General features: G+C 44.6%; 2 protein-coding genes across 6 annotated transcripts; one reads left to right on the forward strand and one right to left on the reverse strand.

Moving 5' to 3' along the window:
* The first annotated feature begins 43,081 nt into the window (after positions 1-43,081).
* On the forward strand, positions 43,082-212,576 carry LOC137564049 (transcription factor ETV6-like). Of its 4 annotated transcripts, none has more exons than XM_068277349.1 (8): positions 43,082-43,401; positions 126,805-126,940; positions 171,897-172,061; positions 175,516-175,647; positions 185,393-185,938; positions 192,895-193,037; positions 205,415-205,515; positions 211,667-212,576. In XM_068277349.1, exons 1-8 carry the CDS (start codon positions 43,219-43,221, stop codon positions 211,770-211,772), a joined length of 1,512 nt encoding a protein of 503 aa, XP_068133450.1. In that variant the 5' UTR covers positions 43,082-43,218; the 3' UTR covers positions 211,773-212,576. The 4 variants fall into 4 exon arrangements, with proteins under 4 accessions (XP_068133450.1, XP_068133451.1, XP_068133452.1 ...); XM_068277350.1 differs by lacking the exon at positions 43,082-43,401 and adding an exon at positions 65,805-65,905; XM_068277351.1 differs by lacking the exon at positions 43,082-43,401 and adding an exon at positions 123,519-123,660.
* A 22,066-nt stretch (positions 212,577-234,642) lies between these two features.
* On the reverse strand, positions 234,643-261,711 carry LOC137561597 (nuclear receptor-interacting protein 2-like). Of its 2 annotated transcripts, none has more exons than XM_068272904.1 (7): positions 261,634-261,711; positions 251,316-251,516; positions 249,457-249,699; positions 248,752-248,834; positions 248,265-248,353; positions 240,829-240,881; positions 234,643-235,000 (listed from the first exon to the last, which is right to left on the reverse strand). In XM_068272904.1, exons 2-7 carry the CDS (start codon positions 251,499-251,501, stop codon positions 234,869-234,871), a joined length of 786 nt encoding a protein of 261 aa, XP_068129005.1. In that variant the 5' UTR covers positions 251,502-251,516; positions 261,634-261,711; the 3' UTR covers positions 234,643-234,868. The 2 variants fall into 2 exon arrangements, with proteins under 2 accessions (XP_068129005.1, XP_068129006.1); XM_068272905.1 differs by lacking the exon at positions 261,634-261,711 and adding an exon at positions 261,579-261,633.
* Positions 261,712-284,114: the final 22,403 nt, after the last annotated feature.

The raw sequence follows: 284,114 nt of genomic DNA on the forward strand, positions 1-284,114 counted from the left end.
CTCTATATACCATAGGGTAAGTTTAGCACATTTTGGTCCATATGCAATTAACTTTTTCTCCTAAGTTTTCTCTTAGGGGAAATTTCACAACTTGTTAATTCAATTCCTTTTTAAACCACCAGCAAGCAAGAAAATACTCAAAAATCTATAGAACTTTTTCATCTACTTTTTGGTACTTGATGAAAAATTATCTACTACAAGAAAAAATAATAATTGCATATGGGACTTTGTGTTCTATAGTCCATCCATTTCTATATCATCTAACGTGCTTCAGCCCAGAGCGACTGGCACAGTCTGAGTTATCTGGCTTGCCCGGCATGTTATTGACCTGATGAAGCACAATAAACGAGATTTTTTGTGAATACATTTTTTCATGACACTTCCTTCTTGAAGGTAAGACTTTCTTACCCTCATCTCTATACACGTTAATGTGTACCTAAATATCACTTTTGGGTGCCTCCAGCCACTTTCCATTCTGGTTAGTTAGTGAACACTAGAAGTTGCTGTCAACAAGGTTATAAAAAAAAGTTAAAAACAGTTTACAAAGGAGGAAAGTAAAGTAGTGGTACCTAAATCCAATAAACACATCACAAATTGGTGTCATTTATGAAAGCTCAGACAACGCTTAAAAGATAGAAAGAGGATATGGAATATTTATAGATGGCAATCAAATATTAGGTTTACAAAGGTAGAAAGGTAAAGAGCTAATTCACAATGATCAGTTGCATGTCAACTCACTGCCCATAAAATTTACAATACTGGGTTGTAACTGATGCGTTATTCTAACTCACTGCATGCAGGATTTGAATATCTATATCAGATGCGGCTCCAGGATTTTTTTTGGGGGGGGGGGGGGGGGGCTTGTGCTATGCAGGTGCTGAACCAACTTCTAGGATAACTGATTGCGTGCCACAGCAAAAAATGGGTGTGGCTATAACCTGCGCAGCAACAAGAAATGCAACACAAAGACACTGAGCACAAGCTTTGGTGACCTTTTCCCCAGACAATTCACATAGTTGTGCAGGTTTTCTCAAGAAAGTACATGTAATGTGAGCAGATTTGCCCAGAAAACACGTTCAATCATGTGGCAGATTTGACCAAAAAACAAGCATGTTGGCAGATTTGCCCAGAAAATATGTTCAATCATGTGGCAGATTTGACCAAAAAACAATCATGTGGCAGATTTTTTTTTTCTTCCAACTCAGCTCTTGTATCATATGCCCAACCATTTAATACAAGCTTCACTGCAGCCCTTTTAGGTCGGGTAATTGTTTTGCATCATTGTTGGTTTATCACTTAATCAATGAAATCTTTATTTTTCTTCTTCCTTCTATCCCTCCCTCCAACTTTAAAAGAGAAAGTTGTAGTAAGGCAAAAAAGCAAAACGACAACAAAAAACACAAAGGGGAAAAAAAATCCCAAAGGCAAATGATCACCAAAGTTATAAACCATTCCGCCTATATAATATTTCCAAGCAATCATGTGGCAGATTTGCCCAGAAAATAGACAATGTTGGCAGCAGATTTGCCCAGAAAATGCACCTGTTAATAAAAAAAACCCCCAAAAAACATTTACTCACTTGCAGAAGACCTTCTGTCCCGGGCCTCCATCCGGTACGCAGCTCCCACGATCCTCTGCAGCCAGCCAGCAACGTCCCCGACTTCCTGAACTGAAACTCCCACGCTGAGAACAGGGCTACGGGAAAATGAGGCCGAAGCCCTGCACTGCAGACTGGAAGTCTCCAGAGCAGGGCTTCGGACGCAATTTTACCATAGCCCTGCTCTGCCGCTGCCGAAACTGTGAGCTGCTGCTGATGCTGGTGAACTGACGCGGAGTCTATTAGACGCCGAAAGTCAGTTCATGCTGGGAGGTGCTTAGACAATTTTAGGGGGTGCACCCCCCTGGCGCCACCCATGATCTATATCCAGTCTTCATTGCAGTTTACACACATAGCATGTGTGTTATGCAACTGATCACTGTGCAACTAGCCCAGGGGTTGGCAAACTACAGTTTGCGGGCTGAATCCGGCCCTCTTAGCCATTTCATCTGGCCTGCTGATGCCCCCTAGTAGGTGAACTGGCTTGCAGCGTCCAATGGACACCGTGCCAGTTCACTGGCCACAGCCCACCCCATCCAGGCTGCTGGCGTTTGTTTGTGGCAGAAGAACTATGGGAAAATGGCATCCAGGAGCCCAGCACTGGAGCCTATTTGTGTCTCCATTGCTGTGCTCCGGCCGCCATTTTTCTGTAGCCCCGCTCTGCCTTGACAGCGTGGGAAATTCCAAGATCCTGGAGGTTGTGAGAGGAGTCTCCTGCCAGGTGAGTAGTTTTTTTTTTTATCTTTTCACGTGCCACCGGGGGTGCAGGGGGCCTAACTGGAAACATAGCTGGTTTAGCTCTCACAGGAGAGGAACTGGGTTAGGAAGGATAGCATTGGTTATTGTAAAATAATTTGCATTTAAATGCTAACAATTACACACGTTAGGGTAATTTACGCGTAATGTTGGACATTACTTTTTTTGAATACTAACGCATTTTTCGCATTGAATATTTAAATAATAGCCACGCATGTGCAGTTTACTGGATGATCATTGCAAATTTTATCTGCATACAAACACATTTTTCGCATTGAATATTTAACTAATAGCTGTGCATGACCAGTATACTGGCTGATCAATGCAACATTTTTTTCACATATGAACATGAATTACGCGTAATTGCATAATTACAGGCATAATTATGATTCACAAATGTAGTATGCTGCATGTAATGTAATCGCAATTACGCAAAAACTGTAATCGTAAATGACCAATTACGAGCACCACTACTGTATACAGTCAGGAGGCATATAGCTGGGGTAGTGCTGTACAAAGGAGCTGGGATAATACTGCACACTGGAGGGGTATAGCTGGGGTATTACTGTACACAAGGGGTATAGCTGGGTTAGTTGTGTAGAATAGAGCTGGGGTAGCACTGTACTCAGGAGGCATAGAGGAGGATGGAGCAGGGGGAGGCTGCCAGTCAGTGGTGAGGATTCCTCTGCACAGCTGATCTGCTCAGACAGCTGACTCTGCAGAAAAGTGAGTCAGCGCCACAAAGGGGAGAGTCGATGTCACGCTGGGGAGAGGCAGAGGGGAGAGTCTGAGGCAGAGGAGAGAGTTGGTGCTACCGCATACTGCTAATGCACGCCCACATCGCACTCCAGTTGCCAGGAGTCTTCTGCACCTGTGCAGTACTGCTGCGCAAGCGCAGAATGCCCCCAGTGACGGGAGCATGATGAGGGAGCGCGTGTGGCTAGGCCGTGCATGTGCAGTATTCACTGACACTGTACACGGACTGACAGATTTACCGGGACGGACAGTGGAGGATGGAGGTGCCCCGAGAGGACGGCGAGGGAGGCGAGGGAGCCAACAGCCTGAAGGGGGCTGGAGGAAGCGCCCGGTATGTATAAATATTTTTTTTCGTCTCAGGTACACTTTAAGACGGAAAAAGCTGTCAATGCCAAGCCGCTGCAGCAAACTTTTTTTAGGATGCATTAAAAGGGAAATAAAAACTTGGGACGCTAGCATAATATTGTCCCTGTTTAACTCTCTAGTAAGGCCACATCTGGAAAATGAAATTGAGCTCTGGGCACCGAATTACAGGAAAGATATTATTTATATTATACAGTTTTAGAGCAAGTGCAGAGACAAACAACAAAATTGATTAGAGGGATGGAAGGTCTCACCAGGAAAGGTTAGATCATATGTGTCAAACTCTGGCTCGTGGGCCAAATTTTGCCCGCAGCGCCATAAAACTTGTCCTCTCCCAGGCAGCCGCACCTTTACTACCTGGAGTCGGCGGTCTGTCCTACTCCCCAGTCCGCTCCCCTGATCCTCTCTGCTGCATGCTCGGCAGCGTGGCATGCAGCACAGGCATCAGCGGTGATGCACAGACAGGAGAGCGGCTCCTCCTAGTAGGCGCGCATACAGGAAGTACTTCCTGTATATGCTCAATTAACAGGGGCGCTATAATAACTAGGGCTATCCATGGCTATAATTACTGGGTAATTCCTGGTAGTGTTGCTCCAGGGATTTTATCTGATTGCCATCTGGCGTTTAGGGCTAATTGAAGCAATGCTTTGTAAGGGTTTTTTTTGCCTTCCTCTGGAAGAACAGGGATATGTGAGGGTGCAGGCTAGTGTTGTACTTTCTTTTCTGGTTTAACTTGATGGACGTATGTCTTTTTTCAACCCAAATAACTATGTAACTATGTAAGTAGAAATGCTTAAACAATCATAACAGAACAAACTGTATCTTAGGCTCGATCACGCGTGGGCAAGGCGAAAAACCCTTACAAGGCATGGTCCAATTAGCCCTAAAACGGGAAAAATTCCTTCCCAATGCCAGATGGCAATCTGATAAAATCCTTGGATCAACACCACCAGGTATTACCTAGTAATTATAGCCATGGATGTCTTTCAATGCAAGGAAAGTATCTTAGCCCCCTTAAACACAGATATAGAATTTGCCATAACTACTTCCTGTGGTAGTACATTCCACATGTCAATCATTCTTACTGTAAAGAACCCTTTCCTAAATAAATGGCTGAAACGTTTTTTCCTACATGCTCAGATCATGTCCCCTAGTCCTTTGTAAAAGCCTAAAAGAAAAAGCTCATCCACCAAGCTTTTATATTGCTCTCTGTTTTTATACATGTTAATTAGATCTCCTCTAAGGTCTATTTTCTCAAGACTAAATAAGCCCAGTTTATCTAACCTTTCTTGGTAAGTGAGACCTTCCATCCCTCTAATTAATTTTGTTGCTCATTTCTGCCTCTGCTCTAAGGCCCAGTGCACACCAAAAACTTCTAGCAGATCTGCAAAACGCTAGAGGTTTTTGAAGCAGATTTCAAGAGCGATTCTAGGCATGTTTAGAGACGTTTTTGTGTAGCAGATTACAAATAATGTTACAGTAAAGCTACTGTAACAAAAACGCCTGAAAAACCGCTCTGATCTAGCATTTTTCAGAGCGGTTTTCACCTTTCCTATACTTTAACATTGAGGCAGAAACACCTCCAAAATCTAAAAATGCTGCAGCCCCCGAGTTTGCGTTTGTGGAAAAAACGAGCCGCTCTGGTGTGCACCATCCCATTCACTTTCATTAACCAAGCGGTTTTCCCCCTGCAAGCGTTTGAAAAAACACTTCAGGGTAGCTGCAAGCTTGCTTCCGTGTTCCGGGTCCCGCTGGCGCTATCGGATCTCCGAATCCCGTTACTACTGGCCATAGAGCGGAGGCGTCTGAGCAGGTGTTCTCCATCTCCTGGGGCACGGTGATATACACTATTAGTGTGATAAGCTTTACCATCTTTTACATCTTGTAAGTTTTATTTTTTACCTTGCGAATGAAGCAATATTAAAAAAGGTTAATACACCAGAGAGTGCTCCTCCTCTCTTTTTGTGTTTTTGTATTTCTACCAGTGTCCATACTTTGGTCCCAGAGTATTTTGGAGCAGCACCTGGTGGAAAACTTGTGTGTTCCGTGGATTTTACACTTGGCGGAGCGCAGTGGAATTGTGTGTGTGTTTTACCCTGAGAGCTTGGTAAATCCACAATTAAATCCATGAAGATAGGATTTCATGGTCTCTCAAGAATGTGTAGCGGAAGTAAATTACCCTGAAGAGCAGTGCGCAGTGATTTACTACGAGGGCAGACAGAACAAGATTTAAGAAATGCAATAACATCTTTACCTTCATCTTCATGAAATTGTTTTGATTTAACACTTGGTGTCTCAGATTGATAGGGACGAAAAGCTTTTCAAGTGGCTTTCCTTGAGGTGCCGGATCTTGTGTTCCAGACAACTGAGAGCATAGATCAGGGGATAACTCACAAGCAGCAATAATAAATCTTTTAGGAATCAATGGAATAGGATCATTACCAGAGACCTCTTTTTCAAAACAGCGAAATAAGGCATCCGCCTTAATATTTTTTGAACCATGTTTATACGTAATGAGAAAGTTAAATCTAGAAAAGAACAGAGCCCAACGAGCTTGTCTGGAATTCAATCTTTTAGCATTTTCAATATATTCAAGGTTCTTATGGTCTGTGTAAACAGTCACTGGATTTTCAGTTCCTTCCAACCAGTGTCTCCATTCCTCCAGTGCAAAGTTTAACCCCTTAAAGTTCTCTGTTCCCAATATCATAATTTTCTCTGCTGGGGAGAACTTCCTAGAGAAAAATGTGCACGGATGTAACTTCTCTGGACTGCCAAAATACTGAGATAGTACTGCCCCTACACCAATCTCGGATGCATCTATCTCCACAAAAAATGCTTTCAATCGCCCAGCGTATAGCCTATGCAAAAAGCCAGTGTCTATTGCCACATTTTTGGCCCTCCTACACCACAATATTACCCCATACACGTGCCCATCGTTGTCGGACGATTTCCCTCAGAGACTTCTCCGGAATCCTGAGTCCATCAAATCAGTTGCAATGGAATTTAAACATTAATATAGGAATATGTCCTTAACAATGTACAGTGGGTTGCAAAGGTATTCGGCCCCCTTGAAGTTTTCCACATTTTGTCACATTACTGCCACAAACATGCATCAATTTTATTGGAATTCCACGTGAAAGACCAATACAAAGTGGTGTACATGTGAGAAGTGGAACGAAAACCGTACATGATTCCAAACATTTTTTAGAAATCAATAACTGCATAGTGGGGTGTGCATAATTATTGGGCCCCCTGAGTCAATACTTTGTAGAACCACCTTTTACTGCAATTACAGCTGCCAGTCTTTTAGGGTATGTCTCTACCAGCTTTGCACATCTAGAGACTGAAATCCTTGCCCATTCTTCTTTGCAAAACAGCTCCAGCTCAGTCAGATTAGATGGACAGCGTTTGTGAACAGCAGTTTTCATATCTTGCCACAGATTCTCGATTGGATTTAGATCTGGACTTTAACTGGGCCCTTCTAACACATGGATATGTTTTGTTTTAAACCATTCCATTGTTGCCCTGGCTTTATGTTTAGGGTCATTGCCCTGCTGGAAGGTGAACCTCCGCCCCAGTCTCAAGTCTTTTGCAGTCTCCAAGAGGTTTTCTTCCAAGTTTGCCCTGTATTTGTCTCAATCCATCTTCCCATCAACTCTAACCAGCTTCCCTGTCCCTGCTGAAGAGATGCACCCCCCGAGCATGATGCTGCCACCACCATATTTGACAGTGGGGATGGTGTGTTCAGAGTGATGTGCAGTGTTAGTTTTCTGCCACACATAGCGTTTTGCATTTTGGCCAAAAAGTTCAATTTTGGTCTGATCTGACCAGAGCACCTTCTTCCACATGGTTGCTGTGTCCCCCACATGGCTTGTGGCAAACTGCAAATGGGACTTCTTATGCTTTCTGTTAACAATGTCTTTCTTCTTGCCACTCTTCCATAAAGGCCAACTTTGTACAGTGCATGACTAATAGTTGTCCTATGGACAGAGTCCCCCACCTGAGCTGTAGATCTCTGCAGCTCGTCCAGAGTCACCATGGGCCTCTTGACTGCATTTCTGATCAGCGCTCTCCTTGTTCGGCCTGTGAGTTTAGGTGGATGGCCTTGTCTTGGTAGGTCAGGTGTACAGTTGTGCCATACTCCTTCCATTTCTGAATGATCGCTTGAACAGTGCTCCGTGGGATGTTCAAGACTTTGGAAATCTTTTTGTAGCCTAAGCCTGCTTTAAATTTCTCAATAACTTGATCCCTGACCTGTCTTGTGTGTTCTTTGGACTTCACGGTGTTGTTGCTCCCAATGTTCTCTTAGACAACCTCTGAGGCCCTCACAGAGCAGCTGTATTTGTACTGACATTAGATTACACACAGGTGCACTCTAGTCATTAGCACTCATCAGGCAATGTCTATAGGCAACTGACTGCACTCAGATCAAAGGGGGACGAATAATTATGCACACACCACTTTGCAGTTATTTATTTGTAAAAAAATGTTTTGTTCCACTTCTCATGTGTACACCACTTTGTGTTGGTCTTTCATGTGGAATTCCAATAAAATGGATTCATGTTTGTGGCAGTAATATGACAAAATGTGGAAAACTTCAAGGGGGCCGAATATATTTGCAACCCACTGTAGTGTGGCCTTTTAGCTTCCAGTTTAATTAGTTGCATTGCGCGACTACCCAGCAGCATATACTTGCTATTATGTTGGTGAGCTTTGGTTCACTTAATTGCTCATGCAACGTGCATATGACTGGCTCCAGGTTCCCTCTGGGGAGATGTGCGGTCTCTCAAGGATCAGATTGTCAGTTCTGACTCCATCTTCTGCCGCATTTGCGGCTGGCAGATCATGGGTGGCTTGAAGTGTGCGGAGGATGCGTGGTGGAGAGCAAGGGTAATATTTTCAAGACAGGAATCTTCACAGTGTGTAGACCATTTTATCAATTGACCTGACTGCCAATCAAACATAGGATTGTGTTGTTTGAGCCAGGGCATACCCAACACCACAGCATAGGAAGGCATATCAAAACAATACAATTTCATTTTTTCAACATGCTTAGCTCCCACCAAAACTGTAACTTCTGAAGTTAATGACAGAGATTGACCCTTTTGTAAAATAGAATCATCAATAGCAGTAATCAAAATAGTTTCAGATACTGCCACAGTAGGAATATGTAATTGCAAAGCTAGAGATTTATCCATGAAGTTATCTACAGCTCCACAATCAACAGAAGCAAGACAATTGTGGACCGTTTCACCAAACCTAATGGAGATAGGCAACATCATACATTCAGTTTAAAGAGGAAATACCTGCCCACTTAGAGGAGTTTCCTCGACCTCATCTAAGCGCTGAAGTTTTCCGCCTTCTTTTTTCTTATTTGGACAAGCAAGCGCAAAATGTCCTGTAACCCCACAATAGAAACACAACCCCTCATTTCTTCTCTTAGATTTGTCAGCCACTGATATCTTAGAGACACCTAATTGCATAGGTTCAGGATTGTCAACTATATGAACTGGAGGAACGGATGGAGTTGGAGGGACTGAGGAGGATCAAAGAGGTTTCAAGGAAGAGGATTTCTCTTGATGTCTTTCCTTCAATCTGAATGGCAAGGTGGATTAACTCTTTCAAGGTATCAGGTACCCCCACTCTGGCTAACACATTCTTCAATTGTTCAGATAGGCCAAGCCTAAATTGATGTTTTAAAGCAGCATCATTCCACAAAGTATCTCCTTCCCACTGTCTAAATTCAATTGCATACTCTTCAGCAGGCTCTTTCCCTTGACGTAGATTTTGGAGTGCATTTTCTGCATAAGCCCCTTTGACTCTTATCAGGGCCGGATTTACCATAAGACACTGTAGCCACGTACCTATAGGCACCTGATAATGGAAAGGCGGCTCACTCCCCTCCCCAGGCGCCTCCCTCCCTCCTTCTGTATGCAGAGTCCAGAGCAGAGAATAAATGAGAGGTTACTCACCCAGCTCTCTGCATTCCACTGACGAGATCTCCAGTCAGCCAGAGGCACCACCCGCTACTCAGTGGCGTAGCTAAGGAGCTTTGAGCCACAGTGCAAGTTTTGCATTGGGCCCCCCCCCCCAAGCTTGCTATACAGAACAGCTGATACTGCGCACCAAAACCAATTAAGGACAACCACAGTGTCAGAGGTGCAAGAGGGGGATGGGAAGCAGTGTGTTAATGATCACTACTATTCAAAGCATCAATAGAAGGGATTATTACAAGCACAGGACCAATAATGAGCTAATACTGTAGTTGAGAGTGGGCCCCATGGGGCCCCTCTAGCCCAAGGGCCCCGATGCAGTTGCTACCTCTGCACCCTCTATTGCTACGCCACTGCAGCTACATAATACTGAGGGTACCTCTGGCTACCTAATGCTAAGGGGCACCTGTAGCTACCCATGACGGGCAAGAGAAGTTAGAGAGAAATGACATTTGGGCCGGCCAGCACACTAGTGGTGCGGTTCAATGGGGGTTTGGAGGTTCATGCAGGGTGAAGTCTAAGGTGCTAGGACACCTGTGCCTATAGGTTCCTGTGATGTAAATCCGGGCCTGACTCCTATCATCATACAGATCAGTCAAGGCTTCAAAGAATGTAGTGGTATTGACAAGGGCAGGGTGTTGTTGATCTAACAAACGTAGAGCCCAAGTTTGAGGTTCACCTTGTAATAAATAAATAATTGCCCCAACTCAAATATTTTAATTAGCAAATGTCCTGGGCAACAAAGAAAAGTGTAAATAATAGGCACTCCTGAACAATCTGAATTTAGCTCTGTCTCCAGAGAATCCCTCTGCCAACTGAAGTTTAGGCTCAGGAGCAGGAGTACTATAAACATGAGCAGAGGCTGGAGAAGTCTCTTCAACTTGCATATTATTTGCATCAGCAAGAGTAGGAACAGGATTTGGTACAGGAATACTGAGTTGTTGCTAAATCTGAGTATAATTCTTCTGGACTTCCACAGATATGCGTAATTGAGCAACCAGTTCACAAAGGATTTCCATTTGAGAACGCCCCCAGTTAGCGTCCATCTTGCATATATTGGGGATGTCTGGCTCGTGATACTGTAAGGCTTGACAGGTTATGTCCCCAATCAGTCTCTATGCCCCAATCTAGTGCCACGGCTCTGAACCCGGCCCAAGGTCTTCACCTATAGACAAGCTCCCGCGTTAACAGGACACTATCTCCTGACTACGGTTACCCCCAGGTCTTAACATGCAAGGCATACAGACTGAAGTAGAGAGGACAATGACCCGGCCGCCAGAACCCCACTGAGGCAAGTATAACACAGCTCAATAGTACATAAGTATCACACAGGACTAGTACCTAGTGTTAGATGGATGAGGCCCTCAGTGTCGATTGTCAGTAATGACAGATGGTTCAGGAAACAGGTAGTGGATGATCCAAGCAGCATGTGAGAGAGTTCATGCAAGGTCAGCATGCAAGATTATCCAAGCAACCGGCAAAGGTCAGTCCAGGTATAAACAAGAGTATCCAGGTAACAAGCAGAGGTCGGTCCAGGCAGCAGGCAAGAGTACGGGTTTATGTAGAAAGGACCATAAGAAGCAAGCAGAACTGCAAGGTCATGTAGTACAAAAGTCTCAAAAATCTTTATTTAGTATCAATATAAGGTAATTCCATAAAAAAACGTCTCTGTAAGATGCTCCTTGTTTTAATAGAAAGCATCCAGAAACGGGATTATCAATCACAAATAACAGTACAGGCTTTAGTACATTCAGTTTAGGCAACGACACGCTCATTTCGGGCGCAAATATGCCCTTCGTCAGGCCACTGTATAAAGCACATTGGCCTCAATTCTGGTAGCTATGTGAGGTAAATATTTTTCTGTAGGTAAAATCTCATTAGGCATTTTCCTCTTTTTTTAGCAATTCAGAAAGATTTTTTTTTAAATTTGCGAACATGAGGTAAAAAACATGAAGTAAATGAGGTATTTCAGCAGTAAGCCTGCAGTAAATAAATAGTAGTCTTTAATTGTCTTCCATAAGTTAGGATAGTCTTTGGAAGAGGTTTTTTTTTTGAGGGGGGAAAGGTGTATTTGATAATGTAGCAACCTATGAAAAGTATATTTATAGGCAACCCTTATAAAAAAAAAATCCAGGAAATATTGGAGTTTTATTTCCACTATTCTTTTCTATGACACAGCTTGAATAGGAACTACACTAAAAACTGCAAAATGCATACAAATTGACTTTACCTCCAGATACAGGCAGGTCTTAAACTAATCGGTAAATTATGTGCGAACATGCCCCCTAATTTCCATGTGAATAGCTATTTTCGGTAAATTACCTCATTAATTACCTCATAATTTACCTCATGAGGTAAAACATGACTAAAACCTGCCAGAATTGCTAAATGTCATTACCTCATGAGGTAAATTACCTCACATGAGGTAATTTGTTTGATAACCCTACCAGAATTGAGGCCAATCTATAAAAGAATACCTATTAACAACATTAATATAATGTAATGGAGAAAGCAGCACCCTACAGAGGGAACCACTGAAATAGAAATAGTGTGTATCACACCATTCCCCATAAATCGGGGTCTTCACACCACTCAAAAGAAGATCAGAGGGGAAACAAAGAGAAATAAGTGGCTATAGATGTATCGCAAGAAAAGGCCAGATATATCCAAAAGAGGATGATGTGGCATATATCACATTGGCCAGTAAATATCGCCCAGGCCACCTCATCACAATAAAGAAGCCATATTTTCTTTGATAACAACAAACACACTGGACTGGTAAATATTAGTCAAGATGCCACAATTAGGAGAACTGTGTACCACAAACAGTTAAGAATATAGTAAGATATATAAAAACTTGTATAATTTCAAACCTATAAGCCCTGTGGACAGAACATGGCAGGAGCATCAAAAAGAAATAGAGACAACCATGTGAGCTAACCAGATGGAAATTTCACCTATTAGAGAAAGAAAGTATAAAAGGCCATCACTCAACCCCACCACAATCCATACAGGAAGTCCAGGGGGCGCACTAAAGGAACACACCTAATTCCCTCAGAGGGGGAGGGGGGTTATATAAGGCACCCCAACATCACCATCTACACAAAGAACATATAAAATAACATGCTCCATTGGTCTGGAATCACAGTAAGGCATTCAAGCTCAATAGACCACATAACAGATGGATGCACTAGGGGTCCCATTGGACACATTGACATTATAAAATGGCATATGTTGATAAACATCATTCATGACACATAGGTAAAGATATTTCAGGACACCTGTTCACTCTCATTTAGTTCATATATGGGTAGGAGCTAGTCTTATAGTTTCAGGTGCACAGGCGTAGGGATCGCTATAGGGCCCGGATCCCTTTGCTTCAACTGGGGGGCCCGCCTGTTTTGCAGCCTATTTTTGTTTTGTGTTTATTTTTCTAATCATGGGCCCAGGGCCCATTCAGGATTGCTAGAGTGAGCACCCTCGCCCGCCCCCCCCCCCCCCCAATTGCAGCATTGCAAAGAGGCTGGCAGGTGAAATGGGACTATTTTCCACCTGCCCCATCTCTGCATATCCCTCCGACTGCCGACACTTACTTCATAGTTCCGGCCTGGCCTCGGAACACAGAAGAGCAGCGCTGGCTATGGCTCCGCCCCTCCCGTGTGTAGCTCCGACCCCCACGTGTAGCTACGCCCCCTTCCCGTCTGTCACAGCATTGGAAGACAGCATGCCTCCGCCCCTCCTGTGTGTGGCTCCGCCCCTCCCACATGTAGCTCCGCCCCTTCCCATCTGTCTGCCCGGTCACAGCATCGGAAGACAGCATGAAAGGACTGTCAAGTGGCACTGTGAGTAACTGTGTGTTTGAGTGTGTGTGTGTGTGTGTGTATAAGCATGGTGTGTGTGTGCGTATGTATATGGTGTGTGTATGTGTGTGTGTGTGCAGGGGTGCCGCCAGGGGCCTCACGTTTTTAGGGGCCTCAGAGGCTCCTTGACATCATCGTGACGTCACACGGTTGCCCGCAGGCCCCGCAGTGATGCCGCGCCAGCCAGTTCACAGAGCAGGGCTACGGGAAGATGGCTGCCACGAAGCCCTGCTCTGGAGACTATTTGTGTCTCCAGTACAGGGCTTCGGGCGCCATCTTCTCGTAGCCCTGCTCTGCCTGACTGCCAGCGCGGGTCCGCGGGAGACTGCAGGAGGAGGAAGAGCAAGATCTCCGGGGGAGCTGCGCGCCAGAACCCGGCCGGAAGAGAAGACTTCTGTCAGGTGAGTACATTCTTTTTTTTGTTTTTGCTGAAATGTGGCCCAAACTGCGTTAATTATCTGATGAAATGTGGCCCAAACTGCGTTTATTATCTCATGAAATGTGGCCCAAACTGCGTTTATTATCTGATGAAATGTGGCCCAAACTGCGTTTATTATCTGATGAAATGTGGCCCAAACTGCGTTTATTATCTGATGAAATGTGGCCTAAACTGCATTTTTTATCTGATGAAATGTGGCCCAAACTGCGTTTATTATCTGATGAAATGTGGCCCAAACTGCATTTATTATCTGATGAAATGTGGCCCAAACTGCGTTTATTATCTGATGAAATGTGGCCCAAACTGCGTTTATTATCTGATGAAATGTGGCCCAAACTGCGTTTATTATCTGATGAAATGTGGCCCAAACTGCGTTTATTATCTGATGAAATGTGGCCCAAACTGCATTTATTATCTGATGAAATGTGGCCCAAACTGCGTTTATTATCTGATGAAATGTGGCCTTATCTAAGGAAATGTGGCCTGAACTGGTGTGTGTGTGTTTTGTAACCTACTTTGTGTGTGTGTGTGTGTGTGTGTGTGCGTGCGTGCGTGAGCGTTCTGTAACTTGGTGTGTGTGTTTTGTAACCTACTTTGTGTTTTTAATCTTGCTGTGTGTGTGTGTAGAAGAGGGAAGAGTGTAAATTAGTGTGTGTGTGTGTGTGTGTGTTCTGTAACTTGGTATGTGTGTGTTTTGTAACCTACTTTGTGTGTGTGTGTGTGCGCGTGCGTGAGTGTTCTGTAACTTGGTATGTGTGTGTTTTGTAACCTACTTTGTGTGTGTGTGTGTGTGTGCGCGTGCGTGAGTGTTCTGTAACTTGATGTGTGTGTGTTTTGTAACCTACTTTGTGTTTTTATCTTGCTGTGTGCATGTAGAAGAGGGAAGAGTGTAAATTACTGTGTGAGGAGAAGGGGTGTGTGTGCGTGTGCGCATAGTGTAATGTTGCAAGACGGAAGTGAATTTTAAAATTAATATTGTGATTTAGGTATTCAAAACATAGATAGCGTTTGGCGCACGAAAGCTTTAGCCAATCAGAGCCTGGGATTCAGGGAAAGTCCAGATTAGGCAGCTATATTGCCTCCAACCCCTATAAAAGTAGGAGCTGAAAGCTCATAGTTTGCAGAAGCCCAACAATCTCCTGAGAAGACACATGAGGCAGAAGCTACCTTCCTACAAGTGGTTCTAGATGCTGAAGAGATGACAGAGAAGGGGTAATATGCTTAATATTCTGGTGATTTACTTTATTAATTTTTCAGCATTAAGTTTTGTTAAGATGTTAGCAAGAAGTTTTTTTTAGAAGCTATCTTTTATGCTATTTCTTTAAGACGATTACTACAAGTTTTACACAGCTATTATATACACAGCTTTTGATACAGATGAGACTACGTTTGATCTTATTCTACATAACACAACTGTTATATTCTTTTTTGAATGTACTTAGAAGATTGATGATCGCTAGGCTATAAATCCTTGATAAGATGGAATACTGTTAGAAGGAAACACTACTTGGAACTGTTCATATTTTGTATATATGCTGTATGATAAGCAAATACAATTTTTTATATAAAATCATATACTGAGTGCTCTGATTCATTTCAAGGTATACCATCAATCTATAACCAGTTCGGCCTATCTGGACGAGCTTCCTTGTCCAGATAGGCACTGCTGCTTCTGCCGCATGGTGCGCGCGATCGGGCACGCTCCCGTGCGCGCACCCGCCGCTAGCCCCCCGATCAGTGAATGGGAATATAATTCCCATTCACCGATCTAATTTCCCCGCAGAAAAACTAAAGCTTTCTAGTGAGAGAGCGCGGTATTTCTGCCCCCCAGGAAACTTCGCTGTGTACTTTAGTTCCTGGAGGCGAGATCGTTCGCATCCAGGACTTCTTTTTACTGTGGCCATCTTGTGGCCAAATAGTAAACTGCACCCACATACATTTTTAATAAAACAATTCTATTATTTTACATTTAAAATTAGGAGTTTCCCTCCCACACCAAAAATTACACACATACATATTTTATTAAAAAAATAAATTAAAAAAATACAATAAAAAACAAAACAAAAACAACATAAATAGTTACCCAAGGGTCTGAACTTTTTAATTATGCATGTCAAGAGAGTATGTTATTATATTATTTAAAATTATAAGCTTATAAATAGTGATGGACGCAAATTGAAAAAATGCACCTTTATTTCTAAATGAAATATCAGCACCATAAATTGTGATAGGGACATCGTTTAAACGGTGTAATAACCGGGACAGATGGGCAAATAAAATACATGAGTTTTAATTACGGTACCTTATATTAATTTCAAACTATAATGGCCAAAAACTGAGAAATAATGATTTTTTTTTATTTCTTTCTTAAACTTCCTGTTAAAATGGATTTAGAAAAAAACAATTCTTAGCAAAATGTAGCACCCAAAGAAAGCCTAATTAGTGGCGGTAAAAACAAGATATAGATCAATTCATTGTGATAAGTAGCAATAAAGTTATAGGCGAATGAATGGGAGGTGAACGTTGCTCGGATGCATGAGATTTTCGGCACTGCGGTGCTGAACCGGATAATTACTGTTATAGAGGGTTCAGACGCCACTATGCCGGACTTATATGATAGCAACTCTTTAAGGGCTGGTCCTTTACTGAGTTGGCAATCATGATAAAGGCAAAAACCGTGCAGGTTTTTGACAACCTCATATGTTTATTTTAAATATTTTTACTCAGTACAGGTTCTCTTTAAGGTGACATCCCACCATGTAGATCCACCAGGGAGTATATTCTCAAAGATGGAGAACCTATAGTTAGAGAGATAGAAACAGGAAAAGAACAAAATAGATTAGACAGACCTTTTTAAATAAAACATCCGATATATCAAATGGTAGTTATATCTCACTGTGGCCTGTATTCAGCATTCATGCCCAGGGGGATCATGGTCTGTAAGGACCTGATCCATTGTGCTTCTTTATGAAGTAAAGTAGCTTCTCTATCTCCACCTCTTCTTGGAGGTGCAATCACTTCAAGTACTAAAAAACGTAGTCGATTTGCCGCATGTCCCATTTGTACAAAATGTTGGGCTACAGGTGAGTCGATCTCGGACATGGTTAGTTTAAATTGATGAAGTGGGTTTATAGGCCCACAAAACAAATTGTCTGAGCTTCCATAAAATGGTTACCAATTTTTGGTGTGTCTTCATTAATGGTAGGCTCAACCACTTTCCTCCTTTTTAAACATTTTTGGGTACCTCTATACAGCATTCCCTGGTGTCTAGTGGTCCTTTCTCCCCATCTCCCTCTCCTATACAGATCCCTGGTATCTAGTGGCATGTCTTCCTCCCCTACATATTTCTCTGGTGTCTAGTAGTCATCCTCCTTCCCCTATACAGTTCCCTGGTGTTTTGTGGACCCTCTCCCTCCCCATGCACTCCATGGTGTCTAGTGGCCCCCTCCCCTATACAGTTCCCTGTTGTCAAGTGGTCCCTCCTTTCCCTATACAGTCCCTGGTATCTAGTGGTCCTCCCTCCCCTATACAATTCACAGGTGTTCAGTGACCCCTCCCTCCCCCTTACTGCTCCGAGGTGTCTACCGATTTCCCCCTTTCCCTTTTTTTCCCCTCTTTCCCATATGCAGAAATTTAACACAGGGAGCTAGGCTTGGTAAGGAACTCCCCTCTCTTCATGGTTCCTCACTCAGTCAGGCTGTAATGGCAGGTTGATGTAGCGTGATCTGAATTCGAGCTGCATAACCTGGCTGTCATTACATCAGCTGCTTTCCTCCATCCTGAATTTTGCTGCTGCTCTGCTTGGGACATCGTGTGTGTGTGTGCCATGGGACACGGGACCAAACCTCCCAACCCAGTGAAATTTGGATGTGTGTGAGGCATGGTTTTATTCATATTCAGTGTGCAATTCAACAGCACTTCATGGAGTGCTCCAACCAAGCAGTGGCATAACTACAGTATACTGCCGCCCGCTGTCTGGGATTTTGTCAGTCCAAAACCACTATTATTTATTACATAAAACACATTTAATACACTAAATATTCCAGTCAACAAAATGGAAGCACTTGGGAACAACAGCCCTAAAATGATAGGCCATGTAAAATCACAGGGCAGGTCGGGCATACGTTGCAGAAGTCACCAACGTTTTGCAGAATTAAAATCAATAGACCTCCACACATTTTATGGTCTTCAGATTAGCTCAAGAACAGTTCATAGAGAGCTGTAGGCCTCTTTACGATAGGAGACTGAGCTGCACGCTTGCCGAGCAATTCAGTCTCTTATCTGCCGCCTGCCAATCGGGTGCAATTTAAATGCAGCCGAATTGTAGCGGTATTAACACCACATGTCAAGTGCTGACACACGGTGGTGTTACAGGGTGGCAGAGGACCGTGGCAAATGAAAAGAATGTTTTAACTTACCTGGTGCTTTCGCCCGGGCGAAAGGGGGGTGTTGCAGGGGACTGGAGCATTGCTCAGTGACAGCGTGGGCACAGGGCAGCTGCAGGGGTCTGGAAGAAGCCCAAGGCAAGTCAAAGTTTTCTTCATTTGCTTTAGGTTCTCTTTATAATATTTTGCAATGTTTGTCTTCATGAATTAAACCTGTGTAGGGACTTTTGTTGTTGCTAAAAACACCACTAGGTGGTACACTACTCCTATATTTTATGTTATAGCATGACTTCTGCTGCAGCCAATTCAACTCAGAATTAGAAATAATCAATGGAGGTACTAATAATTGTCCTGCATGTACATTTTATGCACATTTATCAAGCTTGAAAATGGGTTAAATCAGATTTTACAGGAAGTAAAAGTGATTGTCTCAATTCCAACCTGAAAACAATTTTCAATTGGCAGCACAGTGGCATAGTGGTTAGCGCTCTTGCCTTGCAGCGCTGGGTCCCAGGTTTGAATCCCAGCCAGGGTACTATCTGCAAGGAGTTTGTATGTTCTCCCCGTGTCTGCGTGGGTTTCCTCCGGGCACTCCGGTTTCCTCCCACATCCCAAAAACATACAGATAAGTTAATTGGCCTTGGACTACAATACATACACTTCATGATACATACATACACATATGACTATAGTAGGGATTAGATTGTGAGCTCCTTTGAGGGACAGTTAGTGACAAGACAATATACTCTGTACAGAGCTTCGTAAGATGTCGGCGCTATATAAAATACTAAATAATAATTCATCTGCATGCAGTCTTTCATTGGCCATCTCTAGAGTGGGGAAGCTTGTTTTTACAGCTATTGGCTGATACACACTGGCTGCGTTATGGTTTTGAAAAATGCATTCTCATTCACTTAAATGAGAATTGAGGCATATGCAAGTTTGCCATGATTCTTAATTAAGTGAATGAGAAAGAGTTTTTCAAAACTCAACGCAAAATGCAGCCAGTGTGTATCAACCCATCTGTCTTCCTGCTGGAGATATTTCCTTTTTGGGGTTCATTTATTACAATTTGGTCAAATTGCTGTGCTCATGCTGTTACCCAGGTACTGCTGGTAATGGTGCAACACGCGCTAATGCTACTGGTGGAAATAGTGGTAAAGTTGACATGCGCTACCTGCGCTTGGCAACTTTAAAGGGGAACTGAAGAGAGAGGTATATGGAGGCTGTCATGTTTATTTCCTTTTAATCAATACCAGTTGCCTGGCAGCCCTGCTGGTCTATTTCTCTGCAGTAGTATCTGAATAAAACCAGAAACAAGCATGCAGCTAGTCTTGTCAGATCTGACTTTAAAGTCTGAACCACTAAAACACCTGAACTGCTGAATGCTTGTTCAGGGGCTATGATTAATAGTATTAGTGGCAGAGGATCAGCAGGGCTGCCAGGAAACTGGTATTGCTTAAAAGGAAATAAACATGACAGCCTCCATATACCCCTCTCTTCAGTTCCCCTTTAAGGCCTCTGTTACATGGGAGGCTGAAGGCATTGAATTCACGGCTTGTCAATTGCTGCTGTGCGCCAGTTGGATATGGACAGCGAAGTGGTGGCCTCCCCATGGCGTCACATCTGAGTGTGACTGTGCTCAGAAGTGACATGATGCGGTTTCTACCGCCGGGTACCACCACTGCTTGTCAAGCAATGACATGCCTGGTGTTACAAAACGCTGTCATTTGGGAGATGCCTTAGAAGAGGGAAGCCTCTAGATAATCCAGAGGCTTCCTGAATCCCCCTTCCAGTGCTGAAACCCTCTGAACTTCTTTGACTTGTCAAAGAGGTAGCGCGGCCATGCTCCCATCCATGTATGAGCATGTCACACTGCGCAGGCACAAGATGGCCCACACCGTAGCCAGGAGCAACTCGTGCACGTCTTTTTCCGCCATAATCTGCTTGACATGTAAAATCATGTTTAGGTCCCATTCACACTGGGAATCGCAAAGGGCTAGCAAAATCACTGATCTGTTGTAAAGGGATTTCCCTGTGAAATGTGATTTCACTGTACAGAAAGAGATTTCGGAGGGATTGCATTTTGTGATTCTTTAACATGGAAATGCAATTGCCTCAAATTGCTAAAGAAAGTGTTGCATGCACCATGTTTGCGATTTCAGCAAATGGCTTATAGCTGGCGATTGCTACAGTGTGAACACTACCATTGATTTGCATTGCAATGGTGCTTTTTCAAGCACTACAGTGGGATGCAAAAGTTTGAGCAACCTTGTTAATTGTCATGATTTTCCTGTATAAATCGTTGGTTGTTACGATAAAAAATGTCAGTTAAATATATCATATAGGAGACACACACAGTGATATTTGAGAAGTGAAATGAAGTTTATTGGATTTACAGAAAGTGTGCAATAATTGTTTAAACAAAATTAGGCAGGTGCTTAAATTTGGGCACCACAAAAAAAAAATGGATTTGGATATCGTCCTTTTGCAGAAATTACAGCCTCTTAAAGCTTCCTGTTGTTTCCAATGGGAGTCTGGATTCTGGTTGAAGGTATTTTGGACCATTCCTCTTTACAAAACATCTCTAGTTCATTCAGGTTTGATGGCTTCTGAGCATGGAAACCACTCACACCACTGATTTTCAATTGTATTAAGGTCTGGGGACTGAGATGGCCATTCCAGAATGTTGTACTTGTTCCTCTGCATGAATGCCTTAGTGGATTTTGAGCAGTGTTTAGGGTCGTTGTCTTGTTTAAAAGTTCCAGCCCCGGCGCAGCTTCAGCTTTGTCACCGATTCCTGGATATTGGTCTCCAAAATCTGCTGATACTGAGTGGAATCCATGCGTCCCTCAACTTTGACAAGATTCCCAGTCCCTGCACTGGCCACACAGCCTCACAGCATGATGGAGCCACCACCATATTTTATTGTAGGTAGCAGGTGTTTTTCTTGGACTGCTGTGTTGTTTTTCCTCCATGCATAACGCCCTTTGTTATGCCCAAATAACTCAATTTTAGTTTCATCAGTCCACAGCACCTTATTCCAAAATGAAGCTGGCTTGTCCAAATGTGCTTTAGCATATATCAAGCGGCTCTGTTTGTGCTGTGAACGGAGAAAAGGCTTCCTCTGCATCACTTTCGCATATAGCATCTTCTTGTGTAAAGTGCGCCGAATGGTTGAACTATGCACAGTGACTCCATCTGCAGCAAGATGTTGTAGGTCTTTGGTGCTGGTCTGTTGGTTGACGCTGACTGTCCAGGTCCAATGATCAGGTGAATAGCGGCTACCGATGTCGTTAATTACATGTATAAAGGGACAGTGCAGGAGGACACAGGGGAGTCCCCGACATATAAGCAGGACGACGGTTCCCAATGGCGGGCAATTGCATGTTGGGGACTCCCTATATTCGGACTATAAGATGCAGGGACTTTTTTGCCCCACTTTTAGGGGAGAAAAAGTGCATCTTATGGTCCACAAAATACAGTAAAATACATGTGTGCCAGTATACATGCGGACTCCAGCAGGTCACAGAGCTCCTCTCACTCTCCCTGCTGTGTGTGTCCCCTCTCCAGCTTAATGAAGCTTTCAAGCCTGTGTCGCCTGCATCTGCTTCTGCATCTGCTTCTGCATAGGTTTCTTCTCATACAGCCAGCACGGTGGCGTAGTGGTTAGCTCTCTCGCCTTGCAGCGCTGGGTCCCTGGTTCGAATCCCAGCCAAGGCACTATCTGCAAAGAGTTTGTATGTTCTATCCGTGTCTGCGTGGGTTTCCTCCGGGCACTCTGGTTTCCTCCCACATTCCAAAAACATACGGATAAGTTAATTGGCTCCCCTTAAAAATTGGCCCTAGACTACAGTACTTACACTACATAATATAGACATATGGTAATGGTAGGGATTAGATTGTGAGCTCCTTTGAGGGACAGTTAGTGACAAGATATATATATATATATACAGTGTACAGCGCTGCGTAATATGTCGGCGCTATATAAATACTAAATAATAATAAAATACAGCCAGTGGCGTAGCTACAAACCTCTGAGCCCCAATGCGGAATCTGGATGTAGCACTCCCCCAACACCCGACGCACACACATATCCGAATCCCTATAGCTGTGCATGGCATGGCTATATCAATTCAGCTTTGCAGCAGCATGGGTGCCACGTTCAATTTGCAAACATATGCAGCACCCAGAGGAAATAGGGCAATTAGTAGCAAGATGCCAGTCTGAAGAAATTACAGTATTACAGTAGAATCCCTTCATAGTAAACGGCCTTTGCTAGGATCCTAAAAGATCTGGGGCACCAATGGGCACTGGGTGGGAAGGACCTACGGCGCACGCAGTGCGCTGTGGCAAAAATGGGTGTGGCCATGCAGAGAGTGGGCGTGGCCATGGGTGGGACCAAGTTACATGAACTTAACAGCGGTGTAACTTGTGTAGATTACTATCAGTATAGGCATAGAATAAAGATGCATACCCACATTCAATTTTGATTGGTCAATCACTGACCAATTTTTCCACTGCATGTAGTATGAGGGCCAAGAGACTTTGAATACTTTGAACAGAGCTGAGCTCTCATAATACCTAGAAGTAGTAAAATTGGTTATTCAAAATTGTATGTGTGTACCAGGCTTTACAGCCAATACTGTACATACAATACAGCTGGTTTACAATCAGTACAGGCTCAGAGCAACACCTTATACTGTACATACTGGAGGTAACAGATCAGCACACACTGCAACTAGTTTACTATCAGTAAAGGCATAGAGTAACAGCTTATACTGTACATAAGTGAGGTAGCAAAGTTCAGCACACACTGCAGCTAGTTTACTGTCAGTACAGGTACACAGTAACAGCTTATACTGTACATACTGTGGGTAGCAGAGATCAGCACACGCTGCAGCTAGTTTACTATCCTTACAGGCACAGAGTAACCTTATACTGTACATATTGGGGTAGCAGAGATCAGCACACACTGCAGCTAGTTTACTATCCCTACAGGCACAGAGCAACAAATTATAGTGAACATACCAAAGGTAGCAGAGATCAGCACACACTGCCGCTATACCGATAAAAAAAAAAAAAAGAAAAGAAAAGAGTATACAGATAATTCTACCCCAATATGTATTAAATATACACAAAAAAACAGTCCACCCGGGGTTTTTAAAGGAACAGCATCAGTCTCTTAAATCCTTCATACATATTACATATAATTGATTGCATATGAGTAAGACATCCAATACCAGAACCATAATATGCCTGACGTGTTTCACAGCCAGAGGCCGCTTCCTCAGAGGCAAACAAGTGCGTTCAATCAAACATGAATGAACAATCCGAACACAAGAGGACGTGAAAAAAATTTGACCACAATCTGAGATGCTGTCCAAAGCGCAGGCAATGTGCCAAATACATCTGTCCACAAACGGATCCAGCGCTGGCGGGATTAGGGGCAGAGGCGGGATTAGGGGCACCCCAAAGCCACATTCCCGGCACGGGCCCCCAATATATGGCTCTAGCGACGCGCCTGAGCGTGGCTACAGGAAGCAGGAAGGGAGCCTCGTTTCCAAGGCAACACAGACACTCCTGCTATGCCGATGCTCCTGCTGCTTTGCCGGCGCTATCATCATTACATGCACGCAGCGGCGCGGGGTCCTCCAACACTAGGGTGATCATATTTTGATTTCCCCCCAAAAAAGGACGATCACAACAGCAATTGGGTGTGGTCATGGGCGGGGCCAAATATACAAGACCTTAGCAGTGTGCTGTCCAACTTCTCGGGCATGGAGGGCCGTTTTTTTTTCCAGACCACAAAATGCAATCAGATTCGCAGAAGATTTCCCCAATGCAATGAGATTGGCAACAGATTTCCCCACAAATGCAATCTTATTGGCAGCACATTTCCCCCCAAATGCAATAAGATTGGCAGCAGATTTCCCCACAAATGCTATGAGATTAGCAGCACATTTCCCCACAAATGCAATTAATTGGCAGCAGATTTCCCCACAAATGCAATCTTATTGGCAGCAGATTTCCCCAAACGGCTCTTCATACCCGGACATTTCAAAAACCGGCCGGACGTAACCAACACACAGCCACCCCCCCTGCCTCCTCAGGAGCCGGGCCCAGTTGCGACGGCGACCTCGGGCCCTACGCCCATGCATACAGCAGCAGATGCACCCGAAACAGGCTTCAACAAGCTGGAGGCAACAAACACAGTAGAGAGAGTGAGAAGCTCATGGGGACCGGCCGATGGAGTTTGCCTGTATACTGGCTCACATGACAGTCATTTGTGCACCATCCTGTATATGAAAAGATGCATATGGTCTGGATAAATGCAGCAAGAAGTGTGTAACATGGGCTTCCCCTGTCCTCTTCCTCGCCGTTGCCCCCCTCGATAACAAGGGCTTGTCAATGGAGCTACTGCTCAGAAGCAAACAGCTCGCACCCATGTAACACATAGCTGGAAAAGTATATATTTTTCCCGAGCCCACACTCAGGCAGCTCTGTGCTACTTTGCAGGTGAGCTCGCTCCTGTGCAGTTCGGCCACACCCGTGCACATGCGGGAACATGGCCACAAACTTCAGGTGGAGGGGAAGCCTACTCAGCTAAGTATGTGACTTTTTCTTTTTTGAAGGAAATCTGAAAGTAAGTAAAAAAAAAAAAAAATCCGTGACGCGATCCTCCGCCGGGGATCGATAGCCGGCAATTTAGCCTCCAGCTCGCCGGCCAATTAGCAACGCCGGCGAGCGGAGGAATATAAAAATTCGCCAATCAAACGCGTATAAGGCACTTTGTTAGGTGAACAAAGTGCCTTATACATGCTTCCTCTTCGCCTCGAGACCACCAGCGAGGAGGAAGCATTCCGTGAGTATACACAACAGTGCTTTTTTTTGCCCACAGCCCCCCTGATCTCCCACCCCAGCCTTCAGACCCCCCCTGATCACCCCAGCAGACCCCTCCCAGCACCCTTGCACCCCTCGAAAACCCCCACCCCACCTGCCACTAACTATCGACGCTATCCCTTAGCTTAGGTTCCTAACTGCCTCCTAATCACCCCTGATCCCCCCCTACCTTTAGATCACCCCCAGACCCCATCCCAGACTACCCCCCTGTATACTGTATACATCTGTATACAGCTACCTTACCCCCTGATCCCTCTCTGATCACCTGTCTATCACCTGTCCATCACCCCTCAGCACCCCCACCCATCAGAGCAGACCCTAACTGCCCCGCGGGGGCAACCGATCACCTGCCCAGACCCTCGATTGCCCTCATACCCCCCCTCCTGATTACATCCCCTGCGCATTGTTTACATCTGTCCTCCCCAGCAATCACTAACTGATCTTCGATCAGTAACCCCCTGTGTCTACCTCTCATCAGATCAGGACTCAGTCTGCCCCGTGCGGGCTCCTAATCAACCCCCCACCCCCTCAAATCGCCCTCAGCCCCCCCCCCCCCTAATCACCGTCTGAGTGCATTGTATTTGACTGTGCTGTGATTGTATTCAATTGTATTCGATTGTGCTGCAATTGTATTTGATTGTCCCGTGATCTGCTTCAATTGTCCCGTGATTGTTTGATTGCCTCTAAGACCCCACTTCCCGCCACCCCCAACCCCCCCCTCCCCCCCCCCCACCTCCAACCACCACCTTCCGAGTGCATCAGATTTGCTTGTGCTGCGATTGGATTCGATTGTGCTGTAATTGTATTTGATTGTCCCGTGATCAGCTTCGATTGTTCCGTGAACGTTTGATTGCCTCTGAGAGCCCACTTCCCACCAACCCCCACCCCACCACCACCCCCACCCCCATCACCTTCCGAGTGCATCAGATTTGATTGTGCGGTGATTGGATTCGATAGTGCTGTAATTGTATTTGATTGTCCAGTGATCTGGTTCGATTGTCCCGTGATTGTTTGATTGCCTCTGAGACCCCACTTCCCACCAACCCCCACCCCACCACTACCCCCACCCCCCATCACCTTCCGAGTGCATCAGATTTGATTGTGCGGTGATTGGATTCGATTGTGCTCTAATTGTATTTAATTGTCCCGTGATCTGCTTTGATTGTCCCGTGATTGTTTGATTGCCTCTGAGACCCCACTTCCTGCGACCCCCAACCCCACCCTCCCCCCTACCACCTCCAACCACCACCTTCCGAGTGCATCAGATTTGCTTGTGCTGTGATTGGATTCGATTGTGCTCTAATTGTATTTGATTGTCCCGTGATCGGCTTTGATTGTCCCGTGATTGTTTGATTGCCTCTGAGACCCCACTCCCCACCATCCCCAATACCTCTCAAATACTCCCTTTTGCTAGGTAGGTGCTCTTTTTTTCTGGGTAGTCTCGGAGGAAAACCCCATAAATTTAGCAGTCCACAATGGCAAGAAGGGGGATTTCCGATGAGGAGGTATACAGGTACATGGACCAGTCGGATGAGAGCGTTTGGGAAGACTCATCAGACGAATCATCCGGGTCCGAATTTGAACCTGTGGAAAGCAGTGGTTCTCTGACCGAAAGTGATGACAAGGTTTTGGTCCCGGCTAGAGCCAGGCGTACCAGACCCCATGTCGTTAGACCGCAGGTGGCGCAGGATCCGCCTCAAGGGCAGCAGGGTGGTGCTAGCGCTGATGAGAGTTTTCTTGGTGAGGCAGGCACCAGCAGTGCAGCATCTCCTGGACTTAGTACCAGTACTTCCGTAGACCCTGGTGAAGTGGTGAGCGCCAGCATGGAAGTTGAAACTGGTACGGTGGCACGTGCAGTAGTACCCCCGTCGCAGCCACCAAGAAGAAGACCGGCCCGTAGTACCCATAGACTCCCAGAGGTGCTGGCAAATCCAGATTGGCAATCCCCTGATTCCGCCGCACCCGTAGTGCCCCCTTTCACCGCCCAGTCTGGAGTCCAGGTGGCGACAGCTCATCTAGGAACGGCCCTAGACTTTTTGCAGCTGTTCATCACCCAGGTTCTCTTGGACTTAATTGTGGTTGAGACCAACCGTAAAGCCACACAATTCATCACCGAGCACCCGGAGAGCAGCTATGCCCAGCCTTTCCGGTGGAAACCAGTCCAAGTTTCCGACATTAAAATCTTTTTGGCCCTTATTCTTCACTTGGGACTAATGAAACAGAATGTATTGCGGTCGTATTGGCCTTCGAACCCAGTACATCATGTTCCCTTGTACCCTGCTGCCATGTCCAGGACACGATTTGAGTCCATCCCGTGCTTCCTGCACTTCAACGACGACCAAACCTGTCATGAAAAGGGCCACCCTGCTTATGACCGGCTCCACAAAATTCAGCCCCTCATAGACCACCTGTCATCAACATTTGCAGATGCTTATACCCCTGAACAGAACATCTGCGTAGACGAGTCCCTCTTACGCTTTACCGGGCGCCTTGGCATCAAACAGTACATCCCAAGCAAGCGCGCCCGGTATGGGGTGAAACTGTATAAGCTCTGTGAAAGGGCCACAGGCTATACATGTCGTTTTAGGGTCTATGAGGGAAAAGACTCCAAATTGGAGCCGGTCGGATGCCCTGACTACCCGGGGAGCAGTGGAAAGGTTGTGTGGGACTTGGTGTCACCCTTGTTCCAGAAGTGGTACCATCTTTATGTGGACAACTATTACACAACTGTGGCCCTCTATCAGCAGTTAAAGTTAGAAGGAATCCGATGCTGTGGCACTGCGCGGCCTAGTCGCCAGGGCTTCCCCCAATGGCTCGTTACCACCAGACTTGAACGGGGGCAGAGGGCCGCCTTGCGTACTGACGACCTGCTCGCGGTGAAATGGAGGGACGTTTACTTTCTGTCCACCATTCACACAGACACGACAGTCCAAATTCAACGGGCAACTGAGGTCATTGAAAAGCCCCTTGTCGTCCACGAATATAATGTCAACATGGGAGGGGTGGACTTCAAAGACCAGAGGTTAGCGCCCTATTTAATTTCCCGGAAAACAAGACGCTGGTATAAGAAAGTGTCTTTTTATCTGATTCAATTGGCAGTTTACAACAGCTTTGTTCTCTACAGTAAGGCTGGAAGAACTGGATCTTTCCTTCAATTTCAGGAATAGATCATTCTGGACCTCCTGTATCCAGGAGGTGCCAGCCCCCCCCCCCACCCCCCCCCAGATGCAACTAGCCGACTGCATGGAAGGCATTACGCCTATCAGATTCCGAGTACCCCAGGTCAACGCATCCGAAGAAAACGTTGTCGTGTCTGCAGCAGTGCTAGAAGAAGGAATGACACCAGTTTTTATTGTCCCAAATGTCCTGACCAGCCTGGCCTATGCCTAGGGGAGTGCTTTGAGAGGTACCACGAGCAGGTACACTATTAGAACCTAGGGAACTCCAGACACAGGAGTAGGCACACACTCAGTGGTCTTTCGCACATTGTCCCAGGGGGAGGAGAGGTAAGCTTGAAAACCAAACAAACAGGTAAGCATAAAAGTCGGAAGAAGGATCGGTTTCCATGCTTGATATTGCTGATCTGTCCTGGGTTGGCGACATAAGATGGCATGTTTGATTTTCCCTTGAGTGTGGACACCCCCGGTTTATATGTGATTTACTTTGGGCCTATGATGATACTTTAATGCCACACAGAGTCATCTCTATTGGCAGGCATATTGCTGCATACTACAGGCATAATGCTGTATACTAAAGTTCTGAGGCCCAGTCACATAAGTTGGTGGCTCACCCTGAGTGCAGGGAGGCGCGGGGTGTCTCTCTCCTGAGGTTATCACTGCCATTGATGTGGAGGAAGATCTGCCATTGATGTGGAGCAAGGTATGTTTGCCGTTCATTTTTCCTTTCAGCCCAGAGTGCATTACCCGTATGTGAGGAAACACGGAAAGGCAGCCGCTTGCTCTCAGAGCAGGGCGGCTGCTTCCGCGTCCAGCATGGCGGCGTAACGCGGGGGAAACCGCCGCATGCCACATAAATGGCACAGGGGAGTCCGCGTTGCTTGCGGCCAATCGCACGCATGACGTCGCAGCCAGCGGTAGGGGTGAACGCGGGGAAGCCGCCGCGTGCGATGCGGCGGCCCCCGCGGCAAGTGTGCGAGCCAGGCATGGTGTGGCTGAGACTTATAGTCCCTCTAGATTCAGAATGACACGCGTGCGCGCGGAGAGGCAGAACGTATATGGCAGCCAGAAAGAGGTCAGCTGACCAGGCCGGTCAGCTGACAATTCTGCGCCTCCTCATTGGTCCAACACTTAGGGAGGTGCTGGAGGGGGATCTTGTATATATACTGCTGGTTGTTCAGTTGTCTGGCGTTGCGATCACATAGTGGTAGCACTCAGACCTGAGTCAGATCCTAAAGTGTGCCAGGACCAGCTGGAGCTGTAATCCTACACTTAGTTAGATTCTGTTGATAGTTTAAAGTACTAGTTTAATTGTGATTATCTGTTATGACTTTCTGCCTGCCTGACTATTCTCCTGAACTCTGATCCTGTACCTTGTCATTCTGATACTCTGTTGCCGAACCCCGGCTCGTCCTTAGACTCTGTATCTGCCTTCTGATTTTGTACCTCGATATTTCTGATACCCTGTTGCCGAACCCTGCCTATACTTTAGACTCCGCCTCTGCCTTCTGAATCTGTACTTTATCTGTGCGTGTGTTTACGACCTGGCTTGTCCGACCTCGAGAACCGACCTTACTGTTTGAGGCGGTTTCCAGTCCTGGTAGTGACACTCCCCCTTGAGTGTCACTCTCGTTCCTTCTCTCAGCCTGACTCCTCCTTCCGGGAGAGTCTAGAAGGAATTGTGCAGGACTCCTTACTACTCTGAGGCCCAGCCCTCTGTATATTACTGTTTGCACCAAACACTCTTACTTCCCAGGTGACCAGAGGTTAGCTTATATATCTGATTATCGGTGATACTGCAGATCATCTATAATCTGGTATATATCTGTATTCCCAGTGATACTGCAGATCACTGGTAATCAGATCCTCTCTGTGTTACACCGATCGTTACACCGTATACCCAATATAAGGAGTATAGCAGAAACTCCTAATACTGGCCATACATGTAATGATTGCAGAGACCCTAAAATGCCAGGACAGACTCCACAAATGACCCCATTTTGGAAAGAGGACACCCTAAAGTATTATGTCAGGTGCACGGTGAGTTCATAGAAGATTTTAGTTTTTACAAAGTTTTTTTTTTTACAAAGTGTCATTTTCCGTTAACTTGTGACAAAAAATAAAATTTTCAATGACCTCACCATTCCCCTCATGGAATACCTTGGGGTCATTTGTGGGGTTTGTTAACTGTCCTGGCAAGTGGGCGGGGTGCTAAACTTTGAGCACCCCTGTAAAGCCTAAAGGTACTCATTGGACTCTGGGCCCCTTAGCGCAGTTAGGGTGCAAAAAAGTGCCACACATGTGGTATCCCACCCAGCATGGGTATGTGTAAAAATACACCCCAAAACACATTATACTACTTCTCCCGAGTACAGCGATACCATATGTGTGGCACTTTTTTGCACCCTAACTGTGCTAAGGGGCCCAAAGTCCAATGAGTACCTTTAGGATTTCACAGGTCATTTTGCAGCATTTGATTTCCAGACTACTCCTCACGGTTTAGGGCCCCTAAAATGCCAGGGCAGTATAGGAACCCCACAAATGACCCCATTTTAGAAAGAAGACACCCCAAGGTATTCTGTTAGGACTATAGTGAGTTCATAGAAGATTTTATTTTTTGTCACAAGTTAGCGGAAAGTGACACTTTGTGAAAAAAAACAATACAAATCAATTTCCGCTAACTTGTGACAAAAAATAAAATCTTCTATGAATTCACCAAATGGGGTCATTTGTGGGGTTCCTATACTGCCCTGGCATTTTAGGGGCCCTAAACCGTGAGGAGTAGTCTTGAAACCAAATGCCGCAAAATGACCTGTGAAATCCTAAAGGTACTCATTGGACTCTGGGCCCCTTAGCGCATTTAGGGTGCAAAAAAGTGCCACACATGTGGTATCGCCGTACTCGGCAGAAGTAGTACAATGTGTTTTGGGGTGTATTTTTACACATACTCATGCTGAGTGGGAGAAAGATCTCTGTAAATGGACAATTGTGTGTAAAAAAAAATTAAAAAATTATCATTTACAGAGATATTTCTCCCACCCAGCATCGGTATGTGTAAAAATACACCTCAAAACCCATTATACTACTTCTACTGAGTACGGCAATACCACATGTGTGGCTCTTTTTTGCAGCCTAACTACGCTAAGGGGTCCAAAGTCCAATGAGCACCTTTAGGCTTTACAGGGGTGCTTACAATTTAGCACCCCCCAAAATGTCAGGACAGTAAGCACACCCCACAAATGACCCCATTTTGGAAAGTAGACACTTCAAGGTATTCAGAGAGGGGCATTTTTTTTTGTCGCAAGTTAGAAGAAATGGAAACTTCTTTTTTTTTTTTGTCACAAAGTGTCATTTTCCGCTAACTTGTGACAATACTTTGGGATGTCTTCTTTCCAAAATGGGGTCATTTGGGGGGTATTTATACTATCCTGGAATTTTAGCCCCTCATGAAACATGACAGGTGGTCAGAATAGTCAGAGATGCTTGAAAATGGGAAAATTCACTTTTTGCACCATAGTTTGTAAACGCTATAACTTTTACCCAAACCAATAAATATAGGCTGAATGGTTTTTTTTTATCAAAAACATGTTTGTCCACATTTTTCGTGCTGCATGTATACAGAAATTTTACTTTATTTGAGAAATGTCAGCACAGAAAGTTAAAAAAATCATTTTTTTTGACAAAATTCATGTCTTTTTTGATGAATATAATAAAAAGTAAAAATCGCAGCAGCAATCAAATAGCACCAAAAGAAAGCTTTATTTGTGACAAGAAAAGGAGGTACAATTCATTTAGGTGGTAGGTTGTATGAGCGAGCAATAAACCGTGAAAGCTGCAGTGGTCTGAATGGAAAAAAAGGGTCTGGTCCTTAAGGGGGGTAAAGCCCACGGTCCTCAAGTGGTTAATGTCAGAAACACCTGATCTGCTGCATGCTTGTTCAGGGGCTATGGCTAATAGTATTAGATGCAGAGGATCGGCAGGTGGGCCTGGCAACTGGCATTGCTTAGATGGAAATAAATATGGCAGCCTCCATATCCCTCTCCCTTCAGTTGTCCTTTAAACCTCACAGGCTTGCTTTAAAGTTAAACATGTCACATACAGTCCCTTGCAGTTTACAGAGGCCTAAAGCAAACCTGGACTGAAAAATAAAAGGTAAAAATAAACACACACACACGTACGTCATACTTAACTCCCACATAGTCTCCATTTTAAAAAGGTCAATGACCCCCTAAGAGCTTTTGGGTCAGCACTCCAATAACCTGTAATATCACCCACTTGAGCCATAGGTAAACATTGACATCACCTTGCACATCAGTAGTCATTTTAGTTATAATTGAAACCAACTGCCATAGGGAAAAAAAGAGTCACAAGGGTCTTTTTTCTCTCAGTTATAACTGAAAGACAACTGATCTTCAAAGTAATGTCCATCTTTTACCTGTTCCCTCTGTTACACATGCATGGATCGACGGGAATCCCAGTGACATACTTCCTGCCCAGCAGGGAGTATGTCACTAGGCGGGGGCACGCTATGCATATGATCCTGTCAGTGCACTCTGCCACAGGGTCATATTGGCAAGGTTTTTTGCATTATGATGCGGCAGGAGCATTGCACTGTAATGCAAAAGACTAATGTAAAACCGTTCTTAAAGCGGTATCGTCACCATAAAAATAAAATTTCAACAGCAACTGGTCTGAGTGTATTAAGTGATAAAGATGCTAAGCCAGCATTCAAAACTTTTTCTGCTGTTATGATTTGGAGTTATCACATACTTAAAGAGACTCTGAAGCGAGAATAAATCTCGCTTCAGAGCTCATAGTTAGCAGGGGCACGTGTGCCCCTGCTAAACTGCTGCTATAGCGCCGCTAAACAGGGGTCCCTTCACCCCCAAACCCCCCACTGCGACACTTGGTCGCAGACTTGGTCGCTCCCGGAGGCAGGGCTAACGGCTGCAGCCCTGCCTCCAGTCGCGTCTATCAGCGGCGCATTGCCGCCTCTCCCCCGCCCCTCTCAGTGAAGGAAGACTGAGAGGGGCGGGGGAGAGGCGGAGATACGCGCTGACAGACGCGCATGGGGCAGGGCTGCGGCGGTTACCCCTGCCCCAACCAGGAAGCGCTCCCCGGCTGAAACGAGGGGATTTGGGGGGTCAGGGAACCCCGTTTAGCTGCGGGATAGCGGCGGTTTAGCAGGGGCACACGTGCCCCTGCTATCTATGAGGTCTGAAGCGAGATTTATTCTCGCTTCAGACTCTCTTTAAGGAGCACTGGCCCTTTAGTAGTCATGCCAAAGAACTCTCAGACATCTTGCACAGCCCCTGGCAGGACAGTTCTCTCCTCTGCACATCAGATTAGGTCTGCATGCTCACGGGCGGCGCGGCAGGACCTTTATAATCTGAGGAGATGGGTCAGCTGACACCAACCTGCCAATCACACGCTGCTGATTGGTTGAGCCCTCTGGGCGGGCGGCTTGAATTTGCTTTCTGTATTTAAGCTGGGAGATGTCATTTGCTCATTGTCTGTTGTTGCGAATACTTCGTGTTAGCGCTCAGACCTTTGATAGCTGTAATCAGTAGTGAAAAACATACCAATTGTATTTATCTGTGTATGACTCTTTGCCTGCTCTAACTATTCTTTCTGCCTTGTGATTCTGTACCTCTGCCCATCTGATCTTGTTGCCGACTTTTGCTTGAACTTCACTCTGATTCTGCTTGTCGATTCTGTACCTTGTCTGCCCGTCTGTTGCCTACCTGATCTGTCTGACTATTCTCTCTCACCAGTGGGCCCTCGCCACTGGTGAGGTTACCGCTGTGGTTCTATCTGTAACCTCCATCGCCACTGGTGAGGTTACCGCTGAGAATCTATCAGAAACGTACTGTTTTGCACCAATCACTACACTTTGTGCAATAAAGCTAGTGACTTTTGTCACGTCTTACACGCCATTTGCTTACTATATCTGTATTGTTGGTGATTCTGCAGATCACCATATAATCAGATATAGTATCTGTATTATTGGTGATACTGCAGATCACCACATAATCAGAAATCTGTTATCCTGCTGACACTATTGTTACAGTTACTCTGGCAATCACGTGAGTCGAGTGTGTGTAAGGAAGAAGACAGAGCCAGCGGCGGAAACCAACAAGTATTCATGCACGGGCAACGAGGCACTTTTGCACTAGGGGGACAGCGTCCGGGGTGGGGAGGAGGCGTCACTAGTCTGATTCCCGCAAGATTCCATGCTGAGACCGATCGGGAATCGGCCTGTGTTGTATGAGCAGCTGCCAGATCTTTCTCCAATTAGAGAGAGATCTGTCTCTGGGTCGAATCTGCCTATTATCTTTACATGTATGTCCACCTTTAGAGTAGATCTAATTAACATGTATAAATACATCAGAGGGTAATATAAAGGCTTGGCAGATGAGCTTTTTGTCCTCGGCTTGTGCAAAGGACTAGGGGACATGATCTTTGATGGAGAAAAACAATTTTTTTGCAACTTATTTAGGTTCTTTACAGTAAGTGATTAAAATTTGGACTATATTACCACAAATATGTGAAGGTGCAGACTAGTGTTGTACCTTATAGAAAGATTTCTGAGTGTACTTGATGGACCCATGTCTTTTTTTCAACCCAAATAACTGTGACAATGTAATCCAATAAAACCCGAATGCAACTTCTTTTACTCCTGAGTTAACACAAACAAATGTTATTTACTGCCACATTGTGGTGCCCTCTATTACACAATTACCCCAATGCTGTATTGATATTATGGTGAAGTTTTCTCTTCAAAAAGCTTAGAATAATCTTACCATTAACATTACATACAAGTAATTAAAACACAATATTGCCCCAAACATACATTTTAGTATAAAATAGGGAAAGAACAGATTCGCTCTCACTTCATTGTCGTGTTCATACGGAGAGGTTTTCTCTTGCTACTTGTACTTTGTCAAATCCATAACAGCAAACAGGAAGTGATTGAAAATAAACAGGGACATGCAGAGCAAGCACGGCTTTCCATGGGTTATAGCCTTCCCCTCCCTAAAGAAGAAAAAGTTAATGTTTTGCTTTAAGCGTACGGCTACGTTCACAGCAGAGCAGGACCATCCACAAGGCAGCCTAGGCAGATGCCTGGGACCTAGTGGGTTTTAGGGTGCCCAACTCCCACTTTTTCTGTCCTGTCCCCACTCAGACTGCCTAACGGAACATCAGGATGAGCAAAGTTACTACCTTGCCTAGGGCCCCATTTCATCTTAATCCATCATTGGTTCACAATGAGGCATTGCAGTTCGCTGCATTAGACAATATAATCGCTTTGATAATGCGATGCAATAATATTGTAATGGTACATTCAGATCAATATGCAAAAAGTGCAGTGTGACTGAATCCATTGCCATAACATAATGTATGCATTGCTGTACCACATAACATGCGCGTTAACAGGTTCAGTGAAGCATACTTTCCATGTACTGTATGCCTTACACTGAACATATAACATGCAATGCAACTTTTCCTCTCTGTTGGGAGCCTGCTTTTTCGGGATTTGGAACGTAACTTGCCACTGTGAACAAAGCCTTACTGCAGTGTACATTTTTCCTTCTTTTTTGCTATTAACCTCTTGAGGACCACAAGCTTACACCCCCTAGTGACCAGGCAATTTTTTACAATTCAGGCCACTGCAGCTTTAACAGTGTGCTGCACGGCCATACAACTTAGCACATTAATGACACTTTCCCTCTTTTCTTCTCACCAGCAGAGCTTTCTGTTGGTGGCATCTGAATGCTGCTGCAATGTTTTTTTTCATTAATTTAAATGTAATAAAAAAAACAAAAAAAACAAAACCTTTTTTCCCCTTCCCACCCGAGAGCCAATCAGTGTGATCGGCTCTCATAAGCATCAGCCTATGAGAGCGATCACTTTTTGAGCCATACCAGGGGACAGCTCAGTGACAGAGCTGTCCCCCGTAGAGCGCTGCAGGAGATCTCAGCGCTGTACAAGCAAATAACGGCTCTTTTTTTCTGTTTTTCAGCCCGTCAGCTGCAATCAAGGCTGGCATATTGAACACGGAGCTCCGCGTCTCAGCAGGGAAAGATTGCGCATGTGCGTGAGCATTTCCTGCTAATCTCCGCCCCCAGGACTTGAGGCCGTTCGGCATTAGATGCTCCTAGGGGAGCCACTCTGCGGCCACCGAGCAGCGTTAGGCGGTCACAGAGTGGTTAATGATAACCTTGAGATAGGAAGCAAGCAAAATTCTCATTAAGGTTATGTTCACATTATAAATCGCCAGCGCTATTGCAAGCACTGAGCGATTTATTGAGAGTTTTAGCGCTTTTCCCTGCATATTGCGCTTAGAAAAGCGCATTTCTGAGCACTTTTGCAGAGCGATTGAGATTTTCACTTCCTGATGTCAGTCAGGAAGTGAACTCTTTGACTATAAATACAATGTATTTATTCTTAAAAGAGCTCTGGAAATCGCTATACAAAGCGCTTTGCGATTTCCCTATACCTTCCATTGAGCCAAAGCGGTCAGAAAAATGGTACATGTATCGCGTTTGCGATTTTACTACAATCGAAACACTTACATATAAACCCTCATAGAAAATCATTGCACAAGCGCTTTTAGAGCGATTTGAAAAAGATCGCCAGCGCTTAAAAAACGCAAACGCTTATAGTTTGAACGACCAGCAATAGACCTAGCAGAGATTATTACGCATTTATGACAATTATAACCATACTTCATGCCCAATGTTGGGGGAAAGCAAATATTCTATGCAGGAATTTACTTTAGAAAACCTTTCCAGAGATAAACTGTCACCTTTGGATAAGGGTGTCCATCAATTATACAATCTTGATTGTACAATCTTACCAAATCTGTATAGTAGAAGGGTAATCAGGATGAAAATATTTTGAACTGATACTTAAGGTGGTCTCTCATATCACGCAGCAGTGGTAAGGTGGCCATACATCTAGCGATGATGGGCAGATTCGACCAAGAGACAAATCTCTCTCTGATCGTATCTGATTAGAGAGAGAGAGAGAGATCAGAGAGATCGGTCATACACTGTGGGCCGATTCCCGATCGAGTAGAGCATGAAATGTCTCAGGAATCGTCCGAGTCCGATGCTGCCCCCAGGTAATAAATGTGCCTCCTGTATGTGCATTTAACCACTTAACGACCGCCCACTGCACAGGGGCGGCCGGAAAGTGGATCCCGCAAGGACCAGCTCATGCCCAGAGGCGGCGGTCTTTGTAAGGGCATGGGCGGAGCGATCGCGTCATCCGTGACGCGATCCTCCGCCGGGGATCGGTAGCCGGCCATTTAGTCTCCGCTCGCCGGCCACTTAGCAGCGCCGGCGAGCGGAGGAATATACAAATCCGGCCAATCAAATGCGTATAAGGCACTTAGTTAGGTAAACAAAGTGCCTTATACATGCTTCCTCCTCGACTCGTGGTCTCATTGTTCCAGAGACCACCAGCGAGGAGGAAGCACTTGTGAGTAACACAGCACACAGCTTTTTTTTGCCCACAGCCCCCCCTGATCTCCCACCCCAGCCTTCATACCCCCCCTGATCACCCCAGCAGACGCCTGCCCAGCACCCTTGCACCCCTCTAAAACCCCAACCCCCCACCTATCACTAACTAGCGACGCTATCCCCTGCATTAGGTCCCTAACTGCCTCCTAATCACCCCTGATCCCCCCCCTACCTTTAGATCACCCCCACACCCCATCCCAGGGGGGTACCCTGTATACTGTATACATCTACCTTACCCCCTGATCCCCCTCTGATCACCTGTCTATCACCTGTCCATCACCCCTCAGCACCCCCACCCATCAGAGCAGACCCTAACTGCCCCGTGGGGGCAACCGATCACCTGCCCAGACCCTCGATTGCCCTCATACCCCCCTCCTGATTACATCCCCTGCGCATTGTTTACATCTGTCCTCCCCAGCAATCACTAACTGATCTGCGATCAGTAACCCCGTGTCTGCCTCTCATCAGATCAGGACTCAGTCTGCCCCGTGTGGGCTCCTGATCAACCCCCCACCCCCTCAAATCGCCCCTTGTATTTGACTGTGCTGTGATTATATTCGATTGTGCTGCGATTGTATTCGATTGTGCTGCGATTGTATTTGATTGTCCCGTGATTGTTTGATTGCCTCTGAGACCCCACTTCCCAACAACCCCCACCCCCCATCACCTTACCAGTGCATCAGATTTGCTTGTGCTGTGATTGGATTCGATTGTGCTGTAATTGTATTTGATTGTCCCGTGATCGGCTTCAATTGTCCCATGATTGTTTGATTGCCTCTAAAACCCTACTTCTCGCCACACCCAACCCCACCCTCCCCCCCACCACCTCCAACCACCACCTTCCGAGTGCATCAGATTTGCTTGTGCTGTGATTGGATTCGATTGTGCTGTAATTGTATTTGATTGTCCCGTGATCGGCTTCGATTGTCCCGTGATTGTTTGATTGCCTCTGAGACCCCACTTCCCGCCACACCCAACCCCCCTCCACCACCTCCAACCACCACCTTCCGAGTGCATCAGATTTGCTTGTGCTGTGATTGGATTCGATTGTGCTGTAATTGTATTTGATTGTCCCGTGATCGGCTTCGATTGTCCCGTGATTGTTTGATTGCCTCTGAGACCCCACTTCCCGCCACACCCAACCCCACCCTCCCCCCCACCACACCCAACCCCACCCTCCCCCCCACCACCTCCAACCACCACCTTCCGAGTGCATCAGATTTGCTTGTGCTGTGATTGGATTCGATTGTGCTGTAATTGTATTTGATTGTCCCGTGATCGGCTTCAATTGTCCCATGATTGTTTGATTGCTTCTGAGACCCCACTTCCTGCCACACCCAACCCCACCCTCATCCCCCACCACACCAAACCCCACTCTCCCCCCCACCACCTCCAACCACCACCTTCCGAGTGCATCAGATTTGCTTGTGCTGTGATTGGATTCGATTGTGCTGTAATTGTATTTGATTGTCCCGTGATTGTTTGATTGCCTCTGAGACCCCACTTCCCACCAACCCCAATATCTCTCAAATACTCCCTTTTGCTAGGTAGGTGCTCTTTTTTTCTGGGTAGTCTCGGAGGAAAACCCCATAAATTTAGCAGTCCACAATGGCAAGAAGGGGGATTTCCGATGAGGAGGTATACAGGTACATGGACCAGTCGGATGAGAGAGTTTGGGAAGACTCATCCGACGAATCATCCGGGTCCGAATTTGAACCTGTGGAAAGCAGTGGTTCTCTGACCGAAAGTGATGACGAGTTTTTGGTCCCGGCTAGAGCCAGGCGTACCAGACCCCATGTCGTTAGACCGCAGGTGGCGCAGGATCCGCCTCAAGGGCAGCAGGGTGGTGCTAGCGCTGATGAGAGTTTTCTTGGTGAGGCAGGCACCAGCAGCGCAGCATCTCCTGGACTTAGTACCAGTACTTCCGTAGACCCTGGTGAAGTGGTGAGCGCCAGCATGGAAGTTGAAACTGGTATGGTGGCACGTGCAGTAGTACCCCCGTCGCAGCCACCAAGAAGAAGACGGGCCCGTAGTACCCATAGACTCCCAGAGGTGCTGGCACATCCAGATTGGCAATCCCCTGATTCCGCCGCACCCGTAGTGCTCCCTTTCACCGCCCAGTCTGGAGTCCAGGTGGCGACAGCTCATCTAGGAACGGCCCTAGACTTTTTGCAGCTGTTCATCATCCAGGTTCTCTTGGACTTAATTGTGGTTGAGACCAACCGTAAAGCCACACAATTCATCACCGAGCACCCGGAGAGAAGCTATGCCCAGCCTTTCCGGTGGAAACCAGTCCAAGTTTCTGACATTAAAATCTTTTTGGCCCTTGTCCTTCACTTGGGACTAATGAAACAGAATATATTGCGGTCGTATTGGTCTACGAACCCAGTACATCATGTTCCCTTGTACCCTGCTGCCATGTCCAGGACACAATTCCAGTCCAGTCCATTATGCGCTTCCTGCACTTCAACGACGACGAAACCTGTCATGAAAAGGGCCACCCTGCTTATGACCGGCTCCACAGAATTCGGCCCCTCATAGACCACCTGTCATCAACATTTGCAGATGCTTATATCCCTGAACAGAACATCTGCGTAGACGAGTCCCTCTTACACTTTACCGGGCGCCTTGGCACAGTACATCCCAAGCAAGCGCGCCTGGTATGGGGTGAAACTGTATAAGCTCTGTGAAAGGGCCACAGGCTATACATGTCGTTTTAGGGTCTATGAGGGAAAAGACTCCAAATTGGAGCCGGTCGGAAGGCCTGACTACCTGGGGGCAGTGGAAAGGTTGTGTGGGACTTGGTGTCACCCTTGTTCCAGAAGGGGTACCATCTTTATGTGGACAACTATTACACAAGTGTGGCCCTCTATCAGCACTTAAAGTTAGAAGGAATCCGATGCTGTGGCACTGCGCGGCCTAGTCGCCAGGGCTTCCCCCAACGGCTCGTTACCACCAGACTTGAACGGGGGCAGAGGGCCGCCTTGCGTACTGAAGACCTGCTCGCGGTGAAATGGAGGGACAAGAGGGACGTTTACTTTCTGTCCACCATTCACACAGACACGACAGTCCAAATTCAACGGGCAACTGAGGTAATTGAAAAGCCCCTTGTCGTCCACGAATATGTCAACATGGGAGGGGTAGACTTCAATGACCAGAGGTTAGCGCCCTATTTAGTTTCCCGGAAAACAAGATGCTGGTATAAGAAAGTGTCTTTTTATCTGATTCAATTGGCAGTTTACAACAGCTTTGTTCTCTACAGTAAGGCTGGGAGAACTGGATCTTTCCTTCAATTTCAGGAACAGATCATTCTGGACATCCTGTATCATTCTGGACATCCTGTATTCTAATATTTCTCCCACCCAGCATGGGTATGTGTAAAAATACACCCCAAAACACATTGTACTACTTCTCCCGAGTACGGCGATACCACATGTGTGGCACTTTTTTGCAGCCTAACTGCGCTAAGGGGTCCAAAGTCCAATGAGCACCTTTAGGCTTTACAGGGGTGCTTACACTTTAGCACCCCCCAAAATGCCAGGACAGTAAACACACCCCACACAAATGACCCCATTTTGGAAAGTAGACACTTCAAGGTATTCAGAGAGGGGCATGGTGAGTCCGTTGCAGAATTATTATTTTTTTGTCGCAAGTTAGAAGAAATGGAAACTTTTTTTTTTTTTGTCACAAAGTGTCATTTTCCGCTAACTTGTGACAAAAAATAATATCTTCTATGAACTCAGTATGCCTCTCAGTGAATACTTTGGGATGTCTTCTTTCCAAAATGGGGTCATTTGGGGGGTATTTATACTATCCTGGAATTTTAGCCCCTCATGAAACATGACAGGTGGTCAGAAAAGTCAGAGATGCTTGAAAATGGGAAAATTCACTTTTTGCACCATAGTTTGTAAACGCTATAACTTTTACCCAAACCAATAAATATAGGCTGAATGGGTTTTTTTTTTTTAATCAAAAACATGTTTGTCCACATTTTTCGTGCTGCATGTATACAGAAATTTTACTTTATTTGAAAAATGTCAGCACAGAAAGTTAAAAAAATCATTTTTTTGACAAAATTCATGTCTTTTTTGATGAATATAATAAAAAGTAAAAATCGCAGCAGCAATCAAATAGTACCAAAAGAAAGCTTTATTAGTGACAAGAAAAGGAGCCAAAATTCATTTAGGTGGTAGGTTGTATGAGCGAGCAATAAACCGTGAAAGCTGCAGTGGTCTGAATGGAAAAAAAGTGCCTGGTCCTTAAGAGGGTAAAGCCCACGGTCCTCAAGTGGTTAATTATTAAATGTCCTGTGTCGCCCACTGCATGGTGCCCATCCATCTTCTACATTCCACTCCTCCATTTGCGCTTCATGTGCCTTCTGCATTTAGTGCCTGTGACATCACACAAGCGCCATATGCCGGCTGCATGTCAGGCGCAAATGGAAGAGGAAGAACTAGAAGCGGACTACAGATGGGCACTGCACGATGGGCAACACAGGACAGGTAATGTATAAACGCACACATGGGGTGCACATTTATACACTAGGGGGAACAGCGCCAGGGGTTTCGTTGCGTTCATTGTTTGTCCCGATATCCCTCACCGTTACGCACCCGATCGACCACACCTGCTCGACATTTGCATGTCTGTTTGATACAACTGACACATTTCGAACCGAAATTGGTCGCATTATCGACTGGGCATGCTCTCAGTGGCACCAATTTTCATCCGATTCGATAATTATCGAATCGGATGGTTGATTGGCCGCCAAGTCGAGAGATGTATGGCCACCTATAAGATTGTAGAATCAAATTTGTATCATTAATAATGAAAATAAACACTTGATAGCTTCTATGAACAGGGAGTCAGTTGTGTGCTGGAAAATATTTCCCTGCACTACACCAGCTTCTATGTATGACTTACAGCTATTATCATCTTCCGTCTTCACGTATGACTACTATTAACCCTCTTTGGGATGGAGCAGCTGTAGGGTATCCCCAACCACCTCTGTTGTCCCAGTTTGTGCAGCCGAGCACAGCATCAGGAGATCTAGATGCGCCGGTGAAGAGGTTAATAAATGCATCTCGGGACTCAGTAATTAGACCTCAGGAGCTTGCATTCTCTTCCCTCCAGCACCTGATCACTCCCCCCATATACCCCTCAAATTCTTTAATGCTCCAGCTCCACCTTCAATTACTAATCAATTTCGTGCTTCCTCCCTCCTGATAGCATTCCATATTATTTCCAGACTCTCGCCCCCTCCCACATTTTTCTTCCTCTTCCTCCTCCTCCCCCCTTTCCTCCACCACTTCCTTCCCAGTCTACTTCCTTTCCTGTATCTCCTCCATCTCGCCCCTTCCTCCTCTGTGTCCCTGGCACGTTTCCTGGTGCGGTTCCTTTAAGAGGCAGAGCTCAGTGCTGGGAATCCACGTCAGTGTCAGGAGTGGACTCTCCACACTGACATCAATGAGGGAGGAAGAGAGAGAGAGAGGGGGGCACTCAGGTTTCCTGGAAACACCCCTCCCCCACCATGTGCTGCCACTGCTAACTTCTGGAGTCAGGGGGAGCCTAAGCACCCCCCCAACTACCAGAGGGGGCGACACTGGGGCGAGTGTTGCTGCCATGTCTACTGCTCACTTCAGCATTAAGGTGAGTGTGTTTTGTGTTGTGTGTCTGTATTTATATGCCCACTGGGATCAGCTGTAACACAACAATACACTTCCCATCCTATGCCAACACTCCTCATCCTCTCAATACAGAACTCCCCACAACGCTGTCACACCACGTAACTACACTGCTCAGTGTCAACACACTGACTGCACTGCACACAAATCAACAATACACTCCCCTAATCACACTGCACATCCTCTCACTAGCAAGACGGTGACTGACACAGCTGCTGCTGCTGGGGGTGTTCACTGCTTCTAGCACAAATATTTACACCCCTCCAAATGCTGTCATGTTTGTTGCAAAGAAGAAAGTTGTGCAGGTTTTTGTGTTTTTGTTTGGTGTTGCAAACTTTTACAAATGAATGCTGGCAGGATGTTGAGATTCATCATTTTGATCACTGAGTAATTCAAATCAAGCTTTGAACCAGGTGATTTTACACCTTAATGTCCCAACCATTTATTATTATTATTATTATTATTATTGGTTCTTTTCTGTTAGCTGGGCGCATAATAATAATTATTATTACTTCTACTCTGTACAGAAATCACTGATCTATTTACAACAATCTGTGCTAAAGAGGAGCTTACACTTGATAATGTCCTCACCATGGACAATTATTATGATTGTTTATACATTTTTATATAGTTGTGACATTCCATGTGCTATACAGAGATCACTGATCCATTCTGGCTGGTCTTTGTACCAGAGAAGATTACACTCTATTGCCCCTACCACAGTAGCCTATTGTTATAAGTACATATAGCTATCACAGAGATCATTAATCCACTCAAATCCGTCTCTGTGCCAGTGATGTTTGCACACATAACTGTGTAGTAATTCTTTGCATGCAAAAATATTCTTGATCCCCTGCTTGGTTGCTATAGGTTACATAATCATATTTGGTACTTTATGGGTTAAGAGTAGTTTGGCAGCAGCACATTCCTCCATCATTAGTCCTGGCAGTAGCCCTGGTGGTGGGATCAGGAAATGTACTCTTGTTGTTTATTCAACTTGGGGAAGTTACCAGCATTTGTGAAAGAAGGAAACGAAAGCAGAATCTAGCAGTCCATGTGTTGCATCTGTACTCCTACACAACTTGCATGTTGTTTGAGTATTGTATAGAAGTTGAGTTACTAGTTATAGGAGTTACTTCTGTGTGTGTTCCAGTGATCTGCCAGGAAGGGTGATATGTTTACTTGTTGGGGGAAAAATTTACTGTAACTTCTAGATCCTGTTAAGGACTTCTCAGTTTCCTAGGAAACATTGTTGCTGTTTCCATACATATAGCATGTCAAGGTGTTTCTTGTCGAAAGGACTGTGAAGGTGGTTTGTTTGCAAATCAAGTTACTTAATGAAACAAATAAAATCCTTGAGCAGCACAGAACGTTTACAGAGAGTAGCCTGGCATTCACTATGCCGTTGGTGGTAGATCAGGCAAACAATGGGCTTGATTCGCAAAAGGGTGCTAATATAGTTAGCATGCCTAAATGCTTTGGACATGCAAACTAGGGTGCTAAGTAGTTTGCAAGTCTAAAGCTGTTACTGATCACGTGTTAAGTTGGTGCGCTCGAAACGTTGCACCGTCTGCGTGGAAAGTACGCCTATCAGGCTTTTTTGCACGCGAATGGTGCAATGTTTCCCGAGCACCGGTGCTAAACTTTGCACGCGCAAACTTTTGGGCAAATATCAGCACGTGCAAAGGCACTGTGCACGTGCTAAGGGGCTATTCACTGGCGTGCTAACACTTAGCATGCTTTAGTGAATCAAGCCCAATCAATGTTTACCTGTTTTTAAATATTCTTGCACCAGTAGATTTTTTTTTTTTTTTTTTTTTTATAATCTAGCATGTAATCTACTAAAAACCTTGTACTATGTATGTCTAAGTTTAGATAAAGTAAGGAGCAGAGTTCCCTAGCAGCATGGAGCATACTGGGTTTCCCTGAAAATAAGACTCTTATATTAATTTTTGCTCCAAAATATGTTCTAGAAGTTATTTTTGGGGATGTCTTGTGTATGTCTCATGTATTTCTGTGAACTACATGTACTGATCAGGCACTAGCCCTGTCATCCCGGCACTCAGCTGATAAACTTGCTGTGTGCTGGGATCAGACAACCAGTGCCTGATCAGCACTGCACTGCTGTGTCCCCACTGCTGGCTCTCTTACCCTTCTGCAATGTAAAGTACTCTCCCTGCGCATTGTACTTTACTAGTAGCTCTTACTGTATGGCAGTCAATGGTCTCACGGGTGGGACCATGGCTCCGTTATTGGGCCAATCACTGAACTCGCTGAGTAGCAGCCAGTGCAGTGACTGGCCCAATGACAGCCATAGTCCCACACTCAAGACAGTCAGCTCCAATAAAGTCACAAGTTGCCTAAAACTGCACTGGGGGCACAGGTATGGAGCTGGGGGACATCAGACAACACAGGGACAGAGCGGCAAAGGGCATGGACATGGGGACAGTGGAAATCACAGGGGACACCAGAATGACATGGGGTAAAGTATGATATACAGTGCATGGTAATAACACAATTTGCTATATGTATTCTTCCCTACAGTAACTGCTTCTAGGGCTTAATTTTGTGGTAAGGCTTATACTGTACATCGATCATGCTTGAAATTTCAGGTAGGGCTTATTTTTGTGGAAAAAGCAGAGTATATCAGGTGAGGAGCGTTTAAGCTAGATAAGTTGTTGGAAATTAATGATCCACAATCAATCATTGACAAATTTCCAATGTCATGAATAGATAACAGCCAACAACAGTTCTTGCGCACAATGAAGGATCTATCCTGGTGGATCTGTGTATGAAATGATTGCTCGTATTGGATTATAAGTACACAATTATGTATTTATATAGTACCGACAACTTTTAAAGTGTGTTCATAGTCATGGCACTAACTGTCCCTCAGAGGACCTCACAATATAATCCCCAAATCCAGTAAAAAGGGCACCGCAGCCGCCTTGGAAAGTAGAGCGCCGCCATAGGTGTCCATTATAAAAGCCACAATTAGCAGCATTGGGTGGAAATCTGGGCGCCCGGAGTCGCTAAGATAGTGGTAAGCCTCGGCGCCCGCTTTTTTATCGGGCAACTTCTACCTAATGCCGCTAATCAGGGCTCTGCGGGGGAGATGTCTGTGTTAAGGGTTAGGCACCACTATGGGGGGTTATGGGCTAGGCATAAGTACAGGAAGGGTTAGGTATCGGTACAGGAAGGGTACTAGAGATCTTCACACTAGAGATTGCAAAACGCTAGAGATTAACGCATTTTGCAGTGGCGATTTTTCATGGTAAACATGTATTTTTGGCTGTACACTTGAGCGATCACGATTAGCACTTTTTTTTTTTTTTTTTTTGCGATTGCTTAACAATTGCGAAAGTGCTACATGCACCGCGTTTGAGTTTACTGTGAATCACTGACAATCGCGGCAGTGAGACCACTGCCATGTACTATACATTACACTAGCGATCACCGGCAAATATTTGTTAAGGTTACTGATATTTTACTGTTGGAATTAAGTAGGGGAATATCGGAAATGTTGTTCTACTAGCGGCAATACCCTGCCCTTTTTTCCAGGTGCCTTTATTACATGTACGCCTAATCCCTACCATAGTTAGTCATCGTTGTATGTTTCTATTCTAAAAAAAAATTTTTTTGGGAGGGGGGGGGGGGGGGGGAGCGAGAGAGAGAGATTATTTGCATCTCATTGATCATCCCTACTATTTACCCTACCTGTATATTTTTGTTATGTGGTGGGAACTGGAGTACCTGGGGGAAACCCAAGAAAGGACATAGAGACTCAATGCATTTACAGTCCTGGCCTAGAATTGAACCAGTGACCCTGGTGCTTAAAAGTGAGAGTGATATCCTTGAATATTGTTGAATCGAACAACCTTTGGGACAAGTACACATGCACAGTGTTTTTGCATAAACTTTGAATGCAAGCAGACTTGTTTCTATTCAGTCTGTACAATTCTGTGAACAATTGTGTCATTGCAGTACATACAGAATTGATGCAAGTCGCATTTTTTTTCTTTTGTACACAACAACTTTTAACTAGTGTGTTCACTTTAGCTTAATTTGGGGCAGAGTTTTGTATAGAGTCCAGTCTGGCTTCAGGAAACACCACAGCACTGAAACTGCCCTCATCCAAATATGCAACCACCTGCTCATGGCAAGAGACAGAGGAGAGTGTTCGATCCTCATACTGCTAGACCTTTCTGCAGCCTTTGACACAGTTGACCATGACATCTTGATAAACAGGCTACAGGAATACTGCGGCATTGATGGCATAGTACTTCAGTGGTTCAAATCCTTCTTGAGTGGCAGAACCCACAAAGTGTCTATGGGGCCCTTCCTGTCCACCCCTGTAACACTTAACAAAAGTAACAAAAATTGCATCCTGTTTTTTATCATCCTACATGTTCCAAAAGCTATTCTAATGTGTTCTGGCTCACTGCAGCACTTTCTACTATAACAGTCTCTGTAATAAATCAATGTATCTTTCCCCTGTCAGACTTGTCGGCCTGTGTCTGGAAGGCTGCCAAGTTCTTCAGTGTTGTGGTTCTGTGATGAATCTCCCTCCTCCAGGCCCCTCTCTGCACACTGCCTGTGTGTTATTTAGATTATGGCAAATTTTCTCTTCTCTCTTATCTTTTACAAGCTGGATAAATCGTCCTCTGAGCTGGCTGGGCTTTCACATACTGAGGATTACAGACAAGGGCAAAGCTGTTTGCAAGAAGAAAAGAGCAGCCTGAAACTTCAGTGCATGAGAGCAGAAGGGGGAAATAAACACACAATGATCTCTTGAGATACAAAAGGAAGGGTGTATACAGCCTGCTTGTGTATGGATGTATTTTCTATGTGTGGATATGCTGTACATTAACCCACTTCCTGTTTTGGTGGCCATTTTGTTTGTTTATAAAAAAACTTTTTAAAACTGTTTTTAACCACTTTTAATGCGGCGGGGAGCGGCAAAATTGTGACAGAGGGTAATAGGAGATGTCCCCTAATGCACTGGTATGTTTACTTTTGTGCGATTTTTAACAATACAGATTCTCTTTAAGTATGGGGTGCCCCAGGGCTCAATCCTCTCTCCCCTGCTTTTCACGATTTACATGCTACCGTTGGGAAAACGAATCCAGAAACATGGCCTGACATACCACTGCTATGCAGACGACACCCAACTATATCTTTCCTTCAAGCCTGGTGTGACAGACCCAACTCTAACTATAAACGCCTGCTTACGTGAACTACAGCAATGGATGAATGACAACTGGCTGAAACTAAATGCAGACAAAACTGAAGTCCTTCTGATTGGAGGGCAGAGCATGATAACAAAACAACTTAACTTGCAGTCTTCACCACTGGGAATAGGAGGCACGGATCTACACAGCTCTGATCATGTGCGTAGCCTGGGAGTTCTAATTGATGGGGATTTAAACTTCAGAACTCAAATCTCTGCTGTGGTGAAATCATCCTATTTTCACCTGAAGAACATTGCAAAAATCAAGCCCCTCATACCCCCAGAAGATCTGCCAACCTTAGTCCACGCCTTCATCACATCCCGACTGGACTACTGCAATGCTCTCTACACTGGCCTTCCAAAAAAGGCCTTGTACCGCCTACAGCTGATACAGAATACTGCTGCCAGACTGCTAACCAACCAACCCCGTCACTGCCACATAACGCCAGTCCTGCATTCCCTTCACTGGCTACCTATAGAATGGAGGGTCCTATTCAAGATCGGCCTACTGACATTTAAATCCCTGAATAATCTAGGCCCTGGATATACATGAAAGATATGTTACAGCTGCGTAGCAATCCCCGCATTCTCAGATCCACAGGTTCTAATAATCTAGTCATACCCAGAGTCCACTTGGAAACTTTTGGTCCCAGAGCCTTCTGTCATGCTGCCCCTACGTTTTGGAACTCCTTACCTCAACAGATCAGGACAGCCCCATCCCTGGACGTGTTTAAATCCAGACTGAAAACCCACCTGTTCAGTCTGGCATTTGCAGAAATATAACTTTTGTTGTGTGAATACTTCATCCTACTAATTACTGAATCTGAGAGAGCCTAAGCGCTTTGAGTCCTATGGGAGAAAAACGCTATAGAAATGTTATTGTATTGTATTATTGTATTATAGAGGTTAGCAACTCATTCTGTTGCTATGGTGAGGAGGGAAGTGATGGCAACACGGCACACAATGGAGTGGGAAAGTAAGAAGTAAAACCGTGGCCTTGGCTGGTGCTTGGAAAAAGTGGTAATCCGAAATTTCTTGCTGACCCATCAGAGAGGGTCAAGAACACTGTACTTACTCTGTTGATTTTCAGCAGAGGTGGTCCCAACCAGCAGCCTTAGCCGGGTACCATCTAGCATGTGTCAAGGGTTCTTTCACATCTGACAACGCGTGCAAGACCCATTCTCCTGCACGTGTTGAATAGCCTGCGGCGTGTCGTCTGGATGTTGCGGTGCGACGCAGTGAACGGCGGTAGTTATTCACTCAACTGGAAAATGCCGGAAAAGAGCTCTGATGTGAAAGAGCCCTAAAGGCTTTAGGTTCTGAAAGAAGCCCCGTTTCCATTCTTATAGCATGTCATTGTGTCATCGTGATTGTAAAGATAACTTGTTCACCAAGAGAAACACTGAACTCTGCAGAATCCATGTTAAAGAGAGTAGAACATTTTTTGGGGGGAAAAAAACAATTGCAAAGTGAAGGAAGACATAAAGAAGGAATCCTATGGCACCTGGGGAAGATGAAAGAATGCGCAAACTGATTAAGTACAGATGTAACAAAGCTATAGGAAAGAAAATATGCATCAAATCATGTAACGCGTATTAAATGGGTGAAGGGGATGATGCCAACGCAGTGAAACCCCTAAATTCTATGTCCTATATCTAAAAGGCAATTCAACTAGAGTGCCCAATTTACCATGGAATCGCAATGATCAATATTACTTCTACAATCTCCAATGTTCTGTTAATTGCTGCTGTGTGCCGAAGAGTTACCGTAGTTGGTGAATACCAATGTGCCTTCTGTGAAAATAGAGGATCAGATTTGTTGATCATTTCATACCAAATCTAAAGATAGCCTTCATGAGGATGAAAGGAGTCCCAGCCAAAGCCAAGGTAATAGTAGAAGGAAAGGGCAGATACACGCACACGCACACGCACACGCGCACACACACACACACTCTATCTGTCAATTCTAACACATGGATATGTCTTGTTTGAAACCATTCCATTGTTGCCCTGGCTTTATGTTTAGGGTCGTTGTCCTGCTGGAAGCCGAACCTCCGCCCCAGTCTCAAGTCTTTTGCAGACTCCAAGAGATTTTCTTCCAAGATTGCCCTGTGTTTGGCTCCATCCATCTTCCCATCAACTTTGACCAGCTTCCCTGTCCCTGCTGAAGAGAAGCAACCCCAAAGCATGATGCTGCCACCACCATATTTGACAGTGGGGATGGTGTGTTCAGAGTGAGGTGCAGTGTAATGCTTCATACACACTTGAGATAAAAGTCTTTGGAAAAGGCAAGATCACAGACCAATCTTACCACCCTTCATGTAGTATGAGAGCCATACTCTACACAGTCTATTCTATAGAGCTGCACTCCCCAACAAATACAATCTTTGCATGATGCTGCACACACAGATGCCCGTACACACTCAAAAGATCATTATCTGCAAAAGATCTATTCCTGCAAAATATCCATTCCATGCAAAATGCATTATAGTCTATGTGATCTGCAGATCATCATACACACTTGGTTTAACAGACAATCATCTGCAGATCAGATTCAACAGGGTGGATTTTCAGATCTGCAGATGATTGCCAGATATGCAGATGAAGTCTGTTAAACCAAGTGTGTATGATGATCTGCAGATCTCATAGACTATAATGCATTTTGCATGGAATGGATCTTTTGCAGGAACAGATCTTTTGCAGATAATGATCTTTTGAGTGTGTACGGGCATCTTTGTGTGCAGCTTCTTGCAAAGATTTTATCTGATGGGGAGTGCAGCTCCATAGAATAGACTGTGTAGAGTATGGCTCTCATACTACATGGAATGGGGTAAAATTGGTCTGTGATCTTTCATTTTCCAAAGACTGTTATCTCAAGTGTGTATGAAGCATTAGTTTTCTGCCACACATAGCGTTTTGCATTTTGGCCAAAAAGTTCCATTTTGGTCTCATCTGACCAGAGCACCTTCTTCCACATGTTTGCTGTGTCCCCCACATGGCATGTGGCAAACTGCAAACGGGACTTCTTATGCTTTTCTGTTAACTATGGCTTTCTTCTTGTCACTCTTCCATAAGAGCCAACTTTGTGCAGTGCACGACTAATAGTTGTCCTATGGACAGATTCCCCCACCTGAGCTGTAGATCTCTGCAGCTCGTCCAGAGTCACCATGGGCCTCTTGACTGCATTTCTGATCAGCGCTCTCCTTGTTCGGCCTGTGAGTTTAGGTGGACGGCCTTGTCTTGGTAGGTTTACAGTTGTGCCATACTCCATCCATTTCTTAATGATCGCTTGAACAGTGCTCCATGGGATGTTCAAGGCTTTGGAAATCTTTTTGTAGCTTTAAACCTGCTTTAAATGTCTCAATAATTTTATCCCTGACCTGTCTGGTGTGTTCTTTGGACTTCATGGTGTTGATCCCAATATTTTCTTAGACAACCTCTGAGGCCGTCACAGAGCAGGTGTATTTGTACTGACATTAGATTAACCACAGGTGCACTCCATTTAGTCTTTAAAGAGAACCCGAGGTGTGTTTAAAGAATGTTATCTGCATACAGAGGCTGGATCTGCCTATACAGCCCAGCCTCTGTTGCTATCCCAAACCCCACTAAGGTCCCCCTGCAATCTGCAATCCCTCATAAATCACAGCCGTGTTGTGAGGCTGTGTTTACATCTGTAGTGCCAGTCTCAGCTGCTCCCCCACCTCCTGCATAGCTCCGGTCCCTGCCCCCGTCCCTTCCCTCCAATCAGCAGGGAGGGAAGGGATGCAGGTGGGGACTGGAGTTCTGCAGGAGGCGGGGAGAGCAGCAGACTGACACTATAGAGATAAACACAGCCAGCTCTGACAAGCTGTTTGTCAGCAGCGTGGCTGTGATTTGAGGGATTGCAGAGTGCAGGGGACCTTAGGGGGGTTTGAGATAGCAACAGAGGCTGGGCTGTATAGGCAGATCCAGCCTCTGTATGCAGATAATAATCTTCAAACCCACCTCGGGTTCTCTTTAACACTTATCAGGCAATGTCTATGGGTAACTGACTGTACTGAGACCAAAGAGGGCTGAATAATTACGCACACCCCACTTTGCAGTTATTGATTTGTAAAAAATGTTTGGAATGATGTATGATTTTTGTTCCACTTCTCACGTGTACACCACTTTGTATTGGTCTTTCATGTGAAATTCCAATACAATTGATTCATGTTCCTGGCAGTTATGTGACAAAATGTGGAAAACTTCAAGGGGGCCGAATACTTTTGCAAGTGTATGTGTATATATAATCTCTATCAGGGAAAATGTAGTTACTTGAAACTATTCATCTAAAAAATGAAGTGTTGAATACCTTGACACAATGTCCAATAGCCAAGTTACTGAAGAGGTCATGAGAATAGTACCTGAAAATGTGTATTTTTTTCTTTTATTAAATGCCTCTCATTGTCTCGAAAAACCAAAATTAATGTTCATAAAACTTTAACTGATGCTGAAACTTGGGACGTGTCAGCCAGTAATGCCAATACACTGCAAATATTTGAGAGAACAATAAGGCTATATGACTCTCTGTATACAAGAGACGAAACTGGTACAACTGTTACACGGATGATCTAATAGAGAAAGAAGATCTCTGGGCACCTAAAGCAATATCCTGTATAAAGCCAAATCGGAGGGAAGATTGGGACATGGGAAGGATTAGAAATCACTGGAATAATTAACTAGAGGCTGACCTGAGGACCATCAGTATGCAACCCTAGAGAGCTACTGTTAGAGGTTGTAAAAGGTGAAAGACGATTGTTGGAAAAGCCAAAGCCCACCCTGGTTTGTAGTGCCGGAACAAGAAAATGTGTGCCAAACAATAGGTATACTTTACTTGAACAAAAAACAATGCTGTTCTATATTCAAGAGGCAAATTGCAATAATATGCAAAAAAGATGTGCAAATGATACAACTAGCAGACATCAATGATGTGGATATCTCTGAATGACAGGCAAATTCCAATTATGTCCACATAATGCCAACAAGCAGATAACCATGTCAGATGCCAAATTCCAACAATAAATATAATTGGGCAGAGCGTTGCCAAGTGTGTCCACCCACATAAAAGTAGGCATAAAACAGTTGGCTAGATTGCCCCTTCAAACAATGATGTGCAGGGAGCCACCCCACAGCAATATGCAGTGTGCCCTCATAAATGACAAATATGCACAGTTCCACCAAAACAATAATGCAGAGTGCCCCAATAAAAACTTGTAGGCTGCCTCCCTAATAAGTTAGGCAGTGCCCCCTTATTAAAAAGCAAAATACACCACAAATTAGACAGAGTGCCAATGAGCAGAGTTCTCAAGGAGTACTTTTGAAAATGTAAATCCTAAGAATCCACCATGATGACATGGACTAGTCCAAAACCTGTCTGTAATATGTTCAGAATTGGTAAATCCTAATGCCTACTGTAAGTGACAGCTGCATAGGAAGTACAACAATATTGCATTTAATTGGGACAGATGTACATCTTATATGGAGGTGCATTTGAATGTTAGTTTTTTGCAATAGGAGCATGGCTAAAAAAAAAAAAAAATGTGTACGCTATCCCTCTGTCAAGCTTGCGCAACAGATTACCCAGCAAGCCCCTGATCTGGAACTCCTATGAGTGTGTAGTTGGCTACAAAGGACTGAAAAGCCCTCTTACTAAAATACTATGCAAAACAGAAGAAGATTTGCCTTCTTAAAACAGAAGGTATTTTCGATTTTATTCAGATTGGAGTGAGCATATGAACATGATTGTCTCCCACGATGCATCATCACTGAACATGTAAATCATCCTTAGTTGTCCCTGTCAGCTAAACACCCCTCCAGAACTGCTGGAATGCAAAGATATGTCAGCTTGTTAATTGTACAGGGCCACAATAATCCAACATGCATACAGACTGTTTCAGACTGGTTAATCCTCATTAGTACATGGCATGGATTTAATGGCTTTTTTTCCATATGCTCACTTCAATCTGATGAATCGCAAAAACCTTCTGTATTAAGAAGGCAAACTTTTGTTTGTCAAGCTGTGTACAAAGTATCAACAGAACATGCACAACTATATATACCCATACTAGCTGAGGCATCACCCAATCACAAGCTCTTAAGCCCTCTGAGGGACAGGGATGCCAGTGGACCTGATGGTGAACTTAACCCCAATGTAAAACAACATATAGTAAGGCTTACCGTTTCTCCCCAGGGAAAGAAAAAAAAACCACTCCTTTCTAAAACCAGAAGTGCTCTGTATTCTAGGGCCTAGGTTCTCAACGTGTGGTAGGCATACCCCAGGGGATACTTCTGATGGTTCGAGGGGGTACTCAGGCCTGATATAATTAATCAAGAATAACAAATGTAGATTTTTTTTATTTTTTTTTATAAAATGATAAATCTTATTTAAACATCAAATTAGTGTTTTAGCTAATTTTTAAAAGCAATATTATACAGTGGTTTGCAAAAGTATTCGGCCCCCTTGAGTTTTTTTCCACATTTTGTCATATTACTGCCACAAACCTGAATCAATTGTATTGGGATTCCACATGAAAGACTAATACAAAGTGGTGTACACATGAGAAGTGCAACGAAAATCATACATGATTCTAAACATTTTTTACAAATAACTGCAAAGTGGGGTGTGCGTAATTATTCAGCCCCCTTTGGTCTGAGTGCAGTCAGTTGCCCATAGACATTGCCTGATGAGTGTTAAAGACTAAATGGAGTGCACCTGTGGTTAATCTGTCAGTACAAATACACCTGCTCTGTGACGGCCTCAGAGGTTGTCTAAGAGAATATTGGGAGCAATAACACCATAAAGTCCAAAGAACACACCAGGCAGGTCAGGGATAAAGTTATTGAGAAATGTAAAGCTGGCTAAGGCGACAAAAAGATTTCCAAAGCCTTGAACATCCCACAGAGCACTGTTCAAGCGATCATTCAGAAATGGAAGGAGTATGGCACAACTGTAAACCTGGCAAGACAAGGCTGTCCACCTAAACTCGCTGACCGAACAAGGAGAGCGCTGATCAGAAATGCAGTCAAGAGGCCCATGGTGACTCTGGATGAGCTGCAGAGATCTACAGCTCAGGTGGAGGAATCTGTCCATAGGACAACTATTAGTCGTGCACTGCACAAAGTTGGCCTTTATGGAAGAGTGACAACAAGAAAGCCATTGTTAACAGAAAAGCATAAGAAGTCCCGTTTGCAGTTTGCCAAAAGCCATGTGGGGGACACAGCAAACATGTGGAAGAAGGTGCTCTGGTCAGATGAGATCAAAATGGAACTTTTTGTCCAAAATGCAAAACGCTATGTGTGGCAGAAAACTAAGCCTGCAAATCACTCTGAACACACCATCCCCACTGTCAAATATGGTGGTGGCAGCATCCTGCTCTGGGGGTGCTTCTCTTCAGCAAGGGCAGGTAAGCTGGTCAGAGTTGATGGGAGGATGGATGGAGCCAAATACAGGGCAATCTTGGAAGAAAACCTCTTGGAGACTGCAAAAGACTTGAGACTGGGGCGGATGTTCACCTTCCAGCAGGACAACGACCCTACACATAAAGCCAGGGCAACAATGGAATGGTTTAAAACCAAACATATCCATGTGTTAGAATGGCCCAGTCAAAGTCCAGATCTAAATCCAATCGAGAATCTGTGGCAAGATCTGAAAACTGCTGTTCACAAACGCTGTCCATCTAATCTGACCTGGAGCTGTTTTGCAAAGTAGAATGGGCAAGGATTTCAGTCTCTAGGGGCTTGATACACAAAACTGTGGTAACTGTTAGCACGCCTGTGAAAACCCCCTTAGCACGTCTAAACGAGCTTTTCGTGCACAAAACTTTACGTGTGCAAAACTTTATGCACGTAAAACTTTACGCGCGCACTGCACAGGGCGCTCCGCGCGAAGTGCCCATTAAAGTGGCCATTAAAGCCTATGGGACTTAGCGCGCGCATAGGACTTTGCGCGTGCAACACTCTGCGCGCGGTACTTAGCGCGCGATCTGATTGAGAAAACCGGTGCTAACCTACTTGGCGCTCTGGTTAGCGCGCCTAAAGACTTTTTAGACGTACTAAGTAGGTTAGCACCACTTAGTGAATCAAGCCCTTGATGTGCAAAGCTGGTAGAGACATACCCTAAAAGACTGGCAGCTTTAATTGCAGCAGAAGGTGGTTTTATAAAGTATTGACTTGGGGCTGAATAATTACGCACACCCCACTTTGCAGTTCTTTATTTATTTATTTTTGTAAATGTTTGGAATCCTGTATGATTTTCGTTCCACGTCTTACGTGTACACTGCTTTGTATTGATCTTTCGCGTGAAATTCCAATAAAATTTGATTCATGTTTGTGGCAGTAATATGACAAAATGTGGAAAACTTCAAGGGCCGAATACTTTTGCAAGCCACTGTAAATACTTGGAAATTGTTTAGAACCAATTATCATGTATTACGATTAAATATATAGCTGTCAAGGGGTACTTGTGATGTTTACTATGCTACTTGGTGCGTACAGGGTTTTAAAAGGGGTACATACTAATATAATGTTGAGAAACACTGTTCTAGGATACACCCCTCTTGCAAGTTGATAGGCCACTCAAGCAAAGCAATATAGTGATGCAGAGCGGTTGTCTCAGAAGGGGAAAGATTACTTGGATGAACAGAACGCTGCTCCCATGACTAAGGGCGTAACCGTACCAGCAAAAAAAAAAAAAAAAAAAAAAAACGTCACAGACGTACCCGGAAACTCCCATCACTGTCCGATGACGGCCCCAGACCTGAAATGTTAGTTACACTTCTGGTTTCAGAATTCTGATGTTCCTCCATATACTTTTACTAACACTGCAACACGTAGAGAGATCATTAAATAGAGAAACTTAAATCATACTCTCTATTTAACTCTCCCTCCTACAGTACTCCCAAACGTCTAGTCCACCTGGCTTCATGCTTAACCACTTCAGGACCACAGTCTTTTCGCCCCTTAAGGACCAGAGCCTTTTTCTCCATTCAGACCACTGCAGCTTTCACGGTTTATTGCTCGGTCATACAACCTACCACCTAAATGAATTTTACCTCCTTTTCTTGTCACTAATACAGCTTTCTTTTGCTGCTATTTGATTGCTGCTGCGAGTTTTAGTTTTTATTATATTCATCAAAAAAGACATGAATTTTGGCAAAAAAATGACTTTTTTAACTTGCTGTGCTGACATTTTTCAAATAAAGTAAAATTTCCTATACATTTGAGCGCGAAAGTTATTCTGCTACATGTCTTTGATAAAAAAAAAAACCATTCAGTGTATATTTATTGGATTGGGTAAAAGTTATAGCGTTTACAAACTATGGTGCCAAAAGTGAATTTTCCCATTTTCAAGCATCTCTGACTTTTCTGCGCACCTGTCAGGTTTCATGAGGGGCTAAAATTCCAGGATAGTACAAATACCCCCCAAATGACCCCATTTTGGAAAGAAGACATCCCAAAGTATTCAGTGAGAGGCATGGTGAGTTCATAGAAGATTTTATTTTTTGTCACAAGTTAGCGGAAAATGACACTTTCTGACAAAAAAAAGAAAAAAAAAAGTTTCCATTTCTTCTAACTTGCGACAAAAAAAAATGAAATCTGCCACAGACTCACTATGCTCCTCTCTGAATACCTTGAAGTGTCTACTTTCCAAAATGGGGTCATTTGTGGGGTGTGTTCACTGTCCTGGCATTTTGGGGGGTGCCTAATTGTAAGCACCCCTGTAAGGCCTAAAGATGCTCATTGGACTTTTGGCCCCTTAGCGCAGTTAGGCTGCAAAAAAGTGCCACACATGTGGTATTGCCGTACTCAGGAGAAGTAGTATAATGTGTTTTGGGGTGTATTTTTACACATACCCATGCTGGGTGGGAGAAATATCTCCGTAAATGACAATTGTTTAATTTTTTTTACACACAATTGTCTATTTATAGAGATATTTCTCCCACTCAGCATGGGTATGTGTAAAAATACACCCCAAAACACATTATACTACTTCTCCTGAGTACGGCGATACCACATGTGTGGCACTTTTTTGCACCCTAACTGCGCTAAGGGGCCCAAAGGTCAATGAGTACCTTTAGGATTTCACAGGTCATTTTGAGAAATTTCGTTTCAAGACTACTCCTCACGGTTTAGGGCCCCTAAAATGCCAGGACAGTATAGGAACCCCACAAATTACCCCATTTTAGAAAGAAGACACCCCAAGGTATTCCGTTAGCAGGATGGTGAGTTCATAGAAGATTTTTTTTTTTTTTGTCACAAGTTAGCGGAAATTGATTTTAATTGTTTTTTTTTCACAAAGTGTCATTTTCCGCTAACTTGTGACAAAAAATAAAATCTTCTATGAACTCACCATACTCCTAACGGAATACCTTGGGGTGTCTTCTTTCTAAAATGGGGTCATTTGTGGGGTTCCTATACTGCCCTGGCATTTTAGGGGCCCTAAACCGTGAGGAGTAGTCTTGAAACCAAATGTCGCAAAATGACCTGTGAAATCCTAAAGGTACTCATTGGACTTTGGGCCTCTTAGCGCACTTAGGGTGCAAAAAAGTGCCACACATGTGGTACCGCCGTACTCAGGAGAAGTAGTATAATGTGTTTTGGGGTGTATTTTTACACATACCCATGCTGGGTGGGAGAAATATCTCTGTAAATGACAATTGTTTGATTTTTTTTTTACACACAATTGTCCATTTACAGAGAGATTTCTCCCACCCAGCATGGGTATGTGTAAAAATACACCACAAAACACATTATACTACTTCTCCTGAGTATGGCGATACCACATGTGTGACACTCTTTTGCAGCCTAGGTGCGCTAAGGGGCCCAACGTCCTATTCACAGGTAATTTTGAGGCATTTGTTTTCTAGACTACTCCTCACGGTTTAGGGCCCCTAAAATGCCAGGGCAGTATAGGAACCCCACAAGTGACCCCATTTTAGAAAGAAGACACCCCAAGGTATTCCGTTAGGGGTAGTTCATAGAAGATTTTATTTTTTGTCACAAGTTAGTGAAAAATGACACTTTGTGAAAAAAAAAAAAACAATACATATCAATTTCCGCTAACTTGTGACAAAAAATAAAATCTTCTATGAACTCATCATACACCTAACAGAATACCTTGGGTGTCTTCTTTCTAAAATGGGGTCACTTGTGGGGTTCCTATACTGCCCTGGCATTTTAGGGGCCCTAAACTGTGAGTAGTCTGGAAACCAAATTTCTCAAATTTCTCAAAATGACTGTTCAGGGGTATAAGCATCTGCAAATTTTGATGACAGGTGGTCTATGAGGGGGCAAATTTTGTGGAACCTTTCATAAGCAGGGTGGCCTCTTAGATGACAGGATGTTTTGGGCCTGATCTGATGGATAGGAGTGCTAGGGGGGTGACAGGAGGTGATTGATGGGTGTCTCAGGGGGCGGTTAGAGGGGAAAATAGATGCAATCAATGCACTGGGGAGGTGATCGGAAGGGGGTCTGAGGGGGATCTGAGGGTTTGGCCGAGTGATCAGGAGCCCACACAGGGCAAATTAGGGCCTGATCTGATGGGTAGGTGTGCTAGGGGGTGACAGGAGGTGATTGATGGGTGTCTCAAGGTGTGATTAGAGGGGGGAAATGGATGCAAGCAATGCACTAGCGAGGTGATCAGGGCTGGGGTCTGAGGACGCTCTGAGGTGTGGGCGGGTGATTGGGTGCCCGCAAGGGGCAGATTAGGGTCTAATCTGATGGGTAACTGTGACAGGTGGTGATAGGGGGTGATTGATGGGTAATTAGTGGGTGTTTAGAGGAGAGAAGAGATGTATACACTGCACTTGGGAGGTGATCTGATGTCGGATCTGCGGGCGATCTATTGGTGTGGGTGGGTGATCAGATTGCCCGCAAGGGGCAGGTTAGGGGCTGATTGATGGGTGGCAGTGACAGGGGGTGATTGATGGGTGGCAGTGACAGGGGGTGATTGATGGGTGGCAGTGACAGGGGGTGATTGATAGGTGATTGACAGGTGATCAGTGGGTTATTACAGGGAATAACAGATGTAAATATTGCACTGGCGAATTGATAAGGGGGGGTCTGAGGGCAATCTGAGCGTGTGGGCGGGTGATTGGGTGCCCGCAAGGGGCAGATTAGGGTCTAATCTGATGGGTAACTGTGACAGGTGGTGATAGGGGGTGATTGATGGGTAATTAGTGGGTGTTTAGAGGAGAGAAGAGAGGTAAACACTGCACTTGGGAGGTGATCTGATGTCGGATCTGCGGGCGATCTATTGGTGTGGGTGGGTGATCAGATTGCCCGCAAGGGGCAGGTTAGGGGCTGATTGATGGGTGGCAGTGACAGGGGGTGATTGATGGGTGGCAGTGACAGGGGGTGATTGATAGGTGATTGACAGGTGATCAGTGGGTTATTACAGGGAATAACAGATGTAAATATTGCACTGGCGAATTGATAAGGGGGGGGGGGGTCTGAGGGCAATCTGAGCGTGTGGGCGGGTGATTGGGTGCCCGCAAGGGGCAGATTAGGGTCTAATCTGATGGGTAACAGTGACAGGTGGTAATAGGGGGTGATTGATGGGTAATTAGTGGGTGTTTAGAGGAGAGAAGAGATGTATACACTGCACTTGGGAGGTGATCTGATGTCGGATCTGCGGGCGATCTATTGGTGTGGGTGGGTGATCAGATTGCCCGCAAGGGGCAGGTTAGGGGCTGATTGATGGGTGGCAGTGACAGGGGGTGATTGATGGGTGGCAGTGACAGGGGGTGATTGATAGGTGATTGACAGGTGATCAGTGGGTTATTACAGGGAATAACAGATGTAAATATTGCACTGGCGAATTGATAAGGGGGGGGGGGGGGGTCTGAGGGCAATCTGAGCGTGTGGGCGGGTGATTGGGTGCCCGCAAGGGGTAGATTAGGGTCTAATCTGATGGGTAACAGTGACAGGTGGTGATAGGGGGTGATTGATGGGTGATTGATGGGTAATTAGTGGGTGTTTAGAGGAGAGAATAGATGTAAACAATGGATTTGGGAGGTGATCTGATGTCGGATCTGCGGGCGATCTATTGGTGTGGGGGGGTGATCAGATTGCCCGCAAGGGACAGGTTAGGGGCTGATTGATGGGTGGCAGTGACAGGGGGTGATTGACGGGTGATTGACAGGTGATCAGGGGGGATAGATGCATATAGTACACGGGGGGGGGGGGCAGTGGGCAGGGGGGGGGATAATAAAAAAAAATAGCGTTGACAGATAGTGACAGGGAGTGATTGATGGGTGATTAGGGGGGTGACTGGGTGCAAACAGTGGTCTGGGGGGTGGGCAGGGGGGGGTCTGAGGGGTGCTGTGGGCGATCAGGGGGCAGGGGGGGGGAAATCAGTGTGCTTGGGTGCAGACTAGGGTGGCTGCAGCCTGCCCTGGTGGTCCCTCGGACACTGGGACCACCAGGGCAGGAGGCAGCCAGTATAATAGGCTTTGTATACATTACAAAGCCTATTATACATATGTGCAGCGGCGATCCGGGTGCTAGTAACCCGCCGGCGCTTCCGAACGGCCGGCGGGTTACTACGAGCGGTGGGCGGAGCCAGTCCCCGGCGGCTGATCGCGTCACGAATGACGCGATCGCCGCATAGCCACTCCCGCAGCCGCCCCCGCCGATGGGCGTATTGCGGTTGTTTGGGCCCGGACTTTGCCGCCGCCCATCGGCTGGGGGCGGTCCTCAAGTGGTTAAAGTGGACCCAAATTAAAAATACAAGATTTCAGAAATAAAATCTTATTTTCTAAATTAATAATAAATAGCAGCCTTTTTTCAGCTGCATGATGACAAATATAAAATATTTTACATTTATTGGAGGAACCCCTCCCTGCCTTTCATATTGCCAGGACAGAATCCAGCAAACTGGTGGAGTAGATGGTGTCTAGCAATGGAGGAATTGCTAATGGCTGCCACCTGTATCACCCTAGTTATAAAAAGAGAAGGGTGAAAAGCATACATTGAAATGCTCATAGGCTTGAAGGAGTGTTAATTTATCTTTGTACATTGAAGTAGACCGGGCACTGTCACTTGTATGCTTTATTGCCTCAATAGCCATACACATAAATTGTCTTCATGTAAATGATACAATACATCTGCCATACAATATTGGATCAATCAAACCTGATGGATCTGGTGCTGGGGTGCTGGGTTAATTTATCTTTGTATGTGTCAGTGGTGTAACTAAATATTTTGAATTAAAAAAAATAAAAAAATGTTTGGTTTGGGACCGCTTTTAATCAACGTTTTATGCTTATCACCCCACTCCAGTTGTAGGGATCAGGTTTTAGCAGATCACTTTATTGCAAACAATAATTGGATAGCACTGATGAGGGTAACCATTATTGACGGTATTTACCCTTTATGGTGGGTTGATAAGCATAAAATGTTGCGTCAAATGAACCAGAGAATAAGCACCCTCATGTATTTTACCATATACTGTAGATCAGTGGGAACATTAGCGAAAACATGCTCTCTTTCATTCTTCACTGCTCAACCTGCTTCTTAACCTTCCTGGCGGTAAGCCCGAGCTGAGCTCGGGCTATGCCGCGCAGGAGGATTTCTCAGGCCCTGCTGGGCCGATTTGCATAATTTTTTTGCAACACGCAGCTAGCACTTTGCTAGCTGCGTGTGCACTACGATCGCCGCAGCTCCGCTCCGATTACCTGCAAAGTAATGTGACAATCCAGCACCGCGATTCCGCCCATTCTGCTACCGTTAGCGTACGCAGGAAGTACGGTGAGCAGACGGACAATAAAGATTGGTCACGCAGCTGGCGACAATATGTAATGGGACAATCACTCACCAATCCTGTATTACTAGGCCACTGTTGCCATGCAGGTCTCATGCACTAGAGACTCCTGGAGGCACATTCACTGTGTGTATAGTAAACTGTTAAGATTGTACATGTATGGGCACCTCCAACCAATCACGATTGTATGTACAATTGGTAAACTAAAAATATTGATTTCGCGCTGGAAATTGGGTAAATTCACTGTCTGGTAGAATGTAGCAGACAGTCTCCAACTAGCTACTCCTAAAAGGAAGAAACGGTTATTTACAACCTAGCTAGCAAATCATCAATTTATAAGCAAATAATAAAACAATGCGGAGGGCAGTTTCGTTGTAGCAACAATCAGATGACCAGAACAGACACTAGACTGAACGATAAAATCGTTAGTTTTTATTCTAAAACTACATACACACAGCCTAATTTAGCCCACAGATGGATATACCTGTCCGGCAGAACAGATGATTTGATTGAAAGAGAGTAGAGATGAAAGAGAAACAGAATGTCTTAAAATACAGTTCAAATACCGTTATTGGTAGTCCATGCGGCCTGAGGCCTTTGTGAGAAATAATCCAAGATGGAGGTTTTGGCCCGTGTCCTGGCGGGGGCTGGTCGATTGTTGTTAGTTCGATGTCAGATTAAAGGTGAAGGACCCTGGACAACCTGGGCCCAGTTAAGTTATGCCCCTCACTTCAGCAAGGAGGAGTTGGGGAGCGTGGATCACATACCTCTCTGGAACATGAGATGTGCCCGCCCCTTCTCATGGACACAGGAATATATCTGACTCATGATAGGTATTCTATTTTCAAAACCGTACAGGTTATGTTAAATCTAATAACATTTTTAGGTCGATCAGAATTTATCGATAACAACAATATCAAACTTGAGGGGTCAGACCCCTGGGGTATTAGAGGGTTATTTTAAAACAGTCTTAATTCAGTTCTGGGAGTCTGGTTGGTAAGGAAACCTCTCAGAACCAGTGTCACGTGAAGTCCCATAAACTCCGTGAATTTGACGGACCTGCTATCTTGGTAACACCAGAAATACAGTGGGTTACAAAAGTATTCGGCCCCCTTGAAGTTTTCCACATTTTGTCACATTACTGACACAAACCTGCATCAATTTTATTGGAATTCCAATAAAATTGATGCAAAATGGTGTACATGTGAGAAGTGGATCGAAAATCATACATCATTCCAAACATTTTTTACAAATAAATAACTGCAAAGTGGGGTGTGCGTAATTATTTGGCCCCCCTGAGTCAATACTTTGTAGAACCACCTTTTGCTGCAATTACAGCTGCCAGTCTTTTAGGGTATGTCTCTACCAGCTTTGCACATCTAGGGCCTGATTCACAAAGCGGTGCTAACTGTTAGCACGCCTGTGAAAACCCCCTTAGCACGTCTAAACAAGCTTTTCGCGCATAAAACTTTACGCGCGCAAAACTTTATGCGCGTAAAACTTTATGCGCGTACTGCACAGAGCGCAGGGCGCTCCGCGCGAAGTGCCCATTAAAGTCTATGGGACTTAGCGTGCATAAAACTTTGCGCGCGTAAAACTTTGCGCGCGCAAAGTTAGCGCGCGATCTGATTGAGAAATCTGGTGCTAACCTACTTAGCACCCTGGTTAGCGCGTCTAAAGACTTTAGACGTGCTAAGTAGGTTAGCACCGCTTTGTGAATCAAGCCCCTAAAGTCTGAAATCCTTGCCCATTCCTCTTTGCAAAACCGCTCCAGCTCAGTCAGATTAGATGGACAGTGTTTGTGAAAAGCAGTTTTCAGATCTTGCCACAGATTCTCGATTGGATTTAGATCTGTACTTTGGGCCATTCTAACACATGGATATGTTTTGGTTTTAAACCATTCCATTGTCGCCCTGGCTTTATGTTTAGGGTCATTGTCCTGCTGGAAGGTGAACCTCCGCCCCAGTCTCAAGTCTTTTGCAGTCTCCAAGAGGTTTTCTTCCAAGTTTGCCCTGTATGTGGCTCCATCCATCTTCCCATCAACTATAACCAGCTTCCCTGTCCCTGCTGAAGAGATGCACACACGCACCTACATGCACACACACGCACACGCACGCACATATATTATTTTACACTCCAGTGGATGTAAAAATAAAAATAACTTTGGTTCCTTTCTGCTGACCTGCCTTCCTTGATGTAATGAGTAACTTCACTGGAACTGTTTCCTTAGTTTCTTGGAAGTGGCAGTATGCATGAGATAAGAAGGGCGTGCAGCATTTGTGCACTTTCTTGCAGACGGTAACACACCTTGGATCCTGCCCTCTGCTGTACAGCACTGGGTGTGAGCTTTTAACAGATGAGCCTGACCCATGCCAGCCATTATAGGGGAGCGCGAGAGATCATTCCCAGAATCCGCTGCAACTTTCCAGACTATCAGCATGTACGGCTCTTGGCACAGGTAATGCTGGATACAGCCAGTGGCATTGTGGTGCTTTTCAGTGGAGAGCATTGAGCTTCCAGTTGAGCTGCCTGTAAATGTTTTCTTTTAAAAAGGTTCACTTCAAGGAGGCCAAATACTATTCAATTTGTATTTATCTTTTAATATACAATTCGAGAATTAGGGCTAGTTCACAGTACTTGGTTGTGTTTCAGAATAATTCTGCATGTCAACTCGCTACCCATACAATTCAATGGGCCTGTTCACAGAACTGTTGTAACGCATCAAGTTACTCCAACTCACTGCATGCAGGCTTTGAATTAACATGCATTTTCAGTCTACATTACTGTTCACGCACACACTTTAATATGTGCATTATACAACTGACCACCAAATCCAGCCTTAGGCTCCCTGCACACTGCAAATCCGATTTGCGATTCTGATTCCGATTTGTGATTCAGATTTTTCCCTGAATGCTACCAACAGAAAAACGTAGCATGCAGTAACGATTAAAAATCGGAATCGCGTGCAGGGAGCCTTAGGGCTAGTTAACATTGGAGGCTGAACCGCGTCCATGATTTGGCGGGCAAAATCTCGCGTCTTACCTCAATTTGCACTTGTGACTCCCGTTTAATACAAAGAGAATCACACAGTGGTTGTCCCCAAAGCGCTGCATGCAGGGCATTTTGTTATTGATCGCAAACGCAGCAGTGAGAATGTATCCATAGGGGTACATTAGCAGCTGCGTTTTCTGATTGCCAGCGATCAGCAAAGCGCTTAGTGTGAACCAGCCCTCACAGTCCATTTTTTCAGATGAATTGTAAGATCTGAAAAATCTGTCACACACTTGTCCAATTTCTCCCAAGTGATGAAAAAATGATTGCAATATTTGAAAAAATTGCTTGGGTCTATTTATAAAGAAATTGACAATATATCATACGCCATTCAATTTTCATTAATATAGAATAGATTTCTCGCTCAAAAGGTTTTATTTTTCTGTTCAACTGGTGACCTGTATGTCAAGAAGAAGGGGGAAACTTTCTAAGAACTTTGAATTATTCTAAGATTGAGCAATGAGTAAAAATATAGGCAAAAATATAGGCATTAGTAGATGTTCTAAATTATATATTGCTTAGCAGAGATCTGGTATAGTTCTCATCGCCTCTCGCTCACTCTCCTCTGCGCTGAATAGATCTGTAAAGAACAGCTTTGCATGATCAATGTTTCATAAAACAATACTACATCAAAGTAGGAGACTTTAATTTTTAGTGTTGAGTTCAATTTCTCAATTCTCATTATGAAAAAATAGTGTTTACTTGTCTTTAGATCTATTATGCTTTTTGTTCTTCATACATTTTCAGTTGTAAAATATTTATTCCACAAAGCGCATCTTCTGTATGTTTTTTGAGGATCTCACTTGGCAGTAGTTGGGTCTCATAGGCAACACAGTGGCAAAGTGGTTAGCTCTCTCGCCTTGCAGTGCTGGATCCCTGGTTTGAATCTCGGCCAGGACACTATTTGCATGGAGTTTGTATGTTGTTTCTGTGTGGGTTTCCTCTGGGCACTCTGGTTTCCTCTCGCATCCCCAAAATATACCGATAAGGTAATTTGCTTCACCCTAAATTTGCCTTAGACTACAATACATACAGTAGAGGAAATAATTATTTGACCCCTCACTGATTTTGTAAGTTTGTCCAATGACAAAGAAATGAAAAGTCTCAGAACAGTATCATTTCAATGGTAGGTTTATTTTAACAATGGCAGATAGCACATCAAAAGAAAAATCGAAAAAATAACCTTAACCCATTCAGGTTCCGTCGTTTTCACGTGAGAAATGTTCACCTCCCATTCATTAGCCTATAACTTTATCACTACTTATCACAATGCACTGATCTATATCTTGTTTTTTCCGCCACCAATTAGGCTTTCTTTGGGGGGTACATTTTGCTAAGAGCCACTTTACTGTAAATGCATTTTAACAGGAAGAATAAGAAAAAACGGAAAAAATTCATTATTTCTCAGTTTTCAGCCATTATAGTTTTAAAATAATACATGCCTCCATAATTAAAACTCATGTATTGTATTTGCCCATATGTCCCGGTTATAACACTGTTAAAATTATGTCCCTATCACAATGTATGGCGACAATATTTTATTTGGAAATAAAGGTGCATTTTTTCCGTTTTGCATCTATCACTATTTACAAGTTTAAAATAAAAAAAAATAGAAATATTTCATCTTTACATTGATATTTAAAAAGTTTAGACCCCTTAGGTAAATATTTACCTTTTTTTTTTTTTTTTTTTTTTTTTTTTTTTTTTATTGTAAACATTTTATTTGGGTAGTTTTGGGAGGGTGGGAGGTAAACAATAGATTTATAATGTAAATGTGTGTTAATTTTCAATTTTATTTATTTTTATTTTTTTTTACAGGTGTAGTATTACTTTTTGGCCACAAGATGGCGGGCATGAGTTTGTTTACATGACGTTACTCTAAGCGTAACATACGCTTACAGTGACGCATCGGGAAGGGAACGGCCAGAAAAGGCGCAGCTTCTGAGAGAAGCTGTCGCTTTTTCAGCGGGGGAGAGGAATCAATGAGCGGGCACCGTAGCCCGATACATTGATTCCCTGGCTACTGAATCCGCGGCCGGGAGTGCGTGTGCACGCGCGCGATCGGCCGCGGTAGCGCGCATGGTTCCTGGACGTAGAAACTACGTCCAGGAACCAAAATAGGTTAAATAAAAGATAGCAACTGATTTGCATTTCATTGAGTGAAATAAATTTTTGAACCCCTACCAACCATTAAGAGTTCTGGCTCCCACAGAGTGGTTAGACACTTCTACTCAATTAGTCACCCTCATTAAGGACACCTGTCTTAACTAGTCACCTGTATAAAAGACACCTGTCCACAGAATCAATCAATCAATCAATCAGACTCCAAACTCTCCAACATGGGAAAGACCAAAGAGCTGTCCAAGGATGTCAGAGACAAAATTGTAGACCTGCACAAGGCTGGAATGGGCTACAAAACCATTAGCAAGAAGCTGGGAGAGAAGGTGACAACTGTTGGTGCGATTGTTCGAAAATGGAAGGAGCACAAAATGACCATCAATCGACCTCGCTCTGGGGCTCCACGCAAGATCTCACCTCGTGGGGTGTCAATGGTTCTGAGAAAGGTGAAAAAGCATCCTAGAACTACACGGGAGGAGTTAGTGAATGACCTCAAATTAGCAGGGACCACAGTCACTAAGAAAACCATTGGAAACACATTACACCGCAATGGATTAAAATCCTGCAGGGCTCGCAAGGTCCCCCTGCTCAAGAAGGCACATGTGCAGGCCCGTCTGAAGTTTGCCAATGAACACCTGAATGATTCTGTGAGTGACTGGGAGAAGGTGCTGTGGTCTGATGAGACCAAAATAGAGCTCTTTGGCATTAACTCAACTCGCTGTGTTTGGAGGAAGAAAAATGCTGCCTATGACCCCCAAAACGCCGTCCCCACCGTCAAGCATGGGGGTGAAAACATTTTGCTTTGGGGGTGTTTTTCTGCTAAGGGCACAGGACAACTTAATTGCATTAACGGGAAAATGGACGGAGCCATGTATCGTGAAATCCTGAACTACAACCTCCTTCCCTCTGCCAGGAAACTGAAAATGGGTCGTGGATGGGTGTTCCAGCACGACAATGACCCAAAACATACAGCAAAGGCAACAAAGGAGTGGCTCAAGAAGAAGCACATTAAGGTCATGGAGTGGCCTAGTCAGTCTCCGGACCTTAATCCAATAGAAAACCTATGGAGGGAGCTCAAGCTCAGAGTTTCACAGAGACAGCCTCGAAACCTCAGGGATTTAGAGATGATCTGCAAAGAGGAGTGGACCAACATTCCTCCTAAAATGTGTGCAAACTTGGTCATCAATTACAAGAAACGTTTGACCTCTGTGCTTGCAAACAAGGGTTTTTCCACTAAGTATTAAGTCTTTTATTGAGGGTTCAAAAACTTATTTCACTCAATGAAATGCAAATCAGTTGCTATCTTTTTATTTAAGGTTATTTTTTTGATTTTCCTTTTTGATGTGCTATCTGCCACTGTTAAAATAAACCTACCATTGAAATGATACTGTTCTGAAACTTTTCATTTCTTTGTCATTGGACAAACTTACAAAATCAGTGAGGGGTCAAATAATTATTTCCTCCACTGTACATAGACATATGACTATAGTAGGGATTAGATTGTGAGCTCCTCAGAGGGACAGTTAAGTGACGAGACAATATACTCTGTACAGCGCTGCGGAAGATGTCGGCGCTATATTAACCCATTCGCTTTCCGTCGTTTTCACTTGAGCAATGTTCACCTCCTATTCATTAGCCTATAACTTTATCACTACTTATCACAATGAACTGATCTATATCTTGTTTTTTCCGCCACCAATTAGGCTTTCTTTGGGGGGTACATTTTGCTAAGAGCCACTTTACTGTAAATGTATTTTAACAGGAAGAATAAGAAAAAAACTGAAAAAATTCATTATTTCTCAGTTTTCAGCCATTATAGTTTTCAAATAATACATGCCTCCATAATTAAAACTCACGTATTGTATTTGCCTATATGTCCCGGTTATTACACCGTTAAAATTATGTCCCTATCACAATGTATGGTGACAATATTTTATTTGGAAATAAAGGTGCATTTTTTCCATTTTGCATCGATCACTATTTACAACTATTTATTTTAAACTTGTAAATTACAAGTTTAAAATAAAAAAAAATATAGAAATATTTCATCTTTACATTGATATTTAAAAAGTTTAGACCCTTAGGTGAATATTTACTTTTTTTTTTTTTATTGTAATGGGTTTTTTTTTATTTTTATATTAAACATTTTATTTGGGTAGTTTTGGGAGGGTGGGATGTAAACAATAGGTTTAATATGTAAATGTGTGTTGATTTTTTTTTGTTTTTTTTTTTTTTGTTTAGTTGTAGTATTACTTTTTGGCCACAAGATGGCGGCCATGAGCTTGTTTACATTTCGTCACTCTAAGCGTAACATACGCTTAGAGAGACGCATGGGGGAGGTAACAGCCAGAAAAGGCGCAGCTTCCGAGAGAAGCTGTCGCTTTTTCAGTGGGGGAGAGGAATCAGTGATCGGGCACCATAGCCCGATTCACTGATTGCCTGGCTAACGAACCGCGGGCCGGAAGCGCGCGGTAACGCGCATGGTTCCTGGACGTAGTTTCTACGTCCAGGAACTAAAATAGGTTAATAATAGGCCTCTTTCAGATGGGAGCCTGAATGCTGATTTTGCATCCTGGTCAGATAACTGGATAGGATGCGACCACAGTACTAATGGGGAAGTGGGAACTCAAAAGAGATGGTTAATGAGAAATTAGTGATTTGAAAAGCTTTTGCTAATGCAATGCTATGGGTGACTTTTTTATAAAATCACATGGCTCAAGTGGGATCACACCCATAGCATTACATTAGCAAGAGCTTTTTAACTCACAAGCGCTTAGAAAAGTGCTGCAAGTGGGTTCTAGGCCTCAGGCCTGGAACCCACTGAAAACAGCAAACGCAAAACGCAACCGCTAGCGTTTTGTCTGAGCGGTTTGCAAGCGGATTCATGCGCGTTTTTGGTCGTGTTTTGCAACATTGTATTTTTTTGCCCAGCGGGTGCGTAGCGTTTTGCGTTTTTATCCTGATTGGTCCTGTGAATTATTTTTCATTTTGTTACAGTGTGCTGAACCGCAAAACGCTAGCAAAACCGCTCAGTTTAGGTTTTGCTGAGCGTTTCCGCTAGTGGTTCAATACTTTACATTGAAGCGCTAACGCTCCCAAAATGCTGCACGTCCTGCGTTTGCGTTTCTGAGAAACGCAAACGCTTCTGTGGAAGTTGCCCCATCTATTAACATTAGCCCAGCGTTTTGGCAAACTGCTAGCGTATCGCAACGCTGCCAAAACGCTGCCAAAAGCGCTCCTGTGGGTTCCAGCCCTTAGAGGCTAATTTTAAGTTGATGTGGATGTTATAATTGTATGCAGTGTAGAACTGGATGTTGGAACTATCCGCTGCAGTATTTCTGCTTCCAAACTACGTAACATTTGTATCCTCTTTAAAACTATTAGCATCTCATTGACCATCTCTGCCCCGTCCCCAACAAGTGATAGGCAGTGAAAAGCCTCTTGAAGCCTCTCAATACTGCTTGCTGCTGCCTGGTAACTGCTTGCTGAACTCACAGGTTAACTGCCCGTGGAAAGGGGCCCTTAGAAATGGTAATTTAAAATGCTTATTAGGCCCCGTTCACATCTGAAGTAGCAAAACACTAGCGCTTAGCGCTAGCGTTTTGCCCGAGTGTTTTTTTTTTTTTTTTTACTGTGATTAGCGTGGTAAAAATCACTGGACACTTCCACGATTCCAGAGCGATCGCGGGCAATGCTTTATAAGCACTGTATCGCGATCGTTCCAGAATCGGCCAGAAAATGCTGCAAGTAACATGTTTGTGATTGGCGCAAAATGCCCGCGATCGGCGCCAATCTCGGAAGTGAAAACACTGCCATAGGGTTACATAGCACTAGCGCTTTAAAAGAAGCTAACGCTTTAGCGATTAGCAGGAAGCGCCTGCTTATTGCGTAAGTGTGAATGGGCCCTTATTCTGGGTTCCATGAAAATTGTATGCAGCTTGGAATTGAGCTCAATAGGGTATAAGAGGCACCCTTGGTGTATAAAAGCACTTAAAAACAGTTTAAAATGCTAAACGTTTTTGAGGTAGCTGACCTCAAATGACGAAAAAGCTTTATGTAAAAGGAGGCTCCCTTTGCTGAAATTATCATTGTAGTTCGGCACTGCTATTGGTCTGAGGAAGCGGGCGTAGACCCGTGAAACGCGTTGCCTGTGCTGCCAATAAAAATCTTTTGTATTACATAAAGATTTTTCGTCATTTGAGGTAAGCTACCTCAAAAACGGTTTGCATTTTAAGCTGTTTCTAAGTGCTCTTATATACCACCAATGGCGCCACTTATACCCTATTGTGCATATATACCCCCACATGTTCCAATCTGAGGGGTGGAGACAGATTAAGCGTGGGTCCACCGTGTCGAACATCTGTCCCCGTGTTTTTTCCTAGGAGAGCGACCGCTGTCAGATCCCTAGGGATCACCCAGAGTAGAGTCGGGTTTATTGTCTCCACCTGCTTCCTGTGGTCGGTTGTCCCCTGCAACCCACCTTTGTGAGTTTTTTTTTTTTTTTTTTACAAATCTACTTCCATTATTGCCTGAGACGTACTTCACCATTGGCCTCCCGTTTTCTGTTTGCTGTATTTTTCCATAGAGAGGGTGCTTAGACACCCCAAACCCCACTACGTTGGAATTGAGCTATTCAACATCAGCAAAGGGGAATTTGAATGGCCCAGCACCAAGCTACTTATAATTTGCATGCAAGTTGGAAATATTAAGGCCCTACTTCCAGAAGCAGTTTATAGGCAGCGAAAAGACTGTTAAACCTGTGAGTTGCCTGGTAACTACTCACTGAACGCGCAGTTCAGCCATCTGTGGGAAAGGGCCCTAAAAAGCAATTAGTAGACAAATAGTTGCACAAATTAGTAAACAATTGAAGATGGACTTTTCATCTCATTGGCTACTTCTAGTGACTGACTGCTTACCCATGTAATAATAACGTAGCCTGCCACCCCACCGACATCACTGCAAGGGGGAAGTATCCAAGTGATGGGTGGATGTTCATTTGTTTCAGGCATCTGTCGGTTGCTGAGGTTATATGAATGGGTGAAGCAGCAGGGATTTCTTGTACAGAAATGAACTTCTTTTTAGCCTGCCAAGTAGTAGTAGATGAGGGTGCCAAAAAAGTAGCCGGCAGTGGAGATCCAGGATAGCAAAGGGTTAGGCCCGGTTCACATTAGCGTTTGCTAACGGAACCGGCTGTACGGTTCCGTGGTACGTTCCGTTGAGCGGCTGAAAAAATGCTGCAGGACCCAATTTTCTGGACTGTTTCGCTCAGCGGAACGGAAACGGAAGGTTTTGCAGCATATAGAAACCAATGAAAATGGATGTTTTACAGCATACTGGCCGTAAAACGGACCATTTTTACCGGATCCAGCTGGCCTGATCCGTATGTCCGGTTCCGTATAAAAACGCTAATGTGTATCGGGCCTTAATCAGTGGCTGCTGGTGTATTCCTGTCCATCAGTTGCTCCTACCTGAGCAGGAAGCTACTGCTGAATATTACAGGAATGCAGCCAACAGACTTGAATGAAATAAACTGTCATGCGAATGTGCTGTAAAAGCTGTTCTTAGCTGTGCCATGTCCAGGCGAAGTTGTGCAGCCATTTTGGTATTTTGTTGTTATTTTATTAAACTCCACTCTAGGCAAACCATCCTGTTATATCATCTGGTAACATAGGATGCTGAGGATGTTAGTACTGCTTTGCTTGTGTCTGCAGCTGAGCCGGTCACAGCCTGAAGCCCTGAAAGTCTGTATCAAGTGAAATTCTTTGTAAAGTAGCTTCTGACTTGGTATTGTTAATGGGAACTCGAGGTGAAAGGTAGATTAATGCTTCCATATTTATTTCCTTGTAAAGAATGCCAGTTACCTGGCCTGGCCGGAAAAAAGGTAACATGCAAACTCTGAGCAGATAGTGTCCTGGCCCAGCACTTGGAAAGTGGAAAGTCAAGAATGCTTACCACTACAACTTTGTGCTGTCTTAGGCTGCATTTCCACTTGGGCAGTGGGAATCGTCGCGGGAAAAATCCGCATGCGGATGCGAATTTTCATGCGAATTCGCATGGATGACGATGTATGCGAATTTAACCATGGCAGTGCTGGAGTGATTTTCCATTGTTTCTATGCAAATTCACACGAAAATTTGCATACCCAAACCGCATGCGAATTTCCTATTACATACATTGTATGCGATTCGCATAGCGGTATGCGAATTCTGATGGCTCTGCCATGCGAATTTTTTCTGCACAGAAAAACGCAAAGGAATCCTGACAAGTGAAAACAGTCCCATTCACTTGTATTGCTATGCGAATTCGCATGCGAAAAAACGCATGCGAATTCGCGATAGTGGAAATGGACCCTTAAGCCTAGTTCACACTACAAATCACAAGCACTAAGCGCTTTTGTAAGCTATTTTGTTAAGCGGAAAAAGCGAAGTCATAGGACTTCAGCACACATGCGCTTTTAGAAATGCTAGTGATTAAGAAAACTCAAAATGCTCATGGGGCTTGATTCACTAAAGTGTGATAACTGTTATCACGGCTGCGATGCCACGATTTTTGCGTTTGCGCGTTAACTCGAATTTTAAGGGGGGGTTAACATTCACGTTCACACGAAAAATGTGAAGGTTAACACGCGCTAAAATTTTCATTAGTGAACATTTGCAAGCGAAAATCGTGGCAAACTAGCAGGAAACGCATAGCGTTGCCGTGATAAAAGTTATCACACTTTAGTGAATCAAGCCCATAGTGTAAACCAGCCCTAACTAATTCTGAAGTGTTATACTCGCCTCGAGCTTCCTACCTCGGTAATGGGAAGCCTCTACATAGTTGAGGCTTCCTTCTGCATGGCACCATCCCAGCACTGGGTCTTTTTTTTTTTTTTTTTATGGTCTCATAATATATGGAGCACATCCGCACTGGGCATGCGTGAGTATGGTCTGTCTGCACATTCCCTATCAGGGTGGACGGTTGGTATGAGTGCTGCAGCCATAATAATGGAGAGAAATGCTAGTGTAATGTTTTCTGTAAAGCATTACACAAAATGTGAGCCTTATATAACTGTAGAAGTATATATTGATAATTAGTGACCTGTTTTTGCACTTGTACTAGAACGTCTATGAAGGCGCATAGTTCCCCCCCCCCCACCTTCATAACTCAAATTAAATGTAATGAATAGAGATTTGATTAGGCTGGTATTAGCATATCTATGGGTAGCTAAATAGCAGAGTAATACAGCCGGTTCAGTTGCAATAAAAAGTAAACATTTATGGTATCTGTGGTGTTGTCTATCTAAATAGCCCAGGGATGACGTGTGCATTGCGTGTAGAGGAGAAGATGGATTCATGTTGATAGACTGTAATAGGGGACAGGGCAAAGTAGTATGTCATACCTCGCACAGATAACTGTAACATCTTTGTCCTTTCACCCCAGTGGAGAAGGAAGCAGAGCTAGCATTATGTTTTGATCTAGCAGTCCTGGGAAGCAGGGGATCCTTATCTACTCTCCTATCCATTATTGTGTTTTTTGACTAGTTTATTGCTTGCTGTTTTGTAAACCTGTTGGTCACATGGTTGATGCCTATCAAACCTTTTTCCTTTCCGCAAATATTTATCAAGCCTTTTCTTCCACAGGATTGGGTAGGGGGTCAAGAAGAGGTCTGCTATTGCAGCATGTAGGCCCTGTTCACAGTGGGCCGTTGCACTGTAACACGTAGCATCGCACTGCAATGTAAAAGCTGAAATGTTGCAGGCGTGCAGTATCCCAATTTAGTGTGATACATAAAACACACGTGTTAACAGTGAATCATACTTTTCACTGCATGTGACGAGACTTTCATGCAAGGCCCACTGTGAATGTAGCCAAACACTTATGTTAGGGCAAGTTTTGTGATTTAGGGCTCGTTCACACTACAAGAGCTATTCTAGGCACTCCGTCATTTTAAAAGCTCTTGCTAATGATATCCTTTGTGAGTGTTTTCACTGGAGTGATGTGATTTTTGTAAAAATCCCCCATAGCATTGCATGAGCAAGAGCTTTTCAAAATCACTAGCACTTAAAGAGACACTGAAGCGAGAATAAATCTCGCTTCTTGTCTCATAGTTAGCAGGGGCATGCGTGCCCCTGCTTAAACTCTGCTATCCCGCGGCTAAACGAGGGTCCCTGACCCCCCCAACCCCCCCTCCCCTCAAAATTGTAGATTTTGCTGCTCTTCAGGCAGGGCTAACGGCTGGCCCTGCCTGCCTCTCAGCACTGTCTATCAGCGGCGCATCGCCGCCTCTCCCCCGCCCCTCTCAGCGAAGGAAGACTGAGAGGGGCGGGGGAAAGGCGGAGATGCACGCTGACAGTCGCGCAAGAGGCAGGGCTGCGGCGGTTAGCCCTGCCTCTATGCGGAAGAGGGGATGCGCTGTTCGGAGAGGATTTCGGGGGGTAAGGGACCCCCGTTTAGCCGCGGGATAGTGGCGGTTTAGCAGGGGCACACATGCCCCTGCTGACTATGAGGTCTGAAGCGAGATTTATTCTCGCTTCAGACTCTTTAAGCTCCTGTAGTGTGAACAAGCCGCACACACAACTTTTTTCTTTCCTTCTTTGCTTTTTTATTTCTATGTGATACCAAAGGCGCTCTTGATGGTCTTCTGCTGCTAAAGCCCATCCTTTGGTAACGTCCGTCTTGGTGTGCATTGGGATATGCTTTTGTGATTCACCTGCATTGAATTTGGCTGTAATTTGTCATGTTGCTGTCCTTCTGTTGCTGCGGACTATGCATGCTACTCCCCTTTTACCTCTCGTTCACCAGCCTTTTTGACAAGAATAGTCCTTATAGCTTGAAGGGTTTTTCTTATCTCAACTGCCACTTTCTAAACACCTGAACAATCATCCCTTGTTCAAAGTCACTTGAATCTTGTCTTAGCCATTTTGGCATTAACTTCTGCGAGAACTACATCTTCTGAAGCGGAACGTTCCTTAGATGAGCAACCCTGGATTGTTACAAGACACACAACATTTAAATTGCGCTTTTCTCATAGCGCCATCACACTACATCACTGGACTGGTTGCCTCTAATTTTTTGGGAGGCGTCTATCTGTGTGTTTGTATATGTATGTGTTTATTCCACCATGTCATATTTAGTTACGGTAGTCCAGATTGGACCATTAGTTTTGTGCAAGCATTACAAACTCAGACAAGTATGCTTCACTGCCTCTGTTAATGCACACGTTATGCTTTAAAGCAGTAGGATTAGCCATACTATGCCAAGGGGAAAAACACACACACACACACACACACACACACACACACACACACACACACACACACACACACACACACACACACACACACACACACACACACACACACACACACACACACGTCCTTCTAAAAAAAATTAGCATATTGTGCTAAAATAATTATTTTCTGTAATGTACTGATAAACATTAGACTTTCATATATTTTAGATTCATTACACACAACTGAAGTAGTTCAAGCCTTTTATTGTTTTTAATATTGATGATTTTGGCATACAGCTCTTGAAAATCCAAAATTCCTATCTCAAAAAACTAGCAAATTTCATCCGACCAATAAAAGAAAAGTGTTTTTAAAACAAAAAAAGTCAACCTTCAAATAATTTTGTTCAGTTATGCACTCAATACTTGGTCGGGAATCCTTTTGCAGAAATGACTGCTTCAATGCGGCGTGGCATGGAGGCAATCAGCCTGTGGCACTGTTCAGGTGTTATGGAGGCCCAGGATGCTTCGATAGTGGCCTTAAGCTCATCCAGAGTGTTGGGTCTTGCGTCTCTCAACTTTCTCTTCACACTATCCCACAGATTCTCTATGGGGTTCAGGTCAGGAGAGTTGGCAGGCCAATTGAGCACAGTAATACCATGGTCAGTAAACCATTTACCAGTGGTTTTGGCACTGTGAGCAGGTGCCAGGTCGTGCTGAAAAATGAAATCTTCATCTCCATAAAGCTTTTCAGCAGATGGAAGCATGAAGTGCTCCAAAATCTCCTGATAGCAAGCTGCACTGACCCTGCCCTTGATAAAACACAATGGACCAACACCAGCATCTGACATGGCACCCCAGACTATCACTGACTGTGGGTACTTGACACTGGACTTCAGGCATTTTGGCATTTCCCTCTCCCCAGTCTTCCTCCAGACTCTGGCACCTTGATTTCCAAATGACATTCAAAAGTTTCTTTCATCCGAAAAAAGTACTTTGGACCACTGAGCAACAGTCCAGTGCTGCTTCTCTGTAGCCCAAGTCAGGCGCTTCTGCCGCTGTTTCTGGTTCAAAAGTGGCTTGACCTGGGGAATGCGGCACCTGTAGCCCATTTCCTGCACACTGTGGCTCTGGATGTTTCTACTCCAGACTCAGTCCACTGCCTCCGCAGGTCCCCCAAGGTCTGGAATCCTTCTCACAATCTTCCTCCGGGTCTGGTCACCTCTTCTCGTTGTGCAGCGTTTTCTGCCACACTTTTTCCTACCCACAGACTTCCCACTGAGGTGCCTTGATACAGCACTATGGGAACAGCCTATTCATTCAGAAATTTCTTTCTGTGTCTTACCCTCTTGCTTGAGGGTGTCAATGATGGCCTTCTGGACAGCAGTCAGGTCGGCAGTCTTACCCATGATTGCGGTTTTGAGTAATGAACCAGGCTGGGAGTTTTTAAAAGCCTCAGGAATTTTTTACAGGTGTTTAGAGTTAATTAGTTGATTCAGATGATTAGGTTAATGGCTCATTTAGAGAACCTTTTCATGATATGCTAATTTTTTGAGATAGGAATTTTGGGTTTTCAAGAGCTGTATGCCAAAATCATCAATATTAAAGCAATAAAAGCCTTGAACTACTTCAGTTGTATGTAATGAATCTAAAATATATGAAAGTCTATTGTTTATCAGTACATTACAGAAAATAATGAACTTTATCACAATGTTAATTTTTTTGTGAAGGATGTGTGTGTGTGTGTATATGTGTATATAAATACTTGATCTACTTACATAATACATGTATTGTACTGCCCACGTTTTGATTTAAGTGAATGTTACATAGTAAATGAAGAGAATTCTGTTCCTGGTGGGAACCATGTCTTTTGCCCACAGTTTAGGCTAAATCCTGATGTCATTTCTGCCCTTAACTCTTTATTTCTTTTCTCCTCCAATCACTGAGTCACCTCAGCCTTGCTTGTAAACACAATTGAGCAGAGGAGCGTGTTTCAGATAAGCATCTAGGCAGGGAAATAAATGGAAGAGGAGGAATATATTATAGATAAAAAGAACCCCCAGCGTGCAACTATTTGGCACTGACTACTAAAGGGTCAGTGCTCCTTAAGTATGTAATAATAACTCTAAATCATAACCGCAGAAAAAGTTTTGAATGCAGGATTAGCATCTTTATCACTTAATACACTCAGACCAGTTGATGATGAAATTTGATTTTTATGGTGACAATCCCACTTTAAACGCACTGCATGCAGCATGTTAGGATACTGTAATATAAATGTGAAGCACAGGGGTGTAGCAATAGCCATAGAAGCTGCTATGGGGCACTGGAGCAGAGGGGGGCCAGTGGGTACTTAATGCAGGGGTCTCAAACTCGCGGCCCACGGGCCATTTGCGGCCCTCGATACAATATTTTGTGGCCCGCGCCAGCAAAAGCTTCCTTATAGTTTGCTTCAGTGCTCCCAAGTAATCCGCCGCATCCCCGCCGCTAATTGAGGGCTGCAGAGCCCCCTAATCGCCCGGGGGGCAATCCACCGGCATTTCCTGGGAGGGGCAGAGCTTTCAGCTTCAGCTCTGCCCCTACTAACGTTAATCGCGGCGCATCGCCGCCTCTGCCCACCCCTCTCACTCTTCCTTCACAGAGAGGGGCGGGGAGAGGTGGCGATGCGGCGCGATTGACGTCAGGAGGGGCAGAGCTGAAGCTAAAAGCTCTGCCCCTTCCAGGAAATGCCGGTGGATTGCCCCCCGGGCGATTTGGGGGCTCTGCAGCCCTCGTTTGACGGCTGGGACAGGGCGTATTACTTGTAATGGGAGCACTGAAGCGAACTATAAGGTGAAATATGCAAAATAGTTCGCTTCAGTGTGAATTTGATTTTGAAATAAAAATCAATGCAAGGGACGGGATGGGGGGGGGGGGGGGGTGCGTGTGCTGCTGATTGACTTTTTTTTGTGAAGTCCCTTATGCGGCCCAGCCTCATCCTGACTTTGCCTCCTGCGGCCCCCAGGTAAATTGAGTTTGAGACCCCTGACTTAATGTATTAACTTTTTTTGTGTGTGTGTGTCTCCGTCCTCTGACTTTGTCTCAATGTCCATGAACTGTGTGTAGTTTTACAGTTTTTTCCGACTGCTTACACACTAAAATTGCAACTTTCCCACAATTTACAGAACCTAACACTCAAAGAGCAAAATACATTCTCAAATAGGCACAACTATAAGCACATTGTCAGCTTCACACTTTTTGCAAAACTCTACACACAGTGATTTTCAAAACACTAAACACAATTTCTGTACATTTGACTCAAAAATCATTCATAAAGACTCTTCCTTGCAAACAAGTGGTTTGACCCAGCACTCTCAATGGAGACAAGCGTGCTATAGCTGATCAGAACTTGTTGCTCATCAAGTTCAAAAATAGCAAAAAAAGAGATATCAGCAGCACCGCTACAGTGAAAAAGTTAGCTCTTTTATTAGTGCAGTAAAATCATGTGGCAAAGATAGAGCTGGAGGCAACTACAGCCCGCTGTTTCGAAGCGACATGCTTCTTCTTCAAGTTGCAAGCTCATAATGACAAACAATGTTCTCATACCTTCTTAAATATGGCCACACATTCAAATGTCAGCCAATCCACAAATGAGACTTGAGAAGTGACCAATCAGAGCAGACCAAAAGAATGGAGGACCTGATGGGGAACTTCAGCACACAGGAAGTACAACCCACAAGTGACCTCACTGCAAGAAAACACTCCCATAAGAAAAACGGCTGCTAAACCACACCCAAAACGGACCTGATGGGGAACTGCCATGTACGCGTAAAAATCACCTGATGCGTAAAAATGTACGCATAAACCCCAAACGCGAAAACGCATGAAAAAAGTATGCTAAAGGCATCCACAATGAATGCCAACAAGAAAAGACGTGTAAAAAGCGTAAAAATATACGCAAAAAATCTAGGAACGCGTGGAAGAATAATGCGTAAAAACCTCTGAATAAATGCTAACAAAGCGTACGCGTAAAAAGATGGGAGTGGCGTATAAACATACGCAAATAGTTAAAGTAAACTGTGCATAACACTACAAAAGACAAAAACCAGTAAAATATACATATGCAAAAATGTACAAATATTGATATGCTCTGATTGGTCACCGCTCATGCATAAACATAAAGAACCTTAATCACATCAGATATAGAAACGTACAGGAACAACCTTAAGAAAATGTTATCTCAGAATATAAATACTAGATACATCCCATAAATTATTCCAAAAATTGCCAAAAAAAACCCAAACCTAAGTTACTGGTCCTGATTGCCACCCAGATCCGAATCTTCTTAAATACAAAACGATAAATCGTACTCCCTATTTAACCACCCTGGCGTTCTGATAAGATCGCCAGGGAGGCTGCGGGAGGGTTTTTTTTTAATAAAAAAAAAACTATTTCATGCAGCCAACTGAAAGTTGGCTGCATGAAAGCCCACTAGAGGGCGCTCCGGAGGCGTTCTTCCGATCGCCTCCGGCGCCCAGAATAAACAAGGAAGGCCGCAATGAGCGGCCTTCCTTGTTTTGCTTAGATCGTCGCCATAGCGACAAGCGGAGTGACGTCATGGACGTCAGCCGACGTCCTGACGTCAGCCGCCTCCGATCTAGCCCTTAGCGCTGGCCGGAACTTTTTGTTCCGGCTATGCTGGGCTTAGGCGGCTGGGGGGACCCTCTTTCGCCGCTGCTCGCGGCGGATCGCCGCAGAGCGGCGGCGATCAGGCAGCACACGCGGCTGGCAAAGTGCCGGCTGCGTGTGCTGCTCTTTATTTGAAGAAAATCGGCCCAGCAGGGCCTGAGCGGCAGCCTCCGGCGGTGATGGACGAGCTGAGCTCGTCCATACCGCCAGGCTGGTTAAACCTCCTCGACCTACAGTTCCTAAACGTCTAATCCATCCTGCTTCACATTTCAGTAATGCTTTCAATCTATCCCCACCACGTAATGTCCTAGGTACACTGTCTATGACCTGTATCCTAAGTTGTGACACTGAATGTCGAGACTCGACAAAATGGGACGACACTGCCTGTTCTCGATTCTGACCACGTATCGCACACTTGTGTGATGAAAGACGTACACGTAAAGATTGTGTCGTCATGCCAACATAAGCTAAGCCACAAGGGCATTTAATAAGATACACTACATATGTTGAATCGCAAGAATAGCGTCCACGGATCTTAAACTCAGTTCCCAAAGATGGGTGATTAAAACTATCACCTTTGACAATATGGCTACAAGCATGGCAACTTAAACATGGATAAGTGCCAAATCTGCTCGCCGAGTCAGTAACTGCAGGTGTTGTCCCATACTTGTCTCGTCCCATTTTGTCTCTAATTGTGGGAGGTCTTTTAAAAGACAGAAGTGGGGGATATCTGAACTCATGAACTTGTGGGAAGGACTGGCGTAAGAGGCCCCAATGTTTCCGTACAATGGACCACAGCTGAGCACTGCAGGCATTGTAAGTGGAAACAAAGGGGAGTCTAAGGCCCTGCTGGCGTCTAGGTCTACTATCCCGTTCTTTAAAGGTATGGTCAGGATAACCTCGTTGCTTGAATTTAGTAACAGTCTCCTGGAGTCGTTGGTCACGCATAGCCTGGTCAGTAACTATCTTTGAAATTCTCGCAAATTGTCCTCGTGGGATGTGTTCTCTCACAGAACGAGGGTGGAAACTAGAGAATTCTAAGAGGGAATTACGGTCAGTAGATTTAGGTCCATCAGGTCCGTTTTGGGTGTGGTTTAGCAGCCGTTTTTCTTATGGGAGTGTTTTCTTGCAGTGAGGTCACTTGTGGGTTGTACTTCCTGTGTGCTGAAGTTCCCCATCAGGTCCTCCATTCTTTTGGTCTGCTCTGATTGGTCACTTCTCAAGTCTCATTTGTGGATTGGCTGACATTTGAATGTGTGGCCATATTTAAGAAGGTATGAGAACATTGTTTGTCATTATGAGCTTGCAACTTGAAGAAGAAGCATGTCGCTTCGAAACAGCGGGCTGTAGTTGCCTCCAGCTCTATCTTTGCCACATGATTTTACTGCACTAATAAAAGAGCTAACTTTTTCACTGTAGCGGTGCTGCTGATATCTCTTTTTTTGCTGAAGACTCTTCCTTGCAATATCAAAGCAAAGGCTCTCAAATGAAAACTCACATGAGCCAATTGGTTAAACACAGTCACTAGGTGTGCACACACACAAGTGCATAATTATGCACACACCAAACAGGTTTTTAAACACTATAAAAAGGGAACAAGAGGCCTATCTTCAACAAAAAATGGATGGTGTCAGAGCAAGAGGGAGAGTGCGGATGGGAGGAAGCATGCAGACAGAACAAGGTGGAGGTGGAGGAAGAGGAAGACCCGGAGGAGGCATAAGACGTGGACAAAGAAGGCAACAAAATCTTTCGAATGAAATTCCTGCTACGCTTGTGGACCATGTAATAAACCATGGAATTACTATGAGGGAGGCTGGGTTAAGAGTTCAGCCTAACCTAAGCAGGTACACAGTGGCATCAGTAGTTTGCGCATTTCGTCAAGAGAACAAGTGAGGAACCTATCTTCTGTCAGCAGTGTAGTAGTGTGTGTAGGAACCTTTTGTGAATACTTCACATAAATCAATACTACTCACACTGGGTGGTTGTACAATTGCAACTGGATTTTTAGATTTTGAAGAAACCCATCGCCACCCAGTTCTTTACTGTAAAGGTGCGTACACACATCAGATAGAAGTCTGTGGGAAATGAAAGATCACAGACCAATTTTACCCCCTTCCATGTAGTATGAGAGCCATACCTACACAGTCTATTCTATGGAGCTGAACTCTCCATCAGATACAAATCTGTGCAAGATGCTGCACACAAAGATGCGATACACATGCAAAAGATCAGTATCTGCAAAAGATCTGTTCCTGCAAATTGCATTCATAGTTGCATTCATTATCTGCAGATCTGAAAATCCATCCTGGTGGATCTGATCTGCAGATGAATGTCCGTTAGGTGTGTGTATGGGATCTGCAGATATCATAGATTATGAATGCAATTTGCAGGAACTGATCTTTTGCAGATACTGATCTTTTGCATGTGTACAGCATCTTTGTGTACAGCATCTTGCAAAGATTTCTGTCTAATGGAGGGTTCAGCTCAATAGAATAGACTTTGTAGATATGCTCTCATACTACATGAAGGGTGGTAAGTAGGGATGATCGGAATGAGCAAATTCTGTTCCGCCGGAATTGCGGAATTCCGCCAGCACTAAATTCTGTCGCCATTACATTTCCGCAGAATTTTGCGAATTTCCGCGTTCTGGCGGAAAAATTACAGTAATTGCAAATGAAACCTTGTTTATGGTAAATGGTAGCCCATGGGACCTAGTGGCTGTTCCCCCGGTCATTTTTTTTTTTTTTGCAGCCGGAGGTGTCGCTTAAGCCATGGGACCTAGCGGTGGTTCCATGGTGGTCATTTTGGCACCGCAGGAGGTGTCGCATAAGCTATGGGACCCGGCGGTGGTCCCATGGAGGTGGCTTTTGCGCCGCAGGAGGTGTTGTGTAGGCTATGGGACCTATACAAAATGGTGGGATAGGTGAGATAGCTAGGGAGCTGGTTGCTAACATAGGATTGATTGGTTTTTGTTAACACTGTAATTGGTGCTGAAATAATTCCGATTTTCATGCAGAAATCCGTTTGGGTGGTTTCTGTAAGCCTCTGATTGGTGCAGAAGTTCCGATTTTCATGAAGAAATCCTGTTGTTTTCACTTTAAACTTCTTCTAGGGGCTTCCTTGTGATTGGCTAACAAAATTCCGCATCCTGCCGGAATTACGCATCGTTCCGCAGAATTTCTGCCATAGCACTAAGGCAATTCCGTTCCGATGCGACGGAACGGAATCACCAAATTCCGGGCCGGAATCGCGGAAAACTGAATTCTGTGCAACGCGGTGAGCACATTTTCCAAAGACTCTCTTACTGTATCTGATGTGTGTATCTAGCTTTAGTCCTCCGGCTTCTCTCTACTGTAATATACTGTGTGTGTGTATATATATATATATATATATATATATATATATATATATATATATATATATATATCTATCTTCATCCAGAGTTTATATTTTTTTCAGCCCTGAACTGAATTATTTGTTTTTACAGTTAGCCTAAGGGTACAAAGGTATATTCAGCAAATACAGTATGATAACTGTAAAAAGTTTTTGATTTACTGTAAATGTTTTTTTTAAATTGTCACAAACGGACTTGAATAGATGAAAACAAATAAAAATTTTCATTGGTCTGAATAACTTGTACCATGTAGTGTTGAAGAATGTATTTTTACACTTTTTCTCTATGGAAATGCTAACAGTGTTTTAAGTTAAACACTGGAGTGTTTAAATGATTTAAACAGAATCTGCTCATATGATGACATGTTTATCTGTTTGACAAGAAAATAGGGTTTTGGCAAGAAAATGTACAGTTTTGACTAATGTGGTCCATTTTGCACATAATCTGAGGTGATGTGCTACTTGTGTGTGGTGTTGTGAAAATTGTGTGAAGTGTTTTGAAAATTTTTAATTTTTTTTGAAAATTGTGCTTAAGCAATTGTAAAAAACTGTAATTGCATGATAATGTATAGTGCATGATAGTGTATCCATAGGGTAGGGGCAGGTGGCACTGAGTGCCTACATCTGAGGGCCCCGAGTGTGTGTTTTTTTTTTGTTGTTGTTTTTTTTTGCTATGAGGCCCCATGATCTCTAGCTACGCCATCGGTGAGACAGCTTATCCAGAGTCACGCTGTGGCAATGTATACAGAAGCCGCCACTGCCCCCTGCTACACCTCACTGGTTCTGAGATCCAGTCTCTTCATCAAAGGTAAAACTGTAATGAGAAGTATCCCCATAAATAATCCTTGTTTCGTAAGAACGAGCGTGGCCACTCATGTCACCGTGCGCCTTTACGTGACGCGAATGCGTGATGGCATCCAAATCTCACATTGTACACCAGCAATTAAGAAAATACACAGAATAATTTTGACAGTACTTTTTCACCTGTTTTTTGTTTTGGTACTTTTTTCAATTGCAAAGTGCTGAAACATTATTTTAACCACTTGCCGACCGCCCACAGCCCATGGGCGGCGGCAAAGTGGACGCCTTAAGGACCGCAATACGCCTGACGGCGGCGGGTCCTTAAGGCGTGTCCGGGGAGCGATCGCGTCATCTATGACGCGCGCTCCCCGCGGCGAAAGGTCCCGCCCACCTTGCCCGATACCCCGCCGGCCAATTAGCAGCGCCGGCGGGGTTTAAAAATACGATCTGGCCAATAGTATTGTATAATACACTTTGTTTACGTAACAAAGTGTATTATACAGGCTGCCTCCTCCTCCTCTGCACGCATCTTCGCACGGATCTCGGAGGAGGAGGCAGCCCTGTTAGAGCAAGCACAGAACAGGTTTTTTACACCCACAGACCCCCCGATCGCCCACCCCAGCCTTCAGAACCCCCCCTGACCACCCCAGCAGACCCAAGTTTGCACCCAAGCACCCCCTAATAAACCTATCAATCACCCCCTGCCACTATCTGCCGACGCTATTATTTAGATTAGGTCCCTAACTGCCCCCTAGGGTCCCTTGATCACCCCCCCTACCCTCAGATCCCCCCAGACCCCCCCCCCCAGCCCCCCACCCCTGTACACTGTATACTGTACTGCATCTGCCTCACCCACTGACCACCTGTCTATCACCTGTCTGTCACTTGTCTATCACCCCTTGTCACCACCACCCATCAGAGCAGACCCTAAACTGTCCCTTGGGGGCACCTGATCACCCACCCAGACCCCCAGATTGTCCTCAGACCCCCCCCCCCTGATAACCTCCCCAGTGCATTGTTTACATCTATTCTCCCCTGTAATCACTCACTGACCTCCCATCGGTCACCCCCTGTGTCTGCCACCCATCAGATCAGGACCCAATCTGCCCCGTGCGGGCACCTAATCAACCCCCCTCACCCTCAGATCGCCCTCAGACCCCCCCCCCCCCCCAATCACCTTCCCAGTGCATTGTATTTGATTGTGCTGTCATATTGTGCTGTCATTGTATTTGATTGTCCCGTAATTGTATTTGATTGGCCTGTGATTGTCCCGTGATTGGCCTGTGATTGTCCCGTGATTGGCCTGTGATTGTCCCGTGATTGGCCTGTGATTGTCCCGTGATTGGCCTGTGATTGTCCCGTGATTGGCCTGTGATTGGCTTTGATTGTCCCGTGATTGGCCTGTGATTGTTTCTGATTGCTTCTGATTCCCCACTCGCCACCACCCCCCTGTCACTATCCTAGTGATCTAAAAACAGTGATCAGTGGAAACTGTCACTTTTTTAGTATCACTAGTGTTAGCAGTTAGGCCAGTTAGCTAGGCCCCTTTGTTAGTGTCAGTTAGTGCTCAGCCCACTGCACCACAGTCACTAATTAGCGTCATCACTGTCGCTAATCAACATTGTTACTATATAGTATCTGTAAGTGATCATTACTGATCGCAGTCAGATCTATTAGGGTCACTAGGATCCACTAAAAAACGCAGTGTTTGCCCGATCAGGTCTGATCGCTCGCCTGCACTTGCGTTCAGCCCACCCCACCGCAGTGACAGAATTTTTTTTTCTGATCACTGCAAAAACCACTGTACACTAGCTGTGCACTGTAAACATCAGTTTTGATTTTTTTTTTAATCAAAACTCAGTGATCACAGCTTTCTACCGCTCAAATACTCCCTTTCGCTAAGTAGGTGCTCTTTTTTCTGGGTAGTCTCAGAGGAATACCCCCTAAATTTAGCAGTCCACCATGGCAAAAAAGGGGTATTCCGATGACGAGGTTCTCAGGTACATGGCCCAGTCGGATGAGGACGATTGGGACGAACCATTCGACGAATCATCTGGGTCAGAGTTTGTACCTGAATTGAGCAGTGGCTCACTGACCGATAGTGATGACGAGGTTGAGGTCCCGGCTAGAGCCAGCCGTACCACACCCCATGTCGTTGGACCGCAGGTGGCGCAGGATCAGCCTCAAGGGCAGCAGAGTGGTGCTCGTGCTGGTCTGAGATTTCATGGTGGGGCAGGCAGCACAGCATCTCCTGGACCTAGAACCAGTACTTCCGTACACCCTGGTGAAGTGGCGAGCACCAGCGTGGAAGTTGAAACTGGTTCGGTGGCACGTGTAGTAACACCCCAGTCGCAGCCATCAAGTAGACGGGCCCGTACTACCCCTAGTTTACCAGAGGTGCTGGCAAATCCAAATTGGCAATCCCCTGATACCGCCGCACCCATACTGCCCCCTTTCACCGCCCAGTCTGGAGTCCAGGTGATGACAGATAATCTAGGATCGCCCCTAGACTTTTTTTATCTGTTCATCACCCAGGATCTCTTAGACCTAGTCGTGGCAGAGACCAACCGTAAAGCCACACAATTTCTAACCGCCAATCCGAATGTCTTCCTTGCCCAGCCATTTCGGTGGAAACCAGTCCAAGTTTCCGAACTTAAAATTTTTTTGGGCCTTCTCTTAAACATGGGTCAAATCAAACAAAATGTGTTGCGGTCTTATTGGTCTACAGACCCATCACAACATGTTCCCTTGTACTCTGCTGCCATGTCCAGGACACGATTTGAGAACATCCTGCGCTTCCTGCACTTCAATGATGATGAAACCTGTCATGAAAGTGACCACCCTGCTTTTGACCGGCTCCACAAAATGCGGCCCCTCATAGACCACCTGTCATCAAAATTTGCAGATGCTTATACCCCTGAACAGCAAATCTGCGTAGATGAGTCCCTCATACGTTTTACCGGGCGCCTTGGCATCAAACAGTACATCCCAAGCAAGCGCGCCCGGTATGGGGTGAAACTGTATAAGCTCTGTGAAAGGGCCACAGGCTATACATCTTATTTTAGAGTCTATGAGGGAAAAGACTCCAAATTGGAGCCGGTCGGATGCCCTGACTACCTGGGGAGCAGTGGAAAGGTTGTGTGGGACTTGGCGTCACCCTTGTTCCAGAAGGGGTACCATCTTTATGTGGACAATTACTACTCAAGTGTGGCCCTCTATCAGCACTTAAAGTTAGAAGGAATCCGATGCTGTGGCACCGTGCGGCATAGTCGCCGGGGCTTCCCCCAACGGCTCATTACCACCAAACTTCAACGGGGGCAGAGGGCCGCATTGAGTGCTGACGACCTGCTCGCGGTGAAATGGAAGGACAAGAGGGACGTTTACTTTCTGTCCACCATTCACGCAGACACGACAGTCCAAATTCAACGGCGAACTGAGGTCATTGAAAAACCCCTTGTCGTCCACGAGTATAATACCAACATGGGAGGGGTGGACTTCAATGACCAGAGGTTAGCGCCCTATTTACTTTCCCGCAAAACAAGGCGCTGGTATAAAAAAGTGTCCTTTTATTTAATTCAATTGGCAGTTTACAACAGCTTTGTTCTCTACAGTAAGGCTGGGAGAACTGGATCGTTTCTACAATTTCAGAGACAGATCACTATGGAACTCCTGTATCCAGGAGGTGCCCGGGCCCAACCCCAAGATGCAACTAGCAGGCTGCATGGAAGGCATTACGCCTATCCGATTCCAAGTACCCCAGGTCACCGAATCCGAAGAAAACGCTGGCGTGACACCACTGTTTATTGTCCCCGCTGCCCTGACCAGCCTGGACTATGCCTAGGGGAGTGTTTTGAGAGGTACCATGAGCAGGTACACTATTAGAGAGTAGGGAACTACAGACACAGCGGTAGGCACACAAGGGTCTCTCAGTGCTATTTCACACTGCTGCGATGCGTTAGGGCAAAATGCCTAGCGAAAGTCACACTTTGCGGTCCCCCCCTACGCCGGAAGTGCTTGACTTAACACTAGTGCATGCCTACGTTACTGCGTGGCTTCTGTGGCAATTTCGATCGGCCCGGAAGTCATGTTAGTCTATGGCGACGCAGTTCATTACTAGGCCGAATGCTACTCTTGTGGTATTCCCTGAAGGTCTGTTTTGGACGATACGGTGCGGCGGGCTCGACCCACCGGATATGTCAATATGCAGTGTGAAACCAAACATCTGGTTTTGAGAGAGCGTAATACACAGGGCTGCCAGAAACCTCTCCTTTCACTTGGGACAAAATGCGTAATGTACTTCGCCACAACTCTGTGCGATTTGCACTTCGCACATTGTCCCATGGGGGAGGAGAGGTTTGTCCTCGGGAGGTAAGTTAAAAAAACCAAAAAAAAACAAAAAACAGGTAAGCAAAGAAGCTAATGTTTAGTTTGCAATGTTAAGGTTTTTATTAAAAAAGTTCAGTTTATTAATGTTAATGAAGTAATTGCTTTGCTGCTTGCCTGTTTTTTGTTTTTTTTTTGTATTTTTTTTCCTTTTTCCATCCAATAACCTTCCAGGTGGACCGAGCGAACGACTAACCAGCTGCAGCACTGATGGTGCATCCTGACAGAACATTGCGCGTCTGTCAGCTTACACATAAGTCGGTGCATGCAGCGCTGCAGGACGAGATTTCTCCTCCGCAGTCAAAAAGATACGTTTGCCGAGGCATATGGGCCGAGGAGTGGTGTTGGGGATTCATATGCTTTGGCAAACACTTTGTATCAAAAAAGAACTCTGGCAATGATTTGTTCATCCACATCGATCGGTGTGAATGGATAAATCAGGTTTGCCAGGGCATACGAGCTGGTGGGTTTGGATTTTTGGGGCGGCAGCTCCTATGTCCTAGCAGACGCCTTCCTCTTTTTTTTTTTTTTTTTTTTCTCCAAAATTTTTTGGCAGATATTTTTTCATCCACATTGATTGATTGTTTGACGTTAATTTTTCCTTTCAGCCCACAGTGCATTACCCTTATGCCCAATATAAGGAGTATAGCAGAAACTCCTAATACTGGCCATACATGTAATGATTGCAGAGACCCTAAAATGCCAGGACAGACCCCACGAATGATGCCATTTTGGAAAGAGGACACCCAAAAGTATTCCGTGAGGTGCATGGTGAGTTCATAGAATGTTTTATTTTTTGTCACAAGTTAGCAGAAATTGTGGTTTTGTGGTTTTTTTTTTTTGTTTTTTCACAAAATGTCATTTTCCGCTAACTTGTGACAAAAAATAACATTTTCTATGAACTCACCATGGCCCTCATGGAATACCTTAGCGTGTATTCTTTCCAAAATGGGGTCATTTGTGGGGTTTGTTAACTGTCCTGGCAAGTGGGCGGGGTGCTAAATTTTGAGCACCCCTGTAAAGCCTAAAGGTACTCATTGGACTCTGGGCCCCTTAGCGCAGTTAGGGTGCAAAAAAGTGCCACACATGTGGTATCGCCGTACTCGGGAGAAGTAGTACAATGTGTTTTGTGGTGTATTTTTACACATACCCATGCTGGGTGGGAGAAATACCTCTGTAAATGACAATCTTTTGATTTTTTTACACACAATTGTCCATTTACAGAGTTATTTCTCCCACCCAGCATGGGTATGTGTAAAAATACACCCCAAAACACATTGTACTACTTCTCCCGAGTACGGCGATACCACATGTGTGGCACTTTTTTGCACCCTAACTGCGCTAAAGGGCCCAAAGTCCAATGAGTACCTTTAGGATTTCACAGGTCATTTTGCGGAATTTGATTTCCAGACTACTCCTCACGGTTTAGGGCCCCTAAAATGCCAGGGCAGTATAGGAACCCCACAAATGACCCCATTTTAGAAAGAAGACACCCCAAGGTATTCCGTTAGGAGTATGGTAAGTTCATAGAAGATTTTATTTTTTGTCAAAAGTTAGCGGAAAATTGATTTTTATTGTTTTTTTCACAAAGTGTCATTTTCCACTAACTTGTGACAAAAAATAAAATCTTCTATGAACTCACCATACTCCTAACGGAATACCTTGGGGTGTCTTCTTTCTAAAATGGGGTCATTTGTGGGGTTCCTATACTGCCCTGGCATTTTAGGGGCCCTAAACCGTGAGGAGTAGTCTGGAAATCAAATTCCGCAAAATGACCTGTGAAATCCTAAAGGTACTCATTGGACTTTGGGCCCTTTAGCGCAGTTAGGGTGCAAAAAAGTGCCACACATGTGGTATCGCCGTACTCGGGAGAAGTAGTACAATGTGTTTTGTGGTGTATTTTTACACATACCCATGCTGGGTGGGAGAAATACCTCTGTAAATGACACTCTTTTGATTTTTTTACACACAATTGTCCATTTACAGAGTTATTTCTCCCACCCAGCATGGGTATGTGTAAAAATACACCCCAAAACACATTGTACTACTTCTCCCGAGTACGGCAATACCACATGTGTGGCACTTTTTTGCACCCTAACTGCGCTAAAGGGCCCAAAGTCCAATGAGTACCTTTAGGATTTCACAGGTCATTTTGCGGAATTTGATTTCCAGACTACTCCTCACGGTTTAGGGCCCCTAAAATGCCAGGGCAGTATAGGAACCCCACAAATGACCCCATTTTAGAAAGAAGACACCCCAAGGTATTCCGTTAGGTGTATGGCGAGTTCATAGAAGATTTTATTTTTTGTCACAAGTTAGTGGAAAATGACACTTTGTGAAAAAAACAATAAAAATCTATTTTCTGCTAATTTTTGACAAAAAATAAAATCTTCTATGAACTTACCATACTCCTAACGGAATACCTTGGGGTGTCTTCTTTCTAAAATGGGGTCATTTGTGGGGTTCCTATACTGCCCTGGCATTTTAGGAGCCCTAAACCGTGAGGAGTAGTCTGGAAATCAAATTCCGCAAAATGACCTGTGAAATTCTAAAGGTACTCATTGGACTTTGGGCCCTTTAGCGCAGTTAGGGTGCAAAAAAGTGCCACACATGTGGTATCGCCGTACTCGGGAGAAGTAGTACAATGTGTTTTGGGGTGTATTTTTACACATACCCATGCTGGGTGGGAGAAATAACTCTGTAAATGGACAATTGTGTGTAAAAAAATCAAGATTGTCATTTACAGAGGTATTTCTCCCACCCAGCATGGGTATGTGTAAAAATACACCCCAAAACACATTATAGTACTTCTACTGAGTATGGCAATACCACATGTGTGGCACTTTTTTGCACCCTAACTGCGCTAAGGGGTCCAAAGTCCAATGAGCACCTTTAGGCTTTACAGGGGTGCTTACAATTTAGCACCCCCCAAAATGTCAGGACAGTAAACACACCCCACAAATGACCCCATTTTGGAAAGTAGACACTTCAAGGTATTCAGAGAGGGGCATGGTGAGTCCGTGGCAGATTTCATTTTTTTTTTGTCGCAAGTTAGCAGAAATGGAAACTTTTTTTTTTTTTTTTTTTTTGTCATTAAGTGTCATTTTCCGCTTACTTGTGACAAAAAATAATATCTTCTATGAACTCACTATGCCTCTCAGTGAATACTTTGGGATGTCTTCTTTCCAAAATGGGGTCATTTGGGGGGTATTTATACTATCCTGGAATTCTAGCCCCTCATGAAACATGACAGGGGGTCAGAAAAGTCATAGATGCTTGAAAATGGGAAAATTCACTTTTTGCACCATAGTTTGTAAACGCTATAACTTTTACCCAAACCAATAAATATACACTGAATGGGTTTTTTTTTTATCAAAAACATGTTTGTGCACATTTTTCGCGCTGCATGTATACAGAAATTTTACTTTATTTGAAAACTGTCAGCACAGAAAGTTAAAAAAATCATTTTTTTGCCAAAATTCATGTCTTTTTTGATGAATATAATAAAAAGTAAAAATCGCAGGAGCAATCAAATAGCACCAAAAGAAAGCTTTATTAGTGACAAGAAAAGGAGCCAAAATTCATTTAGGTGGTAGGTTGTATGAGCGAGCAATAAACCGTGAAAGCTGCAGTGGTCTGAATGGAAAAAAAGTGCCTGGTCCTTAAGGTTTAGAAAGACTGTGGTCCTCAAGTGGTTAAACAAGATTAAAAAAAAAATCGCCTAGGGGAAGTAATCAGAGAAAAAGTAGTAAATTGAAAAAGGGCCTTAGTGCTAAACTGTGTACAGGAATCCATTTAGTCTTCATGAGTTTCCTGTCACTCTAGATGTTCAAATAAAGAACAGTGATCTAAGTTAAATTTTAGTGATGACTCCAGGTGGAATAAGGAACTAATCCAGCAACTACCTCTTACGCACGCACGCACACCCCCTCCCCCCCCCCACCCCTCTACCTATTCAGTATTAGAGTTGGGGCGAACGGTTCGCCTGCGAACGGTTCCATGCGAACTCCAGTGGTTCGCGTCCCGCAGGCGAACTTTTGCGGAAGTTCGGTTCGCCCCATAATGCACCATGAGGGTCAACTTTGACCCTCTACATCAGTCAGCAGGCCCAGTGTAGCCAATTAGGCTACACTAGCCCATGGAGCCACTCCCCCCCCCCCCCCCCTAATACAAGGCAGGCAGCGGCGGCCATTACGCTCACTCGTGTGCCTGCGTTAGTGAGAGTAGGGCGAGCTGCTGCAGACTGTCTCTCATAGGGAAAGATTAGTTAGGCTTAGCTTGTTCCTGGCTGCATACCTGTTCTGTTCAGTACCTGCATACCTGTTCAGTGAACCTGTTCTGTGAACTCGCCACTGCATACCTGTTCTGTGAACTCACCACTGCATACCTGTTCAGTGAACCCACCACTGCATACCTGTACAGTGAACCCACCACTGCATACCTGTACTGTGAACCCACCACTGCATACCTGTTCAGTGAACCCACCACTGCATACCTGTTCTGTGAACCCACCACTGCATACCTGTTCAGTGAACCTGCCACTGCATACCTGTTCAGTGAACCTGCCACTGCATACCTGTTCAGTGAACCTGCCACTGCATACCTGTTCAGTGAACCTGCCACTGCATACCTGTTCAGTGAACCCGCCACTGCATACCTGTTCAGTGAACCCGCCACTGCATACCTGTTCAGTGAACCCACCACTGCATACCTGTTCAGTGAACCCACCACTGCATACCTGTTCAGTGAACCCACCACTGCATACCTGTTCAGTGAACCCACCACTGCATACCTGTTCAGTGAACCCACCACTGCATACCTGTTCAGTGAACCCACCACTGCATACCTGTTCAGTGAACCCACCACTGCATACCTGTTCAGTGAACCCGCCACTGCATACCTGTTCAGTGAACCCGCCACTGCATACCTGTTCAGTGAACCCGCCACTGCATACCTGTTCAGTGAACCCGCCACTGCATACCTGTTCAGTGAACCCGCCACTGCATACCTGTTCTGTTCAGTGAACCCGCCACTGCATACCTGTTCTGTTCAGTGAACCCGCCACTGCATACCTGTTCTCGCCATGGTGCGCACCAGTCCAGCACGGCCGTCACTACACAAACAGCTGTTTGCGGTGCGTTACACGGAGAGTTTGGTGTGTCAGTGTGAAGCAGTACCTTAATTACACTACCTGATTGATGTATACACATGCAAGATGTTTTAAAGCACTTTAGGCCTGTCATTTAGCATTCAATGTGATTTCTGCCCTTAAAACGCTGCTTTGCGTCAAATCCAAATTTTTCCCGGGGACTTTTGGCATGTATCCCACTCCTCCACCTGGGGGTCCAGGTGTTAGACCCCTTGAAACATCTTTTCCATCACTTTTGTGGCCTGCCTAATTTTTTTTTCCAAAGTTCGCATCCCCATTTAAGTCTATGGCAGTTTGCGAACTTTTACGCGAACCGAACCTTACGCGGAAGTTCGTGAACCCGGTTCGCGAACCTAAAGTCGGAGGTTCGGCCCCACTCTATTCAGTATCTTGAAAAGGCTTCTTAGGCAGGACAATCACTTTAACCACTTAAGGACCACAATCTTTTCACCCCTTATGCTGGATACACACGGTTCGTTCCCGCATTCGATTCCCGTCGATGCGCCGCTCGATTCCCGTCGATTCGTTTATTTCCGACAGGTCCGATTCGCGTTTTGATGGATCGTTAGGTCGATTTGCCATACTTTACATGGCAATCGACCTAAAAATCATCGAAATGCGCTCGGAAATGTTCGAAAATCGAGTGACGCATTCGATGCGGGAACGAACCGTGTGTAGTCACCATTAAGGACCAGAGCCTTTTTTTCCATTCAGACCACTGCACCTTTAACTGTTTATTGCTCGGTCATACAACCTACTATCTAAATAAATTTTACCTCCTTTTCTTGTCACTAATACAGCTTTCTTTTGGTGCTATTTCATTGCTGCTGCAAGTTTTAGTTTTTATTATATTCATCAAAAAAGACATGAATTTTGTCAAACAAATGATTTTTTTAACTTTCTGTGATAAAATTTGTCAAAGTAAAATTTCTGTATACATTTTTGTCCAAATTTATTGTGCTACATGTCTTTTATAAAAAAAAAAAAAAACCATTCAGGCTAAGTTCACAGCGGGACGTTAAAGTCGCGCGTTAAAACAGCATTTAACGCAGAATAACTCACTGCAATGAAAAATCAATGCCCTGTTCACAGTGCACACGTTGCGTTGGTGACTAACGCTGCACGTTAAGTAATAGTACTGCATGCAGTGCGTTATACATGTTATTGGCTGCGTTGGACTGTTTGCACATGCTCAGTAATGACTTGGAAGCATACTTTTCATTGCCTGTATTTTTTACTGTATCTGCTGTATGCGACGGTAACGCTGCGTTGCCACTTTTTGGGGGCCTTGCGGTGCGACTTTAACGTGGCATCAAGACGCAACGTCCCACTGTGAATCTAGCCTCAGTGTATATTTATTGGTTTGGGTAAAAGTTATAGCGTTTACAAGCTATGGTGCCAAAAGTGAATTTTCCCATTTTGAAGCATCTCTGACTATTCTGAGCACCTGTCAGGTTTCATGAGGTGCTAAAATTCCAGGATAGTATAAATACCCCCCAAATAACCCCATTTTGGAAAGAAGACATCCCAAAGTATTCACTGAGAGGCATGGTGAGTTCATAGAAGATTTTTTTTTTTTGTCACAAGTTAGCAGAAAATGACACATTGAGGGAAAAAAAAAAAAAAGTTTTCATTTCTGCTAACTTGTGACAAAAAAATGAAATCTGCCACGGACTCACTATGCCCCTCTCTGAATACCTTGAAGTGTCTACTTTCCGAAATGGGGTCATTTGTGGGGTGTTTACTGTCCTGGCATTTTGGGGGGTGCTAAATTGTAAGCACCCCTGTAAAGCCTAAAGGTGCTCATTGGACTTTGGGCCCCCTAGCGCAGTTAGGGTGCAAAAAAGTGCCACACATGTGGTATCGCTGTACTCAGGAGAAGTAGTATAATGTGTTTTGGGGTGTATTTTTACACATACCCATGCTGGGTGGGAGACCTCTCTCTGTAAATGGACAAATGTGTGTGTGTGTGTGTGTGTGTGTGTGTGTGTGTGTGTGTGTGTGTGTGTGTGTGTGTGTGTGTGTGAAAAAAAAAATTGTCATTTACAGAGAGATTTCTCCCACCCAGCATGGGTATGTGTAAAAATACACCCCAAAACACATTATACTACTTCTCCTGAGTACAGCGATACCACGTGTGGCACTTTTTTTTTTTTGCACCCTAACTGCGCTAAGGGGCCCAAAGTCCAATGAGTACCTTTAGGATTTCACAGGTCATTTTGCGACATTTGGTTTCAAGACTACTCCTCACAGTTTAGGTCCCCTAAAATGCCAGGGCAGTTTAGGAACCCTACAAGTGACCCCATTTTAGAAAGACCACACCACAAGGTATTCTGTTAGGAGTATGGTGAGTTCATAGAAGAAATTGTTGTTTTGTTTTTTTGGTTGTTTTTTTGGTCACAGGTTAGCGGAAATTGACACTTTGTGAAAAAAAAAAAAAAAAACTAAAAATTTATTTCCGCTAACTTGTGACAAAAAATAAAATCTTCTATGAACTCGTCATACACCTGTTTTTTTTTTTTCTAAAATGGGGTCACTTGTGGGGTTCCTATACTGCCCTGGCATTTTAGGGGCCCATAACCATGAGTAGTCTGGAAACCAAATGCCTCAAAATGACTGTTCAGGGGTATAAGCATCTGCAAATTTTGATGACAGGTGGTCTATGAGGGGGTGAATTTTGAGGAACCGGTCATAAGCAGGGTGGCCTCTTAGATGACAGGTTGTATTGGCACTGAAGTGCAGGAAGCGCAGGATGTTCTCAAATCGTGACCTGGACATGGCAGCAGAGAACATGGGCATGTGATTGATGGGTGTCTCAGGGGGTGATTAGAGGGGGGAATAGATGCAAGCAATGCACTGGCGAGGTGATCAGGGCTGGGGTCTGAGGGTGTTCTGAGTGTGTGGGTGGGTGATTGGGTGCCCAAAGGGCAGATTAGGGTCTGATCTGATGGGTAGCAGTGACAGGGGGTGATTGATGGGTGATCAGTGAGTGATTAGATGGCAGAACAGATGTAAACAATGCACTTTGGAGGTGATCTGAGGGCGGGTCTGCGAGCGATCTGATGGTGTCGGTGATCAGATGCCCATAAGAGGCAGGTTAGGGTCTGATCTGATAGGAGGCAGTGACAGGTGGTCACGGGGTGATTGACAGGTGATTACAGGTGAGAATAGATGTATACAGTACACGGGGGGGAGGTCTGGGGGGGTCTGAGGTCGTTCTGAGTAGTGTTGGGCGAACAGTGTTCGCCACTGTTCGGGTTCTGCAGAACATCACCCTGTTCGGGTGATGTTCGAGTTCGGCCGAACACCTGATGGTGTTCGGCCAAACCGTTCGGCCACATGGCCGAACTAAGAGCGCATGGCCGAACGTTCCCCGAACGTTCGGCTAGCGCTGTGATTGGCCGAACGGGTCACGTGGTTCGGACCCGAACGCGCTCTGATTGGCCGAACTGTCACGTGGTTCGGGTAAATAAATACCCGAACCACGTCATATTTCCGCCATTTGTCTGTGGGTTTAGCTTTGGGTAGGCAGGCAGGGTAGTTCGCGCTCCAGCCACGCTAGCAAGGGTCCCCCCAGTCATTGTGTCGCTGCTGGGAATAGTAGTACACCGCTCGCTCAGCCACACTATATAGCATTCTGTTTACTGTTCTGTGTCTGCTGGGAATAGTAGTACACCGCTCGCTCAGCCACACTATATAGCATTCTGTTTACTGCCACTCTGTGTACCTCGCTCAGCCACACTATATAGCATTCTGTTTACTGTTCTGTGTCTGCTGGAAATAGTAGTACACCGCTCGCTCAGCCACACTATATAGCATTCTGTTTACTGTTCTGTGTCTGCTGGGAATAGTAGTACACCGCTCGCTCAGCCACACTATATAGCATTCTGTTTACTGCCGCTCTGTGTCTGCTGGGAATAGTAGTACACCGCTCACCCGCCACTGTATAGCATTGTGCTCTGTGTCGCTGCTGGGAATAGTGGTACACCGCTCACCCGCCACTGTATAGCATTGTGCTCTGTGTCGCTGCTGGGAATAGTGGTACACCGCTCACCCGCCACTGTATAGCATTGTGCTCTGTGTCGCTGCTGGGAATAGTAGTACACCGCTCACCCGCCACTGTATAGCATTGTGCTCTGTGTCGCTGCTGGGAATAGTGGTACACCGCTCGCTCAGCATTCTGTTTACTGCCACTCTGTGTACCTCGCTCAGCCACACTATATAGCATTCTGTTTACTGTTCTGTGTCTGCTGGGAATAGTAGTACACCGCTCACTCAGCCACACTATATAGCATTCTGTTTACTGCCACTCTGCTATATCCGCACGCTTTTTGTCCTCATGCAAGGCCTGGGTGGTTGTGTCTCACAAAGCGTGGCCTTCTCCTCCTGCGCCTCCTCCTGTTCCATAACGTCTGCTGCTGCTGGGTTAGCGTTGCCGCGTGGTCCCTGTTTATTGAACCACTTATCTTTATTACATTTATGACTGCATGGCGGTACAAAGCATGCTATCCGCACGCTTCTTGTCCTCATGCAAGGCCTGGGTTGTTGTGTCTCACAAAGCGTGGCCTTCTCCTCCTGCGCCTCCTCCTGTTCCATCACGTCTGCTGCTGCTGGGTTAGCGTTGCCGCGTGGTCCCTATTTATTGAACCACTTTACTTTATTACATTTATGACTGCATGGCGGTACAAAGCATGCTATCCGCACGCTTCTTGTCCTCATGCAAGGCCTGGGTTGTTGTGTCTCACAAAGCGTTGCCTTCTCCTCCTGCGCCTCCTCCTGTTCCATCACGTCTGCTGCTGCTGGGTTAGCGTTGCCGCGTGGTCCCTGTTTATTGAACCACTTATCTTTATTACATTTATGACTGCATGGCGGTACAAAGCATGCTATCCGCACGCTTCTTGTCCTCATGCAAGGCCTGGGTTGTTGTGTCTCACAAAGCGTGGCCTTCTCCTCCTGCGCCTCCTCCTGTTCCATCACGTCTGCTGCTGCTGGGTTAGCGTTGCCGCGTGGTCCCTGTTTATTGAACCACTTATCTTTATTACATTTATGACTGCATGGCGGTACAAAGCATGCTATCCGCACGCTTCTTGTCCTCATGCAAGGCCTGGGTTGTTGTGTCTCACAAAGCGTGGCCTTCTCCTCCTGCGCCCCCTCCTGTTCCATCACGTCTGCTGCTGCTGGGTTAGCGTTGCCGCGTGGTCCCTGTTTATTGAACCACTTATCTTTATTACATTTATGACTGCATGGCGGTACAAAGCATGCTATCCGCACGCTTCTTGTCCTCATGCAAGGCCTGGGTTGTTGTGTCTCGCAAAGCGTGGCCTTCTCCTCCTGCACCTCCTCCTGTTCCATCACGTCTGCTGCTGCTGGTGCTGGGTTAGCGTTACCGGTCACCTTTTCGTGGAACCTCTTCTCTGTATTACATTTATGACTGCATGGCGAAAAAAAAGCATGTTACCTGTGCAAAGAAACATGACATTTTCCACATTTAAAAGACAGTTTTTCCTTTGAAACTTTACAATCAATTTTCTCAAAAACTATAAGCTCTTTTTCAAATATTTTTTTTTTCCTCTTGTACCCACTCCCAAGGTGCACATACCCTGCTAATTTGGGGTATGTAGCATGTAAGGAAGCTTTACAAAGCATGAAAGTTCGGGTCCCCATTGACTTCCATTATGTTCGGAGTTCGGCGCAAACACCCGAACATCGCGGCGATGTTCGGCGAACGTTCGCGAACCCAAACATCTAGGTGTTCGCCCAACACTAGTTCTGAGGGTGTGGGCGGGTGATTGGGTGCCCTAGGGGCAGATAGGGTTCTGATCTGATGGGTAGCAGTAACAGGGGGTGATTGATGGGTGATTAGATGGCAGAACAGATGTAAACAATGCACTTTGGAGGTGATCTGAGGGTGGGTCTGCGGGCGATCTGATGGTGTGGGTGGGTGATCAGATGCCCGTAAGATGCAGGTTAGGGTCTGATCTGATAGGTGGCAGTGACAGGTGGTGATTGACAGGTGATTACAGGGGAGGATATATGTATACAGTACACTGGGGGGGGTGGGAGGCGGGGGAGGATCTGAGAGTGTGGGGGGGGGGGGTGATCAGGAGCCCCCAGTGGGCAGCTTAGGACCTAATCATAAAAATAGTGTTGACAGATAGTGACAGGGAGTGATTGATGGGTGATTAGGGGGTGATTGGGTGCAAACAGGGGTCTGAGGGGTGGGCAGGGGGGGGGGGGGTCTGAGGGGTGCTGTGGGCGATCAGAGGTAAGGGGGGGAGGCAGATCAGTGTGCTTGGGTGCTTACCTGCGTGGCTGCAGCCTGCCCTGGTGGTCCTTCGATCACTGGGACCACCAGGGCAGGAGGCAGCCTGTATAATACGCTTTGTATACATTACAAAGCGTATTATTTATTTATTTATTTTATTTATTATACACTTATTTACTATACATTTATGTATTATACACTTTGTATGCGCCGATCGGGCAGCTAGTCGCCAATGACGCAATCGCCGCATAACCACGCCCGCTGCCGCCGATGGGCGTATTGCGGTCGTTTGGGCCCAGCCCTTGCCGCCGCCCATCGGCTGTGGGCGGTCGGCAAGTGGTTAAGCAGGTTGACTCTGCCAGTGATCTAGAAGGGTAAAGCGCTCCAGGTTCTATGCATATGTTTAGATTATTTTGTGTCCTCTGTGACAGGAGAGACCTCAGCAAGACAACTCCATTCCTCTGCTTCACGGAAACATGGCTACATGGGGACATACCTGAGAACGCTCTCCATCTCCCAGGCTACAGCCTCACTCGAGCAGATCGAGACCCTGGACTCTCCGGGAAAAAAAGAGGTGGGGGTATCTGCTTTTATATCAGCTCATCATGGTGCCCCGCCTCATCAGTTCTCACCAGGAAGTGCTCCCCTGACCTTGAACTCATACTTATCAACTGCAGGCCGTCATACTCACCACGCGAGTTCTCCTCCTATGTCCTTGTCGGAGTGTACATTCCTCCTGACGCTGATGCCAAATCTACCCTGCTGGAGCTAAGTGCAACCATCTCGCGGTGGGAAACATCCCAGCCAGACTCACTATTCGTCATCATGGGGGACTTCAACAAGGCCAATCTTCGCCGGGAAATGCCACACTATCGCCAGCACGTGGCTTGCCCCACCAGGGGCATGAACACCCTCGACCACTGCTACACAGCACTGAAGGATGCCTACAAGGCGGTCCCAGAGGCGGCTCTGGGCTCCTCCGATCACTGCCTCGTCCATCTTAACCCCACCTACAGGAGACGCTTAGAATCGGCAAAACCGACCCTCAAGACCACCAAAGTATGGACAGATGAGGCCAAGCTTAAACTCCAGTCCTGTTTCGACTGCACTGACTGGGAGTCCCTGGAAGCGCCAAACCTGGATGTGTGGGCCGACAACGTCGCCTGATACATCAGTTTCTGTGAGGACTCCTGCATACCAAGTAAATCCTTCAAGGTCTACCCGAATAACAAGCCGTGGTTCACCAACAAGCTACGGCAACTCCGGAGGCGGAAGGAAGTCGCACACAAGTCAGGCAACCTGGAAGACTACAGGAGGGCGAGGAACGACCTTAATCGGGAACTGAGGGCCGCCAAAGGGGTTTATGCTGAGAGGATGGAACAAAACCTGCGCTCAAACGATTCACGGTCCGTGTGGAGGGGGCTTAGGACTGCCACCAACTACAAGCCTCCCCCTCAACACGCATCACCCAGCCCAGAACTAGCCGAAGAACTCGGAAAGTTCTACTGCAGGTTTGAGAGACAGGAAGAATTGGGGGAGCACCTGGAACCTCTCACTCCGCTTCCATGCACCGGGGAGAACCTCACGAGCCCACCCCCCTCTCTAGCGGTGGGAGAGGCTGATGTCCTGAAACTCCTATCAACACTAAACATCAGGAAAGCCCCTGGCCTGGACGGAGTGACTCCAGCCTGCCTGAAAACCTGCGCCAGGCAACTTGCTCCCATCCTCTCCGCCATTTTCACCAGGTCACTAAGGGAAGGGAAGGTCCCCGCCTGCTTCAAGAGGTCGACCATCATCCCTGTCCCTAAGAAACAAGGGGTTTCCGAGCTCAACAACTTTAGACCAGTAGCCCTTACGTCCGTCATAATGAAATCCCTGGAGCGAGCAGTCCTATCCAACCTCAAACTCTCCACCTTGCCCCTTCTGGATCCCTATCAGTTCGCATACAGGGCAAACAGGTCCACTGATGACGCAGTAAACATCTGCCTTGAATCCATCTATGAGCACCTGGATAGGCCAGACACGTACGCCAGAATACTACTCTTGGACTTCAGCTCGGCGTTTAACACCATCTGTCCACGCATTCTGCAGGAAGAACTAGCTGCACTGGGAGTGCACCCAAGCCTACGACTTTGGATCACAGACTTTCTCACCAACAGGACCCAAGTCGTCAGGCTGGGGAACATCAGTTCACGAAGTATGACCACAAACACAGGCGCGCCTCAAGGATGCGTCCTGTCCCCACTGCTGTTCTCCCTTTACACAAACAAATGCAGATCCAGGGCAGACTCAGTTAAGGTCATCAAGTTCGCCGACGATACTACTATCATTGGTCTCATCACCAAGGACAATATCCAGGAGTACTGTCAGCAGGTGGAGAGAATCTCCCTCTGGTGCAAGGGGAATGGGCTGGTGCTTAACACCGCAAAAACTGTTGAACTAATTGTTGACTTCAGAAGGTCTGCCTCCACCCCACCCCCAATTCACATCGATGGTACGGAGGTGGCAAGAGTACCCTGCGCTCGCCTCCTGGGCACCACAGTCTCCAGTGACCTCACCTGGAGGCCCAATATCACGGCGATACAGAGGAAAGCCCAGCAGAGACTGTACTTCCTCCGCCAGCTGAGGAAATTTTGGCATGGCCCAAGAGATTCTGACCAATTTCTACTCCGCTACCATTGAGTCGATCCTCTGCTCATCCATTCTGGTCTGGTACACTGGCGCAACCGCCAGCGACAGGCACCTACTTCAGAGGGTCATCAGGGCGGCGGAGAGGGTCATTGGGAGATCTCTCCCCTCACTTGCCCTCCTACACAACAAAAGACTGAGATCGAGGGCCCTGAAGATCGCTAACGACCCCTCTCACCCGGGCCACTACTACTTCAGTCCGATGCCATTGGGACGGAGGCTTCGGGCCATCTACACCAAGACGGCTAGGCACAGTAATTCCTTCTTCCCCCTCAGCTGTCAGCCTCCTGAACTCCCTCCACATACTCCCATCAGGGCACCCTCAAGACATATAGAACTGTCACGGACAGAGCCAACGGCTGCTCTAGTATGTAAACTGGAAATGCAAGGAAATGTAATGTACAATGTAAATGAAATTGAAATGCAAATGTAACCGTCTGCTACTGACATGTGTAATTGTAAATTTCTGTTCCTGCTACTCTTTGCTATCGATTGATGTCTCTTCTGAGCCAAATGTACCGTGCCAAACCCAATTCCGGGCATGACCCAGTCATGCTTGGCGAAATAAACTATTCCTGATTCCTTCCTGATTAAAAGAGCAATATTTTTCAGCATAGCCTAAGATTTCTTATTTAATATCTGAATTGTTGAACTATCTATCTGAAGAAGACATTCCATCCAAGAAAGACTGATGTTATAACCAATAATATGTTAATGGTTTTATAATCAAAGGGCATAATACAAGATTTTTCCCAGTTAATTTTTAGAGAGTAGAAACCAAACTTGTCACTAAGTAGCATAGCTTCTATATGGGATGAAAATGTATCTTCCAGGTACAATATGACACAATGTGCATATAATCCAATCAGATCAGTATGAGACTCTACTGACCATCCCCGTATGAACTGAGGAGCGGATTTTTGATCGCCAGAGCTTCAATTACTATAGCGAACAAAAAGGGTGAAAGAGGACATCCCTGACGAGTGTTCTGATTCAAGTGAAAATGCTGTGATACCTGACCAATAATTGAGATTCTGGGTTCCCCAAACAGTGCCCTAACCCAACCAATGAATTTTGGGCCAAATACAAACCTCCCCAGACAAGACGAATGCGCTACTCCATAGAATCCGATGCTTTAATAGTGTCTAACAATACCAACGCTCTGCCCCAGTGGTATTGTGTGGGACTGAAGTATGTGTATTAATGGTCTTCTATTACAGGATGTGAATTAAAAAAAAAAAAAAAAGTTTTGCAAAAGTAACCTGCTGAAGTCATACTGTAGATCTCCCATTAACTCCTCAGTGGCTTACAACTGCCAACTATCAGTTGGCTGATAGTGTAATGGTTAAGGGTTCTGCCTCTGACACAGGAGACCTGGGTTCGAATCTCTGCTCTGCCTGTTCAGTAAGCCAGCACTAATTCAGTAGGAGACCTTTGGCAAGTCTCCCTTACACTGCTACTGCCAATAGAGCGCGCCCTAGTGGCTGCAGCTCTGGCGCTTTGAGTCCGCAAGGAGAAAAGCGCAATATAAATGTTATTTGTCTTGTCTTGTCTTGTCTTGTCTTGTTCACTCCCATTTACTCTAAACCACTCATCTTTACTAGCATAGGAATGCAGTTGACTGAGTGATGGCTCTGACAGCATAAGCCCGTCCTCCTAGCTGACGGCCTGTCATAGCTGTTAATATCTAGTAGGTGTGGCTTTAGCAGGTCTGGAAGTGAGCAGGCAGGTAGATGATATGAGGATCTGTAAAATGGTGCAGGAGGCTTCCTCCCCCAACAACTGCACACGCGTGTGTGTTTTTGTTTCTGTTTTTTTGTTTTTTGTTTTGTAATGTGAAGGAGACCATTGATTAACTGTTTCCGAGTCCTTGCCATGCATATCTACGCCTCTGAAAACTTCACTTAGGCTTGGTTCACATTATAAATCACCAGCACTATCGCAAACGCTGAGCGTTTTTACAGAGTGCTTTTCCCTGCACTTTGCGCTTAAAAATCGCTTTTGTAAGTGCTTTTGCTGAGCGACTTTTGTTTATTCACTTCCTGATGTCAGGAAGTGAACTCTTTGACCCGGAAAAGAATAAATACATTGTATGTATTCTTAAAAGCGCTCGGGAAATCGCAGATCAGGGGCATAGATGTGCGTCTGTTTGCCCTGAGTGCTCATGCTCCCATGCATGCCTGTCGCCATGTGTTGATAGAGAGAGAAAGATAGATATATATATATATATATATATATATATATATATATATATATATATATATATATATATATATATATATATATATATATATATATATATATATATATATATATATATATATATATATATATATATATATATATATATATATATATATATATATATATATATATATATATGTGTGTATATGTATATGTATATATGTATATGTGTGTGTGTATAGAGATGGAGAGATGTATAGATGGAGAGAGATGGAGAGAGAGAGAGAGAGAGAGATAGAGAGAGAGATATATATGTGTAGAGAGAGATATATATGTGTAGAGAGAGATAGAGAGAGATATATATGTGTAGAGAGAGATAGAGAGATATATAATTTTTTTTTTTTTTATTTATTTTATGTACACCAAAGATGCATTTTAACTAAACTTAGGATATAGCTATAGCTGTTAAATAGAAATCAGAACTACTGCTTGGTAAGAGTACTTGTAGAGGGTGCAGATAGGAGCACATCGATCTGGCCCTGAGTAATCTAACTGTGGGTATATGTAAGAATGATGTGCAGGTACTATGCAGAAGAATGAGGCGATTCTTCCTCTTACACATTCTTCATGCATCATCTGAACCAGGTTTACGGGTGATAGACAACACCTATACGTTGGATTGGATTCACTACAGCTCTGCGGGGAGTGCATATGTAGAATATAGTACTACTGTGCAACTTAATTTATAGTCGTCCCCCCCCCCCCACCCCAAATTTACCGTAACATATCAAATCAATTGATTTTATCAGAAAAAGGAGTGCATACATTTGCATCCAAAATTTGCATAAACCTGCATCAACTCAGAATTATTTGCATCTCATTGATCATCCCCTACTAGTGACGCAACTACGCATCCGTCTATATTCTTACAGCAGAGATGATATTTATACAATATATAAAAGATTCCTGTGTACATATCAAATACAGTCACATCAGATGTGTACAGTATACCTGATTTTAAAATTATGGTGACTGCTATATTGCATAAGTAACTTACCGGCATTGGTTTATTTCCTTTTTGTGGACTAAGCACTGCTATTACTGTATATATGTTATTTATGATGACTATCTGTAAATAGAACATTTTATCATATTTTCTCTTTTATAACACTTGCCTGTCAGTCCTACTGATCTCTTTGGCAGCAGTAGTGGCTGAATCACACACCTGAAACAAGCATGCAGCTAATCCAGTCTAACTTCAGTCAGAGCACCTGATCTGCATGCTTGCTGAGGGGCTGTGGCTAAAAGTATTGGAGACACAAGATCAGCAGGAGAGTCAGGCAACTGGTATTATTTTAAAAGGAAAAATCCATATCATTCTCAGTGTAGGTCCCCATTAAATTGTATTAAGGGTCAGAGGTGGTTTTTGTTTTTGTTTTGTTTTTTGTTTTTGTTTTTTTCTCTGACTCCAGGTACTCAAAAAAAATTGCTGCAACTGACGACACAGCCATATTTTCTCTAATGCGAGGGGATTTTTGAACTTTAGATATAACTGATTCACTGACCCTTGCTACAGATTTCATTGGTCTCTAGAGGCATCTGAACTGCGCTGGCCCCGGCACTTGCGGAGGAGGAGATCTGCCTCCGGCTACTATAGGTTAAAAAAAGTAAAAGAATCTTGTCTGTTGGGGGAATTTCCCAGGCGTGCCCAGAGCAGATTCCAGCTGGGGATGCCACGCTCTGAGGCTGTTTGTGTAAACACTGATTATCTCACTGGATTGTCTTCAATTTCAACTCGTGTATGCTACAAAAATGTTAGTAACATTAATGGTCAAAACTATTTACAAGGTGCTCTGCGAATGTTAACTTTGCCTTTATACTCGCTATCATTATTAACTAAAAAATTAATCTGACCAAATAAAATCATCATTTGTATCTCTTATCCCCATGTTAAAGTGAACCGAGCACCTTTTTTTCACTCAGGACATTTCTATAGCACATGAAAAATGTATGCCGACTATCTGTTTCATTATTAAAATAAACTTTAATTTTACCTTGTATTTTACATTCAAAGTTGTTAAATTGGCCTGTTTGAGCAGACCTGCTGACCGTCCCCATCCGCAGAAAGTTCAGTAACCTCTAATTGTTTTATTGTGCTAATTACCAAGAGGTAAACCATGCCTTTCATCAGCAAAGGGGGTGAATAATTAGGAGTGTGTTTTCAAAGCATGAAACAGATAGTCGGCATACATTTTTCATGTGCTATAGAAATGTCCTGAGTGAAAAAAAGGTGCTCGGTTCACTTTAAGTCATTCCCATGTTAAGAGGCCCTGTTCACAGTGGTCAGATGAGTTGCAGAATAATTCTGCAAGTTAACTCACTGCCCATACAATTCTATGAGCCTGTTCACAGTACTGCGTTGTATCTGATTGTGTTTATAACTTGCCACGTGCAGGTTTTGTATTAAAGTCTATTTCCAGTCTCCATTGCAGTTCACAGTCCTAACATATTATAACACATATTATAATATTATGCAAATATTATGCAAATTATATTATGCAAATTATAATATTATGCAAATTATGCAAATGACCACATCGCAGTGGATCACAAAATTGGCGTCTGGAAATGCATCTGCAGCACACAGCTTGGCTTGTGTTATGACAGAACCTGTCGGACCATGGAACCACTGCAAGCCTGTGAGTGGGCCCATTGTGAAAGCATTGCTGTGTTATTGGCGTTATAATAGACTAACGCACCTGCATGGCGTGAACTTATCCCAATTCTTTGCTGTACATTGCTCTACAGACTATTTTTTAACAAGTTACTTCACTGAGGCTCCCTTTACAGTGTTGCTTTGAGGTGCGGCTTAACAGGCACGTTGAAATGCGGTTTTCTGCTATGCACCACCTATACGACGCAAACAGTGTGGTATAACAGTGTGCTGCATCTCAGCGCACTGCATACAGTGTGTTGCCACAAAAGCACGTGGTGCCAATAAAGCATACTTTTCATTTACTGTGCTTCACTGTATGCAACGCAACACATGGAAAATGTGCAGCACGACTTTGCTTTGCATCCCTGCTTTTACAGGGAACACCTTGCCCACTGTAACTATATATACACTGTACAGCGCTGCGTAATATGTCGGCGCTGTATAAATACATAATAATAATAATAATAATAATAATAATAATAATAATAACTGTCCTTCCCAAGGATCACAATCTATATGTCCCCTCCACCATCCAGTACCAGATTTTACCAACTGGTATGTATTTGGGAGGACACTAGAGAAGCTGAACAAAATGGAAGGATGAACAAACTGTAGACAGATGGTGTCCTGGCCAGCAATGAAACCTGGGACTGAAGCACTGCAAGGCGAGGGTTTTATGCACTTACCGTAGACCTCTTTAACGTTGCACGTTATAAAATATTATAACGCAGAGTAACGCACAGCAATACTAAGTCTGTGCAGCATTCACAGTGCACACGTTGCATTAATGTGTGGCGTTATTAGAAATTGCTGCATGCTGTGCATTTAGCAATGAATCTGCTGCGTTACTTGTGTTGCACATGCTCAGTAATGTATTTTTTTTTTTTTTTGTTCCGCATGCGCCGTTTTCGTTCCATAGCAAATACATTTTCTAACGTGCGACTTTAACGTTGTACTGTGAGTGTATATGCGTTGCGTTAGGACCGCGTTGTGCGACCTTAGCGTCACATCAAACGCAACGTCCTATTGTGAAAGTAGCCTTAAAGGGAACCTAAACTGAGAAGGATATAGACTTTTCCTTGTGAAATAATACTAGTTGCCTGGCTCTCCTGCTGATCCTGTGTCTCTAATACTTTTAGCTACAGCCCCTCAAAAAGCATGCAGATCAGGTGCTCTGACTGAAGTCAGACTTGATTAGCTGCATGCTTGTTTCTGGTGTTATTCAGACACTACCACAGCCAAAGAGATCAGCAGGACTGCCAGGCAACTGGTATTGTTTTAAAGGAAATATCCATATTCCTTTCAGTTTAGGTTCCCTTTAAGCCTGGTACGCACTTTCAGTCAAGATTGGCCAATGACTAGCCAGTTTTACCACCTCCTTGTAGTACGAAGGTCAACAGATTTTGATTACTATGCCAGATTCTGAATACTATGAACATAATGTGTGTAGGTAAGCTCTCCTACTACATAGAGGGGGTAAAATCGGCTAACTAAAATTGAAAGTGTGTACCAGGCTTAAGCCAATGTTCAAGAACCTTATTTGCATTCTCTCTGCAGACGGTGAACACTGCAGACTAATTTAGTTATTTTTAATGCTTCTTTAAAATGCCTTCATTTCTACATTTTGGTATGACCCAGGTGTATGTTATGTTTTATGTTCTGCTGTTTAAAAAAATAAGTATATTTTCATTTTTTTTTTTCCCCTGTATTGCATTATGTAACAGTAGCCGCTACTCTGTGTCCAACTGATAGTAAACTGAATAATGCTAACAGCTGTATGTTTGCTGTTCTCTGATGTGCCTTTTCTCTCCCCGGTTGGGCACCTTTCACACGTAACTGAATTAGTGTTTGCTGTACATCTAATGCAAGTCAATGGCATTGCATTTGACTTGTGGTGTTGTGAATTTTCTGCAGAAAAAAAAGCACTGGGTCCACAGTTCGAGTCCCAGCCAGGGCACGATCTGTACTGAGTTTGTATGTTCTCCCTGTGTCTGTGTGGGTTTCTTCTGGTCACTACGGTTTCCTCTGATACCCCAAAACATACAGTAAATTGCCCCCCCCCCCCCTAAAAATTGGCCCTAGACTATGATACATACACTACGCTATATATACATATACATAGACATATGACTATTGTAGGGACTAGATTGTGTGAGCCCCTCTGAGGGACAGTTAAGTGACAAGACAATCTATTCTGTACAACACTGTGGAAGATGTCAACGCTATATAAAAAATTTAATAATATCGCATGAGACTTGATTGTGAAATACACTGCAAGTCAATGGGAATTGCGAATGTTAAGTTAATTATATGCAATTCCATGTAAACGACCGTCATTGCTATGCACTAAAATTGCACAAAATGCAGAAATGACAAATGCAAAAAACGTAGCGGGAAATCGCAAGGATAAGTGTGACGGCTGTTTAAACTGCAGTCTGGCTCCTTTTTTGCTGCCTGCAGACTTTTTTTTTATATGTTGCTTGAAGAGTAGGCATGGTCAAGAAGATGCAAGTAATTTTAAATTCAGGATTATATAAATTGTGTATGCAAACTCATGCAGCTTTCAAATGGACTGTATCTCATTGATCATCACTATTGAAAATCATCAGCTACTCCATTTGGTCACGTTCCAAGCTGTAGAAATTTCCCCATAAAACCCATATAATTTGCATCAATTTTGAAATGATTAGCATTCCATTGATTTCATCTACTCTCTGTTGGGAGGTCTGTTCACTTTGAGCTCTTCCTCCCAACAAACTTAACCTTCCTTAACCAAAACCTATCATTGGCTCCGCTTCTATTAATTGACTTGGCTGTGGTGTGTTGTTGTCACAGAAAATTCAGACAACCCTTTTGGAGCTTATTTAAATTTCCTGCTGCAGCTAATGTGACCAGGTCATATGTAATACTAACCTACATCGTTACACAATCATGGCCAGAAAGCATTGTGTCAATTTCAGATCAGCCACCACACACCTTTTGCAAATGAATGTGTGCCAATTTGTGGATCTTGCACTTGTTTTTTACTTAAAGAGAAACTCCGACCAAGAATTGAACTTTATCCCAATCAGTAGCTGATACCCACTTTTACATGAAAAATATAATGATTTTCACAAACAGACCATCAGGGGGCGCTGTATGACTGATTTTGTGCTGAAACCCCTCCCACAAGAGGCTCTGGTACCGTACGGTACTCTGGGCAAACTGCCACAATGTAACAATGACACACACAGGAAATGGCTGTTTATAGCTGTCTGTTAAAGCCAGAACAGCTACATAATCTGCCCACAGTAACAATGTCACCATGTAATACATGTCAGAATGTGAATCTGGGAGAGGAAAGATTTTACAATGAGCAAACTCTGACTAAATCATGTATACATAATTATTGTAAAAATTAAGCACCTTTTTATATTAAATTATTTTCACTGGAGTTCCTCTTTAATCTTTATTAAAGATATTTTTTTATTTCAATAACCGAGTAATATAGGGGGCTTTAAAGACAAGAATATGGAAATTCGACACTGCTTATGTTCAAATATCGAGAAGCAATGATGTCAATAGATACAGCATCTTAGGTATACTCTAACAGTAAATATTAACCTTTTAAAATAACAAAACCTAAGGCCCCTTTTACACTTATTCAGTTGCTCTCAGTTATAACTGAAAGAAAACTGATTTTCAAAGTAATGCCCATGTTTTTCTATGGCACCTTTCACACTTAAAGAGGAACTCCAGTGAAAATAATGTAGTAAAAAAAGTGCTTCATTTTTTACCATAATTATGTATAAATGATTTAGTCAGTGTTTGCTCATTGTAAAATCTTTCCTCTCCCAGATTCACATTCTGACATTTATTACATGGTGACATTGTTACTGTGGGCAGGTTATTTAGCTGTTTCTAGCTGCTCTGTCTGTTACAGACAGCTAATAACAGCTATTTCCTGTCTCTGAACATTGTTACATTGTGGCAGTTTGCCAGCAGTACCGCGGTATTCAGAGCCTCTTGTGGGAGGGGTTTCAGCACAAAATCAGTCACACAGCGCCCCCTGATGGTCTGTTTGTGAAAATCATTGTCTTTCTCATGTAAAATGGGGTATCAGCTACTGATTGGGAAAAAGTTCAATTCTTGGTTGGAGTTTCTCTTTAACACGTTTTAACTGAAATCTTCTTCCCAATGCACTGCTATGGAAAAAAACGCACACTAACTCATACCAACTGATTAAGTGTAAACGGGGCTTAATGGCACACGTGTTAATGATAGTAACATGAAATTCTACATGTAGCGAATACGTGTCCTAACTAGGCGTGGCATGTCGGCACATTCCCCCAAATGTCATTAGGAATTTAGCATCTTCTATTCCATTGTATCAACTCCTGGTGATATTAAAACACAAGATATCCTTTTCACATACTTGTTGTAGACTGTTCAAAACTTTGTTGAATTCTTCTGATTTGATAAATACATTCCAGAATGACCAAGTCTTGCGGAAGGCCTCAGAGCTATTCAGTGCAGTGTGGGCCAAGTCTTCCATCAGTTGTATGTGGTCAAGCTCTCTTGCCAATTCTCCTGAGCTTGGGAGGGAAGTCTATCATTTAATATGTGATACATTGGACTTAATGTATGCTTTCAGTGACCAGTCCTTTTGGTGTAAAAGATCTACAATTCTGGTACAAACAGTGTCCCTTTCAGTGACCGGTGTCATGAACCGCATGGGCCGGTCCTTGATTGGGTCAATCGCTCAGAGTCAGAAACTCGGTCTTGCTGTCGCTTTGTGCATGGATGCTCATATGTGGATTCACAATCTATGAACCGACTAGCCGAGAGGAGTGTCCTGACTCCAAAGGATTCACCACACACGTACAATTCAAAGGCTTGCCACCACATGAGTCAGCACATGACTGTAAATATATTAGAACACTGCGAACACTATAAGTTAACCCTTAGCTGTATGCAGGGATCGGCACCAGATCTGTCTATCTGTGCCCGATTCAAACATACCGGTTATAAATACAAGATACTCTAGAACACAAGGTAACGTTTTCAGAGGAGTAAGTACAATTGTGTATGTTCAGGAACAGGTCATAACCGTAAAACCAATTAACATATAACCACAAAGCTTAAAATAAAAGGGAATAATTGTGAAAGGTTTACTTAGCCGAAATGCAGTCTGTGTGGGAATATTTCCTTCTGGGAAAAGAAATGCAAAGTCCTTGGATTCAGAATCGTAGGCCTTTAGGTATATTTTTTGTAATCCAAGCAGATGTTACAGTTCCAAGATGGCTGCCAACCACAAGGTCCTCTGGTTAGCAGCAGCAGACTCTCGTGCAGATGGGATTTGGAGGACTGAAGTCTGCCTGCTGGCAATGTGCTTTTGATGAAGCTGGTTTGGGGGTGTGGCAAATGACAGTCCACCTCCTCCTAGGAGGATTTTGAGCTTAAATTGTAAAACACTGTAACTCATAAACTATACATGTCGTATGTAGGTGGATAGCAGATTCATACTTGTCAGAAAATACCGAATAATATGACATCTTGCATGAGTGCGTTAGGCTGTCCTGTCACCGAGAAGGGTCGTACACCAATAACCGGACGGATTATGGTTATGAATTTTATATCAGCACATTAGGCAGATTTTAACGAATAAGACTATATTAATTTCATAGCTGTGCTATACACGGTTTTCATTTAACAGGCCGAAATCATAAACCATATGCATTTAAATCTGTTCCCCAGCAGTGCCTCTGTGTCTGAGCTCCGAGTGGACCCCTGTGGAGCTAGCTTCCTTTGGCTTCTCCTGGATGAATGCAACTTTTGGAGGTGTTAATTTTCATCTAAGCATGACCAGCTAGAACAACCTTTGATGTATTATACCAGGCTAGGGTTTCACACCCCTTGGCTAATTAACAAGTCACTGGCCAGCAAGGAATTCTTTTTGAACAAGTTAAGTAAACACACATGCCTTCACTGGTCAACAAACATACTTCATGAAAAAGAAAAAATGTCATTCTACGCTGCTTTGCGGAACAATACAGAATCGCTAATCGTCCCGACTTCCGTATCATTCATGACAACCGTTTTTTAGAATCTCTCTACCTTTTTACCAAAACTCTTAAAGGAAGGGCAGGACCACAGTATATGCAATAATGTACCTGTGGCACTGTTACATTTCCAACACTTGTTATCTTTATGGCAAGGCAAGATATGATGTAATTTAAAAGGAGTAAAGTACCACTGCAACAAAATTTTGTAAATCTCCTGTATCCTGGATGACAAGGAGGTTTTGGGTGCATAGATACAAATTTACCCCTGTTGAGCAGATGAGGACCTTCATATCTCCGACTCACAATTGTTGAAGGGTGATTCTAGCTTTGATTGCATAATAAATAACATAGATTATATATATAATATAAAAATATATACCGTGTTTCCCCGAAAATAAGACCCTGTCTTATATAAAATTTTGCACCAAAAGATGTGGTAGAGCTTATTTTCAGGGGGTTTCTTATATTTCTACGAACGCACAAGTTCCTGTGCTGTGTGTCGTCCTGCCTTCCCCACTGTGCCACCTCTTCCTCTGCTGGATTCAACTCTTGTGCACTCCTGTGTCTCCTTTGTACCTTCAGTGTCCTTTTGGTGTCCCCCTCTATCCTCCTATGTCATCTGTTGTGTCCTCAATGTCCTCCTGGTGTCCCCTGAAATCCCCCTGCAACCTCCTTCCCCCAGCTCTATGCTGCTGACCCCCCCCCCCCCCCCACACACACACACACACACTTCAGCCTATGGGGAAGAAGTATGGCACTCATGTTTCTGGGCTCCAGTAATAAAACAAGTTGCCATACATTTTTTTTTTCCACTTACTGCAGCTAGGACTTACTTTCGGGGTAGGGTTTATATTTCAAGCATGCTTGAAATTCTTGCTAGGGCTTAATTTCAGGGAAAGGGGGTATATACTGTATATATTATATTCTCATGACTCACAACGAGGGTGTGTTAGGGTTTCTGTTATTTAATTGTAAATGTGAGGCAGTACGGTGACAGTCACTTCAATAGGCAACTGTTGCAGCAAAATTGAGCCTGTATGCAATAGATCTGCCTGCAGAACGTTCTTGCTTCAAATAAAGGTAGCCATGCATGTAGCAATTTGGCTGTACGATCATTTGATTGGATTATCGAATCGAGTGTGTTCCAGTATGCCCAATCGATGAAAAGTTGCTGATATCATGTCGAATCGACCAGCTTAATTGATCGAATAGGATACAAGATATCGGTCAATCACAGAGGAATTGACTACTGTTCACGTCATTCAATCGACTTTTGCATTCAGAGCATAGAGACACAACATCCATCAGATCGATTTAGTGAAAGTGAATCAAGTAGGATATCGCCTGTAGTGTGTGGGTCGCTAGTTGATCGACTTTCGATCAACCATACTGAAGTAGATTCCTTAATAAAGTCTATCGCTTTATTGATTGAATCAGAATCGCTAGATGTATGGCTATCTTTAATCTGAAACAAATTTGTAGCACTTCTCTGGATGGTTTGATAAACACAGTTCCACAAACTTAAAATATTGAAGGTAAACTACTCTGATGCAGAATAGAGAGTCAGGGATCTGAGGCAAATTTTACTGAACTACGTTGACTGCTTCCTTGAAGCAAGAATGTACTGTCTTATATATTGGGCTCAACACTCTGCAGCAATACTGAGGCACTGCTGTGTTATTTCCACTAGACAGGCATAAACCAGAGTGTAAATATACAGGGAGTGCTGAATTATTAGGTAAATGAGTATTTTGACCACATCATCCTCTTTATGCATGTTGTCTTACTCCAAGCTGTATAGGCTCGAAAGCCTACTACCAATTGAGAATATTAGGTGATGTGCATCTCTGTAATGAGAAGGGGTGTGGTCTAATGACATCAACACCCTATATCAGGTGTGCATAATTATTAGGCAACTTCCTTTCCTTTGGCAAAATGGGTCAAAAGAACGACTTGACAGGCTCAGAAAAGTCAAAAATAATGAGATATCTTGCAAAGGGATGCAGCACACTCAAAATTGCAAAGCTTCTGAAGCGTGATCATCAAACAATCAAGCGTTTCATTCAAAATAGTCAACAGGGTCGCAAGAAGTGTGTGGAAAAACCAAGGCGCAAAATAACTGCCCATGAACTGAGAAAAGTCAAGCGTGCAGCTGCCAAGATGCCACTTGCCACCAGTTTGGCCATGTTTCAGAGCTGCAACATCACTGGAGTGTCCAAAAGCACAAGGTGTGCAATACTCAGAGACATGGCCAAGGTAAGAAAGGCTGAAAGACGATCACCACTGAACGAGACACACAAGCTGAAACGTCAAGACTGGGCCAAGAAATATCTCAAGACTGATTTTTCGAAGGTTTTATGGACTGATGAAATGAGAGTGAGTCTTGTTGGGCCAGATGGATGGGCCCGTGGCTGGATTGGTAAAGGGCAGAGAGCTCCAGTCCGACTCAGACGCCAGCAAGGTGGAGGTGGAGTACTGGTTTGAGCTGGTATCATCAAAGATGAGCTTGTGGGGCCTTTTCGGGTTGAGGATGGAGTCAAGCTCAACTCCCAGTCCCACTGCCAGTTTCTGGAAGACACCTTCTTCAAGCAGTGGTACAGGAAGAAGTCTGCATCCTTCAAGAAAAACATGATTTTCATGCAGGACAATGCTCCATCACACGCGTCCAAGTACTTCACAGCGTGGCTGGCAAGAAAGGGTATAAAAGAAGATAAACTAATGACATGGCCTCCTTGTTCACCTGATCTGAACCCCATTGAGAACCTGTGGTCCATCATAAAATGAGAAATTTACAAGGAAGGAAAACAGTACACCTCTCTAAACAGTGTCTGGGAGGCTGTGGTTGCTGCTGCACGCAATGTTGATGGTGAACAGATCAAAACACTGACAGAATCCATGGATGGCAGGCTTTTGAGTGTGCTTGCAAAGAAAGGTGGCTATATTGGTCACTGATTTGTTTTTGTTTTTGAATGTCAGAAATGTATATTTGTGAATGTTGAGATGTTATTTTGGTTTCACTGGTAAAAATAAATAATTGAAATGGGTATATATTTGTTTTTTGTTAAGTTGCTTAATAATTATGCACAGTAATAGTCACCTGCACACACAGATATCCCCCTAAAATAGCTAAAACTAAAAACAAACTAAAAACTTTCAAAAATATTCAGCTTTGATATAAATGAGTTTTTTGGGTTCATTGAGAACATGGTTGTTGTTCAATAATAAAATTATTCCTCAAAAATACCACTTGCCTAATAATTCTGCACTCCCTGTATGCATGCAATATGAGGTGATAGTGGTGCCCTGTATAGTTAGTAAAAGCAGTTCTGGGACACTGTCACCTTATATTATAAGTGATTGATCTCTAAATGGGCATAGCCTAATCCTGTTGAGAATTGATAAATCAGTTTACATCACTTCCTAAAAGATTCTTGCTGAATATTATTAAAAAGGAACTGTCGCAAAAATCTTAAAATGTCAAACACATGCAAATCAGAAGTAGGTTTCTTCCTGAGTAAAATGAACCATAAATTGCTTCTCTCCAATGTTGTTGGCTTTACAGTAAGTAGTAGAAATCTGATATTACAGGTTTTGGGCTAGTTCATCTCTCCATAGGGGATTCTTAGCATGGCCTTTTATTCTTTATAAAGACACTCCCTGGAAAAGATGTATACAGAGATGCTGACTAGCCTCCCTGCTCACCGTACACTTTTTTGGCAATTGGACAGAGCAACTGCCATTCACTAAGTGAATTTTGAAAATAAAGAAATCCCTGTGAACCCCCCATGAGGAGTTGGGCTACTCCAAAATCAGTTCTGTCAGATTTCTACTACCTACTGTAAGTGACAGCAACATAGGAGAAAAGTAATTTATGGCTCATTTTACTCTGGAAGAAACATACTACTTAATTGTATGTGTTTACATGTATTTGAAATTTTAAGATTTTCGTGACAGAGGTCCTTCAAGGGTACTTCATCTAGGCAGTTGATCTCTGGACTGAACACTGAAATGGTTACTCTTATGGCCACCCACTGAGTATACCTAATAAAGGCTTATTGGGGCAGAGAAGTGGGCAATATATCTGAGGATGATGATTGGGATGATACATTGAGCAGTGTTAGTAAGGGCTCTCCTCCTCAACCAGACCGCTTGATCTACTCTATCTCTGTATACTATACAGGGCTTTTCTCACGCCAGTATGCTTTGCAAAGTTTAGGGCACAGGCAGATGATCTTTGTCATTGTGTTGTGCAGGTCGCGGCATCTTTCTGCATATGATCTGGTCCTGCCACACAGTGAATCCATACTGGTTGCAAGTATATAACTTTTTTGGACTGCCAACAGTGCTGCTCGGATACCACTTTTCACTTTCTAGATCTAATTCGGATCCAGATACCCAGATATCTGATCCGGGTCTGATATCAGAGTTTTTAAAATTTTCCGATTCGGATTTCCGACCTCAGTTTCCGGCCAGATTTGGATATCCGGATAAGAAAACCGGACGTGACCTGAAAAAGGCAAAAAATTCTCTATCTCGTTCGTTCGTCCAGAATCCGGATGAGCACCACTGGTTGCCAATACTTGTTTACTGAACTTTATTCTCTGATACAGTCACAGCTAAACATAAAAAGCAATTTGTGATCAAAGCATTGCATGTGGCGTGCAAACTTACTAAGTGCTGGATAGCAGCCACAGACCCTTCTTGCTCAGACTGGATTAGATTAGTTAATGTAGCGCTCCCTTACTGGAAAGCTATCAACATAAGGATGCCACCCCCCCCCCCCCCCCATTTGGTCAATGTGGCTTAATTCTACGCCTACACAAGTAAGGTAGTCGTGATGTCTGCTAGCTATCCTGGTCAGTTGTAGCCTGGGAGACTGCACTATCCCACTATATTGGAGGGTGAACTATCTGGTATAGATATTTTAGACAAATGCACGTGTCTCAAGTTCCGCACCAGCTTTTCCCCACTTATTGTGCTGTTTGCTTCGCAGTTGCATCCTTAAGGCTACTTTCACACCAAGACGTTGCGTTTTAGGGGACGTTATGGTCGCATAACGTGCCCCTAACGCAACGCCTGGTGCTCTTGGATGTGGACATCAGAGTGAGCCGCGTTGTGCAGCTCACTCTGGTGTCCGCGATGCGCACTCTTGGACGCACGCGGCATCACGTGGTCCCGCCAGCCAATCGCCGCACAGAGCGGCGCTCCAAGAAGTAAACACTGCACGTCACACCGTGCAGTGAATATTAATTAGCCATGTGCCTGGCCGAGGAGGAGGAGGGAAGATCGCCTCCTCCAACACTACTGAGCATGTGCGCACAACATAGCATGCAGCACTTTCAACTTTCAACACTGTGAACAGCCCATTGATTAATCATTGCTATGAGTTGGGATGCGTTACAGGCTGCACTAATGTGCGCCTGTAACGTCTTACTGTGAAAGCAGCCTTAAAGGAATACTTAAGGCAAAAAAAAAAAATGACATTTACTCACCTGGGGCATCCCTCAGCCCCCCGAAGCTGGATGGTGCCCTCGCAGCCCCGCTCCGATCGTCCTGTCCCCGCCGGCGGCTACTTCCGGTTCGGCAACAGCCGCCGACAGGCTGGGAACGCGGCTGATTTTCCGCGTTCCCAGCCGCTGCTATCACCCTCTATGCTGCTATAGCGTATATATAGACGCTATAGCAGCATAGAGGGTGATAGCAGCGGCTGGGAACGCGGAAAATCAGCCGCGTTCCCAGCCTGTCGGCGGCTGTCGCCGAACCGGAAGTAGCCGCCGGCGGGGACAGGACGATCGGAGCGGGGCTGCGAGGGCACCATCCAGCTTCGGGGGGCTGAGGGATGCCCCAGGTGAGTAAATGTCATTTTTTTTTTTTTTGCCTTAAGTATTCCTTTAAGCAAGCCTGTAGTGAATAATATATGTTGATGTGACAAGCACTTGGCCCTGTTTGGGTTTGGGCTGTTTCTATGTTACATTTTTGTTTTATACCGACTGTATTCTTTCAGTAAACTTGACATTTAAAAAAAATAAATAAAATACCACAACTTCTAGGAGCTCTCACTGCCTCTTGTGACAGTCTCTTTCCAAAAGCACCCTACATGGGTCAATTCATTCTCAGTGTGGGCTGTCTCTTGGCCTCCCTGTGCTTTTCCCCATAAACCCAACTGCATCACCTGTTCCCTTCAGACATATTAATTGTGCATGCATTTGAGATTTGAAGCAAATCTGCTGCAAAACAGCCTAGGAGTGGGGCTATTGCTAAGATCAACCAATCCAATTCCTTCATCTGAAAATCTCCAATCTCTCTTGCACTGACTGATTAATTTGCCCCCGTATGGAGCCCAAGGCCCTTATCCTATTAACTTTTTTTATATTATACTAAATTATACATTATTACTTTCAGAATTTCACAATTGAAAAAGTAACTTATTTTGAGTATTTTCTTGCATGGTAGGAAAGGTATTTTATTGGTAAGGTTTGAAAATATCTCCTTGGAGAAAAGGTAATAGGCTATGGGCCCACGTCTCCAGATGCCCGTACTGCAGAGAAGGTACAGCACTACTGGTTCCTGAAACAAAGATTTTCTAATCTGGACACACACACACACACACACACACGCACACGCACACGCACACGCACACGCACACGCACACACACACACACACACACACACACACACACACACACACACACACACACACACACACACACACACACACACACACACACACACTCTCACTCTCTGCATCTATGCTTTTTCCCTCCCCTGGACTACATCTACAATATATACCTGTGTTTTGTGTTGTTTTGATAGTGACATCATGAGAGGAACCAGGTTGGAAACATCAGTTGTTTGTGGTGTATTTGCAGTTTTTAAGTTCCACAGTATTAACAATTCGACCCTTGTGAAATGTATATTCTGCTTGGATAAAAATACTGGAAACCTATTGTGAGAGCTCATTTCTCTCTAAAGGCAGCAGTCATCTGTGTCTTTATACAGTTGTCTCCTTTTTCTGCTTAAACTGCTGCTTCCGTCTACCTGTGATTCTAGGTGACTGTGCAGAGCTGTTTGCCGTCATTCTCTGAGGCAATTGGGCTTTTCCACGTTGATTCACACTCCGTCCGACCAGTTTGGTTGGTTTCACGGCTTCCGCTCTGCTCTGGGCCGGATCCAAAGCCCTATGAGATGTACAGACTCTCCCAAATATATGGAAAGACATTAACTCTTCTGTGACTCGCCAAGATTCACAGTTGCAAGATGGGAGGGAGAAGTGAGCAGGAATGGTGTTGGAGGGGTTAATTGCTTCTGTAGCAAGTAAGAGTGTGACAAAGGAGGAAGAGGAGATTTGCACAGAAAAGAAGTAGGGACAGCTTCCAGAGGGAAGTAAAGAGAGAGAGACAGACACTTTGCAGGGTGAGACTAGAGGTGGGAGGGTCACCAGGAAGCCAGGCTCTGACGGGTGACAGGAAGGAGAGAGGGAAACCAGAAACAAGGGACTGATAAAAGGACATGCGGAGGCTCGTGGAAGGATGGAAGAAAGTGGTAAGCTGGCAGAACAGGTGATTTAGGAGGAATGAGCCGGGCAGCCTGGGGAAGAAGAGGTTAACAGCATATCTGATTAAATTTAAGTTAATAAAGTTTTTAGCAAGGAAGGTTTGTTATGGGATCTTAACTTCAGCCCAGGCAAAAGCAATTTTCAGAAACCTCCAGGATGGTGAGGGCATGTCAGGAGGGTTTAGACCAGTGCAGGGAGGGGGAGACAGCGGTGGGGCAGATATCAGTCAGGGTGTTTCTTTATATAGCTGCCTTTCCCCATACTCCTGGCAGCAGCTGTTGCTGCAGTGATGGGATGCCAGAAGAGCCAGTTATAAATGAAATTATCTAACTCTAGTGAAAATGGGCCAAACGCAAGCAATGGTCGGTTAAGAAAGGGCAATAATAGCAATGAGGGATTAAGAAGGGGCAAGCACGATACAGTACTATGTTAACACCATTATTGCTGATCCTCTTGTACATAAAATTACATTATTTATTCAAGCTTTTGCAATGAGTCTGTACTATTATTTTGAATACATTAAAAAAAAAAAAATTATAGTTGACCTTTTAAGTCTTCTTACAAAGGTTTTCTAGAGTTGGAACTAAAAAGCAATCTCTGCAAAACAGAGATAAATGTCTTATAAATATTCATAAATTACTGTCACATCTTTGCCAGGTGGACGAGATCCAGAGCCAGCAGCACAAAGGTGTGCCATTTTTAAGAATGTTTACCCATATTTTATTTTTTTCTTTACTATATTCAAAAAGATCTTTTTTAGATTAGTTAACAGCAATTTGGTGACAGGTCAAATGGATTATAAAATGGGTTAGGATAAGGCAGTAAACAATCAGAAAATGTAGTTAATATAAATACAGAATGTATATGTATTTAACCATTCTATAGCATTCATTATTAAAAAGCAAATGGAAAAAGTGTTTTTTCTTGTTTTTTTTATTTGTTTATTTTTTTTCTTACTGTTTTTCAATATAAAGGCGTATGGCATTTCTGGTAGAAATTACACAACTGGGTTTTGTTTGTTTGGGTTTTTTTTGTTATTTTTTTAATTTTTTTACCACCACATCATGTGATACTTTTGCGTTAGGCATACAGTACAATGAAAGTATGCCTAACTACCTCCGTAAACATACACGTAACCCGGTTAATGTACAGCATGCTGGGTCGAAACCCACCGCACCACACTTTGTGAAAGCCCCAATAAGGTTATCACTGCATCTTGCTGTGATGTCATAATATTGACCATTGCACCGCAATGTAAGGAGTTCTTGGGCGAGACTCCCTAACACTACTTTTGCCTACTGAGTGCACTCTGGTGGCTGCCTCGCAAGCGATGTGTCCAACAGAATAAAAGTGCTATACAACTACTGAAACTATTATTAAAATATATTTGTTTACACAAATGTATTGTGTGTCTAATATAAATATATACACAGGTGGTCCCCTACTTACGAACTTGTTCCATTCCGGGAGCTTGTAAAGCCCCGTACTCACCGCCCAACGGGCCCTGCGACATCCCCTTGACGACGATCGTCAAGCAACTCTTCTTCCTGCCGGCGGGTATGCATGACATCACGTGACTCTACACTACGGGAGCGAATGAGACTTCAAGCAATTGCGGTACTTTGCGCAGGAGTCATCGGGGATCTTAGCGATCCGAGCCATCGTTATTGTGACGCTCTCGTGGTTGTGTGACTGTACCCACGTCATGATATTGTGGAAACGACTGGTGCTCAAAAAAAGTCGGTCGTCTGGAAAATCATAACGTGGTACATGGCTTAAGCTGATTCCAGTGTTAAACATTGTGAAATATGGATAGATTTACTTTTGGACATATAGGCTATCATTCATAAAGCATTTCCGCATGCGGAAATGCTTAAAACAGCTGACTTTACCGAACACTTAGCAAATTCGGCATTCATAAAGGCTCTTTCCGCATGAAAAGCTGACATTACCGAGCAGAGCGACAAATCACCGCCTTGTGCCTCGTAACAAATGTAGCAAAATGTTAATTCATAAAGAATTACGCAAGCAGTATGAGGACGGGAAATACCGCTCCCTCTGATGTGGCGATAACAATGTTAAGTTAATGTAGAGACAGACCTCCCAGGCAGCTGCAGTAGAGTGGAACACGGAGAAATGTATCAACTCCGCTGCTTCCTGTGCTCCCGCAAGCCTACCGCCTGCCTACCGACAGCCTAGTTCGGGGAATCACCCCACTGCTATCGCAACTGCATACATTTTTATGAATGAGCAGCCAGAAGTCTAAAACACCAACAGCGGTGTTTTCCCGCACAGATTCTTTACCGACCACACATTTATGAATGATAGCCATAGTATAAACTTTTGTTTTCTATGTGCTTTTAAAGTGCTTTACACTAATTATAGTAGTTTATATGATACTGTAACATTTAACAAAATTATGCAATAACAGTATTGTATATTTTGTACATGGAGACAAAAATATATATTCTATTATCTTACTGGTTGAACTTGCTTGGTGGGCAGATGTCCAGTTTTAATTTTTTGGAGCTATACCTGCTGTTGATTGCCACCTTTTTTATACTGTATGTAAACAAGACTTTTGTTTTTATTTCTGCGTAGTAAAATAACTCCCTAATGAACAGCAAGAATGATGGATGAGATGCAATACTTTTGAGTTGATGTGCATTTTTTATGAAAATTGGTCCATTTTCAAGCTGCATAAATTTACTCAATTATGAATTCTTTGCATTCTATTGATCCTCCCTGTTAAAGCAATGGACTCTTTAGTCATATCTTAAACTATGCCTCTGAGGGGTTCATCTAATATCCCTATTGAGGTCTAATGCCAATTTTAAGGAGAAAAAAAATCAATCAACTTATCAGTGTTTTGGGGGAGTATTCTAGTGAAATAGTGTGTGCGATAATGAATTAAAAAAAATGGATACAAAAAATAAAAATGTATATTAAACATCCCATAGGTGAAGCTTTTACTTTTTTTTTTTTTTCTCATTTCTGTAATTTTTAGATGCAGTTTTTTAGAAATAATTTCATCATGTTATTCATTTGGTGTCTGTTGATGAATGTGAGATATGTATGCAACAATTGGATCTCATTATATTTCCCTGTCTTCTCTGTTTTGTATATTACAGCAAGAACCAATCTCGTACTCTCCCCCGGAGAGCCCAGGGCAAAACTGTGCCACGCCGTCTCCCTCCCCCCTCCATGTCCCGGGGCCACGTGCTTACAGGATGAAAGAGGAGCCCGTCGGGCTGCCAGCGCACCTGCGTGAGTACAAACTCCTTCAGTTACAGAATATATCTGTGTTCTGCTCCCTGAATGTCAGGATTTCCAGGAAGGCAGCACAGGCTGTGGTGTAGGGAGCAGCAGACTTCAGTTGTGTTTAATTTCTTTGACAGTTTAGTAAGAAACTAAAATGAATTTACTGTACAGGCATAATTCAAGTATAATTAACTTCCATTATGTATATATTCCTTTTCCCAGCAACAAAGATCTATGCTTGGATAAAGGGGAGAGGAAATGCAAATTTTTACATACTGTACATGGTTAAAGTATAATTCCAGCCAAATGATTTATTTGATTATTAAAAACTCTGCATTGTCTGTCTGAATTTCAAGGTTTTACAAAAACTGCAAAGTACCTCCTGAAGCCTCTAACTCAGTCAATCTCTTCCTTTTTATTTCCTGGAGGAACTCTTCTGAATCTATTTGGGCCGCAGGGACCCATTACATCTGATCAAATAAGTTCATTAGATCTATTTTACCCCACTTCTCCCTCCAAATAACAAACGGTGATGCTTTCACTTCTGCAGAGCAGCACGATTAGCCCCAAATAACACATTCGGTGATCATTACCCCAATAGTGCAGCCAGCCATAATTTTCCCTCCTATGAAAGTGTGGCCTATACCCTTTATTTAAACAAGTTTGCTCCCTTTTTAACAAGTTTGGCCCCTGTTCTCCTCTTCTTCGTGTTCTTTTGCACCTTTTTTATGCAGTTTCAAAACGAACTGCGTTGCAACAGACAATATCAGTGCATCGTAAACGTAATGATAGTCCTACGAGGCTCTCACTTTGAGTGTGATGTGTTGGAATGTGATGGGTTCCGTCCAGATAACAGTGGATACACTTGCATTACAGGATGACGTGCACGTTTACATTAGAAGTGGGATATACTTTCATGGTACTCTATGCCTTGCTGTATTGGCACACTGCACCTTCAAGGTGCGATGTGACTTTTTGGCAATGTTGTGGTGCAATTCAGGTGTAATTGTCATGCAACCGATTTCAAATAGTATATAAGGAGTCTTATACTACTATCTAAGGGCCTCACAGGGCTGCTTAGGGCTTCTATCTGGGGTGTTTCACATGACTACCTAATATCACCATGTGGGGGGCACACACTACTATCTTAAACTTGTCTGGAAGCTACACATGGCTATTTAGCCTTAACAAAGGAATGTTAATACTGCAATCAGAGGAGCTCACATGGCTGGCTACTTATGATTTCTGTGGGATCCTCCCATGGCTACCTAATGCTACTATCTGGGGAACCTTGCATGACTACCAATTGTAAAAATTTGGAAGGCACACGTAGATACTAAATACTAATACTGGGGACATCTGGCTATAGAATCTGTGCATCTAGGGGCACATGGCTACAGAATTTCTATATCTGGGGGCACATGGGTACAGAACTATGTGTAAGAGAGTTTATAGCAGGGCTGTGGAGTCGGAGTGGAGGAGTCAGAGCAATTTTGGGTAGTCGGAGTTGGAGTCAGTGATTTCATAAATGTCGGGAGTCGGATGATTTTTGTACAGAATTCACAGCCCTGGTAAGTATTAGACTAAGGAGTCGAGGAGCCGGAGCCATTTTGGGTACCTGGAGTCAGAGTTTGAGTCGGTGGTTTCATAAACTAAGGAGTTCGAAGATTTGTGTACCGACTCCACAGCCCTGGTTTATAGGCTTGTAAAAAGAGGGGAAAAAATATGTACTTTTTGTTTTTTACATCTAAAGTGTAAACTTTTTATAAGAAAACATCTAAACATACAAACTGCTTACAAAAAGATATACAAATTGGAAAACCCGTGTGGGAAGTTAACCAATCCAAACTAAGCAAGCTCAGATCAAGAAACCATTCACACAGTAAGATTGAACAAGCCCAGATCAAAAAACCCTTTCACCCAGCCACAGGACAGTCCTACATACAAATTGCATTAAACCAAATGTTGATTTAGCTTGTAAATTGCAGGATTGCAACTGTCTTCAGAATATTTACAGCTATAGGAACAGACTGCTCTTAGTAGGCTTTTTTCCTAATGCAAACAGAAATTGTGGCTGCATACAAATTGCATTATTTCAACAATTTCAAAAGCAACATTGCATGTGAGTTGCTTAAAGTAAACCAGGGACCAAATAGAAAGAATCAATACTTACCCAGGGCTTCCTCCGGCCCCATAAGCACCTCCTGAGTCCCTCGTCATCCTCCTTCAGTCTGCCATTCAGCCGCAATCACTCGTGGTAACTGGTTCAGTCGCGTCAGTCTGGGTTTTCTGCGCATGCTCAGAAGACCCCGACTGACATGACTGAGCCAGTTACAGGGGCTGATTGACGCTGAACAGCAGGATGGCGAGGGACTCCTATGTGCTTATGGAGCTGGAGGTACTTGTAAGTATTGATATTTTTCTATTATTGGGTCTCTGGTACACTTTAAGTACTTCTAACTGCAGATCATGGATTAGATACATCCAAGTTGTAAATCTCCCTGGAATAATCCATTAGTATCATCTTTTCATGCAAATTATATCATAAAGGCCCATACACACGTCTGATTTTTGCGAACGACGGGTCGTTTGAACGTCCCATCGTTCAGTCGTCCGCACGCCAAATCAGGCGTGTGTACAGACTGTCGTTCGCGTGATAAGACTGAGTTTGAGCGATCCGCCCGGCGGATCGCTCAAACTCAGTCATATCACGCGAACGACAGTCTGCACACATGCCCGATTTGGCGTGCGGACGACTGAACGACGGGACGTTCAAACGACCCGTCCGCGAAAATCAGACGTGTGTATGGGCCTTAATGGTGAGGAGATCATGGAATATCTATCTATCTATCTATCTCATCTTTAAAGCAATGGAGGATTAGCCATGCTATGCCAGGAAAAAAAACACATATATAAGTAGACAAATACTTGATCTACTTACATAACATGTATTATACTGTCCACGTTTTGATTTCAGTGAATTCTAGATATAGTGAATTCCATATAGTAAATTAAGAGAATTCTGTTCCTGGTGGGAACCATGTCTTTTGCCCACAGATGAGGCTAAATACTGATGTCATTCTTCCCTTAACTTTTCTTTTCTCCTCCAATCACGGAGTCACCTCAGCCTTGCTTGTAAACACAAGTGAGCAGGGGATTGTGTTTCAGATAAGCAGCCAGGCTGGGAAATAAAGGGAAGAGGAGGAATATATTATAGATAAAAAGAACCCACAGCATGCAACTGTTTGGCACTGACTACTAAAGGGCCAGTGCATCTTAAGTATGTGATAACTCCAAATCATAACAGCAGAAAAACTTTTGAAAGTATTGAATGCAGGATTAGCATCTTTATCACTTAATACACTCAGACCAGTTGCTGTTGAAATTTGATTTTTATGGTGACAATACCACTTTAATAGATGTGCAACGTTATAAATACAAATCAAAGTCTGACAGGTGTAAAAAGCATATTGCATTGCAAAAAGCATATTGCAGTAGCGAACGGTTGTATCCCTCCATCCATGCAAACTGGGTGCAGTGTAGGTGATGGTATGGACATCAATGTTCACACTCCTCTACGTAATGCTCACAGTCATCTCTAAACTGGTGCACTCATGTGAGAAACATTGGGAACCCATCCACAGCCTGCATAATAATTTACTCTGTCAACAAAAGACAACTGGGGCACGTTTTTTGTTTTTGTTTTTTTCCTTTCTAGGGACATCTGTGTACTGTAGTGTTGACTGAACAAATATTTTTAGTAAAGCAGTATTTAGCTGTATGAAATTTTAAATCAAATTTGAAAATCCGTCTCTGCAAAAATATAGTTACCATTGTAGTTTTTCTGATTTGGTTGCATGTAACTGCTCAATACTGATTGCTTGGCACACCAAATTGTTTGGATTTGTTAAGCCTCAAAGCACAACCTTAATCCAGGATTGAACTTCATACCAGTCAGTGATAATTTTTTTTTTGGGGGGGGGGGGGGGGTGTTATTCGCAAAAAATTTACCGAGTGTGATTTATGTTCGATAAAAGTACGGTTAAACAGTCGGTAATCGTTAAATGTGTAACTTTGCAGTATTTGGTCTGTAATACGTGCGGAAATAAAGCTTTTTTTTTTTTTTTTTTTACCATTGTAGGGCAGCCCCACATGCTTACCACCCATTACACAGAGACAGGAAAGCCTGTCACATTTAAAAAAAGGAAAACCTATAGAAATGCACCCTGTATGTATATAGAGAGTTTAGCCTGTCTAATTCCCCCTCATTTGTGAATAATAACTGTAATTTGAGCTCTCAGCTTTGCTGTTTACACTGCCCACGTTGCGTTACATTGTAACGCAGCAAAGTGCTGCATGCTGTGCGTTCTACGATGCTAAGCCGCGTTAGACTGTTTGCACATGCTCAGTCATGTTGGGGAGGAGGGGAGAGCGGCCGGGCACATGGCTAATTAATATTCACTGCACTCAGTGACGTGCAGTGTTTACTTCCTGGAGCAGCCGCTCTGTGCGGTGATTGGCCGGGCGGGACCACGTGATGCCGCATGCGTCCAAGAATACGCATCACGCACGCCAGAGTGAGCTGCACAACACGGCTCACGCCAACGTCCACACCAGAGAGCACCAGGCGTTGCGTTAGGGGCACGTTATGTGCCCTATAACGTCCCCTAAACGCAATGTCCTGGTGTGTAACTAGCCTTAGAGCTCATTCACAGTGAGAGCTTTTCTGAGCGCTTGTGATTTTAGAAGCTCTTGCTAACTCACATAGGATACTATGTGAGTGTTCACACTGGAGCGATGTGATTTTGTAAAAATCCCCCATAGCGTTGCATTAGCAAGAGATTTTAAAATCTCTAGTGTTTAAAAAGCTCTTGTAGTGTGAACGGGCCCTGAGGGCCCATTCACTCTTGGAAATGAAAAACGCCGGGGATTTTTGCCGGCATTTTGCGAGAGTGATTTTTACCTCGCTTTCACGCGGAAAAATCACTGGACAGTGCAGCGATTTCTCCACAATCGCGTTTAGCGCTTCTATAGCACTGAAACGTGATCGCCGGGAAATCGCCTGAAAATGGTGCAGGCTACATGTTTGCGTTTCACGATGTTGGGCGACTAGTGTAAATCGCCCAAGTATGAACGGGCCCATAGGGTTTTATTACACTAGCGCTTTCAAAAGCGCTAGCATTTGAGCGTTTTGCCGATATCTCCGGAAAAACGCTCCAGTGTGAATGGGCCCTTAGGGCTGGTGCACACCAGAAGAGCTTTTCTAAGCGTTTTCTGATTTTTAAAAGCTCCTGCTAATGTTATCCTATGTGTGTGTTCACACTGGAGCGATGTGATTTTGTAAATATTTCCCATAGCAGTGCATTTAGTGAGAGCTTTTAAAATCTCTAGCTTTTAAAAAGCTCTTGTGGTTTGCACCAGCCCATAGATTGTTTTTGTTGTGATAAGTAGTAATAGAGTTATAGGCAAATGAATGGCAGGAGCACTGACAGGTGAAAATTGCTCTGGTTTTTAATGGGAAAAACCCTTGGAGGTGAAGTGGTTAAACTGTTAGTGTCAACTGTAAGGCATGCAATCAGGAAATGGAAGGCCACAAGCACAGTTGCTGTTAACCACCTCCCGACCGTTGAACGCAGGATGGTGGCGGGAGAGTTGCTCTCTCAGGTCTCTGCGACGCCATATGTTGCGAGTAGAAGGATTTGATTGGAGCTCGCACGAGCGTGCCATCCCATCAACAAATACAGCAGGGCACAGCGATCAGCCTGCCAGCAGTCACCTTATGATCTTTAAGATGACAGTCTCTAATTTTGTAAAAATAAATACATGGGATATCTTGTGAGTGTTGCAAAGACAATGGGGGCGTATATACATGAAGCGGGGTCTGCATGTGGAAAGCGGTGGGTGGATGCACACAAAAAAATTGTTGTGGAAGGGGGGAGTAACAAAATATAGATTTTATCCTGACACATGGAAAACCTAATGTGCACCTGAACTCTGCATATTTGGGTTTTTTTGTTTTTGTTTTTTTAATGCAAGTGATTTGTAGTTTCTCCTGGTAAAGTCCCATTTCTCAGATATCTTTACTTCCTCTCTTTTCTATTCTTTCTTAAAGGACACCAGAAGCGAGAGTGATATGAAGGCTGCCATATTTATTTATTTTTAAACCATTCCTATTGCCTGGATGTCCTGCTGATTTCCTGCCTCTAAAGGTGGGTACACACATCAAAGTCTTTGAAAAATGAAAGATCACAGACCAATTTTAACCCCTTCCATGCAGTATGAGAGCCATACCTACACAGTCTATTCTATTGAGCTGAACTCCCCATCAGATAAAAATCTTTGCATACATTCATAGTCTATGATATCTGCAGATCTCATATACACCTTGCTTAATGGACACTCATCTGCAGATCAGATCCACCAGGATGAATCTTTGGATCTGCAGATGATTGTCTGATCTGCAGATGAATGTCCTTTAAACAAGGTGTGTATGCGATCTGCAGGTATCATAGACTATGAATGCATTTTGCAGAAACTGATTTTTTTTTTTTTTTTTTTTGCAGGAACTGATTTTTTTTGCAGAGACTGATCTTTTGCCTGTGTACAGTATATTTCTGTACAGCATCTTGCAAAGACTTGTATCTGATCGGGAGTTCAGCTCAATAGAATAGACTGTGTAGAGTATGCTCTCATACTACGTGAAAAGGGGTAAAATTGGTCTGTGATCTTCATTTTCCAAAGACTATGGTCTGATGTGTGTACCCACCTTAATACGTTTAGCCAAAGACCCTGAACAAGCCTGAAGTTTGACTGGATTTGCTGCATAGACCTGATCAATGTAACTGGTACCAATGCAGCATGAAATGGGTTAAAACTAGATTAAAAAGGAGGTAGTTGGTGGATTTACCTGCAAGAAGTCAGACTTGATTAGTTTAATATCAAAAAACTCTTTTTATATAATAATAAAAAAAAAAACTCAGATAAAAAAGCTGTTTGTTTGTTTTTGCTATTAGACTAATCAAGTCTGACTTCTTGGAGGCAAGTCCACCACTACCTCCTTTTAATCTGGTTTTAACCCCTTTTATGTTGCGTTGTCACCTCTGTTACGTTGATCAGTTCTGTTCTTGTTATCGGGTTCCCCTTTTTCCATACCACAGAGAGCGACTTCTTAAAACCTGAGTGGGGTCAAGTCTAATCTCCTGTAGTCTCTTTGTTGGTAACCCTGTTTTTGTGAGCATCATTCTTCTTAATTTACGGACTAACCATCCTTTGCAGTACATGCTTCACCATATCGGGCTCTCAGTTTCCCTTGTCATTATTTGGGATTTGCTACATGCTTTTTCCAAGTCACACTATGGATGCATGCAGGATTGCCAGGCAACTAGTATTGTTGAAGAGGATATAAATATAGCAGCCACCATATTCCTCTCACTTTAGGTGTCCTTTTAAAGGATCACTGTAGTGGATAATATTGCAACCAAAATATCAGCAGGACTGCCAGGCATCCTTCACTATAGTGTCCCTTTAAGTTCGTAGAAGGAGTTGATTCTTTATGCGGGACGAAGGGGGGCAATGCAGACAATGTTATCTCAGAGAACATGGAGGTAGATGTTAAAGGACCACTGAAGTGAGAGGTATTTCGAGGCTGCCATATTTATTTCCTTTGAAAACAATGCCAGTTGCCTGGCAGCCCTGCTGATCTTTATAGCTACAGCAGTGTCTGAATAACACTAGAGAAACAAGCATGCAGCGAATCTTATCAGATCTGACAATGTCAGAAACCCCTGATCTTCATATGCTTGTTCAGGGTCTATGGGCCCAGAGGCAGAGGTTCAGCAGGACAGCCAGGCAACTGGTATTGCTGAAAAGGAAATGAATAAGGCAGCTTCCACATACCACTGTAGAACGCCATGAGTTTCATGTTCTGTAAACTTTACATCCCTTAGCAGCATATGGAAGACCACTCAGTGCACCTATGATTAAGCACTTGCCCACAAGCAACTAAAACTTGCTCTTACCAATCCTGGGCAGTGGTCCTTTGCCTACTGGACTGATCAGGCTTTAATGCTAGGCATACACTGCTCGTTTTTGCCGCTCTAGTCTCCCGCTTGATCGTTTCGCCGCTGGATTCTGCAGTCAATTCTCTTATCTTCCGCTCGTTTTTCTTATCTTTTTCCATTCACTGCTATCCAGAATCGAGCGGTGAAACAATCGGGCGGGAGATCGGACATGTTGGAAATTATCTATCGAGCCATCTTAATGGCTCAAAAACGAGCCGTGTATGCCCAGCATTAGGCAAAGGTAGCTGTACATTTGGCTGTAAGTATCTAGCATGCTCCATTTCTGTAAGCCAGTTGTCAGAAATCCCGGGCGCCTCCAACTAGCTTTGATGACACAATTTACAAGAGCTCAGATCTTGCGGGACATATATTTTGTATTGTGTAACACATTTATTTGCGCCTCAGATTATTTTTCTGTAGGGGATTTTCTCTGCAGTCTTGTTCAGAAGAGTGATGGCCAGTAGTGGATAATGTTTACAAGACACAGATCAAATAAGCCCTTTTTGTGTCTGGATCACATACTGTGTAGAAGGAACTTAACTCAGGCAGGAGGTATAAGTACTGTTTGAGTATATGGCATATGTATGTATCTTAGAAGAAGACAGGTAGATAGGGGAGGGATTCTTTTTGCTCTGCGTGTGATATTAGAGGTCATTTCCTTATTGCATCAGAAGTTCAGTGTAATTGGAACAGAAAGAGATATAACAGGATTTCATGCATGTAGTTTAAGGAGTTGCCTCTTCAGTAAAAAGTCAACTCTTACCTATTCCAGTTCAGGCAGTAGATGCAGGGAATTTGTTTGTTTGTTTTTTCTTCACCAATTTAATTACCTGATAGTGATAAACACTGAATGTAGTATGTGAAAATGAAATTGGAACTGTTGTATTGTCTTTTTAGCCTAATAATGTGACCATCCTTCAGGATATGGCTGTAAAAATTGGGGAACGAGGTAGCCAATGTCTTTATGAACAATTCTTAAAAGTTATGACTATTTGCTTTGTCATATACTGTACTTTTTATGTGATTCAAGCTGTTGGGTATTGTTCTGAATGACTCTTTGCTGATCCAGTTCTGTATTATGTCAGAAGAAAAAACTTTGTTTTTAAATGGCTTGCAAGAAATCAATGTACAGTAAATCAGTAAATGTATTCTCCTAAATCAGGGCCGGCGTAAGGTTCCACAGTGCCCTGAGCGTAACCAGATTTGGTGCCCCCCTCCGCACACATGCGCGCACACACACACTCCCCTTTAGTGTATATAGGCAGATCCCCTTTCAGTGTATATAGGTAGATTCTCCCCCCTTTCTTTAGTGTATATAGGCAGATCCCCCCCCCCCTTTAATTAATTAATATATATATATATATATATATATATATATATATATAATATATATACTCATTCATTCATTCATACATACATACATACATACATACATACATACATACATACATACATACATACATACATACATACATACATGCTGATCCCCTTTAGTGTATGTGGGCAGATCCCTTTTGATGTGTATATAGGCAGATATTAGTGTGTGTATATTATATAATCAGATCCCCCTTTTAGTGTATATAGCTAGGCAGATAATTAGTGTATAGTATACAATCAGACCCCCCCCCCCCCCCCTTTAGCTGGGAGGCAATTGGAGAATCTTACTTTTCTGTTTGTAGCTGGGGACAGAAGATGGCCAGGAGTCAGGAGTGACAAGCAGGTCTCTCTCTGATAAGTGCGCAGTGCAGACATCGCCTGTGAGGGAGGGAAGGTGCTACTGGCACGCACGGCTCACACAGACTCAGCAAGAGGCAGCAGTAGGTTCTTGGAGTTTTCGCCCCAACACCCCAGTGGCACCAGGGGGCGGAGCTACCACTTGCAGCAGCCACAGACATACCCAGAGCCCGCAGCCGCAGCCAGTAGGTTAGATATGCGGCCAGGGCCAGTTGAATTCACATCACGTGCGCCCCCCTGGAAGCCTGTGCCCTGAGCGACCGCTCTGGTCGCTCAGGTCAAAGGCCGGCCATGATCTGAATCCACCTTTGTTGGTTTGACGTCAGCAGATCTGCTCCTCGACTAACATCGGATCAATCCTCACTTGTTCAGGAGAAAATCCAGACTGTGTGTTTGGCTGTCTTTCTGCACAAGAGCCTCTCCACTTAGTAGATGTGTCCAGTAAATCTGGCAATCAGAAACTCATGGCTTCTGCAAGATTGGGTGTGTATTACTACAGACTCCTCAAGCATACCCAAATAGACAGCATCCTCAGGGAAAATAGGTTCAAAAGATTTAAATTAAGTTTGGTCATCATATCTGTTAGGCCTGGTGCACACCAGAGGAGTTTTTCTGAGTGTTTTGAGTTTTTGAACCCTCCTGCTAATGTTATCCTAAGTGCCTATGCACACTGGAGCGATGAGGTTTTGTAAAAAAAAAAAAATCCCATAGCATTACATTGGGAAGAACTTTTGAAATCTCTAGCATTTGGGGAGCTTTTCTGGTGTGTCTCAGCCCTTAGATTTAAGAGCAGTCTGGGAAGCAGCTTGGCACTAGCAAGCCTTGGTAATGGTAAAGATCCTTACTGACCATTCTGCAGTAGTGGTTTATCTCTTTCATGAAAGAGGGAGGTGAGCAATCTTATTCTCAAATATAATGGCCTAGGAGGAAGCAAAAAATTTAGTTGTTTAGTTGTGCCAATGGATACAGTGCCTTTGATATTTCTGCATTTAAAAGAAATAAAATTCTGGCCACTGCCAGAGGTGTGTGTTAGGGCCCTTTTCCACTAGAGCGATTGTGATTGCTGAATCGCAAAATCTCAAATCGCTAGTGATTTTTAACTCGCTAGAGGTGTTACTTTATCATAGAAATCACGAGAAGTATTTTCCACTACAGTGATTCGATTTGGAAATCGCTAATCGCAAATCACAATCGCTTGCTGGAGCGATTTTTACAATGATAATGCAATGCAAATGAAAATCACAAATCGCAATCACATAACAGAATTAATGAAAAATCGCAATTGCTGGCGTTTGTGATTTGAGATTGCGATTGCTAGTCGAAAAGGGTCCTAAGTCAGATTTCACCAGAGGCTGTCCCCATTGTTTACACAGAAAATCATTTTTGCAAACGCATGAAAGAAAATTGGATTCTCTGCTTAAAAGGAAAGGGCGATAGACCTGTGGAGGCTGACATATTTATTTCTTTTTTTAAACAATACCAGTTGCCTGGTAGCAGTGGCAGCGTCAGGGGGGTGCTTTGGGTGCTGAAGCACCCCCTAAAATTCTCCAAGCACCCTATTGGCACCCCCCAGCGTGAACTGACTTTCAGCGTCTAATAGACACCGTGCCAGTTCACTGGCAGCCCGCAGCTCCGGCAGAGCAGGACTACGGTAAAATGGCGTCCGAAGCCCTGCTCTGGAGACTTCGAGTCTGCAGTGCAGGGCTTCGGGTGCCATTTTCCCGTAGCCCTGTTCAATGCGGGAGTTTCAGTTGCTGGCTGCAGAGGATCGTGGGAGCTGTGCGCCGGATGGAGGCCGGGACAGGAGGTCTGCTGTGAGTGAGTAAATGTTGTGGGTTTTTTATAATAATAATATTATTATTAATAATAATAATAATAATAATAATATTACAGCCAGCCAGGTGTATGTTCTGGTCAGGTCTGCTACATGATTGAAGTGTTTTCTGGCCAGGTCCGCCTGCCACATGATTGCACGTATTTCTAGTCAAACCTGCCACATGATTGCATGTATTTTCAGCTCAAATCTGCTGACATGATTGCATGTATTTCTAGTCAAATCTGCTGACATGATTGCCCGTATTTCTAGTCAAATCTGCTGACATCATTGCCCGTATTTCTAGTCAAATCTGCTGACATGATTGCACGTAATTTCTAGTCAAATCTGCTGACATGATTGCACGTAATTTCTAGTCAAATCTGCTGACATTCCGTGTATTTTCTTGAGAAAACCTGCACAATTATGTGAATTTTCTGGGGAAAGGGTCACCAAAACTTGGGCCCACTGTCTTTGTGTTGCACTTTTAAAGGGAACCCGAGGTGAGAATAATATTGAGGCTGCCATATTTCTCTCCTTTTAAGTAATACCAGTTGCCTGGCTGCCGTGCTGATCCTCTGCCTCTAATTCTTTCAACCATAGACCCTGAACAAGCATGCAGCAGGTCAGGAGTTTCTGACAATATTGCCAGAACTGACAAGATTAGCTGCATGCTTATTTCTGGTGTAATTCAGTTCACTACTGCAGCCAAATAGATCAGCAGGGCTGTTAGGCAGCTAGTATTGTTCAAAAGGAAATACATATGGCAGCCTCCATATCATTCTCACCTCGGGTTCACTTTAAATTACAGTTAGCTCCGCTCTCATCCAGTCATGGCCACGCCCATTTTCTTGCCGAGGCACCTAAAACTTTTTTGTCCTATAAGACTGTCATTATTGAGGTAAGTCACCTCCTCTTTTCATATTTTAAGTGTTTTTAACCTAGTTTTATCTACCTCTAGGTGCCTCTTCACCCTATTTGTGTGTTACACATCCCCCACTCTACCCAGATTGGAGTAGGACCTCACATGGTCTATACCATTGTAAGCCAGAACCCATTTTTTTTACCAAGAAAGTGACCGCATCCAGTCCAGGTTGGACACCCCGAGTGGAGTCTGGTTATTCATCTCCACTGGCCTCAAGTGGTCAGTTGCCCACTTTGTGAGTCATTTTCTGGTTACTTTACACTATTTTCCGAATTTCAGAACATTCTACGCTATTTGGGTTCCCCTTGTCTCGCTTTTCTTTTTCAATGGGTCAATGCACCCAATTTTCAAATCCATCAAAAGGCTGGGCTGCTTCCACGTATCCTTAGCAAGTTGGTTGAAGCAGCCAATTCATGAGGCGTATCTGGCAGCTCTTTGAGGCCTGCCATGAATCTAAATGCCCTTTTGATTAGAGCATTTTCAGGATTCTGAGCCAAGTTAGCGCAAGCATCTATAGACCAGATTTGGAAGGCAGCCACTTGGAACTTAGGTGTAATAGATAGCGGAGATGCCGCCTCAGCGGTGAGCGGCATGGCGGCTGTCTCCGTGTCTCAGCCGGTGGCCTTCGCTGCGCAGTTACATGGTGGAGTTTTGCCTGGTCTTTCAGTTGCACATAGACTGAGGGCTACAACAGGACCTTTATGCAAATAGAAGGGGAGTCAGCTGATCGGCCGGTCAGCTGACTCCAGCAGTGCTCCTGATTGGCTGAGTGACTGGGCGGCGCTGTGAGGCGCTCTCAGTATATATAGGACCTGCCTGTCAGTAGCTCCTTGTCAGCTGTTGCAAATGCTACGTGTTAGCACTCAGACCTTAGTCAGATCCCAAAGTGTGCTAGAACCAGCAGGAGCTGGGGATCCACACTTAGGGCTGGAACCCACAGGAGCGCTTTTGGCAGCGTTTTGGCAGCACTGCGATATGCTAGCAGTTTGCCAAAACGCTGGGCTAATGTTAATGGATGGGGCAACTTCCACAGGAGCGTTTGCGTTTCCCAGAAACGCAAACGCAGGACCTGCAGCATTTTGGGAGCGTTAGCGCTTCAATGTAAAGTATTGAAACGCTAGCAGAAACGCTCAGCAAAACCTAAACTGAGCGGTTTTGCTAGCGTTTTGCGGTTAAGCACACTGTAACAAAATGAAAAATAATTCACAGGACCAATCAGGATAAAAACGCAAAACGCAAAACGCTAGGCACCCGCTGGGGAAAAAAATACAATGTTGCAAAACACGACCAAAAACGCGCATGAATCCGCTTGCAAACCGCTCAGACAAAACGCTAGCGGTTGCGTTTTGCGTTTGCGGTTTTCAGTGGGTTCCAGGCCTCAGTCAGATTCTGTTGATAGCTAAAGTACTAATTGAATTGTATTATTTGTTATGACCTTCTGCTAGCCTTGACTACTTTTCTGATTACTGATTCTGTGCTTCTGCCTATCTGATCCTGTTGCCGACTCAGCCTGAACACTACTCTGATTTAAGCATTCTGTCTTTGTACCGTATCTGTCCGTTTGTTGCCGAATCTGCTTGTCTGACTCTCCTGCCTTCACCAGTGAGCCTAGTCCCTGGTGAGGGATTCTCTGTACAGATTAATCACCTGCTCCTCAGGTGACCAGTAGCTGCAGTACAGTCTTAATCACCTGCTCCTCAGGTGGCTAGTAACTACGGTACTGTCCTCATCACCTGCTTCTCAGGTGATTAGGAGCTGCAGTACAGTCTTGATCTCCTGCCCCTCAGGTGATCACCTGCTGCAGTACAGTCTGAATCACCCGCTCCACGGGTGATCAGTCTACGTTGTCCTACTGTGCACCACCCGCACCTCGGGTGGACTGATTACTAGTTCATCTGCGTCTCCAGCTTGCTGGAGTGCTGATCCCTGTGTTCTATAGAGATATCTCCCTCTACCAGCTTCTCTGGGGGAGTTGGTATCTCTATCTGTATTACTGTTGCACCAAACGCCTATTTTTACATTTGGTTGTCCTGTGTCTCGCTATACTAGCGTTATTGGTGATTCTGCAGATCACCACATAATCAGGTATAGTATCTGTATTATTGGTGATACTGCAGATCACCAATGATCAGAAAATCTGTTATTGCTGACACCAATCGTTACACTAGGCTTTTTTAGATGCTGTTGTTCAAGATTGTTCTAGATTGATTAAAATTCTGCTGCGGTTGGCATGAAAGCGTTGCACGTTGTTGAAGTGAGATTGAAACTCCACATTAACTGAAAAAGTTAAAATAAATGATCCAATAAGAAGTTATTTAGCTTACCTGTCTTGTTTGTTTCACTGTCAGATTCAAGAGAAATGTGGTATGAAAAAAGAAAAACAATTCTGTTGGTTTCCATTTTCACAGTTTTTCCGTGATTTCAAAAGTGACATAATTTCTGCCCTTTTTCTTCTTCTTTTTTTCCCAGCTCAGTGCTAATTTACTGCTTATTTTACAGATTACTGTCCCCACAGAAAATGTCACCTAGATAACAGGTTTACATTGTGTAAACTTTTAAAAGGGAGGGGGGATTCGATTGCCTTCTGGTCATAGTGTCCTTCTCTTATATGAAATGGGAAGTTTGTGTTTGCATTTTGAGATAAGCCTGTTACTGTAGAAAAAAGCACAGTACAGAAAAGGCATACAGACCGGGTAAAACAATTAGGGACATACAGTATATGGACCTATTTTAGAAAAAAAGGGGATGTATAGATATATATATTTTCACTCATTGTTAGGCAGATTTTAATTTTTGATGTTACAACCCCCTTTAAAGAGAACCCGAGGTGGGTTTGAAGAATATTATCTGCATACAGAGGCTGGATCTGCCTATACAGCCCAGCCTCTGTTGCTATCCCAAACCCCCCTAAGGTCCCCCTGCACTCTGCAATCCCTCATAAATCACAGCCACGCTGCTGACAAACAGCTTGTCAGAGCTGGCTGTGTTTATCTCTATAGTGTCAGTCTGCTGCTCTCCCCGCCTCCTGCAGAACTCCAGTCCCCGCCTGCATCCCTTCCCTCCCTGCTGATTGGAGGGAAGGGACGGGGGCAGGGACCGGAGCTATGCAGGAGGCAGGGGAACAGCTGAGACTGACACTACAGATGTAAACACAGCCTCACAGCACGGCTGTGATTTATGAGGGATTGCAGAGTGCAGGGGGACCTTAGTGGGATTTGGGATAGCAACAGAGGCTGGGCTGTATAGGCAGATCCAGCCTCTGTATGCAGATAACATTCTTTAAACACACCTCGGGTTCTCTTTAACCATTCTAATTGAAACCTTTGTATTCCTGGTCATGAAAATTCGCTTTCCTGTATGTCATGAAAGCAGCACAATTTTACCCTCCTTGTAGATGAATGTGTATCGGTACTCTTCCCAGCATTTTTTTCAGCCAGGTGAAAAATTTAGCTGTATGGGGCGGCACAGGGAAGTACAGGGCCAGCACTTGCATAGGGGCATACGCTTACCGCCCCAGAGCCGGTTGATGGGTCACCACCAGTTCTCTCCCCCCCCCATTGATAGGTCTTGCTCCTCTGGGCCCCTGCAGAGTGCACTGTTCTGAAGCATGGTTGCTGGGAATTTTCGGATGGGAGAGATTATGCTGCGTTCTTCTGTATGGGTGAAGTTATACTGGCTGCTTCTGGGTTGGAGAAATTCTGGTGGGTGTTTTGCACAGGCTTACTGCGGATTTTACATAGACCTAAGAGAGCCGAGGAACTTAAATAGATACTGTTAGAAATATGGCAAATGGAAGTAAAGCTATTTTGCTTGCAGTAGACAGAATAAACAGATCCTAAAGTCCTGGTCTTTAACACCCCCCCCCCCCCTGTAGCCTTGTGAAGCCGTAAAGTGTAACGTTACCACTCCCTCCTTTTCCTAACCTAATTCAGTAGAATGATGCTTGTGATCTGCCATTGCAACATGGCAGTGGCATAGCAATAGGGGTTTCTAGAGGTCTCGACCGCACAAGGGCCCTTGGGCCAGAGGAACCCTGCAGGGACCTCCCTCAGCCGTACTATTAGCTCTTTTTTTAGTCCTGTTCTTGTAATGATCACTTCTATAGATGTTTGTTTTTTTTTTTTTAAATTATAATAATGATTAACAAGCTGTTCCCCCATCCCCTTCTTGCACCTCTGACACTGTGGATGTCCTTGGCAGGTTTTGGTGTGCCTTATCAATTGTTATGTATAGAGTGCTTGGGTGGGCCCCATGTAAAATTCGCACTGGTGCCCATAGCTCCTTAGCTACGCCACTGCAACATGAGAGTCCCTTTTGCATTATTAAGGCAGTTGAATGGACTGTTTTGAAAATTGTAAGCCTAAGGAAAGTAAAATTAATTTCTGAGATGCGCACTTTTTTTAAATTGATCCATTTTCCAACTGAAAGCTTTACTCTGTAGGCAGGAGCCAAGTCCCAGCATGTTCTAAGTTCAGATGCCCCCCCTTAACAAATCACACATAGGAAACCCACACATCTCGCCTCTGCACAGTCATGCACCAAATATCCAGCCGTTGTGTCCGGAAGGTCTCACAGCTGAACCCACAGAGAGGGGAATTCTCCAGTAAGAGAGACTTGCAAATTTCATGTGATTTTTTTTTTTTTTTTTTTTTTTTTTTTTTTTCCCTTCTTCTTCTTTTCCTCCTCAAGTTAACTATTTTATGCACCATACAGGGAAACCTGCATTAAGAATTGTAATTTTCCCTTTTAAAATGCTGTTTTAGTTTGTGGACCTGAATTGCTGACATTCTCTCAAGCTGGAAAGCACAACTTATCAGATTGGGACTGGAAAAAGTATATTAGATGGTAAAAGTCCTTTAGGCTTCACTTAGGACTTATCATAACCAGGGGCGCCCTTAGGTGTCACCAACGCCTTGAGCAAAACTGGATGTTGGTGCCCACAGTACAGGCCTCTCTAATCTAGCCGAGGAGCGTATCTGTAGCCCCAAACTGTTCTCCTAATAATGGATGCACAATCGTTAAGGGTAACTGTTATTGTGCGAGAGTGCGCACCTCTATTAAGGGTCCGGGAGGAACGAGTAAAGGCTGGTTTGAGAGTGCAGTGGAGTGAGTGAGAACCGAGAAGGTTGTAGAGTGTGAGGCTATTGGGGATACAGGTAGGTGGGTGTGCATAGAGAGGGGGGACTGGAGGGAACAGATTGATGCTTTTGAGGGTGCTGGCAGCCAGATAGGCTGAGCGAGGGGTTTACTGAGGATCTTTGGGGAAAGAGTGAGGATTCTAGGAGGTGGATGGGGAAAGAGGGGCTTACTGTGGGTATGGAGAGAAGAGAGCAAGGATGCTATGGGTGGATGGGGAGAGAGTAAGGCCACTGGTGGAGGATGGGGGAAAAAGAGAGTGGATTATTGAGTGTCTCAAGAGAAGTCAGTGAGAATGCTAGTGGATGGGGAGAGAGTTGGGCTTATTGGGGTTGCTAGGGCATAAAGAGGGTTATTGAGGGTTGGGAGGAGTGTTCCCCACCACCCTTCATCTTATCCTTTTGGATGGGACTTAAAGCAAACCCAAAGCAGTTTTACAATAAAAACTTGTCTAAGAGGGAAGCCTTGAGACCTCTGCCACTGCCCAGGACCCTCTGGGCTGGTGCACACCGGAGCGGTTCTGGAGCGTTTTTTAAAACTCGCAGGGGGAAAACTGCTTGGCTAATGAAAGTGAAGCAGCCAAGAAGAGGGGGCAATGGGCACAGCGCTGGAGAGGGGGGTCGGACCCCCCTCCCCACCGCGGTGCCCGCTGCCCCCTCTTCCTGGCTGCTGAAGCAACTATACTAGCTACCTAAACTCTGGCAACTATACTAGCTACCTAAACTCTGGCAACTATACTAGCTACCTATACTGAGGCAACTATACTATCTATACTCTGGCAACTACACTACCTATAGTCGGGCAGCTATGCTAGCTACCTATACTGGGGGTAACTATACTAGCTACATATACTGGGGCAACTATACCGGCTACCTACCCTGGGGACAACTATACCTGGCTACTCCATAGGGGGGAAACTATACCTGGCTACCTAGTACTGAGGGTGAAATTTTTTGGGTGCTGTGCGATCATTCCAAATTGGGGGGGGGAAGGGCATCCTTACGAGTTTGCCTCAGGCAGCTAAAAGTCTAGAACTGGCCCCGTTCGCACAGGTGCAGTCTGGCCATGCTTGTGGCTGGAAAGTGTACTGGTTAAGGGCTCCGCCTCTGACACAGGAGACCAGGGTTCAAATCTTACTCTTCCTGTTCAGTAAGCTGCACCTATTCAGTGAGCAAACTTTGGGCAAGACTCCCTAACACTGCTACTGCCTATAGAGCGTGCCTTAGTGGCTGGAGCTTTGGCGCTTTGGATGGTTAAGAGCTCTGGGTAGGGAGAGGATCTCTGGCTACTGGGAAAAACTTTGTAGAGGTTATGGGAGGGTGTCCCTTCAGGAAGAACAGGCCAGAACTCCCCTTCAAAAGTTCAAAACTGAATATTGTTGCTCAGGACAAAGATCAACCCTTGTCGGGGTTGCTGAAAAGTTAGTGAAGTAGAATTATTTCGATTTCATTGACCATCCCTAATTATGTCTGAGTTGATGCATGATTTTGCAAATGTTGCGAGCAAATTTATGCAGCTTAAAATTGATGCAGTCGAATCCCATCTCAGGGCCAGTGCATACCAAAAACCGCTAGCATATCCACAAATACTAGCGGTTTTTGAAACCGTTTTTCAGAGAGATTCTAGGCATGTTTTTTTTTTTTTTATTTATACATGCCAAGCGTTTTTTTTTGGAGCGTTTTGGTGTAGCTTTTTGTTGTTTTTTTTTTTTTTATATTTTATTACAGTACAGCTGTAACTGAACAGCTGCTGTAACAAAAGCGCTTGGAAAACTGCTCTACCGGTTTTCCACTTTCCTATACTTAACATTGAGGCAGAATCGCCTCAGAAATCAGCAAAAATGCTGCGGGACCTGAGTTTGCGTTTGGGGAAAAAACAAATCGCTCTGGTGTGCACCTTCCCATTGAAATACATTAGCCAAGCGGATTTCAACCCGCAAGCGTTTTTAAAAAATGCTCAGAACCGCTCTGGATGTGCCCCATCCAGGAAATAATGTTTCATCTTCTTTTTAAACTTAACTTTTTTCAGCATTCTGCAATTGGCTTAAAAGACCTTTTATTGATAATTGTTATAAATCGCATGTTACTGTAATTGTTTTAAAATACCACCTAGGAGAAAACCTAGGAGAACAGTGAATTGAATGAGGTCCAAAGTCTTATATAGCCAGGCCAGGTTTTCTGACTTACTAAAACCTCTATAAGGCTATATTCACGTTGCACGGTGTTCCCTGAAACAGCAGGAATGCAATGCAAGGGGATAATGGCGCTGCAAGTTAGCAGCATGTTGCGTCACATACAGTTAAGCATCTAGTAAATGAAAAGTATGCTTCAATGTCAACATGTGCGTTACCATGCCGTTATACCGCACCAGCCAGTGTGGGAATGCTGCAAAGGTGGTGCATTGAAGTGTGGCAAGCTGTGTTACAAAGCGGTCATTACGCCGCAACGCACCACTAGCCTGAGGCAGGACAGAATAAGTGAATCAGGCTGCCTAAGCTATGTTCACTCGAATTATCAGATTTTTGTGCGCTTGCATGTGTTTAAAACCTCTTGCGGTATGCAGGGGAAAACGGCAAGTTGTAAGTCTCTCCTCTGGAAAGGAAGAACTCATTAGAACTGACAGCCCATGTCAATGTGCTTGTTCACATCTGTGTATCTGCATTTAAAAAGCACCAGGCGTAACATTGCCTCAATGATGTCTTTTGCACCTACTGAATTGATAGCTTCTTTTTAAGGCATTGAACATAAAATTGTATACTTCTTAATGAAACGTATAGTGATTTATTCTTTTTTTATGTCGATTTTTATCAGTTGGATTTGCAAAGCGTGGTTCTTGTATTGTATTTAGTGACATAAAGTCCAAGCTACAATGAGCAGCGATTCTCTTCAATGGTGAAAAAAATCCTGCAAATTTGATCTGAAACTTTATTTTTTTTTTAGCTGTAGTTCTGCTGTTATTTTTCCGCTTATGGACCAGAGCAACTTTCACCTTTCAGTACTCCACCCTTTCATTTGCCAATAACTTTATCACTACTTATCACAACAAAATAATCTTTCTTTGGGTGGTACATTTTGTTAGGAATTATTTTTTTCTAAATGCATTTTAATGGGAATGATACAAAAAGAATTGAAAAAAAAATCCGCCATTATAGTTTTAACATGTGAAGGGAAGTAAAAGGTTAATTAAGGGGTATTTTATGCAATGCCATTTAATGGGATGTGTATGTAGATGTAATTTTATTTTTTGGCCACTAGATGCCCCCCCACTTTTCTGATTGTGTAACTTTACTACATACAGGCATTACTGCATACTGGTGTTACAGTAAGTAACACCTGTATGCTTAACACCTGTATGCTTTCACTTACTGTTTTGTCAATGAACACAGCATCTCATTGATGCCGGTATCATTAATCCCGGGGACTTAGATCAATAAATGGGAACTGCATTCCCATTCACTGATCTTCCTACTAATGGGCAGCCTCGAGACCGTGCGCTGGAATGTGCACAGCAACGATCACAGCAAGATCCATATATCTACATCCCTGGAGGGAAGTTTGCAGGGGCCTAGATATGCTGTATCCATTTCATTAAGCGGTTATATGCCTTCTGACACATTTCTGAATAATATAATTTGGGCTAGAACCACACTAGGCAGAAACGCAAGCAGAAGCACAGTGATTTACAAATAAATCACGGTGCTTATTTCCCACTAGTGGATGCTGTTTTTTTTTTCCCCACACGATCACCAGGTTGCGCAATTCTCACTGCTATCGTGCTCCATTCCCAAAGGTTATACATGCTAAATGCAAAACACATAAATTAGCTGGAAGTGAGCAAATTTGTGTGTTTTGCAGTTATCAATTAGCTTAGAGGCAGTGTGAATGAATTCCCTGGGAGTGAGAGGTCCAGGGCCCGCCCGCACGTCCCTCTAGGTATCGCATGGTGATTTGGGGCCCCCAGCCAGTGAGAGACTGGGGCCCCCGACTGTCATGCGAACCAATGTGTGTGATTTAAAATTTCTTTTTTTGCAGCTTCCAGGATGCGGTTGACAGGTGAGTGGTTAGGGAGGGGACCGTGTGGGAGATGTGCCTATACGTCCTATATATGTCCCTGTAACAGATGCAATCCACGATTGAGTCCAACCGAAGCCTCCCACCTAAATGCTAATTTATGCAATTTCTGCTAGATTTGGTATGGCAGGCAAAGGCTGTATGACAGTACACCTGATTGACTGACTGGCGCCTGCTGACCAGATAAAGGTAGGAAATTGCCTTAGCTGGAAGTGAGCAAATTTGTGTTTTGCTTTTATTAACCACTTGAGGACCACAGTCTTTTCGCCCCTTAAGGACCAGAGCCTTTTTTTCCATTCAGACCGCTGCAGCTGTCACGGTTTATTGCTCGGTCATACAACCTACCACCTAAATGAATTTTACGTCCTTTTCTTGTCACTAATACAGCTTTCTTTTGTTGCTATTTGATTGCTGGTGCGAGTTTTACTTTGTATTATATTCATCAAAAAAGACATGAATTTTGTCAAAAAAATGACTTTTTTAACTTTCTGTGCTGACATTTTTCAAATAAAGTAAAATTTCCTATACATTTGAGCGCGAAAGTTATTCTGCTACATGTCTTTGATTAAAAAAAAAACATTGAGTGTATATTTATTGGATTGGGTAAAAGTTATAGCGTTTACAAACTATGGTGCAAAAAGTGAATTTTCAAGCATCTCTTGAGTTTTCTGACCCCCTGTCATGTTTCATGAGGTGCTAAAATTCCAGGATAGTATAAATACCCCCCAAATGACCCCATTTTGGAAAGAAGACATCCCGAAGTATTCAGTGAGAGGCATGGTGAGTTCATAGAAAAAAAAAAAGTTTTCATTTCTTCTAACTTGCGACAAAAAAAAAATGAAATCTGCCACGGACTCACTATGCTCCTCTCTGAATACCTTGAAGTGTCTACTTTACAAAATGGGGTCATTTGTGGGGTGTATTCACTGTCCTGGCATTTTGGGGGGTGCCTAATTGTAAGCACCCCTGTAAAGCCTAAAGATGCTCATTGGACTTTGGGCCCCTTAGCGCAGTTAGGCTGCAAAAAAGTGCCACACATGTGGTATTGCCGTACTCAGGAGAAGTAGTATAATGTGTTTGGGGGTGTATTTTTACACATACCCATGCTGGGTGGGAGAAATATCTCCGTAAATGACAATTGTTTTTATTTTTTTTACACACAATTGTCTATTTACAGAGATATTTCTCCCACTCAGCATGGGTATGTGTAAAAATACACCCCAAAACACAATATACTACTTCTCCTGAGTACGGCGATACCACATGTGTGGCACTTTTTTGCACCCTAACTGCGCTAAGGGGCCCAAAGTCCAATGAGTACCTTTAGGATTTCACAGTTCATTTTGCGACATTTGGTTTCAAGACTACTCCTCACGATTTAGGGCCCCTAAAATGCCAGGGCAGTATAGGAGCCCCACAAATGACCCCATTTTAGAAAGAAGACACCCCAAGGTTTTCCGTTAGGAGTATGGTGAGTTCATAGAAGGTTTTTGTTTTTGTCACAAGTTAGCGGAAATTTTTTCACAAAGTGTCATTTTCCGCTAACTTGTGACAACCAAATGTTTTAAAATGACCTGTGAAATCCTAAAGGTACTCATTGGATTTTGGGCCCCTTAGCGCAGTTAGGGTGCAAAAAAGTGCCACACATGTGGTATCGCCGTACTCAGGAGAAGTAGTAAAATTTGTTTTGGGGTGTATTTTTACATTTAACCATGCTGGGTGGGAGAATTATCTCTGTAAATGACACATTTTTTATTTTTTTTTACACACAATTGTCCATTTACAGAGATCTTTCTCCCACTCAGCATGGGTATGTGTAAAAATACACCCCAAAACACATTATACTACTTCTCCTGAGTACGGCGATACCACATGTGTGACACTTTTTTGCAGCCTAGATGCGCTAAGGGGCCCAACGTCCTATTCACAGGTCATTTTGAGGCATTTGTTTTCTAGACTACTCCTCACGGTTTAGGGCCCCTAAAATGCCAGGGCAGTATAGGAACCCCACAAGTGACCCCATTTTAGAAAGAAGATACCCCAAGGTATTCTGTTAGGTGTATGGTGAGTTCATAGAAGATTTTATTTTTTTGTCACAAGTTAGTGAAAAATGACACTTGGTGAAAAAAAACAATAAACATCAATTTCTGCTAACTTTTGACAAAAAAATAAAATCTTCTATGAACTTGTCATACACGTAACAGAATACCTTGGGGTGTCTTTTTTCTAAAATGGGGTCACTTGTGGGGTTCCTATACTGCCCTGGCATTTTACGGGCCCTAAACCGTGAGTAGTCTGGAAACCAAATTTCTCAAAATGACTGTTCAGGGGTATAAGCATCTGCAAATTTTGATGACAGGTGGTCTATATGAGGGGGCAGATTTTGTGGAACCGGTCATAAGCAGGGTGGCCTCTTAGATGACAGGTTGTATTGGGCCTGATCTGATGGATAGGAGTGCTAGTGGGGTGACAGGAGGTGATTGATGGGTGTCTCAGGGGGTGGTTAGAGGGGAAAATAGATGCAATCAATGCACTGGGGAGGTGATCGGAAGGGGGTCTGAGAGGGATCTGAGGGTTTGGCCGAGTGATCAGGAGCCCACACGGGGCAAATTAGGGCCTGATCTGATGACGAGGTGTGCTAGGGGGTGACAGGTGGTGACAGGAGGTGATTGATGGGTGTCTCAAGGTGTGATTAGAGGGGGGAAATAGATGCAAGCAATGCACTGGCAAGGTGATCAGGGCTGGGGTCTGAGGGCGTTCTGAGGGTGTGGGCGGGTGATTGGGTGCCCTAGGGGCAGATTAGGGTCTAATCTGATGGGTAACAGTGACAGGTGGTGATAGGGGGGGATTGATGGGTAATTAGTGGGTGTTTATTGATGTGGGTGGGTGATCAGATTGCCCGCAAGGGGCAGGTTAGGGGCAGATTGATGGGTGGCAGTGACAGGGGGTGATTGATGGGTGGCAGTGACAGGGGGTGATTGACATGTGATTGACAGGTGATCAGTGGATTATTACAGGGAAGAACAGATGTAAATATTGCACTGGCGAATTGATAAGGGGGGGTCTGAGGGCAATTGAGCGTGTAGGCGGGTGATTGGGTGGCCACAAGGGGCAGATTAGGGTCTGATCTGATGGGTAACAGTGACAGGTGGTGATAGGGGGTGATTGATGGGTAATTAGTGGGTGTTTAGGGTAGAGAACAGATGTAAACAGTGCACTTGGAAGGTGATCTGACGTCGGATCTGCGGGCGATCTATTGGTGTGGGTGGGTGATCAGATTGCCCGCAAGGGGCAGGTTAGGTGCTGATTGATGGGTGGCAGTGACAGGGGGTGGTTGATGGGTGATTGACAGGTGATCAGGGGGGATAGATGCATACAGTACACAGGGGGGGGGGGTCTAGGGGGCGGTCTGGGGAGAATCTGAGGGGTGGGGGGTGATCAGGAGGAAGCAGGGGGCAGTTTAGGGTAAAAAATAGCGTTGATATATAGTGACAGGGAGTGATTGATGGGTGATTAGGGGGGTGATTGGGTGTAAACATGGGTCTGGGAGGTGGGCAGGGGGGGGGGGTCTGAGGGGTGCTGTGGGGGATCAGAGGGCAGGGGGGGAGAAATCAGTGTGCTTGGGTGCAGACTAGGGTGGCTGCAGCCTACCCTGGTGGTCCCTCGGACACTGGGACCACCAGGGCAGGAGGCAGCCTGTATAATAGGCTTTGTATACATTACAAAGCCTATTATACACTTTCCGTGCGGCGATCCGGGTCCTAGTAACCCGCCGGCGCTTCCGAACGGCCGGCGGGTTACAGCGCGAGGGGGGCGGAGCCAGTCGCCGGCGGCTGATCGCGTCACGAATGACTCGATCGCCACATAACCACGCCCGCAGCCGCCCCCGCCGTTGGGCGTATTGCGGTCGTTTGGGCCCGGTCTTTGCCGCCGCCCATTGGCTGGGGGCGGTCCTTAAGTGGTTAAAAGACTATAGGCACAATGTTTTCAGTTTATAAGAGACTTGCTGGTTATAGGAATGACTATGGACCCAGGCCTGGCTCTTTTGAATCTAGGCCTGGACATTATACCTGCCCAATACAGATTACTGATTGCCAATATCTTACTGGCCACAAAGATTGCTATATCAAGGCATTGGAAAGATCAAGTCTGCCACACTTTACCTGAAATTATTCAGATAGTGAATGTAAATATGAAATTATGTATGCTAACTCTACTGGCCAAACCGAAAACACTATAAAGAAATGGGGGGGGGGGGGGGGGGTTGGGAATGTTGACCCACAGAGGCTACAGGAAATTATAAGTTTACAGGGCACACTATTATAACTTCTCTAAACAACCACCTGGAGGTCAGGGAAGAGTAGTGAAGGCAGTGGAGAGTGATACTGTTCAATAACATATATGGCAAGTTTTGTTTTGTTTTTTTATATTGTTCCACTTTTCTTTTATATTTTTCCACTTTTCTTTTCTTTTTTTTTTATTCTCTTAGCACAGCAAGTTGCATGACCATGCTCATTGTTTCAGTTTTAGAGTTAGCTATGCTATGCTTTGTTGCAAACGATTGATGTGTATTGTGTAGATTGATTGAGTGCTATGTTAGCTTTATAAAAAGTGGCTGTATTTGTTAAGATGTGATCTTGTAACGGGCAGTTTTTTCTATCTTGCCACAAGAAAAAGATTTAAAAACAAACAGTGACCTTAGCTCTGTGTGATGTCTGAATTTGATTAATGGGCCAAACTGAGGATTTGTCTTCTGCAAACTCCGTTTACTTATGATGTGCTTTCACCCATCTCCTTTCAGCTATTTGCAGTGGGTGGAGCACTGACTGGAAAAGCTGCATTTGGCAATGCTAATTCCATGGTATAGTTGTGTGGATGGCAGCCAGAACGTTCAGCAACACAGTGCAGCAGAGATATTATCACTTTACATTAATTAAGCAGTCCTCTCCCTCTGGGGACTACATGCATAAGTGTAATTTTTAGCTACATTTTCAGTCACTAAGCCAAGGTGTGTGTGTGTGTGTGTGTGTGTGTGTGTGTGTGTGTGTGTGTGTGTGTGTGTGTGTGTGTGTGTGTGTGTGTGTGTGTGTGTGTGTGTGTGTGTGCGCTCGCGCTGCCATAACTCAAAAGTGCCTTGGCTGATTTCATCTTGGTATACAGATGCCTGGGAAGATCTGTTCTGGGGGCCTCACATTTCCCCTACACATCTGGGCAGAACCACACAGACAATCCGATTTCACCCATTCACGTCAATGGAGAAAATGTAAAAGGCTGCCATTCTCGCAGTAATAAAGCCAGAGTCCCCAAATTTGGCAAAGTTGGTCACTTTGTAACTGAGGTTAAAAATTCTGGGAAAGTGGGCGGAGCATAAAACAGACAATTACATTTCAGCCATTGCTTTTATTTTTTCACATTTTTTCAAACTCTGCGCACTTTATATTGCCCACAGTGTGAATAGCTTTATCGCCATGCTCCTTTACTGGGCGTTGCTGTCATCCTAGTTTTTTAAATTAAATACATTTAATTAATTAATAGAGCAAGGATAAGATGTTGTAACGGACAGATAACACAAAATGATGCACACTTTCTCATCTCCGAGACATCCATTTCTATTAACGCAGCTTCACATTTATTCTTGTATAACATTTATTAGGTATTATGTACCTGTGTTATAGTCACTCTTCACTCATAACTTCGACCTACAATATATCCCTTGTTACCCCAATCTTACCATAACACCACCAAATACGTCCCCTTTGCTTTTAAATGGGAAAATGTAAACTGCAGCCATTCTTAGACGGTTTATTGCTGGGTTCTTAAACTTTCCACAGTTAGTCACTGGGTGACTGGGATTAATATTCAGGAAGGTGCATGGTGCCTACAACAGCCAATCAAAATTCACCTATTGATTTTCAAGGGGAATATTTAACCACTTCAGGACCACAGGCTTACAACCGCAGGCCATTTTTCACAACACAGGGCTGTGCAGCTTTGTCAGCTTACTGCACAGCCATATAACTAAGCACACAAATGAATCTAACCTCTTTTTATTGTCTTTTAAGAGGACATTCTTTTGGAGGTGTCTGATCGCTCCTGCCATCCTTTAAATGTTTTTATTATTATTATTATTCAGCTTAGTGTCTGACTTTCCCTCCCTCCCTCCTCACTCTCCTTACCACCCCCCTTCCACATCCTGAATTGACTAGGACAGCAATCCGTCCTCCTCTCTGCCTCTCATAGGCATCAGCCTATGAGAGGGCTTATAGTGCCAGCCGATCTGAGGGACATCCGAGTGTCCCTTGTACATCGCTGCACTGCAAGGTAATTCTTGCTGCCTGTACTGGGAGGGAGGGGTAGAAGACATTTCTGGCTACAGAATACTGGGGGACACCTCTGGCTAACTAATGATGATTTCTAGGGGCACATGCCTTCTTAATTCTTGTATACAGGGTAACATGGCTACATAATTGTGTATAGGGTATACCTGGTTACTTAATTTTCTTATCTTGAAGCACCTGGCTAATTAACTTTATCTTGAGGAATCTGGCTACTTTAATTATTTTATTTGCAGGCATGTGACTACTTGATTCCTAGACCCTGAACAAGCATGCAGATCTGATGTTTCTGAATGTGGCTGGATAGTGTAATGGTTAAGGGCTCTGCCTCTGACACAGGAGACCAGGGTTTGAATCTCGCTCTTCCTGTTCAATAAGCTAGCACCTATTCAGGGAGGAGACCTTGCGCAAGACTCCCTATAATTGCTACTGCCTATAGTGCATGCAATAGTGGCTGCACTATAGGCCCAATGAGTCTGCCAGGAGAAGAACCCAATGTAAATGTTCTGTGTCTTGTCTTGAATGAAGTCTGACTAGATTAGCTGCATGCTTGTTTCAGGTGTTTGATTCAGACACTGCTGCAGTCAAAGAGATAAGCAGGACAGGACCACAAGGCAACTGGTGTTATTTAAAAGGAAATAAGTCTGGCAGTCTCCATACAACTCTCGCTTCATTCGTGACCTGTTGAGGAAGAGGAATGACCACACACTGCTCCTAATTTTTCACATTCCTTAATGTACCTTTCTGTTACCCACAACCACTCTTTCTCTCTAAACTGTGTTTACTCGCAGAAAAGTGATTTTTCTTAAACACTGCTGAAGTTGGGAATGAAGAATAGCACTTATGCTGTGAATAGCTTGCATAGCAGGGGTTAAACGCTTCCCTGGAGGAGCACAGCGTGGGCGCGAACGGCTTCTCCCCCTTGCCCAATCTTCTGCATGAGGGGAAATTTCCTATCTGAGGACGTGAAGTGGAAGGAATTTCCTGTGTGGGCTAATGAGGTTTCCTGCCGCAAACGTCTTGGACGGAATGCGCGCTTCCGAATAGGGATGATGAGCGCAGGTCACTGCCAGAAATATCAGCTGGGTATTTGGTGACTTAAAGTGAACCTCCAGACTAAAAATCTACTCAGCAGCACTGAAAAGGCTTGGTGTTTCTTTAACAGTTTCACAGCATCAGAACTTTGTTTCTCTTACATAAGCCTTATTTTTAGCTGCACAAAAGCTTACGCTCCGCCCCATCAAAGAAAACTGCCCAGGCGTTTTTCCCTGATGCTGTGCAAAGCATGATGGGATTTCCTATGTTGTTCACGTTGCCTAGCAACTGGGAGGGGTGATCAGCACACAGGACAGTTGGAACTGTGTCTCATGCTCCCTGTCACCTCTTTTCAACCAAACAGATGGCTGCCCCCATGAAAAAGATGGCTGCCCCCACGAAATCACAAACATTTGCCTGTTCTTTTAAAACAAGGTGGGTAAGAGATTATATTACCTATCTATTTTAATTCACTTAACTTAATGACAGTATGTTGGTTTAGGCTGAAGTTCCTCTTTAAAGAGGAACTCCAGTGAACATTTTTACTGTTGGCAGGTGATGTAGCTGCTGCATGTTTTTTTGGCATTTGAAAACAGCTGTAAACGGCTATTTCCCACAATGCAGCAAGGTTCACAGACAGGAAACTGCCAAGAGTATGTACTTTTCTTGTTTCTTGTGGGAGGGGTTTCACCACAATATCAGTCATACAGCACCCCCTGATGCTCTGTTTGTAAATAGGAATAGATTTTTCATGTAAAAGGGGGTATCCGCTACTGATTGGGATAAAGTTCAATTCTTGGTCGGAGTTTCTCTTTAACACCTTCAGACCTGCACAGCAGTATCCAGTGCTGGGCTTGGTATCTGTCTCTGAAATTGTGGGTGTGCTAACCCAGGAAGCACAAGGTGGCCCTGCCTTTCTAAGGTCTTTGTTTTTGTTTTTTTTTTGTTTTTTTTACCATCTAGTCAAGTTAGCTACACTGAGACCATACTGAGGTTTGCTTAATGGTTGGTGAAATAGTTAGTGGTGATGGGAATGCTTAGTGCAGAGAGACATTTTTTTTGTACTTAGGCCTCTTTCACAGTATGACGTTGAATTTTGATGCGACGTTAAAGTCGCACCGTAAATTACAACGCAATGCCCCCAAAAAGTCGCACAGCAATATTTGGTCTGTGTGACATTCACAGTGCACACGTTGCGTTTGTGTGTAATGTGTAGCGTTATTAGAAAGTGCTGTATGCAGTGCGTTATACACTTTATTAGCTGCGTTTGGACTGTTTGCACATGCTCAGTAATGACTGAAGAGCATACTTTTCATTGCCTGTATGCGACTATAACGGGGCATTAAGTTGCGTTGCGACTTTTTGGGGGTGTTGCGTTGTAATTTGCGGTGCGACTTTAACAGCGCATCAAAACACAACGTCCTACTGTGAAAGAGGCCAAAATGGAAGTTGTTGGTTGTTGTAGAAAGCATTCGCTGCAGTTTCAATGTATTTTTTATTTTTTTTTGGGTGGGCAGGGGGATGGACAGGGTACAAATCCATGCCAGATTTGCTGGCAGAAGTAGAACTACAAATTGTATGACCCCTCCCCTAAGTATAAGAGAAGGTATTCCTTACATACACCGAACATTATGTATGGTGTATGGCCAAAGAGATGTTTTATTTCAGCACATGTTCACCGCATGCATCATCTGAGCACCTTCTGTGCTTCCATTATAACTATTATACCTAAACTATTTAACTACATTGATCAATTTTAGTATGGATGGGCGCATGGGTTTTTTTTTTCTGCAATGCAAGCTATTAAATATTTTCATTTCAGATTGTGGTTAGCTAAAGGTGCTCATACATCAGACGATGTATGGGCAGATCGACCAAGAGACAGATCTTTCTAATCGGAGAGATCTCTTGTCTACTCATACACCACAGGCCAGTTTTCTCGATCGATTTCAGAATGAGTCAGCCTTGTAATGCCTCATCCGCTGCCCTGTGTCACACGCGGCCATAGCCTGCAACCACGCGAGGCAGCCCGGAGCCAGCGATGGACAAGTAAGTATACCTCAGTGGGGGCAGCGAGGCAACGTGTGGCGTCACAAGGCTGATTCCCAAGAGATTTCATGCTGAAATCGATCAGGAATCTGTCTGTGGTGTATGGGCAGGCAAGAGAAATCTCTCTCTAATCCGATTCGATCAGAGAGAGATCTGTCTCTTGGTCGATCTGCCCATATGTTGTCTGATGTACGGGCTTCTGAAGCGTTTCCAAAACTAGCAGTATGCTAAAATTCTTCATCAATAACTTGGCAACAGTGTTCTGTGTAATCAGTTGTACAGTGGTTTTTTTTTTAATTTTTTTTGGGGGGGGGGGGGGGGGAATAAAAAAAAAAAAATCACTGCAGTGCTCCAAAAGTTGCTAAATCTGGATTTGTTGAACCTGATTTAATACACAGGGCCTTTTCTACTGATATTCAATACCCGGACTGGTCTATTGGCTGTCGGCAAACTTTGACGCTCCTATATTCCAGTTTCGATAGAATTACGGCTAGTACACAATGGAATGATTGTGTTTTATATGCACACAAAAAATAAGTAATGCTGAAATAATGTTTGCCATTAATCCCTGCAGTATTCAGAGGCATTTTTCTAAGCAGAATGTAAAATAATGGTAATAAAAGTACATGCAGAAAATCAGATTTTTTTTTTATTTTTTTTTTAAATGTATTTTGGTTTTTATGTACTTTTCAGAGACCAAACCCTTATTAAAATAAGTTTGTATCGAGGAAAGACAAAAATAAACTTTACTAACTAAGCATCCTCACGGTATCGGGAGTTTTATTTAAGAAAAGGTTACATAGTTACATAGTTATTTTGGTTGAAAAAAGACATACGTCCATCGAGTTCAACCAGTATAAAGTACAACACCAGCCTGCTCCCTCACATATCCCTGTTGATCCAGAGGAAGGCGAAAAAACCCTTACAAGGCATGGTCCAATTAGCGCCTAAAGGGAAAAATTCCTTCCCGACTCCAGATGGCAATCAGATAAAATCCCTGGATCAACATCATTAGGCATTACCTAGCAATTGTAGCCATGGATGTCTTTCAACGCAAGGAAAGCATCTAAGCCCCCTTTAAATGCAGGTATAGAGTTTGCCATAACGACTTCCTGTGGCAATGCATTCCACATCTTAATCACTCTAACTGTAAAGAACCCTTTCCTAAATAAATGGCTAAAACGTTTTTCCTCCATGCGCAGATCATGTCCTCTAGTCCTTTGAGAAGGCCTAGGGACAAAAAGATCATCCGCCAAGGTATTATATTGCCCTCTGATGTATTTATACATGTTAATTAGATCCCCTCTAAGGCGTCTTTTCTCTAGACTAAATAAACCCAGTTTATCTAACCTTTCTCGATAAGTGAGACCTTCCATCCCACGCATCAATTTTGTTGCTCGTCTCTGCACCTGCTCTAAAACTGCAATATCTTTTTTGTAATGTGGTGCCCAGAACTGAATTCCATATTCCAGATGTGGCCTTACTAGAGAGTTAAACAGGGGCAATATTATGCTAGCATCTCGAGTTTTTATTTCCCTTTTAATGCATCCCAAAATTTTGTTAGCTTTAGCTGCAGCTGCTTGGCATTGAGTACGATTATTTAACTTGTTGTCAATGAGTACTCCTAAGTCCTTCTCCAAGTTTGATGTCCCCAACTGTATCCCATTTATTTTGTATGGTGCTAGACCATTAGTACGTCCAAAATGCATGACCTTTCATTTGTCAACATTGAATTTCATCTGCCATGTATGTGCCCATATAGCCATCCTATCCAGATCCTGTTGCAATATGACACTATCTTCCTGAGGGCTCGTTCCCACTGTTGCGACGCGATTTCGGCCGCATTCCGACGCTTGTAAAAACGCATGCGGATGCGTTTCCACATGCGTTTTTACCCGCGATTTCGCATGCGATTTCGCATGGCAGGGTGCCATGCGAAATTAACCATGACACTGCCAGGGCTAAATAAAATTGAAAAAGGTGCGAAATCGCACGCGAAATCGCGGGTAAAAACGCATGTAACAAACGCATGCGTTTTTACTATTAAATACATTAGCGGCGATTCGCACGGATTCCCGACGCAGGCAAAATCGTTGGCTCTTTTGTGCGTTTTTTTCACGCTGAAAAAAACGCACCTCAACAACGCTACAGTGGAAACAGGCCCATCCACTTGTATTACATGTGCGGATCTGCATGCGTTGGACGCATGCAGATTCGCGATAGTGGAAACGAGCCCTGAGAGTTGATGATTCTGCACAATTTTGTATCATCTGCAAAAATAGCAACATTGCTCACTACTGCATCTACTAGGTCATTAATAAAAAAATTGAAGAGCACTGGACCCAGAACAGACCCCTGTGGGACCCCACTGCTAACAGTCTCCCATTTTGAGTACGATCCATTGACCACAACTCTTTGTTTTCTGTCCATTAGCCAGTTCCCTATCCATGAACACAGACTCTTCCCCAGTCCTTGCATCCTCAACTTTTGCACCAGACTTTTGTGGGGAACAGTGTCGAAGGCCTTTGCAAAGTCCATGTATATCACATCTACAGCATTCCCAATATCCATATTAGCATTCACTACCTCATAAAAGCTGAGCATGTTAGTCAAACAGGACCTGTCTTTAGTAAACCCATGTTGATGCTGAGAAATAAGATTATTTTCTACTATGAAGTCATGTATAGTATCTCTTAGTAACCCCTCAAATAGTTTGCATACAACTGATGTTAAGCTTACAGGTCTATAATTTCCTGGATCAGATTTTTTGCCCTCCTTAAATATTGGGAAAACGTGGGCTGTACGCCAATCCACTGGGACTCTGCCAGTTGCAAGAGAGTCACAAAAGATAAGATAAAGGGGTTTATCTATAACTGAACTTAATTCCCTTAGGACCCGAGGATGCATGCCATCCGGGCCAGGTGCCTTGTCTATTTTTAATTTATTTAGTCTTGCCTTCACTTCTTCCTGCGTTAAGTATTTAATATTATAGTCAGTGGCGTAGCTTAGAAGCTTTGGGCCCCGATGCAAGTTTTACATGGGGCCCCCCAAGCACTCTATACATAACAATTGATACAGCGCGCCAAAACTTGCCAATGGCAACTACAGTGTCAGAGGTACAAGAAGTGGATGGGAGACAGTTTGTTAATGATAACCACTATTCAAAGTATCTATAAAAGTGATTATTATGAGCACAGGACCAATAGAGAGCTAATACTGCAGTTCAGGGAGGGCCCTACGGGGCCCCTCTGGCCCAAGGGCCCCGATGCGGTCGCAACCTCTGCACCCCCTATTGCTACGCCCCTGATTATAGTTAGAAGATTGAGACTCTTCCGCCTCTGTAGTTTGCAACAGTGCTGTTTCTTTTGTGAAGACAGAAGCAAAGAAAGCATTTAATAACTCTGCCTTACCTTGGTCATCCACCATTGAGTTTCCATCCTCATCCTTTAGGAGTCCTATACAGTCAACCTTTCTTTTTTTAGAGTTAATGTACTTGTAAAACTTTTTTGGGTTAGATTTGATATCCTTAGCGATTTGTTTTTCAGCTTCAATCTTTGCCTGCCTAATTTCTTTTTTACAATTTTTATTGCACTCCTTATAATTGCTTAGTGCGGCCTCGGTCCCCTCCTGTTTTAAGACCTTATAGGCATTCTTTTTCCTCTTCATTTTATCTTTAACCTTTCTATTCATCCATAGAGGCCTTTTTTTATTCCTAGACATTTTGTTTCCATATAGGATATACATACTACAGTATTGATTGAGTATAAGTTTAAAAGCTTGCCATTTCCCTTCAGTGTCTTCCCCTTGTAGTACATTATCCCAGTTCACCAAACTTAGTGCCTGCCTAATTTGAGTGAACTTTGCTTTTCTAAAATTCATAGTTTTAGTGGTCCCGCTGCCCCGTGGCCTATCAGTCACCAGATCAAACGTTATCATGTTGTGATCACTATTTCCCAAATGTTCTTGAACCTGCACATTTGATACATTATCTGGTCTATTAGAAATGATCAGATCCAGTAACGCATTCCCCCTAGTTGGTTCAGTTACCATTTGAGTCAAGTAATTGTCCTGTAGTGCTGCCAGAAATCTGCTGCTTTTAACAGAATGGGTAGCCTCAATACTCCAGTCAATGTCTGGAAAGTTGAAGTCGCCCATAATTATGACCTCATTTTTACCTGCAGCTTTTTCAATCTGCTGTAGTAATCGCAGTTCTGCATCTTCATTAATAAGAGGTGGCCTGTAGCATACCCCAATAAGCAATTGGCAACTTTTATTTCCACCATGAATATTTACCCAAACGGACTCCACATCTTCGCAATCTTCCTCCATCTCATCGTTGAGGACAGCTGTAAGAGAATTCTTAACAAAGAGACAAACCCCTCCACCTTTTTTCCCTGTTCTATCCCTCCTAAACACATTGTAACCTTTTAAATTAGCTATCCAGTCATGGCTTTCATCCATCCATGTCTCGGTTATTCCCACAATGTTATAGCCTTTGTCATTCAGAATGAACTCTAGTTCGTCTATTTTATTTGCAAGGCTCGGAGCATTGGTTACCATGCACTTTATATTTTTACCACCACATTTACCAATTTTGTTTACATGAAATGGGCTACTTGAATTTTTACCAACCTCCGTAATCTTTACACTGTCCCCACCCCCCTCTCCACCCTCCATAATGATAGGTTCCCACTGTCTTTTTACCTCATCTTGTCTACGTATTGAGACTTTATCCTCCCGCCTCCCCCCAGATCCTAGGTTAAAATCTCCTCCAACCGTTTAGCCATCTTCTCCCCCAATGCCGCTGCACCCTCCCCATTAAGGTGCAGCCCATCCCTGCTGTAGAACCTGTAGCCGACTGCAAAGTCTGCCCAGTTCTCCAGGAACCCAAACCCTTCCTTCCTACACCAATTTCTCAGCCACTTATTTAACTCCCTAAGCTCCCTCTGTCTCTCAGATGTAGCACGTGGCACTGGCAGTATTTCAGAAAACACCACCTTGGAGGTCCTTGCTTTAAGTTTATCTCCAAGTACCTGAAAATCATTTTTGAGGACCTTCCATCTCCCACTAACTTTGTCATTGGTGCCAATGTGTACCATGACAGCCGGGTCTTCCCCAGCCCCACCCAGTAATCTGTCAATTCTTTCCGCTACATGCCAAACCCGAGCACCCGGGAGGCAACAGACTGTACGGCATTCGCGGTTTCTTCGACAGATTACCCTATCTGTGCGCCTAATAATTGAATCCCCTACCACCAGTACCTGTCTAGCCTTAGCTGCACTCCTATTCCCTTTCTCGTTACAGCAGTCTGCCCCTTGGTTGCTAAGGAGCACATCCTGCTGCAGCATTGCTACTCCTGAATCATCCTCCCCAATATTACGCAAACAAGCATACTTATTAGTGAGGGACAACTCGGGACTAGCCTCCCTGCCCCTTTTTCCCCTACCCCTTCTAACTGTGACCCAACTAGCGGCTGCCTCTGCTTCTTGGTCCAGCTGTACTCCACCCTCCTCATCTTCAACGGTTCCATCCAGTGTCTGGATCGTGAGATCCAAGCTCTTCTCCATGTTGTGTATGCTTCTTAGTGTTGCGAGATGCTTATTTAGCTCTGCGACTTCCGCCTCTAACTGAGCAACACGCACACACCCAGGGCAACAGTAAACACCCTCAATCCACTGATCAAGGCATGCATACATGTTGCAGGATGTACACTGTACAGCATAGTCCAACATGATGACTTTTGTGTGGGGAAAAATTATTTAAAGTAAACTGTGGCGGTAAAAGATGAAACGGGAGATTGAGTGTAGCTGGGGAGGAGGAAAGGGAGAGTAAGTAAAGTTGGGGAGTGAGGGGAGAAGAAGGGGGGAGAGGGGGCGGGAGGGGGGAGGAGGAGTGGAGGTGGAGTGAGTGAAGTTGGGGTGGAGTCCTCAAAATTTAAAGACTACACCACAACGTGCCTAGCACATTGATTGATTGAAATTTTTTTTTTTTTTTTTTTTTTTTTTTTTTTAGTCCTTACCTACTTCCTCTCACCACTCTCTTTGTGCCTGTGTTGTAACGCCTGTTTTTAACGCCTATGCCACTTGTGTCGCAGCCACTTAGTGAGCAAGCCACAGACTGAGCAAGCTCAGTACTGAGTCCTGAAGCTGACCAAATACCTCCTGTTGCAGCTAGTCCCTCCCCCTAGCTAATTGCCTGCTGCAAAACAAACTAGAGGGAAAAGAAAAAAAAATTGTACTTTTAAAAACACTTGCTGCTTAACCACTTAAGCCCGAAGGGTTGACATTTTTTTTTACATCCGAGCAACTTTCACCCCCCATTCATTTGCCAATAACTTTATCACTACTCATCACAATTAATTGATCTATATCTTGTTTTTTCCGCCACCAATTAGGCTTTCTGTGGGTGGTACATTTTGCTAAGAGCCACTTTACTGTAAATGCATTTTAACAGGAAGAATAAGAAAAAAATGGAAAAAATTCATTATTTCTCAGTTTTCAGCCATTATAGTTTTAAAATAATACATGCCTCCATAATTAAAACTCATGTATTGTATTTGCCCATATGCCCCGGGTATTTCACCATTAAAATTATATCCCTATCACACTGTATGGCGACAATATTTTATTTGGAAATAAAGGTGCATTTTTTCCGTTTTGCGTCCATCACTGTTTAGAAGCCCATAATTTATTAAATAATATTGATATACTCCTTTGACATGCATATTTAAAAAGTTCAGACCCTTAGGTAACTATTTGTTTGTTTTTTGTTTTTTTTATTATTGTAAAAAAAAATTTTTTTTAATTTAAACTTGTATGTGGGTATTTTTTGGTGTGGGAGGTAAACAGGGTTTTTTTTTAATATATTTGTTTATTTTTAAAACTGTTTTTTTTTTTTTGGGTGTAATTTGCTATTTGGCCACAAGATGGCCAGAATCAAAAAGTCCTGGGAGCGATCGATCTCGCTCCCAGGCAGAAGAAAGGAGCCCAGAGCTCAGAAAAGCCGCAGCGTCTGAAGAGACGCTGTCGGCTTTTCTCCGGGGGGGTCCGATCAGCGAAAGGGATTTATAATCCCTTTCACTGATCGGTGGGCTAGCGGCCAGCAGCGGGGGCGCGCACGGGGGGCCCGCAGGAGCGCGCGCGACCCGCGGGAGTGCGCACAGCCCAACTGGACGAGAAATCTCGTCCAGTTGAGCTTAAGTGGTTAATATCAGATGAACCACAACAGACAATCCACCAGATATTGCAGCAGCAAAAAACAATGCACTACAGATAAAATTGGTCCACATTGGAGACAAGTGGATAAATGGAGGTGTTAACGGATCCAGTCTTAACAATAGAACCTGTGCCGACTTGTCCATTTTCAACTTGCTGGTATCCCTTGTCCCCCTTTGCGGTTGTGGAACACAAAGTCCCATCCGGACACTGTACGGATAACAAACAAGACAATAGTGGCATACAAGGGGCTACAACAATCGCCAATGGATACCTCCTATACAGTAGTGGATGACCACAGCAAATCGTACATCAAATCCATCCCCATTGCCTATCCAGAACAGATATACCTGTGCCTTTTTTTTTTTCTTTTTTTTTTTTTGAAGTTCTTTACATTTTATTAGATTTATTTATTTTTTTCTTACTGCACTAGAATCCCTTTATAGTAAACTCCAAGGGACCAGAAAAAGTAGTTTACTGTATCAGAGGTTTACTACCGGTATATCAGAATTGGTTGTACATTGTATATTTTATACAGATGCAGTTGCTAGAACCTGGTGGCCACATCTGTTAAGAATTGTGATCCTAAAGAAAATCCGTTTGATAAAACGATGGCATAAATGTGTAAACTGTAACATTTATCAATGATTGTGATTGTTTTCAGTGAAATGAGATCATTGTTATGAAAGGAAAAGCCGGAAAATTATTATTTAACCATCAATTGGCGTAAATTCTTTTTTTTTTGTTTAAAGTTCATTTAAGTTGCATTAAAGCAGCAGGGACAGCCATACTATCACAGGGAAAAAACAACAACACATACCGGTAAGTAGATAAATACTTGTTCTACTTACATAACATACAGTATGCATTATACTGTCCACATTTTTTATTTCAGTGAATTTTATACAGTAAATAAAACTGTTTCAGGCATATTTTCCATCTTAATGGCCTCTGAATGAAGCCAATCCTGATGTAATTTCCTCCCTTAAAGAGACACTGAAGCGAAAAAAAAATGATGATATTATGATTTGTATGTGTAGTACAGCTAAGAAAAAAAACATTAAGATCAGATACATCAGTGTAATTGTTTCCAGTACAGGAAGAGTTGAGAAACTCCAGTTGTTATCTCTATGCAAAAAAGCTATTAAGCTCTCCGACTAACTTAGTTGTGGAGAGGGCTGTTATCTGACTTTTATTATCTCAACTGTAATTGAACTGTTTACTTTTCCTCTGCTAGAGGAGAGTTCATTACTTCACAGACTGCTCTGAAAGACTCCTTTTGAATGCTGAGTGTTGTGTAATCTGCACATATTATAGAGTGATGCAATGTTAGAAAAAACACTATATACCTGAAAATAAAAATATGAGAATATTTTCTTTGCTGCTAATCTTCTAGTAATTATTCATAGTACACAACCAATTCATTATATCATATATTTTTTTTCGCTTCAGTGTCTCTTTAAAGAGAATCTGTATTGTTAAAATCACACAAAAGTAAACATACCAGTGCGTTAGGGGACATCTCCTATTACCCTCTGTCACAATTTCGCCGCTCCCCGCCGCATTAAAAGTGGTTAAAAACAGTTTTAAAAAGTTTGTTTATAAACAAACAAAATGGCCACCAAAACAGGAAGTAGGTTGATGTACAGTATGTCCACACATAGAAAATACATCCATACACAAGCAGGCTGTATACACCCTTCCTTTTGAATCTCAAGAGATCATTTATGTGTTTCTTTCCCCCTGTTCTCATGCACTGAAGTTTCAGGCTGCTCTTTTCTTCCTGCAAACAGCTTTGCCCTTGTCTGTAATTCCTCACTATGTGAAAGCCCACCCAGTTCAGAGGACGATTTATCCAGCTTGTAAAAGATAAGAGAGAAGAGAGAAGCTGCTCTAATCTAAATAACACACAGGCAGTGTGCATAGAGGGGCCTGGAAGCGGGAGTTCATAGCAGAACCACAACACTGAAGAACTTGGCAGCCTTCCAGACACAGGCTGACAAGTCTGACAAGAGAGAGATAAGTTGATTTATTACAGAGACTGTGATAGTACAAAGTGCTGCAGTAAGCCAGAACACATTAGAATAGCTTTTGGAACTTGTAGGATGATAAAAAACAGGATGTAATTTTTGTTACGGAGTCTCTTTAAGGCACGTACACATGCATGATTCCTTTAAACGCCGAGCGGATCAGTCAAAACCAGCCTCATCGGCCTGCCAACAGACGGTACACAATAAAATAAATAGATTGGGGTCACACAACTTTCTAAAGCATACCAAAATTCATCTTTATTATTTGCATAGCTACAAAAAACCCCCATAAATACCCATGATATCAATACATAAATCCCAAACAATTTAAAAACACCAATTGCGGAGCATACACAGCTATATTGTGAGGAAACGCGGAAAAGCCGCCGTTAATACTCAGGGTGAGGCGGCTGACTCCGCGTTCAACATGGCAGCTGGCGCGCAGTCGGAGCGCGGAGAAACCGCCGCATGCTCAAACAGGGCGGCGGATTCCGCGTCCAATGCGGCAAGTTGCACGCATAGGCCTGCTCCTCTCAGTAATGCGGAATGCGGAGAAAACGCTGCACGCACGGACAGTGGTGCGGCAGTTTCCGCATCCAACACAGCAGAAACATTACAACACATGACTGGTGTGGCTGGGACTGATAGTCCACACTGGTTTAGGAGGACGCGCGCGTGCGCAGAGAGGCAGGGCCTTTATGGCAGTCAGAAGGGGGTCAGCTGACCAAGCCGGTCAGCTGACAATTTCAGCAACTGTCATTGGTCCAGCACTTAGGGGGAGGCGCTGGAGAGCGTTAGTGTATATATACTGGGTGCTGGTCATTCATCTGGTGTCTGGCGTTGCGATCACTACGTGGTAGCACTCAGACCTTGTCAGTATCTGTGTTTATTAGACAGTTTAGTCGATGTTGATGATCACGGAGCTTACACCTTAACCTAGGATTTCTGTTACTATCTGTATTATTATCTAGACCAGTTTCCAAGGTGTTGATGGCCAAGGAACTCACACCTTAGTCTAGGAATTCTGTACCATCTGTATTATTGTTGTTATTATCTAGTCCAGTTCCTGGAGTGTGAGAATCTAGGAGCTCACACTCAAGCTTAGGCATTGTTGATTATCTGTTATGACCTTCTGCCTTCCTGACCATTCTTCTGATCTCTGATTCTGTACCTTTGTCTCTCTCTGATACCTTGTTGCCAAACTCTGCTAGTCCCAGGATTCTGCATCTGTCTCCTGTCTCTGTACTGTATATGTCCGTGTGTTTACGACCTGTCCTGTCCGACCTTGAGAACTATCTCTCCTGTTAAGAGATAGTTCACAGATCTGTTAGTGACACTGCCCATTGGTTTCACTCACGTTCTGTCCTTCCTACTCTCTCAGCCTGGCTCCACCCCTTGGGGAGCATCAGACCTGTGGAAGGAATCTGATCCAGAGCAGTTGCTCTTACTGTCTAGCACCTATCTTACAGGTGCTTTCCTCAAAGTATTACTGTTGCACCAAACCCTCTCATCTCTCAGGTGTCCAGAGGTTAGAAGATATATCTGATTATCGGTGATACTGCAGATCATCAATAATCGGCTATATATCTGTATGCTCGGTGATACTGCAGATCACCGGTAATCAGACCCTCTCTGTGTTACACCGATCATTACATATATGCATGTAGACTCTATATAGTGATGCTCTTATAGTAGGTATAGCTTCTCCAGGCCAGGAAATATACTACGCCACCATCACACTCATCCGCGCATACTCCCTCCTTCCACACTTGTGCCAAAGCTAGTACAGATATAGGGGGGCCCCCTGTGTCAAAACAATGGTTACTGATGCACTATAGATCCAGCAAGATAAAGCTCCATTCGTTATGCACAGTTCATCTGCCGCCGCATATAGCCTGGCAGCATTGGTTGGTCTCACCCCTCCACTCGTCTACAACTGGTCCTCGGTGTATCCCGGGTCCTAGTTAGGTGGCCACTCAGTCCTGCTTGACTTGCGCTGGGGTCAGCAAACGGCCTTCACACAGCGCTGTGTTCCGGCGAGATGCAAGACGCCAGCCCGGGATCCCATTGATCACGTGTGGGAGGGATTGCTGCGTCACACGCATACGCGTTAGCTCCGCCCACCGACGCGTTTCACGTCCTCATTGGACGTTTCATCAGGGTGTGTCTATGCCTATTCCTGTCCCGTCCTTTGTATCCTCCTTAGCTCCGCCCCTATCTCCGTTGTCATGCCATTCACGTTATCCTGTACGGAGACTCATTATGTAGATATCAACTACTTCATGTGCATTGTTATGCAATGGCTTTACAATCACGTGTTTTTAACATACAATGGTACAGTTTGCATAGGCAGAGTCGGGCTTAAGGCAGTTTTACTTGTTCCTATTCAGACAGATCCAAGTCACGGGTAAAAACAGTAGCAGCATTTAAATTAAGCCGCATCCCTGCTATTTACGTTCCTTATATATGCAAACACATTCTCAACTTGAAGCTCAAATATGACGGTACACACAGGGAAACTGTCGACAGAACGACCGCCCCGCTTGTTTGAAGGAATCAGGCGTGTGTACTCTTTTAGAATCTGCACTGTCATATCTAGCTTGCTTTGTAAACACGTGAGCACAGCATAGATCGTATTTCACCAGCTTCACACTAAACTGCCCTCAGCCAATCAGTAAGGAGCAGGAATGTGGGAGCGGAGATAACAAGCTTCCCTCTCATCAGCAATGTACCAAATACAGCCACGCTGACTGAGATAAGATTTATTACAGCAGAGACATTTATGATTTTATTGGCATGCTTGCAATGAAGGTTTTAGTTGTAGACTGCATAATAAAAACAGAGCAGTGAGTAAATGGAATTTGATTTTATGGCTGAAAATCCCACTTTAAGAGCTATTCATGTGTGACCACCATCACTGGGAGAGGAGCATAACCACTAAGAAACAGGAAATACAATTATTTTGCAAGGTTATTTTTGTGAAGACAGGTACACTTTAACACACAGGCGTCAAACTTGAGAATGCTGCCCTTCTTGTCATTTTATGTGGCCCTCCAGAGCTTCAAATGTGCATTGTTGTAAACTGTAAAATTACAGCAGGCTGCCTTCCCATCCAAAGAAGCAGACCAGGGACAGTGTTTTTGGTTAAAAAATTGTCAGGATAAGTTAGGGTGCAGCAACAACCAAATGGACCACCCCAGCAAAATTATGACTGGGCAGTGGAGCAATGTAATATTTACCTGCTACAGCGATGCTTCGTGTCTCCTCTGTTCTTGCTGGCAGTTGCACACACTGTTTCCATACCTCTTTCTCACTGTCATGTGACATGCATTTGGAACCAGAGATATGCAGCATAGAGCATGCTGTCGGGAACATCAGAGGAGACCCGAAGCAGCACTGGAGCAAGTAACCATTAAACTTGCTTCTCTGCAAAACGGGTAAGAGTGGGCCCCCATGGTCTCTGTTTCCACCGCTTAGTTTGTGACTGTTCAATAAATGTTGTTAAACCATTTGGCCCACGATTTAGACTGTTTGATTTTGGCCCCTTACATGATTGATTTTGACACCCCCACCCCACTTTAACATGATTATTAACTACTTCCATACCAGCAGTCTCTGCCCCCTTAAAGGGACACTTAAGCCAGGAATAAAAAAAAAATCTGTTTTACTTTCCTGGTGATTCTACAAGCCCCCTCTAGCCGTCCCGTGCCCTCGCAGTCACTCACTGAGCCTCTCGTCCCCGCCGCCAGTTAGTTTCGTTTTCGCTGACAGGCCTGGCCATGCATATTTTTGTTTGTGTTCTTGTCTGCAATACCGTCCTGCGTCTGTGCAGGACGCTATTGAGGACAGGAACATGAAGAAGGATACACGTGGCCAGGCCTGCGCAGAAAACCTGCCGACTCCCTGTCAGGGCCTGTCAGCGAAAACAAAACTAGCTGGCAGCGGGGGACTGGAGGCTCCATGAGTGACTGCAAGGGCACAGGGCGGCTGCAGGGGGCTGGTAGAAGCCCCAGGCAAGTAAAACTGATTTTTTATTTTTTTATTCCTGGCTTAAGTGGCCCTTTTAAGGACCAGAGACTGCTGGTACAGTAAAACGGTGCTTACCAACGAATTGCCGCAATAATCCGCCGCTCCAGCTGGTCACGCCGGTCTGTCCCTGCCGCGGGTCCCTCTCTCTGCCATCCCTGTGATGGCATAGCTGTACGAGCAGGTCAGGAGCTGCAATCCTTAGCTCCTGACTCTGTCAATCAATTTAAGCTTACAGTGATGACAATGAAAGGTCAGGAGACAATGAAATCGGCTTCTGACCGGTTCACACAGCTCTGCCGTCATATAGATGGCAGGGCAAGTGATCTGCAGCAGGAAAAAAGCTGTGTGAGCGGCGGGAATGCACGGCGACCATTGTTGAAATCTACGTCCTGTCAGATCCACACAGCCACAAGCAGGACATAGATTTCAACTGCGTTGGTCCGGAACCAGTTAAACAAGACCTTGCTAGCATGGCCTACAGAGATGATTAGAAAACCTATTTTATCTGTTTATCTTCCTTTTCTTCTGGTAGGTCTCCCTCCATCGCACTGGTCTCGGGAAGATGTGTCTCAGTGGCTGCGCTGGGCAGAGAATGAATTCTCCCTTCATCCCATTGAGAACAACACTTTTGAGATGAATGGGAAGGCACTACTGCTCCTCACCAAGGAAGACTTCCGATACCGCTGTTCACACTCAGGTAAGGTGCTCTGTTACTTAACTGTGGCTGCCGATCGGTGTAAAGTCCTGGGGCTTCAGTTTGCAGGAGATCGCTCGCAGGTTGCGCGCGCATCTCTGCCTTCAGTCTCCCAGTGGCGCTCGCCGCTCGGAGACTGTTAGATGGCGAAACCGCTGTCGATAAACTTTGTACATCGCTACGATCTGCAACAGTGCTGTACTGGGGACACGACTGTCCCCCTGGGACACAAGAGAGCGATCGGCTCTCATAGCCAGAAGCCTATGACAGCCGATCGGCATGATTGGCTGGCTGCGGGGAGGGAGAGAGAGAAAAAAAAATAGTTATATTTATTAAAAAATAAGAAAAATATTTATTAAAAAAAAATAAACACAGGGGAAGCGATCAGACCCCACCAACAGAGAGCTCTGTTGGTGAGGAGAAAGGGGGAGGGGGGGGGGGGGGGCATCGCTTGTATGCTGAGTTGTGTGGCCCTGCAGCTTGGCCTTAAAGCTGCAGTCACCAATTTAACAAAACATTGCCTAGCCTTTTATTATTATTATTTATTGTATTTATAAAGCGCCAACATATTACGCAGCACTGCACAATAATAAAAGGGTTAACATACAAGGTAGGACATACAGGAAACTCACAACAAAACAAGATCATGCAAATGATTTGATAATACAGTGTCCTAGGTCAAAATAGAGATTGTTCTAGTCCACAAAAGGGGTGATTGTCAGTAAGATTGCATAATCAAGCTGGAAACACTAAGGGAGAGGGCCCTGCCAGAGGCTTACAATCTAAAGGGTGTGGGTGGAGACAGTAGGTGTATCTGTTGAGAGGGTGTCTAACAGAACATATTATGGTGCTGGTGTAGGGGGGTATGCGAGCGTGAAAGGGTGAGTCTTGAAGCCTTTAGGGGTCTTCAAGAAGTTAGAGGAACCATCGTGAAAATCTTAAAATTTAAAACACATACAAATACGAAGTAGATTTCTCCAAGAGTAAAATGAGCCATACATTACTTAACTTTTCTCCTATGTTGCTGTCCCTTACAGTAGGTAGTAGAAATCTGACATTACCGACAGAGATTTTGGGCTAGTCCATCTCTCTATAGGGGATTCTCAGCATGGTCTTTATTCTTTTATAAAGACATTCCCTGAAAAAGATTTAAACAAAGATGCTGGCCAGCCTCCCTGCACACTTTTTTGGCAGTTTGATGGAGTAACTGCCATTCACTAAGTGCTTTTAAAAATAAAGAAAACCCTGAGAATCCCCCTATGAGAATAACGGTAATGTCAGATCTCTACTACCTACTGTAAGTGACAGCAACATAGGAGAGAAGTAATTTATGGCTCATTTTACTCTGGGAGAAATGAACTTCTTATTTGTATGTGTTTTAAACTGTAAGATTTTCGCGACCGTTCCTCTTTAAAGCAATGCATAATACTGAACAACCCTGCAGAGTGGATACTAACATTTCCAGCAGCTGACCGTTTTTAATCCACGAATGGAACATTGCTTAGAAGGTCACCTTCATAGACAACCAAACCCAGACTGCAGCTACAGTTATTTAACCATCATGTTTTCATAAAAAAAATTAAAGTTATGTTGTTTCCTTATGTGGATAAATTTAAGAACTGCACTTTATTGTCTCTTAAAAAGGGGCAATGCAATATCTTCTGGTTTTCTCTTGTCTGCTGAATATACTCTGACATAAACTGGGAGACTTTCCCCCTCATCCTCCAGAATTATTTCAGCTGTGTGACTTGATGTGCGACTTGCTGTGTGACTTTTATGCAAGCCTGTTTTAAATCACCTCCCAAAATCTTGTGATGTCCCTACTTTTTAACTTGACAATATGATGATTATTTTAGATCATTGTCACATGTAAGTAAAGATTTCAAATTCCACTGCAGTTTTTTATTAGAGGAAACTGCCCCAGGTATTACATTGCAGGAGGTTGGTTATTGCTGCTGAACTATCACGGCTTCCACCTCATCCATCTGCCATGGATGAGGTGAAACCACTTACTTGTACTGGAACAAGTTTGGTCATTACTAGCCTGTGCAATTTGCAAGCGTTAACCTGAAGAGACAAAAAAAAAATGTTGCCCAAAATAAATTCAATATTGGTGTTCTGTTTCTCCTGATCACTTCTCCTCCTTGTGGCCTGAAAAGGTTCTACACCTATTAAAAAACAGACTATTCTCTTCTCTTTCTCCTTCTCTACTTATTTCTTCTTATCTGCAGTCATGTACGAATTGTACTTGTTTGTTTTTGCTTGAAAAATTCAATAAAATTTACCTGTTAAAACAAAACAGACCATTCTTTGCAATATTTACATCCTTCAGTTCTAGCACAGTACACTGCACCTTAAAGAGAATCTGTATTGTTAAAATCGCACAAAAGTAAACATACCAGTGCGTTAGGGGACATCTCCTATTACCCTCTGTCACAATTTCGCCGCTTCTCGCCGCATTAAAAGTGGTTAAAAACAGTTTTAAAAAGTTTGTTTATAAACAAACAAAATGGCCACCAAAACAGGAAGTAGGTTGATGTACACTATGTCCACACATAGAAAATACATCCATACACAAGCAGGCTGTATACACCCTTCCTTTTTAATCTCAAGAGATCATTTGTGTGTTTCTTTTCCCCTGCAGCTATCTTCCACTGAAGTGACAGGCTGTTTCTTCCTGCAGAGTGCAGACAGCTCTGCCTGTACGTAATTCCTCAGTATGTGAAAGCCCAGCCAGCTCAGAGGAGGATTTATCCAGCTTGTAAAAGATAAGAGAGAAGAGAGAAGCTGCTCTAATCTAAATAATACACAGGCAGTGTGCAGAGAGGGGCCTGGAAGGGGGAGTTCATAGCAGAACCACAACACTGAAGAACTTGGCAGCCTTCCAGACACAGGCTGACAAGTCAGACAAGAGAGAGATAAGTTGATTTATTACAGAGATGGTGATAGTAGAACGTGCTGCAGTAAGCCAGAACACATTAGAATAGCTTTTGGAACTTGTAGGATGATAAAAAACAGGATGCAATTTTTGTTACGGAGTCTCTTTAAGACTGATTCACACTACAAGAGCTTTTTAAGAGCTAGAGATTTTAAAAGCCCTTGCTAATGCAATGCTATGGGGGATTTTTACAAAATCAGATCGCTCTAGTGTGCACACACACATAGGATAATATTAGCAAAAGCTTTTCAAAATCACAAAGTGCTTAGAAAAGCTTGTGTAGTGTGAACAAGCCCTTACAGATTATATAGAACCATTTTAAGCCTGTGCCCTGGAGCTCACAATCTAACGCATTCACCTCTTTTGAGTTGGGAAAATGGTCACAAATTCCATGCTACATTTATTTATTTATTATTTTTATTTATTTATTTTTTCTTGGCGTTTATTGCTGTGCATCAAAGCTTTGTGTTGTATGCCCTTGGTTTTTTATCTATATGTGGCTCTGTCCACTGTACCCAGGTGACGTCTTGTACGAGGTTCTGCAGCATATCCTCCGGCAGAGGAAGCCGCGACCTGTCCACTCAGTGTTTCACTCTGGAAACTCTCTTCATGGTCACCCTGAATTGATGATACCCCACAACCACCATGAAGGTAAATGCTTACTAGTCCTACTTTATCTGTGATAGGTTTTGCAGGTTAGGCTACCCAGCATAACTGCAAGAAACAAGCAGCCTTTCATACCAAATTATGATTAAGCATTAAATCACTTTTTAAGATATACAGTACTATGCAAACGTTTTAGGCAGGTGTGAAAAAAATGCTGTAAGCAATGCTTTCGTAAATACAAACGATTGTTTACTGTTATCAATTTACAAAATGAAAAGGGAGGGAACAAAAGTTAAATCTAAATCAAATCAATATTTGGCATTACTGCCTTTTGCCTTTAAAGCAGCATCAACTGTTATAGGTACACTTGAACTGTAAAGTGTTTTGTAGTCAGGTATATAACAAACCAATTATACCAAACTGATGCCAATGATCATCAATATCACACGTAGGTTGAAACAGTCATTAACTGAAATAGAAACAGCTGTGTAGGAAACTTAAAATTGGGTGAGGTACAGCCAGACTCTAACAAGGTAAGGCTCTGAAAGATGGTTTCATGTCATGCCAAGATTGAGCACAGCTACAAGACACAAGGTGGTTATATTGCATCAGCAAGGTCTCTCCCAGACAAAGATTTTAAAGTAGACTGGGGTTTCTAGATGTGCTCTTTTGAAGAAGCGCAAAGAAGCGGGAAACGTTGAGGATCGTAGATGCAGTGATCTGCCAAGGAAACTTTGTGCAGCAGATGGAACACATCAAGCTTATTACTATTCAAAATCGGAAGATGTCCAGCAGTGCCATCAGCTCCGAAATGTCAGAAACCAGTGGGACCCAGGGACACCATCTACTGTCTGGAGAAGTCTGGCCAGAAGTGGTCTTCATGGAAGAGCTGCAGCCAAAAAGGCCTACCTCTGACATGGAAACAAGGCCACGTAACTAAAGTATGCATGAAAACACAGAAACCGGGGTGCAGAAAAATTGCAGCAGGTGCTCTGGACTGATGAGTCAAAATTTGAAATATTTTGGCTGTAGGATGTGAGGAAGCGTACATCCACAGAAGATCTGTGGTTAATTCTCCAAGATGTTTGGAACAACCTACCGAGTTCCTTTAAAAACTGTGTGCAAGTGTACCTAGAAGAATTGATGCTGTTTTGAAGGCAAAGAGTGGTCACACCATATATTGATTTGACTTAATCATTTATTTTCAATCAATCAACAAAAAGCAGTGAATGAACAAAAGAGAAATTTCCATTTTTGAAAGCATTTTTTGTTTACAGGATTTTTTCACACCTGCCTAAAACTTTTGCTTATGAATATATTTTGATTCCAACCCTTCTGTACATTCACAGATTAACCACTTCACCACTGAGGGGTTTTACCCTCTGACCACCAGAGCAATTTTCACCTTTCAGCGCTCCTTCCATTCATTCGTCTATAACTTTATTATTACTTATCCCAATGAAATGAACTATATCTTGTTTTTTTTCGCCACCAATTAGGCTTTCTTTAGGTGGGACATTATGCCAAGAATTATTTTATTGTAAATGTGTTTTAATAGGGAAATAGGAAAAAATGTGGGAAAAAATTATTATTTTTCAGTTTTCGGCCATTATAGTTTTTAAATAAAGCATGCTACTGTAATTAAAACCCATGAAATGTATTAACCCATTTGTCCCGGTTATAAAAACCATTTAAATTATGTCCCTATCACAATGTTTGGCGACAATATTTTATTTGGAAATAAAGGTGCATTTTTTTCAGTTTTGCATCCATCCCTAATTACAAGCCCGCAGTTTATAAAGTAACAGTGTTATACCCTCTTGACATAAATATTTAAAAAGTTCAGTCCCTAAGGTAACTATTTATGTTTTTTTTTTTTATTGTATTTTTTTTTTTTTTTTTAATTACAAAAAAAAAAAAAAAAAATTGGGTAGTGTGGGAGGTTATGAGTTAATTTATTGTGTAAATGTAATGTTTGTATATGTAAAATGCTTTTAGGGTGTAGTTTACTATTTGGCCACAAGATGGCCACAGAGTGTTTGTTTACATGCGACCTGTAAGCGTCCGGAAGGACGCTTACAGGAAGCAGTAGGAGGCTGGGAGACTCACAATGATCTCGCTGTTTCTGAAAGAAGCAGCAGATCATTGCGGGGGCTTAGATCAACGAACGGGAATGGATTTTCCCGTTCATTGATCTCCGGGCGAGCGGGCGGCGGCGTGCACGAGCGGCGGGTGCGCGCGCACGAGCGGCGGGAGCGCGGACAGCGGCGGTAGCGTGGAAAGTACGGATTTCTCCGTCCCTGGTTTTTTAGGGTAGAAAAAAGGGACTGAGAAATCCGTACGCGTGGGGGTAAAGTGTTTAAGATTGTAAGCTTGCAAGGGCAGGGTCATCCTCCTAATGTGTACGGTTTTTGTTGCAATATTTGTGCTGCTTGAGTCTCTGCTGTACATTTTTTGGTTGTACCTATGTTCCCCTTGTCGTCTTATTGTGCTTTGTAAAGCACTGCAGAATATGTGCTGAATATAAATAAAAATAAATAAGGGAAATGTTAAGTTTTTTGTTTTCCAGTTCGTCACTACACTATCATTAGAAGTACATTATAACATGGGCTCTCATTGGGGCTGATGCACAAAGCTGTTGTAATATTACCGTTTGCAGACAGCGCACAGTAATATTCCATTACTACCTGTAGCAGGTTACCGCGAGCTCTGCTATATACGAGTAACGTGATCCCTGCTACGGTAACAGCATTTCTAATGATAATAGCGTAACTTGTGGGAACCTGCTGCCAGTAGTAACACTACTATTGCTCTGCGTTGTTTGCAAACAGCAATATTACCACAGCTTTGTGCATCAACCCCACTGTGCTGTAGGAATGAGGATCCAAACACGGTTGTATAATACAAGGGTTGTCTAGAAAGTAATCTCTGTCTGCTTTGATCTGCTAGGCAAGTTATTCTTTCTGCGCAGTTTAATTTGCCTCTGTCAGATTAACCTCTTCTCTCCCTGCACCGCTGGTCGCGTGACTACAGAACGGCAGTAACTGTTTGTTTAGTACCATGAACCCTGCCCCCCCAATCCCTACAACTCATAGGTAAGTGTGATACTATTATAATAAAGGGTTTGAAAACCCTGTAAAAATATGCTTAAACAAAGGTTATTATGTGGCCTGGTTATGAGATGATGCAACTTTGTTGGTCAATAAAGGGGAGATCCAACAATAAACCTAATGCATTTTCTAAAGTTCTATGTTCTTAAAGGGAACCTGAGGTGAGAGCTATGTGGAGGCAGACATATGCATTTCAAATCAAATTCAGCAAAATGGCTGTGTTTTTTTTTCTTTTCTTTCCCTTTTTAAATCTAGTTGCCTGACTGTCCTGCTGATCCTCTGAGCAGTGATGCTCGAATGTACCCAAATTCGATTTGAGTACATTCGAATTCGGGTCTGGCAGAATTCGATTCGAATTCGGACCTGTCACAGGAGCCCTCAGTGGCTGACCGCACTTAGCCTTCTAAACGGTGCCAGCGCACAGATCGTGCGAACTCTGGTCGCAGTCAATGCGCAGGAACCGTTAAGAATTAGCCGCAGACAACTCAGAAGGGAGCCTGTGAGACACGGGTAATTACAACGTCACCTACTGGTTCAGAGTAAACTGCCACCACCGCGGTTACTATGGGACCGTGGGGCCCACTAACTGACTGACTAATCCTGCGAATAAAACGGTTAAACACACGATATTCTGTCTAGCCAACAACAGACAAACAGTAGCGTATCTTCAGAGACCCGGGATCATTTCTGTGTGTGCTGATAAGCAGGGTAGCGAAACAGTGAATGACTTGGGGAAAGTCGTTTATTCACGCAATATAAATAATTAATATATACAGACAATTATGAAAATCAACAATTATTAAAACAGTAATAGTCAGTATGAAAAATAAAAGAAGGGAGAAAAATACTTAGTTCCTGGAAAGATGTCCTTATTGTGGGAAGAATCATAAAGTTCTTGGTTTCAAAGTCCAGAGTTCAGAGTTCAGACCAGGTGGATGCCAGCATATCCTCAAGCTGGCATCTGATGAGTGCAAGATGGTTCAGTGTGGAGGACACTGAGTTTGGGTCCTCAGCCATTCTTATGCCCCTGCTTCAGTAGGAGGGAGTGAGGGCGGGGAGCCATACACCCCCTTAGAAGATGAGATGAGCCCTCCCTTTGTACTGGGCTAGAAATCATATCTACCCATATATGGGCTCTATCTCACAGAACCGTACAGGTCAGGGCAGATTTATTAACATTTTCAGGTCTGTCTCGATTTACCCAGCGCCCTGATACCAGACATGAGGGGTGGGACCCCTGTGGTATCATCAGGGCACTTTGAAACTGCCTAGCTGGCAGTCCTTACCTCCGAAGGTTCTGAAACTTCCTCAGAACCAGCACCGGGGCTCATGCTACACTTCCCCCATGTTTGGTGAAGCGGCCATCTCAGGAACCCCAGAAATATTACAGATCTGGGAAGTTATGGATTATGCCATGAGACTGAGGTTGTGTTCTAGCTGCTAACAGCTGACTTTCCTTTGATCTTTAGCAGAGAACAGAGTGTCCAGACCTCCCGTGGATTCGTAGCCTGCTTGGCTGCACCTAGGCATCCTTTGGTTAATTAACATCTCCATGAGATCAGCTAAGTGTCACCTGGTTCCCAGAGCCAAAAGGGAAATTGTGCCTTCCACAGGGAATATGTCCAAGCTAATTAACACCTTCCCCCCAGGCTGTCATTTCAGCTAAGACAGATTTCCCAGCTGTTCCTAAGCAGAGGGATACTGCACATCAGATCTTGGTTTTATTGATCTGAGGCGCAATCGATGCAGGAATCGAGTGCGATCGTTCTTTTCTTCACGGGCGGTTCCAGGACGCGCCTGCGTCCCCGCAATCGTCCGTGACAGCTCTCCCCCTTGTCCGTGGCTTAGCCACTCATCCGCAAGATGTGTGGCGGCGCCGCTAACCTGGCTGACGGGCCTCGAGTTGCCGGTACGGCGGGAAAACCTATTGGAGCCTGTGGCTCGGTTCCCCTGGACCGGTCGCGGTCTGCTACCCTCAGGGTTGACCCAACCTGGACCGTTCTGGACAGGGCGTTTGCGCCACTGCAGTCGGATGTGGTGTCTGCCGGGACTGCTGACAACGGGCAGTGGGTTGGTTAGGTCAACAGCCAGCCCACGCAGGGTTCCCCTGCTGAGTGGCTGTGGACCTAAGGGAACCCTGCGGGAATCCCTGGACCTTCCCAGCTCCTGACAGACGGCACATGCCCTGCAGTAGTTTGCTACATCCCTGTTCATCCGGGGCCAATAAAACTGGTTCCGAATACCGGCGAGTGTCTTGCGGACACCCGAGTGCCCTGTCAGAGGATTACCATGTGCGGATTTCAGCACATGTCCCCTGAACGCACTCGGGACCACAAGCCACTTGGTATCCGCGTGGGATCTACCTGTAGGGGGCTGTACAGACTCACTGTACAGTCTCCCACCTTCCCAGTACACCTTGAAAGCGGCCCCGTCTGCGAGGGGCTCAGCGGCTTGCTGCCTGAGCACCTCCAGGCTTGGGTCACTTTGTAGTGCGGCTGAGAATATGGCGCTGTCAGTTTCAGCCAACTGGCTCATGTCACACGAGGCCAGCGGCTGAAAGGTCTCATCCCTGCGGTCAGAGGAGGGGGAGGAGGCCGGAACCCCCTCCACCTGTTCTGAGCTCGGGTTCTGAGCAGTGCAGCTGCGCGGTACTGCTAGCACAGGTACACTGTCAGAATGGCACAGACGGACATTACTCAAATCATCATTGCATGCAGTAATGACATTGACAGGTATAGACATTTTTTCATTACAGATAGGTTGTACAGTAAACTCAGGTACAGCTACAGCATCATCACAACAGACAGTCTGTACATCAAACTCAGGTGCCTTTGAAGCAGGCACTATTGAACCTGGTACCCTTGAACTGGGCACATTCAACCCACCTCCCCCTGGTGCTCCCCCAAGTGTATAAAGTACCGGGTGGTGGGTGGAGAGTCCGTCTCCTTCCGTGAGCGACAAGGCGGTCGTGGCAGGTTCATAGTAGGACACAAGCTTGCCCAAATCAGTCCCTAGCAACACAGGGACTGGGAGATCCTTCATAACCCCAACAACCCGTTCTTGGACTCCTCCCACTCCCCAATCCAGCTTCACTTTTGCGTGGGCTATGTGGAAAAGGGTGCCCTCTACTCCAGTAAGGGCAAGGGATCGGCTGGAGCTGATGCTCTCCTTTGGCACAAGATGTGAGTGAACTAACGTGATGTCAGCTCCGGTGTCTCGAAATCCGGTGACAACTTTGCCGTTCACTCTAACAAGTTGCTGCTGGTCGGTTCGGTCGCGGATTTCCTGTCCGCGTGCAAACAGGACAAAATCTGATGATCCAGGCTGTGGTTCGCTGGCGGGTTGCCTCTGCTGTGGGTGAGGTGCAGGTGATGTCTGTCTCCGCTCCGGGCAGTCGAACTTCATGTGTCCGGGCTGGCGGCAGTAGTGACAGGTGACCTCTCCAGGCGCTGCAGGCCTGGGTGCAGCAGCTGCGCTGGGTGGCCTCTGTGGCGGACGGCTCACAGGGGCAGGAGGGTCTGCCGAGGTATTGGGCTGACCTCCTCTCCAGCTGGATGGGACAGTTCTGCGGGTATCAGCCACCCGGGTAGTTGCAAAAGTCTCAGCAAGGTCTGCAGCGACAGTGGCTGAAGCCGGCCTGCGTTCTAACACAAACTGTCGTACATCAGCAGGGCAAATGTTCAGAAATTGTTCGAGGACTATCAAGTCCTCCAGGACGCCATAAGACCCTTTGGTGAGGCCTAGCGTCCACTGGCGGAGTGTGGTGAGCAAGCTGCTGGCCACATCTCGGTACGAATCAGAAGACTTTTTCTGCCAGGCCCTAAACTTTTTCCGATAGGCTTCTGGCGTCAGCTGGTACTTAGTAATGATAGCGTCTTTTATAGCAGCATAATCATTATCCTTCTCCGCAGGCAATTCTGCGAAGGCATCAAGCGCTTTGTAGCGCAGCAAAGGTGTCAGATGTCTGGCCCACTGGTCTTGGGACAGACGATACTGACGGCATGCTTTTTCAAAAGACCGCAAAAACAAGTCAATGTCTGTGTCTTTTTCAATATTAGCAAATTTAAATTTTGCACTTACGGGTGGTGCAGCTCCTTCAGCAGGGAGGCTGGGCGGTGAACTCCGGCTGGCCTGTTGCACTTTTGCCATGTTTAGCTCATGCTGTCGTTGGCGTTCCCGCTCAGCGGCATCCCTCTCCGCGTGGCGTTCAGCAGCAGCAGCTTGCCGCTCCCGTTCCTCCCGCATTTGGCGCTCCTCACGCATGTACTGCAGGTACTTGTCCAGGTCAGTGTCCATCAGCTTTTGTAATGCCTGCTGCATTAGCGGATCAGTACAAACGGACAGTCCAGTACGGGCCGGTTCCAGGCGAGTACTTTCAGAAACTCTGGGATTGGGGTCCACACTGACATTCTCCTGCGTAACTGTTGATGCAGGGCCCTCAGGATGCACAACCTCTGTACGGTCAGGAGTCTCAGTCTCTGGTTCCCCTTGCCTTGAGTCAGATGGGTCAGCGTCTACCTCAGCAGACACATCCAGCTCCTGCAGTTGCTGGGTATCCCATTGAAACAATTCCGTTAGCAGGTCCCCTTGTTTCTTGCGGCCGACATCAATGCCTCTCTCTTGGCAAAGATTTTGCAGGTCCGCCAGGCACATTTTCTTGTAGTTCCCGGACATTTCCACGCCAAATAAAATAAAACTTTTGGGGAGGGGTACTGGCTACACAGTCTCTCTGTATATATAAAAAATATATTGCCTTCCAGCTACACCAACGAATTAGTTCGTTTCTCGATAGCGCTAGCGCTATCGCAGATACTTTCAGCACAACACAGGTCCCAACCGCTGCCTAACACTGTCACAGGAGCCCTCAGTGGCTGACCGCACTTAGCCTTCTAAACGGTGCCAGCGCACAGATCGTGCGAACTCTGGTCGCAGTCAATGCGCAGGAACCGTTAAGAATTAGCCGCAGACAACTCAGAAGGGAGCCTGTGAGACACGGGTAATTACAACGTCACCTACTGGTTCAGAGTAAACTGCCACCACCGCGGTTACTATGGGACCGTGGGGCCCACTAACTGACTGACTAATCCTGCGAATAAAACGGTTAAACACACGATATTCTGTCTAGCCAACAACAGACAAACAGTAGCGTATCTTCAGAGACCCGGGATCATTTCTGTGTGTGCTGATAAGCAGGGTAGCGAAACAGTGAATGACTTGGGGAAAGTCGTTTATTCACGCAATATAAATAATTAATATATACAGACAATTATGAAAATCAACAATTATTAAAACAGTAATAGCCAGTATGAAAAATAAAAGAAGGGAGAAAAATACTTAGTTCCTGGAAAGATGTCCTTATTGTGGGAAGAATCATAAAGTTCTTGGTTTCAAAGTCCAGAGTTCAGAGTTCAGACCAGGTGGATGCCAGCATATCCTCAAGCTGGCATCTGATGAGTGCAAGATGGTTCAGTGTGGAGGACACTGAGTTTGGGTCCTCAGCCATTCTTATGCCCCTGCTTCAGTAGGAGGGAGTGAGGGCGGGGAGCCATACACCCCCTTAGAAGATGAGAGGAGCCCTCCCCTTGTACTGGGCTAGAAATCATATCTACCCATATATGGGCTCTATCTCACAGAACCGTACAGGTCAGGGCAGATTTATTAACATTTTCAGGTCTGTCTCGATTTACCCAGCGCCCTGATACCAGACATGAGGGGTGGGACCCCTGTGGTATCATCAGGGCACTTTGAAACTGCCTAGCTGGCAGTCCTTACCTCCGAAGGTTCTGAAACGTCCTCAGAACCAGCACCGGGGCTCATGCTACACTTCCCCCATGTTTGGTGAAGCGGCCATCTCAGGAACCCCAGAAATATTACAGATCTGGGAAGTTATGGATTATGCCATGAGACTGAGGTTGTGTTCTAGCTGCTAACAGCTGACTTTCCTTTGATCTTTAGCAGAGAACAGAGTGTCCAGACCTCCCGTGGATTCGTAGCCTGCTTGGCTGCACCTAGGCATCCTTTGGTTAATTAACATCTCCATGAGATCAGCTAAGTGTCACCAGGTTCCCAGAGCCAAAAGGGAAATTGTGCCTTCCACAGGGAATATGTCCAAGCTAATTAACACCTTCCCCCCAGGCTGTCATTTCAGCTAAGACAGATTTCCCAGCTGTTCCTAAGCAGAGGGATACTGCACATCAGATCTTGGTTTTATTGATCTGAGGCGCAATCGATGCAGGAATCGAGTGCGATCGTTCTTTTCTTCACGGGCGGTTCCAGGACGCGCCTGCGTCCCCGCAATCGTCCGTGACAGGACCGTGATCGATAAGTGAATTCAGATTTTTTTATGGCCTTATAGCTAATTTTTTTTTTTATTATTTTTTTTTGGGGGGGGGGGGGGAAATCACTATTAAATCACTATTATTACTTATAACAAAGTCAGTCTTTCTCTTTAGTAAGATTCATTGGGATGTACACAATAAAATGCGTTAGCAGAATAACATGCGTAAAGTCTCGCACACAATGGGTAGAGCATGAAATGTATTGCATTCTGCACTACTTATTGTGCATTAAGACACTGTGCACGTTATGCTGCTTAATACAATTTAGTGCATACACTCATGATGTGATGTTATCAAGACTTTGGAGGGATTTTGTCAGCTGTTTCTCCTGCTTCTTTTTAGACCGAATCCATCATCGAGCACCACCACAGCTCCCTTCTGAAGTACTTCCACAAAGCACCCCAACTATAGAACTAAGACATCGACCCCTCTCTCCTCTCTCCAGCAACCACCATTCTTCCCCAGACCCTGAAACCCGCCCTTTACGATCACCTCTGGAAACCAGCCTTCGTCGCCCCTCTCCTGCCGATCGGTTCCACCGTTTACAGATTGAAAGCAACCACCACAATCAAGACCCCTACCCTTTATCCGTATCCCCTGCTGAAGCCAACCACTGCCCCGCTGAAACCCTGCCCAAGGCTGGCAGCCCACGCCAGGAAACACCACGGGTAATTCAGCTCATGCCCAGCCCCATCATGCACCCGCTGCTACTCAACCCTCGACACCAAGTGGAGTTCAAACAGCCACGGCTTGGGGTGGACGATGGTCAGCAAAGGGAAGGGAAGCCAATGAACCTGTCACACCGAGAGGAGATGGCATATATGAATCATGTGATGGTCTCCATGTCGCCACCTGAGGAACAGACTATACCAATTGGGAGAATAGCAGGTGAGTGCTCTTCATTTGGCGGCAGATTTTCTTGATTGACAAATGCCACAACTACATGATGGCACTGCTACAGCCAGGTAACTCTTTAAAGTGCCATTTGAAAATGTATTGTAAATGTGCACTTTTTCTTCCTTCATTAAATCTGCAAAACACTAGTCTTGTGACCTGCTGCTAATATACCTATATCTCTCTGTATCTGCTAAAGGTGTGCATCAAATGGTCATAGTTACCTAGTTAGTTTAGTTGAAAAAAGACATCCACCCATCAAGTCCAACCAGGAAAATAAATAAACACGATCCTGAACCTGCACATATCCCAGTTGATCCAGGCAAAGACAAAAACCCTTACAAGGCCTGGGCCAATTAGCCTTCTGGAGTCGGGAATTCCTTCCCGACTCCATAGGGCAGTCAGATAAATCCCTGAATCAACTTTTCCGGGCATTACCTAAAAATTATAGCAGAGGATGCCCGTCAATGCAAGGAAAGCATCCAAGCCCTCTTTAAATGCAGATCTAGAGTTTGCCATCACTACTTCCCGAGGTAAAGATGTTCCAGATTTTAACCACTCTCACTGTGAAGGACTGCTTTCTCAAAAGATAGCAAAAAAATGTTTTCCTCCACACGCAAATCCTGTCCCCTTGTCCGTCATACAACGCTAGGGACAAAAAGCTCATCTGCCAAGGGCTCAGGAACCCTTACAGAAGAAACTCGCTAGGCACCTACTATATAGCCGCGATTTGCCGCAAAATGCAGAATTTTGAGTGCACGGCTGTGCCCTCTATCGGGAACCTCCAGGCGTTGAAATTTACCAGGTGCCTGATTTTCGGTAAACAACCTAAATTTCGATGCCAGGACCTACCCAATAGAATTACGGATTCCCGGGGCATGCGGATATGCAAATTGTGGCTTAGCGGCACCTCTGGACCTCCAAATTGCCTTTCTTTGCCCCAAATTGAGGCTCTGTGGTAGGGTGGTTGGGGTTAGGAGCCACCAGGGGGGCCTTAGGGGTAAGCACCACCATGGGGAATCTTATGGTTAAGTACCACCAGGTGAGGTCTTGGGGCTAACCCCAAGACCTCCAACACCACCAGGGGCGTCTTAGGCCAGGGTCACACTTAGCAAAATCGCATGAGTTTACCCCATAGAGCTTAGTGGAAAACTCATGCGATTTTGTTAAGTGTGAAATGGCTCCCAACTGTCCCTCTTTCGAAAGGACAGTCCCTCTTTGGGAGCTCTGTCGCTCTGTCCCTGTTTCCTCCTAATTTGTCCCTCTTTCAGGACTTTGTCCCTCTTTCTTTGTAAATATATATATATATATATATATATATATATATATATATATATATATATATATATATATATATATATATATATATATATTTCTCTACTAAAAATGTGTTTGTTTGACTCTAAACTTTATTCCCATCCTTTAATTTGATACATTACCGGTACTTACTTTTAAGATGTTAAAATAAAGGAAATTGAACCAGGATAGAAAGGACCAGTGTGGTTTGAATTATAAAACCTATTTTTCTTATGAAATCTTTATGGTATGCGTGACTAGGGGTGTGACGGGGGTGTGGTTAGGGGTGTGGCTTAAGTGTCCCTCTTTCCCATCTCAAAAAGTTAGGGGGTATGGTGTGACCCTGGCCTTAGGGTTAGGCATTGGTAGAGGGAGAGTTCTGTGTGAGACTATGGTTAAGTTCAGCCATAGTAAAATATCCAGTAGTAGAATATCGCTAATTTTAGCGATATTCTACTAGCGACAATCCCCTGTACCATTTTTTTCCAGGTGCCTTTTTTTCATGTATGCCTGCAGGATGCCAACTCCTCTTCTTTGTAGATGTCATCCATTCTTCAAGCAGGAAAAAATTGATGGTGGCCACTATGTAACTGATAGTGCTGTAAGGAGTCGGATTTATCTTTACATTTGTATTGCTGTGCTAGGGCACCATCTGTGAAACACTTTCTCATAATAATCAGTAACACAAGAACACTGCATTAATGATCAGGGCCTCATTTGAAGTTTATGAACACTATAAAAAAGAATTCCAAGATGTGTTAAAATTAGTTTTTAGTTTTTAACAGTTATTGCAATTAATCATTGAATGCCTTTTTCTTTGCTTAGGGCTCTTTCACATTAGATAACCCATGCACGAACCTTTACACGCGTTATGACCTGCGTCGTGACGTCAGGAAGTTGCGGTTCAATGCTGATCAGTGGCGCTAATTCACCCTACGGGAAACCGCCACAGCAGGATGATTAACCTTCCTGGCGGCGGTAACCTTGAGCTATGCTCGGGCTAGCTGCCGGAAGCTCAATGCAGAGCAATGGCATTTTTACTCCCCTCCCAGGGGATCCAGATGCAAGCAGCCATTATTCTTCCTCTACATGGAGGCTCTGAATCACTAATTGCCGTCAGTAACCTCACTACAGGGTTACAGCGCCACCTGGAGGACGGAGGGAAAATTTGCAGCGCTGGATTCAAGGGAGGAAAGTGCAGGGGCTGCTGCTGGCTTTCTCCCGGCATGATTTTTTTTTCCCCTGGTTTTAGGGTCTGAAACATTCGGAAAAGACCCTAAAATCTGGAAATAATCATACTGCCAGGGAGGTTAACAGCTCCCAGATGCATTACAACATAACGCTGTGGAACGCTTTGTCTAATGTCAAAGATAACATGAACGTCAAATAGACTTTCATGTTACCTTTCTAACCGCATCCTAGGAGCGGTCTGACAAAACGCACAGATCGGCTACTAGTGTTAAAGAGCCCTTATCATCAGCTTGAAAAATTAATAAAAACAGTGTTCTAATTATTAAAAACACTGTAATCTAGAACTGAGTGACACTGTGGGGAAGTGAGCCCATGGAGATGCATCCCTTGGCTACAGCTGAGCGACAAGTTTGGTTGTTATGGGGGGGGGGGGGAAGCATTGTGGCAGACAATGAAGCGGCTTATGGCCAGCAGGGTAAGCACAATGTTTTTGGAATCTTTAAATTCGCTTGAGAGGCACCTCATACTAATTTCTTGGCCAAAATGCCCAGTCTCAGCTGAAATTTGTCTAGAGTATGTATAAAATATTAAAGGCAAGATTTCCAATTTGCATTTTCATATGCATGCTTTTAGGTAAAAAAGTGTTAAAATGGGCAAGTTTTTAGCAGCAGCAAATCAAATTTAAAGAAAATTGTGATCATCCTGTACGGAAAAAAGTGGCATGTACATATTTTCATTGTGTTTTTCTGTGCGTGGAAAGGGCCATTAGATGTCAGGAAAGAGGTTTGTGCTGTCACAGGTCTAACGCGACAGCATCTGTGTTTCTGATTCAAATATACAGTAAAGGGGCCCATACACCTAACTATTTTCCCTGTGTTTCTGTTGTTCTGGTCCAAGCCCTATCCCCTAGAGCCATACCAATCCCTGCCATACAGTGATGAGGACCAAAAGTGTGGAACACTGTCTGTATGTAGGTTGATGTGGCTCTGTAAAAATAAACTATAGGCTTGCTATTCACCAGTGGTTCTGGATGTAAGCCTGGCTTTGGGGGTGTAAAGAGATAATTTGCATATTCAGTAGTGGTGCATTGTGGGTAACCACAGATTTTTACTTCAAGCTGTATTATCGCAAATACCTTCTGTTTTTAAGAAGGCAAATTACACTGAGCCAGTCTATAATTGTATTGGCAGTTTTGTAGCTGTGAGAATAAGAATAAAATAACACTCAAAAACTCATCAGAGAGCTGATCAGAGAGCGATCTGTCGGTTGCCCATACACCGCAGGCTGAATCCCAATAGATTTCATGCTGAAATTGATCCAGAATCGGCTTTTTGCAGTGCATCCACCATCTCGCCGTCCCCTCAATGTATGATGAGATCCCCGGTGACCAGTGCTATATACTTTACCTGTCCGCCACTGGCCCCGGACGCACTTCTTCCTCCATACATGCACCACACATGGCTGCCAATGTACACGTGGGCATTTGGGTGACTTCACACTTGTGTCCTGTTACCCTGGCAACCACGTGGGGCGCGTGTATGGAGCAAGGAGTGCACCAAAAGCCAGCAGAGTACAAGCAGCGGCCATGGACAGGTAATGTATGAGTGCACTGGGCGCCAGGGGAGAGGGGCACGTTACTCATTGGGGGGGGCAGCATCGGGGGTTTCGTCGCTCATCCCGATATCACTCTCCATTACTGTCACGCACCCAATCAAGCAAGTCGGCCCTACAGCTTGCAGCATGTCCGATCGATTAATGCAACCAATTTCGGACCCATATTGATTGCATTGTCAATCGGGCATGCATTTGACAACACAGATTTTCATCCTATTCCGATTTATGATATTAGGATCGGATAGTCGATCAACCGCCAAGTTGCCTGATGTATGGCCTCCTTTAGATTTTTTTTTTTTTTTATCTTTACATCAAGTGAAACACTGTGCAACCTTCTGGTACAGCCATGGGCTGTACCGTAATGTTGCACGGAACTAATCAGATTTGTAATGCTGAATACACACGTTGAGATTTCCCGTTCGATTCCCGGGATCGAACGGATCGAATCGATTATTTCCAACATGCTCGAAACGGATTTTGATCGTTTCTGCCGTCGATTTGCATGTTAAGTATGCCAAATCGATGGCAGAAACGATCAAAATCCAAATCGAGCATGTTGGAAATAATCGATTCGATCTGTTCGATCCCGGGAATCGAACGGGAAATCTCAACGTGTGTATTCAGCAGAAGACTGGTGATTGATTACCCAACAACTAATCAAGTTGTCAGGTGTCATTAATCTTCTGAATCTGATTAGTTCTTGGAAACTTTTGTTCACCCCTCAAGAATTCACTCATTGCATATCCATAATCTTTATCTTTTACAGATAAAATTAGATGTTTGTGATAATGTCCTCATGACACACGCACACACAAACACACACCCACAAACTGCCATCAGATTTCACCCATTCATGTCAATGGGAATAATGTAAAAGCCTGCCATTCGAACAGTAAGAAAGCCAGAGTCTCCAAACTTGGCACAGTTGCTCACTTGGTGACAGAGATGAAGACTACATTACAGTGGGATGTTGCATTGTAATGCGACGTTAAAAATCACGACGAAAAAAAAGGGTGGTAGCGCACATTAATGCTGTTACCGTCACATACAGTAGGTGCAGTGAAACATACAGGCAGTGAAAAGTATGCTCTCCTGTACCCGGTAAAAGGAACAGCAGTGCGTTACCATAACACTAAGGGCCTGTTTCCACTACACGTAGATTGGATGCAGAAAAACTGACTCCAATGAAAGCCTATGGGAAAATCTGCATCAGAAAAATTGCGTTTAGTGGAAAAAGGCCCATAGACATTCATTGGAGTCAGTTTTTCTGCATCCATTCTGCATCCAATCTGCGTGTAGTGGAAACAGGCCCTTAACGTTACAATGCGATGCTGTCGCATTGTGAACGTCCCATAGGCTTATCATTGCAGTGCGGTAAGCTGTGTTATAAGAGTTTATAAGGCAGCTCCGCAACATCCCACTGTGAATGTAGCCGAAAAATTCAGGAATAATGGGCATTAACATTACTTTTACTATGTTTGTCATATCTGACTATTGAGAGAATTTTAATGAAAGAGAGTCTGAAGCGAGAATAAATCTCGCTTCAGACCTCATAGATAGCAGGGGCATGCGTGCCCCTGCTAAAACGCAGCTATCCTGCGGCTTAACGGGGGTCCCTTCACCCCCAAATCCCCTCCGTACAGCCGGGGAGCGCTTTCGCATTGGGGCAGGGCTAACCGCCGCAGCCCTGCCTCCCGCGCGTCTATCAGACGCGTACCTCCGCCTCTCCCCCGCTGCTCTCAGTCTTCCTTCACTGAGAGGGGCGGGGGAGAGGCGGCGATGCGCGTCTGATAGACGCGACTAGAGGCAGGGCTGCAGCCGTTAGCCCTGCCTCCAGGGAGAAAAAATTCACGACCAAGCTGACGACCAAGTCTTGTGGGGGTGGGTTTGGGGGTGAAGGGACCCCCGTTTAGCTGCTTGTTTTTTTACCGTATATGCGGTTTGGTAGAGTGTTACATTCTCTAATAACCAATTATGATGATGACTTAAAGAGAACCCGAGGCGAGGTTCTGAGAATAAAATCCCCATACAGAGGCTGGGTCTGTCTATAGAGCCCAGCCTCTGTTGCTATATAGATCGCCCCTAAGCCCCCTCCCCCCCCTGCGCTCTGTAATTCCCCCCATAAAACAGTCGCGCTGCTGACACGCAGCTTGTCAGAGCACGCTGTTTATCTCTCCTGTCAGTCTCGCCGCTCCCCGCCTCCTGCATCGCTCTGGTCCCCGCCCACGTCCCTTCCCTCACCGCTGATTGGAGGGAAGGGACGCGGGCGGGACCGGAGCGATGCAGGAGGCGGGGGAGCAGCCGAGACTGACAGAGAAGAGGTAAACACAGCGCGGCTGTGAGTTATGGGGTATTGCAGAGCACAGGGGGGGCTTAGGAGCGATCTATATAGCAACAGAGGCTGGGCTCTATAGACAGACCCATCCTCTGTATGGGGATTTCATTCCCAGAACCCCGCCTCGGGTTCTCTTTAAGCTGGCCACTAACGGTCCAATTTCTAGCGAAAAATCGTTCAAGCGATCAGAAATTCTGATCGGAAGTGAAATATTGTAATACATCGTTTACTACACCATCAACGAACCAATCTTTGCTTCCTATCTATCACAACCAACAAGAAAATCCAAATTTTGGTTTGACGAAAATTCATTCAGTCGACATTTTTTTCACTCGTTCATAATTGATCGTGTCCACCAATGGAGATTATTTACAACCAATCCGATCAGAATTTCTGATCGCTCGAACGATTTTTTGCTTGAGATTGGACCGTTAGTGACCACCTTTAGAAGATGAAGGGAAGGGAAAGCAATTCCACAGCATGTGACTTCTTTTCTTGCTCTTGTTCTCTTCAGATTGCCGCCTGCTATGGGATTACGTGTACCAGCTCCTGTCTGATACACGATACGAGAACTTCATCCGCTGGGAGGATAAAGAGTCGATGGTTTTCCGAATCCTGGACCCCAATGGCCTGGCAAGACTGTGGGGGAATCACAAGGTGTGTGACACATTCCAGATAATTTCTTAGGCAGGGTTCACCCTTATTAAAAATCTTGTGCCTTATGCAAATGTGCAAAAATGCATGTGCTGCACATCTAATGAAAGTCAATCGAGAATCGCATTTCTGCTAAAAATTGTGTTTTTGCGTTGACGTTTTAGCATGTGTGGGAAAAAAATCTTCTTGAAGCATAAATTTGCAGAGTGCAAACTTTTTCCAATTAACTTTCATTATCTGTGGGGGGGAGGGGAGAGGAAGCATGTGTGGAAAACCACATATGGCAAACTTGGTAGAATTTAAAGTGGTCTGAAACTCTGACAGAACATTCAATAAAAATGTGTTTCCCTACTTTTTATTACTCATAAAGTTATCACATTTCCTTTTGTGCATAAGTAATATTGTCTATTTACAAATTAAGTTTCCAAAGTGTAATTTATATTGTCCTGAAACCTGCCATTGCATTTTATTCAAACTGCTTTTTATTATATATTAACATCTTCTAATTAGCTGATTTGAGCTGTTTGTGTGCTTGAAGCACAGAGAGCTTCACAGAGAGCTCCTTTTCACTTGTTACACTGTGTTACACACATGTATCAACATTGGAATGCAAACAAAGATACTGTTATCTCCAGTTTGGATGCGGATTTGAAGCTGAATCGCAGGACAAAGTGCTTGGCTTAACCATTTCAGTGGTGATCTGCTAGAAAAAAATTCTGGGATAGTAGCTTTCAAGCTGTGAGGAATTTTTTTTAGAGCAAATTAGAAATGCTGACTTTCAGACCACTTTAAGTGTGTTTTGCCAAAATCGCGTTCCTTACACCTTTAATGTATTTCAGTTTTCCATTTTTTTCTGCATTTGCATGAAATTTAGACTTTTGCTCCATATTCAATTTAAGGGCTGGTCTGCTTTTTGTCATGTGTGATTTGTGTTTCAATGCAAGTCAATGGCAATGTAGAAAAATTACATGAAGCAATGTTCCCGACCCTGTCCTCAAAGCCCACCAACAGTGCATGTTTTGTGGAAATCCACAGATGTAGTAATTCAGGTCTGCTGCAACACTAATTACCTCACCTGTGAATGTTTGTGGTTTTATGCAAAACATGTACTGTTGGTGGTCCTTGAGGACAGGGTTGGGGAACTCTGACACAGGGGCGTTGCTAGTGTCCTAGGAGATCCAGGGCACCCACGAGGCACCAGGTAAAGAGAACCAGCGAAGCGTGCCTCTGCAAATTATGGGTGTGGCCATTCAGAAAGTGGGTGTGGCCAAATGTACATGAACTTAGCAACGGTGTAATTTAAAAATAAAGGGCCTGCCCAGCAAAATGTTGGCTGGAGCCCTCTATGCTTTAAGTAGATTGTTTACTGTTAGTATAGGCATAGAGAAAAGATGCATACACACAGTCAATTTTGAGTGGTCAATCACTGACCAATTTTACCTCCCCCATGTAGTATGATTGCCAACAGACTTTAAATACTATGAACGGAGCGGAACTCTCATAATACCTAGAAGTAGTAAAATTGGCTAATCAAAACTGTATGTGTGTACCAGGCTTTACAGATAATACTGTACATTCAATACAGCTGGTTTACAATCAATGAAAGCACAGAGTAAAGCCTGGTACACACCATGCAATTTCCCGTCAGATAGATAGCTCGAATAGATGATTTCCGATCGTTTTTCTGATCGATTTCCATAGAAGTGATCAGAAAATCGATCAGAAATCCAAGCGCATTTGTTGGAAATTATCTATCTGATGGGAAATTGCATGGTGTGTACCAGGCATAACAGCTTATAATGTACATACTGTAGGTAGCAGAGATCAGAACATGCGGCAGCTAGTTTACTACAGCTTATACTGTACATATTAGGGTTAGAAATGAACGGCACACACTACAGCAAGTATAGGTACAGAGTGACTGATAATGCTGTACATACTGGAGGTAGCAGGGATCAGAACACACTGCAGCTAGTTTACTATCAGTACAGGCACAGAGTAACAGCTTATACTGTACATAATGGAGGTAGCACACACTGCATCTAGTTTACTATCACTACAGGCAAAGAGTGACAGCTTATACTGTTCATACTGGAGGTAGCAGAGATTAGCACACACTGCAGCTAGTTTACTATCCGTACATGCACAGAGTAAAAGCTTACGCTTTACATACTGAAGGTAGCCGAGATCAGACCACATTTCAGAGTTTACTATCAGTACAGGCACAGATTATAAGCTTTAGCAGTTGCTAGATCACTACTTTTCCTGTGATAAATCAGATTCAGATAGGTAAATACTTACCCGCCTTGATTACCTTAAAGAGAACCCGAGGTGGGGATCTTAAGCTGGCCATACACTAGGCCGATTACCCGCCGATCGACAGCAGATTTGATCACTGGGATCGAATCTGCTGTCAAATCGTTCACGCAACACGCTAATTTTCGATCTATTTCGGCCCGAAATAGATCGGTCCCGTCGATCACGCCGTGCGGGAAATTACCGTCGATCGCCGCAGGTAAGGAGCGCATCGCTAGCGGCATACGACTGACGCAGGTATACATTACCTGAAGCTGGCTCCCGGCATCTTCTCCGCATCACCTCCCGGCTGGCATCTTCTCCGCATCAGCTTCCGCATCCCGGCATAACTTTCTGTGTCACTGCAGTGACAGCGGAAGTACAAATAGAGGGCGCGCTATTTGAACTTCCGCTGTCACTGGAGTGACAGAAAGTGATGTCGGGATGTGGAAGCTGATGCGGAGAAGATGCCCGCCGGGAGCCGATGCAGAGAAGATGCCCGGGACCAGGCTTCAGGTAATGTATGCGGGGGCCCGGGGGGGTGACAACGGCAGCTCAGCAGATGGTGAATCGGTTTCAGGCTGAAATCGATTCACAATCTGTTTGCAGTAAAGGCAGCCATACAATCCCTCTCTGATCAGATTCGATCAGAGAGGGCTCTATCTGTTGGTCGAATCTGATGGCAAATCGACCAGTGTATGGCTACCTTTAGAATTAAATCTATACACAGAGGCTGGGTCTGGCTATAGTGCCCAGCCTCTGTTGCTATTTGAATCCCCCCTAAGTCCCCCCTTAGGCTGGGCACTATAGCCAGACCCAGCCTCTGTGTATAGATTTCATTCTAAGATCCCCACCTCGGGTTCTCTTTAATTAATTTGCTATTTTAGTGGCAGGCTGGTAGTGATCGGACGATGCTAGCGGCAGGCTTATGGTGATTGGTTGATGCTAGTGGCAGGCTGGTAGGGATCTGTCGATTCACATGAGAGGCTTGTGGTAATCCGTAGATTCTAGTAAAAGGCAGGTAGTGATTTTATAGATTTTAGTGGTAATCTGGTAGGGATAGGCAGGCAGTAGGAGACAAATGACAGTATTAAGTAGATGCTGACAAGTAGTGGGTGACAGACAATGCAGTAGGTGCTAGGGAGCAGTGGAAGCTAAGTAACAGAGTGCCAAGTTCCAGTGAGGGGGGACGGGGGACAGGCTAGGATTTAGGGTACACTATGGCACAGATTAAATTGTGATATCCTCTGAGGACAGTGACCTGACTATGTCGTTTGTAAAGTGCTGCAGAAGATGTCAGAAAAATATATATACATAATAATAATAATAATAATAATAATAATAATAATAATATGGGATGACATTAGACTGACTATGGTAGGGATTAGTTAGATTGAGAGCACAGTTAGTGACATGACTATGTACTATATAAACTGCTGCAAAAGGGTTTCAGTGCTATATAAATACATAATAATAATATGGTAGGACATTAGACCATGACTATGGTAGCATTAGATTGTGAGCTCTTCTGAGGACAGTCAGTGACATGACCATGTTCTCTGTAAAGTGCTGCAGAAAATGTCAGTGCTATATAAATACATAATTATGTGACTATGGCTATGATAGGAATAATATGTTGGAGCTCCTCTGAGGACATTGAGCGGCATGACTATGTACTCTATTAACTGCTGCAAAAGATGTCAGTGCTGAGACGCCCCACAGAGGCACACACACACACACACACACACACACACGGAGAGCATAGAGCCACCGCGTCATAGCAACAGACGCTGCTGCTTCCTTTCGGGGACTGAAGTGCCCCACATCACGTGTCCAGAAGTCCGGGGCACAGTGGAGGGAGATCCGGACCCCGTGCTTTGGATCTTTAGCCCTAGCGACGTGAGTGAAAAAACACGCAGGACTTTAAAGCTAATTAGATGGAAATTAACCTCCTTGGCATGCCCAGAAAGATCACCAAATGATAGTTTGCATACAAATCCACACAAAAAAATTGTATACAAAAGGTAATTTAAAAAAATCGCAAACATAATTTATTGCATGCAAAAAATCGTTATAAATGTGAATGGCCCCTTATAGCCTCAGAAGCAAAATTTGGCTGCTACCAAAGGAGAATTAGGAAAGCTTATTTGGTGTGCTACTGGAAACGTGATTATTGTAAATTAATTTTATCATGCTAAAAACTTGAATGATGCAGCCTACTCAAGCCTTATCAAGTTTGGAGCATCTTTACATTGAGCACCAAACAATATCTGGATCAGGTAGCCAAAGCTTGAAACCACTGGGCCTCTAAATGTCACTTTCAGATGCAATCGGTCAGCATGTGATTAAAAAAAAAAAAAAAAGAAAAAAAAATACCAGTCCAGTCAGTGGGTGTTTCTGCAGCATGTTGAATTGAGTCTTGAATCAACTAGCTGTAATCAATTTGCTGGATACCATCTACTATAGCAATGATCCTGTGGTTGACCCATATAATGTGGGTATCTGTAAATAAAACTCTAATTAATATAGTGTAATATTGTCTTTACACTATCCCACCACCAATTTGCACCATGATGTGGGTGATGGTGAATTACTTGATGTACAACCGCTTCTTTGCACAAGCCATATCTGGATCAATGAAGTACAAATCGGTGTAATCAAGGGCTCACGTCACAGAATGGTTTGTGATTACAAAGGCAATAGGTCTGTTAACAATTGTACGTAAACAGGATAATATTATGAATGAACAGTATAAAATGAGCCAAACAGATCAAATAAACTAAATGAAAACTCTAAATTAGAAGCTTCCAATTAGACACATAGACAGTTCTTTGCTGATTGGTATTTTCTTATCTTCGGTGGAGCATTTTCAAACCCTCGTTACTTAGGTCAGAGAAAACGTGTGGTATATTGGTTAACCCTTGCCTCTCTGACAGGTCCACTTCTATGACACTATAACCACTAGCACACTTCACTAGGAAAAAATCACTGATAGCATAAAAATATTATTTCTTAACGTTATAAACATTGCTGGACATGTGTGAAGTAAACACAGAAACTGAATCCCGGGTTGATGGCTGGCTTGGAATCAGAAAATATTGGAATCAGATATATACATACATATATATATATATAGAGAGAGAGAGAGAGAGAGAGAGAGAGAGAGAGAGAGAGAGAGAGAGAGAGAGAGAGAGAGAGATAAAAAATGGTCTACAGCACCTACTATTGTACAGTAGCCTGCATTAGCTCAAATTTATTAAAACCTACGCAGTACTCAAACTAGAGTCACCATACAACAACATTTCTGAGTCATTGGCTATAGAGTAAATGCAAGTTAGGTCTCCACACAAAGCATTGGTAGCAATTCCACTACATCAGGGAACATGAATGGCTAATCAATGCACATAAACAATGCTTCCTCTTGCTAAATAACAATACTGTCCAGCACACCGACTTCACAGGCTAGACTAGATGTTCCACTCCTCCTGTGGTGGGAGGAGACACCATCCAGCACACTAGCGCCTAAACAGTGACAGCACGACGTGGGTTATTAGTGACGTGCGCTGGGTACCTAGCTTTACAAGCCGTGCTAGGTTTATGGACTACTGTACCGGTGTCTGAGCAGACTACTCCCAAGTGACAGAACAGACCAGGGCTCTCTGGAGCAGCAAGAATATAATCACAGGTTAGCCTCATAGTGGAATGTTTAACCCCAGCATTGGGAGGGTGGCAGCCACAGGACCGCCTAATGCCAAAAGGTCCTGGGGCGGGGCTTTGCAGGGGATCGTGCGTGCCGATATGCACGCATCCCCGCTCCATCAGTCTGCCAGCGGTGATTGCCGCTGGGAGACTGTTCGACGGCGAAACCACCATCTATTTACATTGTACAGCGCTGCGATCTACAGCAGCGCTGTACTGGGGACAGCCGTGTCACTAGGCTGTTCCCTTGAGAGGCTCAGAGAGCGATTGACTCTCATAGGCTGATGCCTATGACAGACGATCGATGGGAGGGAGGGAAGGAGGGGATTAGCAAAAGTAAAAGTAAAAATAGCAAAATTTTATAAAAAAATAAATAAAATAAAATACATAAAAAAATAAACAAACCATGCAGCAGCGATCAGAGCCCACCAACAGAAAGCTCTGTTGGTGGGCAGAAAAGGGAAAGGGGGGTTCATCTGTGTACTCGGTTGTGTGGCTCTGCGGCTAACCATTAAAGCTGAAGAGCACATGATTGTAAAAAATAGAGTGGTCACTAGGGGGGTGTAAGCCTGTGGTCCTTAAAAAGACTCTGAATTCTCTTTTTTTCCATGATTTTCTAATATAGTGCTGTTAAGAGTTGATGCTTAGTGAAATCGCCGCATCCCCTCAGCAGATTACAGATTTATTGCTGAGGATTAGCCCTACAAAGCTCCCGGGCTCACAGGGCTTTACTTCCTCATTGAGGCAGATCTGCCTCCTCCGCAGTCGATCTCTGCGGATCGCTGCCTCTCCCCGCCCCTATCAATCTTCTTTCCCTGCGAGGGGAGGAGAGGAGGTGGAGACCCGCGGAGATTGATTGCGGAGAAGCAGAGCTACAGCTCAAAGCTCAGCCTCTCCAGGAAGAAAAGCCCTGCGAGCCCGGGCAGCATGATCTGCGACCTGCAAAGTCGTAGAACTTTGCAGGTCACATTCTCTATAATAAATCAGCCATCTGCCACAGGGATGCAGCGATTTCACTTAGGCATTAACTCTTAACAGCACTATATGAGCAAATCGGGGAAAAAAGAGACTTCAGAGTCTTTTTAAGGTGAAAGGACATCATATGGTGGCTGCTGTATTTATTTCCTTTTAAACAACGGCAGTTTCCTGATATTTTGCTGATCTATCATACATTAGTAGTGTTTGAATCACACACCTGAAACAAATATGCAGCAAATCCAGTCAAACTTAATGGACACCTGAACTGAGAGGGATATGGAGGTTGCCATATTTATTTACTTTCAAATGATACAGTTGCCTGGCTTTCCTGTTGATACTGTCTATTATGCTTTTAGCCTTAAGGCCCATACACACGTCGGATTTTTGCGAACGACCCGTCGTTAGAACGTTCTGTCGTTTGCACGTCAAATCCGGCAGGTGTACAGACTATCGTTCGGGTGATAAGACTGGTTTTCAGCGATAACCAGTCTTATCACCCGAACGATAGTCTGTACACACGCCGGATTTGAACGTTCCGTCGTTCGCACGTCAAACGACGGGTCGTTCGTAAAAATCCGACGTGTGTATGGGCCTTTACTCCCAGAACAAGCATGTAGATCAGATGTTTCTGACTGAAGTCTGACTAGATTAGCTGCATCCTTGTATCACATGTGCGATACAGATACTACTGTAGCCAAATGGATCAGGGGAAGCCAGGCGGAGACTCTAGGTTTTAGCTTTTTAGTATTGTGCAGGTTTTTATTAATTTGAGCTCATTCATTATGCTAATGCTTTCTTTTGTATCTACTAAATGGGCAATAAAGTTGTTTTTATACTGTACAATTGGAGGTGCTTTAGACCATTTTTTTTCTGTATATAGATAGGTCCATAAATATTTGGACACAGACAACTTTTTTCTAATTTTGGTTCTGTACATTACCACAATAAAACAACTCGTATGCAGTTGAAGTGCAATTTGAATTCAGTGGGGTGAACAAAACCATTGCATAAAATGTGAGACAACTAAAGCATTTTTTAGCACAATCCCTTCATTTCAGGGGCTCAAAAGTAAATGGACAAATTAAATAACTGGAAATAAAATATTCATTTGTAATACTTAGTTGAAACCCCTTTGCTGGCAATGACTGCCTGAAGTCTTGAACTTGTAGACATTACTAGATGCTGCGTTTACTCCTTTTTGATGGTCTGCCAGGCCTTTAAGGACAACTGAAGCGAAACGCTATGCAAGCTGCTATATTTATTTCCTTATAAGTAATACCGGTTGCCTGGCAGCCCTGCTGATCCTCAACCTCTAATTCTTTTAGCCATAGACCCTGAACAAGTATGCAATATACAGATCAGGTTTTTCCGACAATATTGTCAGATCTGACAAGATTAGCTTCGTGCTTGTTTCTGGTGTTATTCAGACGCTACTGCAGCCAGATAGATCAGAAGGACTGCCAGGCAACTGGTAATGTTTAGAAGGAAATGCATATGGGAGCCTTCATATTCTTCTCACTTTAGTTGTCATTTAACCATTTCAGCCGCCCAGACCGTGTCCCCCGGTAGCCCTGGGGTCAGTGAAAGGGAACATGGTTCCCGATCACCGATCCTTTTCCCCGCAGAAAAACCGAAACGCTCACCCGTGAGGCTTCAGTTCTTCTGCCCGGTAGAATTTCCGCATCCCCCTTGTACTTCCTCTTAGCGAGAAGGACAAGGAGGGATATAGTAACACTACATCTACACTTTTTTTACATTACAGTTTACTCATACAGCAACATAAAAAATTGACTGTTTATGTCGCACACCAAAATATTCCCCAAATAAAAATTTTAATGGAAAAAAAAAGACATAGATAGTTACCTAAGGGTCTGAACTTTTTAAATATGCATTTGAAGGGGGGTATACTACAAACATTTTTTAAATTATAAGTTTGCAAATAGTGATGGGCGCAAAACGAAAACAATGCACCTTTATTTCCAAATAAAATATTGGCGCCATACATTGTGATAGGGACAACATATAAATGGTATAATAACCGAGACATACGGGCAAATAAAATACATAGGTTTTAATTATGGTAGCATGGATTATTTTAAAGCTATAATGGCTGAAAACTGAGAAATAATGAATTTTTTCCATTTTTTTCTTACTCCACAGTCAAGCCAGCACCATCCGTAGTATTTAAAGCTCTTTATTTCTGGTGACATAACTTTGTACAGCTTGAGAAAGATCTGGTGATCAAAACAGCGCTGCTGTCGCTGTGATAAGCTTGTCATGCTTTTTAAAGAGAAATAAAGAGCTTTAAATACTACGGATGGTGCTGGCTTGACTGTGGAGGAAGCATTGGAACGTCTGGAGTGCAGAGACGCTGCAAGCCATAGCACATCTATCCTTTTCTCCCCTCCTTGGGTGCTTGCTTTACACTGATTGATGTTCCATTTTTTCTTATTAATCCTGTAAAAATGCATTTACAGTTAAGTGGCTCTTAACAAAATGTACCACCCACAGAAAGCCTAATTAGTGGCGGAAAAACAAGATATAGATCAATAAATTGTGATAAGTAGTGATAAAGTTAATAGCGAATGAATGGGAGGTGAAAATTGCTCCGATGCATAAGGTGAAAAATCCCCGCGGGCTGAAATGGTTAAAGAGACTCTGAAGTCTCTCAAAATACAGGTTTGTATTTTAAAAATTCTTTAACATCAATGCCCTAACTGAAGTGCCGCATCTCCACGGCTGAACACCAACTAAATCACCCCAAACTCCTCAGCAAAAATCCGCAACTTTCCTGGTCATGGATTTTGCTGCCTGGGGAGGCAGAGCTTTGGGCTGTAGCTCTGCTCCATGCTTGTCAATTCGCGCACATCTCCACCTCTCCCCCGCCCCTCTCAGTGAAAGAAGACTGAGAGGGGTGGGAGGAGGCGGCGATCCACGCAGATGGGACGCGTGTAGAGGGAGAGCTACAGCCTAAAGCTCTGCCTCTTCACAGAAGCGCTCCCCGCAATGTGCCCTGGGAAGTTTGGGGTGATTTAGTGTGCAGCAACGGGGATACAGGGGTTTCAGTTAGGGCATTGATATTAGCTGAGCTCGGGCTATGCCGCGCAGGGGGAGATCTCAGCCCCTGGTGGGGCGATTTGTGCGCTGTAAATTGCTGTGCGCGCAGCCAGCACTTTGCTAGCCGCGCGCACAGCTTGATCGCCGCCGCTCTGCGGCGATCGGCCGCACGCAGCGGCTGAAGAGGGCCCCCCCCCCGCCAGAGCCCTGCGCTGCCCGGACCAATGAGTTCCGGGTGTGCCTGACGTCAGGACGTCGGCTGACGTCCATGACGTCATCCCGATCGTCTCCATGGCGACAGGAGAAGCCAAACAGGGGAACGCGTTATATACGCAATCCCCTGTTTGCTATAGATGCCGGCGACGATCGGACTAGAGGGCCACATGCGCCCTCTAGTGGTGTTTCATGTAGCTACCACTTTGGTAGCTTTACATGAAACAAAAAAAATTTTTTTTAAAAAAAAGGATTTTTTTAAATTAGAAAAAAAAAAATTAACCGCCAAGGAGGTTAAAGAGATTTTTAAAATAAAAACTTGTATTTTGACTTCAGTCTCTCTTTAACTGCAGCAGCTTTCAGTTGCTGTTTGTGGGCCTTTCTGTTCAAAGTTTGGGTTAAAATCAGGTGACTGACTTGACAATTCAAAATTTCACTTCTTTTCTTTTAATAAACTCCTGGGTTGCTTTGGCTGTATGTTTTGGGTCATTGTCCATTTGTATAATGAAACGCTGCCCAATCAATTTGAATACATTTAGCTGGATTTGAGCAAGACCGTATGTCTCGGAACACCTCAGAATTAATTTGGCTGCCTCTGTTTTGTGTCACATTATCAATAAACACCAGTGTCCCAGTGCGATTGGCAGTCATGCACGCCCAAGCCATCACACTGCCTCCACTGTATTTTATAAATCATGTGGTATGCTTTGGATAATAAGCTGTTCTACCCCTTTTCTATACTGGGTTTTGTGAAGGGGTCCAGGGAAATAATTCTGCGATCATCCACCACTGTTGTGTTCTGTGGATGTCCAGGTCTTTTTGCGTTGCTGAGGTCTCCAGTGCTTGCTTTTTTTTCTCAGGATATACCAAACTGTATGATATTGTAGCAATTCTTGAATGTTTTTTTATCTGTGACCGCAGCTTAAAGAGACTCTGTAACAAAATTTTCAGCCTTATTTCTTCTATCCTATAAGTTCCTATGCCTGTTCTAATGTGGTCTATCTTACTACAGCCTTTCCTAGTTGCACAGTGGCTGTATTATCTCTGTTATATAATCTAATCTTCTTTCCTTTGTCAGCTTTGTCGGGCTCAGGCAGGAATGTGCTGTCTGCTGTGATAGGATAGAAGTTATACACACCCTCTCCAGGCCCCCTCCAGGCTCTGTATGAGTCACAGACTGAGCTTCTCTCAGCCTATCACAAGCTGGTTAGCAGCCATGTCTTTTGTTTGTAAACACTGCCTAAATCTGGCAATTACAAGCCAGGATTGCAGCAGGGAGTGGCAGAAACAGTCCAGAGGTGCCCAGGAGAACATAATGAATAGAATGGTATGCTTTTTATTGTAAGAATTTTAGAGTACAGATTCTCTTTAAAGCGGACCTGAACTCAGAACTTCCTCTCTACTCTAAAAGATACGCAACAGCATAATAACCTTTAAAGAAAAATATTTCTGTCACAGCTGATAGAACACAATAAATCTGCAGTGTCTACTTCTTGCTTTCACGAAAGCAGACATAGGGTTAACAGTCTGTGTTTACAAATTAGCTGGTCTAACATGGCTAAGAGGTCAAATTACAGTTGTGATTAGTCACCCATAAGGGGGGGGGATTAGAAAAATGCACCGTGTATGCATTTAAAGAGTTTAGCCTATCTGTTTTTCTTCTGTCCTGTGGAAGAGTTCAGGTCCACTTTAAGGAGGGCTTCTTTCACCTGCATGGAGGGCTTCTTTGACTGCATGTTGCATGTGGAAGATTTTTCTGTGACCAGACTAGCACCACACCTCAAATCAACTCCAGGCCTTTTATCTGCTTAATTGATGATTACATAACGACAGACTTGAACACACCTGCCCATGAAATAGCCTTTGAGCCAATTGTCCAAATAGTTTTGAGCCCCTGAAATGAAGGGATTGTGTTTAAAAAATGCTTTTAGTTTCCTCACATTTTTATGCAATCGTTTTGTTAACCCCACTGAATTAAAGCTGAAAGTCTGCACGTCACTTGCATCTGAGTTGTTTTGTTTAAAATTAGTACTTTGTTTGCGAAGGACTGAGAAGATATATATTTGTTTTTACTTAATTTGAGGAAAAAATTATATGAAAAACAATTTGCTATTATTTATATTCTTCTTGGTAAACAGAACAGAACAAACATGACCTATGAGAAGATGTCGAGGGCACTCCGCCATTACTACAAACTCAACATAATCCGTAAGGAGCCAGGACAGAGGCTACTTTTCAGGTAACAGAGCACTAACCCTAAAGATCTCAGAAGTCCAAAGCACCTTAACGTAAACCAGAGATCTAAAATTAGCAAAAATCGATACTTACCAGGGGCTTCCTCCAGCCCCATAAACAAACATGTCTGAGTCCATCGGTGACCTCCTGCAGTTGCGGGAGGTCCATGCATGTGCAGAAGACCCAGACTGACACGACTGAACGGCAGACGCGGGAGAGTGCAGAGGGACTCGGATGTGTTTATGGGGCTGGAGGAAGCCCTGGGTAAGTATCGATTTATTTTATTTTTTTTTATCTTTTTAGCTCGCTGGTACACTTGGATCTTTGAATTCTATTCAAGCCCAGTTTTCCATTCACTTATATAGTTGTATACCTGAGCCATGTCAGACTGGAGTTAATCTGTATAGACTAGCCCATAGATTGGAATTTCTCACAACTCTGTATCCTGAGGCCATAACTGACCTAAAAATAAAACAAAAAACACACAGAAAACCTGCTTAGTAGTTACATAGTTGGATTGATTGAAAAAAAGACAATCGTCCAACCAGGAGAAACCAATAAATAAATAAGTAAAAATTGGGTACATTTCTGTCCTGCACCCTCACATAGGCCTGGTGCACACCAAAACCCGCTAGCAGATCCGCAAAATGCTAGCAGATTTTGAAACGCTTTTTGTTATTTTTCTGTAGCGTTTCAGCTAGCATTTTGCAGTTTTGTGTAGCGGTTTTGGTGTAGTAGATTTCATATATTGTTACAGTAAAGCTGTTACTGAACAGCTTCTGTAACAAAAACGCCTGCAAAACCGCTCTGAACTGGCGTTTTTCAGAGTGGTTTGCGTTTTTCCTATACTTAACATTGAGGCAGAAACGCATCCACAATCCAAAAAATGCCTCACCCCGGGAGTATGCGTTTCTGCAAAACGCCTCCCGCTCTGGTGTGAACCACCCCATTGAGATACATTGACCAAGAGGATCCGCAGCCGCAAGCGGCTGCAGAAACGCTGAAAAAGCAGCTCGGTGTACACCAGCCCATAACCAGTTAATTAAGAGGAAGGGAAAAAAAATCCTTACAAGGCTTGGGCAAATTAACCGTTATGGCCTGTTTTCACTTGTGCGGTGCGAATTCGTTGCGGAAAACTCAAACGAATTCGTATGCGGATGCGAATTTTACCGGAAATTTTACTGCAAATTTGTGTAAGTTTTCGCGGTTTTTTTAGTAAGTATGCAAATTTTAACCATGTCAGTGCCTGTGTGCTTTTACATTGATTTTAGGAGAAAAGTTATGCAAATTCGCATAGAGAAAACTCATGCGAATTTCCTATTAATTACATTGTATGCAAATCTGATGGCTCTGCTGTGCAGATTTTTCCTGCACAGGAAAACGCTCTGTGCAGATGTGCGTGCAGAAAACGCATGCAGATTCGTCATAGTGGAAACGGGCCCTGAGGCCTGGTGCACACCAAAAACCGCTAGCAGATCCGCAAAATGCTAGCAGATTTTGAAACGCTTTTTCTTCTTTTTCTGTAGCATTTCAGCTAGCATTTTGCGGTTTTGTGAAGCGTTTTTGGTGTAGTAGATTTCATGTATTGTTACAGTAAAGCTGTTACTGAACAGCTACTGTAACAAAAAACGCCTGGCAAACCGCTCTGAAGTGCCGTTTTTCAGAGCTGTTTGCGTTTTTCCTATACTTAACATTGAGGCAGAAACGCATCCGCAATCCAAAATCTGCAGCAGCCCGGGAGTATGCGTTTCTGCAAAACGCCTCCCGCTCTGGTGTGCACCAGCCCATTGAAATACATTACCCTATCGGATCCGCACCCGCAAGCGGATCGCAAACCACAGCAGAACCGCTCTAGTGTGCACTAGGCCAGAAAGAGGAAAAAATCCTTCTCAACTCTAGGTGGCATAATATCCCTGGATCAGGTCTTCTGGTAATTACCTTTTAAAAAAAAAAAAATTATAGCCGTGAATGTCCTTCAATCCAAGGAAATCATCTCAGCCTCCTTTCAATGCAGGCATAGAATTTCCCATGACTACTTCCTGTGGTAAAATATTCCACAGTTCGACCACTTTTACTGTATAGAACCCCTTCTTAAATGGATATAAAAACCTCCATACACAGATCCTATACCTTGTCCTTTGCACAAAAAGTTAATATGCCAAGCTTTTGTATTGCCCTCTGATGTATTTATACATATTACTCAGGTCACCCCTTTGGGTATACTTGGCTTGGGAAAAAGATGCCTGTTTATCCAACCTTCTTTAGTAAGACCTTGCATTCCTCTGATTGATCTAGTTGCCCACCTTTGTACCTGTTCTAGTATGCCAATGGCCTTACACTATACTGTGGTGCCCATAACTGTATTGCATACTTCATATGTGACCTCACAAGTGATTGATACAGAGGTTACACGCAACTGATGTTTAAGAGGCATACAGTATACTGTATGTATTAAATGATTCAGCATGCCCAATTTTACATTAGTTATCTGGTTTCAGCATCAGAAATGTATTGCTGTGTATGTAACACCTCCCTTCCAGTGATGTTTAGCCCAGGCTGCTTAGCTATATGGCATTTTTAACCAGAAAATTAAGTAAAAAAAAACTGGTTACATACTGTTTCCCCTAAAGTAAGACATCCCCTGAGAATAAGCCCTAGCAGGAATTCCTAGCATGCTTGAAATATAAGACATCCCCTGAATGTAAGCCCTAGCAGCAGCCCACATGACACCAGCAGGTCATGCTCAATACAAAGCCTGGATACAGGAGAGCAGCAGTATAATGTGAGTTCTACAGTCCTGTATATATGTCAGGCAATTTGTGTTTTTGTTGTAGCCATCCCTCCTGATCTGTTGTGATAAGCATCAGCAGCACTTCACCTCTTCCCAGGACACACAGCTTATCCTATCATAGCTCTTGGGAGCCTGGCAGAGTTATCTGCCTGCAAGAAATACTCTTACCCACATGATCAGCAGAATCAATTTCTTGTACAGTAAGTGAGAGACAATGGGCTTGATTCACAAAGCGGTGCAAACTGTTCGCACGCTGGTGAAAAGCCCTTTATCACGCCTAAACTCAGTTTAGGTGTGCTAAAAACAAACTTACGCGAAATTCCCACGCGCAAAAGTTTGCGCACGCAAAGTTTAGTGCGCATAAAGTTTTGCGCGCGAAAAGTTTTATGCACCTATTAAACCCTATGCAACTTTCTGCGCACACCGGACTTTGCGAGCGTAGAAAGCGCAAGTTTTATTCCTGAAAATGGTGCTAACCTACTAGGGAAAAGGTTATCACGCCTAAACTACTTTAGGCGTGCTAAGTAGGTTAGCACCGCTTTGTGAATCAAGCCCAATATCTGCAAACCACAAGCTCTGTGTATGCTGCTTGTGTTTCAGCATGGCATGCAGTATGTACATTTTGTATAGGAAAACTAAAGTGTTTCCCCAAGACATCCTCTGAAAATAAGCCATAGCACATCTTTTGGAGCAAAAATTAATATAAGACCGTGTCTTATTTTCGGGGAAACACGGGAGCTATTACCATAATGTATAAGTTCAAGATGTTAGTGAAAATGCACGTCATTTCTACATGTCTGTAAAAATCCAAGTGTATAAATTAGAAAAAAAAAGTGCATTATGGGATTTGCAAGGTTAGAATATTACCCAATTAAATCATCGAGATCCAAAACCACTTATATTTGTGAGAAAGGCCGAAAGAGCTAAAAAGCTCCTCTGCTGGGAAAAATACTTAGCCAAGTACTATGTTACCATGGCCGCTGCGCAACAGCAGCCAAAACACACACTCGCTCTCACATGCGTTCTTGTCAACTTTTTTGGTTTCTAGTGTCGCCTCTTTCACTGATGACACTCATATCCATCTCTCTCTGCTCCTGACCTCTTAAAACTATGATCTCGAGTCCCTGACTGTCTGCTGTTTCTGCCTTCAAGCCCCCATTTCTGCATTCATGCATGTTTCCTCAAACTTAACATGAGCATGACAGTGTGTGAAATTTTCACCGTCTCCCTCTGCTCCCCTACCTATAGTTATTAATGTAGAAAATTCCCCAATAACCTCAACTCCTAAAGCTCACTGTCTGGGGGTAACTCTGGACTCTGAGCTCTCATTTGAACCACATATTAACACATTAACAACCTGGATCCTACTTCTACCTCAAAAACATCTACAAAATGCATCCCTTCCTTACACAAGAGGCTACTAAAATGCTTGTACATGTTCTAATAATTTCCCATCTCAATTACTGTAACACCCTACACTGTGGCCGACCAAAAAAACAGACTGGCATCTCTCAAGTCCTTACTGAACTCTGCTGCTCATCTCATCCACCTCTTCTCCCACTCCTCTGATGCCACCCCTCTTTTCCAATCTCTCTACTGGCTGCCAGTCACCCAAAGGATTCAGTTCAAACTCCTAATGCTGGGCATACACAGCACGTTTTATATTATCAATCGAGCCGCTGATGGCTCGATTGATAATATTCAACCTGTCCGATACCCCGCCGGATCGATACCGCGCTTGATACCGGCCGGGAGAACAATGGGAAGAAACGAGCGGCTGATTAGCAGCGCCCGCGAGGACGAGCGGGAATCGATCCGCGCGGACGAGCAGTGACGCGCTGGCATCGAGCCGCTGGCTCGATACCGACGCATAAACTGTCCATGTATGCCCAGCATAACAGTATCATTCAAAGCTTTACATAGGCTATCCCCTTTATACATTTCTTTTGTAATCTCTAGCATCCCTCCTTGAACTTCCTCTCACTCTCGCATCCAGGACGTCTCTCAAGTGTCACCTGTCCTTTAGAACTCTCTCCCACAGCCTGTCCATCTTGCTTCAAGCCTGGAAATTTTCAAATATTACCTCAAGACACATCTGTTCAAACAAGCTTATACTGTAATTTACTTTCGCTACAATTTAAAGCTCACCCATCTACTAACCCCTTCATCTACCCCCCCCCCCCCCCCCCAGTGCCCCCACTCTGCTACCCTCTAGATCAGGCATGGGCAAACTTGGCCCTCCAGCTGTTAAGGAACTACAAGTCCCGCAATGCATTGCAGGAGTTTGACAGCCACAGTCATGACTCATAAAGGCAAATGCATTCTGGGATTTGTAGTTCCGTAACAGCTGGAGGGCCGAGTTTGCCCATGCCTGCTCTAGATTGTAAGCTCGCAAGGGTAGGGACTTCTCCTTTGTGTTTCCGGTTTCTGTGCATTTTAACAAATCGATATCCACTAGTTGGTGGTGGTTTTCAAACTACACATCAATTGTATGTATCTGTACTTGTATCACTGTATGTGATTGTATAGTATGTTGAACTGCTCATGTATCTATACTCCCCATTATCGTATGTTTTTGTACATTGTATAGAGCTATGGAAGATGCTAAATAAACAAAATATATACACGCACGCGCACACACACACCATTCATTTACAAGATGTAATGCCTCCACTCCAATAAGCCGCTTAGTGTCTAATGAGCAGTAAGCCTCCGGAGTCTGTGGTGGTCTGTAATTCTTACATTTGGAAGCCAGACCTGGGGCTATCTCTATGGTAATAAGAGATGCCCCCTTTCTGATGGTGAAACTCTGGATATGGTGAATTATATTGAACGAAAGGTGGTGGTGGTTTGGTCCTGGCAGGAGTCTTTGATAGAAATCTATAGTACTTTGCGTATTGTTCCTGGGGCTGTGGTTGTACTGGAAGGTGCCTCAAGGGCCCCATCCTTATTGATATGCTCAACTGTCAAAGATCTCTTTCTAGTTTGTTCTTCTACTGAATCAGCCTGATTTCCATACATTATGTTCATTCAATTGTTCATTAGTGGCATAGCCAGAGAGGTATTTATTATCACCTTTATTAACTACACTCCCAAGTTCTAAAAGAGTTGGGATTTGCTGCAATGTCTGCTCCCCCCCCTCCCCCCCCAAAAAAAATGGAACCGTTAATGGCTCGTTTCTGTGACCATTGGCTTTGAGAATCCATGCAGCATTTGAATACAGTGCTGAGGAGAAAAAACAACATCCATGTACCTTATTTAACAAAAAAATGCATGGTAGTAAGGTGGTTAAAATGCTGTTCAGTTTGTTTCAAGACAGATCTATGCAATTTCTTTTTAACAAAACCTTTAATACTTTCTGCAGGTTCATGAAGACACCAGAGGAAATCATGAGCGGCCGGACGGACCGGCTGGAACACTTGGAATCTCAGGAGCTGGATGAATCCATGTATCAGGAGGATGAATGCTGAGACAGTGTCTTATCTCGGCAGGAGAGATCCTGCTTGATGGCTACCTGCTTGGAGCAGATTCACTGGAGGCCCTGCCCTGTGAGCAGTTCTAAATGCCCTCTCTCCGATAAAGAACACTGAGGCTGTTTCTGGGGAATATTCCCCAGACTCAGCTGCATTCTGGTACTCTTGGGGAGGGAAGCTGCACGGCGCCTCCCACTTCCAAGCCCTGTTTTGAGGTTTGTCCTATTTAATCCTGCAGAACTCACAATTTTGGAAGTATTTGCACTGGAGCAATCTACTGCGGACGACGCACTGTGACTGCAAACGCCGTATTGTGACTGTCAATGCGTCTCCCTGGCTTTGTCTTTTGGACGTTTTATTCTTTTAATCTTTTTGTAACACTTTGCACTAGAGATGTTTTAACTACAGATTGACTTTAGCTGTTTTACCGGTGGCGCCACTTGCGGCCTTCTGATGTCATCAGCACTTTCCTTTTGACATCGTCAGTACTCCCCTGTGACTCGGCCTGCACCCATCCCTACTGAGCATTACTTCCTGTTTACGCCCTATGCCACATCCTGTACTTGTCGCAGTTTTTACTTTTCCAAGGAGAGAAATGAAATGTATACTGCAAAACAAGAATTCTACAACAGAAATATACGAGGTGGATGAATTTCTCTCTGGCAATGAAGGGAATTTTTATGTTTCTTACAATATGTCTCTATGATTTTGCATTTTCTTTAATTTTTTTTTTTTTTTTGTAAACAGGTGATTTGTTTGAAAAAAATAAATTCGGAAACACGATTTCACGGTGCCACTAAAGGTAGTGTGTGCTCCTTTCTTGTATGTGTAGATTTCGTACTCCAGTAAAGGGAATGAGAAGCCTACAATGCAAACAATTTTTATTTTCAGGCAATTTCAATCACTTTCAGTATTGCCAACTGAATATAATTGATTTGGCATCTAACAAAACAACACAGAAACTTAAAGTGAACCAGAGACGAAGCACCCTTGTGTATTTTACCATAGAAATCAGTGGGAACATTAGAGAAAACATTTACCATGCTCTCTGTTCCATCCTCACTGCTAAAAGTGTCTGTTATCTAGCTGAGATAAGAATCCCGGACTGAGCATTGATTCTGGCTTTGCTATAATGACTCAGCTATAATGATTCCTGAGCAAAGCCAGCAGGGGGCAGGCTTGGACTTGAAGACAGCAAAGAACACAGTCTCAGCTATAATTATTCTGTAGCAAAGCCAGACCGACTGCTTAGTCGGGATTCTTATCTTAGAGGTGATAACAGGCAAATTAAACAGAGAACAATGTAACAAAGAGCAGATTAGGTGTTTACTGTCATGTTCCCACTGATTTATAAGGTAAAATACATGAGGTTGCTTCATCTCTGGTTCTCTTTAAATAGTCAATCAAAAGCAATTGAAACCCTTCCATTTGTTACAATAGTTTTCTCTTTTGAAGAAAGATCAAAATATGTATTGGGTTGAATAGAAATTCTTGAAAGAATGATTGACTTGACTTGAAAACAAACCTTTAAATTGCCACATGTATGGGTGCCATTAGGTGCACATTTTGTAAAGCAACAAAAGCAATCAAATGAAACCTAGGCTATAGAGATCTGTTTCTGGTTGCTCTGCAGTTGGAAAAACCCTTCTTACCATAGAAGTGGCTTCTATGCCCGTTGATCAGCCACATGACCCCACAACATCTTTGCATTGGAGCAGAGATTGGCTTATAATCAGTGGAAAGGTGTTAGGTCTAAATCTTTGCCAAGCCATATAGTGTCCATCCAGTATAAGGTTAGGTTAACCGGGTAGTGCTTTGTGAGTTGCGCCTGTGTAGTGCTTTTGTGAGCTGTTTCTGCCAAGGAGCTGTTTGGTCCTGCGGAGAGAGGAGGGGAAGGTTGCACAAGAGGTGCAGCTTGCAGGAGGAAGAACAATGGTAACTGGCCCTATTTAAGTTTTTCATACAGTTTGCAAGCAAATCAGCCAATCTAAATCCCCAAGAAGTGCATTTGGAGGTCCCAGTTTTAAGCTGAATGTGATTTTTATTAAATCAACATGCAAGTCAGAAAACGTAGCATCTTGTAGATCATCCCTTCTCATACGGAGCAATAACTACTCTTGCCAAAAACCAGCAACCTCCACCTTCCTCCAATCACAGTGCATGTGGAAGATCTGCAATGCAGTGATCAGTTTCCTGTGTGGGGTGTCTGGAATTAAGAGCTTATTGCTGAAAAGTTAAATTGTGATTGAAAATAATGTCCCTCATTACATCGCCATATAATTTGCTTATATGTTACGGCCAGAACCTGAAGTCTGGCCTTGTGTTCTGGTTGGCCAATATGCAAAATGGACAGGCTACCGTGGCCAATGTTGGAAGCAAGACGCATTCCTCGATGGGATTTGAATTTTTGCCTGGCTCCGACTCTTTCAGCTGCCCCATGTCCTCTGCTCTCACCTCTGTCTACTGGGAGAACATATACAGGGTTACAGAGCATAACCTGCTGTGTGTGTTCGTGTGGTGTCTTTGTGGGGTTTTATTGGTGTGTGTGTTTGTGTGTGTGTGTGTGTGTGTGTGTGTGTGTGTGTGTGTGTGTGTGTGTGTGTGTGTGTGTGTGTGTGTGTACAGCAGGGAAGGAGAGAGTCAGCACAGGCTGGCCGTAACATATACAATACTTACAGGACAGGGCAAATGAGAGGCCCACCTCTCAGCATGGCTCTCAGCTTCATGTACATAGGACAAGAGGATAAACTGCTATAGTAATGTAAACACCAAATAACCCAAGAACGTGCTGTCGAAGTAAATGCAGTTCATAATCCAAAAGACTCAATTTATAGCGACAGGAGACGTTACTTTTAATATATATATATATATATATAATATTTATATTATATTAGAGTTCCTTCCCCTCCCATAGGCTGTAACAACTACTTGACACTCAGCACAGAAACACACCATATTCACCGGCAGAAAGCCTTCAGGACCCTTGCAGTGGCAGCACACCTATACTTCTGTGTGCCTCCTGGCCTAAGCTTCATGAAGACTAAAGCCTATCAATTAGAATTGGCCAATGAATTTTACCACCTCCATGTAGTATGGGAGCTTACCTGCACAGTCTGCTCACAGTATTCAAAATCTTTTGGCCCTTATACTACATGGAGGTGGTAAAATTGGCCAATTCTAATTGATAGTGTGTACAAGGCTTAAGGGTAATACTGCTGGTGCCATATCAATCCACCAATGCAAATCATCATCATCCTCATCAGGACCAATTTTATCACTCCTGGGACTATATGCAATTCTTGTTTTCACCTGTGTTTTCTCCTAGGAGATAATTTTTCATCTTCGATTTTAAATAACATTTGATGGTACCTTTTCACCTACTTTTTTTTGGTATTTTGTTGTTGGTTTTTTTTTAGTTGAAAAGTGCTCTAAATTATTTTGAGCATTATCTTGCTTTCTGGAAGCTTAAAATGCATTTTATTCACAAGTTTAAAAATATCACCTAAGAGAAAACTCAGAAGAAAAAAGTGAACTGCATATGGCCCCTGGTATTAATGTAGTTTTGGCCAGAAGGCGCAAGGAAGCATTAGTGCTGCTACTGTTTCTGTATGGTGTGTTTTTGCAGGAAACGCTGAATACCAAGTTATTTGGGGTACACTCTCTAACTTTTTTTATGTGCGGAAAACACTTGGTCTATTATTTTGGGGCCACTCTGCATATTTATTTTTTGGGAGGGAGAAATGTATATCATGATTATCTCTTAGCCAAATAAATAAGCAATCTAGGCAGACCTTGGGGGACATTTGCACAACCACTCGATTCTTGGTTGAGATGGCCCTAAATGGGTGAGAACAGTGCAGCGTGTATATGAGGCTTTAGGAATGGAACAATTAGTTCCTCCATCAAGACCTCTCTTTGGAGGTGCTCTGTAAAGTGCAGTGAACCTTGTGATCTTGGCCATATTGTGTTGCCTAAAAAGACACTGCAACAACATAACTGTAAGATCCATAATATTTGGACAGCGAAAACGCCTTTTCTAATTTTGGTTCTGTACATTACCACTACAAATTTTAAATAAAACAACTCAGAACAAAACGATTGCATACAAATCTGAGGCAACTAAAGCATTTAACACAATCCCTTCATTTCAGGGGCTCAAAAGTAATTGGACAATTGAGGCTATTTCATGTGCAGGTTTGTGCAAGTCTGTTATGTAATTAACAATTAAGTAGATAAAAAGCCTGGAGATTATTTGAGGTATGGTGCTTGCATGTGGAAGATTTTTCTGTTAACAGATGACATGCGTTCAACAGACCACATGTGGTCAAAGGAGCTATCCATGCAGGTGAAAGAAGCCATCCTTAAAGAGGAACTGTAACCAAGAATTGAACTTCATCCTACACAGTAGCTGATACCCCCTTTCCCATGAGAAATCTTTTCTTTTTCACAAACTGATCATCAGGGGGCTCTGCATGGCTGATATTGGGGTGAAACCCCTCCCACATTGTGATGTCAGGACCATGGTTCTGACATCACACTGTGGGAGCCTTGTTACATTGTGAGAAATAACAGCTGTTTGCAGCTGTTTCTAACTGCCAAAACAGCAAGTAGGATCTCCTTCCACTGACATCACCTGGCAGCAGAACAAATTTCACCATGTGATAAATATCAGTTAGGGCCCTTTTCCAACAGCAATCGCAATCACAAACGCCAGTGATTGTGATTGCAATTTTTCATTCATTGTTATGCGATTGCGAATTTGCAATTTTCATTTCATAATCCCTCTTAAAGGACTTACGAGGCCAACTGTGTAAAAAAAGTGAATTACTTGCCTCTCCGTTTCAGGCACGGAGGACGCCGTCCGCGCCCTCCGTGCCGCTCCGCCGGGTCCCCCCGTCATTATCCCCCCGGGCCGGCTTCCGACCCCACGGCCCGGGTCGGGCTCTCCTTCCCTTCCAAAGATGGCTGCTTCCTCTGGTCGCGGCTGCGCAGTCCACCTGGCTGCGAATGCAGCTGCGCAGCTCTAGGGTCAACCCCTCCGATCCACGGTACGTAGTGTGGATCGGAGGGGTTGGCCCTAGAGCAGCGCAGCCGCATTCGCGGCCAGGCGGACTGCGCAGCCGCGGCCAGAGGAAGCGGCCATCTTTGGAGGGGAAGGAGAGCCCAACTCGGGCCGTGGGGTCGGGAGCCGGCCCGGGGGGATAACGAGCGGGGGGACCCGGCGGAGCGGCGCGGACGGCGTCCTCCGTGCCTGAGACGGAGAGTCAAGTAATTAACTTTTTTTACACAGTTGGCCTTGTAAGTCCTTTAAAATTGCTCCAGAAAGCGATTGCGATTTCCAAATCCAATCACTATAGTGGAAAATACTTCTCATGATTTCTATGATAAAGTAACAACCCTAGCAATTTGCGATTTTTGGCGATTCAGCTGTGTAGTGGAAAAAGGCCCAAAGTAAATCAGGGTGAGGAAAGATTTTACCATGGAGGCATTCTAGGGTCAATGTCATATAAACATCTGGTGTTCCAGATCTTTATAAGAGCTCAGGGAACACCTGTAGATGTGCTCGATTTTTGGCCAAGTGTGCATAAGAAGATAAAGATAAAAATTGGACTGAAAAATAGAACATTAGCTTGAAAAAGGTATGCGATAAAGAGAGAGATAGGTGAGAAGAAAATAAAATCACCAAGTCACCTCCCAAGGGACCACCCCCAGCACTCTCACTCTTTCAGTTCATTTCACCTCAAGGGACACTTAAGTCTCTGTAGAAAAATGAGTTTTACTCACCCGGGGCTTCCAGCAGCCCCCTGCAGCTGTCCGGTGACCATGTAGACTCCATCAGATGCTCCTGGCCCCGCCTCAGCCACTTCCGGTTTACGGCGACAGGAGCCAACAGGCTGGGAACGTGAGTGATTATTCGCGTTCCCGGCCACAATAGCACCCTCTATGCTTCTATATGATATATGCTATAGCAGCATAGAGGGCGCTATTGTGGCCGGGAACGCGAAGGATCACTTGCGTTCCCAGCCTGTCTGCTCCTGTCGCCGAAACCGGAAGTATAGCATAATTGCTACCGCACCAATGGCTGTAGATGTACAACAATCCCCTCTGGAGTCACGAGATACTGTCATTCACTCCATACGATTTGCACCATCTAAAAATGCTGTAATCTTTTATGGAAAACTCAATAAAGGACCATTTACATCTGTGGGTACACAGATGTAACTTTTAATGCTGTAATCTTTTATGGAAAACTCAATAAAGGACCGTTTTTAGATGATACAAATCGTATGGAGTGGAAGGCCAAAACCGGAAGTGGCTATCGGCGGGGCCAGAAGCATCTGATGGAGTCTGTGGGCACCGGAGAGCTGCAGGGGGGGCTGCTGGAAGCCCCAGGTGAGTAAAACTAATTTTTTTACAGAGACTTAAAGAGACTCTGTAACAAATTTTTAAGCCTTATTTCTTCTATCCTATAAGTTCCTATACCTGTTCTAATGTAATCTGTCTTACTGCAGCCTTTCCTACTTGCACTGTCTCTGTAATAAATCTTATCTCATTTCCTCTGTCATGTCTGTCAGCTGAGGCTGGAATGTGTGAAATGTGCAGCACTGCTTGTCATTGGCAGAAGCTTTACACACCCCCTCCAAGCTCTGCATGAGTCACACAGTAAGCTAGTTCTCAGCCTACGATACTGTGGTTAGAAGCCAGTCTTTTGTTTGTAAACACTGCCTAAAACTGTTCATTACAAGCCAGGATTGCAGCAGAGAGTGGCAGAAACAGCACAGAGGGGCACAGGAGAAAATAAGGAATAGAATGGTATGCTTTTTATTGTAAGAATATTAGAGTACAGATTCTCTTCAAGTGTGCCTTTAACAATTATACTCTATACTTCCAAACCCTTGTGACCATATCTGATACAATGTATTTGGTCAAATATACTCGCGATTTTTTTTTTTTATTTTTTTTTTTTTATTTAGGGTTTTTGTCTGGTTAAAAGATTTGATCCATGAACCCCTGGAAAGCAGAATCAGAGTATTGTGATAACAAGAATAAGTAGCAGAACACACTTTGTGGTTTTCATCTATAGTAACTATGAATGGTAAAGCTTGAGGCTTGGTTCACACTGTGACGAATGCAGAGACACAGCATCCGCCGCAATGTCCAAGCTCCGATCACACTCGCACCGTTGTGCGTCCATCAACACGCCGCTCCGGTTCTTTCGCCACCTCCCAAGTCACTGCTGCTGGGAACAAGCACCTCAAAACCAATGGAAGCACTGGCTAAAGCATAATGAACAGCTGAGGCTCCCTCTCCAGGTGGTCCAACACTGAGGCCTGGTGCACACCAAAAACCGCTAGCAGATCCGCAAAATGCTAGCAGATTTTGAAACGCTTTTTCTTCTTTTTCTGTATTGTTTCAGCTAGCGGTTTGCGGTTTTGTGTAGCGGTTTTGGTGTAGTAGATTTCATATATTGTTACAGTAAAGCTGTTACTGAACAGCTTCTGTAACAAAAACGCCGGCAAAACTGCTCTGAACTGGCATTTTTCAGAGCTGTTTGCGGTTTTCCTTTACTTAACATTGAGGCAAAAACGCATCCGCAATCCAAAAAATGCCTCACCTCGGGAGTATGCGTTTCTGCAAAACGCCTCCCGCTCTGGTGTGCACCAGCCCATTGAAATACATTACCCAAGCGTATCCGCAGCCGCAAGCGGATTGCAAAACGCAGCCGAACCGCTCTGGTGTGCACTAGGCCTCCGTGGTGTGTGTGTTTTTTTTTTTTTTGTTTTTTTTTAAAGGTTACAAATCTTGGTTTAAATGTTGCGCTATCTTGGGTGCTATTTATCAGTTTACTCTTTTCAAACTCTCATACAGACATTATGACTTTTTGAAAGTTGAATCTGTTCCCTGAACTAAGTAGTGTAGTTTTTAACAATACATGTGAGAGTGGATAAAATCTGGAATATCTTACCTCAGGAAGTAGTTATGGCAAACGCTATATCTACATTTAGGGCTGGTGCACATCGAGCGGCTTTTTGGGCGTTTTCAGATCCGCTTGCGGCTGCGGATCTGCTTGGTCAATGTATCTCAATGGGGTGGTGCACACCAGAGCGGCAGGCGTTTTGCAGAAACGAAAAATGCCTGGGTGAGGCATTTTTTGGATTGCGGATGCGTTTCTGCCTCAATGTTAAGTATAGGAAAAACGCAAACCGCTCTGAAAAACGGCACTTCAGAGCGGTTTTGCAGGCGTTTTTGTTACAGAAGCTGTTCAGTAACAGCTTTACTGTAACAATATATGAAATCTACTATACTGAAAACCGCAGCAGCAATCCGCAAAACGCTAGCAAAACGCCTCATAACAATAAAAAAAAGCGTTTAAAAATCTGCTAGCGTTTTGCGGATCTGCTAGCGGGTTTTGGTGTGCACCAGCCCTTAAAGAGGGCTTGGATGCTTTCCTTGCATTGAAAGGCATCCACAGCTATAATAATTATATACGTATAATAGGGCTGCCTTCAAATATTAATATCCAAATTAATCCTCTATTTCCTCCTCTGTTTTATAATCAATACTATAAATCAATTCAACCACGTTCCTCAGAATCAGAAAAAGGTTAAAACACTAGTCCACTATGGTGCAGTCAGACCTTACTGCAACCAATACTCTAAACGGAACTGTTATTTGAATACAAGTTCATCAGACCTCCATGAAATGGCAACCAGAGAATTTTGTTAATAAAGTCACTTCTTGTGGGATCACTTTTTCCAGAAATAGCATTAGTGTAACTCGCTGAGCTGCGCTCACCAAAATTTCCTATAAGACATAAACGTGCTGTACATCGCGTAATACCATTAAAACATCATGTACACCCAAGTGATGGTGAATTCTGTCACAATATACTGATGTGCAAGATATCAAGCGAACATACGTGAGTGCGCATTCAATGCGATTTTAAAATTAGTGGCTGTATTACACTATGATAGGTCTATGTGTTCTTATATTTTTATGTGAAGGAAACTTTTACCTGGATATTAAACTATAGTTTGAAGATTGCAAGTGCCAGTGGAGTGATTTATACTAAAACGCTAGATCCACCTGTTGTTTGAGGTGGCTACAATCTGGTGAGCGCAATCTGCTTTGGGGAGTGGATACACGATTGTCACAGAATTCACCATCACTTGGGTGTACATGATGTTTTAATGATAAAAACAAGGAACACCAAGAGCCCCAATAGTGTATTATGCAAATGGTTATTAAATAGAGTAAATATTAATACTCACAAACCAGGGTTACCATTAGGCAACCACTGTAAAGGCAGGTGGGGAGATTTTCCTGACCCCACTCAGGAATAAGAAGTCGCTCTCTGTAGATGAGAAAAAGGGGGTTCAACTCTCCACCCAGGGTGGCCTCAATATTATGCAGGAGCACAGAGGTGCCTGGCTCTTCTTCTGACCACATATGCTATTGCCTAGTTGTTATTGCCTAATGAAGCGGGATCAAACCTGTGAAACGCGTTGCATATTTAGAGTTCATAAATAAAATATATTGACTGTCTTTACTACAGTCGTGTGTCTACTTGGAGGAGGTAAGACTGTCCACCACTACCTCCTCTATTTACCAAGAATTTGGTTTTTAAGCTCATTTAGCTTCCTTTTATCCTTTTGGCGCCTCTGTTCTCCTGCATAATGATGTTTTAATGGTATTACGCTATGTACAGCACGTTTATAGCTATAATAATTAGGTAATTCCCGGGAGAGTTGATCCAGGAATTAATCTGACTGCCACCTGGAGTCGGGAAGGATTTTTTTCCCTTTTACGGCTGGTTGGCACAGGTTTTTTTCTCACCTTCCTCTGCATTACCTGGCATATGTGCAGGTCCAGGATGGTGTATTTTTTTTTTTCTGGTTGAACTTCAACGGATGTCTTTTTTTCAACCAAACTATGTAACATGAGTTTTATGACCTCTTAATTAGTTATCTCTGAGATTTACTCATCTTACTGCACAGAAACTGTGACTTTTTCCTCCTCATAACAGCTATGAATCAAAGGGAACATAGGAAAATTCTAAGTAACATCTCACAAAAGTGAGTACGCCCCTCACATTTTTGTAAATATTTGATTCTTTTCATGGGACAACACTGAAGATATGGCACTTTGATACACATAGTTAGTGTACATCTTGTATAACAGTGTGAACTTTCTGTCCCATCAAAATAACTCAACACACAGCCATTAATGTCTAAACTGCTGGCAACAAAAGTGAGTGTACCCGTGTGAACCATGTCAAAATCCTGCCCAATTAGACTTTTTCCCTCCCCAGGGTCATGTTACTCATAAGGGTTACAATATTACAATTATATTAAATTTGGTGTTATCACTGTCACACACTCTCATACTGGTCACTGCAAGTTTCACATGGCAACTCATGTTGGGTTGGGAGCCTTTTTTGCTGAGCGAGCTGTAAACACCACTCCATTAGAGCCATACAATATGTTTCAAACTGGGACAGGAGGGCTCATGTTCCAGTTGCCATGGTGATGTGTATACAGTTCATCCACTGGGCAGCGGAAGTGTCAGACATGTCTTCAGCTTCTCTTGGGTTTCAGCAACATCAGCAATTTTCCCGAGAGCCAGACATAACAGCTGAGAAATAACAGCTTGTACAATTAGCTGACTTGGGGGTTGATTCACTTTGTAGGACGACATCCCTGCACTTTGGCCCAATACACTTTCTGTCAAGTGACAGGCAGCCTATTGCGCCAATCAAAGTGTTGGGATCTCGCTCTACAAAGTCACTGGACCTGACAGGGTCCAGAGTGGAACAATTGGAGCAGCTGTTTGTTTTGGGGTATACCACAGTTTTGCTGAATACAAGCAGACTAGGGATATAGATTACTGGAACCATGTCCTCTGGTCTGATGAGACCAAGCTAAATTTATTTGGCTCAGATGGTATCAAGCATGTGTGGCAAAGACAGTGTACAAGCCTACAGTCAAGCATGGTGGTGGGAGTGTCAAAGTTTGGGGATGTATAAGTGCTGCTGGCACTAGGGAGCTACAGGTCATTGAGGGAACCATGAATGCAAACATGTACCTAGACATACTGAAGCAGAGCATGATCCCCTCCCTTTGGAAACTGGGCCACAGGGCAATATTCCAACATAACAAACGCAAACACACCTCCAAGACGACCACTGCCTTGCTAAAGAACCTAACGGTAAAGGTGCTGGACTGACCGAGAATGTCTCCTGACCCAAACGCTGTAAGTATCCTCAATAAGGTGGAGGAGCACAAGGCCTCTAACATTCACCAGTTTCATGATGTTGTCATGGAGGAGTGGTACAGATTTCCAATAGAAGCTGTACATTGATTCTTTACTTTGTAATCAAAGTGCCATGTCTTCAATGTTGTCCCATGAAAAGATATAAAATATTTACAAAAATGTGAGCCATGTACTCACTTTTGTGAGATTCTTTAACCACTTTACCCCCGCGCGTACGTATTTCTCCGCCCCTTTTTCCATCCTTTAAAAACCAGGGACGGAGAAACACGTACTTTCCGCGTTCCCGACGCTGCCCGCGCTCCCTCTCGTAAACACGCCGCCCGCCGCTAGTAAAACCGCCGCCGCCCGCTCGCCCAGAGATCAATGAACGGGAAAATCCATTCCCGTTCGTTGATCTAAGCCCCGCAATGATCAGCTGCTCTCCTATGGGCAGCGCGATCATTGTGAGAAAAAACTCACGTGTCCAGCCTCCTTATTCTTCCTCCAAGCTTCCGGAAGGAAGCTTGGAGGTCGCATTAAAACAAAAAGTTACTGTGGCCATCTTGTGGCCAAATAGTAAACTACACCCTACACATTTTTCACATACAAATAAATGACTTTTACACATAAAATTAACTCATTACCTCCCACACTCCCCATAATTTTTTTTTAATTACAAAAAAAAAAAAAAAAAAAAATTTACAATTAAAAAAAATACATAAATAGTTACCTTAGGGACTGAACTTTTTAAATATTTATGTCAAGAGGGTATAACACTGTTACTTTATAAACTATGGGCTTGTAATTAGGGATGGACGCAAAACTGAAAAAAATGCACCTTTATTTCCAAATAAAATATTGGCGCCAAACATTGTGATAGGGACATAATTTAAATGGTTTTATAACCGGGACAAAAGGGCAAATACGTTTCATGGGTTTTAATTACAGTAGCATGCATTATTTAAAAACTATAATGGCCGAAAACTGTAAAATAATTATTTTTTTCCCCACATTTTTCCTATTTTCCCATTAAAACACATTTAGAAAAAAATAATTCTTGGCATAATGTCCCACCTAAAGAAAGCCTAATTGGTGGCGAAAAAAACAAGATATAGTTCATTTCATTGCGATAAGTAATAATAAAGTTATAGACGAATGAATGGAAGGAGCGCTGAAAGGTGAAAATTGCTCTGGTGCTCAGGGGGTAAAACCCCTCAGTGGTGAAGTGGTTAAATCAGTTGTTGAATCTAAATGTCACTTTGAACACCTTTCTTTCTAAAATAAAAGCCCCGCCTCACTCCGGCCCACTATTTTAGCCTTGTGTAATATTTGGACCCCTGTATTCAAGTCACTGAGATGTTCTCCTTACAGCTAAAGACAAGTAATATTACCCCTGATCACACTGGTAAGTCGATAAAACTGAAATGCATTTTCAATTTTAGCCACAAGATGGTGCCACTGAAATTGCAAGCGTGACTGAAAAATTCTAACACCTAGAACATTCCTACAAGACACAGAACCTTTATATCGCACTTTTCTCCTGGCAGGCTCAGGGCTAGCTTACTTTTCTTTTCTTTTTCCCCTTTTTTTTCTTACAGACACTCAGCAATAAGAACCCACCAATGCATAAAGCTCGACCAGTTAAGGATAGGCTTCATCACAACGCTCTTAGGGTCGGGCTCAATATTACATCATGGTCTGCAAAAAAAAAACACAAACCTAAAACAGAGAAAAAAAAATAAACAGAAAAGAGAGAATGAAAAAGAAAGAAGTAAGAGAAACAAAGAAAATATATCCAATACCAAGAAGAGAAAAAACGGAAAAAAAGGCTCTGCCAGCCAGCCTACTAATAAAAATTCTTAATACAGAAATCCTGAAGACTTTGCCACCTTAACTTAATTTTTGAGAAGGTCAGCGGCTCAGAGTCTGGAATCTCCATCTCTAATAAATGGGAAACTCTTTGTTTCCATACGATCAAATTCGGGATTACTGCTGTCTACCAATTTTCGACAATGATATTCTTAGTGGTCAGAGTAGCTAAAAGCAGCATGTACATATTTTAATCTGACTCCCCCAATGCCGGGGGCCAAAAACTGCCATGAATCCGTTAATATAGAATCTTATTTTGAAAAAAAACTACAATGTCCCACCAAAGCTTGTGGATCACTGGACAATACTACAAAATATGTGCATAACTGTCAATCTTTGCATTGCATCTCCAACAATTTGAAGAGGCAAAGCAGCCCCATTTGTCATTATCCACATGGAGGACCAAATAACAACGCATCAGCAGCTTATATTGCAATAACTAATTTGGTGTTTTTTACATACCATATATTTTTAAAGGTATTAAGCCATGTCTGTTCATCTATATTAATTTGCAAATCTTGTCCCCATTTTTGTATAACTCTATCTGTTGGGCCAACCTGCATATTGATCAGTAACCCGTATATGTGGGACCAGGGGTGAGCCTGGGGTGCCTGGCACCTGGGTGCAAGATTTTCTCTGGCGCCTATGGGAGTGGTTAAATTAACCACGCCCAACCACATAACCACACCCATGTCCTTCCTAATCACACCCACACCTTCCACCTCTTTACGCATGCATGTGATACCCCATTCCTACCCCTCTTCCATGGGCTTGCTCCTGGCTGGCTTTGGCTTCCTGCGAGTGACAGTCTGCTAGTCTCTGGACTGACTCAGGCTGAGAGGCTCTGCGAGTGCGACGCAGTCACACACTGCGTATTTATGGCTGCCTGCGGCCACCCTACTCTCGCTCGCTGACGTCGGCTCCTCCCCCCTGCCAAGCCCAAGGTGGGCTGCCTGTATCTTTCCCGTTGCGCCACACAGCCTGCCAGTGTTGCCAACCTTTCACGTTATTTTTTACTGACAAAAGATTATTTTTACTGACAAAAATTCCCCACTAAATGCACATAAGAGACAGCTTTTCCCCATGTAAATGCACATAACGAGAGACTGCTTTTCCCCATGTAAATGCACATAACGAGAGACTGCTTTTCCCCATGTAAATGCACATAACGAGAGACTGCTTTTCCCCATGTAAATGCACATAACAAGAGACTGCTTTTCACCAGCAAATGCACATAACAAGAGACTGCTTTTCACCAGCAAATGCACATAACAAGAGACTGCTTTTCACCAGCAAATGCACATAACAAGAGACTGTTTTTCACCAGCAAATGCACATAACAAGAGACTGCTTTTCACCAGCAAATGCACATAACAAGAGACTGCTTTTCACCAGCAAATGCACATAACAAGAGACTGCTTTTCACCAGCAAATGCACATAATGACAAACAGCCAGTGTCCCCAGGATATGTAGCCAGGGGGTATATGTGCCCGGGATAGGTAGCCAGGGGGTATATGTGCCCGGGATATGTAGCCAGGGGGTATATGTGCCCGGGATAGGTAGCCAGGGGGTATATGTGCCCAGGATAGGTAGCCAGGGGGTATATGTGCCCAGGATAGGTAGCCAGGGGGTATTATGTGCCCAGGATAGGTAGCCAGGGGGTATTATGTGCCCAGGATAGGTAGCCAGGGGGTAATATGTGCCCAGGATAGGTAGCCAGGGGGTAATATGTGCCCAGGATAGGTAGCCAGGGGGTAATATGTGCCCAGGATAGGTAGCCAGGGGGTATATGTGCCCAGGATAGGTAGCCAGGGGGTATATGTGCCCAGGATAGGTAGCCAGGGGGTATATGTGCCCAGGATAGGTAGCCAGGGGGTATATGTGCCCAGGATAGGTAGCCAGGGGGTATATGTGCCCAGGATAGGTAGCCAGGGGGTATTATGTGCCCAGGATAGGTAGCCAGGGGGTAATATGTGCCCAGGATAGGTAGCCAGAGGGTAATATGTGCCCAGGATAGGTAGCCAGGGGGTAATATGTGCCCAGGATAGGTAGCCAGGGGGTAATATGTGCCCAGGATAGGTAGCCAGGGGGTAATATGTGCCCAGGATAGGTAGCCAGGGGGTAATATGTGCCCAGGATAGGTAGCCAGGGGGTAATATGTGCCCAGGATAGGTAGCCAGGGGGTAATATGTGCCCAGGATAGGTAGCCAGGGGGTAATATGTGCCCAGGATAGGTAGCCAGGGGGTATTATGTGCCCAGGATAGGTAGCCAGGGGGTAATATGTGCCCAGGATAGGTAGCCAGGGGGTAATATGTGCCCAGGATAGGTAGCCAGAGGGTAATATGTGCCCAGGATAGGTAGCCAGGGGGTAATATGTGCCCAGGATAGGTAGCCAGAGGGTAATATGTGCCCAGGATAGGTAGCCAGGGGGTAATATGTGCCCAGGATAGGTAGCCAGGGGGTAATATGTGCCCAGGATAGGTAGCCAGGGGGTAATATGTGCCCAGGATAGGTAGCCAGGGGGTATTATGTGCCCAGGATAGGTAGCCAGGGGGTATTATGTGCCCAGGATAGGTAGCCAGGGGGTAATATGTGCCCAGGATAGGTAGCCAGGGGGTAATATGTGCCCAGGATAGGTAGCCAGAGGGTAATATGTGCCCAGGATAGGTAGCCAGGGGGTAATATGTGCCCAGGATAGGTAGCCAGAGGGTAATATGTGCCCAGGATAGGTAGCCAGGGGGTAATATGTGCCCAGGATAGGTAACCAGGGGGTAATATGTACCCAGGATAGGTAGCCAGGGGGTAATATGTGCCCAGGATAGGTAGCCAGGGGGTAATATGTGCCCAGGATAGGTAGCCAGAGGGTAATATGTGCCCAGGATAGGTAGCCAGGGGGTAATATGTGCCCAGGATAGGTAGCCAGGGGGTAATATGTGCCCAGGATAGGTAGCCAGGGGGTAATATGTGCCCAGGATAGGTAGCCAGAGGGTAATATGTGCCCAGGATAGGTAGCCAGGGGGTAATATGTGCCCAGGATAGGTAGCCAGAGGGTAATATGTGCCCAGGATAGGTAGCCAGGGGGTAATATGTGCCCAGGATAGGTAGCCAGAGGGTAATATGTGCCCAGGATAGGTAGCCAGGGGGTAATATGTGCCCAGGATAGGTAGCCAGGGGGTAATATGTACCCAGGATAGGTAGCCAGGGGGTAATATGTGCCCAGGATAGGTAGCCAGGGGGTAATATGTGCCCAGGATAGGTAGCCAGAGGGTAATATGTGCCCAGGATAGGTAGCCAGGGGGTAATATGTGCCCAGGATAGGTAGCCAGGGGGTAATATGTGCCCAGGATAGGTAGCCAGGGGGTAATATGTGCCCAGGATAGGTAGCCAGGGGGTATAGGGTCCCCGTTTAGGTAGTGACAGGAGCGCACCCAATCCTCCCCTCCCGCCGCTGCTGCCTCTGCCGCCGCCGCTCCCTCCTCACCTTGCAGCAGCTTCAGACCTCAATCAGCGGGCGACCCGACCAGTAAGAAGGCGCCAGGCGCACCCGCTCTATATGCGGAAGTGATGTCACTTCCGCATATCAGTGCGGCGTGCTAGGTCCTAGCGCCCGCCCGCCTGATCGAGGTCTGACGCGGCGCCGGCGGCTAGAGGGAGGGAGTGAGCGAGCGAGCGGCGGCCACAGGGGGAGAGCGGCGGCCGGGCGGCGCCTCTCAGAGGCAGGCGCCTGGGTGCCTTGCACCCGCAGCACCCGCCCAGGCTCGGCCCTGTGTGGGACATTGCTTTAAAAGGTTTTATTTTGTTTAAAAAAAACAATTTTTCTCTCACAACTATTCACAATGGTTAGATCTAAAGGGGCCCTCTTTTTTTTTCTTCTTTTTTTACTACTGCACTGCTGATATATAGCTAGAGATTTGGGCAAACTGGAGAACAGGAGACTCAGATGGCAGATCCAATAGCCCATAATTATATATGTTACGGCTAGAACCCGAAGTCTGGCCACTTCCCGTTCTGGCCGGCCACTTCCCGTTCTGGCCGGCCAATGTGCGAACTGGCCGCTGTGCTGCGGCCAATGTTAGAAATGGAATGTTTCCTTCTGAAGTTTAATGTGTTTTCTGTCCGTCTCTGGCCAAATGTAGCAAAACTTACTTAATTTAATGAAATGAAGCCGGCGGCAATTAACAGATGAAGCCGCCAGCTTCAGCTATCTCTCCACCCCCTGCCTCTCTCTCTCTCTCTCCTATGGGCGCTGCAGGGGGGGGGGAGCACGCGTGTCCCCCCAGAGTCGTTCGTGGCTGCAGGGAAGCAGAGAGGGGAGGCTGCAGACATCGTTTCTGCCAGCAGCGGCTCTGCAGGAACGGCAGGATTGCCTGCCGCGACGAACGACTCTGGGGGACACAGAAAACACACGGCAAGAAAACACATTAAACTTCAGAGGGAAACCTTCGCAGCGCAGCGGCCAGTTCGCACATTGGCCGGCCAGAACCCGAAGTGGCCGGCCAGAACGGGAAGTGGCCACACTTCGGGTTCTGGCCGTAACATATATATGGTCTTAATTCACTAAGCAGTTTAGACTAGTCTACTGATGGTTTTTAGTCTACTGATGGTTTGGCCAGTTGCATCAAAGGGGAATTCACTATTACCAAATGTTTTAGACCTGTTTTTAGATCTGGTCTAAACCATTTGGTAATTAGGTCAGAAAAGCAGGGGAAATTTTCAAAAGATGCAATTCACAAATGAGTAGCTATGACTGACATCCTTCTCCTTTGATGAGCTCTCTTCTGCATACAATTAAACTCCTGCATAATTAATTCAAAAAGTTCCATCCTCACATCTAAAATACCTCATAGAATTATTTACCTACAGAAATGAGCTGGTCTAATCTCTGTCAGAAAAAGTGGGCGTGGTTACTGCTTGTTTGCCTTTGTGAATTGTGTACTTACTGAATGTTAGACCAGGTCTAAATACAGGTCTAAAACATTACACCAAACCATCAGTAGACTAAAAACCGTCTGTAGACTAGTCTAAACTGCTTAGTGAATTGAGGCCATAAAATCCCAAATTCTCGTGTCAAGGTCTAAACCCATCTTAGAGAACCAGGATTTTTCCAGGCCCAGAACAAACCCAGGATTGTTCGCTAAAGCCAGGAGAGGGGAGTGTCCTGGTAGAAATGTCATACATTTTTCAAATATCTTTAGACTGGGTTATATCAGGTGCCAGCTTACTGAACAGTGAGAGCCAAGATTCGAACCCCTGGTGTCCTGTGTCAGAGGCCAGTGTGTAGACATGCCCCCTAACTTGTTTGAAAATCAAGCATACTGGGTCAACCCATCATTCACCCCAAAGTCGTCCCTCTTTCCATAGCAACAGAACACAGCATTTGGGAATACCCGAGATGAGATCATAGATGAAGATGTTGAAACACAATGGCCTCAATTCACTAAGCGTAACTCCTGTCTTTAATAACGTTTCTAGAGTTATCACCATGGTGATAAGGCATGTAGTATTCAGGAAACATTTTACCTCAGGCAAACCTAAAGTTAACTCTTTTGTCTTTAAGTTAATGAGAGATCTCTAAAGTTAACTCTTCAATCCTTAAAATAACTCCAGAATTCTAAAATGAAAGGAGTTATCAGGCAAATTTAGTAAAATGAGGTTTACTCACCTAAGGCTTTCTCCAGCCCCTTGCAGCATACTGTCCCACGCCGAGCGCTCTGCTCCCTGCTGCTGTCCCGGTCTCGCTGCACGATGCAGAGGCTGACCGCTGGGTTGCCCTTACTGCGCCTGCGCGAGCCGCCACTGTCAATCATCGCCACGTGGTCGCGGCGCACTGCGCAGGCGCAGAACTACTGCACCTGAACAGTGCGCCGCGGACCACGTGGCGATGATTGACAGTGGCAGCTCGCCGCTGTCAATCTGATGTGTGCCACACACTAGGAACAGATTTCCAATACATTTCAGAATAAAATCTATTGGAAATCTATCTAAATGCATTATTGGACCATTAGATCCAATGCAACTTTATGGGCCATGGATATGCTACCAGCAGCAGATCGACCTAGATCTTCCATCCTGTCAGATAGATCAAATCCATCGAAATCCACCACAAATCGATCGATCAATAGTTCTGAAAGAATCGATTTCTGATCGATCGATTCTGTAGAATCGATTGATCTAATGATGGCTGAAATCGACCAGTGTATGGGTCCCTTTAAAGAGGAACTTCAGCCTAAACAAACATAGTTTCATTAAGTCACATTAGTTATGTTAATTAAAATAGATAGGTAATATAATCTCTTACCCACCCTGTTTTAAAAGAAAAGGCACATTTTTTATTTCATGAAGGCAGCCATCTTTTTGGTTGAAAGGAGGTGACAGGGAGCATGAGACACAGTTCCAACTGTCCTGTGTGCTGATCACCCCTCCCAGTTGCTAGGCAACGTGAATAACAACATAGCCCGGGCAGTTTTCTTTGATGGGTGGAGCTTAGCTAAAAATGCAGCTAAAAATGATGCTTTGGTAAGAAAAACAAAGTTCTGATGCTGTGAAACTGTTAAAGAAACACCAAGCCCTTTCATTTCTGCTGAGTAGATTTTTGGTCCGGAGGTTCACTTTATTAAGGACTGAAGTGATAAGATAACTCTCTCACTGTGAAAACTTATCTCTACACCTTAATAAGGCAAGATTGATGTGTGGAGGTAAAGGGCCATACATTAGCCAACCAATTGACCATCCAATTCGATTATTATAATCGAATTGGATGAAAATTGGTGCTGCCAAGTGCATGCCCAACCGACAAAGCGACCAATTTCGGGACAGAAATTGGCCAGAAATTGGCCACACGGTCGATCACGCATGCGATGACGAAACCCCCGACGCTGAATTGAGGCCATTAAATAGTTTGCACACAACTGACGTTAAGCTTACAGGCCTATAATTTCCCGGATCTGATTTTTTGCCCTTATTAAATAATGTGAAAATGTGGTCTGTACGCCACTCTATTGGAACTCTGCCAGTTGAAAGAGAGTAACAAAAGATAAGATAAAGGGGTTTATGGATAACTGAACTTAATTCCTTATGCTGGGAATACACGGGTCGATTTTGCTGCTCGATTCCGCACTAGATCGTTTTCCGTGCCCGATTCTGCAGGCGATTCTTTCATCTTCCACTCATTTTTTTTTATCTTTTCCCATTGTCCTCCATGCAGAATCAAGCGCGGAAACGATTAGGCGCGAAATCGAACATGTCGGAAATGATCTATCGAGCCATCTAAAATGCTCAGAATCAAGCCGTGTATTCCCAGCATTAGGACCCGAGCATATATGCCATCCATGCCAGGTACCTTATCTGTTTTTATTTTATTTAGTCTTGCCTTGACTTATTCTTGCGTAAAGTATTTAATATTACAATTGGAAGATTGAGACCCTTCCACATCTGCAATTTGCAACAGTGATGTTTCCCTTGTGAAGACAGAAGCAAAGAAAGCATTTAATAGGTCCGCCCTACCTTGGTCATCAGGCACGTGCAGAGGGGGGTGCTCTGGGTACCCAGGCACACCCCTTTTTAAAGCCCTCAAAAAAGGCCCCTCTGGCCGCGCAAAAAAAGCTCCACCGCCCGCTATAAGCCACGCCCACCCCCAGGAAGCCCCACCCCCGCCTGGGACACTTTGAAATGAAGTGTGTCTATTCCACCAGCTGCACCCACAATGACCTCTTCCTTCCCCAAGATCCACAGTGACCCCCCCCCCCCCCAAGCACCCACGGTGACCTCCCTTTTCTCCAGCACCCATACTGACCGTCCACAGAACCCACAGTTACTTCTCTCACCCCCCCGTATCCACAGTGACCTACCCTTCCCCCAGCACCCACACTGACCTCTACCTCCCCTAGCAGGTACTATGCTGGCACCCACAGTGACCTCTCACCCCCTGCACCCACAGCAATCCCACCAATATCCAGCACCCACATTACACTCAGCCAGTAACCCCCACTATAGTAAGCACCCAGTACTTGCATCAAGCACCCACATGATATCCAGTCTAAACACACGCACGCACACACACACACACTTCACCCTATAGCTGGCACCCAGTATTCACACCCACATGGTACAGTACTTGCACACAGCCCCAACATGGCATTGGCACCCACACACCAGCACACAGCCTCCACATGGCACCCACTGTGTGCACCCACATAACCAGTATTAACACCCGAACTACCTGCACTCAGAACCCACATGACACACAATGCCCATCCATAGCTAGCACCCAGTGCAGGAATGGCACCAAGTATTTGCACCTATGTGATACCCAGCAGGGCCGGATTATCCCACTAATCATTCCAAGCACCTGATTGGGGCCCTGTCAAAGTCTAAGGGGCCCCATCAGCATGTAATCCAGCCCTGGTATCCTAGCTGCCCGCTCGTCACCATGACTGTAATACCAGCAAGGCTCCTGTGGTCCTGCTGCAGGATGTGTGGGGAAGGAGAGAACGTTGGAGAACAGAGCTGCTTGTTTTTTTAACTTCTAAAGTTCTGCTCCTGCCTGATATTGCTAAGGGGGGGGGGCTAAGACTGCTTAAAGGGAGGGTTCGCGGAGAAATAAAAATACTAATCCACTTACCTGGGGCTTCCTCCAGCCCGTGGCAGGCAGGACGTGCCCTCGACGCCGCTCCGGAGGCTCCCGGTCTTCTCCAGTGGTTCACCCGACCTGGCCAGGCCGGCTTCCAGGTTGGGCTCTTGTGCGCTCCAATGTGCATCTCGCGCTGTCGCGCTGACGTCATCGGACGTCCTCCAGGCTGTACTGCGCAGGCTCAGTAGTTCTGCGCCTGCGCAGTACAGTCCGTAGGACGTCCGATGACGTCAGCGCGACCGCGTGAGATGCACGTTGGAGGACAAGGAGAAGCCCGACCAGGAAGCCGGCCTGGCCAGGTCGGGTGAGCCACCGGAGAAGACTGGGAGCCTCCGGAGCGGCGTTGAGGGCACATCCTGCCTGCCACGGGCTGGAGGAAGCCCCAGGTATGTGGATTAGTAGTTTTTTTTTTAACCAACTGTGGAACTTCCCTTTAATTCTGCGTTGTGGAGAGAAGGTTTCACATACACAATTTAGCACGATTGATTGATTAGGGCCCCTTTTTTAAATTTGAGCACCACCCCCTTGAGGATCCTGTGCACGGCACTGTTGGCCATCCACCATTGAGTTCCCTCCCTCATCCTTTAGGAGTCCAATACAGTCCACCTTTCTTTTTTTTTACAGTTGATGTAAACTAGTACAAGTGTTCTAGACCTATTGACTCCTGTTCCTGCCTGCCATTCTGTACTGGATAAAAAGCAAAGCATGGCTTGATGTACAGCAGCTGTAAATAAACCTAGTTCCAGTTTATTCGGCATCAGTGATTTCTGAACATTATGGTCTTCTAATATTGATATTAAAAAAGTGGGCAAACACCCTTTTTCCAACACGTTGCTTGTAGGGGGGGTGGGGTGGTGTGTGTGTGTGTGTGTGTGTGTGTGCGTGCGTGCGTGTGTGTTTTATAAACCCTTGTCTGTGTATTGTTATATAATTGAAAGGAAACCTGCGCAAGAGAAGTGCGCCCTCTACGTATCTCTCCGGCAGCCGCCAGAGAGATACGTCTCTGGTACACTGTAAGGTAACTGTTTTCAGTTTATGCAGCGTCTGCATATAGGACACACAGGCTATACCTGCTGTATACTGTAGACAATACATACACTGCCACACTTCAGAGTATGTGAAAATGTCTATTTTATAAGAATCACAGATGCATCAATACAGTTCTTTCAAAGAGCTCCCAGTTTCAGTGAGGTGTCCTTGTGGGAATGTATCTCCAGTGGACTGTATTTCTCCGATAAAGTCATGCAGAAATTGTCCATAACACAGTGTACTGAGCATGCGTTGCTCTTGTGCTTTTAAAAAAGTCTTGCTGATTTGCCTCTTGGTCAGCAGGTGTCCGTCTAAGTCTCACTTTTCACCGGGGTGACAGTGGGTGCAGCTCTGTCAATCTTTGGCTGATTTTTGAAGAAAGTCAGGAATGGAAGGACTTGTTTGGGAGTTTTCAGGACGCCAAGTTCCAAGTCTATGCAACCCTGCTTACAAAGAAAAATAAATAAATAAACAGTAGAAAAGGATCAAATCAAAATTCAGACTTTTTTTTTTGATATGCATATAGATGGGGACAGTGGACTGGGACAAGGTTTTAGAGCCACACCACCATGTAACCTGCACTGAAACAAACTGATTCAGCTTTGGAAGGGGAAGCTACACTAACTGACTGCCCCATTCAGACTGTACTCAGACTGTCCTCTGCTCTAAAAGATACACAACTGCATAATAACCTTTAAACAAAAACATTTCTTCGTTACAGAGATACAAATCCTAAAATAAATCTGCACTGTTTCTACTTCTTGATTCATGAAAGCAGACATATTGTTAACAGCCTGTGCTTTCAAATGAGCCATCTCTGCTGTGGCATGTGACACAGGGAGAGATCAAATTACAACTTGTGATTATGAGGGGGAATTAAACAGGCTAGACTCTCTAAATACATACAGGGTAAATTTTTTCCTTCTGTCTGTGTTTTCCTTCTGTCCTGCACAAGAGTTCAGGTCCACTTTAATATTTGCATTGTACAAACAGAGGGTGGGACTAGGTAAAATGTTGGCAATGTTTGGTATATACAGTATAAGGATAAGAATACACCACATCATTAACATACCTTTTGAAAGGAAATGTTATGCTGACGTTAAAGGGGCACTACAGCGAAAAACTGTAAAATTTAAAATATGTGCAAACACATACAAATAAAGTAAAATGAGCCATAAATTACTTTTCTCCTATGTTGCTGTCACTTACAGTAGGTAGTAGAAATCTGACAGAAGCGACAGGTTTTGGACTAGTCCATTTCTTCATAGGGGATTTTCAGCAAGACTTTTATTCTATTATAAAGATATTCCTGAAAAAGGATTTAAACAATGATGCTGCCCAGCTTCCCTGCTCGCTACACAGTTTTTTGGCAGTTGGAAAGAGCAACTAAGTTCTTATGAAAATAAATATATCCCTGAGAATCCCCTATAAGGAGATGGACTAGTCCAAAACCTGTCACTTCTGTCAGATTTCTACTACCTACTGTAAGTGACAGCAACATAGGAGAAAAGTAATTTATGGCTCATTTTACTCTAAAAAAAATGTACTTCTTATTTGTATATGTTTGCACATATTTTAAATTTTACAGTTTTTCGCTGTAGTGCCCCTTTAACCCCCTTGCTGTTACAATTCTGGCGGCAAGGGGGCAGCGCAGCACTTTAAAAAAAAAAAAAATTTAAATCATGTAGCGAGCCCAGGGCTCGCTACATGATAGCCGCTGACAAGCGGCATCCCCCTATCCACTCTGATCGCCTTCGGCGATCAGAGTAAGCAGGAAATCCCGTTCAGAACGGGATTTCCTGCTGGGCTTCCCGCCATGGCGACCGGGCGGGATGACGTCACCAACGTCATGGACGTCGGGACGTCAGAGGGAATCCCGATCCACCCCTCAGTGCTGCCTGGCACTGATTGGCCAGGCTGCGCAAGGGGTCTGGAGGGGGGGCGGCCTGGCGGGTAGCGGCGAATCGGTGGCGAGCGGCGGCAATCGGAAACTGCACGCAGCTAGCAAAGTGCTAGCTGCATGCAGTAAAAAAATTTTTTTGAAAAGCGGCCCAGCGGGGCCTGAGAAATCCTCCTATGCAGGTTACCCCGAGCTGAGCTCGGGATAACCGGCAAGGAGGTTAAGTATGCAGGTTAGATGGAACGCACCTTAAAATCTGGCGTGAGCAAATTTGTCCCCAAGGACACTTAGGGCCCATTTCCACTTGCGCGGAAACCGGGCCGCATTTGCAGAATTTCCCCACAGGCAAATCGTGCGGGTAAACTCTGCCATAGGGAGTAATGGAGCCGCCGGCCAAATTGCTTGCGCTAGCGATTCAGACAGCTTTTCCGTCCGAATCTGTGCGAATCCCATAGCCGTGCATGGCACGGCTCATGGGATTCATCAGTGTAACCGGAGATCCGGAAGTGCCGCCACGCGTCTCTCGTGGGCTGCTGGCACACGAGAGCTATAAAGTGTACCTGAGGTGATATGTGACATGATGAGATAAACATATTAATAACTAGGCTGTTTCTTTTTTTATTTTCCTGCCTGAGTTTACCTTCAGGCATGCAAAAGACTGGAGCTTCTCTCCTGTGATCTGTGTCATATTATAGTGTAATTCTCACGGATATGGACTTACAGGAATAAAACTTTTCCTGCAAAGAACAACTTATGAGTGCTGGGCATAGATGAACAAGGTTCAGAAGTTCACATATTTCACACCATCAATAATCAGATTGTGCACTATGAGTCCATGAGTTCAAATCACACGATGCTGAGACTGGTGCAACCACTAGCACCTCCACATAGACAGGGTATCATGGCAAAGAACACTCTTGTGACTTCAGAGTTGTACCACCACCTTACCTTATAGAAAGGGGCACTCATCCTTTTTGTTAGACCCTCAGCAAGATGGGCCAACAAAGCATTGGGGTTATCCAAACCGCCCTTGCCTTATCCAGAACCCTCCGTCTCTGCATCCACTTCTGCTTGGAACTGTGCTTTTTATTGTTATTCACCCTATTTATATGTAAGCGTAGTACTGTATAACTACAGTATTATAGTTCATGTATTTTAGCTCTGGGAGTCAATAGACTGCAATTGGGAAAGGGTGCTTTAAGGCATAGACATAACATTACAGGCCATTGCCTGGAGTGCCATTTGTCCTCTGGGCAACATGCCCATGGATTAAGCCCCGCCCCCTGAATAAGCCTCGCCACCACATGTGTTCTATCACCTGCTTCTGCTGTGTCCAGGTAGCGTAAGTTGCAGGCAGCTGCCACTGTGTCCCTCTGTGCCATCTCTCCCCCCCCCCCCCCCCCCGTGCATCCTTCTTTCCCCCTTTGTGCCTCATCCTGTCTCCTTGTGCTTCCCTCAGTCCTCCGTGCCACCTCGGCCCCCCTGGTTTGGCCCTCTGTGCCTCCTTCTGTCCTCCTTTGTGCCTCCTTCTGTCTCCATGTGCTTCCTTCAGTCCCCCTGTGCAAACTTTTCCTCTCTGTGCCTCCTTCCGTGCCCCTTTGTACCTACTTCTGTCCTCCTGTGCCTCCTCCTGTCCCCTTGTGCACCGTCTGCCCCCTTCATATCCCTCTGCCCCACTGTGCCTCCTTCTGTCTCCCTGTGTCTCCTTCTATCCCCCTTTGGCTTCCTTCTGAAAATGGCGCCTGAGAATAATGGCGCACGGTGTTGCCGCTAATCCATTTGCCGCTTATCGCTATTTAACGTTAAAGCCTTATTGTTATTTAGCGTTAAAGCCTTATCGTTATTTACCGTTAACACACAGAACCCTCTCTGTACCTACCCCTAACCCATAAACCCCCCCTGGTGGTGCCTAACCCTAACCACCCCCCTGGTGGTGCCTAACCCTAACCACCCCCCTGGTGGTGCCTAACCCTAACCACCCCCCTGGTGGTGCCTAACCCTAGCCACCCCCCTGGTGGTGTCTAACCCTAGCCACCCCCCTGGTGGTGCCTAACCCTAACCACCCCCCTGGTGGTGCCTAACCCTAACCACCCCCCTGGTGGTGCCTAACCCTAACCACCCCCCTGGTGGTGCCTAACCCTAACCACCTCCCTGGTGGTGGCTAACCCTAACCACCCCCTGGTGGTGCCTAACCCTAACCACACCCCTGGTGGTGCCTAAACCTAACCACCCCCCTGGTGGTGCCAAACCCTAAGACCCCCTGGTGGTGCCTAACCCTAAGATCGCCCTGGTGGTGCCTAACCCTAAGACCCCCCTGATGGTGCCTAACCCTAAGACCCCCCAGTGGTGCCTAACCCTAACCTTGACAGTGTTACATTAAATCCATTCACCGTTTTGCAGTTAAATAACGTCTGCAGTTTGGCTTATGTAGGGGGCTATTGATAAATAACGTTAGTGTGTGCCACTATTGATAAATAACGTTAGTGTGTGCCACTATTGATAAATAACGTTAGTGTGTGCCGTTTTTCTTCTTTTTTCCCTGTGCGCCATTATTATGCAGTACTAACGATAAATAGCGATAAGCGTATCTTTTTAATGTGGCGCCATTTTTATGCATAGGCGCTGTGCGCCATTATTCACTGATCCGCCCCCTTTGTGCCTCCTTCTGTCTCCCTGTGCTTCTTTCTGTCCCTCCTTTGTGCCTCATTCTGTACCCCATTGTGCCTCCTTCTGGTTTCTTTTGTGCCTTCTTCTGTTCCTCTGTGTGCCTCCTTAGGTCCCTCATTGTGCCTCCTTCTATCCCCCTTTGTGCGTCCTTCTGTCCCCTATTGTGCCTCCTTCTGCCCCCCCCCCTCCTTTTGTGCCTCCTTCTGTCGCTGATTGTGCATCCTTCTGCCCCCCTTTGGGCCTGAGTAAAGCAGAGTATAGACCAGCAGAAGCTATGCTCTCAACTCGCTGCCAGTGTCTCAACTCGCTGCCAGTGTCTCTTGCTTCCTCTAGTGCTGGCACCTCACTCTACTCATTTTGCATGTAACCATTAGTAGGAGATGCTGGGCAGTAGCACGGCACTGGTCTCCAGTGGAGGGGTGAGAGCACAGCTTATGCTGCAATATACTCTGCATTTACACACTAAGCTGGGGAAGAGCAGGAAGGTGGTGTGCTGCGAAATGTGACAGGATCAGCGGGTTGTTTGTATCTCAGGGACCTCCTGTAGCATACTCTTTATACACCACGTGGTTCATATTTTTCAGTATGCGTGTGTATTTTTTTTCTACTTTAAGGGGGGGGGGGGGGGGGCACACAGGACTTCTTGCCTGGAGTGACAAAAAGGCTAGAAACGGCCTTGGCCATTGAACAGAGACAGAAAAACATTAAATCTACTTTTTATTATCAGTGTGTTTTCACCTCAAGTTGTATAAGCGCTTCAAGCAATAGTGCCAGATCTTTAAGCATTAGACAGGGGCTTACCTCCCACTATGGGACATTAACCTCCATGCTTTGTTTCAATTGCAAACAATCTTATGTTCTGCTGTTCATATATTTATTTATTTATTGTATTTATACAGCGCCAACATATTACGCAGCGCTGAGCGTTTCATATATCAAAGAACTTCTACACAGTGGGGAGTACTGAGTTCCATTCTGTGCAGTCAAATAACAAGGTTTCAGGGAAAAATAAAAGTTACTATAAGGCTTCTTGCACACAGGGACGTTACAGGCGCACGTTAGTGCAGCCTGTAACGCTCCCCCAACGCACAGCAATGTAACACAAGTGGGCTGTTCACACTGCCCACGTTGCGTTACATTGTAACGCAGCAAAGTGCTGCATGCTGTGCGCTCTCCGCGGCTAAGCCGCGTTAGACTGTTTGATCATGCTCAGTCATGTTGGGGAGAAGGGGAGAGCGGCCGGGCACATGGCTAATTAATACTCACTGCACTCAGTGATGTGCAGTGTTTACTTCCTGGAGTGGCCGCTCTGTGCGGCGATTGGCCAGGCGGGACCACGTGATGCCGCATGTGTCCAAGAGTACGCATCACGGACGCCAGAGTGAGCTGCACAACGCGGCTCACTCCGATGTCTACACCAGAGAGCACCAGGCGTTGCGCTATTATGTGCCCTATAACGTCCCCTAAACGCAACGTCCTGGTGTGTAACAAGCCTTAAACTTGTTTGTGTGAGAGACAAATATGTGGTAAACATCTCAGGGAATACTGTGTTATCCACTGATGCATATAAATGCTTTGTATGGTTGAAAAAAATATAAATCAAAGAAAATACAGACAGAGTTAACTGTTGCGGCATAACCACTATTTGTAGAATTTTCTGTGCCCCCCATACAGCTGCGAAGGTTAAAAGCAGATAAAATATACCTTGAGTTTTATCAGTGTGTCTAGTCCGATGCTCAATTCTGCACTGTTATCCTCTATGGGGAAGAAAAAATACCAATTACTGAGTATTTCTATAAGGCCATCATAATACACAAATATGGCTAGGTAGCACAAATACATACATAGTACAAATATATGAGAGAATGCATACTGCTATTCATCAAATTTACACCTCCCCACCAATATTGCTTTATGGAAGTATGAAATTGATAGGCGTATTAAGACATTATCACAGCATCCTCTGACAACATCTTTTCACTTAATGTGTAATGCCTGTCAGGGCTGATGCTACAATAGGGGTTAAATAGGCACTTGCCAAGAGTGCCAAGCTCCTTGGAGTCCCCCAGTCAAAGACTGTGGAGGTCAAAACAACTGTACCATCATATTTATTTTCTCAGAGAGAGTTTAGAGAGTTCTCTAGCACGAGGTGCCATGCTGAACTTCCAATGAACAGTGAGAGCGAGAACACCAAATTTAACACATAACATGACCCTGTGGAGGGAGAATGTCTAATTGGGCAGAATTTTTACATTCTTTACTTAAAGGCTGCCATACACTGGTCGATTGCCACCAGATCGACCAGCAGATAGATCCCTCTGTGATCGAATCTGATCAAAGAGGAATCTATTGGCTGCCTACACTGCAAACAGAGTTTGAATCGATTTCACTATGAAACCAATTCACAAGATGTGGAGCTGCCGCTGCTGCCGCCGTCCCCTACATACATTACCTGATCTGGCCGGCGCGAGTCCCACGGTCTCCGCTGGCTCTTCTCCCCGGTCTCCGCTGGGCTCTAGCTTCGCTTTACTTCCTGTCGGGGGAATTTTAAACAGTAGAGGGCGCTCTACTGTTAAAACTTCCCTCGACAGGAAGTAAGTGAAAACAGCCGGAGCCCAGCGCCGAGAAGGGACAGCGGGGACACACGCCGGAGGAACAGGTAATGTATCGGTCGTCGGATATTTGAACGCCGCTATCGACGCACTCCCGACACGCCGGCGATCGAGCGAAATCTTCCACGCCGACAGATCGACGGGATCGATCAATTTCGGACGGAAATCGGTCGTTCGGTTACCGTTTGTGCATTGATTTCACAGCAGATTCAATCACAGTGATCAAATCTGCTGTCTATCGGCGGGAAATCGTATAAGTGTATGGGCACCTTAAGGGTGTACTCACTTTTGTTGCCAGTGGTTTACACATTAATGGCCGTGTGTTGAATTATTTTAATCTTTTCAGCTCATAGATTTGCAAAGCTCTGATTTACTGTGATCACATCCTGCTTTAGCACATGCTCATGACTAGCAAATAAGAGATTTACGTATCTATCATCTGACCAAACTGATCACATGCTTCTCCAGGAGTTCTCCTATCACTCCTTCTCATCACTATTATACAATTTTTACACTGACAATTATACATTGTTTCAGTATGTCTCACTGTATCTTTAGTATTGACCCACAGAAAGATATAATAAAATATTTACAAAAAATTAAAAATGCGAGAGGTGTTTATATACAATTCTGTGCAAAAGTTTTAGGCAGGTGTAAAAAAATGCTGTAAACAAAGAATGCTTTAAAAAATGGCAGTGTTAATTATTTATTTTCACCATCAACAAAATGCAGTGAATGAACAAAAGAGAAATCTAAATCAAATCAATATTTGGTGTGACCACTCGTTGCCTTCAAAACAGCGTCAATTCTTCTAGGTACACTTGCACACAGTTTTTAAAGAAACTTGGCTGGTAGGTTGTTCCAAGCATCTTGGAGAATTAACCACAGATCTCCTGTGGATGTACGCTTCCTCACATCCTTCTGTCTTTTCATGCAATCCCAGATATACTTGATGATGTTAAGATCAGGGCTCTGTGGGGGCCACACCATCACTTCCAGGACAACTTCTTCTTTATGCTGAAGATAGTTCTTAACCATTTAAGGACCGCAGAGATTGAAATCTACGCCCTATTTTGGTGGGCTTTTGGCTGGCAGGGCGTAGATTTCAATCACTGTCCGCAGCATGCATCCGCCGTCTCCGCCGCTCCCTGCCGATCGCGCCGCTCAAACCCGACGATTCTCGCCGCATCTCACAGGCTCTGCCTGTCTCTATGACGGCAGAGTCATGTGAGCCGGTCAGGAGCAGATTTCATTGGCTCTTGGCCCTGTCTTTCAATGTAAGCTGTTCCCATTGGCTTACATTGAAAAACAGGGTCAGGAGCCAATGAAAGCGGCTCCTGACCGGCTCACATGACTCTGCCGTCATAGAGACAGGCAGAGTCTATGTTCTGGGGGTCCCGGCGAGCGGCGATGACGGCGGTTGCGATGGGTATGTGCTGCGATTCGTCGGGACTGGACCAGCGGTCTTTGGTTCTTAAGTGCCCAGAGACCGCTGGTCCTTAAGTGGTTAATGACTTTGGCTGTATGTTTGGGGTTGTTGTCCTGCTGTAGAATACATCTGGGGCCAATCATATGCCTCTCTGATGGTATGGTGCGATGAATAAGTATTTGTGTTTCTTAGCATTGAAAACACCGTTAATCCTGACCATATCTCCATCTCCATTTGCAGAAATGCAGCCCCAAATGTTCAAGGAATCTCCACCATGCTTCACTGTTTCCTGCAGACACTCATTATTGTACTGCTCTCCAGCCCTTCAACGCACAAACTGCCTTCTGCTACTGCTAAATATTTCAAATTTTGACTCATCAGTCCAGAGCACCTGCTGCCATTTTTCTGCACCCCAGTTCCTATGTTTTTGTGCATACTTGGCCTTGTTTCCACATGCGAGGTATGGCTTTTTGACAGCAACTCTGAAGACCACTTCTGAACAGACAGTAGATGTGTGTACCTGGGTTCCACTGGTTTCTGACATTTTGGAGCTGATGGCACTGCTTGACATCTTCCAATTTCTAAAGGTAATAAGCTTTATGTGTCTTTCATCTGCTGCACTAAGTTTCCTTGGCCAACGACTGCGTCTATGATCCTCAACGTTGCCCGTTTCTTTGTGCTTCTTCAAAAGAGCTTGAACAGCACATCTTGAAACCCCAGTCTGCTTTGAAATCTTTGTCTGTGAGAGGCCTTGCTGATGCAGTATTACTTACTGCATTGTGTCTTTCTGCTGTGCTCAATCTTGCCATGACATGAAGCTGTCTTAGGCTACTTCACAGTAGGTGTGACGTTAAGGTCGCTCAACGCGGCCCTAACGTTATACATATACACTTTCACAGTGCGACGTTAAAGTTGCACGTTACAAAAATGTATTTACTATGGAACGAAAACGGCACATGCGGAACATTTTAAAAAAGAAAAAAACACATTACTGAGCATGTACAACACAAGTAATGCATCAGATTCATTGCTAAATGCACAGCATGCAGCACTTTCTAATAACGCTACACATTAACGCAACGTGTGTACTGTGAATGCCGTACAGACTTTGCATTGCTGTGCGTTACTCGGCGGTAAAATATTTTATAACGTGCGACTTTAACGTCGCACTGTGAAAGAGGCCTTACACAACCTCACATTGGTAGCAGAGTTTGGCTGTTTCAGTTAATAAATGTTTTTCAACCTGTGTGTGACATTGATGATCATTAGCACCTGGTTGGTATAATTGATTTGTCATACACCTGACCATAATCTAACAAATCCCTGACTGTACAAGTGAACCTATAAAAGTTGATGCCTGTTTGAAGGCAAAAGCACCAAATATTGATTTGATTTAGATTTTACTAAATGCTTACTTTGCATTTTGTAAATTGAACAATCATTATTTATATTTCTGACAGCATTATTTGTTTACAGCATTTTTTCACTCCTGCCTAAAACTTCTACAAAGTACATATATATTTATTATCACATATGCTCAGATTTCCGCAAGAGTGAGGGTTAAGTGTCAGGAATTTCTAATGGCATTGAATACCAAAGCTGTACATGCAGCCTTGACCTATAATTAAGAAGATTACTGAAAATAATGTGGAGAGGCAAGTATCCTTACACCGAGAACCCGTCAGTTCGGTCGTATGAGGTGCACTGTCCTATGTTGCCTTATGTTTATACTAGTAAATCCTTTGTATAACTTGAATGTGCAGTATCTATGCTGCTTTGTGCAGTCACTGGCGCCAGCTCAACAGAGTGGAAATAAACAGTGTGAAGACGTCACTGTGTTTTGATACTAGACACTGTTAATCAACAACCTGTAGCTGAGTAAACCACTTGTTTAAAGTGAACCTTTCACACTTGCACACACAATTATTATTGATTTACATAGACCATATATCTTCCATGGTGCTACATAAGTAAATAGTGTATAATACATACAAGTTACTGGGCAAACAAGGATGATACAGATCCTACACAACTGTAGAGTGCGTATATATAGAACTGAAAATATAGTAGATATATTGGTTCCAAGGTATAATGGATAGACGGTATTTGCCTACGGCGCATCAGTATTTGCAATGTATTAGTCTTGTGTATCATATGTTAAAAATGACACTCGCTATCTGCTCACATAAATTCTCCTATTTTTTATTGAATAGACCCCAAAAGGAGTTAAAGGCCAGTCTATATACAGTATAACAGCTTACAGTGTAAGGCACAGATGTCAAACTTCAGTCCTCGAGGCCCATAGCCATGCCAGTGTTTAGGATGGGCAGAGAAATGAAGAAATGTGATGAACCACACCTTTCCTGAATCAGTCCCATCAATTAAAGCGGAATATAACCCTGCATTTCAACTTTGCTCTAAAACATTATTTACAGTATATTATATGCAACCAGCATTTTTTTTTTACTAGACCAGCATTGGATGGGTTACACAGAGCTTTAAATTTCCTGGAGATTTTGCATCCGAAGCTGACATAGATACATTTTGTTTACATAAATGTATCCAAGTGTTGAATGTGACTCACTCTCTCTCACTGAGAAGGAGCTGGAGGACAGCCAAAGAGTGTGTAACATTTCTCAATAGATACATTTGGCTAAATAGAATGTAACAATCTGAACTTCTGCATATCTCTCCACGGAACTTTAAACCTCTGTGTGTAACCCTTTCAATGCTGGTCTAGTAAAAAAAAAATGCTTTTTGCATATAATATACTGTAAATAATGTTTTAGAGCAAAGTTTAAATGCAGGGTTATATTCCGCTTTAATTTGAGCTGTGCCAAAAATATATGAGGACCCTTGGCCCTTGAGGACTGGAGAAATGTCCGGTACACACCATGCAATTTCCCATCAGATAGGCAGGCCCATATCGATTACTTCAGATGGGTCTGATCTGATTTCCGATAATTTTTCTGAACCATTTTGCATAGAAGAGATTGGCAAATTGATTAGAAAAATGGTCGGAAATCAGATCAGACCTGTCGGAAAGAATCAATTCAACCTGTCTATCTGACATGAAATTGCATGGCGTGTACCAGGCATTAGACATTTCTGGTGAACATGTGAGGTAAACTGTCAATAAAATAGCACCGTGCATCTTATCACATAGTTCAGCTGAAGACAATGATGGTTCAGTAAATTGCTAAAATGGCCCCAGTCAGATATTATTATTCTGTATGGTGCAGGGAAGGGATAAAATCTGTGTGTTCTATCGAGATGTCCCCTCACTTCCTTCTATCGCTTACTCTCTCAAGTGTGCGCACAGGACGTTTCCTGCAAGCTGTCTGCTGAATGTCACGATGACCTCATCTTCATGTCATGTATGCAAAGGATGGGGTTAGGATACAGTATGTGTTATCTGGCTTCATTAAAGCTAGTTACAGATATCAGCACATTGCTGTGCAATGTATTGCGGGCAAAAGCCAACAGTTAGTATCCTCTTTCAGCCATAATCCCACCAGCCTAAACAGAACTATTCTCAATGCATTTCACAAAGCCTCCCACTAACATAAAAGACTGTTCCTTCTACATGTCATAGCAGTCCTACCTCTATAATGCCCTTCCAAATGAAGAAAAACTTTTCCGCCTAAGTTTTCTACTAGTTGATATTTCACATCTTATCAATAAAATGCCTTTTGAAGCCAATAGTTACCAATCTAAAAATAAAAAAGTCAGATACTCACCTAAGGAGAGGGAAGGCTCGGTCCTAATAAACCTTCCCTCTCCTCTCCCGGTGCCCTCGGTGCTGCGCTGGCTCCCCCATTCGCGTCCGCCGCCGCAGGGACTTCGGAGGTCTTCGGGAGCACTCGGGCTTCCCAAGACGGGCCGCTCCATACTACGTACGCGCGAGTGCGTCATAGAGGGCGCTCGCGCATGCGTAGTATGGAGCGGCCCGTCTTCGGGAGCCCGAGTGCTCCCGAAGGCTTCCGAAAGCTCCCGAAAGCTGCGGAAGTGGCAGTATTTGACCAAACTAGTCGAATATTGCTACGGGGGATCCTGCACGGGACCGGGCACCGGGAGAGGAGAGGGAAGGCTCATTAGGACCGAGCCTTCCCTCTTCTTAGGTGAGTATCTGACTTTTTTTTTTTTAGATTGGTAAACATTCACTTTAAGCCACAAGCCAGTAAAAAAATATGCAGCATAATTTTGACACTACTTTTTTCACCTGCTTTTTGGTACTGCACTTTATCAGTTGCAGAGTGACAAAAAAGTTATTTAGACATCAGAGGAAAATTATCTCCTAGGAGATAATAATTTTCTCGTAGGAGAAAAAGTGAATGTTATTATCTCCCAATCAAAAATGACCCCTTGCTGAGATTGAAAATTATACCCCCCTCCCTAAAAATCTGAATGATCTGAATGTCAGAATAATTTTGATAGATTCTGTACAATTTTACAGATACTGTATCTCATTTACACTGGTATGTATAAAGTGACCACAAATCTGTTTATTCTGGTTGATCAAGAATGTGACAAAAAATATAAATGGGAAAAAGGCATAAAAATACTAATCTAATGATGAAGACCAGCAACAATATCACCAGTGCCTGTTTGGGAAAATAGTGCTTCCCTGCCATTGCTATTACTGCTGGCGATGATGGCAGTACTAACCTGCTAAATAGTAAGACTGGTTCTTTCGTGATCCGCGCATGCGCATAACACTCCCAGCGACCGGTAGAAGGGCACAGTGAGGGGGCCATGCAGGTGCTTTTGGCATGACTCGTGTTCAGGTTGCAAATCTTACCGAGCCACCAGGAGGAGGACAAAAGGGGACTCAGAGGATGCAGATAGACCTCACAAACTACGGGGGCCTGGAAGAAGCAGTAAGTAAAAGTATACAGTTTTAAGCCCAGTTCAGGTGTGCTTTATGGGGTACTCTGCAAAAACAGAACATTAAATCTACTCCCTTCCTCCACCCTTTGCAGAGCTCCTTTTTCCTGTGTTCTTTGTGCTGTAATGTACCGTAGTCATGTTCTGGGTGATCACTGTACATCTGCTACAAGTGCCAAGTGAATTAAATTTGATCGTCATCATGAGCTTACCCACTACCACTGCAGTACATCTCAGCTTCTCCTCCCCCACCTCGACCTCCACCTTCACCCTCTCCGATGGGTCACAAGACACCCCCAGCCTGAAAATAAAAGTTTTTGTTAACATTAAACAGACCATTTCAGAAAGGGGAGAAGACATTTAGCATGTGTATATTCAACATCTTGACTACACCATCAACGAACCAATCTCTACTTCCTATCTATCACAACCAACAAGAAAATCCAAATTTTGGTTCGACGAAAATTCATTCGGGTGACATTTTTCTCAAGATACGGTTGTGAGCTGTGTGTGGCGGGGGTGGGGAATCCAAGACAATGTATTTTTGGCATAGAGGGAGCTGTGTTGGTGGAGTGTGTTACAGAGGGAACTGCTAGTGCATGGCGGGTGAGGGAAGGGGGAATATATACTACACTGAGAACACTGCACTATAGTACCCATGCCAAGCTGTCACAAAGCCATAATAACATAAATCCTTACCCTAGTCTCTGCACACATGATTTGGAGATAAGGTTATCATGACGTTCAACAGACAGCTTGCAGGAAACATCCTGGTTGTACACCTGGGAGCAAGATGATAAGGTTACGTGGAGACACAGATATAAATAAAAACTAAACTGCATATTTATCCTTTCCCTACACTATTTAAAATTGAAAAAATGTTCACTTTACAGACAAAATGTACTTATAAATTTATTTTATAAACTATTTTATAGTGCTAACTCAATCTCAGGTTGACCTCATGGAGTTATATAACCCATTTGTGATTCTGGTCCCTAGAAGAGATACGAAGATGCTGTGGCTATCACTTGGTCACAAACAAATTCACATGACATATACAACTTATAAAGCAGAGTTGTGGCTGCTCCCTGCTGTGCTGACATCTTCCCTTACTGCTCTCCCTGTCCTCCATATTACTCCAGTGTGCATCCTATCTGTGAACTGTTATCTGCACACCAGGTCTGATCTAGGGCATGTACAATGAAGATCACCACACACTATTAGTTTAGTGGCAAATCAAGTAAAATATCAATATTTTCCAAACCCCTGTGCGTCCTTATATATTAGACAAGTTTTCAGCAGAAATCTTGTCTAATATTGATCTTATAAAATAATGAAGCATTAGGGTAATAAACATATTTTAAGGTGGTTTGTAGTGTGACCTGTTGCAAAGTACCATCTCACCTTACAGGAGATAAGCAAGTTGTGGCTGGTCCATCCCGTCTCCTTAGACATGTTGGGGGTCTCTGGCTGACCATCCTGGTTGTGAGCTGATCCTGTATCTTCATCAATCCTCTTGATTGGTTTGGCTGCTCCAACTGTAGATTTTGTCCCTTGGTAAGACTGGTGGAATGACTGTGCCAAGCTGCCACTTTCCTTAACGGGACTTCCACCAAGAAGACGCCGTTGAATCACACTGTGAGGTTGCTGCACACAAACATACAGACCCCCACTCCATTAACTGGGCACCATTTCATCTGCAGTGATACAAAATAATTCACTTAATAGGCCAATAAGCTTTACCCTGGGATTTGGGAATTTGATTGGTGAGATTTTCCTTCAATAGTTTTTGTCTCCTTCAGTAATTTGTGTCTCTGCCCCTCCCTCAATAGTGAGATTTCCTTGCAGTAATTGAAATCCACCCAAGGCATCTTTAAGGGTTCATTCATGCTGCATGAGTTGTGTTGCAGAATAATTCTTCATGTCAACTCACTGCTCCTACAATTCTATGGGCCTGTTCAGGTCTCTGTTGTAACGGAGCTTGTTAATTTAACTTGCTGCATGTAGGGTTTGAATTAACGTTTATGGTATAACGTGCTGCAATAGTTCACATATCATAACACATGCGTTATGCAACATACACAGTGTGAACCCAGCCTAAATCTCCCATTTACCTTAATCAATTGGAAATCTAGGCAGTGAATACAAAGATTCTTTTGCTGTGACTCCCATTTTTTCTGCAAAATAAAATATTCTAATTACTCCAATCAATGGACCAATCGATAGCCCTGCCAGTAGATTCAAAGATGTTTTTGCTTGGACCCACATTTTGCAGCAAAATATAGGATTCTAATTGGTCCAATCGATGGACTAATAGATGACCCCACCAGTAGATTCAAAGATGCTTTCGCTGGGGTTCCCGTTTTGCTGTACAATGTGGGTTTTAATTGGTCCAGTTAATGGACCAATGGATAGTCTCGCCAGGAAATTCAAAGATGCAATTCATTCAGTGTATCAATTATGGAGAATACAAGGCATCAGGTGGTCTTTAATAAAACAATGATTGGGACAGCTCCCTAAAGACTTGGATTGCAGAAAGGGACATTTCGGTGAAGTAACTGGGAAAAGCACAATTGAACCATAGAATAGGTATTCTGTCCATGAATTAACTTTTACACTCTGTTTTTATGCACTTCTCATTTAGATCTAAATTTGAATTTGCCTTGTTCAATTTTAGGTTTAGTTGGGCTTTAATGAAAGTTTAACTTCCATTTCAGTGTGTATCAAATATTCATGGTATTTGAAATTTTCGAATTAATGTGTCGATCATCAACACTGCTCTAACCATAACCCCAACCATAAAACGAACCGTCATCTAATAGTATTAACTGCAGGAGAGCTGTAGACCAAGTGTTAATCTTACTGGGAAAATACCATCTAGCAAAACAAAATCAAGCTGTAATAGATTGATGATAAAACTGTTGGAGATGACACGTAACATGATGAGTTCTCAGTATTGAAAAGCAAAATATGTGTAATGAACTCAGTTGATCTACATCATCAAGCTTTGATGTATGCCCAAAGGTGGCAGCTACACTTCTATAATGCTTGTTATATGCCAGATGCCACCATGTTCCCTCTATACTAAGAACCCAACAGATAATCACCCCACTCTGTTGTCTGTGCACCTCTCGCCTTTAAATATTAATAAACATTACCACCCAGTTTGTACAGACCTGACCTTGTCCCATTCACTCTATAAAACCCTAAGGCAGTGCCCTCCTAAGCCACCTGTACCCTCTTGGCCACCTTTACTCACTTACCAGATCCTTGGAGGTGCCCAGTCTTCTTAGCTGGTCAAGTGGCAGCAGATCTGCAGAATCCTTGTGCACAAACTGCGTGGCTTGTTTAAGTCGTCTCTGTTGGTGCAGAATGGCTGGCTCTTTTCTGGGGGATCCCCTCATCTTGGCATCTTCCAGGAGACCCATGGGAGGCTTTTGACAGCTCATGGTGTAAATCTGAACCTGGAAAAGCAAAGAGAATGCAGCCTGGCTGCCTATACTGTTATTTTGCTGCGTTTGTGTCTCTCTGTCTCTGATAGCTTTTGTTCAATCCTTCTGATCTGGCTCTGTATTCTGGGGATTCCTCTATTAATTTTCCTCCTCTACCTCCTCCTCCTCTGCAGTGATTCCCTCTTCTGACTTCTGTGTCTCCTCCTTAGCATGCTGTCCAGCCTCTGGCACAGTGCAGACCCCCTCTTCCCTCCCCCTCCCCTCTCATCCCCATTGCCTTTCTATGTTCAGTCTTGTCACTCAGTTTTATGGGTCCCTTTATTCTCTATCAGTGACTTCTGCAAATGCCTCACATCTCAGCAAGTCTCTATGCAGCAGAGCGACAGTGGCTGGATGGAGAAGATAAACTAGATGCACAATTCTTTGCTGGGCTGTAAAGCCTTCGGTATATATTGGCTTTTATACCCAACAGAATTGTAAATGTTCACTGACTGACTGCCTGCATGTATTACCAGTGCATTATCATGCAGAGCAGAAACATGCAGAAGCTACAGAGAGATTGGTAGGATTGCAAAGCCTTGAATGTGTCATTTTTCTCGACTTTGCTTGTTTGTTTTAGAAAGATTTACTGACATCTAGCTCTGACCACAGATGCATTAATGCGTATACACAACATTGAGGCCCCAGAGGCTGAAACATGATCTGTGCTATGCACAGCGTTTCATCTCTTCTCTTCTCTCAACAGCTTTGTAAACATTTGCAGAGAGTGTTCATCAGCACCTGCGCAGACACTCTAAAATATGCTTCTTCCTGTCCCTAGAGAGCACCAAACTCCTGGTACATGCTCTCATCACCTCACCTACTGCAGCATCTTCTTATCAAGTATTCCATTAACAAGATTCTAACCTCTACAACCCATCATGAACACTGCAGTTAGATTCCTCTGGTTCTCATGACCTCCTTCGGCTTACATTATCTGTTGTATATCAAAAATTATAACTCATGCGCCAATGCAAAATCAATTTTTGCAATTTATTTAATATACCTGTTAAAATATATTCCACACAATAAAAAACACAATGGTTGGCGCTTAATCAGGCAATTCCCCCACACAGTAGCGTCACTTTGCACTGTCACAGAAAGGATAATTATTCCCACCCGTAACAGATCCAACCCACTGCTGTAAGAAAATGCTGCCTAATCGCACTTAAAACGCCCAATTCCTAGTGTGCAAGGTTCCTCATGAGATCCTCTTCGGAACCTTGCACACTAGGAATTGGGCGTTTTAAGTGCGATTAGGCAGCATTTTCTTACAGCAGTGGGTTGGATCTGTTACGGGTGGGGATAATTATCCTTTCTGTGACAGTGCAAAGTGACGCTACTGTGTGGGGGAATTGCCTGATTAAGCGCCAACCATTGTGTTTTTTATTGTGTGGAATATATTTTAACAGGTATATTAAATAAATTGCAAAAATTTATTTTGCATTGGCGCATGAGTTATAATTTTTGATATTTTAGAGAGTAAGGTGGTGGCTTTCCTTGCTAACTCTGTGCTGCCAATCGATACTGCACAAATAAGCGCTACAACATAAATCTTGATTATCTGTTGTATGCAGGTGACACACAGAGGTGCCTGGCCACCTGTGACTTGTATCCTAGGAAAAGTTACATGCTGCTTATCAGTCATCTCATGGAGGACAGCTGACAGGTAACTGAAACCCAGCCTGGATAATGCTGAACTAAAAACCTATTCTCCCTCACTTTCAAAACACCTGACATCTCTCTATCTGTAACTAGCTCAGTCATTTTCCTAACAGGGACATTGTTTGGGTGCCTTTTGCCCCATTCTCCTTCACTTACCACACCCAAACATCTCTGTTTAATGCCATTTCCACATGCTCCACTTCCACAGCTTACACATCTTAACTTCTTCAGAGGAACAGTATCTGTTTGGCAATGGCAGTGCCACACTAAGGGCTACCTGTCGCACGGGCCCCAGCTGACAATCACTGTGCCCCTGGAGATGACCATAAGGGGGTTTGCAGCGGGTCTCTATTATCCTCTCTCCCCTTTACTGGGGGAACATCTGACTACTTAAACTTAAGGGCTACCTAATGAAGGGGGTCCTCTGGCTACCTAATACTTATGGGCACCTCCAGCTACTCAGGGCCGGACTGCCCATGACGCCACCTGAACCGCGTGCGTCAGGCATCGTCTTCCAAGGGGTGATATCCTGCCCGCCCTCTTTCTCCCAGCACCCAGCTGTTGCTACAAAACCTTCTCCACAGCCCAAGGAGCCAAGGACCTTATTGGCACTGCACTGTCCGACGTGGCGGCAGTACTTCTGTCTTCGGACGGTGACCTGCAGTGAAGACACAGTGATGTCCCTTCTAGTGTGCGTATACAAGAAGTAAGAATCCAGTAAGAAACCAGATAAAGGAGCTGGGGTTGGGAAAGGGGGACAGGCTAGCTATCTATACTGGGGGAACCTATACCTGGCTACCTATACTGGGGGCATCTATGCCTGGTTACCTATACTGGGGGCTTCTATGCTTGGCTAACTATACTGGGTGCACCTATGCCTACCTATACTGGGGGGCCGTATACCTGGCTACCTATACTGGGGGAACCTATACCTGGCTACCTATACTGGGGGTATCTATGACTGGCTACCTATACTGAGGGCTTCTATGCTTGGCTTACTATACTGGGTTCACCTATACCAGGCTACCTATACTGAGGGCCCCTATACCTGGCTACCTATACTGGAGGCACATATGCCTGGCAATATATACTGGGGCACCTATTATTATATTTATTCATTTATAAAGTGCCAACATATTACCTGGCTACCTATGCTGAGGGCACCAATACTAGGCTACCTATACTGGGGGCACCTATACCTGGATAGCTATAATGGGGCACCTATTCCTGGCTACCTATACTGGGGGCAGCTATGCCTGGCTATCTATACTGGGGGCACCTATACCTGGCTACCTATACTGGGTGCACCCATGCCTGGTCGTAACTTCATAAATAATAATATTGATAATAAGGTGGCGCTATTACCAAATTTCCCTGTGAATTGAGGCCTTCCCCGATCTTAATAGGAATTACTGAATTGGCTGGAATTGCCCTCTCCCATTTAGTATTTATAAGAGTGCTCTGCCACTATGCTAGGTACGAGATTCTGCTGAGGTGCCACCACTGCCTCCCAGCAAATTGTTATGAACTTTTATCCTGCTAGTGCCTCTGTTCTCTTACGATAATACTGGGGCCACCCCTGGTGGAGGGGTGACCTACCCCTACTTTTCTGATCTACAGAGAGCAACATCTTAATCCTTAGTGAGGACAGGTCTAATCTCCTCACCTGCATCTACAGTGGTTGCCTAAGAGGTAACACGTTTGTGAGTATATTCATCTCACACTTACATTTATCCACAGTTTCCAATACATACTACACTATATTGGGCTCTCGGTGTTTCTTATTTATGTACTTACACTTATACTACTCATCTCACACTAAAGTCCAGACAAGCCTTAACCATACGGGAAATACAAGGTCCTCACCCTGCTTAGGGACCATGATTTTAAATGGAATAGCAGGTGCTAAGGGGAGTGGTCAAATGTATATATACACAATACTAAACACTCTGCACTCATGACACACACATCAAGCTGGAACACTAGCAGCATTAAAAACAGATAGGTTGCAAAATTATCCAATTGAAGCCTTAACCATAGTCTTTAACAATACATGTCCCACTCCTCGTGTGACCTACCACATAAAAAATAACTATGACAGAACACTGAGAGGAAAGGGACGGTGGGTGGTTGCTCATCTTCAGCCGCTCTGGAAACTGACAGCCATGGTGACTCTGGGTCTTTTTTTATACACTTCTCACCTGCCAGCCATTTGCTGGTACAACACTGATGGTTAGAGATGTCGCAAACATCAAGTTTTGGGTTCACGAACACCGAACTTGAACTTCCATAAAAGCTTGAGTTTGCGCAACCAGTCGAACTGCCATAGACTTCAATAGGCAGGTGAATTTTAAAACCTACAGGGACTCTTTCTGGCCACAAAAGTGATAGAAAAGAGGACTGATGAAGGAGGAGAATGAGGAGAAGGGGAGGTGGCAGCAGGCCTGCCTGTCATTCGTGGTGGTGTCACCAACTCCAATGCAGAGCCACACAGTGGAGGCTTGCCAGTGGTGGACAGCAGTTGGAAGGCTGGCAGCAGGCCTGCCTGCCATTCGTGGCGGTGTCACCAACTCAAATGCAAAGCCATGCAGTAGAGGCTTGCCAGTGGAGGTCAGCAGGTGTCAGGCTGGCAGCAGGCCTGCCTGCCAATTGTGGTGATGTCACCAACTCCAATGCAGAGCCACACAGTGGAGGCTTGCCAGTGGTGGACAGCAGTTGGAAGGCTGGCAGCAGGCCTGCCTGCCATTCGTGGCGGTGTCACCAACTCAAATGCAAAGCCATGCAGTAGAGGCTTGCCAGTGGAGGTCAGCAGGTGTCAGGCTGGCAGCAGGCCTGCCTGCCAATTGTGGTGATGCCACCAACTCCAATGTAGAGCCACACAGTGGAGGCTTGCCAGTGGAGGTCAGCAGGAGGCAGGATGGCAGCAGGCCTGTCTGCCATTCGTGGTGGTGTCACCAACTCCAATGTAGAGCCATGCAGTGGAGGTTTGCCAGTGGTGGTCAGCAGGTGGCAGGCTGGTAGCAGGCCTGCCTTCAATTCGTGGTGGTGTCACCAACACCAATGCAGAGCCACACTGTGGAATCTTGCCAGTGGTGGGCAGCAGTTGGCAGGCTGGCAGCAGGCCTGCGTGCCATTTGTAGCGCTGTCACCAACTCCAATGCAGAGCCACGCAGTGGAGGCTTGCCAGTGGCGGTCAACAGGTGGTAGGCTGGCAGGAGGCATGCCTGTAATTCATGGTGGTGTCACCAACTCCAATGCAGTGCTACGCAGTGCAGGCTTGCCAGTGGTCAGCAGGTTTACCCAATGTGCGGTATAGGTAATATACCTGCCCTGACCCTGCTTTGCAGACCAGGTATCAGTGGTTAGAAGGACCCTTGCCCCAACACTGTGTGCGAGAGATGCGGTGACTTGGCTCTGCACATGGTGGCGCACTATTACACATACAAATTTAATTTGAGAAACAAATGTCAAAGTTATTTATAAAAATATGTCAATGTTATTTAGAAAAAAAATGTTATTATTGCACTGGGATGTGGAATAGTCCCAGGGGCTAGCCTGTCAGAACTCGACCCTCCAAGGTGCTTAACAGCTTTTTTATTGCATTTATACAGCAGTAGTACAACAGCAAGCCGACAGCATTGACGTTTCGGGCAAAGGCCCTTTGCCCGAAACGTCAATGCTGTCGGCTTGCTGTTGTACTACTGCTGTATAAATGCAATAAAAAAGCTGTTAAGCACCTTGGAGGGTCGAGTTCTGACAGGCTAGTCTTTTCGTGTTGGATTAATATGGAGGATTGATGGACCTCTGATCCTGACGGGACTCCCCAATATATAGTTTCATCCCAGAGGCGGGCAGATACAATATAGATTGCGAATAGTCCCAGGGGAGCTGGGGGTGTACTCTTGTAGTAGAGGAGGGCGCAGCAGCAGAGGAGGACTCAGCTGAGAAAAATCGTGAAGAGGATGATGCAGGAGGAGTAGGAGGAGGTGGCAGCAGGCCTGCCTGCCATTTGTGGCGGTGTCACCAACTCCACTGCAGAGCCACGCATTCCATGCTTGCCAGCGGTCAGCAGGTTTCCCCAATGTGCCGTATAGGTGATATACCTGCCCTGACCGTGCTTTGCAGACCAGGTATCAGTGGTTAGATGGACCCTTGCCGCAACACTGTGTGCCAGATATGCCTTGACTTGGCTTTCAACATTACGGTACAGGTTGGGGATTGCCTTCCTGGAAAAATACATTTTGCCGAGTAGCTTCCACTGCGGTGTCCTAATCACAACAAAGGCCTCAGACTCCACCACAGCTTGTATGGTAACAGCTGGCGAGCTAACAGCTCTGACAAGCCAGCTGTCAGATGCCGGGCAAGGGGGTAACTTTGAGACATCGGCTTCTTACAGTCAAAATTTTCCTTGACAGAAACCTAACTGTGGACAGATGAGCAGGAACTGCTCAAGGTAAGAGGCGGAGTGGAGAGTGGCTGCGAAGGGACAAGGACAGCAGAGGGTGACGTGGCTGAAGAAGCTGGACCGGAGGAAGGTGGCTTAGACTTTGGGTGCTGATTCTCCTCATGTGTTGCTCCCATTGGCGTTGGTGTTTGGAGCTCATGTGCCTTATCAAAGCAGTTGTAACTAGGTGGGTGTTGGACTTCCCACGACTCAGAGTCTTGTGGCACAGGTTGCAAATGGCTTTGCTGTTGTCAGAGGCAGACAAAAAAAATTGCCACACTGGTGAGCTTTGGGTCGACGGTATTCTGCTGGTGGTGGTGGTGCTAGTAACAGCAGAAGTTGGCGGGCGCGTTGGCTGGCTGACCCCAGATGCCGATGCTGTGTGGCAGTGCCACTAGTTCCTTTTGACGATCTCCCCTGCTAGTTACAACAACTCGTCTCCTCCTCCTCTGTCCCCCTGAACTGTCCCCCTGTTCATGTGACATCCATTTGGCATCCATGGACACATCGTCATCATAATCATCATCATCATCAACTAATTCAGTAGTATAAGACACCTCCAAAAAGGCAACAGATCCTTCAACATCATCATGCCACCTTACGTCCATGTGTGTACTGACGCCTGATTGAGACATATTAGATGGTATAACGGGATCCATTGAAAAGGGCTCCTGAGCTGCCTGTATAAAAAGGGCTCCTCCATAGACATCAATGTTATTTCTGCAAATATGGGCTACAAGGTGGTGAAAAGGGCTCTGGAGTTTTGATATAGGCTACAAGCGGGTGCCCTTTTGTAGCCCATATTTTTTTTTTAGGCTACTGTAGGGCACCGCTTTGTAGCCCATATTTTTTATTCAGCTACAAGGTTTTCGGCTACAAAAGGGCACCCCTTTGTAGCCCATATTTTTATTCGGCTCCAAGGTTTGTGGCTACAAAAAGGCACCCCTTTGTAGCCCATATTTTATTATTCAGCTACAAGGTTTTAGGCTACAAGGTTTTTGATTATGCTACAAAAGGGCACCCTTTTATAGCCGAGATTTTTGATTCGAGGGTGCAGGGGAGGTTAGGATTAGCCATCACAAGGGGGGGGGGGGGGTGGTCTTAGGGTCAGGCACCTCCTAGGGTATTAGGGTTAGGCACCATCGGGGGAGGGTTCTGTGTGAGAGTAGGAAGCAGTTGGGTCATAATAATCACTTTTCTTAGCTATATCTAGAGGCTAGAGCCCTTTTATAACCCAACAAATTTTGCCTAATAAACTAAATCTAGCTTTTTCAGCTACACCAGGTGCCCTTTGTAGCCGAATAAGGCATATATGGGCTACACCAGGCGCCCTTTGTAGCCGAAGTTGGCATATGGGCTACACCAGACTGCCCTTTGTAGCCGAAGTTGGCATATGGGCTACACCAGGTGCCCTTTTTGTAGACGAATTTGGTATATATGGGCTACACCAGGAGCCTTTTTTTACAGGAGCCCTTTTCAAATAGACCCGGTATAACATCCTTATCGCCTTCATCCTCTGCCAGTAATGGTTGTGCATCACTAAAATCATCACACAAATGTGTGAATAACTCCTCTGACGAATCAGAGCAGGAGGAGGATGGTGCGTCAAGGTTCTATGTAGAAGCTGTAGAAGATGGGGTGTGCTGTGTAAGCCAGTCAACTACATCCTCTGAATTTTGGGTGTTGATGGTACATGCCCTCTGGACACGTGCGCATTCTTCCAGGGCCGCAGGAAATCACAGCAGCACAACCTCGAGGACCCCTGTGGGGTGGCCTGCCTCTTGCCTGTCATTTTTTTTACTTTGGGGTATTGTGCCTGCAACAAGTGAAAAATAATGCGCTGGCGTGCTACTGTGCCTGCAACTTAATGTGACAACAATCGCAGTAGTGCACACAGCTCTGGGTGTCAGTGGCTTCTGTGTAGTGTCACACACAAAGAAATGCAGTAGTACTATCAAAATACAGTGGAAGAGAAAACACTGGAGTGGTACTTTGCCTGCAACTGAATGTGGCAACAATAGCAGCAGTACTGTGCACTAGAGTTGGGCCGAACGGTTCGCCTGCGAACGGTTCCATGCGAACTTCCGTGGTTCGCGTTCGCGTCCCGCAGGCGAACCTTTGCGGAAGTTCGGTTCGCCCCATAATGCACCATGGAGGGTCAACTTTGACCCTCTATATCACAGTCAGCAGGCCCAGTGTAGCCAATTAGGCTACACTAGCCCCTGGAGCCCCACCCCCCTTATATAAGGCAGGCAGCAGCGGCCATTACGGTCACTCGTGTGCCTGCATTAGTGAGAGTAGGGCGAGCTGCTGCAGACTGTCTCTCATAGGGAAAGATTAGTTAGGCTTAGCTTGTTCCTAGCTGCATACCTGTTCTGTTCAGTGAGACCACTGCATACCTGTTCAGTGAACCTGCCACTGCATACCTGTTCAGTGAACCTGCCACTGCATACCTGTTCTGTGAACCCACCACTGCATACCTGTTCTGTGAACCCACCACTGCATACCTGTTCAGTGAACCTGCCACTGCATACCTGTTCTGTGAACCCACCACTGCATACCTGTTCTGTGAACCCACCACTGCATACCTGTTCTGTGAACCCACCACTGCATACCTGTTCAGTGAACCTGCCACTGCATACCTGTTCTGTGAACCCACCACTGCATACCTGTTCAGTGAACCCGCCACTACATACCTGTTCTGTGAACCCACCACTGCATACCTGTTCTGTGAACCCACCACTGCATACCTGTTCTGTGAACCCACCACTGCATACCTGTTCTGTGAACCCACCACTGCATACCTGTTCTGTGAACCCACCACTGCATACCTGTTCAGTGAACCTGCCACTGCATACCTGTTCTGTGAACCCACCACTGCATACCTGTTCTATATTAGAGTCTTTATATTTTATAGTACCCATGTTTCTTGCTTTTTTCATGATTTTTTCTTTCACTTGAAACATCAATAATTTACATAGAACATCTGCTCCTCCTCCCTCGCCCTTCTTGCCTCGTTCCCTGCCAACTCTGTGTATTCTTTCGATGATTATTTCCTCTGGTGCTTCCTGGCCCAGAATATGTTTAAATAAATCTGTAGTCACCTTTGCGAGCTCCTCTATTCTAATCTGCTGCGGAAGTCCTCTTATTTTAATATTATTGCGCCTATTTCGATTTTCTAAATCATCCAGCTTACTGTTGATCTCATGCATTTGTTTTTTATAGGATTTAAGGGACTCAGTACAAGCCCTAGTAGTTGTAGAGACCTCGTCCAATTTATCATCAATCTTTTTTATATCTTTAGTTAGCTGTATTATTTCATCTTTAATGGGTTGAATTTCATTGGCTACTGCCTCCCTAATACTATTCTGTACTGTCGCCACCACGGTCTGTTGTATTTTTTTTGCAAAGGTCTCCATCATTTCCATCATTTTTCCCTCCATATCCCTCCCCAGTTCTCCCATCTCCTTTCTCTTATCCACCACCGTCTCCTCCTTCGTATTCAAATGAGTCTTATCTGTTTTTAAATTAGTTTGTTCCATTTTTAGGTCTTTTGGAGTGGAATTATTGCATAGTTCAGCAATTCTCTTCATATGCGTAGAAATGTCTGATGGAGTAAATGCTGCTTGCGGAGCTAGGATTGGGGGATCTTGTTTTTTAGGGGTACTTAACATCCTATTAATTACGGTATCTTTTACAGGAGAGTTCTTATTCCCTGCGCCGCTTGCATTTACTTGGAAACCAAAGTTTGTTAGGTTTTTACCTTTATCAATTTGTGCCGTTCTTCCTCTATTTCTTGTGCCTGTGGCCATCTAATTCTTCCCCAGGTCACATTCAGAGGGAAGTACTTTAAGTTACTTCAGGTTTTTTTAATCCCTTTAAAAATAGCTACTCATACAGTACTTTATCTTTTCCTTTCTGCTTACCGTTATCTCCAACGTTGGTAGGGGGCAGTGATCTGACCCTCTACTTCACACTTACCCTTTTTTTTTCTACTTTACAGGTAGTGTTTAATACCAGCAATTGCAGGATGAATTAAGCAATACAGACAGCAATCCTCAAAAAAAAAAAAAAAAAAAAAAAAAAAAAGAAGAAATCGGTTATAGCAGGTAGATGCAAAAATATATTAACACTGTTGGTGGTAATTGGTAACAGTTAATTGTAGTCAGTAGAAGGTTAGAAAGTTAGCAGCAACCAATGATAATAGTAATAATGGTAATAGAGGCAGCTGCGACAGGGGGCAACAGAAGCCATCAATTAGTTGAAAAAGTGCTTGTATTAGTATTTGGTGTTACTGGCATATTAAAGTTATTAAAGTTATTTGGCTGAGATTTAGACAAAGTTAGGCAAGACTAGGCGAGCTAGGCATATAAGTTGGAGTACATTTATCTTGATTGTCTATTGTCATAATTGTTCACGTTGCAACCAAGTAAACAAGCTAGCAAGTTAACATGGTAGGCATGGTAGGCATGGTAGGCAGGATATGCTATATTCACAGACAGCAATAGCAGAGTCTATTAATTTTCTTAACTGCCTGCCTCTGTTATCTCTGACATCACTGATATCTCTCTGTTATCTTCTGCTCGGATCCCAGGCAGTTTTTTTGTTATGCCCGAGCAGCATGTGTGAATGCCTATATAGATGCCTATGTCCTGGCCACGCCGTCCCCCCAACTCCTATCTCCTCTTCCTCTCTGCGAGAGCGTCCTCCCAGCCAGCCAGTCAGCCTGCTTTACCCAGCTTACATCCGGGTCACATCACATCCAGGTCACGCTGTCACGCTGTCACGCTACCTCCTGGCTATTCCTGGCCGCTCTGCACTGTTTTGAGCCGCTTTTCCCGTGTAAGTGCGGCGTTTCTGCCTGCTTACCCGAGCCCCGTATCTCCAAGCCTCCAGATCTCCGGATCTCCGGCAACTCCCCCTACCCACTACTCCATACCGCTCCGCACCGCACACCGCACACACGGAGGGTACACGGAAGGCACAGAGAGACACGGAGAGAGAGCAAGGGACTCCACGTGAGAACAGCGCGGCACGGCGTCCAGCTCCTCAGTTCAGCGGCTCAGCTTCAGCTTCTCAGCTCAGCATCTCAGCTTCTCGGCCATCTCCTGTCTTCACCTCACAACAGGTACACGCCATGCACGCTAGTACGGAGGTGGGCGGTGGGCGGTACCGGACAACAGGTGTAGGATCACATCCCTTGACAATTGTCAACCGCAATCCTGCATACCTGTTCTGTGAACCCACCACTGCATACCTGTTCAGTGAACCTGCCACTGCATACCTGTTCTGTGAACCCGCCACTGCATACCTGTTCTGTGAACCCACCACTGCATACCTGTTTAGTGAACCTGCCACTGCATACCTGTACTGCTCAGTGAACCCGCCACTGCATACCTGTTCTGTTCAGTGAACCCGCCACTGCCGTCACTACACAAACAGCTGTTTGCGGTGCGTTACACGGTGAGTTTGGTGTGTCAGTGTGAAGCAGTACCTTAATTACACTACCTGATTGATGTATACACATGCAAGATGTTTTAAAGCACTTTAGGCCTGTCATTTAGCATTCAATGTGATTTCTGCCCTTAAAACGCTGCTTTGCGTCAAATCCAGATTTTTCCAGGGGACTTTTGGCGTGTATCCCACTCCGCCATGCCCCCCTCCAGGTGATAGACCCCTTGAAACATCTTTTCCATCACTTTTGTGGCCAGCATAATATTTTTTTTATCAAAGTTCGCATCCCCATTGAAGTCTATTGCGGTTCGCGAACTTTAACGCGAACCGAACCTTCCGCGGAAGTTCGCGAACCCGGTTCGCGAACCTAAAATCGGAGGTTCGGCCCAACTCTACTGTGCACAGCTGTGGGTATCAGTGGGCTGTGTAGTGTCACACACAGAAGAATGCAAAAGTACTATCAGAATACAGGCGTCTTTTCTCCAGACTAAATAAGCCCAGTTTATCTAACCTTTCTTGGTAAGCGAGACCTTCCATTCCTCTTAGCAATTTTGTTGCTCATCTCTGCACCTGCTCTATTTGCTTTAGCTGCAGCGGCTTGGCATTTAATACAACTATTTAACATCTTGTTGATGAGTACTCCTTCTCCAAGTTTGTTATCCCATTTATTTTGTATGGTGCTAGACCATTGGTACGACCAAAATGCATGACTTTTTCAACATTGAATTTAATCTGCCATTTATGTGCCCATATAGCCATCCTATCTAGATCCTGTTGCAATTTGTCACTATCCTGAGAGTTGAGATGATTCTGCACAATTTTGTATCATCTGCACAAATAGCAACATTGCTTTATACTTCATCTACTAGGTCATTAATACATAAATTGAAGAGCACTGGACCCAGTACAGACCCCTGTGGGACCCCACTGCTAACAGTCACCCATTTTGAATATGATCCATTGACCACAACTCTTTGTTTTCTGTCCATTAGCCAGTTCCCTATCCATGCACACAGACTCTTCCACAGTCCTTGCATCCTCAACTTTTGCACCAGTGGGGAAGTGTTGAAGGCCTTTGCAAAGTCCAAGTATATCACATCTACAGCATTCCCAATATCCACACTATAGTTGCCCCAGTATAGGTGGCTTGGAAGGAGGGGCAGCAGGCACAGTGGTGGGGAGGGGGGCCAAATCACCCCCCCCCCCCTGCTTCCAAGCTCCCCCCACCATATGTTGGAACAGCAGCAGGTGCAGCAGGAGGGGGAATACCATAAAATATGAATATCACTTGTTAGAAACGTACATCCTATTTTGGTACCTTTAGTACTATAAAATGACTGTTGCTGCACAAGGGGTTAATAAACAGAAGTCTTCAGTAACGTCAGCCAAGACCCGTCATGGGATTCTGGACACTTTCAATATTTAGATCTATCTGCAGGAAATCTAGCTCTGTGGTTATTCCCACGCTCCACGGTTGACAGGAACAGACAAGTCTATTAATAAACACAGGCCATCTCTTCTTATATACCGTCTGGTGCCGGTGTTTACTCATCCCGTATATCGGCGCATGTGAGCCACCCGTGCGAAAATGAGACTTTCCAGAACTCAAGAATAACAATACTCCTAAAACTAACAGAGCACAAAGTTTCCCCCGAAAGTGGAAATGCTGAATATCTGAACATTCTGTTCCAGGCTAACATATTGACCAGTAGTCCCAGATACCACTTTAGAGTATTTGAACTTAGGAACATAAGCTATTGGTAATGGCACCTTACAAAGATAATACAGTGGGATGCGAAAGTTTGGGCAACCTTGTTAATCGTCATGATTTTCCTGTATAAATCATTGTTTGTTACAATTAAAAATGTCAGTTAAATATATCATATAGGAGACACACACAGTGATATTTGAGAAGTGAAATTAAGTTTATTGGATTTACAGAACATGTGCAATAATTGTTTAAACAAAATTAGGCAGGTGCATACATTTGGGCACCACAAAAAATAAATGAAATCAATATTTTCCTTTTGAAGAAATTACAACCTCTAAACGCTTTCTGTAGGTTCCAATGAGAGTCTAGATTCAGCAGGGTTACAATTTACATACCACCATCACACATCTTCCATAGAATACCTTGACCTTACCCTATACATCGAATCGAATCACATCAAAACATAAACTTATTTCAAACCGGTCGATGCCAATAATTACATTCACTTCAAACGTTTCCATCATCACCCCTGGATTACCAATACACCATACAGTCAGTTCAGGAGAATTTACAGGAATTGCACAGATCCATCACAATACGACATCCAATCCAATATCCTCACCCAAAAATTTACGGACTGCCAATATCCTAAGACATTGATAAAAAATGCTAAATTTAAAGCCAAACGCCCCAACCCCCCGAGTACTGATACAAAACTACCTAACAACACAGGCCCTCCAAGGTTCATCACTCAATACAATGCCCAGCATTCACACATTCGTGACATTCTAACCAACAGATGGGAGATCCTGATGCAGGACACCTTCTTAAGACCGCTATTACCCAAAGTACCATCCATCACCTATAGGAGAGCTTCCAATCTCCGCAACATTCTTGCACCCAGTAAACTGCGTCCGCCCACACAGCCCCTGCCCACTCATTCAGAACCACTTAAACCAGGCTGCTTTCCATGTAACAAGGCCCGGGAAGGAGGCAGAGAGAGGACTAGTGCTGCGGAGGGGGGCTTTGAGGAGCCCCCCCCGCTAGGCAGAGCAGCGCGGCGGCGATTAGACCCCCCCAGCAGGACATCCCCCTAGTGGGGAAAAAAGGGGGGAAGTCTGATCGCCCTGCCTGATTTCTGATCTGTGCTGCGGGCTGAAGAGCCCCCGCAGCACAGATCAGCCAAACCACCCGGAATCCGGAAGTGGTTAATATTACACTGATTGACTCAGTGGATACAAGAAAACCGAATGCATTTGATCTCCTCAAAAAACACGAAATGTTCTGGATACAGACATTAAGAACCCTATCCCCGGAGGGCCTTAACAAAGTTATAGAAAAAATCCACTAACCATCCCTGTCAAAAGTTTTGCTTTTATCTTGGTCGCTCTCTTTTATCCCCTTTAAAAAAAAAATCCTTTATATATATATATATATATATATATATATATCTTATCTTCTATTAGTGATGTTTATTATTATCTTCATTATTACTATTATTATCATCCTTCTAATACAATGATATTTATTACAGCTGCAAACATTCATCTACGATATCAAAACCGTGGACGGGATTATACAACATATATTACCAGGCCTGGACAATTTTTGCCAATGGCCTCCTCATATTTTGGATATATTACAATTGTTTTTATGTTTTTTATGTGATCTTCGATTTTATGCTTATATCCTCATGTTTATATTCACATTATTTCGTTATTATTAATTTTTTATTTTTTTTATATTTTTTTATTTTTTAGTTAATTTTTTTAAATTATTATTATTTTATTAATTTTTAATTAATTCCAGAAGTATACACTATTTTATGTACCAATTATAAAAAGTCGGGCATTGTTTATGCTTTTATCTTCATTATCTTTCAGCATGTATAATGTATAATGACATTTGAAGTCTTTTCACTGTACTTGTTCTTTTGAACCACTAGATGGCAGCAAACACACCACTGTGCTCCATGTTCCCTTTTTTTAAAGCAGTAGGATCAGCCATACTATTCCAGGGGGAAAAAAAACACATATATAAGTAGATAAATACTTGATCTACTTACATAACACATGTATTGTACTGTCCACGTTTTGATTTCAGTGAATGTTATATAGTAAATGACGAGAATTCTGTTCCTGGTGGGGGCCATGTCTTTTGCCCACAGTAAAGGCTAACTCGTGATGTCATTTCTGCCCTTTACTTTTTTTCTTTTCTCCTCCAATCACTGAGTCACCTCAGCCTTGCTTGTAAACACAAGTGAGTAGGGGATCAGGTTTCAGATAAGCAGCAGACAGGGAAATGAAGGGAAAAGGAAGAATATATTATAGATAAAAAGAACCCCCAGCATGCAATTCTTTGGCACCGACTACTAAAGAGCCAGTGCTCCTAAGGAATATGATAACTCCAAATCATAACAGCAGAAAATGTTTTGAAAGTTTTGAATGCAGGATTAGCATCTTTATCACTTAACCACCCTGGCGTTCTGATTAAATCGCCAGGGTGGCTGCGGGAGGGTTTTTTTTAAATAAAAAAAAAACTATTTCATGCAGCCAACTGAAAGTTGGCTGCATGAAAGCCCACTAGAGGGCGCTCCGGAGGCGATCTTCCGATCGCCTCCGGCGGCAAGAGATAACACGGAAGGCCGCAATGAGCGGCCCTCCGTGTTTCGCTTCCCTCGTCGCCATGGCGACGAGCGGAGTGACGTCATGGACGTCAGCCGACGTCCTGACGTCAGCCGCCTCCGATCCAGCCCTTAGCGCTGGCCGGAACTGTTTGTTCCGGCTACGCTGGGCTCGGGCGGCTGGGGGGACCCTCTTTCGCCGCTGCACGCGGCGGATCGCCGCGCTGCAGCGGCGATCAGGCAGCACACGCGGCTGGCAAAGTGCCGGCTGCGTGTGCTGCTTTTTATTTGGTTAAAATCGGCCCAGCAGGGCCTGAGCGGCAGCCTCTGGCGGGTTTTATGGTGACGATACCGCTTTAAACACTGCCCTGTGCATGCAGAGAAAGCATGCATGTTATGTAAGACCACATGCACACCAATCTACTCCTTACAGCTGGCAGCAGCTGATTGGAGGACTCTCTGTCACCATGGCCACTGACTCCACCCACCCACACTGGAGCAGCTTCTGGATAGGCCAGAGCTGCCAGCATTAACACATTTAAAGCAGCAAGCGACCTCACAACAGTACAGAGGCGCTCTGCTTGCTATAACCAGGGCCGGATTTGTACCTTTTACCGCCCAAGGCCCACTGTCACCAGCCGCCCCCCCCCCCCCCCCCCCCCCACACACACACACACACACACACAAACACAACATCTCAGCAGCCCCAAACTTAACCTTTCCGCCAAGGACAAAGTTTTAACATGAACCTGACACAAAATACAAAAAATACTTACCTTAACAGATCCTCTCGGTGCCCACTGTTCCTGCCCTGGGATCCTCTGAACATATTCAGACCCCTCACTGCTGCCTGGGACCCTCATCTACCCTGTGGCTGCAACACTCCCATCTGTGTGCAACTATACTGGATCTGCACAAGCATGGTCCACACATGCCCAGTAGCTCAAAGCCTTTCGTGCATGTCTGTTTCCTCTGTGCTCAAGTGACTTTGTGCTAATGGGAAAGTGAGGACCATACTCATGCGTGCCCAGTACAGTTGCACTTGCAGCCATGAAAAAATTAGGGTCCTGACTAATGGGCAGCAATGAGGGGCTGAATATGTTCATGAACCCCAGTATAGGTAGCCAGATTCTGTCCACCCCCTTAGTATAGGTAAACAGGTGTGTGTCCCCTTTTTTAGTATAGGTAGCCAGATGCTTCCCCCCTCCCCCCCACAGAATAGGTAGCCAGATGCCATGCGCCCACCCCCTTTTAGTATAGGTAGTCAGATTCTACCCCCCCCCCCCCAGTATAGGTAGCCAGTAGCCACATCCCCCTTTAGTATAGGTAGCCAGATTCTGTCACCAGTTGCCCCCCCCCCTCCCCCAGTATAGGTAGCTAGCCATGTCCCCCCTAGTCAGATTATGTCACCCCCCTTACCCAAGTATAGCTAGCCAGCAGGCATGTCCCCCCCCCCCCCTCAGTATAGGTAGTCAGATTCTCTACCCCCCCCCCCCCCCCCAGTATAGGTAGCCAGCCATGTCCCCCCTTTAGTATAGGTAGTTAGATTATGTCATCTCCCCTTACCCAAGTACACAAGTACAAATAGCCAGCAGGCATGCCTCCCCCCCCCCCCCTTAGTATATGTAGTCAGATTCTCTCCCCCCCCCCCCCCCCAGTATAGGTAGCCAGTAGCCACATCCCCCTTTAGTATAGGTAGTCAGATTCTGTCACCAGTTGCCCCCCAGTATAGATAGCCAGCCATGTCCCCCCCTTGGTATTGGTAGTCAGATTCTCTCCCCCTCCCCCCAGTATAGGTAGCCAGCAGGCATGTCCCCCCTTAGTATAGGTAGTCAGATTCTCTCCCCCTCCCCCCCCCCCCCAGTATAGGTAGCCAGCAGGCATGCCCTCCCCCCTTAGTATAGGTAGTCAGATTCTCTCCCCCTCCCCCCCCCCCCAGTATAGGTAGCCAGCAGGCATGCCCTCCCCCCTTAGTATAGGTAGTCAGATTCTCTCCCCCCCCCCCCCCCCAGTATAGCTAGCCAGCAGGCATGTCCCCTTCCCCCCTTAGTATAGGTAGTCAGATTCTCTCCCCCTCCCCCCCAGTATAGCTAGCCAGCAGGCATGTCCCCCTCCCCCCTTAGTATAGGTAGTCAGATTCTCTCCCCCTCCCCCCCAGTATAGCTAGCCAGCAGGCATGTCCCCCTCCCCCCTTAGTATAGGTAGTCAGATTCTCTCCCCCTCCCCCCCAGTATAGCTAGCCAGTAGGCATGTCCCCCCCCCCCCCCTTTCCATGGAGAGCGACTGTCCGCACCCCTTCCTCCCCCCAAACCCCTCGAGAGAGCAGGAGCAGAATACCTCTCCAGCCTCCAGACTTCTAGTGCAGCCGCCGAAGTTTCCGCTGTCAGCCGCCGTGCATCTCTCCCTCTCCTGCTGGCGACTCCTGTCATGTGACTCACCGGTAACTTGCCAGCGAGTCACAACATGTGAGAGACGCCAGTAGGAGAGGGAGAGATGCACAGCTGCGGCTGACAGGAAACTTCGGCGGCAGCGCTGGAAATCTGGAGAGGTACGTTACTCTGCTGCTCCCGCTCTCTCTAGGGGTTTGGGGGGAGAGACATCCGCACAGGCTCCTGCTGGGGGCGAGGGATTGTCGACAGGGATAGCATCTGGCGGCGGCCGATCTCCCGGTGGACGGGGGACTCCTCCTACGCTGCCTGGAAGAGAGGCTGGCTTACTCGCTCCAAGCCATTGTAAAGGGGCGGGTGGGGGGGAGGCTGCTGATTTGCGGAGCAGTACTTCTTACGGCGCTGGTGACAGCACTTGTCATCAGCCTGTCACCACCTGCCGCCCTTTAGATTCTCTTAGATTCTGGCGCCCTAGGAACAGGCCTTGGAGGCCTTTCCCCAAATCCGGCCCTGGCTATAACTGAATTGCTGGTAAGTCTTTATCTTTATTTTTAAGCACTACGCATGCATTTTTCCCTCTTGCCAGCTACAACTTATTCCATTCCCTACCTTCTACTGAAATATACCTAAAGCGGTCAATTTGATACCAACTTAATCTGATTTACTAACTACCTTTTACCACTGTTATCTAGTCCATTCCCCTATACACATTATGTTGTTTACACCGACCCATTCCTTGCAATCACCCCCCTACTATAACATATCACTTAACACTGTTTTTGTAGTACTATTCTTATTACACTAACTAATAATCCATTTGTATCTTTTTATCGCAACATTTATAGCTATGCCTCTGTCTTTTGTTTACAGTTGTTTATCCCCTGCTTATTGCCTGAAGAAGTGGGCTGTGCCTGCGAAACGCGTTGCATCTTTGGGGTATTTTCAATAAATGTGTATATCTACATATTTACAGTCCTTGGTGTCTGCTTTAACAGGGGCGAGTCTAGCATTTAAAAAAAAAAATTATGTACTTTTATCCTTCTGGCGCCTCTGTTCACCTACCAATATATCTGAGTCCACCCCAGGTGGAGGGGTGATCTACCCCCTTTCTTCCTATCTACAGAGAGCGACTTCTTAATCCTGAGTGAGGACAGGTCTAATCTCCTCACCTGCCTAATGAGTGGTTACCTAGGTGGTAACCCGTGTTTGTGAGTATTACCATCTCACTGTTTCATTTATCCAATCAATTTTGGCATACTGCACCATATTGGGCTCTTGATTTCTCTTCAAATTTCGATTCTGGTTGAAGGTATTTTGGACCATTCCTATTTACAAAACATCTCTAGCTCATTCAGGTTTGATGGCTTCTGAGCATGGACAGCTCTCTTTAACTCATGCCACAGATTTTCAATCATATTCAGGTCTGGGGACTAAGATGGCCATTCCAGAACTTTGTACTTATTCCTCTGCATCAATGCCTTAGTGGATTTTGAGCAGTGTTTAGGTTCGTTGTCTTGTAGAAAGACCCAGCCCCGGCGCAGCTTCAGCTTTGTCACTGATTCCTGGATATTGATCTCCAGAATCTGCCGATACTGAGTGGAATCCATGCGCCCCTCAACTTTGACAAGATTCCCAGTCCCTGCACTGGCCACACAGCCCGACAGCATGATGGAACCACCACCATGTTTTACTGTAGGTAGCAGGTGTTTTTCTTGGAATGCTGTGTTCTTTTTCCTCCATGCATAACGCCCCTTGTTATGCCCAAATAACTAAATTTTAGTTTCATCAGTCCACAGCACCTTATTCCAAAATAAAGTTGGCTTGTCCAAATGTGCTTTAGCATACTTTAAGCGGCTCTGTTTGTGCTGTGGGTGGAGAAAAGGTTTCCTCTGCATCACTCTCACATACAGCATCTCCTTGTGTAAAGTGCGCAGAATGGTTGAACGATGCACAGTGACTCCATCTGCAGCAAGATGATGTAGTAGGTCTTTGGTGATGGTCTGTAGGTTGACTCTGACTGTTCTCACCATTCGTCACTTGTGTTTATCTGAGATTTTTCTTGGTCTGCCACTTCGAGCCTTAACTTGAACTGAGCCTGTGGTCTTCCATTTCCTCAATATGTTCCTAACTGTGGAAACAGACAGCTGAAATCTCTGAGACAGCTTTCTGTATCCATCCCCCGAATCATGATAGTGAGCAATCTTTGTCTTCAGGTCATTTGAGAGTTGTTTTGAGACCTCCATGTTGCTACTCTTCAGAGAAAATTAAAAGAGGAGGGAAACTTACAATTGACCCCCTTAAATACTCTTCCTCATATTTGAATTCACTTGTTTTGTGTATGTAGGTCAGGGGTCACTGAGCTTACCAAGCGAATTTGAGTTCCAATAATTAATTCTAAAGGTTTTGGAATCAATAAAATGACAACAGTGCCCAAATGTATGCACCTGCCTAATTTTATCTAAACAATTATTGTGCACTTTTTGTAAAACCAATAAACTTCATTTCACTTCTCAAATATCACTGTGTGTGTCTCCTATATGATATATGTAACTAACATTTTATATCATAACAACCAACAAGTTATACAGGAAAATCATGACGATTAACAAGGTTGCCCAAATTTTCGCATCCCGCTGTACATTTTGTAAGATTTCATCTTTGTTTCATCAATTAGCTAATCTCTTTATATAATATCCCTGTGTCTCTGCGTCCACTTTACCCCTGTGTCAGTACTCTTTTGCACTGCGCATGTGCAAGGAGGGTCGCAAAGACACTGAGAGCTGAGGGAGGACGGGGCCATAAGGGGCGGGCGTGTGTGCACGCGTGCATGCATGCGGAGGAGTGGTGACAGATCTAGCCTAATTTTAAATGGGCTAAGGTCACTAGTATTAAATAAATCAGTACCTTGTCAGGAGAACCATTCACTATCTACCTTCTGTAGCACAGACTTCAAAGCTTTAGGCTGTAATCATTTTAGGCAGATGTGTCTGTTCTCCGCCCCTTCCAGTCTAAATAGCAAGATGGTGCTGAGCCGCCTTACCCAGCATATGTGACACCATGAGTTACCCCATCAGGCGACACCAACCTTAGTGAAGGTGTTTAAACTGTTCCTAGACATTTTTGCATTCAAAGATGATGCAGACTAAGTGCTTTTTGAAGACACCAGCATGCTGTTCACATATGTTGTGTGCCTGTTTCCAAAATGTCTTTGCATTACACTGGGAGTGCCTTAGATGACCTTCATCAGCGCCTATACTATCTGGGCATTTCAGAGTGGGTGAGGAAAAGTCAGGCCAGCTCAGGCTCATTGCTCTGCTGAAGACGCTTATACTGTATAAAAATGAGGAGGACCTGCTTTCTCACCAGTTCTGCAAAGTGTAGCTTGATCTCAGAAGAGGGAAGCTTAGGGCCGGTTTCCATTCACAAAGTGATGTGAATGCAGCTACCTAGCCGCATCACATCACTTCCGCCGCTGGCCGCATCACTTCTGCATCTCCCGATGCGGAAGTCAATTGAGGAGATGGGACGCGGCTGCGGACAGATGCGGCCGTGCGAGAATGTGCAGCATGCTGCTGATTCTCGGATCGCTCCGCACCGCTCCGCACAACATGCACGCAGTGGAAACTCTTCCATTGGAGTGCATGTGTTTCAGCGCACCCGCGGTGCGATGCGGCTACGTAGCCACATCGCACCGCTCCTAGTGGAAACAGGCCCTACGGAGAGGTCAGTGCAACTTTTTAAACGATTGCAGTATCCAGTACAAACATTTACAGGTAGTAATAGACTGGCTACATTAAATGCAGGGGAGTAAATGTAAATCATGGGCCCAACAAATGTTCACACCCTTTCCCTTGCCAACCCCTTGTGACCCTCACAGCCTGGGGGCAAATCTTACACAGATCATAAAACAAGTGTGGCCATCCATAACAAGTGTAAATAAATAAAAATAAATAAATAAATAAATAAGAAAACCCTGATGTGAAAGATGAACCCCTATCAGAGGGGGTGAAGTAATAGTTGGGGCCCCCTTACAGCTCTGGGCCCCCCTGTAGTTGCAGGGCCTGTTTCCCTGTAGTTACACCCCTGATTGAAAGATGTACAGGCTCATTTCTGCTCCTCGCACACAGTGCAAACCTTACAATACATGGCTAAGAGAAGGTGCAGATGGTAGGTGTTCTGGTGAAGACAACCACCCTCAATCACATACAGTATGTGTATATATATGGGGCACAGCATTTTTTTTCCACTATTATTATTTAGCATTTATATAGCGCCAACATCTTCCACAGCGCTGTACAAAGTATATCGTCTTGTCACTAACTGTCCCTCAGAGGAGCTCACAATCTAATTCCCTACCATAGTCCTATGTCTATATTGTGTACTGTATGTGTTGCAGTCTAGGGCCAATTTAGGGGGGAGCCAATTAACCTATCTGTATGTTTTTGGGGTGTGGGAGGAAACCAGAGTGCTCGGAGGAAACCCATGCAGACAAGGGAAGAACATACAGGGCCTGATTCACAAAGCGGTGCAAAGTGTTTGCATGCGAGTGAAAACCCCTTTATCACGCCTAAACTCAGTTTAGGCATGATAAGAAGAAACTCGCGCGAATTTTCCGCGCGCAAGCGCGCAGCACCCGGCGCTTTGCGCGAAGCTCCCATTAAGCCCTATAGGACTTTGCGTGCGCGCGCTTACGCTTCGCGCGAGTTACAGCACAAAGCGGTGATAACTTTGCTAGTGCAAAGGTTATCACGCCTAAAGTCTTTTAAGCGTGATAACTGAGTTATCACCGCTTTGTGAATCAGGCCCCCAAACTCCTTGCAGATGTTGACCTGGCTGGGATCTGAACCAGGGACCCAGCGCTGCAAGGCAAGAGCTCTAACCACTACGCCACCGTGGTGCCCGATCTTCCACTAGAAGATCACTGTTGTTTGATACAGAATACTGCTGCCAGACTATTAACCAACCAACCCCGTCACTGCCACATAACGTCAGTCCTGCACTCCCTTCACTGGCTAGCTATAGAATGGAGGGTCCTATTCAAGATCGGCCTACTGACATTTAAAGAGAGTCTGAAGCGAGAATAAATCTCGCTTCAGACCTCAGAGTTAGCAGGGGCATGTGTGCCCCTGCTAAACCGCCGCTATCCCGCAGCTTAACGGGGGTCCCTGATCCCCCAAATCCCCTCCGTAATGCGGGGGAGCGCTTCCTGGTTGGGGCAGGGCTAACCGCCGCAGCCCTGCCCCACGCGCGTCTATCAGCGCGTATCTCCGCCTCTCCCCCGCCCCTCTCAGTCTTCCTTCACTGAGAGGGGCTGGGGAGAGGCGGCGATGCGCCGCTGACAGACGCGACTGGAGGCAGGGCTGCAGTCGTTAGCCCTGCCTCCAGGAGCGACCAAGTCTGCGACCAAGTGTTGCAGTTAGGGGTTTGGGGGTCAAGGGACCCCCGTTTAGCGGCGCTATTGCGGCGGTTTAGCAGGGGCACACGTGCCCCTGCTAACTATGAGCTCTGAAGCGAGATTTATTCTCGCTTCAGAGTCTCTTTAAATCACTAAATAATCTGGGCCCTGGATACACGAAAGAAATGTTGCAGCTGCGTAGCAATCCCCGCATTCTCAGATCCACAGGTTCTAATAATCTAGCAATACCCAGAGTCCACTTGGAAACTTTTGGTCCCAGAGCCTTCTGTCATGCTACTCCTACGTTTTGGAACTCCTTACCACAACAGATCAGGACAGCTCCATCTCTGGACGTGTTTAAATCCAGACTGAAAACCCACCTGTTCAGTTTGGCATTTGCAGAAATATAACTTTTGTTGTGTGAATACTTCATCCTACTACCAACTAATGAATCTGAGAGAGCCTAAGCGCTTTGAGTCATATGGGAGAAAAGCGCTATAGAAATCTTATTGTATTGTATTGTTTTGAGAGGACTAAATGCACACATATTGCTGCCAGTAGAATATCGGTAAAATCACTAATATTCTACTACTTAATTGCGATAGTAAAATATCAGTGATCTTTACCGATATTGTATTATAACCTAACCCTACTCCCACACACAGGGCCAGTTGTAGACATTGTTCTGCCTGAAGCAAACTTTGGAGGATGCACCGCCCCCCCTTCCCCTGAAACCCTGATATATACAGGTAGTCCCCGGTTAACGAACGAGATAGGGACTGTAGGCTCGTTCTTAACCTGAATCAGTTCTTAAGTTGGAACACTGGCCTATCCCTGTCCTTTGTGCCTCCAGTGTCCCCCTGTTTCATCTCTGTCCCCCTCTGTGTCTCCTTGGTCTCCCTTGTGCCTTCTTAGTCCTCCCTTGTATGTCACATGTGCCGCCTCGTGTCTCCCATGTGCCTCCTTGTGTGTCACATGTGCCTCCTCATGTCTCCCGTGTGCCTCCTTGTGTGTCACATGTGCCTTGTGTGTCACATGTGCCTCTTTGTGTCTCCCTTATGCCACCTTTGCTCCCAGAGTGCCTCAAATGTCAAGCTGTGCCCCCATTCCTTAAAGAGAATCTGTATTGTTAAAATCACACAAAAGTAAACATACCAGTGTGTTAGGGGACATCTCCTATTACCCTCTGTCACAATTTCGCCGCTCCCCGCCGCATTAAAAGTGGTTAAAAACAGTTTTAAAAAGTTTTTTATAAACAAACAAAATGGCCACCAAAACAGGAAGTAGGTTGATGTACAGTATGTCCACACATAGAAAATACATCCATACACAAGCAGGCTGTATACAGCCTTCCTTTTGAATCTCAAGAGATCATTTGTGTGTTTCTTTCCCCCTGCATCTCTCATGCACTGAAGTTTCAGGCTGCTCTTTTCTTCCTGCAAACAGCTTTGCCCTTGTCTGTAATTCCTCACTATGTGAAAGCCCAGCCAGCTCAGAGAACGATTTATCCAGCTTGTAAAAGATAAGAGAGAAGAGAGAAGCTGCTCTAATCTAAATAACACACAGGCAGTGTGCATAGAGGAGCCTGGAAGGGGGAGTTCATAGCAGAACCACAACACCAGGGCCGTGCAGAGGGTCCTTAAGTGGGGGGTGCTCAAATTTAAAAAAGGGGCCTGGCAATGCCTTCCCCCGCATGCCCCCCGACCTCGTTTTTGGCTAGGGGGTATTGATTGTCATGCTGCTGAATGCAGATGCTGGGTGCCATGTGGGTTGTGGCTATGGTTGGGTATCGAGTTTCATGCAGGTGTTGATTGCAAATACTTAGTGCCATGTAAGATCTGGGTGCATGTACTGAATGTCATGTGGGTGCTGGGTGCAGGTACTGGATGTGACATGGGTGCGAATACTTGGCGCCATGCCTTTACTGGGTACTGGCTATGGGTGGGCTTTGGGCATCACATGGGTTTTGAATGCAGGTACTTTGGGTGCGGGTACGGGTTAAGTAGGTGCTTGGTGCAGATAGCGGGGGCCATGTGGAAGCTGTGTGCAGGTGTGAGTACTGGGTGCAATTTTAGGTCTGGGTGCAGATACTTGGGGCTTGATTCACTAGCCGGCACTAAGTATTAGCAAGTTAGCAGTAAACTCTGTATCAAGCTGCTTTTGGTACCAAGGTCCAGTTTGTATTAGGTGTTTATTTGCAGTGGGTGCTATGCAGTATTGGGTGTTGAATAAGTAGCAGATGGGGATAAACAATAGTGGGTGCCATGTGAGTGCTAATTGGTACAGGGAGCCATGTGAGTGTTGGACATGAGTGAGTAGGGAGTGCCATGTGTGGTCTGGATATATGACATGGGAGAGTACTGCGTCTCATATGGGTTCGGACCAAGGATGGGTACTGGGTGCTATTTGGGTGCTGGCCATGGATGGGTACTAGGAGCATATAATGGCTTTGGAACTTGGTGACGTTTGAGTACTGTGCCATGTGTGTGTTGATTATAGGGGTATGTGGGTCTTAGGTGCAAATACTGAGTGCCAAGTGGGTATATGGAGTGAGTACATGGTGCCATATGGGTGATGGGTGCTGGCTAGTGGGGTATTTGTTGTCATGTGGGTGCTAAAGGCAGCTGCTGGGTGCCATGTGGGTTCTGGGTGCTGGCACAGGGTGTCATGTGGATTCTGGCTGTATGGGTGTGTATCAACCATCATGTAGGTGTTGATTGCAGGTACTCAGTCCCTTGTGAGTTCTGGGTGCAAGTACTGGATGTCATTTGTGAGTGCTTGGTGTGGGCGCTGGGCACCAAGTGGAGGCTTAGTGCAACTGGAACTACTGCAGATGAAACATGTGGGTGTTGGGTGCAGGTACTGGGTATCACATAGGTGCAAATACTTGGTGCCATGCCTGGGTGCTAGCTATGGTTGGGCATTGTGTCATGTGGGTTCTGAGTGCAGGTATTTGGGTGCTAGTACTAGTTATATGGGTGCAGATAGTGGGTGCCATGTGGAGGCTGTGTGCAGGTGTGAGTAGTGAGTGCCATGTTGGGGCTGGGTGCAAGTACTGTTCCATGTAGGTGTGAGTACTGGGTGCCAGCTATAGGGTGAAGGGGTGCAGGTATTGGGTGTCATGTGGCTGTTTGATGCAAGTACTAAGTGCCATACTGAGGCCAGATGTGGGTATTGGGTGCAGGGTGCTCGGTGCAAGTACTGGGTGCTTGCTATAGTGGGGGTTACTGGTTGAGTGTAATGTATGTGGGAGCTGAATATTGGTGGGATTGTTGTGGGTGCGAGGGGTGGGAGATCACTGTGGGTACTGCTATGAATGGCATAGTTGCTGCTAGGGAAGGTAGAGGTCAGTGTGGTTGCTGGGAAAAGGGTAGGTCAGTGTGGTTGCTGGGGGGAGAAGTAACTGTGGGTGCTGTGGAAGGTAGAGGTCAGTATGGGTGCTGGAGGAAAGGGAGGTCACTGTGGGTCCATTGGGGGAGATCACTGTGGGTCTTGGGAGGTAGAGGTAATTGTGGGTGCAGGGGGTGGGAGGTCACTATGGGTGCTGCTATGAATGGCATAGTTGCTGCTAAGGGAGGTAGAGGTCAGTGTGGGTGCTGGGGGAAGGGTTGGCTACTGTGGGTGCTGTGGAAGGAAGAGATCAGTATGGGTGCTGGAGGAAGGGGAGGTCATTGTGGGTGCTGGGAGAAGTTAGTGTGGTTACTGGAGGAAGGAGTGGATGCTGGGTGTTGGGAGAGGCCACTGTGGGAGCTGGCAATGGGAGAGGTCACTGTGGGTGCTGCTTTTGGGATTGGACGTCCCTGTGGGTGCTGCAGGGGACAGGAGGGTAGCCACTGGGGGAGGGAAAAATCACTGTGGGTGCTGGGGTAGGCAGGATCACTGCTAGAGCTAGGCAGGGAGAGGTCACTGTGGGTGCTAGGTGGAGGGAGAGGTCACTGTGGGTGCTAGGTGGAGGAAGAGGTCACTGTGGGTGCTGGGGGAGGGAGAGGTCACTGTGGGTGCTAGGTGGAGGAAGAAGTCACTGTGGGTGCTGGGAAGGGAGAGGTCACTGTGGGTGCTAGATGGAGGGAAAGGTCACTTTGGGTGCTGGGTAGGAAGAGGTCACTGTGGGTGCTAGATGGAGGGAAAAGTCACTGTGGGTGCTGGGTAGGGGAGAGGTCACTGTGGGTGAAAGGTGAAGGGAGATGTCACTGTGGGTACTGGGGAGGGAGAGGTCAGTATGGGTCCTAGGTGGTGGGAGAGGTCACTGTGATTGCTAGGTGAAGGGAGATGTTACTGTGGGTACTGGGGAGGGAGAGGTCAGTATGTGTCCTAGGTGGAGGGAGAGGTCACTGGGTACTAGGTGGAGGGAGAGGTCACTATGGGCACTGGGGAGGGAGAAGTCACTATGGGTCCTAGGTGGAGGGAGAGGTCACTGGGTACTAGGTGGAGGGAGAGGTCACTGGGTCCTAGGTGGAGGGAGAGGTCACTGTGAGTGCTAGGGGAGGGAGTGGTCACTGGATACTAGATGGAGGGAGAGGTCACTATGGGTACTGGGGGTGGAGAGGTCAATATGGGTACTAGGTGAAGGGAGATGTCACTGTGGGTACTGGGGAGGGAGAGTTCAGTATGGGTACTAGGTGGAGGGAGTGGTCACTATGGGTGCTGGGGGAGGGAGAGGTCAGTATGGGTCCTAGGTGGAGGGAGAGGTCACTGTGGGTGCTAGGTGAAGGGAGATGTCACTGTGGGTACTGGGGAGGGAGAGTTCAGTATGGGTACTAGGTGGAGGGAGTGGTCACTATGGGTACTGGGGAGGGAGAGGTCAATATGGGTCCTAGGTGGAGGGAGAGGTCACTGGGTCCTAGGTGGAGGGAGAGGTCACTGTGAGTGCTGGGGGAGGGAGTGGTCACTGGGTACTAGGGGGAGGGAGAGGTCACTATGGGTACTGGGGAGGGAAAGGTCAATATGGGTATAAGGTGGAGGGAGAGGTCACTATGGGTGCTAGGGGAGGAAGAGGTCAGTATGGGTCCTAGGTGGAGGGAGAGGTCAGTATGCCACACTAGGATTTCTGTCTGGGCCTCTTCACTTGAAAGTGTCCCAGTCGGGGGCGGAGCTTCCCGCGGGTGGGCGGGGCTTATCGCGGTCGGGGGCGGAGCTTATTTTGCGCGGCGAGAGGGGCTTTTTTTTTGAAGATTTTAAAAAGGGGGGTGCCTGGGCACCCAGAGCACCCCCCTGTGCACGTGCCTGCACAACACTGAAGAACTTGGCAGCCTTCCAGACACAGGCTGACAAGTCTGACAAGAGAGAGATAAGTTGATTTATTACAGAGACTGTGATAGTAGAAAGTGCTGCAGTAAGCCAGAACACATTAGAATAGCTTTTGGAACTTGTAGGATGATAAAAAACAGGATGTAATTTTTGTTACGGAGTCTCTTTAAAGAAAACCTGAACTGAAAATTAAAAGTCAAAATAAGCATACACAAGTCATACTTACCTTCCATGTAGTCTACTTCTCAGTTTCTTTCTCCTGTCCCACGTCCTGTTTGTTCACTGTGATCAAGGGAATTTTCCGTCCTCCATTTTGAAAGTGGCCATTACCCATAACAGCTTTCTGGTCAGCACACAGTTAAACGGTAACATCGCCCACTTGAGCCATAGGGAAACCTGGACATTACCTGGTACATCAGTTTTCCTCTCAGCTATAACTGACAGCAACTGATATTTTACTGACAGCAACTGATATATTTCAGATCTGACAAAATATTGTCAGAACTGGAAGGGATTATTGTCAGAAGAAAATGGTGAGCTTCTGAGAGGAACTGATGGCAAGGTAACTATGTAATGTTCATTTGAAGTTACCTCATGTGTTTATTTTAAATATTTTTACTCAGTACAGGTTCTCTTTAAGCAGAGTAGGCATAGCGGAAACCACATCAGGGACATCTCACCAGTTCCATGGCGGTGTAACATCCATTCATGCTGCCTGGCCCGTCCTCTCTCCCTTCACTGTTCCCCCGGCTGCTTCTCTTGTGTCGCGTAATGATGCAATCAGGAGAAACCCCCTAGTGGTGGCTCCTCCTGATTGCGTCATTACGTGATGCAAGAGAAGCTGCCGGGGGAACAGTGAAGGGAGAGAGGATGGGCTGGGCAGCTTCTGGGCAGCACGAACAGATGTTACACCGCCATGGAACATGTGAGACGTCCCTGATGTGGCTTCTGCTGTGCCCACTGCTTACGAAACAGGCAGCAGAAGAGATAGTCCCCACTTTGTGACGTCATCACGGCGGATCAGCTGGCGTTCGTAACGGCGGATCGTTTGTAAGTCGTGGACTACCTGTATATATTTGTGTGTGTGTGTGTGTGTGTGTGTGTGTGTATATATATATATATATATATATATATATATATATATATATTTATATATATTTATATATATATATATATATATATATATATATATATATATATATATATATACACACATACATACATAAATACACACATATATACAGTGGGATGCGAACGTTTGGGAAACCTTTGTTAATCGTCATGATTTTCCTGTATAAATCGCTGGTTGTTAGGATAAAAAAAATGTCAGTTAAATATATCATATAGGAGACACACAGTGATATTTGAGAAGTGAAATGAAGTTTATTGGATTTACAGAAAGTGCAATAATTGTTTAAACAAAATGATGCAGGTGCATATATTTGGGCACCATAGCAAAGAAATTAAATCAATATTCAGTAGATCCTCCTTTTGCAGAAATTACAGCCTCTAAATGCTTCCTGTAGGTTCCAATGAGAGTCTGGATTCTGGTTGAAGGTATTTTGGACGATTCCTCTTTACAAAACATCTCTAGTTCAATCAGGTTTGATGGCTTCCAAGCATGGACAGCTCTCTTTAACTCACACCACAGATTTTCAATTATATTCTGGTCTGGGGACTGAGATGGCCATTCCAGAACGTTGTACTTGTTCCTTTTCATGTATGCCTAAGTAGAGTTTGAGCAGTGTTTAGGGTCTCTGTCTGTTCAAAGTTCTAGCCCCGGCGCAGCTTCAGCTTAGTCTCTGATTCCTGGACATGGGTCTCCAGAATCTGCTGATACTGAATGGAATCCATTATTCCCAGTCCCTGCACTAGCCACATAGGCCCACATCATGATGGAACCACAACCATATTTTACTGTAGGTAGCAGGTGTTTTTCTTGGAATGCTGTGTTGTTTTTACTCCATGCATATCACCCCTTGTTATGCCCAAATATCTCAATTTTAGTTTTATCAGTCCACAGCACCTTATTCCAAAATGAAGCTGGCTTGTCCAAATGTGCTTTAGCATACCTCAAGAGGCTCTGTTTGTGCTGTGGGCAGAGAAAAGGCTTCCTCTGTATCACTCTCGCATACATCATCTCCTTGTGTAAAGTGCGCTGAATGGTTGAACGATGGACAGTGACTCCATCTGCTTCAAGATGATGTTGTAGGTCTTTGGTGCTGGTCTGTGGGTTGACTCTGACCGTTCTTACCATTCGTCGCTTCTGTTTATCTGAGATTTTTCTTTGTCTGCCACTTCAACCTTTAACTTAAACTGAGCCTGTGGTCTTCCATTTACTCAATATGTTCCTAACTGTGGAAACAGACAGCTGAAATCTCCAAGACAGCTTTCTGTATCCTTCTCCTAAACCATGATGGTGAACAATCTTAGACTTCAGGTCATTTGAGAGTTGTTTTGTAATGTATCTCGATGACTGGAGACCGATATTCTGTGGGCAGCAACTCTTGCAACTTGGTTGGTTGCAGGGAAAAGTAGAGTTGACAGGCATTACGAAAGGTGTGGAATTTAGTACGGTCACCGGAGAATCGATCTGGCAGTGGTACTCGGGGTTCCGGAGCTGGTGAACATGCTGTGGCTGGAGCTGGTATAGGTACAGCCGGATGTGAAGCTGCAGGAACAGAATTAACAGGAGCAGATGTAGTGGTAGCACCATTTCCGGTAAGGGCGTTGATGCGTCCTTCCAATCGGGCATGTCCAGCTTGTAGTTCCTTAAAGTGGTCTAACACCCAGCATTTCAACTTTGCTTTAAAAGATTGCTTACAGCTTATAAACTATTATGCCAGATTTTTTTTTTTAGCAGAAATTCACTGAATGGATTAAACATGACATTTTAGTGCTGCATTTAGCTAGAAATGCTCCTGGTGCTTGCTTGTTTAGTTATGAATGTATCTATCTACAATGTAACAAACAAACACTGCTCTGAGAGAACAAAGAGGGCTTCCCCTGCATGCTTTTCAAAGGTCTATTTGTATTCCAAATAAAGATACATTTTGTAACTAAAGATAAGAATGGATGCGGATTCCTAGTTAAATCCAACACTAAAATGTCATGTTTAACCCATTCAGTGAATTTCTGCTTAAAAAAAAATCTGGCATAATAGTTTGTAAGCTGTAAGCAATCTTTTAAAGCAAAGTTGTAATGCTGGGTGTTAAACTGCTTTAAGGGCATCAGTTAATGTAGCCATTTGGTTGCAAAGAGTGCTCAAGACCACGGCTGCTCAAATCCGGATCCGGGAGACATCCGGATAGTTCTATCCGGATATCTCTCAGTTACCTGTGCGGGGTGGGCGGGGTCAATCTTACCTTTCTGGCGTCTTCTTCGGTCCATCCCTCGGCGCCTCCCACGTTGCGGTCCAAGCGGCGGTCACGTGATTACAAACACTTCCTCCTTCCAGGGTGAAGGAGGAAGTGTTTGTAATCACGTGACTGCCGCTTGGCCCGCAACGTGGGAGGTGCCGAGGGACAGACCGAAGAAGATGCCAGACAGGTAAGATTGACCCCCCCCCCCCCCCCCTCCGCCCACCCCGCACAGGTTTACTGGGAGATATCTGGATAGCAACTATCCGGGTATCTCCCGGTTACG

Source organism: Hyperolius riggenbachi, chromosome 3 (genome assembly GCF_040937935.1).
Source record: "Hyperolius riggenbachi isolate aHypRig1 chromosome 3, aHypRig1.pri, whole genome shotgun sequence".
Lineage (NCBI taxonomy): Eukaryota > Metazoa > Chordata > Amphibia > Anura > Hyperoliidae > Hyperolius > Hyperolius riggenbachi.

Excerpts from the sequence above, each read along its gene's own strand:
- LOC137561597 (XM_068272904.1), bottom strand. The coding sequence starts at position 251,501 with ATGAGCTGTCAAAAGCCTCCCATGGGTCTCCTGGAAGATGCCAAGATG. Across the intron at positions 249,700-251,315 it reads TGGGCACCTCCAAGGATCTG|CAACCTCACAGTGTGATTCA; the intron begins GTAAGTGAGTAA and ends GTTTGTGTGCAG. Across the intron at positions 248,835-249,456 it reads ACTTGCTTATCTCCTGTAAG|GTGTACAACCAGGATGTTTC; the intron begins GTGAGATGGTAC and ends TCTTGCTCCCAG.
- LOC137564049 (XM_068277349.1), top strand. The coding sequence starts at position 43,219 with ATGAGGGAGGAAGAGAGAGAGAGAGGGGGGCACTCAGGTTTCCTGGAA. Across the intron at positions 43,402-126,804 it reads CTGCTCACTTCAGCATTAAG|CAAGAACCAATCTCGTACTC; the intron begins GTGAGTGTGTTT and ends TGTATATTACAG. Across the intron at positions 185,939-192,894 it reads ACCAATTGGGAGAATAGCAG|ATTGCCGCCTGCTATGGGAT; the intron begins GTGAGTGCTCTT and ends TGTTCTCTTCAG.